This window comes from Lissotriton helveticus, chromosome 7, assembly GCF_964261635.1.
Source record: "Lissotriton helveticus chromosome 7, aLisHel1.1, whole genome shotgun sequence".
NCBI lineage: Eukaryota > Metazoa > Chordata > Amphibia > Caudata > Salamandridae > Lissotriton > Lissotriton helveticus.
Window position 1 is genome coordinate 1,700,804,776 of NC_136068.1, and position 288,358 is coordinate 1,701,093,133.

The 288,358-nt window shown below is 45.0% G+C and overlaps 1 protein-coding gene and 1 long non-coding RNA gene across 2 annotated transcripts; one reads left to right on the forward strand and one right to left on the reverse strand.

Moving 5' to 3' along the window:
* Positions 1 to 8,609: 8,609 nt before the first annotated feature.
* Positions 8,610 to 31,141, reverse strand: LOC144769646 (IgGFc-binding protein-like). The gene is made up of 2 exons (XM_078653823.1): positions 31,018 to 31,141; positions 8,610 to 9,844 (listed from the first exon to the last, which is right to left on the reverse strand). The coding sequence occupies exons 1-2, from the start codon at positions 31,139 to 31,141 to the stop codon at positions 8,610 to 8,612; spliced, it is 1,359 nt and encodes a 452-aa protein (XP_078509949.1).
* A 58,999-nt stretch (positions 31,142 to 90,140) lies between these two features.
* Positions 90,141 to 179,408, forward strand: LOC144767627 (uncharacterized). The gene is made up of 3 exons (XR_013598287.1): positions 90,141 to 90,256; positions 94,652 to 94,781; positions 178,703 to 179,408. It is a non-coding gene; the product is annotated as an uncharacterized LOC144767627 (long non-coding RNA).
* The last annotated feature ends 108,950 nt before the right edge of the window (positions 179,409 to 288,358 follow it).

The window sequence follows — 288,358 nt, forward strand, 5'->3', positions numbered from 1 at the left end:
ATCAAAGAGAGCTTGAAAATCATTAACCGTGCTGCCTTTTACCCAACCATCCAATGCTCTGCAAAAAAAAGTGACATATTCAACCCAAGTACTGTTTTCCAACTTTTTGCATTTCCTGAACCACGGCCTATAGAGCTCAGGTGTCAAACCATAGCTAGACATCAATGCATCCTTTATGTGGCTGTATGAATTGTGAACATCAGAGGGCAAGTCTAACAATGTAGTAGCAGTGTCACACATTCACATAAGGCCATCTTCACAAATCAAAGATCTGCATCTCCCATGATTAACCACAGCTTTCTATTTTATATAAAACATTGTGACTTTAGAACACATTTCAGGTACACTTAGCCTGCCAACTACTTCATAATGGGATTGACTGGAGACACAAAAGGCACATGTTTACCTATTTCACCATATTGTGGAGCTAGGCAGGAGAGCAACTAGACTAGAACTTCAGGGTGGCTAACACTTCCAGCAATCGGACAGGACGCGCATTTCCACGAATGGGATTGGAGCTGACCTCATAGCCATTATGAGGAAAAAGGAGTGACAAATTGTGGAATTTAAACATGTTGGACAACCTTGATATTATAACAAATATATTTTTTATAGATTTGACACTGTACCTAGGATTCAACTCATTGGAGGTCCCAAAACATTTTCTTGATCCATTATTGGCTGAAGGTACAGTTTTAGTTTACCCAATGAAATGTTGTAAATTATTCATGGGTAAGGCCAACCTTGAGCACCGGCCTCAAAATATTAGGCTTAGTAGCAGTGCTTAATTTGAGCTTGCCGTTGAAGGTGGAGCCCACTGGCACTCATTTTCTGGGCCCCACATATAATTTTCCTCACCGACTTTGTTACAGAAAAAGAGAAAAACACAACAGGGAGATAGAAGGAAGAGCAAGATGGCAAAATTGTGACAAATGAAGAAAGCAAAGATGAAAAATAATCAGCAAAAGTGAGATCAAAGTTCAGGGAGTGCCCGTGGTGGATGAAAGTGGCGCATGGTAGAATCATGTCTAAGCATTCTTGGTATTCAGCTCTCATGACATTTGAAATTGCCAGTGAACAGGCTCCTGAGCAAGACTTTGGGCCCCAGCATTAATTTTTTTACAAATTAAGGACTGCTTAGTGGGTTAGCACACGTTACACTGGGGTGTGTGATTAATAAGTCACAGATTCAATTCCCAAAATACTATTCCTCCCTCATGAGTTAATTATGTGCAATGAGTTAGTAATTTTGCTGCCTATAATTGCACTGCCTCACACCTGTACTACACTAGATAAAAATCCAATAGTTATTGTTACCATGCCACATTGATCAGTTCCGGTATATGTAGCATATTGAGCCACATCCATGCAGGAATGCACCAGGCTGTTATTGACGAGCTGGTAAAAATGTTTGCCAAGTAGAGAGTATTATGGGCAGAGGCTCCAGCCTTTATGGTAGAGATCTAGCCGGAATACAGACACAAAGGTATTTGTTTAGGAAGATTGGTCCACTTCCCTGTAGAGATGAAAATAACCAAAGGCAAGGGAGAGGGCAAGAAGTCCTACTTGCTTATTCACCACTTTTCATTATAACAGATCGCACCTACGAATTCTGGCATACCTTCTCCCAGTGAACTGATAATGCCTCTGCCCTTTACCAATGGTTTGACACTATATACATCCTAGACCTACAGAAGAGCGAAGAGGCTGGTAACCATCAGACATACATCCATACAATTATAAATGTGTGCAAAATCACAGCTGGCAAAGCAATATATGGTCATGTCAATAGGGCCTAAAGATAATCACCACACTAAATATCTACTCTTAGGTATGTCAGGGGGATGACTAACACCATATCCCTTGTCTACAATGGTAATCTGAGAAATGACATGTACCCAAAACATTTTATATAGGCTTCAAAATAATGGCCTACTGTATATGTAATAATTTTCCATAATGAACATGCCACACTTATGGTACCACGCATAACATTTCCTTGTAAACCAATCAAGCCTGTAGCTGTTATTCATGTAGGATAATGACTGTCCTCCTCCCATGTGGGCTGCTGCCAAAGAAACCATCATACATTATTTAGTTCTCCAAGGCACTCTAATAGCAGGACAATATCATATGTGTGCCCCTGAAAATTCAAGCTCAGGAAGTTGGATAAATAAACAGAATTATCACAGCTGTTTGGAGAGCAAGCGCTTTCATTGTGTGAGCACATAACTTCTGCACCATACAAAACATGTACTCCTAGCTCCCAACATGTGGGTGGAGTCAATCCCCTCTCTTGGTGGTTCTTACATAATTGTCAGGCAACTGCTGCGCTTTCAAGCCAGACTACAATGAGACTCATAACTATCTGCTGTCAGTCCTTTCAATTGTTGCACAACAGTTTTCCATTTGCTCTCTTGTATATTTCCAGTGCTTAATTTGAGAAATATTAAGTGCCATGAGCAAAGCTTTTGCTGAGAAGCTGCCACCAGCTGAAAGTCATGGTGCTGAATAACAAAGCTGCATAGTTTTGATTCTCATCCATGCATCTTTAATCTATCGCCAAACAGCATCTGCCACTCAAACTCACTCCTGCACATTTTTTTTGTCCCTGCTTTGTCCCTTTGTCACTGCTGTACTGCCTTTCTCTTCCTTCTTTTTTTGCACTTTTATATTCTTCTCTCTCTTGTTCTGGGCCTAAGTCTGTTGAGAAAAAAAGGTGCTGGTGCCCCAAAATAAGTGCCAGTGGGTGCCAGCTGCAACCACAAACTCAAATTAAATATGGCGTAGTTCATGTTTTGATATTTTGACATTTGTTCCCTCCATACTGCATCTACCTCTGCTCCAGTAACATCTCTATTCTACACAAAGGACCTATTCACAATGGTAAACATGCAATGATTTTCCTTTATGGCCCACTTTGGTTCTCCCTTCGTTTTGCCTCTTAGACGTTTTAGGCTGCCTCTGCTCTGCATAGCTACAAATTAATAATACATTTGTTTTCAAAACATTGTTCCACAAATATGCTGTACATGTTGTTTGTTATTCACTGACTCTTCTTGGGATTTCGTCTGCACATTTTGTAAAAGGTTGCTAGGAATACATATCAATATAGTGAAATGTTTTAGTTGCTCGCTCAGCAACAACGAATTAGAAATAACACAGTCGCACAGCTGCATACAACACAGTAGTTCCTATTATATAAACTTTTTTTTTGTCCCTCTGGGGGCAGAGAGGAAACTCTCAGTAGAGAGGATTGTTTTGGAATGAAAGCAGTGCCTGACATGCAGCCCTGCATAAACTAAGTTTACACTCTTGTTGTGGACCACCTAACTACATACACCAGGAATGGGGTCTGAGACCAATCCCAGAAATCACTGTGCTCAAGCAGTAGGGGTAGACTTCAGACAGATGATTTACCATGGTTGTAATGTTTGTCTTAGACACCCTGTTAGTAATGCTAATTACTCTGTTTAGTTGCATCTGCCTAATGATCGCATCACATTTGCTTCATAATAAACTTCAATAGTTTCAATAAATGTCTTATTTATGTTTACTACAGGCATGCATTAGTGAGCAAGTAATAAAAGGGGTTTATCTATTTCCATGGTTCCCTTGGGGACACGAGGGTCATGTTCGAGGTTGCCGAAACCACCTTTTGCTCTGGGAAGGTTAGGAATTCAGGTTAGGCACTGTGAGCTAGCTAGAAATTGGGGCGACAGGTACTCTGGGGCTTATTTACAAGCCTCTTGTACTGCTTTTGCGTCATTTTTAACATGGGAAAAGTGACGTAAGGTGGCGCAAGGGGCTTGTAAATCTGCCCCTCTGTCCCAAAATTCTTACGTCCTGTCGTCCTAACTCACAGTTTTGCTTTAACCTGTTCCATGTTCACGTCGGCTAGCGGCCGTCGCAAGCACTACCTTGCTGCTTCGCATGTCCGTTGGCTGACGCGGCCCGCCCACTCATTAATTCTCCCGCCCTGCTGCGGGACAGGGCGTGCTACGACTGGTGACTACGCTGGAGCACTGTTATTGTAGTGCTATGTGTGGTGTATTTGTAGTTAGTGAAAGGGTCAGGGGTGTATGAAAAGTGTTGTTTAAAAAGTACCTGGCCTTATAGACTAAATATACTTTATTCGGTCATAGGCTGGTATTGTTAAAAGGATGGTTCAAAAACATCATGCTTTTAATGTGTTGATTCTCCTTAAAAAGTCAACATGTTTCGAAGCATCAAGGCTTCTTTTCCAGGACTAAAGATGATCCCTTTGGCGCTCACTATGTTGCTATCAATGTGTGAAAAATATATGTGAATATATACAAAAATGATGTTAAAATACAGTACCTAGCTGGAATTGTTATCATGTAAGCTCAGTCAGTATTTCTGAAAATAAGCTAGAATCATTAGGAGTCAGTGCTCCATGAGCCTTGTTTACGGGTCCAGAGGTAATTGACACTGTATTTCCGAGTTGTGAAGTCCTCGCCTCTTCTCTCGCCATCCCGCGTCTCCGTGGTTTGGATCACGACACCGTACGGACACGAGGGTCATGTTCCAGGTTGCTGAAATCACCTTTTGCTCTGGGAAGGTTAGGAATTCAGGTGAGGCACTGTGAGCTAGCTAGAAATTGGAGCGACAGGTACTGATGCTGTAAAAAGACTCTGGGGCTTATTTACAAGCCTCTTGCGCTGCTTTTGTGTCATTTTTAACATGGGAAAAGTGACCCACAGGTGGCGCAAGGGGCTTGTAAATCTGCCCCTTTGTCCCTACATTCTTACATCCTGTCGTTCTAACTCACAGATTTGCTTTAACCCGGTCCATGCTCACGTCGGCCATTGGCCGTCGCAAGCGCTACCTCGCTGCTTCGCACGTCTGTTGGCTGACGTGGCCCGCTCCCACACTGTGGGAGAATTTGCGCCGCGGTTAACAGCAAAATGTCTGCAACATGGTGCTACCAACATTGGCCTGGTACTTATTTAACAGTCTCCTGAATAGTACTTGTGTGTGCCCTTAGTACCCTGTACACCATATCCTGAGACGTCCGCAGTGTTAGGGAATTATCCTCCACAGTATTTTAGGAAGCACCTAAATTTTCCTGTTGGTTGTTCCAGCTCAAACCTTTCAAAAGATATCCATATCAGTGTTTCTATGCTCTTTCCTTTACTTTATTGATAATAGTGGTGGCACAGTCTACAGATATAGATGTTAATGCAGACCTACAGTCCATGCAGATTTAACAAGGGATTGGCAATGTGGGTGTTCATGTAACCTTCATGGTTGAAGCACACAATGCTTATCATTTAGAAGTGTTTTATTCTAGGGTCAATTTCCCAGCTGTGGATGATAACACACAAACATTTCATACATACACTGGTGTTGCACCACCACAACAATACAGAGCATATTTAGAAATACCACAATCTCTTTGGGAACATCAAAATTGATTCCTTGGTGCCTTTGTACATGTCCTACAATATGTACGCATGGGTTAACTTAGTAATAAAGGAGCCACCTGGCGAGCATTAGCTGGTTATACACCGTACCCTGACACAGAAAACCTTAATGCTAATGAGATATGGCAATTATACTATGGTCCAGTTAGAGTATATCAGCGCTTAACTCAGAATGTTTCACACTCCTTACTGGCTGTCCCACAATGAGCAGCTCAGGCAGGGCAACTACAGTTTCCAGCTGTACCTACAATTAGTCCTGTAATTATCAATGCAATTATGGGTGAAATCCCCACAAAACGTGATGAAATTCCATTTTGGATAGCTCAAGGAATTAATCAAATTGAAGCTGTGTAACCCCTTTCAGGACCACAAGATAAGTATAGAATTTTAACTATGTGCTTACCCCCTGGGATGGTTCCCTAAATAGGTGATTGCGCCACTCTGTAATCAGAGCCCTCAGATAGACTCTATAATTTGTGTGATCGCAAACAGTTGAAGCCACCTGATAAGCATCAGTATTCTGATACTCGGGATGTATGACGTTACAACGCATACTTTTACAACGCATACCTTTACAATGCATTTTTACAATGCAACATCCATTACAACGCATTCCATTACAATGCATGCCATTACAACAAATTTTTAACAATTACCTTTACAACGCATTCCATTACAATGCATACTACCTTTACAACGCATACCATTACAGCGCATAACATTACATTGCATATGTGGTAAGTATTGGACAGTGTAGGGGTAAAAATTACTATTTTAACTCCAGGGGGGTGCAAGAGTAGGGTAAGTGTTGGATAGTGTAGGGGTAAAAATTGCTATTCTAACTCCAGGGGGGTGCAACAGTAGGGTAAGTGTTGGGTAGTGTAGGGGTAAAAATTACTAATCTAACTCCAGGGTGTGCAACAGTAGGGTAAGTGTTGGATAGTGTAAGGGTACTATGCGTTGTAATGTCATGCATTGTAATGGTATGCGTTGTAATGACATGCGTTGTAGTGGTATGCGTTGTAGTGTCATGCGTTGTAATGGTTGCGTTGTAATGGCATGCGATGTAATGGATGTTGCGTTGTAAAGGTTTTGTTGTAATGGTAGTGCGTTGTAAAAGTTGCATTGTAAAGGTTGTTTCCCCTCACTCGTCCTTCTTGTTCCTTTCAGGACTCATTGGCTATACAGTATGAGAGAGGAGGGTGTTCTGAGCGCAGACAGGCAGAGCAAGCAAAGCCGAAAAAGGACTCACAATGCCCGTCTGAGCTGAAGTTAAAGAAGGAAGAGAAACTTTCACCATTTAAACCCAAATTTGGCTCTGATAGGTAAATATGACACAAACACTGCGAACTCTCCTCCTGAACAGAAGGTGGGTGGTGACTATTCTCAACAGCACGGCAGAGATCACTATAGTGCAAAAGCAACTAATAAATATATTTCAGTTGAGACCCCAGACCATTGTGTAGGCACTCCAGATAGTTTATATAATTTGAATATATAAATTGAGGATGACATACTTGCACCATATGGGTAATATTCTGGGAACATTTACAATTATCATATGACATTCTCTTGGTGGAGGTCGGTGGGCCTTTCGCTTTCTCGCCCTAGGTGCGCCAGGTATGCCAAGACGTGGGTCCTGGGCTCACTGTGCCACTGGAATCAAGATATCCTGGCTGAAGAGAGTTAAAACCCCGAAACCGGTCCTAGGATGCTTGTTTCCGGTCCACTGCCCTCGGCACCCCTCCAACACCCACAAACCACGCCAGAAACCTCAGCATCGGTCTCGACTCCTCCCTCTCAATGAACCAACAGGTCAACGCCCTCGCCTCCAGCTGGTTCAAAACCCTATGCATTCTCTGTAAGATCTTCAAATGATCCCCCCTGAGGCAAGGAAGACAGTCACACATCCACTAATAACCAGCAGACCGGACTAAGGAAACGCCCTCTACACCGGCATCAGCAAGTCTTTACTCCGCCAGCTCCAGACGAAACAAAACACCGCAGCCAAACTCGTCCTCGGCATCCCTCGACACGATCACATCAGCCAACTCCTATGGAACCTCCACTGGCTCCCCATCGAAGAGAGTCACTTTTAAGATACTCACTCACGCCTTCAAATGCCTTCACAACACCGGTCCCCAATGCCTCAAAGAGAAAATGACATTCCACACACCCAAAAGAAATCTCTGAGCCACCAACCTCGCCCTCGCCGAATTCCTTCTCACCTGCAGAGCCAAGACAGGGGGAAGAGCTTTTTCCTACATCGCAGTCAAGACCTGCTACGAGCTCCTATTCAACATTAGACACCCCCCCTCGCTGAACACCTTCAGAAAGGCCCTCAAGGCATGGCTGTTAAACAGATCGGAACTGCTGACCCCCTTCCCCCAGCGCCTTGAGACCCTCGCGGGTGAGTAGTGAGCTTACAATTCCCTGATTGATTGATTGATTGATTTCCTGTATGTGTTACCTATGTTTGAGCATCTAGACTGATATATCACTCCTAGTGTCAGCTTTGACCTCTGAAAGTCACAGACTACAAAACAGACACTCGACTTCAGCAAGTTTGCTTTATTATCTGGGTCCTAAGGTTCTAGAGACAATAGTTAAGATGTGCTACTAATGTTACCCAGATGCCTCTGACCGTCATAGGCCCCTTAGAACTGACTTGGCACTTAGCTAAAGGCAATAGAAGGCAAATAGGCCTGAGTATATCACAGTATAACTCAAAACATAAATCTATGTAAAGCACAAATATCAAGACATCAAAAGTATGAAAACATCACAGGGTCAATTGTGATTTGAGTCTCAGAACCGAACAAATAGGAAGTAAAATAATAACAGTACAACAGAGTCTCAACTAAGTGAGGACAAGAAATGATTTGTTTTATTCACCAATATTTTGGGAAGCTGAATATATATTTACGGTATGTTATAATGAAAGGAAAATATTAACAGCTAAGAGCAAGAAAACATGTTGGATGCTTAATTTCAAAAGAACTGGTTTTTGCAAACTACATGGCCTGAACTAAATGTTGTAGCTCATTACATTCAGTATCAGAGAGTACTTTAGTGTCACTTAGTTGATAGGAGTATCTAGATCTTCAGTTGTGTCCTCATCGTTCCATCCATGCCTTCATGTGCTGCTTATGCCGTCATGATTCACTTGGTGCACACGGCCTGGCCACCATAACCATGCTGGTCCGCGATTCCAAAAGAAAGGAGCTCAAACCTTGAGGTGGGATGCATGACACTATGTGACCCCGCTCTCTTACCAAATGTATATATGTACATCCCCCAAGAGTAGCTGCTTTTTGGGAACTGGTACCACCGGAAGACTCTAAGAGGCCGCCCGTCGAATCTAAGCCCATGTATGTCAGAGGTCTTTATCACAATCAGTGCTGTGTTGCTGAATTTAGTGCTACCATAAATGCTGTAGGATTTGCAGAACGCACTGGTGTCCGGAATACTTATAAAAAACTGATCATACTGCATGTAGCGGGCCAAACCACCAGTGCAGTGAAACACCACTTGGATGCCAGCGCTTGCAGTGATGACGAGTGGGTTCCTGAACTTCACTTGAATCCTTAGAACTTCTCCTGCCAGCATGTCTCTTTTCACCTCGGTTGATCCAGTTGTGTATCTGACTGTTGTTTGCTGGGAGGTGACGACATAGGCCACATCATACCTAGACTGGAAGGGCAAGGGGGGGACAAAGAAGGTGGTGCCCCAGCTGCTGACAGGCAGAAGCTGCTCGTAAACATGGTCGCACTGACTATGCAGCCAAGCGCATCTGTCGCCTGTCAGTACAGCAATTCGTTTCTCAGACACGATTCTTGTGCCTGAGAGGTCGTCGGAGCTCTGGAGTTGCAAGGCTTCAAAGGGCGCCATAAGAACCTGGAGTTTGTCACCAGCCATATGCGTCTGTCCTTGGAACGTCACTGCCCCCTTGAGGTAGACCTCAACTAGGTTGTCCTCATTGTAGTTGATGATGGCAAATTCTTTGAAAGGCTGTTGGGGCTCCTCGTAGGGGGTGATGACATAGTATTCTGTGCCCAGGGATGTCACAGGATTGACTACTGTTCTGCCGGAGGTGTATAGTTTGCGGGTTTGTGAAATCACGGATATTTGTTTGTCAGAGCGGATGATAACTGTGGAGTCTGCGAATACTGCGCTTCCTGACATCTCGGCAAAGTTAGGGATGCGGACCCACTTAGACTGCTTTCGAGAGAAAAGGTAATCCGTTGCGTTAGTCTGCGGGATGAAGATGGAGACCTTTGTGGGCACTTCGTAGGCTGTGATGACCAGACTCAGAAAAGCATTGTACGTGGGAGCTTGTCCATTCTGCATGAATGCTGTGATAAATTCCTGGCCGAGCTGGACTGCCACAGACAAACCTAGCAAGAACAAAATGTAACCATGAGCAGTTGCTGAATATTAGCACATTTTAAAAGCTTTTACCACTACCTGACACTGCAAATAATTGTATGGCATGACACGGAGGCTAACATTATGCAAATCTCATTTATTGCCAGCTCACAGCTGCAACAATTAAAAATATAGAACTTCAACAACATTCCAATAAGATATAACCTCCCTCCACACAGTCTCCTCCCTTCTTTGTTGCTGCTGCTCACAAGATAAGTACTTTTCATTATACTTTACACCCTCCCTCCCTCCCCCCTCCCCTGTAGGAAAGAGTAACTCATAGTTTTGTCTCATCGTTGCTTGAATCCGCTATCAATTGAATTAATATTTATTTCCTACTATTTTCCTAGGGAGGAGGGTGGCTTTTTTATAAATCGTTATCTGTGTTTTACCGTCTCTCTGTAATCCCGGGAACGAGGTTTTTTTCCCTACATACCCAGCATATCCTTGTATTCCTTTTCGTCGTTTTAAGGCTGAGAAAAATACTTTCTTTGAAAGCCAGTCCCACGCTCCCATTGACATGGCATTGGGGGCTCTATGATGTAAGCCCTCTTCGTTACCAGCTTTTCTTTTGAAAGCTGTCTCACACAGGGCCCCTCTCCCTAAGGCTGACCGCGTATGAGGTGACTCGCCCGATAGCAGTTGCCTTGTAGAGTAACCTCGCAGTTACTAGGATACCATTGTGGCCTCTCTTCGGTGTACCTCTCTGCCCGTAGGAACTGCTCCCTTCCTCAGTGGCTACGAGCTTACACAGATTAAGCTCAGCGGTGCAACGCCTAGGGATTGCACCGCCTAAATCAAACAATGGCATTAAAAAAACATGCATTGGCATAGCCAATAGGTCTCGCCTTTGGGACCTTATAAGTATTTAATTATGCAGCACAATATAATTGGTGCAACATCAACTGTTGCATGGCTAAAAACGTATAATGTCTCAAAGGCGAGGCCTATTGGCTATGCCAATGCTTGTCTTTTTAATGGGGATGTAGAGCTGTGTTTGGAGCACAGGTCACCAAAGCAGCATGCTAGCAATCTGTTTTTTCAATGTACATCGAATCGGGGACGTCACGGATGAGTTTAAGCTGCGTTCAAGCTAAATCTCCATGCTCTTTCGATATGATGAATATTTTTAAACCACTTAATATGTGAAACTCGTTTCATAATAGACTCTATTGGGTCACAGAGAAGCACAGACTCTGCTGCTAAAAATAAACATTGGCAAAGCCAATAGGTCTCAGTTTTAAAAGGTCATGGTTTGCCAATACTTTTTGGCAGTGGCATGTAAATGCATGCATCAAGCTGCATGTGTATACACGGCCCCCAAACTTTGAGTGGGTTTGCAATTAAAAGAAACCTGTTCCAAGATTGCTGCCGATGCAGAAGCATGTTTTGTCGTGCATGTGCACGTTCGTCATGTTGTGTGCTGTAATGTCTGTGCTATGATGTAAGCATGCATCATAAAGCACCACAGCCATTTTTAATTTACCATCCTAACATAACCGACAGCCATGTGAGAATGATAAGCTGAAATGTGAAAAAAAGAAAATTAAAGGTGCTCATGAAACGCAAGAAGGGAAAGAGATGGTCCTTAAGCACGAAGCAGCTGCTGGACCCACGAAAACAAAAGTTAGAAGGTAACACAGCCAGCAGGATGAGAAGCAGGCTGAATAACATTATAGAGTAGGTGAGGAAAAAGCAAGTCAGGAGATAAAAAGAAAAACAAGCTTTCACTGCAAAAGTCTCAAGGGCATCGCTGACCAGCCACCCTCGTGCGGGTGTGTGTGTTGATGCAATTGACGCAGGGGCTGATATATCTGGTTTTGCCAAAGTGCACTGATTCACAACCTTCACAAGAATAACACTAGGCCCATACATTAGAGGTGCAATTTTCCTGAATTGCAGCATTTTTAAACAACAAAAGCCTAAAATCAAATTTTTGAATCTTGCCATATTAGAGTGAAACACAGGAAGCTATGCTGGTAGATAGAGTCAAGATTCTGATGCAAATAACCTGCATAAAATCTCCAAGTTAGTCAGTTTGGATACAAATGATTGTCTATTAATTCAGCATTTCTTTATCGAAAGCATCTCCTAGCTACTGATAGCTTGATTTATTTGCGGGTCGGTTGCGGTGCTGTATGACAGCCCTCCAGCAACATATTATATTTCATTTTTTTTCATTCTGTGTCTGCAATAAATGCTGGATTTTGATGACAGCTCCCAGCTTCAAAAGCGCGCTATGCACGATCATGTTTCCTGGAGTCCGAAGCGGCATATGTTTATGGGATTATTTTATAACCATGGTGCAGCCTAACATGCCATGGCGCTCGACAGTGTGCCCCAACGAGCTTATGTTTATTTATCTCTAAAAGAAATGGACAGACAGATGGAAGGCGAATCAGGATGGGAAAGGTACAGGCATTGCTATGAAACGCTGGGCTTACCTGTTGGGCCCCGTATTCCTTTCCATCACTTGTCCTGCCTGCAGCCGGTCTCCCTCCCGCCGCCGCACCTTCAGCCTACAGCGGCCGCAGAGCGGAGGGGAGCCGGGAATACTACATCACCCAGCCTGCACAGCGGCAGGAAGCAGGAAGCCGACACCGCCCGCAATCCCAGCGCCAGGAGGCGTATAAAACTCTCCACAGTTCCCGCGTCACGGGACCGCGCGCGGATCTGCGCCGGGCTAAGCCCGGGCAAAGGGCGGGCCCTCTGTGGCCTGTAGAGACTGGACTGGGCAACGGACTTTGGCCGTAAAAGTAAAGTAGTAATTTCTCCTACATTTTGTGTTATATGTGTTAACGCCCCTAGGATATAAGATCTTTGCAAGTTCTGTTTTGCAGTCCATTAGCAAGTGTTACCTGGTTGAGTTATTGGGAATATTTGGGAACATTTTATTTAGGCAGTCAGTTGCAACTGTGCCTTGTTATTGCTAGGTTCTAAGTTGTTATTTCTTTAGCAACCATGTCAAATATTAAGATCACTCCTACAGTACAAGGTGCTAACACTTTGGACAACTACCTTGTAAAAAAGGTCTCCAAAATTAATAGTGACCGGAGAGCCTCATTTGGGAAATCTAGCTCTTCAGGGGTTCCTTCCATTAACACTCTCCCCGACTCAATTTTGTCCACTCCTAATGTTAACACCAGTTTGGGAAGCAGGGAGTTGGTTATGGTTGAGGCTCAGGTTCACTTATCCCCACCAGTTCTGAATACTAACATAGTGGTAAGTGCTCATGATTCCATGGTAACTGATAGTCCCAAAGCAAGGAGAGCAGTTAGGGCCTGCAGGAAACAACCCTCCAAACGTGGTGGTGGTAGGCCTAGAAAGGTAATAGAGAATGAGCAAACACCACGCAAACAAAGAGGCAAGTCTGGGGGACCGGATCAGATAGAACCTGTGGTAAGTTGTAGCTCAAGCATGGATCAATTTGAGCTACTTTTGGTTGCTTTTGAGGCAAAGCTAGAGGCAAAAATTGTAGACATTGTTACACCTCTGCTACTAAAAATAGACGCACTTGCTACTGAGGTCGACAGGCTGAGTGACATAGTTAAAAATCAGCCTAGCCCAGGTGTTACTGGCAGGATTACTAGTAAACCTGTTGATAGGGGGCAGCATCATGAGGCAACCAGTCCTGTTTTAACCCAGCACCAAACACAAAACCCTCCTGTAGCCGGGCCTCTTCCAAACCTGATCAGCTCAAATGTCCAACGATCTCTTGGGCATAAAAAATCTGACCCTATTGTTATGATGCCAAAAGGCAGTCAAAATCCTAGAATTCATCTCCTACCTTGAGGCTGCACCGTTTGTGTGTGTTCTCTCTGGGGTGCCAGAGCGCAAGCAGGGGAAATCAGAAAGCTTTCATGAGCTAAAAAATAAGGTGGCTTATTGGCTCTCTAAAAACAGGCCTCTTCCTCCCTCAATTGATGGCCGAATTTTAAACGTTCGTAGGGTGGGGTGGCTTGGCCATATGACTAAGGACATTGAAGGCGATCTGGTAATTGTCAATTTTAAGAGCACCTATGTGGTCCCTTTTCTTAGAGGTTGGCAACCCCAAGGGGGTGATGGTCCCATTGTGACGTGGGAGCTTTCAGACTTCTACCCCAAAACACGCCCTATTATTGTAGTCCTCCTATGGCGTGTCTATGTCGATGATTGCCGTGCTCACGACGTCTCTTCAAATAATTGTGTATCCATTTTAATCGCATAAAGAGTCCCACTTGGGCGGATAGATCTCTACGAATAGGATTTGATTTTCTATCGTTGTTTGACAGATTACTCTGACTCAGCTGACTTTCACACCGCAATTTACCTTGATAAGGTTCTACGATTCAAACTCCCATTACTCTTCAGATACAGGGGGTTATCCCAGCAACGATCTATGATTGTCCTGATGATGGTCTTCTTGACGACAGCAATATAGACCGAAACGTCGACACCTCCATCATCTCCGAAAAGCGTTGCATTGGCACCAACAGACGACCATTTTTAATTATTTTGCTTTGGTTGTTTGTGTAACTCACCAGGAGTTGATGTTTCTGTTATGAACTTATGAGTTGATTGAATGTATACCTTTGTTCATAACTTTGTTTTGCTTGATTTAGTTTATGTACCTCCCTATAAGATGCTTTGACACTGAATATAAAACAACTTTTTTTGCATTTAATTCATTTTCTCCGTTTGTTCTTTTCCTTCCATTTCTTGCTTGATGAACACTAGCTCAGAAGTGTATAATCAAATTTGATTTACTGGAGGACGATACTGTTGTACTACTCCTAATTATAATTGATGGTTACTCTCAAGCAAATCCCTTGTAGTACATACTGACCTCAAACTATTATTAATGTGGCACCAAAGCTGATGGCACGGTCTAATACCATCCGTTCTCAGGGTTCCACCAATGGGTCCGGCATTGAGTCTTTGATCACTGCGGGTACGTTTGCTCCCTTGTCACACCTTGACGAGAATAATTGACTCACTCTAGGGCACGTTACAAACTCCAGTGGGGTAGCGAAGGGATATGTTCTAACAGCTAAAAGTTTGGAGGTTATCTCCCCTGAACTGTACTTGGAAACCGAGCATGGTGCTATCTCAATAGCGCCACATGAGGTCAGTATGCCCACTGCTCCAGTCAGTGAGCCTGCTCGGTCTGGGGTTATAATAACAACCGCGATGGACTCTGACTATACCAAGATTGCAGGTTGGAATATAGCGGGGCTTGAATCCCATGTGTGTAACCCACATTGGGTTGATTACATAGACCAGGGGGATATTTGGGCTTTCCAAGAAACTTGGGCACTATCCCCAGTGTTTCGTGTTGGGTTTTTAAATTTAAGCAAGCAACCCACAAAGGGACCTAAAGGGCGTCCTGTAGGTGGGGTGACTATTTGGGTAAGACAGGGAGATGGTGTCTGGGCTGAGGAAGTAGCTATAGACAGTCCAGACATATTGATTATTAGGCTTAAATCTAAAAAAGGCCTAAACATCCTTTTAGTTAATGTTTATATCAGGGGCCTGCAGGGGGGTAGGGTTTCCCCCACACTTCTGCTTCTGGACGACTTCCTCTCTAGTGTATCGGAGGATGGGTATAGGATATTGCTGGGGGATTTCAACACGTGCTTTGAGCCCCTGGGATTAGTAGATGGTTCTCTTACAGAGGAGGAAGACCTGTCCTGGAGTATCCCACAGCTGGAGTTGCCACCGATAAGGAAATGGACCTGCTCTGCTACATTTATTAAAGGGCTTTGTCTCGATCTGGGGCTGCGAGACGCAAATGGTAGGGCAAGATCTGACAAGCAGGGTAGGCACACCTTCAACAATGGTAGACACAGTAGTCGTATCGACTATATCTTAGTCGATGTGAAACTGTGGGCTGCAGTTGTTGACATGGAGGTCAAGGAACGCCCAGAAAGTGACCATGACCCGCTAATGCTGGCCCTAAGGGACTATAGCTTTCGAGGGTCAGCAAGTGGTATTGCTGAGGTTACCCATGTTGAGGCCATACTTTGTAATGATATGAGAAGGGTGCGGTGGCCTAAAATTGCCGTGGATGAAGAGGCACAAACAGTGATTAGAACCTTAGTGTCCAATTCCTTAGAAGCACTGAACAATTGTGGGTCCCAGGTAGAGATTATAAAAAACATTACAGGCATACATACTGATCTGTTTCTGGGATTAAAAAAATTGTTTGTCAAGCCCAACATGATACAGGCTAAGAGGAAGCAGCCTAGGATAATTACCTGGTTTGACGACGAGTGTCGGCGAACGCAAGGGGCTCTGTTCTTGGCAATAAAGTCTAAAAATCATGTATGTATTAAGTCATGTAGGGAAGCATATAAGGTTGCAAAACACAAGGCAAAAATTAATTGGGATGAGGATCGGTGGGTATCCCTTACTGAAGCTTGCAGCCATCGGAATATGCAGCAGTTCTGGCACCTCCTCAAATGGAGGAAATGTCAGGACAACCACCCATGTCCTGCATCTGTTGGCCAACAGCAGTGGGTTTCCTTTTTTCAAGATCAATTCAGGAATAATAGTGTTGCCCCGGTTGTTCTTCCTTGTCCTGATTATGAGGAACCGTTAATTTTCACCATCCCTGAGGTTACTCATGTCCTACAAAGTATTCCAAGGGGTAAAGCACCGGGACCCGACTGCATCCCTGCAGACTTATTTTTACATAACCAGGAACTTTGGGCTCCTTATATCACTAAGCTGGTCAACGCACTAGCAACGGGAGCAAAGGTCCCAGACTCTTGGTATGGGGCTGAAATGTTACCAATATATAAAAAGGGCGATCGTTCAGTTCCTTCCAATTATCGACCGATCAGCCTCATAGATGCGGTGCAAAAAATAGTAGCCCGACTTGTGTTAGGACGTATTCAGGAATGGATCAGTGATTACGATATCCTTACTCCATTACAGGCAGGTTTTCGGCCACATGTGAGTACGCTAGATCAAGTACTCAGGTTTATGCTGTTATATTGGAAGACAGTTGTCCTTGGTAAAGGTAAGCTGTATGCAGCCTTTGTGGACTTAAGGTCCGCATTTGACCTTGTTCCCAGGGTCAAGTTGTGGGAATGCTTATTGAAACTAGGCTTGCCAGCTGTTATAGTTCATCTTCTAGTGAACCTACATGCCCACACCTTTGCACAAGTTCGGTGGGGAAAGCCTGGGGAGGTCACGGATAGATTTTCTGTAGACACAAGGCATAAGGCAAGGGTGTGTTTTGGCTCCCACATTGTTTTCCCTATTCGTTAATGGGGTTACTAACTATTTTACATCTCATCCTACTGATGCTCCCACCCTGGCGGGGATGAAAATCCCTTTGCTCATTTTCGCGGATGACACTCTGTTATTTTCTAAGACGAGGCAGGGACTCCAGCAGGCCCTGTCTCGTTTTGAGTTGTTCTGCCGTGAGCATGAGCTAGAGGTGAATGTGTCGAAAACCAAATTCATGGTATTAAAAGGATTGACACCAGTTGCTGCCAGGGTCACTCTAGGTGGTACCACCCTCGAGCAGGCTAAGTTATTTACCTACCTGGGAGTCCCATTGAGTGAAAATCTCAGTTGGAAACCGCAGGTTGAGTTACTGGCTCTTAAACATGCCCAACTAGGAGGAGCCCTTCTCAAGGAGCATAAAAGTTCCCACACTCGCCCCATATCGCCTCTTATTAAAATCTATGGCACAAAAGTTCTGCCCTCAGTATTATATGGGGCTGAGCTTTGGGGCTATTCTAATCTTGATCCGCTTAAAGTGGCTCAAAATAAATTTCTTAGGGTAGCCACAGGTCTGCCACATTCATCACCGCGCATCCCACTTTTATATGACCTAGGGTGCCAACCAGTGGAGGACCTAGCAAGATATCGCCCCCTAGCGTTTTGGAGGCGTCTGTGGACAATGCCTGAGCTTCTGCTTTATGCTAAAGCTTGCTCTGAAGTTAGGGACCTTTTGGGCTCTGGTAAAATAGGGTGGTTTAAAGAAATAAGATCTACCCTTAGTGCAATGGGGCTCGATGAACTATGGCTTAACCCAGTTTCAGCTGTCTTTCCTTCTAAAAAGGAGTTGAAGGATCGATATTGTGATTGGGTCATAGGTAGAAGGCATTCTCAAATAGCGCCCAGCTCTCTCACATCGGCATTCGTTCTGCTGAAGGATTTTTCGTCCCTAGAAACGTATTGGGACATTATCTCTAAACCACAGGATCGGAAATTATTCCACCAACTGAGAACTGGCACACTACCATTGAGGGCCTTCACTAAAACATGGGGTAAGGGTGGATTAGATCAATGCCCATTGTGCACGGGGTCGGGTGAAAGTGTTAGTCACTTCCTCTTTGTATGCCCCCTATATGATGCTCCTAGATCTAAGTGGTTACGCCCGGTCTGTAGAAATCTGGGCACCCTCTCAGCTTCAGAAGCTAGTAGAATTTTAAGATCAGATACGTCCACTGTGATTGTTGTTGGGGTTGCAAAATTACTTGGTTGGGCGTGGACCTTACTGTCTCGGCTAATTAATCTGTCATAAGGGTATTGTTGTCGTGTACTCTCAGGATGTTTTTGATCTATGACTCCCAAAAGAAAACCACTCGCACAGATGGGGTGTGTATATGGATTGTTGTTTTAAACTTTAAAAAAAAACACAAAAAAAAACCTTTTTTATTCCTGTAAATGAAGTCAAATATAAGTGATTTAATTCTGTGTTAGATTGTGTTTTTAACTTTTCACTAAATTATTTTCTTAACATATTGCTAACTTTGTATAAATTGTGTTATATTACTGCATGTTAGCATGTCTTTTATGATAAATAATCGAATAAAGACTTCCTGAAACTGAACTGAGCTATGAAACAGTAAAATGTTAATTAGAAAGGTGTCTGAAAAGAAGAAACAGTCATATACTGAGACAGACTCGGAGCATTGCTAAAGAAAAAAGTAAACAGACTGCACTAAAAATGGAGGCCGAGATAAAAAAAAATGAACGCAATACAGAAATAGAGCAGGTTAATTTGAATTAAAGAAAAAAAATTACAGAACCTGGGGTTTAAAAGGAGTAGGAGAACGAACCCAGTCAAAACTAGATTGAGGTGGACAGAAACAAAATTTCTGACTCGTATATCATTGTTGTTTATCGAGGTAGGCAATGGCCCAGTCTTCATTGTAGGGGGTTACACTATTCAGTAGGATAGGCGTGCTCGTCCCCCCAGTACATCGTATGTTTGCAACAAAAATAGATGTGGTAATGGAATAGCCAGCCAAAATCTATGGCTGACCCTCTGAAGGGCTTAGTGACCAATCAATCTATACTAATGATGCGAAGCAGGACCACCTGGATCATTTGTGGAGCAGCTATACTTAATGAACGACTTGAAATGGGATACTATGCTTTTTCTGGTTACATGGAAAAGCATGTATAAAGAGAGCACATCACTTCCGTTCATATGATGCATCCTTAGGACTTGGTGCACGTCCTGTTTTGTTTGTGTCAGCCATGTGCTGACCAATTGAGTGCTTCACAAAGAGGGGGTGGGCTGTTCCAAGACTAAACCTTATATTAAAAATACGAAACGCATTGTGATGTATTGTACAGCGTTTTGCAATCTGTTTATGAAATGCATTTTACATTTCAAAAGATATTTCTGCGTCAAAAATAAAATAAGGCCCAAAACAGTAAGGAACTTCAAGAGCAAAACAATGACTGCCATCAGCACCTACGGATAGTGTGAGTGGGCGACCCGACCATATAAACACCTGCCCACCAACACCGAGGGCGAACTGTGAGACTAGCTCTGGTGCGAGCTGAAGCTCTCTGAACATCTGTCTGCGTCTGGGCATCCCAGGCGGCTCTGAAGCGTGGCAGTATGTTAATGAATCTCACCATCAGAGTCGACATGTAACATGTTTTAAATCCAGTCACGGGGGTGGGGGCGGGGGAGGGGTGAGAGACAGTGGTGTACACCGCCTATCTGTTTTTGTTATTGTACAAAAGGAAGGGTTCCAAACCATTCTTCAGTGAATTCCGCAGCAGCTCCAGTTATGTCCTCTTAGCAATAACGGGATATATCAAAAATGCATAAACAGGTGGTACACTATTGTGACATAGTACAACGCAGGTTGTGGTAAGTTATCGCCCACCATACCCCTGCACTATAGTTCATTATCATGTCTGGTGCCCCTGTAGCATTATAGAAACATTACATTGTTATGTATTCTCGGCCCATTCCATTAAGGATAAATGTTTTATAGATTGCCAATAACATTTTACAGGTCGATACTTTTACAACTGCTAATATACCTCTTAGTATGTGGCATAGGCTCTGTATAGTGTGCATGTGGACGTTATTGAATTATTAAACGACCCCCGGGATTGTGGTGGATCATGGTACATTCCCTATTGGTATTTGGTTGACATTGTATATTACACCATGCAATAACCTATAATTTTTATATTTCGATGGTATTTGGTGAGACTATATTACACCCTGCTCTACCCTATTACATTGTTCTTTGGTGGGCATTACACATTACACCATGCTCTACCCTATAACTTTTATATTAAAATAGTCAGCTCAAAATATTATAAAATAGTTAATATCACAAAATAGCCTGGTCGGCTGCTCTTCTGGGAGACGTTCACAATCCCTTTGTGCTGCCACATGGTGTTTTTGTTATAACATCTAAACGTAAATTGATGTCTGTGCACGAGCCACTTCACTCGAGCAGCCTTCGCTCTCTGCTAAATAGAGTCGAACCGACTGCCCAAGTTGCTCACATTCACGTATTTCCAAAGCTAATGGCCATGGCCTCAAATATGAACAGCGCATCTTGAGATGCAGACATTAAAGGTGGGAAGAGTATGAGGGACTCCGGAGTTTGGATGTAAAGGCCATTCTGCATACCCTGCATCATTAGTATCCGAGAGACAGTGAATCCAGAACGACGCGGCAGAGATGGGCTCGGTGGAAGCGTTTACACCGATTCATTCTCGTGTCAAGGGGCGCAATTTTACACCCAACGGCAGATGATACACACTGACCCGAAAATGTACTTAAAAGCAGCTTCGGTTCCTTTCAATGAAAAGAAATGTTATTCCGAAGAAACATTCCTCGGTGAACCAACGCTGCTCTGTATTAAATGTCAGGCTGCAGAAAAGGCCTCAAGTGTGCTTATTCCGCAAAGTGGCCTATGTGTTTACATGACAACACTAGTCTGCCAGACATTTATGTGACGTGAACTCTTATCTAGCCTCGCGGCAGCGCACCCTGTTTACAAACATCCCGAAAACCACTCCTAAAAGTCAGCTACTTCTATCGAAACGAGGTTCCCACTGGACACTGGAGCAAAAAGAAAGTCAGGAGTTTTGGGAAAAAATGAATACACTTTTCAAGCTTGAGGCATCCAGTTCGGGAAGCCCCAGCGAGGTGGCGCTCTTGTTCACCTCTGCTGTAATGGGGTTCAGAATAAAGGCGGACTTCTGTACATAAAAGTTTAATTCGGCCGGTGGAACAGAAGTTTCAGAACTTAGAAGTCACAGCGACCACCTTGTCCTGTTCGGCTACCGTGCAGAATACTTTCTGAATAAATGTAATATAGTAATAAACATGTTAGATGACGTTTACTAAACTGGTTATGATTAAAAAGGCTCCTCAGTTCATGCAAGGGGGGCCTTTCCAAGTGACTGACTCGACGATCTTTTTTCGATTGTTTTAAAAACTGAATTAAGTCCTAATGAATTGGGAGCGACCCCACTATCTTTTTAATAAGCTGGTAGTGTCAGAACGGTAGGCTACAGGGTCGCCCTACACCCCGCTCTGTGACATATCACAGGCCCCTCAGCTTTACCCAAGCTGATGATTTGTGTTGCCTCTTGCCATATTGTCTACCTAATGGGGCGATCACGCAAGTCACGAGGAGCAAAGCGCGGCGCCCCAACGCGCGTGGCCAACATAGTGGGAGCGCACGTGCTCGCAGATATATCACGCTAAACTGCGAGGGAGACAATCCCATCTGAGGCTGCGCCTGCTGCAGTCATTAAGCGCCAGTAATTTGGAATTTTTATATTGTCTCCTCATTCACACATTTGTTATATGGCGCCAGCCGAGCGAATTCATCCCTGCAGTAAAACAAGAACCATAATCTATATATATAAAAACAAAAGTATGTCTGTCTGTCTGTTTGTCCTTTATGCATTACTACACCATTCATCCGATCGCCATGAAACTTTGGGAAGTTGTTGACTACACTCCCGCGAAGGTTTCTGGCATAAACAGGGCCCTCATAATCTTTCGAATACTGATGAACGCACCAGACGGAAAAACAACAAATCGTGTATCCACAAGCACTAGAATAAATAAATAGAATAAAAATGACACTTTCAAATGTTTTCCATATTAAAATGAATACGTTTTAATAAAAATGACACAATGTAAATTGAATGTTATCATAACGACTTTCCTTGAATTTCCTTTCTTCGGAGATCGCAGCAACGCGCGATGGGTAAGCTAGTATATATATAAATTCTTAAACATATTAAGTGCATCAGTTTCCTTGCCACAAACAGAGCCGTATCGTTTCACTCCAGTGACCCCTATCGTTATCCTTTTATCACTCTAGAGTCGGCAAACAACAGTGGGTAAAGCGTATATGTGGTGATGTCTACCCCAGTACCACTGCCTGTCACTCATGCAATAAGTTGAGTTGCAGTGCCGCCATTCTAATAAAAAACCATCTCGGAAAGGCAATCGACACCCAGTAATAGTGCTTCGTGCTGGCAATCAGTGCATCTGGGAGCATCTCAATTACGTTTTTAAATGAGGCAGAATGGGAGTAAAGAGGAACAAGCATTGGCTGCGCGGCAGTAAAGCGGCGCGGCAATCAAAGTGGCAGCAGGGAGAGGGGGCATGGACGATTTCCTTTCGGGAGTGTGCAACCATATGGCGCCACCATATGTTGCTGCGCGCTCCCGAAAGGAAATCGCCATGATGTGCACGTGTTGCATTGCAAGCAATGCAACGTGCGTAGGATGAGACCTAAAGAGGCACAGAAATAGAAAAAGAGCCATCATCAGTGCAAAGGAAAGACCCTTAGCATAGGCCATGCATGCTCTGTGCGTGCCGGTGGCCATTTTAGCAGTTTGGGTTAAACATGCAAAACATACTGGCGTGTCCATTTGAACTTGTTGGTCAATCTATTGCCAATAACTAAGGTGAAATTGACAAAGGTTAAATCCCCTGTTATGCAGAGTCTGAATAATAATTGCTCCTTACCTATAACCATGCCCACCAACAGTGTTCCGACTGTACCGAATACTGTCGATTTATCGGTTGCCCAATCAGACTCGGATCCATCTTTCGAAGACCTGGAGGGTACACCAGATCTAGAATTATGTCAGTCGCCTGACAAAGAGGACTCGAGTCTGAGTGGGTCCAATGATGTGGAAACAGCCCCTGTACCCATTGTTCCCCGGAAAAGGGCTCCTAACCCTCCTAAGGTTACATCGAAGGGCAAAAGTAAAGCAAAAGCACCAGTTAGGAATCACAATTTGATTTCCCCTACCCCACAAATGATATCAGGTATCCCGTGCTGGGTGCAAAATATGGTTACAGATTTAAAACTGGACCTTGAAGCCACTTTAGCAGCACAAATCAAACCTTTAATTTCTAAAGTGGACAGGCTTACTTCGTTAATACATTCCAAATGGCCACAAAAAAAGCAAGGACAAGGGCATGTTCACTTGCAAGGGACTACAGATTTAGTCTCTGAATGCTTAACGAGCACCAAGTCCCCTAAAGACGCTTTAAATAAGGTCCAAGGTAGCGTAGCCCTTGGGAACTCTGTATCTCTTGAGTCGCAAACAGCGAACAACTCCGTCCAACCAATAATTGTACCAAAGGGGAATGTCCCTGTACAGGCGACTCAACACTCTGATGTTGCTAATATTGCCACCACATCTATTCAAGCTAAAGAAGTAGCAGGGAAACCCAATTTAACTACCGCACCTCTTTCTATAAATAAACCTGAAGGGACCAAACCGAAGCAGGCACGTTTCAGGTCCATCAATCTACCACCAGAGGTTTCTCCTTTTGTTGTTGTGTTGACAGCAGTTCCCCCATTGAAAGAGGGAGTAAAAGAAACGTTTACTGAGCTTAGAAACAAATGTGCTCAATGGCTCCATCTACATAAACCCCTACCTAATAGCATGAACGGCGAAATTCTTACCGTCCGGAGAGGGGATTGGGTGGGCAGAAGTAAGAAATCAATAGAAGGGGACGTAATAACTGTCAATTTTAGGGATGTAGGGGCAGCTAGTTATGTATGTAATGCACCCAATAGTGGTCCTGCGACTCAAATTAAACCACTTCCTTTGTCACATTTTTTATCAAAACCCGCACGTCCTAACCCCCCCTGTCCCACTTTTCAAAGTAACAGTGGACCAGGGTTTTTTCCACAGCAAGCCGTCAAACCTTGGCCCCAACCACCTTATCCGCCCCCTCCTTTTCCACACTATGTTAATTTACAGCAGCAGTTACCAAATGCCCCATCTTTTCCTATGCAGCAAGTTAAAGTACATTGGCAACACCCTTTTCATCTTCCGCCACCTTTATATCAGCCTGCTTATCAATGGCAGCAACCTTTCCAGCCTCCGCAATTAGATAAACATCCGTGGCAACAAATGTGGCAGGACCCGCCCCACTCCCAAAACCCAATGTCCTCACAATTCGCCCACCCAAACAGATATGCCGTGTTAGATGAGGTAGACTGACTTAGCCCCCTAGATGCACTGGACCTAAACATTCCTAAGTCCTTTTTTGATATGGAGCGTTCTTCTTCTTCCTCTGTCACACCCCTTACTGTACCTCACGAAGTCACTACATTGGCACTACCAATACCTCCCCAGTACACATGTAATCAGGGTAGCTCTGATATATGTATAACTACCACTAGTCCGAGCCTGAGTCTAGTTACCATCATTCGGGAAGAGGGTCTTGCCTTTTTCCCCCCAGCAAATCAGTTGGAGATATCTGATGGTGGTAATCCTGGTAAACCAGCAGGAATTTCTCTTATTTCTTGGAACATCGCTGGTCTTACCGGCAAATTAGGTACACCCTTTTGGACCAGTTTTTTGGGTGAGGGTTTTGATTTAATCCTACTTCAAGAAACTTGGTGTCCAGACCCCATCAACATTGAAGGGTATGTATCCTTCTGCCTTAGAGCAACTAAATCTAGCTCGGGTAGGGCTAAGGGGGGCCTTTTATTGTTAATGTCAACCAAGCTGTGTGAATGTACGGTTAAATACAGTACAACCGTGGGGACATACAGCCAAGTTATTAGGGTGGAGTGCAGGAAGAACATTGATTTAGTTATCGTTAATTTTTATAATAATAATTTTGGTGCTACTAGGGGGGATATTTTACTGCCTCTAGAAAGGGAAATCAATAAGGCTCTTGATATCTCGAAAAGAAAGGCTGAGGTGGTTTGGGCTGGTGATTTTAACTTGCAACCCTGCCATCTGTCCAATGGGAATAACTGTGGTTTCGATGCAGCATTAAATAGCCATTGGGGAGATCAGGGGGGGAGGGAGGACTCTCCCCACTTTCAACACTGCAGTTATGGTTCCACTTTAAATAATATGCTAGCCATGCTAGATCTGACCCTGTTAAATTGCAATGTTAATAATCAGGCAATTATATGCCCTACATTTACAGGCAGGGGTGCAGGTTCATTTATTGATCATATTTTGATGTCTAGCAGTGGAGCCTACACGGATTTGTATGTGAATGAAGAAAGTCTCAGTGACCACAATAGCCTACGAGTCACCCTCTTGGGGCATGGTACTTCATTAGTTCCAGGTGGTAAATGTATAACTGATATAGTGCCTGTTAGACCAAAGGGCCTGAGGGTTAAATGGACTGGTCTAAACTCTAAAACCAAGCAGAAGGAGGTCGTTATGCTTTGCAAGAACCAAATTAGTTATTGCTTGGATGATGACAGTGATTCTGGCTGCCTAACAGATTATTTTGTATCTATGAATAGCTGTATTGATGGTATTTTTACTAAAACCCCGTCAGCTAATAGTGGTCCAAAACAGGGGTGGTTTGATAAGACATGTATAGTCGCCCTCCGTGACCTAAAGAATGCACTAGGCACTAAACCACGTGTTAAGACGGACATACAATATCTCAGGGCCTGTTATAAAACAGCTATTAATAAAAGGAAAAGGGTTTTGCAGTCTGAGGCGTGGGATAAGTTGAGGGAGGCGGCTGAGACCAAAAATAGTAAACTCTATTGGGAAACAATTAACAGCCCGTTTCTCAATAAAGAAAATGTCCCAGAACTGACCTCATACGTGGCATGTAGCGATTGGGTTAACCATTTCTCTAAAATATTTAATCCAGAAAGGTCAACCTCTGAGTTATCACCACCAGTTATAAACCCATGGTTGCCCCTTCCGTTGGCTATAACACTAGAAGAATGTCAGGAAGCTATCTCTTTAAGTAAAGGAGGAAAGGCCCCTGGCCCCGATGGGGTTCCGCTGGATTTATACAAAGACGAAACAGCGTTATGGGCTCCCATTTTGGTGAGGGTTTTCAATTGTGCGGCCGAAAGTGAATTTCCCTCTACTTGGGGTCAATCGATTATCATTCCCTTACATAAGAAAGGTGACAAGGCAGAGGCTTCTAATTATCGTCCTATTTCACTACTGGACGCCTCTGTAAAGGTGATGAGTAGGATCTTGCTGAAGAGGCTAGAAGACTGGGCAACGGATTTTAACATTCTAATTAGAGTCCAATATGGTTTTCGCAAAGGCCTGGGTACACTGGACCAATGCGTAAATCTGGACCTTTTAATTAGTAAATATACTGTGGCCAAAAGTGGCAACCTCTTTTTATGTTTTGCTGATCTGAGCAGCGCCTTTGATTTGGTTAACCATAACATTCTCTGGGAGGTTCTGCTTGACGCCGGGGCACCTAGGGAAATAGTGTACTTTTTAGCTAGATTGTACGAAAAACTCTCATGTAAAGTTCGCTATGGCACCCTTGGCGAATGTACCCCGTTTTTTAGAGTGTCACGGGGCATACGTCAGGGTTGTGTTTTAGCCCCGCTTTTATTTTCCCTTTTTATTAATGGTGTCGACCGATCATTGACTGACATCCCAGCTGATGCCCCTTTGATTGATGGTAAACCTGTTCCGCTGTTACTTTATGCGGATGACGCTGTTCTTTTATCGCGAACACAGTTGGGCCTACAGCGCCTAATCGATAATTTTATGCAGTTCATTCAAGCTAGGCGGCTTCGTGTGAATAAAACCAAGACATATGTAATGTCTTGTGGTCAGGCAGCCAAGCAGGTAAAGCACACTTTCTTCCTTGATAAGGAAAAGCTAACTTCTGTAAAGTCCTTTTGTTATCTGGGAATAACATATAATAATAGAGGGTCTTGGAATGCGGAATTTGAGGCCGTAAAAACAAAAATGCTACGGTCTACCAGTAGCATATTTCGTTTTGCCTCTAAACTCGGGTCACGAAGTATTCTTGATATGATGAACATCTATAATGTATGCTGTGTTTCCTCTGCTCTGTATGGGGCAGGGGTATGGGGTCACTGTGAGGGTATTTCTTTGCAGAAGGAGGAAAACAAGTTCTTAAGGAGGTTGTTATGTGTTCCCCCTTCTGCCTCCATCCAGTTGATCCACGAAGAAGTTGGGATCGAGTATATTTCTGACTTAGCAGCAGTTCGGCCACTCTTATTGTGGCGTTCTATTTGGGCTAAGCCAGAGACTCGATTCACCAAGGACATTATCCTTGACTGTATAGGCTTGGATCACTCCTCACGCGTATCATGGTTAAGATACATTCATCGTTGGTATCTACTTCTTTTTAATATTGATGTGTTTCGTGAGCCTGAAAAGGTTGTCTCCATTTCAAAAAAAGAAATCAAGATAACGTTTCTTAATTTTCGTAAGGCTGAACGAGACAAAGCCGTTGGCAATCTTGTTACTATAAAATTTTATAAAGACCTAAATCTAGTTCCCGGACTACAATCCTACCTTGTATTTGTGACTCGCCCTTCTCACCAGTACGTTTTAACACGGGTCAGATTGGGCATAGTACACCACTTGGTTGCTTTTCCAAATACAAAGACTAGTTCAAACATCCCCTGTCCATGCGATAGTACCTCTAGGCAGAGTAGTTGCCATTTTTTGCTTTTTTGCAAATTTTATCAGTGTTTTAGGCTAAAATACCTTAAACCTATTTTTATCAAATATAACATTTGCACTACACAAACAGCATTGATATTTTTATCTTCATTAGAGAATGAGGAGACTTGTTTTTTTTTTAGCTACTTTTATTCTAAAATGTACAGCTGCCAGGAAAAGTATTGTAATATAATGTTGTTTACTTACCTGTCTGTACTTATGCTCTACAGCTGCCAGGATCTGTTTATGATGATATTACTGTTTAACGCTCCTGTCTGTATAGATATGCTTCCACTTTTAAATTTTATATCAATTTCTGTAATTAAGGTATTGCTAAACATGAAGTTGACCACAGTATTGATTGATTATAATAATTTCTAATGTACAGTTCCCCATGAAAAGTCTAGTGAGTAACTCCTACTGATCCCCAGCTAATTTATGTAAGAATGTTTGTATTTTATAATGATGCTGGCCTATAGAGGAGGGATCACTTCCAATCTGATGCACTTTAGCCTTCTTTTCCTTTTGGAATAATTATATGGTGATTTTTTAATATTTCAATCATGTATTTTTGCTTGTATGATTTGTATGTACAAATCGAATAAAAGCTTTTTGAATTGAATTGACTCACTGTGACCCTGTAACAATTAATCTCCCCCAGCCTCATGTCCATATGTAGCCGCAATGGTAACGTACCATCGCTGAATCCAGGGCAACATGAATTCTTGTAATCCTTAAAGAATAAAGTTGTGTATTGTCTTGATAAGAATCATGCTCTTCCACCTAATAGATCACACCAAATATTGATGACCCTGAGAGTGAGGTTTGTAGGGCCTTTAAGGAAGACCTTTAAAGATGGTTGTATAATCATTAGTCTACAATAAATTAGGAAGCCGCATCGCTATTCTCCCCCAGTTGAAGGTCTTATATAACTCATAGTAGACTGAAGTAAACTTACCTCGATCGTGAGAAAGAAGTGTCGCATCCACGGTTTCTCACCAGTTAAGGGATCTATCTAAATCGAGATTAAGTCTGTGACAAAGTGACATTTTATGTATAGAACTAACATAAAATCAGATTATGTAGTTCAGTGATAATTTTTCCAGTATGTATTTTATCTGAGTTCTTTATATTTAAATGTTGCATGCATATTGACCAATTTTAAATTGATGTATTCTTACTTTTTGTAATGGTTTTTATTAACTATACAATAAAAGACTTAAACACGCATTAGTCTACAACATCCAGACCTTGCAGGAGAAATCCTAGTGAGGTCCATACCTATTTCTCACTTCTCCAGGACTATTGGATTACACCCATTGGATTTCTTCTATCGTCACGTACGTCACCCAGCAACAGGACCCAGTGATAAATTGAATAGGCACCAGGTGGATAGGGAGGGCTACCACATTCTTCACCCACTAGCCACATCTAACAGGTTCCAAGCATTGACTTCAGTACATGATAATGACTGACTCAAAAAAGGTATGGTGGGGGAGAGGTGTGACAAAGAGTGGGAGCGGAATCTAACGTAGCAAACAAAACCAAACCGGCGGCAGGGCTGCTAGAAATTAATAAATTCTGTTACTAGGGGGCGTGGCTAGCCGAGTAGCGAAATGGCCGCTCTGTGAGTGAGCTCCGCCGGCTACGTTCTCTAATCCTTCATTTATCCTTTTCAGCGCTATCACCTACAACTGCCAGACCCTGATTACGCTAGCAGCACCTTGAAGCTACTAAGTGTGCAACTAGCTATTTTACTTGGCGTTTTTTTTATAAAATGAAAGTGTCGTTTTTAAAATGTAAATCTCTCACAATATTTGCACAGAGCATACTTACAGCCTAATTGTGCCCAATTTCGCTTTACCTTCACGGTACCAGCCGATTCTAGGGCTGTTGACCGGGAGTTAAGGTTTAGAGCGGCGGCCATATTGAGTGAGGGGCTAGAGCAGTGAGAGTGCTCTAGCGTCCTCTACTTAAGGAGGCCAGTTACAACCGGCGCGAGATTTCAGCGCTATCACCTACAACTGCCAGACCCTGATTACGCTAGCAGCACCTTGAAGCTACTAAGTGTGCAACTAGCTATTTTACTTGGCGTTTTCTTTATAAAATGAAAGTGTCGTTTTTAAAATGTAAATCTCTCACAATATTTGCACAGAGCATACTTACAGCCTAATTGTGCCCAATTTCGCTTTACCTTCACGGTACCAGCCGATTCTAGGGCTGTTGACCGGGAGTTAAGGTTTAGAGCGGCGGCCATATTGAGTGAGGGGCTAGAGCAGTGAGAGTGCTCTAGCGTCCTCTACTTAAGGATACGTCCGCTTTCCGCGCTAGCGGTCGCGTTTGCGGACGCGCCTCATCAGCGCCGGAGTCACGCCTGAGTCAGCTCCACGGACGTGCCTTAGGGCCATGGCCGCTTCACATGTGTCTGCCACCACTACAACTCAGGTAACTCCCTTAATTCAGGCTAGAATCCACACATGTAGCAAGTATACGTCTGCCTTTATGAAGACCCTACAACCAGTGAGACCTTCTGCATGTAGACTGTTTAAGATGGGATGGGAGAAAGATACATGTCAGAACTGCTTTTTGCATATTGATCCTGTAGGAACAAAAGCCTCTAAGGCAAATCCCCCCAAACTACCGATGTCATCTATATCTCAACCTTTCTCGTTCCTCAGCCTAAATAGCCGCTCCCTACCAATGCACAGAACGGAAATATTTAACATCTTAATGGATGAAGCACTAGATGCCTTATTTCTGACTGAGACCTGGCTCAAGGAAAGCTCAGGACCGGATATAGCCATGGCACTCCCAGATACATATGCGATAGTTAGACAAGATCGCAATAAGATACCTGGGGGTGGAATAGCTATTATATTTAAAAGAACTTACAGTTGCGATTTCAAACCCCTTAGTTGGGACGGATGTGAGGCCGCAACTTTCAAACTCTCACTGGCCCCAAATTTCACCCTTTCAGGAGTTTTGGTCTTTCGACCCCCAGGGTCGGCGTCCAAATGGTTGACCAATCTCTTAGATCTTATCGGCCCACTGGCGATGAAAACTGCCAACTTCACCATCCTGGGGGATATTAATCTACACTTAGAGGATGATAACTGTTCCCTGGCTAAAAGTCTGATTGGGGATCTAGCCTCTCTTAATTTGATATTAAAAAATTCAGGATCAACACATCGTGCAGGCCATCTGCTAGACCCCATACTCTCTAATCTTAATAATATCAATATGTACCCTGCCCTGCCCTTGCCATGGTCAGACCACTACATGGTCAAATTCACACTTCAGGATGGAACAATCAAGAAAGATTACATCCAAACACCAAATAAGTGCATTAGAAAATGGAAGCAAGTAGACATGGAGAGTCTTAATGCTTTCCTAGAAAATCACGACCCAAGGACTAAGCCCACAGTTCAGCAGCTTTCAACCGCAGTTCAGAGCTGGCTCTTAGCAGCCATTGATCACACTTTGCCTATAACCAAATTAAAACAAAACTCTCACCGATGCCCAGCCCCCTGGTTTAATGACACACTAAGAAATGAAAAAACTAGATGTAAAAATCTGGAAAGGTCATGGAGAAGATATTATTCCCCTGAAGATAAGTATAAATATAAAATCCAACTCACAAAATACCAAAAAATGTGTAGTATAGCAAGATCGGAATATGTTAGCACTAAAATCACAAATGCACTGGAGCAATCAAAAACACTTTTTAATTTGGTAAGGGAGTTGGCTGGTTCAAAAACATCACAATCTCCACCAGACCTTAACAAAACACAATGTGATCTTTTGGCCGCCTATTTCATTAACAAAGTTGATTTAATTCACTCAGATATAAATCAAGATCCCACCAAAACTCCCCCAGTAACACCGGCTACATCAAGTGGGATACCCCCTACTCCCATTGGGGATACCAGCACTTTAGAGGATCTTACCTCAGTGGAGGTGGCGGCTATTACGCTGGAAGAATGGCCCTTGTGAAATCCTGACACGGTACAGAGTCTGCTCAAAACTATTAAATCAGGCTCACCGAAAGATCCTCTGCCATGCACAATTCTAAAGTTACTCAGTAGGAATGTCTTTTCAATAATTACAGATCTTTTGAATTCATCGCTACTGGAGGCAACCGTACCAAGTGAATGGAAACATGCTATGATCCATCCACTCCTGAAGAAAGCTGGAGCTGACCCCAATTTGCCATCTAATTTTCGTCCCATCTCCTTGCTGCCCACCTTTGCTAAAATATTGGAAAAGCATGTGCATCGATGCCTTACTGATTTTATTTCTACTCATGACCCACTCCCCTCTCATCAATCTGGTTTCCGTTCAGGATTCTCCACTGAGACCACCCTGCTGGGCGTCACTGAAAACATTCGCCGCATGGTGGACCAGGGTGAAACGGTAGCACTTGTGCTGCTCGACCTCAGTGCGGCATTTGATACCGTTTCACACGCTATCCTTGCCCAGACACTCCATTCTATAGGCATTCGAGGTAGGGCTCTCGATTGGATTAAATCACTACTAAAAGATCGAACATTTCAAATCTTTTCACAAACCGCCAGTTCAGACATCAAGTCATTCAAACACGGAGTATCTCAGGGCTCAATTCTGAGCCCGTTACTCTTTAATATTTACATGAGCCCCTTAGCTAAATTAGTGGAGGAAACAGGACTTTTGATGTTCTCATACGCTGATGATTCTCAGTTGCTCTTTTCTCTCTCATCAGCGGATACAAGCACTCCCTCCGCTCTGCAACTTGGACTCAGAAACATCTCGAATTGGATGAATAAAAATCTTTTAAAATTAAACGGCGGAAAAACGGAGTTAATCATGTTGGGAAAAAACAAAGAGTTATGGGGCCCCCAGCACTGGCCCTCTGAAATGGGTACTCCCCCCATACCGGTCACAAATGCCCGCAATCTGGGAGTCATTATTGATGACTCACTCAACCTTCACCAACAAGCGATAAAAACCGCTGCCACTTGTTTTGCCATCTTAAAGTGGCTAAAAAAGATATGCTGGATGCTACCGGAAAATTCTAAAAAAAACGTAGTCAATGCTTTAGTGACATCAAGGCTCGACTACGGTAATGTCTTGTACCTGGGGGCAAATAAGGCCACTGTCCGCAGACTACAGACTGTACAGAATGCAGCAGCACGACTGTTATGTAAAATTCCATTCTCTACACCTACCACCAAATACATCAGGAAACTTCATTGGTTAAAGGTTGAGAACAGAGTCAAATTCAAAACGTTATGTTTTATGCATAGAATTTCCACTAACACTGCCCCTAAATACCTGCAGAACCTGGTGCGCCCCTATCGCCCCACCAGGACTCTGCGGTCCTCCACGGCCAATCATTTTGTAATTCCAAAATTCAAACTGGCACGCATGGGTGGCAAGTCCTTCTCAGTTCTTGGACCATCTCTCTGGAACTCAATGCCAGCACATTGAGAACAGAGCTGAACTACGTCAAATTCAGGAAAGCCATAAAAACCTGGCTATTTAATATCTAGCATGCCATAGCGTATCATATCGGGATCTGTTGCGCCGGGAAACCCTTTGTTGGGTAGCTGTGCGCCCTATAAATGAAATAAAATAAAATAAATAAAATCCTTCTCCTGATCCTTGCGGACCCCCGTTGTCCTTGGGAATCGGCGACGGACACCCGGTAGATCCTGCAGCCGGAGTTTGGTGAGCATAGCTCGCCGGATCGCGGAGCTGTCACCGTCTGCGGATTTGCCGACCTACGCGCCTGCGGCGATCCTCAGCTGCGGAGCTGGCGCCTGGGAGCTACAGGCTACTACGGACCGCGGCTTCTAAGGCCTCTGGTGACACTGCGGGCAGGAGCGCGAGACCCTGATATTGGCGGAGCCGCTGCTTGGGCACACACCGGTGACTCCCTGCTGAATAGGGGAGAGGACCGGAGCGCAGCCGACCCGCAGGGTGAAGGAGACAGAAGATCCTCCTCCCTGGCGGGAACTTTTATCGACACTCTGGAGACGGGTCGGCCATTATCCTGGGGCTGGAGCATGGTGATCGACGCTGCCGGGGCCCGGCTGGGGAGCTGTGCCTAACCTTGTGCAGCAACAATCTGCATCGAGCGAGGTGAGGAGGAAATCTGCGTGGGGGGTAGAGAACGACCGACACCCCTCACGACCACAATACTCTATCGGGATCGTGCTTCTGGACTCCTGTAACGGGGTTGGGACGCTGTTTGCACTTCCGTGGTCCGAGGAGGCCGAATGCCAAAAATTGAACACCCCTGACCCTGGCTTCGGCAGTTTCTTCAGCGGGACACGGTGCTGTGAGGCTGTACTGCTGAGATTGGCGCGCCCGCCATTTTGAGGTTTGCGGGTGTTCTGGGCTGCTCATTGCTGGGCACGTGGGCCTTGCGGAGCTGCGCGCCTGGGACCTGGGAGACCAGCCTGTACATCTGCACCCCCCTGACTTTGATCCTACTGCCCAGACACCGCACCAGATAGCACTAATAAGGCCTGCTTGCTGGTGCTGCTGGTACAAGACACTCGTTGCCAGATCATCGCCACTACAATGGGGAAAAATGAAGCTAGGCAGCCCAAAATCAGCTTTGAAAATAAGCGGCCCCCGAAGCACCCAGTAACTGAGACGGACGGAGGAGAGTCGTCGTCGCAGGGAGCACCGGCGGACATAGACTTTGGGGCGCTCATAATGGAAGTAAGGTCCAGCTTAAAAAGTATTGATACGAAATTGGACGCCATGTCCTCACAGCTGGAGTCAGTGAAAACCAAGGTGGACGCTCATGAAACTAGGCTGGATTGCTTAGAAAACAGACAAACTGAGTGCTGTGAATTCCAACAACAGGCCAAGAAGCACATCACGACTCTGGAAAGAGAGCTGGACAACTTGCGTGCCAAGTCGGACGATTTGGAAGCGCGTTCCCGCAGGTCTAATGTTCGTATTACGGGTATTCCGGAGACGGCAAACACTGGCAAGATGGAGGTGTTTGTGACAGACCTGCTCCACGAACTCTTCGACCCGGCCCTATCGTCAGTCTTCACGGTCGAAAGGGCACATAGGACCCTTGGGAAGAAACCGCCGGTGGGTGCACCACCTCGTCCTATCCTCGCTAAACTGCTAAATTACCAGGACAGAGATGTCATCCTGAGACTGGCTAGAGAGAAGGGTAAAATCACGCATAAGGGAAACAACATCTCCTTCTACCCGGACTTCACCCCCCTGGTGCAAGCGGCCCGTAAGGAATTTCTGCCGGCTAAGAAACTGTTGTTGCAAGCTGGTGTGCAATATTCCCTGTTATATCCGGCGAAACTGAAGGTGCTCCACGACAACGAAACACACTTCTTCACGGATGCGAAGTCCGCACTCAAGTTTGCTAAGCACATCGGCGGCCCTGGGGCCAGGAGGAAATCGCCAAGACTAGAAGATACTACGGAGCAACTCAGTGATAATGATTAGATGGGCTGCCGCTTCCAACTCTGAGACACTATGTGCCTGCTTCATTCACGTCTTGTTTCGGTGCTTGGAGGCCCCCCGCGCCGACTGAGGTTCTGCCTGGACTGGAGGCGGGAGTGGTAAGAAGCTGCTGTGTCTCCGGATGCCCATTTGTGACTGCTTATGCCCTGAAACTTATGTGCATGTGGCCGGGGTGGGGTTAGTCGACCCGGGGACGGGGACACCGTTGGGACCAAGGAGCCTTATTCCTGAACGTAGCCACCCCTCAACCGTGGGGGTGTAAGCTGGGTGCACCACGCCCCCATGGGGTGTATCCCATTATTTCCGTTGTTGGTTTTCTATCACGCTATGCGTGTCGTTCTACGGGGTATGTCACAACCTGATTGGGGGGTTGATGAGGGCAGTGGGAGGTGGGGGGTGTTTGAGGAGTTGTTGTTTTTAGTTCCGGAATGGTGCATTTTGATCTATCAGCTATTTTCCTCTTTGCGCAAGGGGTTGGTGTGTGCTATGTGTGCGGGGCCTGGCGAATCTGGGGGGTGGGACATGTTGGGGACTTTGCTAATTCTACAGTATTTCCGATATGGGGGGGGTTAAGCTGTGGACCTGGAACATTAGGGGCCTTGGGGACTACAAGAAAGCCCGCTTGATGCATGGTATGCTGGCCAGGCATAATGTGGACATTTGTCTTTTGCAAGAAACTCACCTTAATACGATCCCTTCGCCCAGATTGAAAAATTCCAGGTGGTCAACTGTGTATTCTGCCATTTATTCTAACTATGCGAGAGGGGTGGCTATACTTATACGCAGGGGGCTGGATTGGCGGGAACACGCCTGCATGCAGGATAAGGATGGGAGATACGTTATGTTACACGGTTCCTTGCAGGGGCGACCGATAGTGCTGACTGCCATTTACGGTCCTAATGTAGATGATCCAGACTTCTTTAGGAATCTCTGGGCGCAAATTGCATTGCTAGATTGCCAATCGGTTATTATAGGGGGCGATTTTAATGTTGTGCTGAATGATGACATGGATCGGAGAGGTGTGAGTAGACCAACACATGCTAGAGCGCGTCAGGCTGTCCTTGATGTAATGGGTGAGGGGTTGCTTTCTGATGTGTGGAGAGTTAGGCACCCTGGAGAGAAAGTGGGGACCTGCTTCACATGCCATCAATCTGCTTGGTCCAGATTGGACTTCTGGCTAGTGTCACCTGAGGTGGCAACGTGGGTGACGGGAGTCGACATCCAGGCTAGATCGTTATCGGACCATGCCCCGTGTATGTTGGAGTTGTGCCTGCCCGATGCTATTCACAGGACGTTCACATGGCGTCTGCCCCCGCACGCTCTCACGGACCCAGTATTTGTCGAGGAGATCAGGGAGGATATCCTCAACTATTTCGCGGAAAATGTGGGTTCAGTCTCATCAGAGGCCATTACATGGGACGCCTTTAAGGCCGTGATCAGGGGCCAGTGCATTGCGCGGCAGGTGGGAGTGTTAAAGGCCATACGTAGAACACTTGCCCAGTTAGAACAAGACCTGAGGGATCTAGATGTAGCCTTTAGCCGTGACCAGACCTTGGAGATCGCTGGCAATTTAAAAACCAAGTTGCTTGCCTTTAATGAGGAGGCAGAGCGCGAGGTGAGATTTCTAGGGAGACAGGCCGAGGCCCGCAGATATGGGGAGGGGGACAGACCCAGCAGGACCCTAGCTAGGTTGATAGCTCCACGTACACAATCGCATTACATACACACCATTCAGAACATGGAGGGGTCCCTGGTTATTGGCCAAGAGGCAGTTTTACACGCTTTCACTGACTTTTACACGTCCCTCTACACTTCCAGGCAACCCGAGGTCCCAGCCTCACTGGAGAGCTTTCTGGATTCTATTGCCCTGGTTTGGTTTAACGATAACCACAGACAGTACATGGACCTTCCTGTCACTGTTCAGGATATCGTTCAGGTAATTAAGAGCATGCCGGCCAACAAGGCCCCGGGCCCTGACGGCCTAACAACGACCTTTTACAAAACGTATGCAGAGGAACTGGCGCCGAAACTGCACTCTGTGTTTGTTGAGGCCCTTGAATTGAACTCCCTTCCAGACTCCATGCGTGAAGCTTTAATTATTACGTTACTGAAGCCTGACAAAGACGAACTGTTCCTGGACTCCTACAGGCCCCTATCCCTAATTAATGTGGACGCTAAGATTTATGCCAAGGTCATTGTGGACAAACTGCAGCCGATGTTGCCGATCATCGCACTCCCTGATCAGTCCGGGTTCATCCCTGGCCGCGCCACATCGCACAACCTCAGGACCATCTTCTCTATCCTGCATTACTTACACCCCTCTGTTCAGGCGGCGGTGGTGTTCCTTGACGCCACCAAAGCGTTTGACTCCCTTGAGTGGCCCTATTTGTTTCGAATTTTAGAAAGGATGGGATTCAGTTGTAATTTCTTGACTCTAATCAAACTACTATATAACGCGCCTAGAGCTAGGGTGAGTGTGAATGGCCTTGTTTCCAAGCCCTTTGCTGTCTCTAGAGGAACCAGACAGGGGTGCCCACTGTCTCCTCTCCTTTTTGCTATTGCAATGGAGCCGCTAGCGGCCAGGATACGACAGCACCACACTGCGAGAGGAATTGGGTTCAGCTCCCGGAGTTTACTGATTTCATTATATGCAGACGATGTCACCTTGTATATTGTCGACCCCAAGGATAACATGAACCCGTTGCTCCGCGAATTTGTGCGGTTTGAGGGCCTGGCAGGAGTGTCCATAAACTGGTCTAAATCTGTTGCGTTCCCCCTTACTGATGGGACCAGTCAGCCATCTCCGGACTACCCCCTACGTTGGGAAACTGACGCTGTTAAATATCTGGGTATCTGGATCAGTCGGGATATACAGGAGTTGTGGTCTCTTAACTTTGGTAGAGCAGTGGACTGGCTGGAAAGGAAGATTGAGGTCTGGAACAGGCTGCCCCTGTCCCTGGTTGCGAGGATAGCACTGGTGAAAATGGTGGTTCTCCCCAAATTCTTGTATTTGTTCGTAAATGTTCCGCTGCCCATGACGGCACACTTTCACGCGCGTGTTCGCTCTCTGCTATTGCATCTAGTGTGGGCCGGGGGACAGGCGAGGGTATCCTGGGACCTGCTCACGCTCCCGCTACGACAGGGAGGCCTCGGAGCTCCAGACTTGAAGTTATACTCCCTGTGCGCACAGGCGCAATTTCTGCATTTCTGGGCCTTCCCCACCCCTTACCAACCGCATGTGGCAGTGGAACTAGCCGTTGTTGCCCCGTTGCCACTGCGCGTGGCGCTCTATGGTAAAGTCACACGCCCTTCGAGGGAGGTTGACACTGTGGAGATGATTCGCTGGTCTTGGCACGAATTGCAACACAGAGCGGGACTCTCCTTGCTTTATGCGCCAGCTATCCCTCTGCGGGGAAACCCGATGTTACCTTGCTTAAGTGCCAGAGGTGACGTCCTAGCAATCTGCGGAAAGAGACTGCATACCTTCGCGGATATATATCCAGATGGCACTTTTGGGGAGTTGCACGCGGGTGTGGAGGACCAGCCTGAATCCTTTGCGGACGCGCTGCTATACCATTCCCTTAGGGAATCCTGCAGGAAGTTGGGGCCCCACTTCCCAGAGGAGCCACCAACGCTGAACGCCCTTCAGAATCTGCTTTCAAGACCCACCCCCAAAAAACTAGTGTCGAGACTGTACAACTGCATGCAGGAGCAAGCCCCACTCACTGTGTCTAAGGCCAAACAGACTTGGGCTGCCGACCTGGTCGACCCTTTGACAGACGAAATGTGGGAATACTGCTGTAGGCAGCTCACAGCGCTGTCCCCGAATTATCGATTGCGGCTCATCCACTTCAAATTTTTACACCGGTACTATCGCACACCGGTGCTGCTGCACCGTATGGGCGTCCGCACGGATGACTCTTGCTGGAAATGTGGAGGGGTAGATGCGTCCTTTCTTCACGTGGCATGGAGTTGCCCTAAACTGGATGAGTACTGGTCGGACGTCTTCACTGCCATTAACCAAATCCTACACAGAACCGACGCACCATCACCACTTCTGGGCTTATTGGGATATGTCAAGGATACGGAACCTTGTGATAGGAAACTACATGCACTACTCCTTCTCTATGCCAAGCGACAAATATCACTACGCTGGGGCCGGAGAGCTCTTCCCTCGTTCACAGAGTGGATTAGGGATGTGACATATGGGCATGCACAGCTGACTCATTATTGGGAGACGATGCCCACCACTTCCAGACCTAATGATATTTGGGAACCCTTCCTGCAATGGACTAGGGAGCGTGCGGGCTCGGACGCTTCTGGCGGTTCACCTGACGTGGGTGTTTCGGATGATATGGGATGAGAGTTTGAGACTGTAGACGTGCGGTTGCTGTTCTGGTGTTCCGTGTCGGTGCAGGGTTCCCTGGGGTTGAGATACGTCCCGGTCCTGAAGTCCTGACGCCTTCCTAAATGCTGCACACCCTGACCACCTCCATCTCCCCTAAGGCCACGTAACCCTGTGGATCGTCCTGCTTCGGCTTCCCCCTCCTTCCCCTCATCCCCCGCCCCCCTCTATCTCCGCGGTGGAGACCTGGCGCCCGCCACGCCGCAACCCTTACCACTGATTGTCATTTTTTGACAGCTGCCTAGCGCAGGAGCACATAGCCCTATGTATGAATGGGGTACTGAGTGATTGGTATTATGTAACTGCACCGATGTTTGTTGTTCTTGATTTTCTTTTGTTTGTTGGGGCAGGTTGGGTGAACACAGTGCTGGTGGACGTATCCTTTCAATCTGCCGGTTCAGCAGGTTGGGTCCTGTTGCTCGCTTCATGGCAGCCCAGGAACCTCCAAATCCATCTGATAGTCTACGGCGCTGAAAAAAATGTAAGACCATTCCATATATGCTAATGTTGCACTGCTCAAATACATGACTTTAATGTATTGTATGCCTTTGCCGGGGATTACGCAGCCCGTTGGGTTGTGCTCCCCCTGTTTACTTTACTACTTGTCGTGAGATGTGCAATTGATAGCGGCCTGCCTCCGGGTTGTTGGCGTGACGCAGTGTAACTTTTATCTCTTTTGTTTGACTAATAAATGTCTTGCACCAAAAAATAAAAAAAAATAAAAAATAAATACATTCTGTTACTATGAATTGGGGTATATTACTGGGGTAAAGAACCTTTGGCCTAGTCCAGTCATAGATGCCGAGCCCTGTAGTTCCAATGCTACATCTTGTGTCGAATGTCCAATGGTTAGCTCTTATAATGAATCAGAGAATTGCGATTAATTTGCTACATGGAATATATGTTGGCTGCAGGACTAATTGGGTGAGTTAGAATGGTCTACTGTTACCACTGTGCTGAATAATATATGCCTCCAAGAAACTTGGTGTGTTACTCCATTTCATGAAGAGAGGCATTCTTCCCATTTTGTGGGCGCTGTTTCCTCTCCTATGGGAAAGGGAAAAGGAGGTTTAAAAGTCCTAATTTCTAATAACCGCCCAGTTATGGTTAAACAATCCTCATCAGCCGGACCACATACCCAGATGCTATGGTTATCAATTTTTATAACAATGTCTTTATTTCTACCCGTGGCTCCGTGGTTCGACTTTAGATGCTGCACTGGAAACTTTTGTACGTCCAATTCACTCTGAGTTTATTGTCATCTGGACTGGGGATTTTAACATTCAGCCTTGCCATTTACCTGCATCCCAGGTTTGTAGATATTCTAACTGGGATGGAGATGATTTGTTGTATTTCTGTCACAATGGCGATACATTGAATTCACATATCTTTAAATATGATCTCTATATGTTTGAGAGCAAAAATAGGGTCCGATTAGGATGGCGGTGAATCCGCATCCTCCGGGCCAGCGGAAGCCACCGCTGGCCTGGAGGATGCGTATTCACCGCCTTGGACTGCGAAAACACCACCAGCCCCATTAGGATGGCGGTCGGATCAGCAGTGGACGGAAGGTCCATCCGCCGCTGATCCGCGGTGTGTGTACCCAAATATGGTGGCGGTGTCTGCAAGACACCGCCATCCATATTATAATGCAGGCGGAAACATGCTTTTCCACAGCGTCTTTTCCGCAGTGGAAAAGCATGTGGTCTTTTGTGTTTGGGGGCCCATTGCGAGCCCCCAGGGTGTTGGGGGTGAGGGGTGCACATGGGGGGTACCTATGGTACCCCCCTGCTTTGGCATGCACAAGGTGGCAGGCATCACGCGGTGCCTGCCAAGTTGTGCATGCCAAAGTTAAACATGCATATTTTACATTGCGGCGGGTGCTGCTAGCAGCACCCGCCGCAATGTAAAATATACAGGATGTGACCGCCAGGGTGGCGGTCACATCCTAATTGCTACGGAGGGACCGCCGCTGCCCCTGCGGTCGGTCCCTCCACCTCGAGGTGCGCAATCCTAATCGACCACTTTGTTGGAATGGGGTATGAATCCCTTATTTTACTATTAGAGCTGTCTGCACTGTAATTGATCATGTGCTGGTGTCTATGGCCACAAGTAATGTATTTGGTACCCCTTGTATTGTTCCCTGTATTTCTAGCGACCATAACCCAATTCTAATACCTTTTTCGTTTTGGGGCCATAATGGAGTGGACTCAATAACAGCTACTGGCATCACTCCAGATAGGCCAAATGCGGTCCGTATTAAATGGGCAGGAGTGGAACCTAACAATTTTATAGAGATAATTATTAAGGGGAATCTAACCGAGTTTAGCTATTACCTGGGGAGGTGGTAACCAAAAAACATATGCTAAATAGTTTTAAAGCATCTTCAGTTGTGTTAATATCCACATGACAAGAAGCCTCAGACATGCACTAGACAAACGTAGGGCATGGTTTGATCTACTATGTACTTGGACCGCTCAGCAGCTGAGCGATGCTTTACAACGCTCACCTATAGATATCGTGTTAATCAAGACTCTCTGAAATAATTATGAGCAGGCATGTGCCAATAGGAAGAGGTCTTCACAAGAAGAGGCATGGCCTGATTTGAGATGAGCTGCAGAGACAAGGGATATTAAGCTGTTTTGGAAGACAATGAATGCCCTTTTTTGAAATATCTGTCAAGATCCCACAACTTAACTCTTTTGTAGCCTGAATGTAGGAGTGAAGGATGGTGCTCCAAAAGAAAGAAGTCCGTGGCAAATATAGTCAATAGAAAAAAGTTCCTTCATTGTTAGTAATCTTTAAAAGGCCTCAGCCAACGCGTTTCGTCCCCGAGGGGGACATCGTCAGGGCAAAAAAGATAGCAGCCATATTTTAAAGATGAACCCCCGGGACATGCTAATCCCACAAGCACAAAAAAGTCCACGTCATGGGTCGGTAAAGTTTTAGATCTAATATCAATTTCAGCAGTAGCGTAGTAAAGGTAAAGGTGGATGGTCACCGTTATTGTAGTAAAGAATCCAGATAGTTGTAGAAAAGGATAATTCTAAACACTCAGTCCAAGTATCCGAATAGATGAGTGGTTCAGGGCGCCATGTATAAATAAATAGATGACGACGTCACTGAATGGAGTGATAGATGATACACCTGTACTTGAAATATCAAAAGTAGTGGCCACCCAGATAACGCAGCAGGCAATGGAAACTACAGGTATGTCGAAAACAGCGAGGAATGAGGCATGTATCAATCCTTTTTTACCACTTCAAGTATATTCTTCCCATGATAAGGGAAGGTAAATCAGAGTACCTGCCGTCACAGCACTGTGTAGCCTGCGATGCATGGGTGGAATATTTTTCTTTTGTTTTAATGATAATATAAACCTCGGTTAGGAAATGGGTTCTGATCGAACCTGTAGTTGGCATCCAATACCTCTTAACATCTCTATTGGTGAAGTTATTTGTGCTAGGAGAAGGGCCCCAGGGCAAGATAGGGTCCCGTAGATGTTTTTAAGTCATCCAACGAATTATGAAGACCTATTTTAACTAGGGTTTTCAATGTAGCTGCCAAAATGTAATAACCCCTGCCCTGGTCTGTGTCAATAATCATGTTTTTAAAAGGTGACAAATGAGATCCTAATTGCTACCACCCCATTTCCCTCCTGTCCCTCCTGTACTCTTCCTTAAAATTGATGAGCAAGGTTTTGTTACAGAGGTTGTAGGAATGGGCCTGGAAAAATTCTATTCTTTCTCCTGCCCAATATGGGCTCAGGAGGGGCCTGGGAACAACAGAACAATGCTTCAATTTAGAGCTGTCAATAGGGAAATTTACCAGGGTTAAGCGGGAGTCTATGTACCTCTGCTTTCTAGATCTTAGCAGTGTGTTTGACCTAGTTAATCCTTCTATCCTATGGTCCTGACTAGCCGAGGTGGTCCCATGGCTATTATTTGTTTCTTAGCTCACCTTTATGTAAATCTATCGAGCAAAGTCAGTTGTAGTCCTCGGGGAAAATGCACACCTGATTTAAGCGTAGGAAAGGTTATTGACAGGGATGCGTATTAACCCCTTTATTGTTCTCCCTCTTTATTAATAAAGTGAATGAAGCCTGGCAGGCGCTTCCAGCAGATGCACCCCTCATTACAGAGCGCCTTATTATTGTGTTGCATTACATTGATGATGCCACATTATTATCTAACACCCCCAATGGATTGCAGAAATTGATGACAGCCTTCAGGGAGTATATGGCATCTAAAAAATGATAACACATCAAAGACGTTTACAATAATATGCAGGAAACAACTAACTAAATGTAGGCCCTCTATATCGAACTCTTCCTAATCAACAGAGTGGATACATTTTGCTATCTGGGGGTTCAGTTTACAAGTTATGGCACATGAGAGCAACAGATTGCAAATGCTAAACTTAAAATGACCAGGAATTGTGAGGATATTGTCAGGGGATTTATAATTGTTGATCTAAACTGGGTCAGCGCTCTTTTAAAGACATATTTGAGATTTTCAAGGCTAAAGTATTAGCTGCTGCTACATATAGGACTGGACTGTGGGGGTACACTACGAGCTCAATCCTTCAAGTAAAAAAAAACATCTTTTTCAAATGGCAGCTTTTTTTCCTGCCTCAGTCCCATCCCTTATTATGCATAAGGAGGTGGGGTTGTTTTATTTGGAGGAGTTTCATCCAATGAAACCAGTGTTGCTCTGGCTCTCCATCTGGATAAAAGAAGAAACTAGCTTTATTAAACTGATTATACTTTATTGTTTAAAATTGGATTATGCCTTTCCCTTTCCATGGCTGACCTATATAGTTTCCATGTTTGTCTGTATTCCATTTGACAGTGGGCGATGAGCCAGCTCAGGTATTAGAATTAACTAAGAGTCACATTAAAGCTACTTTCTGTCTGTATCAGTCTGAAGCTAGACTTTGTATAGAGTCAAAGAAAACAATGGTCGCTATTTATATGTCCTTAGAGGAAATAGAGGTGCGTCGGGAGTAGTGATATTGTTGTGGACGTCCTATATACCTATATAGGATCTGAGCGTTTAGATAACATACACTGCGGGCTTGGTGTCCAAACTGATTCCAGACACCCCATCAAGTATGTCAGCCTTTATAACAGCTATCTCACAGTGCCACTAGACACTCCTCTTACCAAGGAGAGAATAGTTCTTGGCAACAATCGACCATTACAACTCTGGTCCCTCAGAATCGTGGAAGCAGTGATACTAGTCTCTCAGTCACTGGCGCTCACTTTGTCTCGGAGAGAGATACATAGAGTAAACAGTGGGGACATTTATCAATAAGTATTTATTGAACCAGCATCATTCTAGTGTAAAATAGGTGTGCTGAAACAACCATTAGACGGTAACAGATATAAATGATTATAAGCACTAACAGAGTTAAAGGATGGTAGATTTCTACCAAAGTGCTAAAATGATAAATACAGGCAAGAAACAAAATACACGACGTTAATAAAAGCATACTCCTACAATGCACCCCTAACTAGATGTACCTGAATGTACCTAGCATGGATGAGGGTCTAAACCAAGAATCCCTCTAGGATAAAGTCAACCCCATTACCTGAAGTGAGAGGCTGTGGGACGCTCAATGGGAACTTCTAGTTAAATGCAATTAGTTACTTTGTAGATTACTTTCCTAACCTCAAGACTGGATCCTAGATTCAGTCCTGGGACATGTCCTGTAAACAGTTAAGTAAAAGCGTTTTGGTTACATTAGTGATTTTTAAGGAATATTATTGTATTCTAAAAGTTGCCACTTAGAAACTTATTCAGTTGAAATTACCAATGTTATCCTATGGAAGGAAAAGTTGAAATTACCAATGTTATCCTATGGAAGGAAATTCAATTAGCAGGTAAAGTATGTTCACGTTACTTTTGTTATCCATTGCGGGACTACTAGGTTCAGCACTGGGACCTCTATCTAAAACAGGCAAGAAATTAAGTTTTTATCGTTGGCACGATTCTTTTTTTTTTATATTTCTTTTTATTGAAAATATAAAACAGCAAGGTAAAGAATATATTACACAAAATGTCAATTCAAATGGGGAAGGAATAGTCATTACAAATGAAATCAGCAATCCATATACTAAAGGGTGAAGGGGGGAGGACAAAAGGAAAATCAATACACATATAAATAGGCAGTCAGAATGTGTGATCAGGGGGAAGGTGGGACATCAGTATTATTTGCAATAGGCGGTGCACAAATATCTCCACGGTAGGTATTCCAGGGTCCCCATATTCTACACCACTTCCGGGGCCGACCCCGGGCCAAATACACAGTTTTTTCTCGGAACATGCACCAGTCCATATTTTCCTTCCATAATGCAACTGTAAGTGGTTTTTGGGATCCCCACAATTGAGCTATATCGCGCTTGGCGATCATGGCTCCCAGAGTCGCCCATTGTGTCTGGGCTACGTTATAATCCGTGGGTTCCCAGACATTCAATAGACATCGCCTAGCCTCTGGTAAAAGGGCAATTCCTGTTACTTCCTTCATCACATTATGTACCCCACTCCAGTAGGCGGCAACCTCACGACATTCCCAGATAATATGAAGAAATGTCCCCATCTGGCCGCATCCTCGCTTGCGCAAACCCTCTTCAGAAAAGCCCATGTGTACCAATCGGGGGGCCGTGACATATACCCTGTGAAGAATCTTAAGTTGAACCAGTCTGAGTCGAGCTGGTATCGCAACCTCCTTGGGAGAGGAGATCTCAGACTGCCAGTCCTCGTCATCCACTTCAAGGCCGTCACGGGTCCACAAGTCACGAAGATGCAAAAGGAGATCCGACCTATCATTTATTAGTTTTTTATAAACTAAGGAAATAGTACTATCGGGCACATAACCGTCAAACAATCTATCTTCGAGCGGGGACGAATCAGGAATTACCTCCCCCACTGGAAAAACCGACCTCAAAGCATGTCGAACTTGAACGTAACAGAAGTATTCTGAATCAGCTAGTTCATACTCCTTCTTTAGCAGTTCAAACGATTTAATCTGGCCCTTCACCCAGAGGTCTCCCACCTTACTGATACCGATGAGATCCCACTTATCAAATCCCTTGTTCTTCCACAGTTTACCCAGTTTATCAGAGCCAAAGAGCGGGGTCGCCCGAGTCAAGCGGTCTTTCCACCCCTTCGAACTAGTTGCATAACTCCACAGACGCACTGCCGTCTTGGTAGGTCCCGACAAGTCCTTAATCACCGATCTAGAATATAGTGCCCTGTAATAGTTACCCCCAGGTAACAGCCATCTATCCATTGCAAAGGCAGGGTTCAATTCAGGACCATACGTAGCATGATTGATGGCTCCCAATTGAGATGCCCAATAGTAACGTTTTATATCAGGGAGAGCGATCCCCCCGTCATACCATGGGAGCGTCAATTTAGCAAGCGCTATATGAGGTCTACCATCCCAAATCAACTTCCTGTGAAGACCCTCGACTGCACGGAAATAGCTTGCCGGAACTACATCAAGAGTGTTTTGAAGTGCATAGAGAAAACGAGGTAGAGACATCATTTTAAAGAGAGCCGCACGACCCAACGGTGAAAGCGGAAGCTTACGCCAACCTGCGATATCTTGTTTCAATCTAGACAAGGGAGGGAGGAGGTTATGCTCATAACGAGTCGTGGGGTCCAATGAAATGTAAATACCGAGGTATTTAAACCCCGTGTGTGCTATCTGGATGGGACAATTATTTGGGAGAAGTGGGACATCACCAGAAAGGATATAAAGATAGGATTTGGTCCAGTTAATGATTAGACCTGAGATTCTGCCGAATGAATTCAGAACATTGCACAATACTATCAGGGATTTCTGGGGCGAAGTCAGATACAATAAGATATCATCTGCATAAAGCGAGATGCGATCTTCAAACTCCGGGGCCCACAGAATACCCTTCATCTAGGGCTCCCACCGGATCCATGAGGCGAGGGGTTCAAGAGCTAGGGCGAACAAGATCGGCGACAGTAGACAACCCTGACGAGTTCCCCTCCCAAGACCAAACAGAGCCGACACTCAGCCATTCACAACAATTTGCGCAAGGGGGTCCTCATAGAGCAGCCGCACCCAGCTGATAAAACCGGGTCCACCCCAAACTTAGCTAACGCGGCCCACAAATACGGCCATTCCACAGTATCGAAAGCCATCGTGGCATCCAACGACGCCAAGATGGCCGGCTCACGCAGCGTCGCAGCTCTCGCAAGAACACCGTGCAGTCGCCTAAGATTCAGGGCAGTATTTCTATGCGGGATAAAACCGGATTTATCCGGATGTATCAAGTCACTAATTACCGTGATCAGTCGGTTAGCCAATACTTTCGCAAGGATCTTAGGTTCCGCATTTAAAAGGGATATAGGTCGATACGACGCACACTTATCTCTCGGCTTCCCTTCCTTATGAATCACCACAATAGTCGCTAAACGCTGATCACGGGGGAGAGAGCCACATTCCCGAGACTCCAGAAACATATCCCGGAGATAGGGAGCCATCTTGTCAGGGCGCAACTTGTAAAGTTCGATAGGCAGGCCATTGGGACCCATTGCTTTCCCCGAACGCAAGGAACAAATCACAAGCGCCACTTCATCAGGTGTTATAGCGGCGTACATTTGGTCTCTATCAATGTCAGAGAGACGCGGTAAAGCAATATCTCGCAATAATAGACGTGAGTCCTCCTCCGGTCTGTCAGACACAGAGGAGCACACAGATTTGAAGTGGGATGTATGACGTTACAAAGCATACTTTTACCACGCATACCTTTACAACGCGGTTTTTACCACACATACCTTTACAACGCATAGCGCTTAGAGGTGCTGGATAGTGGTAAGTATAATTTTCTATTCCAACTCCAGTCCCCGTGGACACTAGGGAAGGTGTTGGATAGAAAATTAAACGTATTCCCTATCCTAGAGCGCCCCCCAGCGCAATGCGTTGTAATGGTTTGCGTTGTAATGCCTGCGTTGTAATGGTATTGCGTGGTAAAAAATGCGTGGTAAAGGTTGTTTACCTTTGAAGTGATCTGCAAAACAGTGAACTATCTCCTTAGGGTCAGAGATCCGAACACCAGCATCTGTCTCAATCACAGGCACCACCCGATTAGCTCGATCTTTCTTATCCAGCCACGCAACCAATTTACCAGCTTTGTCGCCCACGTCATACAGACGTCCCTGCTGCTCCCTACTCATAGCCTTAGCCGCGTCGGTAACCAATGTCCTGTACTCAAGTTCTTTGAGTCGCAAAACATGAGTCTTAGCACGGGCGACCCCCCCGCTCCAGGTCAAGCTCTATGTCAGCGATCTCTGTTTCAAGCCCAACCAACTCCTCATCTCTCTGTTTCTCAGCACCCGCTATTAACGACAGGGCCTGACCCCTAAGGACGGTCTTGAAAGCCTCCCAAAGCGATACCGCTGATGAAACAGAATCCTCGTTTTCCAGAAAATACAGTTCAAGAGATTTAACCAGGGCAGCGCGAGTTGTAGGGTTTCGGAAATACCAAGGATTAATCGGGGCAACCCGTCCCTCGGACCCGGAATCTAAATCCATCCGCAGCCAAAGTGGAGAATGATCTGAAATTCCCCGAGCTAAATGCTTGACCTCAGTGACAGAAGGAGCCTGCGCAGCCAGTACCAAAACATAGTCGATCCTGGAGAGGCTACCGTGAGCGCCCGAATTAAACGTATACTGCTGTTGAGTAGGATGTAGCAACCTCCAACAATCTACTAGACTCAAAGTGTCAAGGAATCCCTGGAGCCAGTTCTGTGAGCCCTTTAGATATCTGGGCGGGTGTCGATCGGCCACCCCAGAGGGCACTGCATTAAAATCACCACCCAGAAGCAGTGACCCCTCAGGGAGAGCCAGAACGACCCGCCCCAAGTCCGCGAAAGTAGTTGACTGCAGGCCAGGGGGGACATATACCGAGACCAGAGAGAGGGTGCGGCCCTCCCATCTTCCCGTAAGAGCGACGTAGCGCCCTCTATCATCAAGAACAATGGAGTCAATCTCCAGTGGGAGAGAATTCTTAATGAGGATTCCAACCCCTCTAGAGCCGGAGGAAAACCCAGCATGCGCAACCAGACGATAACCCCTCCTATTCATAGCATGACAAGTATTACCAATCAAGTGCGTCTCTTGAAGAAGGACCACATCAGGCGAGAGACGTTTCAACAGTTGCAACAGCACCCCACGTTTTATCCTATCCCCAGCCCATTCACATTCCAACTCATTAGTTTCAGCCCTCTACCCCCATCCTGAAGAAGAAAGAAAATCCAACCCTAGTAAGAACTCAACACCTCGATGAAACGATTTAAGGATACAGTACCTTGCAAGAAAACATACACACACCGAAACAGAACCTCCCATCCCCCCCAACATCCCGTTACAAAGCCCCCCACCCTGCACCCCTGCGTTAGACTAAAAAGCCACCCAATCTTGCAGTGTGCCTGTGGCCCCCACATTTAACTAAACTACAAAAAGACCCTCAGAGGAGAATAAAGACCCACCAATAGCCCCGCAACCCCCCAAATGTACATTAAATCACATATCAGGATTATCGAACCACAGTCCAAGGTCCACGAAAATATCCCAGGAACCAAGCAACCGGCGACTATTCTTGTTCCGCCTGTCCGCCCTCTGCTCCGCCAGATCGCTCCTCTGATGGATGTTGATTAGGTAGAGTGTCTAGCCAGTTGGCCACCACCTCCGGTTGATCAAAAAAATACGTTCGCTCAGCATGTTCAATCCTCAACCTGGCCGGGAATAGCATGGCATATTTGAGTCCCATGTCACGCAGTCTTCGTTTCACCCCTAGGAAACCGAGTCGCTGCTTCTGGACAGATTGGGTGAAGTCCGGGTAGAAGCTAATATTTGTGTTTTCAAACTTTGTAGGCCCACCCAACTGTGAGGCCTGCAGGATAGCGTCTCTATCACGAAAATTAAAAATTCTCGCAATATTAGGCCGCGGTTGGGCACCTAGTTTCGGTTTGCCACCTGGAACTCTGTGAGCCCGTTCCACTGTAAAGAACTTACTCAATCCTTTAAGTGCGAGGTGTCCAACAATAAGGTTCTCAACAAAGAGGTCAGCACAGGATCCTCCGCCTTCTCCGTGACACCAATAATACGAACATTGTTCCGCCTGGCCCTCCCTTCATAATCCTCCAGACGACGTGTGAGGAGATCGCTAGTGGTCTTTAGGTGACGGACCTCCGTCTGTAGGTCAGCGACATCACCCATCAGACTAGAAGTCTTGATATCCAGTGATTTGACCTTCTCATTAGTTTTTGCCAGGTCCGTGTGGATCAGGTTAACATCTATCGCCACAGTATCGAGCTTATGGGCGAGAGTCTCCATTTGTTGCCCTAATGAGGATTTAATCCCGTCAATGGCGGCCATGACATCTTGCAGGGTCAGTTCATTGGCCGGAATAGGTGGATCTCTAGTGTCCTCCTGTGACCTACCAGATCTGCCGGGAGATCCCTTAGCTTGGGCATATTGATCCATGATGTTAGTCTGGGTATAGCCACCCCGTCGAGTGGTCTTAAGTTTCTGCTTTTCGCCCTCTGGTTTCCCCGTCATTGCGGGAGATAGCTTAACTTAAATAGGAGAGACGAATCAGGAAGATGGCGGCTCCTGGTCCTCTCGGGCGGGGGCAGCCCCAGCCAGGGGGCACAGGCCAAATGTCCTCCGGATTTGGCAAGTCGATGAGAAATCACACTTGTGGGTGTCGCTGGGCGGCCGTCTTCAGGCTCTGGGGTGGGCTCGGTTCCAGTCACAGCTTCCCCTGAAAGCAAAACTGAAAGTAAAAGCAACCGGACCGGACGTCCCAGCCCCCTCAAGCCGATGTTGTTCAACTACGACCCGGGTACCATGCCAACTCCACAGCCAGGCATCACGGAGATGTAGGCCGCAGTCTTCAAATCGCCGTAACTCTGGCTCTCAGGGTTCGATTCAAAATCTGAGAGCAGATTTCACCTCAGTCGTGGTTCGCCTCAAAGAAGACATCAATGAGGGACAGGATAAACGACAGGATAAATGCGGGAGGGTGCGAGGGTCTCGGGAGCCCTAAGCTCACGCGGCCATCTTGGTTGCGCGCTAAGCTCCTCCTCCGTTGGCACGATTTTTAGAGAATATTTATAAGTTTGAAAATCGACACAACCTTTTTGAGCAAAAAGCAGGCAATGATATCCTATGCAAGGAAAATCAAGTTACTGGTAAGTACGGTTAGAATTACTTTTCAGGGTCAGTACTGGGCAAAAAGATGCAGCACTGAGGTCTCTCCTGATAACAGGTGAGTAAATCGTAATTCGTATTTCTGCTGATTTAAGATGAATATTTTAAAGTTCCAAAACTCCACACATAGAAGAATTTCCAAGTAAAACCACCCAATCTTATCTTGTTGAAGAAAAGTGATTTATCGGCTTTTAGGTAAGTACTCGACTGGCAGAGTTAAGGTTTTGGGTATAGACTCAAGGGTCTCCCAGGGTCATCTAGGTACAGTTAGTACACCCTCAGCGGCACAGGGAAGCCGGGTGCAGAGGTAGTTAGGCCCAATGTTATCCAATGAGAGGCAGGGGGTCTTCGGTTGGTGGCTGCTGGCTAGCAGACCACGCGGCTGTGGGAGCTAGGCTGCTGGTCACTTGCTCAGGGCAAATGGGGAAGTAGGATAGGACAAAGGTTGCACTGCCAGGGGCACTCGGCTGGCAGGGTGCAGGGTGCTTTTGAGCCTTCGGGTGCTCAATGTTATTCAATGGAGATCTTGAAAAGGGAACAAAGACTGCAGGCTCGGGGATGGAGGATCTTCTGGAACAACTAACACTTTGAGGGGTAAGTTGGGATCTTGAAGGATAGGTAGGCACCCTGGTGTTGGACACAGGAGGCCGGGGGGCGCCGGGTGCAGGGGTGTCTTTGGACATTGGGAAATCTTACCCTCTGCTGGTCGTGGTTGGAGGAGTCCCTGGTTCTGAGTCTGCAGGCGTATTCTGGGTCGTCAAGGAGAGTCCTTGGGCACTGAATTCCAGGTCAGAATTGCCGAGGGGACGTCCTCAGGGTCTTTGTCCACTCAGGCCCAGGCCGGGCTCGGCGGGTGCAGAGTGTGCTGGATTCGCGGTTCCTGGCTGGCACCAGGGGTACTGCTGTTTGAGCTGAACCACTACTCATGGCAGTCCCAGTCTCTAAGAGGGTCAAGGCAGGCAGGTCTTCCGGGGTTCTCGAGGTTGCTGTCCACAGGAGACGCCAGGATTTAGCAGGAGCAGATTCAAGGATCAACAGGCCGGTAGGGCTGGGCCCAAGACAGTTGGTGTCGTCCTCTGGTTAGCAGCTGCGCGGCAGGTCTTCTTTTTCTTGGTATTCTTTCTTGTTTTGAAAACGGGATCTGAAGAAGGAAGGTTCAGGGTGCCCTTAAATACTACATTTTGGGGCATTACAGGTAGGGTGAGGGCAGGGACCAATAGGTCCTTGTCCTCGGGTGGGTACACCCCCCTAACCTGCTCCTCTCCTGTGGGAGGGGGCAGGAGCCTAGCTGTGAGTGGGTAGGGCTCCTCATCCTCAAGATGGCGGTAGCCCAGAGTCGTGCTTCACCTTGCCTCTCCCACCTGAGGGGTGGAGTTGGCACAGGCTGGCACACCCTCTTTCCTGAGGTAGGGTTTCCCACCAGTCTTCCCGCCAGAGTGGGGGTCAGAACTGGTGGGGGCCAGTTGCTCAGTACAGAAAGTGGCCTGGAGGAGCTCACAAAGGCGGCATGCCTTTGAAGCTTCCCCCTGCCCATCCTGGGGGAGGAGACCTAGCAGTTCGCCCAGGATGTGCATTGTTGCAGGCCCAGGAGAGCTGGGGCTCTCCACCCAGGGGCCCAGCAACATGTCTGCTGTGTGGCTGCCTAGGCAGCCTCCCAACACAGATGTGGATTGTAGGTCAGGTTTCAGGGGGCATCTCTAAGATGCCCTCTGTAGTGCATTTTACATTAAATCCCACACTGGCTTCAGTGTGGGTTTAATGTGCTGATAAGTTTGGTATCAAACTTGTCAGACTTCGGTGTAGCCATTATGGTGCTGTGGAGTTAGTAATGACAACCTCCTAGCACCATATACTCTTAATGGCATCACTGCACTTACAGTGCCCAGGAATGGCCCTGGGTACTGTAGGGGCACAGGGCTCATGCACCTCTGCCCACACCACTGGCATATGGCACCCAGCTAGAGGGGTGACTGATGTATCCCAGGGCAGTGGGTTTGTGGGCATGGCACACATGGATGTGTACAACATCTCCGTGGGGTGACCTTTCACCTTCCACATCCAGTGGCACAGCTTTATAAAAAGTACATTTGCAATATTCTTTTCACTCTTCCCGTTTTCATCCAATTTACTCCATTAAGCTTAAACCAACAATACACTTCCAGTTTTGTTCACGACTTCATGCAAGAAAAGCAATTTCCTGGGCTTCTCATTTTCTAAATGGGCCATTTGAACCTCTACTTTAAAGAACACGTACAAGTGCTGAATTCTTCAAGAGCAGTTTATTAAAACCCAATGCATTTCAGGCCTCTAGGGCCCTTCGTCAGGGACAACTGAAAATAAGCACAAGTTTCACATTATAATCTATTATCCAGTATATAAACATTATAAAACGCTTTTCACTGTTTCACAATTAACACTCCAAATTCCTTGTGATGTTTCAATAAACCCCATCAACCCTCTGGTGACATTTGATCTCATTACATTTCACGTGTGACTGTTTCAATCATGCTTTACGAGTGCTCATGGCTTCCACTACCCCACCCTTCATCCCTCTTCATCCACCATCACACCACTACCTTTTCTTCACCCCAACATTATTTTCTAAACCTCTACCTAACATCTTTCCACCACTCGCCTTCTACCACCTTTCCCTCCCAACCTTCGATGTGACACTAACAAACCCTTTCCTTCCTATCACCAATCTTCATGTCTCCCCTCTTTACCCTACATCCTTTCATGACCCTCCATCTCTCGTACCTGTTCTCTAACATTGTTCTGGTGCTTCCTTCACCAAAAGTCGAGCCACAACCATTCATCCGCCCACATTTAAACCCAGAGCTCCCCTCCCACTTAGTCACATGATTTCACCTACACTCCTTATTTGCTACCATGTTTACCAGGACACTACTATACCCATAATGCACAAGTGTGCTTCCTGTAACATTGTAGATTGACTGAATGATTTAATTGTGTAACTGAAAATCATCATACAACATTATCTAATGAAATAGCGATATGACACTATTACAAAAATGCAATCTAAAGGACAAACTCAATTTATTATACTTGAGAACACTGCTGTACAAGTGTATCAAAGTCATGTACAAATGAGTGTTAAGACAAATGGTCTATTGAAACAATGTACTATATTAATTTGTTGTTTGTGTTCTTGGATATGTTTACTCTTAGATAATGTTTGTGTGTAATCAAAGGCTTTTACTGTTTGTATGTGTTTCATTCCTGTGTATTGTTTTTTTTTAATGTGAGTAATGATTAATTACCTTCGAATGAAATTATTGTATGGTGATCATGCAAGAAATGATAACTTTTCTTTGAATGTGTTTTTTTTGTGTATGTCAATTGTAGTCTGTCTGGCTTATGTTCTAAAGTGTTATCCAATGCATGTTTTTCAACAGCTCTGCAGAAGTCCAGTGTGAATTAGGACGAAACACGTAGGCTGTTTTTCAGGATGTATCGTCCTGTTTTTACTTGCCACTTAAAGACGTTTGAATGAGGACAAAAAAGAAGTGACAAGGATGTGAAAGTTTTCATTTAAAATAGAACATATTGGTTTTGCTGTCTCACATAAGACGAGTGTCTATAAAGATTGCAATATACTTGCCACTTGAAGACGTCTGAATAAAGTAAAAAAAGAAATAACAAGGATGTGAAAGTTTTCATTTCAAATAGAACGTATTGGTTTTGCTGTCTCACATAAGACAAGTGTCTATAAAGGATGCAAGATACATGCTTGAGCATGATTGATATGATGTTGGATTTTTATACCTCAGGGTACTGTGCTCCTCTACTTGTGTAGTTGCAAATATTATAGATGATACCTGGGCAAAATTACCTAATATTTTCATCCCTAAGTTCAGAACAGTTTCTGCTCCATACTCAGTCTGTATTTGTCTAAATACATCCGGTACTGCCACTAGTGATGGGATACCATGAGTTCTGGTATATCTTCCAGCAAAAAACTGTACCCCAAGTGGTATAATCCTCTTTCTGGTGAGCTATCCCCATTGGCAAGCAGATTGTAAGCATTCTGTGTTTTTCTTGAGGACTTGTATGTGGAAATACTTCCTCTAGCTGTGTAATTTTCTGGGCTATTCAGAATGGCATTGGATCCTGTTTAGTGGGCATTTTACCCATAGCTGCGTTTAGTGTCTGTGGTGTAATTTTAGTTGTAGATCCCTGAATGGGTCCTGTTTGTGCCGCCCTTGTTGGCTGAATTGTGAGTGTTCTCATCACAAATTGTATTAGATTTCTGTAAAGTTGTATTATTTCTTTATGAAGTTTACGTAAGTCTGCTACTGGCATTGTGTCAATGTCTGGATGCGGTGTGTAAGCTGCAAGGACAGGCCAAGTGGCCCGTCTCTTCAGATCGCACCTAGTCTTGCTTTATTTCTTGTATGAGGAAGGGCGCTTTTAAAACAGTTTATGTGCTCCTGGCAGGTAAGCGGAATTTCAGTGTCCTCATACGGATTGTATTCATCTGGTGGTTCTTCTTCAGTGTAAGAATGAAATGATTGTCTGTGCATCCGCTTGTGGGAATGTAATCTATGAATAGAATACCTCTGTTCTATCAGTTACTGTCCCACCCCTCGCTGGGAAATCGTATTCAGCTAGTTTTATGGTAAGGGCAGTTTCCCCTTCAAGTTCTTCCTCAATTATTGCAGGTTGTGCTAACAAAATGGCGTCTCCTTCAGTCATTGTTCAAAAAGTTTCAAGGAAACTGTGACAAGGTTTTATGCACAAATATAGGACCTGTTTGTCCTTCAAGGTTGATAAACTTACAACCGGATAAATAGGAATTTTTGCCTACTCAGCTGTGGCAGGATAGTTCCCTTTTCATTTTAGACATCCCTGAAGTAATGTGAGTCGGGCTATCTGAGAAAAGCACGACTGAACTACTCAGATTTGACTGTTAAATAAGTACCAAAACCAACGTTGGGTGCCATGTCGTGCAGTTCCTATAAACCTATATAGGATCTGCGCGTTTAGATAATATACACTGCGGGCTTGGTGTCCAAACTGATTCCGGACACCCCCACTGAGTATGTCAGCCTGTATGCCAGCTAGCTCACAGTGTCTCTAGAAACTCCTCTTACCAAGGAGAGAATAGTTCTTGGCAACTATCGAACACAACACCCCTGATCCCTCTGAATCGTGGAAACAGTGCTACTAGTCGCTTAGTCGTGCTTACTTTGTCTCGGAGAGAGATACACAGAATAAACGGTGGGGACGTTTGTTAATAAGTGAACCAGCTTAATTCTAATGTAAAATAGGTGTGCTGAACCAACCATTAGACAGTAACAGATATAAATGATTATAAGCACTAATAGAGTTAAAGGATGGTAGATTTCTACCATAGTGCTAAAACGATAAATACAGGCAAGTATAAAAATACATTACAGTAGTAAAAGGGTACTCCTACGATGCGTCCCTAACTAGATGTACCTGAATGTTCCTAGCATGGATGTGGCTGTAAAGCCAATATTCCCTCTAGGATAAAGTCAACCCCATTACCTGAAATGAGAGATGTGAGACCCTGTTCTGGTCTCAAGGTGGACACCCGCAAGGGATGTCAGACCACTGTGAGCCTGAGTGTCTGCATGCTGGAGACTCAGCGTCTCACGTTAGTGTGTCAGCATGGAAGTGCTTTTCTCTTCTCTCTACCTTAGCAAGAGATGGTGTGTATATACCCAAAGTGATACCCCCGGGGATATACGTCGCCGTGTCATGTCGAACTAGGATGACAGAAGGAATGACCCTTGTACATAGTTTTTATGCAGGAGATGTTTAGCCTGCTGTCAAGCTGTGATTCCAAGAATCCTCATGCATAATGAAGGAGGCTTAGGTCATTCGGAAAAATACCCAGGTCCTCTAGTCATTACCTGAACTAGGTAAAAGGTCAGTCCTAAGAACCCTTATGTAGTGCAATATGAGGGCTATGTAGGTTAAAGGTGTATGTAGTACCTGAGCCGATATTGGGGTACCTATATAGAACATAACAATATATGTTAAATATAGCCAACACCGGTATGTCCTAACTAAATTTAAAAGTGGTATGGTGCACCAACTGGTTGCATTTCCAAAGATGAATGCCTAATCATCTTACAAAACTCCTTGTCCCTGTGATGGGATGAGCAAGCAAAGCACATACACTTTATTTTAGTCTGTAAGTTTTATAATGAGCTGCGATGTCATTATTTGAAACTCCTTTTTATTATGCAGAATACAAGAAGTTATAATGATGCAATGATATTTCTGCTTCCAATAAACAATCAACGTATGTGTTTTAGTGTTCCCCTTTTTATTTAAACAGCTATTCACCTAAGTAAAAGTATTGTGTTTTATTCTGTCGAGGGTCTATTACTGTTATGTAATTACATTTTAAAGGAATTTATCATTTTATTGTTTTATGAATTATATTACTTGAATTGTTTTTTAATTGTATGTACTTGTATGGCATTTTTCACTCACAGAATAAAGTTCTTGAATTGAATTGGCCTTGTTGGACAATCTAATTGAATTTTGGCAGTTGTGGTCCAACCAATTGTGGGAATAACTGTTTTTTTCTCATGGCCTTAGTAATTTGATAATTACTTAATCATTGATCATGTTCCTTGAACCTGTGGTAAACACTTTGGAGGATAGTTTCAAGTATATAAACAAGGCCCTGCTTAAGGTAAAGGGGTCGCAGGATGAGGCAATTAATACAAAAATTGGCAGTCCTCTCAAAGAAAGGATGGCAAGGTTGCTGGTTCAGGAAACCCTTAAGGAACAGATGGGACAGTTATGACCCATAGAAAGAGGGCTGCAGGGGGAAGCCTGCCTAAAGAGGTAAAAAAGGCCAAAGCCTCAAACAAAATGACATCACGCATAGGCAGTGACATGAGCGGTGCCCATCCCCATCGACAGCGATGAAGGTTTGGAGGACAAAATCAACCTGTCCTATTCCTCAGATTTTGACACAGATATTGAGGAGATAGCCGTTATAAATATGGGAATGGCTAAGAGAGCATCTTAGGCCTCTGGCTCTAAAAGGGGCATTGTAGATCCCTTTGGGGAAAACATGCTTGACCCACTCCTCATTAAACACGCTTTGTCTCTAAGGTGGGCTCCATCTCAACACATAGCTGAATACTGAACTATTTGGCTTTAGGAGGAAATGTCGAAAGTGGTCAGGCATGTCTTATCTGAGATCTTAGTGCCTAAACCCTCCCGTACAAGGTTGCCTCATGCTCAGAACTAAATGTGAAGGTGGTGGCGTTCATCGCCAAGGGTAGCCTAAAGTTCTTCCAAGACCATCTTCTTTTTTTTTTTTTTGTCCTCATAAATGCCACCAGAAAATGTCAACTCTAGATAGGCTTTCTCCTGGCCACTAGCACAGACCAGCTGTTTCCTCCCTGGGGTCTGTGGATAGCCAATGGAGATCGCCCAGAGGTAGGTCGTTTCCTAATCCAACTCCCGTTCACGAAGTATCTTGCCACTTTGGGAGGACAGGACCACTAACCTCTGGCATAATCATTGGACTCATTGGAGGTTATCTATCAGACCATGCATTTAAGGGATACCAAATCTTAATGGCGCTTTCCCCCCGCACAACCTGTCTAAACGACTAACCGCCATGATGTTTCTTAGACAGTCTGCAAATCTGGGGGGTTTTATACACTTCCACTCCCTACAAATCTCTCTCCTAGCAATAACAATAACGTAGAAAAGAAACTGTAAGGTACGATTTCTAGTATCATAATCCGGAGGAAGACCAAAAAGAATCAATCTAGGACTACAAGTGATTGGGGATAGTACAACCTCTTCTAGGAACTCACACACCTCACTCCAGTAACTCGTAATGACCGGGCAGTTGACAAACATATGTCTGTCGTCCGCAGCTGGAAACTTACATCTCGGACAAAAGTATACTTGGACAAGAAGATGGTCTTCTTCTTTGCCAAGACCATCTTCTTGAGATTACTGGTCCTTTGAGAAATATTGTGAGATGGCTGAGGTAGTTTATCTTGAAAACACCCTCATTGGCCCTAAGGAGCTGTACCAATGGGTGCAGAGAACAATTTGCCTCCTAGGGAATACAAAAACTATGCTCTCAAATGAGTGGCGAAAGATCATTGTACTAAAAATTGATCCACAGTGGTTTGCTGGGATTACTCTTCAGTGATGACTTCATAAGGGATATGGCCAAATATTACCCGTGGGCAATGAACTCCACTCCTCCGCTTGCGGAGGTTGCAGAGATTTGCTAACTACACATTACATTGAAAACACAGAATTCTTGCAAAAAAACTCTGCACCCACAACCCTTTGATAAAACAACTTTACCTTTATATGTTAAAAAGCAAACAACCAAATCACAATAGTGAGCTTTGAAAAATATCAGACAATGAGAGAGGTGGGGGAGGACCAAGCAGATGCCTTGACCACAAAGAGCTTATCATGCTGAATGATTCGGTGGTGGTCTCATCTTCCTAAGACCACCCCAAGCAAAGTTATGGGCAAAACTACAATGCCAACCAAAGTCCCAGCAAAGCATTATGGGGCGAGATTCTAGAGTGCAGTGAATATTATAGTATTAGCTCTCAGCTGTTCCGAGAGCTGCTGGCGCTTGAGGAATATTTTGATATTGGACACTATAATATTCACTGCACTGAATCTTATCCCATAATGCTTTGCAGGGCCCATAACTGCTTGGGGTGGTCCTAGGAAGATGGGACCACCACTGAACCGTTCAGCATGATGTGCTCTTTGTGTTCAAGGCATCTACTTGGTTCTCTCCCTAGGTTAGGCAGGACCCTAAAATCATCACCTCTCTCACTGCTTGCTATATTTTCATTTTCAATTTTGTGAGATGACTATATACATTTTAACATGTAAAGATAGAGTTACTTGTTGTTTTACCAAAGTTATGTGAGGTTTCTGTTTCCGCGGAATTTCGTGTAGTGGTACTCCGCCAACTTCGCGCACCCTTATCAAATATGTGGGAGTATTTATTTCAATTCACAGAAGGTTATTAAGAAGGTCTTCCAAGACAAGGTTTTTTGCAGGGCTGGGAGAACACAGGGTCAGTTCCTCTGCCATGGCCAAGCATCAACAAGACCCTACCTAGGGTATAGTGCAAGGTATCCACATTCAAGCTTCACCACCCATTCGACCTTTTACCCCCAGAAACAGAAATTTAGTGGGTGAAGCTTCAGAGATGTTCAAAAACAGAGAGGATTTTCAACTGGTAAAGGCTATGAAGGACCTTTCAGATACCCCTAAAAAGGTGCGAGCAGATTGGCCCAGTTTTGTGGAAATTGGAATTTAGTGACTCTGGATTCTTGGGTCTTGAAGACAGTCAGGGGGTATGAGATCCAATTTATGAGCACGCCAATACAAATTAAGATTCCTCAGGAAATTATGTTTTCACAAGAGGGTTCAATCCTAGTACCACAAGAGGTAGAGGACTTACTGACCAAAGGTGCAATTCAAGAGGGAACACAGTCAGGTTTTGTCAGCAATATTTTTCTAGTGAAGAAGGACAAAGGGCAGAGGTCGGTGATACATTTAAAAGAGCTGAATGAATGAGTGGTCTACCATCATTTCACAAAGGAAGGAGTTCACCTTTTAAGGAATTTATTAACAAAAGGGGATTGGCTGACACAGTTATCCCTACAGGATACATATCTGACTATCACAATTTGGCCCCCCGCGTAATTATTTCCTCCAATATACTTGGATGGGCAAACTTTGGCAGCTTTGCAGTCTCCCTTCCAGGCTTTCCTCTGTCCCTTGGTGTGTCCCCGAAGTCCATCTACTTTAGCGAGTTGGGTCAGGGCAAGGGAGAGGAGATTATTTATAAACCTGGATGATATTCTAATAATGACTCAGTCCAGAGATGTGGTTTCCTGTCACACAGACCTTACCATGAACTTATTAGAACACCTTGGTTTTTTGTCATAAACAAAAAAAATCTTGCTGGGTGCCGAGCCAGGAGACGCAGTTTTGGGGTTTTGTCGTAAACACAATACAGGCAAAATTACAGTTACCAGGGGAGAAGCTGAGGAACCTTCGCAAGGAATTGAGGAAAATATTAGCGAATAAGGAGTTTCCCTTGAGTTCCTTAGCAAGGATCTTGGGTCTTTGTTCTTTGATGATCCAGGCAATTTACCCGGGTCCCCTCTATTATGCGGCACTCCAAAGACTAAAAACGAGAACATTGAGAACAGACGATTCTTACTTTCAAATGCTGTCTTTGGACCCGGACTCAAAGAAGGAACTATTAAGGTGGCTCAAGAATGCCGAAGCGTGGAATAGCAGAGCCATTTCTGGGGAGAAGACGCAAAAAGTAGTAGAATCGGATGCAATTATAGAAAGATGTGGTCCGAGATGTGTCAACTCATCAGCAGGGAGACATTGGACACTTCAGGAGAAGGAGTTGCACATCAACTGCTTGGAATTATTGACAGGTGTATTTGCAATTTGTTGCTTCACCAAGGATTTAATGAAGTGTTGTGTGATGTTACGTATTGACAACATATCGGCAGTCAGGTACGTGAACAAGATGGGAGGGCCTCACTCTAAGGGGCCTGCAGATCTAGCAAAGGTTTTTTGGAGTTACTGTTTAAAAAGGGAATTTTGGTGGTGGCCAAACATATTCCTGGTTTAAGCAATGGTGTGGCAGATTGGTTTTCCTTGAATTTCAGAGATTCTAGCAATTGAAAGTTGAACAGGGAAATTTTCCTCAGTATTCCGATGAGAACAGGGGCCTTTGGGGTGGATCTCCTTGCAGACAGACTGAACACACAGTTGTCAAAAGTTTCAGCTGGAGGCCAAACTCTCAAGACTGGGGAGAGGATGCCTTCTTCAAAATTTGAAGGGTATAGTGCCTTATGCTTTCCCTCTTTTTGCCATTATACCAAGACTAATATGTATGCAGGAACGGAGAGGTCAAGGTATTGATAAAACCTCTTTGGAGGTCACAGGCCTGGTTCCCAATCTTGCTAGAAATTAGCATAGACTTACCAATCTTAATTCCGACTTTCAGAGAAATAAGTATAGGTCCAGAAGGATAGCCACACCCTTATCTAGAGCAAGAATTACTGATGATGATGACCTAGAAGATTTCAGGTGACAGTGGTAGAACCCAGGGCTTTTGGCAGATGCTTTCAAACTCATATCTGAGTTATGGGCACCTGACACAAGGAAAGCCTATAAACTGGCTTGGGAGAAATGGGTTTGTTGGAGTGTTTGACGGAATTACAATCCACTTTCAACTGATTTAGTACATGTGGTTAATTACTTATCAGAATTGTTAACGTCAGAACTATACTATCGAACAGTTAATGTTTACAGATAAGCTATAGCAGCAGGTCATTGTTTAGTGGACGGAGTCTCTGTGGGTCAGAGCTTATTGACTAAGAAAATAATGTGAACTATGCTGGTACTACACCCACCTACTGCAAAATACACTGCTGTATGGGATGTCAGAGATGTTCGACAGGCGATAGTGAATTAGGGTGAGAATTCTAGCATATCCCTGAAATGTTTGTCTCATAAGCTTACTGTCTTATTCTGCCTGGTATCGTGTAGACGGACTTCAGATGTGAAGGTATTAGATATCACCAGTTTGGCCTATCGACCTGACGAGGTTTGCTTTTATTTAAACAAATACCATGCCCACTTCTGTTTTCAATCCAAAAGACGTTGAGTAGTGAAATGCTTGCTGAAGTATGAAAGGAGGACTGAGAGGGAATACAGATCAAATGTTAATATCCCATAGAGGGCCTCATAGAGCTTTTTCTTACCCCACCTTAGCAAGATGGGTGAAGGAGGTAATGAAAGAAGCTGGTGTGGATGTCACTATGTTCAAAGCACAATCTCTTAGGGGTGCTTCATCTTCCAAAGCTTTCATCTTGGGGTGAGGTCTGCAAGATATACTTAGGGCTGCAGATTGGTCCAATGAAAATATGTTTAAAAGTTATTTTAGACCTGTTGCAAGCACAGTAAATACTGTGTTAAATGCACTTTAAACTTGCATAATGTTTCACAGCCTGATGGGTAGAAGACCTGGATTTTATTAAAGACACAGAGGCTAAGATTATCCCACACATTGATACCTTTTGTAGTGGGGTTAAAGTTGTTTAGCACTGGAAAGCACTGGAAAGTAATGCAAAGCAGCGCATAGTGATGCTTTGCATTTCTTAGCCCCAAGGAGCATACCATGGGGGGTACATGGATGCTCCCATGCAACCACTCAAAGTCTCTGATGCTAAGTCCTATTTACTTACGAAAAGTAGACAAGGTTTAGTGGCATAAAATAGCGTTCACTTCAACCAGGTGCTATTTTCCTTTGCTTTCTGACTTTGCATATGTGCTACACTGTACAGCACACATGCAAGGTGAGAAGAGGTTTGAAGTGTGTCTCAGCATAGTATTTTGTACAGAAAGGGCATCCTTCCAGTACAAACCTATGCTCTTCCACTTAGACACTCTTGCACTTTGGTGCAAAGGTGTGTACGTGGTGTACGGAGACACAATTTTCACTGGTTCTAGGGAGAGGTGAGGAAAGTGCCATATTTCTGTAACCTGGCGCTCTCCTGCTCTCCCCTTTTCACGCAGCGCAGCATTTGCGGCAGTTTTATTGAGCTTTGTGAAAAATCTGTAAATCTGGGACCAAGAATCAAAGGGACAATATTTTTTTAAGTTTTCTTTAAGGCACAAGGTAAATATGCCATTTTTCTTGGCCAAACAGTATTTCTTTATAGGATATCCTGATACTGAACCTGGGGGGATCATCTGACTAATAGGGACTCATTAGGATATTGGTTGGAAAGCCAGACTTACATCCATGGTTTAAAGATGGAGATAGGTAGAGTGCCTTGTCAGAGGTACTCTTCCCCTGAGTGGATTTATCTGGCTAGCAGTGCTGATGAGGGGTCAGCTGATAATAAAAGTCATGTGAAGATTCCTGGAACTGAACTGCAAGCTCTTCTTTCATTTGACATTCTCTATCCAAAAAGGTTGAGTAGCCTACGATCCCCGATGATTCTGAATGATTTTTCATTCCCTCCTCTGGGTACAGAACCAGCATCGGCGGAAAAAGCAGAGTTGAGAGCTGATCGGTTGCAATTGATTGAACAACAGTTGGGTCTGGTGCACATTAGAGATGTCGAATTAATTTTATGAACGTAGACAGAGGTGTTTAAGAAGAAGATTACCTAGAACTGAGTGGTTTAAGAATAAAATTAGAGATAACACCTGGAAAAAGATGGAGTATGGTTAAGGAGGTTTTACCAACTTGGAAATATCGAGAAAATAATAAAAGAAAAAAGAAAGAGACTTTTGTGTTTCAGACACCTGCTTAAGAGACCTTGTGTTTCCTGCTTTGTTCAAGTGGAACCTAACAAAGAGAAGAGACTCTGTGGCTTCTGTGTTCCGGCTCCAGTTGAAGCTGAACTGTTTAAAATGGAGTCTGGAAAACCGAACCGTAAACATAGATGTATTATAGGCACATTCATAACTATTGTCATGGCAGTGATAATAGTACTAATAGTACAATTGGATTATAGGTTTTCGGAAGATGGATGAAAGGAAGTTGTCTCTGAGGTGGCTACTCCTATGCCAGGGGTTCCAACAGAGGTACTCTAGGATCAAATGATGATTTTGCTGCTAAAGGAGAGCCACATCTTCACATAGAATTATCTAGGGTTAATTATTCTTAGGCTGTCCAGTTTCCAGTTTCTATTTTTGGTAAATTCTGGTGGGGTTTTTTCAGTGTTTTCAATATCTTAAAAAACAGTTTTTATCAGTGGTTACACATTTTCACGCCACTAAAAACAACAGAAAAAGTGTTTTTCCGGTGTTTATGGAACGTTTTACTTTTATCATTGCTTGCTTTCTGCACTGAAAGAAAATGGTATATAGACAGTGTACGTATGGTGTATATGAGGTCCAAAGAGATTTTTGCAAATTGATCTTATTGTAGTACATCATACAATACTTCTTCAGTGAGTCTTTGGTCATGTGCGCTCGCACTTTCCTTCCCATGTAAACTTCTGTGAAAAGGCCCTCTCAGCATTCATAGCCCTTTGGGCTGAGAACCGTCAGCTAAGGGGCACAGTTGGGATAACTCTTTCTTTGATGCCACGTAAAGCACGAAATGATAAATATTTGCGTTTTAGTTCCTGGGCATAAGAAAACAGTGCACCAGAATGGACTAAAAAGTCAACAGCATCCCTCATTAACTCTGAAGATTGTAAAGATGCTTTCAGCATACCATCTAACAAGTGGAAAGGATCTCCTACAGGGAATCACTTCAGCTCGGGTATCAATGTTGACAGGTCATCACACACATTTTTTATATACGTAGCTGAATCACTGCAAATGCAAACAATATCACTCCAATCTTTGTTGAACTTGGAAAGAACATTTTTTGCAGAGCATAATAAGTGACACTGCATTCCATGTTTTCCAAAAGTCTGTTGTCACGTTTTCACCACTATCCCAGATGCTTGGTGATATATATATACTTGTCACTATACCTTGCATTTAATGTTTAAGGCCTGAGGTGTTGGCAATTCACCTACTATCAATACTGACCCACTAAAAACTATGGTCTGATGTATTAAGGGTTTTTACCCATTCTCTGTGGGTAAATGTGGTGACACATATTAGGAAATATTTTTATGAAATTTGCCATTTACCTATCAGTGAAAGAATCAAATGCAGCCAAAATATCAAATGTGAGTTTGATATGTCCTGATTCTTTACAGATTATAAAATAATTAAACTAAACCTAAAACGCGAAACTAAACCCTGCATCTTTAGACCAAAGGCCATAAAACTGAAAAAAGTAAAAGGAAGAGGAAACAATATTTTAGTGGCATCCCTAAAGAACAAAACTCAAGCAGAATAATGTTAGCCAGTCTTTCTTACTGCTAGCTTGTAGAACAAAGTTGTAAGAACAAAACGACTCTTTCATTTTCTCTTTCCTTTCTTTGAATGGCATTTAGTTTGTGGTTGTGCAGGTGTTTTTTCAGTGTTTAAATGTTTTCACCGGTGAGGGCTATTTTTCTTTCAGTGGGGTTTTATCAGTTATTATAGGTTTAAACCTAAAACCCCACAGCCTAATTATTCTCTTGATGCTTTTGCAAGAATGCTGTATGAATATGTAGACACCACGGAAGCTAGAGATTGCTTTTTTTGTATGCATCTATCCGCATCTGTAGGGAAGGGGATTACTTATCATCACCTACCTGTGACTTATTATGTCATCAATTGTACTTTGCTTCTTAGTATGTTTTATAAGAAAGGTCATTATGAATACAATTTTTCCCCTTATGATGTAGTATTGTCTGAACAGTCCGTTTATAAGCACTTAAACAAAGATGACACCAAAAGGACCGTTGAGATGAAAGAGAATTATTTTCTGCCCCTTACTGCATTAGACACGGCTTATGCACATAGATACAATTTGACAGCGGGCCCGATTCACAGAACTAGCTTAAGACAAAATCCTAAACTTACTACCATTTTGGTATTCACAGAAGGCACTTACTCATTTTGGTATTCATATAAGGCACTTATTCATCAATGAATAAGTTAGTGCCTTCTGTGAATACCAAAATTAGTAAGTTACTCAAAATGAGTAAGTTACTCAGAATGAGTAAGTTACTCATTTTGGTATTATAATTAGATTATAATGCAAATGTTTCTCCAGGAGTCTATTTTGTGTGTGGGAGGAAGGCGTATTTGAGGTTGCCTAGTAAGTGGTATGGTAGTTTTTACCTGGCCATGGTATTCCCAAAAATGTACCACGTGGGGGAATTGGAGACATTTTGGAGCTATGAAACCCAGTTTGGGAGTAGTGTTAAATTATATCAAGATTAGGACATTTTCTATCATAGTCAATAAAATATGCACAGACACGGCCAGATCTCTATTGCTTATAGATAGCGAGATGGTTTTGATCATGCAGAACCAACATGCTCTAAAAGTTTTTCTCGGAAAAGAAAGCAGAGTCTGGTGAATGCTGAAGGTCCTCCAATCTACCTCTTATCTAGATATTTTTAAAGTTCTGTAATGAATCAAAAATAAACAATGTCCCACAGAAATATAGTTTACTTCATTTATTATCAAAGATTCACACCTTCATTTCTTTATGTATATTGTGTTTAATTCGTAATTCCTGATTGGAGTCTATTGTGATACTGTTACCTCTTTTTTCACATTATATGTTCTTTTCATGTTTTTCTTTTGTTATTTGTGGAGCCATGTACCAAATGTGTATGGTTGTTTCTTTACTAGATTAGGGCTCCTATGTATTGTAAGAATTTCATACAGAACTATTTAATGTCACATTCATTGTACATATTTATGTGATGAGTATTTCCAAAAAAGAAAAAAATATATTTTTGATAATAAATGAAGTAAGCTATATTTCTGTGGGACATTGTTTATTTTTGATTCATTACAGAACTGTATAAATAACTAGAAAGGGAGTAGATTAGCATTTACTGTTGTTTCTCTCCCTGGTTCCCCCCGATTTATTATATTGTCAGGGACCCTTTTTTGTGTATTTTGTGAATGCTGAAGGTCCAACACTGCTGTACTTATATCCCTGGCAGGAGTAAAGATTTCCAGAAGTATATTAGTAACATAACTGACTTACATCAGGAAATGAGGGGCCTAGCTACTGAAGATGTTTGGGACAAAGTAGGACAGGGATTCTGTGCAGTTGGACAGTGGTTTGCAAACTTGGGAAGTGGATTATTCAGATACATTCTGTGGCCTATATTGATTTTCGTTATCTGTGTTATTGTTTTGATTCGAATGGTGAGAGGATACAAGTGGTATAAGAGATCAGAGAGAGAAGGATCAAAGATTAGAAAGGCTGCAGGACAGGTATTACAATAACGTGAGGCATATGGAGAAGTTTAGACAATGAAGAATAGCAACAAAATCAGTTTTGATCGGTCTTTCTTGTTGGGTATGTTCCTAGACGATCATCGATCAGCTTATCTGATGAGATAGGATAATTTGTGATGACTTAACATCATCAGAGGGGGGGCTGATAGAGTAGATCATTTTTATTGCACATGGGGTTCCTGTTACGAGTGCAATGTAATCGTTTGTAAAACACACTCACATATTATTAGATATTATGAGTGAGTAAGATGTTAGAAGGAAATTTGAATCAACAAACATGTGATAGGGAAAGTAATGTAACTCAATGTAGGGCTTGATACTTATCATTTAAAATATTTACTCACCATTGCAAACAATATAACTTGTTTAGGTCTCATTAGTAAATGTGATTCAAGAGTTTGTTAATAACTATAAATGCTTTTTAGATTAATTACGTAACTATAAGAATGTGTATTAATGTAGTTGGCTGATGTATTTGCTTTCCTCGCTGTATATTGAACTCGATTTGTACCACACTTGGATTGTCTTCATTTCTGACAGTAATGTTTAAACCCTTATGTGAAATTTTGCAGAATGCTTCTGTGTCATATTTGCATTGCAGGTGGACAATGTACTAGAGAAGAGTAGGGGTCTTGTTTTATTAGTCAAGGTTGCAGAATGAAGGAGTTACAGTTAGCTTGGTTGCATTAGATAAGGTGGAGTGAGGTGGTTTCACACAGCAGACAGAGAGAAGAGCAAGGATAACTGCTACAGAGGGGCTTGTGCGCAGAGAAGGCCGTGAAGGGAGTCGACGTCATGGAAAAGTTTGTGGTTGCGCTCATTGTACTGCTTGTGAGACGAAAAGCATTATGGGACATTTTATGAATACAATTTTATGCTTGATCTCCTGACAGAGAGCACCTGCGTGCTGATGTGCTTTCTTTCCTTTGCTTGTTGCTTCATGCCTCGACCCATCCTATGGCAAAATGGATTTTTACGAACACTTTGTCCACTGACACCTTTTTCCCCTTTCTAATGTTCTTTGTTTGTGCCTTAATTTAGGGGTGCCCCTTTAAAGTTAGAGTAGGGATAGCTAGAAATAAATGTTACATACAGAATAAGAGCCGTTGCAAGGAGACTTGAGCTTTTGTTTCCTTATCTCATGCATAATTGTAAGTGAGCTTCTTATTCTTTTCATGCTCCATCTAGTGATTTTGTTCAGGTGGTTTGGCGTTCATTTGTTTCCCTTGTATTTTTAGAACTCTCATGCTAAGTTTTGTGTATGTGTAGCTATTTTTGAATTTGTAATAAACTGACTAACTTTCAACTGGTTGTGGATTTGGGTTCTTGTGTAACTGTTTGTGTTACATTTCTTGTCTCGTGATTTATGAGCTTATGTTCCCTCTGTGCTTTCCTGCTGCCAAAAAGAACTATAGAAGATCTGACATGTGATTGAATTGAAAGGTTGAGCCCAGGCTCCTTCACTGTGGATTAAATGTTCTCGTCACTGAATCATTACTGGGAGTCAGCTCAACTTCTCAGTTCGCCAGTACAAGACAATGGGATCTTACATCAAGAAAGACAGGGTAGGGTGGGGTAAGTGGCTATTTATTTGTGCAGTTCTTGCCCTGTCCATTGCATTGAACTTTGAATATGATATACCATTATTATTAAATAAGTGTAAATAGCGTGTAGCTACACGAAGAGGGTTTCCCAGCGCTTTAACAACAGGTAGGGCAGCACAGACAAATAGCAATTACAGCAGCCAGGTTTTCAGGTTTCTGCGAAAAACGGCCATTGGTGTGCAACTTTGCAGGGGCTCAGGGAGGGTATTCCACAGCTTGGCTCCAAAGTAGAAAAATGAGTGACCACCCATCCGAGCATGTTTGATTCTGGGAACTGTAAAGAAAGAACAATTTCTCGAGCTAAGCATGCGGGAGGGCTGATAGGGAGCCACCATTTCTTGAGGGTATTGCGGAACAGTGCACGAGTTGGCTTTATGCATGAAGCTTATTGCTTCAAACAGGATATGCATGTCTACAGTGAGCAAGTGTAGGTCGCAGAGGAGAAGGGGGGACCCAGGGAGAGCCAGGCGCGAGCTGGTCTTTCCCTGGGTGCGTTCGTGCGAGGGATCTGGGAGCAGGTGGGGTTGATTAGGGGAAGGTATAAAGGGAAGGCGGGCGGTTAATTAAGGAACTGCGTAGCGAGGCAGGGGAAGGGAGGTTTCCTTTTTTGCTGCTCCTTTGGCGTCGCGTACCTTATGGGGACCATGGAGGAAGCGGCGGAGGTCCGTCGGGCTGTCCAGACCCTGTGTGCGGCGGGACGTGAGGACCTGTTACGGCCGGGGGTTCCGGCGGAGGCGTGGGTAGGGTTGGCCCGCCCCCCGCCTCGCAAGGTTTCAAGGGGAGTGTCGCGGGCGGTGTCTGCGTGTCAGTCACCCGGCCCGGAAGTATCGCAGGAGGAAGACGGAGACGCTGCCATGCCGGCGGTGCAGCTCTTGCCGGTCCTGCCCCCCGCAGTGTTGGAGTTCCCGCCGTTTGACCCGGGCGCCCACCAGCAGGTATGTGTTCTACCTTTGCAATGTGCTGGCTTGCGTGGGGCGCCCGGGGGGGGCGCTCCGCGGGACGGGCGAAGCAGCGTTTGGGCGGGGCCCCACCGGGGAAGGCTAGGATGCCTTCGGTGGGGCCGGGTACTCGCCGGGGGAGGAGTCTCGTCCTTAGGAGCCTCCCCCGGGTTACTGATCAGGCCGAGGTGCCCGGGGGACCTTCCAACCCGGTTTCTGGCGGTATTGAGGGGGCCCCACCTTGCTTGTGGGTGAACGGCCGCTGCTCCCTTCTGTCCCCTGCGCCTGCTGAGTTGGGGCTGGCCCAACCCCCCCCTGCCTGGTGCTGGGGTTGTGGGTTGCCCTGTTGTGGGGGTCCCCTCTGCTGTTCCCTCGGATTGTGCACCCCCTCGGGGGACTTCCGACGCCCACGGGGCTGTACTGCTCACTGACTCCCACCCCCCGCCAGCCCCTCGGACACATGGGTCCCCGTTCCCCGGTTTTGCTGACTCCTGTCCTGACCTCCAGCTGTCTCAGGTGTATGGTGGGATGGATTCAGGCGGTTTGGGGGTGGCCATTGCTCCCAGCCAGGTTCTTTACCCTGTTTCGCGTGAGATGCCCACTGCTCCGCATGTTCGCTCGTCCCCCGGTTTCGCTGGTGCCCCCGGTTTTGCGTCGGTGGACGGTTCTTTGGCGCAGGCTTCACTTGGCTCTTTGGGGAGTGGCAGGTTTGCAGGTTCTTCGCAATCTGGCTTGAGCGGCCGCAGTTTTCATGTCGCCTCTACAGCTGGGCGGCTGTTGGCCGGTTCGGCGGGCTCGGGAACTGTCCCTACGGCTGTTTCCGGTAGCAGGATTACGGGAGAGTCATTTGGAGCGGATCTCTCTTCTGCAGCGTTGCGCGCGCAGAGCTTTCATGACGTTGACTGGCAGTTTTATGATGGGGGACTTGGTGATGGGGCGCTGCCAAGTGGCAGTGCAGAGTTTTCATTTTCTGGGGATGTTTCACATGTAACTGTACAAGATGATGAATTGGAAGAAGGGGACTTGCGGGACAAGGAAGTTGGGCTTTTGGCAGCACGGGCCCAGAGGGGTGGGACGGAGCTCCCCTCTGTTTCTCGTATTTTGCAGGAGTCATGTGCGGGCCATGCAGCGGTACGGGAGTCAGCAAGGAATCGACCGTCTCGAGGGGCTCCTGTTGAAGTTCAGCAGAATTCGGCACCATTGCCAAGAGGTAAGGATAGTTGGTGGGCCGTGTGGCAACCAAGGGAGAGTCTCCCGGTGAAGCGTACCAGATCAATAGGTACAGGGGATGGGGTTGTTACTGAGCGAGTCGCTCTGGCACCGAGGCTTGAGCGGCCGGTGCATCTGAATGTCAACCAAGGGAGAGTCTCCCGGTGAAGCGTACCTGATCAATAGGTACAGGGGATGGGGGTTGTTCCTGAGCGAGTCGCTCTGGCACCGAGGCTTGAGCGGCCGGTGCATCTGAATGTCAACCAAGGGAGAGTCTCCCGGTGAAGCGTACCTGATCAATAGGTACAGGGGATGGGGGTTGTTCCTGAGCGAGTCGCTCTGGCACCGAGGCTTGAGCGGCCGGTGCATCTGCATGTTTCTGATGTACAAGTTACGGGGGAAGTTTCTAAGGAGGGGGATGGGGTGGCAGTTCCCCAGAAAGTTTCGGAGGATAGTATCCTGCCAAAGAAGTTGCCTTATTCTGGAGTGGGGATGCCTTTGGGGTTTCCTTTGTCTGAGAAAACCAAAACTCGCATATGGACTGGTGAATATGTGGATGTTTTTCGGCTTCTCCGTAGAGATATACAAGTTAAGGAGGGGTCGAAGGAGGAGGAGTTGGAGTTGGCTCGGAGGCCTCGAGTTCCGAGGTCTATTGAGAATTGGACTTCGGCCTTTCTAATTTATGCCAGCGTGTATAGTCCGCGTTATCCGGATAAGGCAGTGGACATGTTTGAATATGCGGACGTCCTCCGTAAGGCCCATGGTTATTTTGGGGGGTTTTGCATGGTTGTCGTACGACGAGGAGTTCCGGGCTCGATGAGTGTGTTCCCAGGGCGTTCCTGGGGTGAGGCCTCGGGTGGGCAGGTGGTCTGACAATCTGAAGTCTGCGAAGGAGTGTCCTCAGGTGGTATGCTTCCGTGGATGACGCCTTGTGGCTTGTTCGCACGGCGGGATTTGGGGCTTTGCTGGCAAAGAGTGACATTCAGTCAGCTTTCCGGCTCCTGCCCATTCACCCCTGGGATTTTGGTCTCTTAGGCATGCATTTTGGTGGCTGTTTTTATGTCGATCAAGTGTTCCCTATGGGCTGCTCGATTTCCTGTTCCCTATTTGAGACCTTCAGTACATTTTTGCAGTGGCGATTCACTTTTATCAGCGGCCATGCTCTGGTCTGCCATTACCTTGATGACTTTCTTTTCATTGGTGAGGGTCATTCTGGGCAGTGTCAGTCGGCTTTGTCAACTTTTCAAGATATGCCTTCGGAATTGGGCGTCACTTTGGCGCCGGATACAACTGAAGGCCCGTGTACCTCCCTGACTTTCTTAGGGATTGAAATTGATACTACAGTTATGATGGCGCGGCTGCCTGCTGCTAAAGTGCAAGAGATGTCTGATTTCCTCAGGTGGGTTTTGGGTGAGCGCAAAGTAGAACTGCGTAACGTCCAGAAGCTTTTGGGGTACCTCAATTTTGCTTGTCGGGTTGTACGGGCAGGTCGGACTTTTTGTCGACGTCTGGGCCTCTCGATGTCCGGCGCCAGCCTGCCCCATCATCGGGTGCGCATTACAACTGCTGTCCGTGCTGATTTGACTATCTGGTTGAGTTTCCTGCAAGATTTCCATGGCGTGTCCTTGTTTTTTGCGGATGAGGACATGGTGTGGCAGGTGCAGCTTTTCACGGATGCATCGGGAGCGCACGGCTTCGGCCTCTTTTGGGAGGGTCGTTGGTGCGCGGCAGGCTGGCCACAACGTTGGAAAGATCAGGGTCGCAGTATTGCGTTTCTGGAACTCTTCCCGTTGTTGGTTGCTCTGTTTATCTGGGGACAGGAATTTCAGAATCGCTCTGTATTGTTCCATGTGGACAACATGGCAGTTGTGGACTTGGGTAATAGACAGAGGGCCCGCGATTTGCGGGTATTACGGCTACTGCGAGCCTTCATGTTGAGGTGTCTACAGCTGAATATTGTCTTTAAGGCTAGGCATGTTCCTGGGGCCTCTAATTGCATTGCTGATCTTTATCTCGCTTTCAGTGGTCCGACTTCCGCAAATTGGCTCCTGGGGCGGACCTGGAACCGACGGCGATCCCACAGTACGTATGGGACTTGGGGATTGAGGGTACATCAGTTGGTTGAACATTCAGTGGCTGCCTCTACACGGCGGAGCTATTTGAAGGCCTGGCAGGAGTTTTTACAGTTTGGTGAGGAGCTGGGGGGTACGGTTCGGGCTGGTTTATCTGAGGAACGAGTCTTATTGCAGTTTGTTTTGCATTTAGCGGACAGAGGCCTATCCCACACGACCATTTCTGGCAAGTTAGCTGGGGTGTCTTTTTATGGTCAGCTTTGGTGGGGGAGGGATCCTGTTGGGGGGGTGTTGGTTCGTAAGGTTCTTAAGGGGTTGGGTAGGCTATAAGCCGGTGGGCAAAAGTTGCGGCAGCCTGTGACCTTTGATTTACTTCAGCTGCTGGTATCGCAGTTGGCTGTGTGCTGCTATGACGCTTTTGAGTGCCACACGTTTCGTTTGTGTTTGTTTGGTTATTCTTTGGTGCATTCCGGCATCTGAATTGCTGGGTTTGAGGGGTAGGGTGGGTATGACCAGTAGCGTGGTGGTGGTGGAGCATGTCAGGGTGCGTTTGTGGTTACGGATGTCCAAAACTGATCAGATGGGGAGGGGAAGGTGGGTGTTTCTGGGTTGGAGTGGAGTGCCTGCTTGCTGCCCTGTGGGGGAATGGGAGGTTTTTGTGTCCTCTCCACATTTTGCCCCGGGGGCAATTTTTCGTCATGGTGATGGAAGCCCCATTCTTGTTTCTCCGTTGTTGGCGGTCCTCCGCACGGTGTTGTTGGGCCTGGGGAGGGATCCTTCCCAGATCGGCACTCATTCATTCGGGATTGGGGCGGCGACAGAGGCCGCCAGGCTGGGGTGGGATTGGTCCCAGATTCGTCACATTGGGCGTTGGCGCTCAAGATGTTGTGAGAAATATGTATGAAAGTAGTCCTCCTTTGCTTTGCCTAACATTTCTTTTTCTCCTAGGTCCTTGGCCCTCAGTCGCTGGATGCAAACGGAGGGTGTGGATCCTGGGGCACTCTTTTGTTAAAGGGCCGCTGTGGCCGCTGCACGTCAGCTTTGTGGGAGATCTCTTGGTTTAAGTAGCCTGACGCATGAAGTCTCCTGGCATGGCACAGGGGGCATGCGCTGGGGCGGTCTCTTTCCCGCCTTGGCTTCTCTAATTTCAAAAGGTTTGGGGGGCCCTCCGGATCTCCTGGTGTTGCATCTTGGGGAAAGCGACTTAGTTTTCTCTCTCTGGTTTGACTCTGTTAAAATTAATGCAACAAGTCCTAGAAGCCATCAAGACCGCATGGGTGAGCACCATGGTGATATGGACTGAGTTTGTTCCTCGATTAAACTGGAATGGGGCAAGGAACTATTCAGCTGTGGAGCAGGCAAGACGCAAAGTGAATAGAGCAATGAGACTGTTTTGTGATCATTTATGTATATACAATTTGGCTCATCACCATTTGAAAGTTTCAGAGACTCATTTATTTTGTGAGGATGGGGTCCTTCTGTCTACTTTAGGGATTTCTTTTATCTTCTGGAGCTTAGAGACTTGATTGCTAAAGTGCTACAGGTGCAGTTATGGTGTACTCCTTCTATTTCTCCTTTGGGTGGGGCAGGAAAACGCTAAAGGTTTTCCTGGGTGGCGGATTTGTTAGTGGGGTGGGCAGCCTGGAGCGGGTTGGCCATCCTGAAGGGTAGCTAGTTGGGTAATCCTGGGGGTATTAGGCAAGAGTTAGTTTCGGGTTTCTGTTAGGTAGGGATTTTTAGGCATACTGTGTAGATTGAAATGTCATTAAATAAATAAATAATGAATGTGTTCAGGAAATGTATTATGCACCTGTCTTAAATTAAAGTGGCCTTTCTTGCTCCTTGAAGAAGTGTGGACAGTGATTTCTTGCGCGAGGGGGGACCCAGGGAGAGCCAGGCGCGAGCTGGTCTTTCCCTGGGTGCGTTCGCGCGAGGGATCTGGGAGCAGGTGGGGTTGATTAGGGGAAGGTATAAAGGGAAGGCGGGCGGTTAATTAAGGAACTGCGTAGCGAGGCAGGGGAAGGGAGGTTTCCTTTTTTGCCCCACCCACCCTCCCTGTATTCCTTTAGTTAGGTTTTTTCTTTGCGGTGCTCTAGGCGCTGCTCTGGTCTTCTGGCTTTGCCACTCTTAAGGCAGGTGTGTCTGTGATTGTAGTAGGCGGATTTGTTAGTGGGGTGGGCAGCCTGGAGCGGGTTGGCCATCCTGAAGGGTAGCTAGTTGGGTAATCCTGGGGGTATTAGGCAAGAGTTAGTTTCGGGTTTCTGTTAGGTAGGGATTTTTAGGCATACTGTGTAGATTGAAATGTCATTAAATAAATAAATAATGAATGTGTTCAGGAAATGTATTATGCACCTGTCTTAAATTAAAGTTGCCTTTCTTGCTCCTTGAAGAAGTGTGGACAGTGATTTCTTGCGCGACATGTATTCAGGCATACATTGGTAGTTGGAACAGGAGCCTGGCGGCACTGTTCTAAACCACTTGAAGGCATCTTATAGCAGCCTTATCCTTTCCCAAGTACAGAATGTTACCGTAATTCAACCTTGACCACAGACCATTATTTGCCGACCTCTCAATTTTGAATTTAGACCAATATTTCTCCTACCGCCCCAGATACTAACTTACACTAGCTCAATACATTTCTCAGTTTGGTGAATGAAATTACCCAATGGTCATCCAGCGTTACGATGCTTAGAATTTAAAATTTCCATATCTGTGAGACATCTGATTCCCTCTGATCTGACACATCTTAACTTTGTTGAGTGTGTCAACAATCCTATAAATAGGGTTAGACATCTACGCTTTAATCATTGCCCTGCCCGCTATGATTACTTGCCTCTCAATGTTGCAAGTTGCCAGGTTTGATCATCATCTCATGACCAGTTTATACAGTGGTTTAGTGGTTATGCAGCCTGAAAAGCCAAGCTGGCACTCAAAAGAGTGACATCCAGCTTAGCACCCAGTAAGGATACCTTGACTGAGCTTTTATAGCATCTGTACAACAACCTGACCTACCCCTCCGTGCAGCCACACTACTTGCTCGATGAATCTGGCGAATGCAGATCAGTGGTAAACGTAATCCACTAAACGAAGGGCTGCAACAACATTGAACATAGACACAAAGCAAAAGTGGAGAGACAATAGTTTTCAGAAGCATGTAGTGACTAGACAATCCACCTGCAGTAATACAACATTTGCCTGGAGGTGGCCAAATGCACCTTTATCTACGAGAGGTGTATTTCAGCAAGGTCCATATCACAGCTTTTTTTGGTTGTGGGGACTTTCCTGTCCACGAGGTGCTGCTTTTCAAAAAGCTTGTCTTCTTATATCAGTGCCATAACCTGGAAATGATCTTCACTTTTTATATAATTTGAAAATCTTAGGTCATTATCTCTTCATTACGCACTGGTTATACCTAAGTCTGTCCTCAGAACATGAAGTCACCTACAAAGAGGGGGGGGCAGTGAATGCTCTGCACCTTTGATAGCTCAGGCAGAGGTGAACAATGCACTATTCAAGATAAAACCTGGACCCACAGATTGCTGAATTAATGACCTTGGCACCTGGCAGCCCTGTGTAGTTTCATTATCAGTGCCCGGCCCTTGCAGGAAAGGAACGGCTATCTCTTTAAAAATAAAGCTTACTTTTGACTATTGCCATCTTGCTGTTGTCTGGTTTCTCTAAAGTTATGGAGCAACACCTTGCTAAGTGGTTGTTTGCGACCTTCATCAACGTAGGTGCTTAACACTGATCAGAGGCAGGTTTTAGGCAAAGATACCTTACTGAGGATTGCCTTGTTGCAACATTGGGAACCCATTGCCCTACCTTGAATCAAGGCACGCCTTACATTACGCCTTACACCATTTTTTTACTAAGATTTATGTCTTACTATATTTTTTGTTGCATTTACTTTTTGGTCGTTTACCTGTGATGCTATAAGTGTATGCTGTCAGTGTGGTGTGGCTTATGCTTCCGTTGTGTCTTACAGTGGAATGTTTGTGTAGAATTCTAGGGGCTGTCCGAAGTTAGAAGCCAGCCTGACTAATTGTAGTGTTCCACCTCTAAACAGGAATAACTCTCCATCCTTTTTCGCCTGGCTCCAGATATTTGATTATTGCTACATTGCCGACCTGACACTGTTGAGCCAAAAGACAACCACGATGGCTCTGCCCTTTCTTATCCTTCCGAAGTGAAATGTATTTTGGGGTTCAGCCAATAAGGGGGAGGTAGACCCCTCTTATTGGGGAATGGTTCATATGTCAGGTGGGCTATATTTGGCTGGTAAGAGCTGGGGTTAGGAAAGAGGGCCACACATTTCACTTCTTGGGGGGCAGGCTGCCTGGCACAGGCCCTCAGTATCGTTGGACAGGGACTGGTAGTAGGACAGCCCCCCCCCCCCAAGGTATTAGGGCCTTTTGGTCTGTGGAATCTGGCTGGTAGCACAGGAGCCCACAGGTCTTGCCTGCATGACAGCACAGTGGTCGGGCAGCGGGGAGGCAGAGAAGGGGACAGTGCTGGATATGCTGGAATGGAGCACTGGGGAGGAAGAAGAGGAGGGGTCAGGCATTGCTGTGGCATTATAGGGGCAAGAGCGTCAGGTGGGTGCGGTCAGAAGATGCCCCTGTATTTAACACTCTGCCTTCTATGGGTAGGGGCTCGGGGAGGCTCTAAGGGGTTGACACACAGAGGCAGGTTCCACGGGGTTCAGGAGGATGCCGCAGCCGTAGGATTCAGTGGTGGCCCCCTGTTGCCAGGGGTAGGGGTTGGTCATGGAGAATACGGGTGGGGCAACTAGGGACAGTATTTATTGGTGCCTTGTAGTGGGAATGATTTAGAGGTTAGGGCGACTAACCCCGGCACACTGCTCCTCCCATTTCTTTTGCAGGAGCGACTAATCAGCAGAAATGCGGGTTTGGGAGAGTTTGGTACAGCTTGATGGCCTCGAGGTAAGGAGATGGCAGGGCGCTGTGTAGCCAGCCGGATGGCGTCGTGGGACGTAGGCAACACTTTCAAAAGAAGGTCTGGGGTGGCTTCAGCAGTGTATCAAACCGGACGGCTTTATGTTTTTTGGGACACACATATTGATCTAAAAAAAAAAAATCTGGAAGCTTGTTCGAAAGTAAAGGTGAATCCACTGCTCCTAGTCCTCCCATGGTGTGGAGTAGCTCTGCTAATAATATCGGGAATGTCAGTCTGAAGAAGTGAGAAGTTGCAAAGAGACCTTTGCTGGTGAAAACATGCAGACCTACAGAGTTGGAGAAGACCAGTAAAAACTTCCAACATTATATCTAGCATTGTTATGGTATTCTTCTATCTGAAATCCAATTCACAGCAGCACAAACATACATCATCTTGAGTCAAATGTGTTTTTCTGCTGGAGTAAAAGAAAGGTAAGTTTTTATGATACTGATGACTTAGGATGAGGAAACAAGGTAAAGGCTAACATCTAAGATGGTCACATAAATGGGCTTGATACTCACCACATAGCAGCGAAGTCAATGTACACAGCTGTAGGATAGTCATAGAAGCCATGGTGCTTTACTCTCGCCTACATGGAGTAAAAAACACAGACTGTAAGGAATAGAGCAGTGTTACAGTTCTCTATGTATATGTAAGTTATGCAGAGTGTTGAAAAGTAGGATCTGCTTTCATGGTTACCCCCAAATTTTGCCTGGTGCTATGCTGTTTCTGACTAGTCTGACTGGGATCCTGCTAATAAGACCCCAGTCTCTGTACTTTCTCCCCTAAATTGGTTGTCTAAGTAGATTGGATACTACTGGTAAACCCTTATAAGTCCCTAGTATATGGTATTGAGGTACCCATGGCATAGGTACACCAGGGGTCCCCCATGGGCTGAAGCATGTATTATGTCATTATGTGTGGGCCATCTTTATTGTAATTTTTGTCTCATCCTTTTCTGGGTCTTTCTTTGAGAATTTTTGGCTTAAATAAACTTTTCTTTACGTGATTATATTCTCTTTTTCAAACTCTATTTCTTGTTTGGACGCTAATGGTTAGCAAGGTTTTTTGAGTTGACTGCAGTTAAATGCACTTGTTATTCACGGTGGTTGGTTGTATTTCTTTTCTTTTTATCTTTTTATCCTCCTCTTATTTTAACTCTATTAGATTAGATCATGCAAACTTCTCTCTGTCTGAAATTTGATATTGCATATGAACAGACAAGAGTTTGTTTAGATATTGTTATGGTTTTAGGTTTCGTAAATTAAATGTTATTCTGACTGAGCTATAGGAAGTCTGTCTTTCTACAAAATATGACTCTACTGTATTACCAATTATGCATTGGACTCTCCACGTGGACTTAGGTCTTAGTCCTTGGTTGATTGATAATTTTTATATGTTGGTAGTAAGTGTATTACATGTATTTTGTGATTGTCTTACATTATGTGTATTTATATGTATTTTCTGTGTTTGGCATTTTCAGCCATGAAGAAGTCTTTTTCAAGGACGAAACGCATCGGCTGTGCCACTGTCAACAACTGATGTTTATGATCTTGTAACTTACAATTCCTTTTGATATCTTTAATAAATGGAATTTTGGAATATAATTACTGTTTGGGAATAGATTGAATATATCATTTCCCTATGTATTGAGTGGTGGTGCACCTGGGCTTTTGTTTTAAAATTGCGGAGTTCCCTCGGGAAACAACCTTTTGACAGTGGGGGTGATACAGTGTGCACACATTTCCTCAGGAGGAAATACGAGGTTAGTAATATGGAGGGATAGCAACTTAGGTGCTGCCTACTAGAAGGGATCCACTGTCAGGTTCTTTGCTTTCACATGTATTATGCCACCTATGGGAGAGCACTCAAACCATAACTACAGGTCTGCCATTGAAGCCTGTGCAAGATGGTGCTTGCACCACTTCTGACAGATATAAGTTTCCCTATATCTGAGGTCACTGCACTTAAAACATTAAGTCACTTTCAATCCTGAATGTGTGAGTGGGGCACCCCGTAACCTACGGAGTCCATTCTTCTATAAGTTCATCAGCCAAATAACTTATAGGGGGGCCATGCGTCATTACGCGATGACATTGCTAAACAGGCTGTAACAAACCCTGTCATGTTTCGTATTGAACATGTGTGTGGGGGTATGATTCCATGCATTGTAAAGCTCCTCCGAGAGGCCCTCCGTGCTCCTAGTACCAGTTTTTCAGATCCAGGCAGCAAACTAGGGTTGCTGCTGACCAGAGACATGTTTCTGACCATCTGCTGCTGAGCCAAGATCAAGCTTAGGTAAAGGCAGAACAAAAGATATCCTGTCACAGGGAGGTGTAACCACCTCCAGACAGGGTTTAGGTTATTGAGGCATGGTGGGGGTGTTTGTAGGTGCCATTGAGACTGCTTGCAGGGCACATTGGGTGCCCTCCTAGCATAGTCTAGTTCAAACCAGTTCAGGGAGCCGTTGGCTCTGGGGTGAAACTAGACAAAGGACATGGGAGTATCCTCCTCACTGTCCAGCCCCTCCTCTGGGAGGGACCCCTGAATCGTCCCAACCCTTTCCTTAGGGTACTTATGGGCTTACCTATGGGTGGGTCCCTAGATTCATCGTGGGACAAGATTCAGATCATGATATCACTTCATCTTCAACCGTCTGGCCACTCTGAACTTCACTGGACTTTGCTCTGGCCACCGAGGCTACAACTGTGAAGACTCCTGCTGCTCCTTGTCTTGTCTTCCTGCTTGTCTGCTGCAACGTCTGTGCCTGTGCTCCATACAGGAACCTTCCAAGGCCTGTGGACATCAAAGACACCTGAAGGAATCTCCCTTGATGTGAAGGAGTCACTTCCCTGCATCTGCAGGCACCGCCACCAAGCTACCTAATATGCTGTTCCTGGGCTTCTAAGTGGTGGTTCTCCAACTCCCTTGAGGCCAGTACTGTCTTCATATGAAGTTTGAGGCCAGTATACCTCTTCGGAACCGCAGGAGCCAAACCCCTGTGCACCACGTTTACTTGTCATTACAAAGGCTTGTTGGCTCTCTTCCTCAAAGATCTTTGGGCTCCAAATTGTCCCCACCTCGACTATCTCCTAAGACCAAGATGTTTATCCTCACTGCATCTCTTGCACCGTGGGCCTGCATCTTTGGTGAGTTGCTTGAGGTCCTCCTGCGACTCCAGTGCCTCCAGCCTGTGGGGGCTTTTGAGGGTCTTCTTTGATTCAAGTGGCCTTCCCTGGTTTTCAGGGCCTATTTTGACTACCCTGCTTGTGGTGAGTCACTTGGACCTTGCTGGTCCTGACACTGCACCTTTTTTGCCTTCCACATTGTTTGCAGTTGCCAAGGCTTGTTAGTGCTTCCGATAGACAACGGCTCCTCAACTCTCGACATCCGACATGGGGCAGCTCGTGAACAGCTCCTGGTCTTCCTCAGCATCTCCTGGTCCACACAGCTGCAGCTCCAAGGTCACCGTCAACTCTCTTTCCACACCCGATATTGGTGGGCATTTTTCTTCTGTGCCTCCTGGTCCCTCCTGAGTGGCATAGACTCTGTCCCCTCTGCTTACAGGTACTTCTCAACTTGAATCCACCTTTGGGTCCCACCGGACACTTCCACCTTCTCCAGCAGTGGCATCTCCCTGTAGTTCTCCATTGAGTTCGATGGTGGTTTCCGATGCCAGTTCACACCTATGCCCCCAGCTTCCCTTTAGAAAGAATCCTAGTTCCTAGGGTATCCCCGGGTGGAGTGGCTCTCTAACCTTCTGTCTTCCATGGGGTTTCTTCAGGGTCCACTGGGAAGGGTCCTTCTTCTTTAAAATTGCAACCACGACTTACCCATTGACTTGAATTTAGCACACAGTCGTGTTCCCACTCTGCACACGTCCTCCGTGGGGTTCCTGGTTACTTACCTCTGGTGGTTCCTTGGGTCCCCAGCACTTCTACGTCTTCTGGGTATAGTCCTGACTTGAGTCGTAGTTCGCATGCTAATATTTTAGTATATGGTTTGTGGATATCTCCCAGCAGGAGATATTTGTATGTGTTAGTGAGTATCTTCTAATAAAAATACCTATTTTTATAAATATACTGTGTAGTTCTTTTTCACTTAATCTATATCAATAAGATTATGTTCTGGTAAAAAAAGCTGCTTTACACTCCTTCTGGACTAAGCCTGAAGGCTGCTCTCCAGATCAACCACTTAGATGAGCTTTCTAAGGTTGTCTAAAATCACCATAAGGCTTGTCTGGATTAGTGCATGGTGCCCACTTACATAAGTGTGCACCATATACTAAGCCAACCTCCTACATTGGTGTGCAGCGGTTGGGATTCAAACCTGCATTGTTTCATCAGCTAATCTTGGTGTGGATTAATTGAAAAAACATCACTAACATTAGGCACAAATAATTCAGTAAAATAAGTAAGTTCTACTGAGCTTGGGGTTCGGTAGTTAATGGTCTAGCACAACCCTTTCTCCAAATTTAGAGAGTTTAGTTTACACTAGGTTAGGTATGTGCAACACCACACTACTCCTAGCAACCATGTCTTTAGTTTGAGATGCGCGTGCACCCCAGGCCGCTAGATACAGTGGTCTTAAGTTGCAGGAACTAAAGACCCTATTTTACCTCTAGGAAGTTAAAGACAGGTAGTAATCCAACCACTAAGCATCTCTTTGACTTGTTTATCCTTGATGTGATCGAGCACCCTGACAGGTTGGGGGAGCAGGACAAGGTGGGTGGGGATGGTCTGGAGGATGGTACAAGAGGGATAACCCCCAATGGCCCTAATTCTGAGCTTGATCCACCTTGATAAACTCTGATCCAGGGTACAGTGCAGATGGTACAGAGGGTGGTCTTAGAAGTATGTCTCCCTTTATCCCTCCTGTGAGGGTTCATAGCAGACAGAGGAGGTCTAGATCTCCTTCTGCTGAGTCCAATGCTTCAGGGCCGTACTTAAGGACCTCAATCTCTAGTAAGAGAGAGGACTCCTTGGATAGGAAATATCAGCTGATCAAGCTTGAAAAGGAGAGACTCTAACTCAGGCATGACCAGTTGGCCCTTTACAGAGAAACACTGGAAGTCCAAAAAGCTAGGATAAATCTGGGACAAGAGACCCATAGTGGCAGACCTAGTGTCCCTAGAGTCATGGAAAACTCTTTTGATACTAGGAACTTGAGCAGGAGGAGGATGACTTCCAGTGAACAAGGGATTCTGATTGTCCAAAGGCCAAGGAAACTCTTACTACCCCTGCCCCTAAGGCACCTGCCCCCCCAGCACAAGTACAAGTGGTAGTACAGCAACCAATGGATTAGTGAGGTTAATCTTGGATTCTGAGATAGGTTCTGACTTAGTAAGAACACCAACTCACGTTGTTCTAGTCTATCATGGTGGCTTAGACCATGCCACTTTACTGTTAAGTCCCACTAACTTGGGCAAGTACAGACAACAGCCTTCGATCAATGGAAACGAAGCAATGGCATACAAAGACATTGCCTGTGTCAGTATGGTGACCGAGAATCTTGTGTCCGCTGAACAGATCATACTTGGACAAATGTACCAAGTCACCAATGCTAGCAATGTCAAGACTGACCATTCCTTGGCAGTTGCATACCTCAGCTGGGAAGGGGTAACTGGACCTAAAAGAGATGTAGTATATCCAGAACTTACACACACAAACATCTGATGCCCTAACATTTCTATCAAGAAAACTCCAAGCTTCTTGTTAGGTCAGGATGTTATATTTTACCTCTGCTCTGTCATGCAAGTTGGGGATATCCAAAGATATTGGAGCAGACGCCTCACTGACTTATCGTGGTATGCTTCATCATTGATGCCTATCCACAGTTTTTTGCACTTGCTGCAGTACATCTCAAGTGGCATCATCACTATGGCTCCCCCTTTACCTGCCGGTTTTATGATGATGTCTCTCATGTTGTCAATCGCTTGAATGGTACTGTGTTCTGCCAATGTGAGGTTGTTGAACACAAGTCTGATGTCATTCCTTAATTTGTCAACCTCAGGGGTTACTGCTTTGTTGAACGCTAGCACGGCCGATGGCATCGTTTGACTTGGTGGATTGAAATTTGATTTTCTTCTCAAACAAGTATTCCTGTCCTCCTCTTCCTGGGGAACTGTATTCTTATCTGTGAAGAAGATCGATAGTCTTAATCTTCGGAAAAACTTGGTTAGTTCAACCCTCAAGTTGAATATATTTGACATCGCGGTTGGGACAAAACGAGTCCTTTGTTGAGTATTTTTAGTTGGGTGTCTGTGAATGTTACCACACTCAAATTTATTTTTCCTGAGGATTCCTGCTGGTGCTTGGACGCAGCTCTTGTGCCGTTGGTTCTTGTTGCTGTGCTTGCCATTGTACTTTTGGTCCTCTTCGTCTCCCTCTTCCGGGGGTTTGACCTCTTCCTAAAAAAGACATTTGGAAGGGTTGCCATTGATAGCCAAATTGGGGGGGTTGGAAAGGTGGTTGGCCATAGGGCCCCCATCCATATGGTTGTAGTTGAAAAGGTGCAGCCAGTTGGTATGGGCCCTATTCCTACGTGAGCGTCCTACCCTACTCCTCATATTCCAGGTTTGATTTTGTCCTTCTCTTGATGAATCACTGGAGTATCCTCTGGATCCCGAGCTGTCTGTGTCTGAAAATTCAGATTTGTCTGTCCTTAGCGGGTTGTAATCTGCATTTAATCTGGCCTGAACATGAGGAACTGAAAATTGAGGGTTTTTTACAAACCAACTGACGTAAACAATCTCCTCCGGTATGACAGTTTTCAAACAAAGGCCATAGGGGCAACTTACTGTTTGGTCAATTCCTCAGACTCCGAAGGAATTGCACAGAAATACAAACTTTTGAAGATCATACAGAAATTCTGGCAAACAAACTGGAGGAGAAATGTTATCCACAGCGGCTAGTCAAGAGAACCATAAAGAGGGCAAAACACAATCCTAAAGAGTCACTCCTGGAGACATACACTAAGCCCAAAAACAACAGACCACTATGCGTAACTTCGTACGGTACGCAAGCCAACAAAGTTATAAAAATAATACTGCGACATTGGAAGACTCTAAATTCTGCATCCCTCAGATTAGAAAGACCTATGTTCACTTTCAAGAGAGGCAGGTCCCTTAGAGACCTCGTAGTACACACTCGACCCCGACAGGGTACTAATTAAGAATGCACATTACAAACTATGTGGAACCTACCTGATGTAGTAGGTCAGTAGCCATGTGGCATTTGCAACATCTGCCCCTAGACAAAAGCAAGCAAGAAAGTCGACTTTGGGATACGAACCCCATGGGTATTTAAAAAACATACAAATTGTAACAGCAGCTATCACTGCAGGATGATGTATCTGTAGATGTAAATGTATTAAGAGCTGCATTGAATATCTCTGAAAATGTGGGGATTCACCGTGGTTTGAAGACACGCTCAAATTTACACCAGTGGGAATGCATCCAGACATTGACATATTTAGAGACAAGGTCTCCAAGGTTTTTTTTATTAACTTCTGGAACACTACACCCCCAAATATAATCACTCACAATCTGACTGTGGCAGAAAATAAGGCACTCAAGGAACTTAAGTCTGATCTAATCTCCTTTGTTATCAGAGAGGCAGACAAAGGAGGTAATGTTGTAATGTTGAGGTCATGGACAGGACGGCGTATATGCAGGAAATCAAACGCCAACTGGTAGACACTACTTGCTGCAGAAAAGTGTCAGGGAAACCGATCAAAGCACTTAGCTGTCATATCAACATGAGACTTGTCGAATGACCAGAAAGTTGCCTGGTAAGTGAGGATGAATGTAATTACCTCATGGTAAGAGAATCTTTCTTTCCATGCATATACATACTACCCAAGATACATAAGGGGGGACACTTCCCACCTGGATGAGCCAAAATTTCAGGGGTCAAATCCCTCACAGAGAGATTGTTAGAGTACATGGACAAGTTCCTACAACCATTGGTTCACAACCTGCCAGCTTATATCAAAGACAGCCAAGGTATCCTCAATAAGTTTGAGGGGCTGGTGTGGTCCGAAAACCTGCTCTTTGTCACTATCGATAGAGCCAGTTTATACACATGCATCAAAAAAGAGTTCGGTGTTAGGGCTGTAAAACATTTTTTAGGACAGAGACCTGCTGATCATTACATGCATAATGAGGTGTTGATGGAAATGATAGATATTATACTATCAAAAAATGTCTTCTTGGATGACAACCAATGGAACCACCAGATGCAGTGCACCGCGATGGGGTCCAGGTTTGCTCCCCCTTATGCCGGTCTATTTATGGGCTGGTATGGACGGGAGCATGCCTGGGGACGCCGGGCAGCCAACTGGATGGAACATATTATTTTCTGGGGCAGGTATATCGATGAAGTTATCATGCTCTGGGATGGACCTGTCGCCAAACTACTGGAATAGCACACATTTTTGAATGACAACCCCTACTATGTATGCTTCACAATCAACTACAGTAGGGATCGCATCGAATTCTATGTCCAAAACAACCACATACAAAGCACCATTTACCGTAAGACCACTGCCTGCAATAGCCCTTTACATGCTTACAGTGCACAACCCAAACGTGGTTACCAACATTCCATATGGCGAAAAGGTGTGTATCAGAAGAAATTGCAGTTCTGATGATACATTTGTCACTAATAGCCATAAGACCAAACAACAATTTCTGACAAGGATTTATCATCAAGGAATTTTGGATAAGGCTGAGAGGAGGATTGCAAAGTTATCCAGAGAGACCACTTTGACAGTTAGTGCTCCCAGAAAAACCAGATCGTTCCCGGTATCCTTCAACACACAATACAATATTCGGAGTAATATGATTTACAATGTCTTGAGGAAACATTGACATCTTCTCACGGATATACCTAGTTTGAAGGAAACATCCCAAACCCAGAGTGACATACAGAAGGGGAAAAAATTTGCGAAATTGGCTCTGCCCCAGTTATATCACCACACCAAAGGCAGAAACTTGGTTGTCCAACACGACAAAGAGTTTCAACACCTGCAAGGACCGTAATGTGTGTAAGTTAGGGAAAGACAAGACCAAGACATTTAGATTCAACACTGGCAAGGTACATAACATCAACAACCTGATCAATTGTAAGACCAAATATGTCACCTACATCTTGGGCTGCCCCTTTAGTAAGATCTACGTGGGCAGCACAATCAGGCCACTCAAAATGAGAATCCAAGAACACGCACATGCGATAAGAAATGGTGATCTTAAATATTCACTCACCATCCATCTGCAGGAAAATCATGCCACCTGTAAGGACATATGGTTTATTGGAATTGACCATACACCACCAAACCCCAGAGGGGGAGATAGGGAATTGTCTCTAAAGAAAATGAAGCTGGATGAATCTGTAAACTATGCAGTGTGGAATATGGTCATAATAGTGATGAGGATCACATTACTTTTTGTAATACATGACCATTACCTGCTTCGACTATGTTATATTCAATGTAACTGTTTTCTTTTTATGTTGGATGCCACTAATGGATGTTATATATCCCTATGCATGTAACATTCCGGTTTATCATCACTATTGATTTTACTGTTTACTGATAGAAACTTACATGTTGCCTATGTTCACTCCTGTCCCCCCCCCCCCCCCCCCCCACTGAAAATACACCTGCTGATCAGGCATGCAGCAACATTGATGGGGGACACTCTTCTGTCCCTAAATACATTTTACACTTTTTTCTTTTCACTTTGGGTGATCCCTTCCCCTTCTCCTTTTCACATGTATTGAAGTTTGTGACCTGTGGACTGTATATGCAGTGATGATTTTCCGAATGTTTGTTATTTTCTAGACAGATCGAGGGGATTCCCTCACCTCTACAACTGACTATGGCGCATTTGTATTACTTTACATTTTTTTCTTTCACCGTGGGTGCTACACAGTTGTGTTGACGACCTTTCAAAGATGGTGCCCATTTCTGTTACAATGTACTCATCGCCAGTTGAAACCCGGACTCTGCATATTATTGTTTTGTCTCTTTAAACATTACACGTTTGAATATATTTTGGGTCATATTCGACCAGTCCTTTTCGTGGCGCCTTGATGTACCATGTGCTCTGATTTAATAAATACGAGGCAGCAACCATTTAAATATGGCGGCACCTGCAACACATTGTCGTATATGCTAGTGCTCCTCCTGGAGAGAAACACTCCCCTCTCACAGGTGATAAGCGTTCTCAATTGAACGCGGGCTTTATATACCGTCGAGGTCTGGGCATTCAGTCTTTCTTGATCGCATACCGGAAAAAGACTCCAGCTTGTTTTCGTTCCCAGCACGTATCATGGTAAGTGCATTCTACGAGCGGTTTTATGCTTTGAGCCAGGGGGTTTCTAAACTTTTACATTTTAATGACACTCCGGTGGTAAATCGCTGGGGCAAAGAGCGGCAACATTAGTTAGGTTAGAGGGGGGTTTTAAAATCTTGTTGCAATTTAGGTACCTTATCTCAGTTATGTCCAGCAGTGAAGTGATCCCTACATGTATATTTACTTTAGGAGGGTCTGGACTCACTAATAAATAGGGACTGTTTTGAGGAGTTTTCCCTCCCCTTTCTTCTCCTGATTTATTTATTTCGTTCTTTTCATTTTGTTGTAATATTTCATTTGAAGGGATTGCTGCCTATTGGCAGAGGCAAGTTCTAAGGCTATATTCCCGTCGGACTTCAGCAATCCTATGAGCAGGAGCGTCAGGAGCAGAGGATGAGAGCGGTCCAGGTCTATATCAGTAATGCAATTGAAATCTCCCCCCAGGAGTATAGGGCCCAACAATGCCATTGCCAATTTCTGCGATAACTGTGCCAAGAAAGCTGGTTGTTCAATATTAGGAGCATATATGCTTCCTAGCGTAATATCCCGGCCATCAAGCCACCCCATTACTATCGTGAATCAGCCATCGGTATCTATATTCTGCCTAACACATTGAAATGGCACCCCCATACCAAGGTCCCTCCTACATAGGCCAAATATGTGGTGTGAAATACCTGCCCCTTCCAGCAACGCTGCAGCGCCGCTCCTTCTGACTTTGTCAAATGGGTTTCTTATAGTAGGGCAATTTGCACCCCTCTCCGCACCAGGTAGGCATGAATTTCGTGCCGTTGTCCCATGGTGTGCATCTCCCATACATTCCAGGACTTTATTTTGATTCCTATGGACGTACCCATGGCTCTTAGTCTAGTTCCTGACCGCAAATGGCCCCCATAGCGGCATGTCTGATCCACCCCTAATGTCAAACTTTACCCAACTCCCAGCTAAAGCACCCATCGGGTTCCCAAATCTGTTGGAGATTCCCTCTGCATCACATTAGCTGGGCCCTTATGTCCCAGTGTCACTTCTGGCAGCTTATCATCTTGTGGCTTCTAACCCCCTGCAGCCTGCTCACCCAAACAACCCATCTGCTGTCTGTGGAGTAACATCCGGAAGTTCGGTATCAGAAAGTCCCAGCACACTGCTCGATCCTGAGCTCTCCACCCCAGCCCTCTTATTATCCGTGCCAGTGCTTGTCGGACTGACTTCAACTTGGCTAATGTGCACCACTGCTCGCACCACTTGGTCACGTTCCTGCTGACGCTCAATGGGGGAGATGGGTCCCTGCAGCGCCGACGAACTGGGCAACCGAGCCCGAGGGGAAGCGGGCCTTGGTGAGAATGCTCAAGCGCCGTCTCGGACCTCCAACCAGTCCCATGCAGCCTGCGGAGTGAGAAAGAAGTGCACTTTCAAGTCCGCCGTTACCCTGAGGCGAGCCAGGAACAGCATGGCATAAGAAAGATGTAGCTGGCGCAACTTTCGCTTGACTGCTATGAAAGAAGCCCTCTGTCACTGCACTTCCCGAGTGTAATCCGGGAAGATCATCACCTTACTATTTCCAATCTGTAGATTCTGGTGGTCCCGGGCTCTCTTTAGTATAAAGTCTCGATCCCTGTAGTGCAGTAGTCTTACCCCAAAGGGCGGGGCGGAGCACCCAGTTTCGGCGCACGAGCCGGGACCCTGTGTGCACGTTTCAATTCATAAAAGGGTGATAAACCCTCTGGTGCCACCTCTGTTATCAGCCAGGTTTCCAAAAACTGAACCGGGTCAGACCCCTCCTCACGCTCCGGAACCCCCACGATACGGAGGATATTTTGTCATGAGCGCCCTTCCCTGTCCTCCGCCCTCATCTCCAGCACTTTGACCCTATTCACCACTTCTTTCAGCGAGGCTTGAAGGTTGGCTACCGTGTCCGGCGCATCTTTCATTTTAGTTTCGGTGGTCGCCACTCTCTCTTTGAGTTTTCGGTAATCATCTTTCAATAGCGTGCGATCTTAGCCAATGGCAGCTATCCTCGCCTCCAGCGCCTCCCCCGAAGCGGCAATGGCCTGCATAATATCTCCTAGTGACGGGTCTCAGGTTTGTCCAGGCCCTCGCCCCCCAGTGGCAGTGTCATTATCATCTGTACGTTGTTCTGTCTCCTCCATTGCAGGACCTCAAAGCCCTTTTTTCTGGATACTCTGCCCATCTTGGAGTCCATGAGTAACAGAAGCCAGCAATGAAAAGATAGGCGGGGCAGTATCTGTACTCCCACCAAGTCAGTTCCACCCAGGCCTCGCCAGAAACCCGTTGGGCCGCTGATCTCTCCTCACAATGACTCCAAGTGTATTCCCTCAGAGTCTCAAGTTAACGGGGAGCAGGCCCTTCCAGAGCAACCACCCCCGCCGGTAGATAGGAACAGCACTGTTAAAGGCACAGCTCGTCCTCCCCACGTGTGGGCAGGTCTCCGTGCTCGGTCACATCATCAGGCCGCTCCCATGCACATGGAGTTGTGGGTCCCTCTACCTGAGCTGCAGTCCAGCCCAGGTCTTCACTTTCCACAGCACTAGGCCTCCACACCATCAGCAGCGCAAACCCCAACGCAGGTTTCCGCATCCAAACAGCAGTCCTCTCTCCCGGTTAGCGTACAGTCCATAGGAGCTCAGATGCGGTTTGCCCAGGGTCTACCAGCAGCCCCCTGCGCTGTGCCACACAACATTCATAGGGTCTTACTAGGTCGCAGGCTCTCTCTCCTCAGTATCCTCAGTAAAGTCTAAGGCAGCGTTAGGCCATCCAGAGTCGCTCACCAGACCCCAGGCCTTTCACACGCTTTGCGTTGCTGCCTTCCTGCTGGGCTCAGGGGTGCACAGCCAGCCACAGTGCCTCTCACCTGGCCAACCCTCCGATCCTTATCGGTAATGTCACCGGGTGCCGTCCGCGTGGCCGCACAGTGCAGCAATCACCTCCAGTCAGCTCTGTTGGGCCCGTATAGCGCTAGACTCAAATGCGGAGGGTCTCACCCCAGCGTGGGCGATGTCCCGCTTGCTGCCGTTTTAAGACCAGGCAATCACCGCGGGCTGGCCAGGTATCGTGCGCTCTCTCCCGCTGCTCTCAGCCGCAAATCAACGCCCAGGGAAGGCGCTACCACCTCCCATCCATCAACTCATTCAGGCAGTGACAGTCCTGGGACACTCACTCTCAGCAGCCACCGATCTCTCCTTCCGATGTCAGCTCCGCTGCATGAGCTGCCATTTTGTGTCACAGTCAGGCTGACTTCAGCAGGAGGGAAAAACCTTGTTTTGCTCCCCTCTCTGACCTCACCAGCGTCTCTATATCGTCGCCTGGCAGGCACCAGCTGTTCTGCAATCAGTTGCCGTAGTGGGGCCCTTGATTAAGTCGCAGGATTAATGATTTCAGATTGCGGCCGCGGAGGAGCTCAGAGGACCGCTGCTGTTCACATCGGCGCTGAAGCCATGCCCCTCCTGGATAACTTCTGTTGTTATGCATGGATCACGTTTCTGTTTTATTTTCTTCGTTATATTTTGGCTTTTTCCAACTATGGGTATGCACATGCTACTTTTCCTTGCTTTTCTTTCATTTCTCATTAATTACCATTTTTTCTTGTTTTACCGTTTTTGTAAAGACACACTTTGTAAATCACACTTCCGGTGTAATGTTCACCTGTTTGAGGCACTCCACTCCGTCTTGGAGTCTTCTTAAAGTATTGTATGAAGTAGGGAGTAGTCTGTGTCTTAAAATGGAGAAGTGTGGCTCACTGGTTAGAAGCGGCAGACCGTGAAGCAGCGGTCAGGCCTGGGACCAGGGTTCAATTCCCAACGCGGCAGGGTCTTGGGCTCAATGTCAGCGGACTTGATAATTCTCGCCTCTGTGCCTACTCTAATCATGGGTCCCACTCTACAACTCTGGGCAATAGCTTGCTTAAGCTCCACAACGGCCCCAACAGCGCTGGGATGCCTGGCTTCACCTTGGGGGTGCCCTGGAGGGGGCATCTCACAGGGAAAGCCAGGATGGGTTCCACAGCGGTATACAGCGCCAGGATGCCCTGCGATGGGGCGGCAGTGCTCTTTACAAGTATACACAATTTACATTTACATTTACATTTACACACATTTACATTTACATTTACAAAATGCATATTATATACGTGAACTTGGATTAGAGATTCTATATACTTTTCTGAATGTGTTGTCTTGGTGGGTTGCTTATATATTATATCTTATTCACATGGAATAAGATCATTTGAAAGCACTTTCTTTTACAATGAACATTTGTATTGTTAGTATTGTCACAAGCTAATTTTCTGTTGGTCATATTGCTAGACATGTTCTTAAATGGTTTTAAGTGTATTTATAAATGTATATATTTGTTACTCTACAGCCCTGAAGAAGTCCAAGGTTTTGTCTGAAACTCGTTGGCTGGTCGACTCAACACCATTTATGAAAAGTTCAAGTCAAATTGTGAATAAATAAAAAGGAGGACTTGAAGACCAACAATGGATACAGACATGGTAATTTGTGATACTGTTCATATGGTGGTGCACCAATTGCTCTTTTTTTGTCTAAAATTGTAACAGCAGCAATGTTGTGTATGTTATAACATGCAAATGCCAGTTAAGATATGTAGGCATGACCACATGAAAAATCAAAATACGCATCCACGAACACCGAAGCAGATTCAGATGTGAGAAAACCATCATTAACTGATGTGCAATTTCCAAACGACGGGTCATACAGAAGGTGATTTTACATGGACTGTGATTGAGAATTACCTGGCACCATGAACGAAAAACAACTACTGAAGTTTGAACAGAGATGGATCTACTGTCTGTCAAGTTCTACAAGGGGATTAAATGAGGAAATCCCATGGACTTCTCTGGCGTAGACCCTACTCAGAATGGTATACCGTTAACTCCATGAAAAAACAGCTACAATTACAAAAGTCCATTGTTTAGGACTGACCTGACGATGCAGCACACAACACACAAATATCAAACATAAAAACGTCCCACCATGAGAACACCTAAATGGGCCAGGTTATGAAACAGCAGGAACCTAGGATAGTCCTACAGCCGTAAGTATATGGCTCACTCTCTCAAATGACCGAAAAAGAGAAATAAAATCGTGGCACTCAAACAACAACACAGACATAGCCTAATGACATAATGGTCAAGAGTGAGACCTCCATTAAAAAAACAGACCCTACCACCAAATCTGTCACTCGACGGCGGTTGGAGAGGAAAACACTGAGGTAATCCAGCGGTGCCAGGGTCTTTGACGAAGTAAGTAACAGCATGCTTGTGTGTTGGAGGGACACAGGAGTTGTTTTTTTGATACACCGCCAGTCCCTCGTGTGGTGGTGAGAAACCCGCCTGCCATCAGACAGATGGCCTCTACAACTCTCGAACAGCTGGTAAAAGCAAAAATTCACCTGCTTTTTGAAAGAATTGTAGCTCGAATACTAAGGGCAAAAGAGAGTGGGGAGTGGCACCGCGATGTTGGCATGAGAGAACATAAAGCTCCAACACTATGCATGGGAGTAGGTATGGATAAGGTCTTATGAATGTCGCAGCGGCAGGATTAAAAGACATGATAAGGGACTGAATATGGCTGGATCAACAACTGGTACAATGGAGGTGGGCTCTCCGTTATTGATTGATTATCCACAAAGGGGATAACAAACCTCCTCCGATAAATACACCAATGGATGCATAAAGTATATGAACTTAAAAAGTAAAGTACCATGCTTGTATACTGTATTACAGGCTAACCCCCACCCACTTATATGCCTGTTCTCTCCTTCAAGTGTGTGACTACAAGACAGCACTACCCGCACAAACCGCAAGACCCTTGAAAAATAAAACCAGAGGGTAATCGCAAGTCTGGCTGAGTATGATTAACACAGTATGTAGGTGGTTGAAAGAATAAAGACAAAACTCACAGCACAGACCAACCACCCCACAAAGTTTCATATCTGGACCTAGAGTTTATCACACCATAGAAAAAAGACCATAGATTTTAATAGAATTGAACCGCTACCCACATGAACATATATCTTACGATCACCATGGGAGCCCCATATCCACTGTTTTTAATAATGAGAAATTTCCTAGGTAGACTTTTGTCAGGTTGATAATCACAGATAAAAGATACATACAAAACACAAGGGAATGGTCCAACACAAAGAATGTTTGAGATGAATGAAAAAAAGTCAGGATGGATGAGAGAAGTAAAAATCACCTCTCTGTTTCTCTCCTTTCACAGAAAATTCTCTGAAGAAAATTCCAGACAGGTTAGAGCATTAGGCCTCACGAGTGTGCATGGTGTGCATGCACAAGTAAAAGCAAGGATACACAAAATATAGCCCTGACGAAGGCCCCCGACACGGTTGGGCTCCCAGAGACGGCCGAAATATGTAAACTCACATTTTCATTTATACCTTCCAAATAAAGCATAGCCTTTTGGGTATACCTTGAGGTATTTTTAAATATCACTCATCTGGATCCCTGTTTATCCATTTTTGCTTTATCTATGAACTCCCATTCCATCTATGGTTCAGTCCGCCCGGGTAGTGTCATCTCACCCGGGTGTGGATAGGCGCTAATGTTGAAGCATGTCACGATAAGTGAGTGAGGTGTCTACTCCAATATCTTTAGATATCCCCAACTTGCAGGACAGAGGAGAGGTAAAATATAACATCCTGACCTAACGAGAAGCCTGGAGTTTCTTGGTAGAAATGTAAAGGCATCATTTGCTTGTATGTGTATGAATCGATAGTGGGATAGTGCAACCGATCAGACTTTCTCTCGCTCTCCATAGTGAAAAAGTATCTCCAGAACTACCTGTAGATTGTTGGGCAATTATTTGGAAACTTCAGCCTGGGCTCATGACTCATGCAGTGATTATGTGCATTTCTGCCAGTGTCTTTGCTGTCACCAGTGCTCCGGCCAAATGGCTCAGCACTGAAGGAGCACTGGATCCTGGAAGAATTGTCCAGGTGCCTCCTAAGAGAAGGAGCAGAAAGGTTAAGGAATTTCCCTCCTCTCAAACTCCCAGTGAAGATCAACCTCCTTGAGGGAAATGATCTCAGTCCCTGTAAAAGCACTGTCCTAGAGCAACTTGGGCCTGCCTTGAGTTTGGAGCAGAAAACCTGCCCCTCTCTTCAACACCTCAGACAGAAAGCCGCTGCTGAGGAAGCAGGAAATATCATGGCATCCCATTGGATCAATTGGGAAGAGGGACTCCTTTATTCTGAAGGTAGAGACCCCAAACCCAGTGCCACCAGGAGGTTGATAATACCCCAGACAGAAGTTCAGAGGGCTTCACTTCACCCTAGCACATGATATTCCTCTTGGAGGGCACTTAGGGAAAAGCAAGACTTGGGACAGGCTTGTCCCTCATTTTCACTAGGCCTATATAACTGAAGACACCAAGGACTTTTGTCGCTCCTGTGTCACTTGCAAGCCAGTGGTAAGTCAGGTGGCACTACAAAGGCCCCCTTAATGCAGCTTCCTGTGGTTTGGGTCACCGTTGAAAGGATAGGTATTGACATTGTTAGTCCCTCGAGCCGTCCAACTGCAACTGGGCACAGTTACATACTAGTGGTGGTGGACCATGCCACTTGATACCCTGAAGCAATTCACCTTAGAACCACTACATCTGCTAAAGTGGCCAGGGCCCTTCTGGGAATCTTTTCAAAAGTGGAAATCCCTAAGGAGGTCTTAACTTCATGTCTAGTTATATCACTGCCCTGTGGAAAGAGTGTGGAGTAAACTAAAATTTTACCACACCCTACCATCCACAGTAAGTAAGTAAGTAGTGATTTAGTGTTTGGTTAGTAAAAACGTTTACAACTTCCATGAAAAAGAAAACAAGTTTAGAAGCAAAGTCCATGATTAAAGATCAGAGGAGCATATAATAAAACATTCATCATTAAAAATCAAAAGAACATGTCATAAAAAGTGTGGTCATTGTATAAAAAAATTGGTGCAGTAATCAGTAAATGTTTGTCAGATACCATGAATTGGCAAAAGTCTTTTGACCATTCTTTGTACAAACGGCTTTCCAATAGGTCTACTAATACTGATGTTTAAGATAGCTACGAAGAATTAAGAAAGGGACAAGGATCATGAAGTATAAAAAAAAGAAAGTTAATATTTGGGCCTCGATTAGGGGACAACAGTACAATATTCGGATGATTTGGAAGCGTCAACAATGGGGTAATAACGCAGAATGTCCAATGTTCGGATGGTTTAACAACAGCAACAGTGGTGTGATTCTGATGCGTGTTGTGCTCCAACATCTACCTTCAGAATGGCCTGTGAGCTGGATAAAGTATGTTCACTGACAGGTGGGACTAGGAGAGTCTTTTGATCGGAGTGATGAGGATTGCTGGTCACTTAATACGAGAATTTTGTTTCCCTGCCGCTTCCATAAACAATACAAAACGACACAATAACTGTACGTCTCCACCTCCGAGGCATGCCTTCACTGCTTGTCTGCAGGTTCCTATCGGCCTGCTTGGAAAGATGGGCTTCAATAGCTGCCGCTGTTCAACTTGCAGTGCTCTGTAGGTGCACAATAAGTGTAATACACTCTCATCGACTTCCCCGCATAAGCGTCATATAGTCTGGGTTGGAGATTGTTTCCAGGGGGGAAGATGCAGCAGGGATGGAAGAATGCCCATTCGGAAAATGAAGGTATTTTTCTATCTTCCTCCTGTTAAATCCTGTGCCTAGATAGGAGTGCAGAGAAGACTTGACGTAGCTCTGCACCACGAACAATCCTTGGGGACTTTTGGAAAGAGCGCCTTTTCTTTTAGTAAGGATAGTTTTTTCACAGTTTTTTGTACAAGTTGTTTAAAACATTGATGGTTCCCTGAGGCCACCCAGAGATCTTCAAGGCCCAGATAGTCTATTGATGCTGTCAGGTAGCTCATAGCTGCACATTGAATTTTGTTCCATAGATGGGAGTTCAGTGTACCTGCTTCGGTCTTTTTGATCTTATGCCAGCACTTGACGTAGGCTCCTTTGTGGCATGCCAAATTCCAACCTTAGTTGGGCTAGTGACACATACTTAGGTAGATTGAAAATCATCCTAGCCGTTCTTGAGACAATTCTGTTTAGAAATGTCCTCATCTCTTACCCTTAGGCACTCACTCCGGTAAGTTATCGGCGGAATGAGTTTTGCTTGCCAGATTTGTAGCAGTGGGATAATGCTTGAGCCAGCAGTTTTGTGTTTAATTGATTTTAAAGCAGCCGCATTTGAGTTGCCTCTTCTATTGATTGCTTCTTTTTTGTGTATTAAATGTGCCTTTGTTGTCTATTATCACTCCCAAGTACTTGTATTCTTCAACTACTTCTATTGTTGTGTCAGTCAATTGCAGCGGTAATTGGAGGATGTCTTTTTTGGATATAATCGCAATACCTTTGTTTTATCATAATTTATCAACTGTTGGTTGCTGAGTATCTACTAGTTGTATCTAGTAGGTGTTGAAGACCAAAGGGGGCTCGACTTATCAGCACAAGATCATCTGCATACAGCAGGTTGCAAAGTGGGAGCCCTCCCATCCTTGGTGCATGTGAATTACAAGTGTCCAGTTAAATCGATATGTCGGCCATATCCAAGTTGCAGAGCATGTGGGCCAGCACACACCCATGGTTGTTGGAATGTTCCTGGACAGGAAGCTTCCGATTCCCTGCTTTAATTGGACCCACGTCTTGTTGTGTAGAAGTTTTAACTGGTTTAAAAGAACAGATGGATTTTTTTTCCACCATTTTTTGCAAAAGTTTGTTTCGGTTTATTTTATCAAAGACTGACGAATAGTCAATAAAGCCCAGAAAGAGCGGGTGTTTTGCTGATTTTGCCCCATCTGTTAGTAGGGACAGGGCAAGTATATTTGTTTTTGTTCACATGCCTTTGCAAAAACCCGTTTGATTGATGGGGATAATTGATTTTTATTTTGCCCAGGCAGTGAGGCCATCCAGAAGGAGGCCAGCATTGTATTTGGCCTCAATATTGATGAAAGTTACAAGCCTGTAGCTGTTCACTATGTTTTTGTCCCCTTTCTTATATATTGGGGATATAATGGACCCTCTCCACGAATCTGGGATATTTTCTACTCCTGAGATTTGTACAAACAAGGGTAATAATAAGGGAGCCCATCGGTGGAATAGCATTGGTGGAATCCTGTTAGGGCCCGGTTGCGCCCTCCAGCTTGCTTTTGGTTATCCTTTTCTTGATCTGAAGCGTTTTAAATGAAAGATGATCATTTACTGAAGGGTCGGATGGATCCGAGGTGGTTGCCTCAAAGAAGTAGCGGAGCTCTGCTTCAGTGGTGTAATGAAATGAAGCAGCAGGTGTGAGGCCCATGCTTCCTCTGTCAGTTGTGAGTTATCTCTATGTACGTTCTGGTTGTTTAGTGTGTTTGTTGTTTGCCAGAATCTTACGCTATTATTTATTTTGAGTCGCACAGCAGTCTAGCCCACAGATTTTCATCTGATTCCCTTTTCGCCTGCCAAATTACTTTTTTCTTTTTTGGTTTTAGTTGCATTAGCTCCTTGAGAATAGTGGGGTGTTGAGCTGTATGCTGAAGTCTGCGAAGTGTTTTGTTTATTGCTTTCTTGAGCTTTCGAAGGTTGGGAATTTTGGCGATAGAAAAGAGGTTCACTTGATGGTTTGATGAACCGTTGAACGTTAGAGCTGAACAAACGCTTGCTGTATGCTTTTCTCCTGGTATTTTGATAAATGATTCCCATCACATTATCACATCTAAGCCGGACTCTTCCTTATTTTCCCTTAATTACTTTTCTGATGCCAGCCGTTCTTCTTGGTGGTTGGTTTTGCATTTGATCCTCCTGAAGTTGTTATGTGTGGACTCTGGAATCTCAACAGGCTGATCTAATGATGATCTAGAAATTCTTATAGAGGTTTCCTGTGACAGATGATCACTTTGATCCTGAGTACTAATCTGGAAGCCTACAATCTTGCTGAAAAGTGGTAACGTTACAAAAGTGAAATCTATTAATGTACTTGCGACAGCGCTGTGAAATATAGCCCCCGGGGGCTGATCTCTCTGGAAGCGCCCGTTTAGTGCCACCACACCTAGATGTTCCAGATCCTTTACAAAGTTCCTAGCAAGTACTGATTGTTGCTTCTTGTTACTCTGCTCCTGAAGCAGAATATTGCAGACCGTGTGTCGGTCCTCCATTAGCTCGTCCCTCTTCTGTGGCCCAAGTCGGTGTATGTTGAAGTCGCATGTCACCAATTGGACGTTGATTCTTCTGAGACCATTCTGGTTACTCCTGCTCCGACCATTTTGACTCCTTTTACTTTGTCACATGGATGTATGAAGATGTTTAGGAGTAATATTTGTTGTTTGGTGTTGCCATCCTGTGTGGTCACTCGTAGTGCTTTAATTGCATTTGTAGAAGTTGTAATAGTGTCAACATCTTCGGTTGCCGCTGTGGTACTTATCGATACGTGAATTGCCAAACCACCATTTGGGTGCCCAAAACTAGAGCCTTTTACTGCAGGAGTGTGATGTATCTTGAAACCAAGTAGATGAAAGGCTTCTTCTAGCCATGTCTCCTGTAGTAGGATGAGGTTGAAACCTTGCAGATAGTCTTTAAGGTCTCTATCCGATGTTTTATTGCCTAACCCATTTATGTTCCAAGAGCAGATTCGTAGGTGATGATCACCTGTTTGGTTTTGAGTCAAGTGCCCACACTTTGTTAATTTACCATTCTTGCTAACCAAGTCCAATCTTCCAGTCTAGTTGCTTGCTGTTGTTTTTTACATTCTGTCAGTCGTGCATCAGTGCTGCAGGCGCCTTTGAGCACAGATTGCACATGCTTGCCTGATGATGCGGTAATTGGGTTTGCTTAATCTCTTTTGTTTGGTATCAGTGGATCCTGGTAGCCTGATTTTTGATAGAGGAGCATTTTAATTCCCCATGCCTTTAATTGAGGCCCTTGGTCCAGAATCCTTCTCGGTGTTTCCTCAGTGGACCAGGTTGTCTAGGTTATTTCTCAGCTGGAGAGTTCCTTGATGTTTTTAAATTCTATTCTTTCAAGATCAAGTGTGCTTATATACTCCAAGCTCCAGATTGCTTGAATTATTTGTAGAATATTCCCTCTGTTCAGAATGTCTCCACATCCTCTGGACTTGTATTGAGGTATAAACAGGATAGAACAGTTTTTGGATTCTTGATGATTGGCGGTTGAGAGTTTTGTCTGAATGGATGAATCCTCTTGTAGGTGGGGATTGAAAAAGTTCACTCGGGTTCAGGAGTCTTCCCTGACTGTTGTGATTGTTATTCTTGGAGTAGCTGGCTCTGCATGACTGATCATAGTGGCAAACGCTGGAGAGGCGTTACTTGCGTTCATCACACTTCCATCTGATGCTTTTATAGATGGCTCCTGTGGATCCTCCCCTGCCCTATCCAGTTTAGGGTCTGAGCCCCCTAAGTTTAAAATAGCCAAGTGGCTTGCTTTGTTTTCTCCTTCTGGAGAAGGTGCTTCCGTGATTTTACTTGCAGCTTGTCTTTTTGTCCCAAATGTTGCGCTTCCTTTTTGGAAGTAATCCAATAAGTTCATTTTCTTCTTTTTTCCTTTTCTCCTCTGTTAGCGCCTAGGTTTTGAATCCTCTTTTCTCACAGTGTGGGACTGCTCGGAGGGTTCTATTGCTAATTTTATTGGTGAAGCTTCCTCCAGGTGGAGGTGATGGCTATGGTCTGGGTCCCTCTTTTGTTCTATAGTAGTGTTGGATTCATTGTATCCTTCAGCTCCGGCTTCCACGCTTGTTGGATCATCCGTCTTTTTGGCAAGGTTTGCCAGTCAAGTGTTTGAGTGGTTGGGCTTGTTGAAAGGTTCAACAAGACCCTGAAGGGTAAGATCATGGGACTCCCAGAAAAGCTTAGGCAAAAATGGGATGGCTCACTACCCTGCCTTCTCTTTGCCTACAGAGAGGCTCCTCAGAAGGGGGTGGGTTACAGCCCATTTGTACTTCTGTTTGGACATTCAGTTAGGGGTCCATTGTGTCTAGTTAAGGAGGGCTGGGAGCAACCTCTCAAACCTCCCAAACAGGACATTTTGGACTATGTCCCTGGCCTGCGTTCACGCATGGCTGAGTACATGAAGAAGACAGCAAAAACCTGGAGGCCAGCCAAGAACTCCAAAAAGCTAGGCGTGACAAAAAGGCTGACTTCACTGATTACCAGCCAGGCCAGAAAGTGTGGGTGTTGGAGCCTGTGGCCACAGCAACTCTCCAAGGCAAATGGAGTGGCCCCCACACTATTCTTGATCAGAAGGGTGAGGTCATTTACTTGATGGGCATAGGCACTCTTAGAAGTCTCCATAGGGTACTTCATGTGAACCGCCTGAAACCTTTTGTGGACAGGGCTGACATAAGCTTGCGCATGACAACTGATGAGGGACAGGGTGAAGAGGGTGACCCTGATGATGGGTCAGTAGATGAGTAGCCCTGACAGGCAGCCTCACTGACCAGCACCAGACACATGTTCTCCCTGACACCCAGTCAGACAACCTGGTGTACCCATGTAGTGGACACAGGTGATAGCCTGCCTGTCAAGATTAACATCTGCAGACCGCCTGACCTTGTCAGGGATTGCATCATGGCAGAGGTCCAAAAGATGATGGAATTAGAGCCATTGAGTCTTCCAATAGCCCCTGGGCTAGTCCAATAGTCCTGGTACCAAAACCTTACACCAAGGGTGGATAAAGTGAGATGAGGGTTTGTGTGGACTACAGAGGCCTCAATGCAGCCACTAGGACTGATGCCCATCCTATTCCAAGGGCTGATGAACTTATAGATACTTTGGACTCAACCACGTTTCTGAGTACAGTTGACCTGACTGCTGACTACTGGCAAATCAGACAAGCTGAGGATACCAATCCAAAAACAGCATTTTAACCCATAGTGGGCATTATCAATTAATTGTGATGCCCTTTGGTCTGAACAATTCACTTGCCACATTTCAGAGGTTGTAGAACAAAGTTCTAACAGTTCTGGAAGCCTAAAGTCAACATATCTAGATGATATTGCTGTCTTTAGCCACACCTGGGAGGATCACCTGGTCCCCCTCAGGAATGTTTTGGAGACCCTGCAAAAGGGAGGCCTCACTATCAAGGCCACCAAGTTCCAGATAGGGTAGAGCAGGGTTGTGTACTTGGGCCACCTGGTGGGTGGAGGCCAAGTTCAACAATTGGAGAGCAAATCCAAAGCTTTGTGAACTGGATTGCTCCCACTACCCTGACTCAGGTCAGAGCTTTCGTGGGCCTGACTGGTTATTACAGAAGATTTGTCAAGGGAAATGGGTCCATTGTGACTCCCCTGAACGATCTTACATTCAAGATGCATCCATGTGCACTTCTCACATTCTACAAAGTCCTGACTAGTCCAAAACGTTTGTTGTCCATACATATTTATCTGAGATAGTGGTTGGGGTAGTGTTAGCACAGCAGCTTTTATCAGCAGCAGGGTGACCCCTTAGGGGAAACGTTGGTCAGCTATTGAGAGGTAGGCCTTTGCTGTGGTCTGGGCCTTGAAGAAGCGAAGGCCATACCTGTTTAGCACTCACTTAATTGTCCAGACCGAACACAAGCCCCTCTTATAGTTTAAACAGATGAAGGGTGAAAACCCCAAACTCTTAAGGTCGTCCATTTCCCTACGGGGGGGACTATACAGTGGAACATAGACCTGGGAGTAACCATGCAAATGTAGATGGACTCTCCAGATACTTCCACTTAGGAAATGAAAAACTGGGCAAGGTTAGTCTCATCTCCTTATATTTGAGGGGTTGTGCATGAAATTGGGATCTGCTTTCATGGAAGCCCCCACTTTTTACCTGGTGCTATACTGTTTCTAATTAGTCTTGCTGGGATCCTGTTAATCAGGACCCCAGTCTCTGTGCTTTCTACCCTAAATTGGTTATGGTGCGTTCTTATGTACAACACAGATTGGATACTGGTGTACCCTTATAAGTCCCTAGTATATGGTATTGAGGTACCCATGGCATAGGTACACCAGGGGTCCCCCATGGGCTGAAGCATGTATTATGCCTCCCATGGGAGACCAGTCAAACTGTAACTACAGGGTTGCCATTGCAGCCTGTGTAAGCTGGTTCTAGCACCACTTACAACGGATATAGTTTTCCCTATATCTGAGGTCACTGCACTTAAAACCTAAAAGTCACCCCTAAAGCAGGCCTTTCTATCCTGAAGGCAGGGTACTCGGTTCTAAGTGTGAGGGTGCCCCTGCATGAGTGGGGCACCCCAATGACCTACGCAGTCCATTCTCCCGGATTATAAGTGCATTGGCCATATAATCTATATAGGGGCCATTCATCCTTCCATGGTGACCATCTCTAAACTGGCTGTAACAAATCCTGTCATGTTTGATATCAAACATATTAAAATCATAACCCTGTACCGTAAATGGTGTGAGAGGTATGATTCCATGCACTGTAAAGCTCCTCCGGGAGGCCCTCAGTGCTCCCGGTACCTGTCTTTCAGAACCCGACAGCAAGTTAGGGCTGCTGCTGACCAGACATGTTTGTGCCCTTCTGCTGCTGAGCCAAGCTCGGGCAGGGGAATGCAGAACAAAAGATATCCTGTCACAGGGAGGTGTGACCACCTCCCAGACAGGGTTTAGTGTATAGGGGGAGGGTTTGGGCGCTTGCCAGCGCCATGACCGCCTCTGCCATTTATCACAGGTTGCTAATGTTCCTTTTTGTAACAATTGCATTCAGGCCCATTGATTACATTTCCTCCAGCCTGAGCTGGAGTGTACGGCTCAGGTGGGGAGAGTACGGCCCAAGCCGTAGATTCCTGCCCGACTGCGAACATAAAAATAAGATTTGTAAATGACCTCTGTGAATACCAAAAGTCGTAAAGTTAGCCTTTTGTCTCAGTTGCCTTTGTGAATTGGGCCCTTAGACACAATACATTCCGTTCTAAAACTATATGAGTGGCCACAGGAAGCTTTAGATATCCTAATACCACTAAGACCAACAAAGCAGAAGTAAAGAAAACAGGCACTTTGGAGAAATACTGAGCAAAAAGAGATAAAACAGCAAATTAGATAGCTGCAATGTACCTGGCTCAAAACAAACTTCACTTACATAAAGCTAACAGATTATGCAAATCAGCAATCAAAAACGCCAAGAAAAAATACTATTGAGACAGAATTAAAAATGCTAAATGTGCAAATAAAGAATTCTCTAAAAATTCTCTCACAATTTCATAAACCTTATTGCCTAGAAGGAGCTCATCCCATTACTCAAGAATTCACAGGCAAATTGGCATATCATTACATGACCAAAGCAGACACATTGACTCCTATTTAATTAAAAGAAAACTACCATCACTAACCCTTTTGCAAAAGAAACCTCCAGGAGTAAGCTAACCCATCCTCTGCAATCTTTCTAACAAATATCGCACAATCAATGCATGAATCTGGTCAAATAAAGCAGGCATGCTGGCAGCCCTTCTGATCCATATCCACCACAAACCTTCAAGAATATTCTTCTAACTACCTCTGATGCCACACCAGTAAGAAAAATCATCACCAATTCCTTAACTACAGGAATATTTTCAGGAAATCTAAAAAATGTCATACATATGCCCATTACTGTATAAAACAAACCTGGACCTGCTTAACCCCCATAACTACACATCAATTAGAAATGGACCTTTCCTGAATAAACTGATACAGCAGCATTCACCCAGATGTCACAATTCATTGAAGATAATTCCATACTTTCAGACTTCCAAACAGGATTCCGTCCAGGAAGAAGGCACAGAATTGAAATTTGCCTAGCTTAGTAACGGTAAGTTTCAATTCTATTAAGGACACGGAGGCGAGGATTATGCTTATCCTTTCTTCGCTCTTTATTTCATACAAACTCACAGCAGCCCAGAAAAGCTCAACAAATGCTTATATATACCAAAACAAAGGGAAAAGAGCATTAAACCAAGAAAAAAGGCAGTTCTCAAATGTCCAAAACTACAAATCTCATCAATCCATATGGGTAGTGTCCAACATTAGTCCTTTGGCAGTGTCCATCACATGTAGATAGGACGTCCATCGTGTGCCATCTTACTCTTTCTTCGCGTGAGTCACGCTCACATCCTACTGGTCCTGTTTCGAACCTTCATTCCCTGACGGGAGAAATACACAGCGTAAGCATTGCAATAAAATACACACTGAAAGAAACCAATGTTGAACATCACAACTTCTTGAGCAAAGCACAATGCAGAGATAAATCAAAATGCGACTACTTACTGTAGTACGGGCGGGATGTCACTCGAACTAAACCTGGGAGGGATAATCCTCGCCTCCATGTCTTTAATAGAATTGAAACTTACCGTTACTATGCTAGGCAAATTTCGATTCTATGTCAGGACCGGAGGCTTCGGATTATGCTATTTCAAAGCTTACTTACCACCAAATGTGCAATATCTACCACCGGTTTGAAATAAAACCTCTTAAAGGTGGAATCCGAGGACCAATCTGCCGTACGCATCAAGTCCTCCAAACGAGCTTTCAGAGCAAACGCCTTAGACGCTATAGCTCCCCTAGCTGAGTGAGCCCCAAACACATTAGTGTCAATACCTGCCTCTTGCATGACCCATCACACCCATCTGGCAATTGTAGGGGAAGAGACTGCCTTATGTGGCTTTCGTAAGGCAATGAGTAATTGTCGTTTGCCGGCAGGACGAATCTCTGAAGTCATATCTTCGTACGCCTCTAGGCATTGAACAACACGCAGCTTAGGAGTATCTACAAATGCTGGGTACAAGATTGTCCTCGGCGCAGACTTTTTGCTACGCCCCACGGTAAAGGTAATTCCGTCCGGGGAAAAAACCCTTGCAGAGACGTCCAAGGGTCGTACATCAGAGATCCTGCGGCAAGACACAAAACACAAAAGCATGGCTAATTTAGCAGACAACTCTTTCAAAGAGAGATATTTGTTAGGCTGCCATGACAGAAAAAGATTCAAAACGACATTGACTTCCCAAAGAACAGAGGAATGTTGCTCTGGGGGAATGAAAGGGGGATACCTCTTAGGAGTCTACAAACAAAGGGGTGCTCACCGACTGGAGTCCCTTCAACCGGGTAATGAGCAGCCGAAATCGACAAAGGCACTGCGTTAATGGTGCGATAGGCCAGGCCGTCTCATGCCAATTCTGCCAAAAAATTCAAGACGGGAACGACGCCCAAGACCAGGGGATCCAAGTCTCGTCAAAGACACCAACGCACCCACCTAGTCCAGGCGGAACGGTAATGCTTCACGGTACTGACTGCCCAGGCTTTGTACATAAGGTCCTCAGCTGATCTCGAAAGGCCCCGGAGTGACCAACGTGGCCGGAAAGCCGCCATGCCATGAGGTGGCGAGAACCCTGCGTTATGAGATGATGCGGCTCCCAGTCAGGATTGAGAAGAAGACGAGGAAATCGGGGGAGTAGGATTGGAAAATCTCAAGAAAGTTCCAGAAGAACTGGAAACCAACCTTGAAATCTCCATACAGGCGTGATCACCACCATCCCTGCCTTCTGACGGCGCAATTGTTCAGTCGTCTGTACCACCATTTAAAAAGGGGGGAGCGCATAGGCTTCTTCCTGACTCCAATCCTGGAGGAAAGCATCTGTGGCCTCTGCTAGAGGATCCGGCATCCAGCTGAAAAAATGCGGGAGCTGATGGTCCAAGTGGGACGCAAACAGGTCCACTGAGAAAAGACCCCATAGACTGGTCAGCCATTGGAACACCTGTACGTCCATCTTCCACTGGCTTGATTCCCGCCAATGTCTGGAGTGCCAATCCGCTACTTGGTTGGCCCGACCCGGTAAGTACTGCGCTGTCACGAAGATATGGTGGGATAAACAGTAATCCCAAAACTCTTTTGCCAAGTTTGCTAGAGCTCGAGACCGTGGACCACCCAGATGGTTGATGTATTGAACTGATGAGACATTTTCCATCCTTAGAAGAACGCATGATCGCACCGAATCTCTGGTCCAGCAGCGTACTGCGAAAGACCCCACTAGCAGCTCCAAGCAATTTATGTGCAACTCCTGTTCCTCTGACGACCAGGCGCTGCCTGTCGAGAAATCCCCGCAGCGGGCACCCCAAACCAACCTGCTGGCATCAGATTCTATCACTAGATACGGAATGGACCCGAATATCGCCCGTCCGTTCCAGGCTTCAATATGAGTGAGCCACCAAGACACCTCGTCATTCACTTCCGCGGAAAGAGGAACCAACTGATCGTAAGTCATACCCTTCCTGAGGTGGTGGGCCTTGAGACGCTGGAGAGCCCAATAATGGAGGGGTCCTGGAAAGATTGCCTGGATGGACGAGGAGAGGAGTCCTACCACCCTGGCAATCTGTCAGAGGGATGTGTGCGACTAGGAAACTGTCTGACGCAACACATGCTGAATTTTGGTCATCTTCCGGGATGGAAGGCTCAACGAGGATTGGAGGGAGTTCACGACGAACCAAAGAAATATCACTCTCTGGGAAGGGGAGAGAACAGATTTGTCTTTGTTGATGACAAAACCTAGCCCTTGAAGCAGAGAAATGGTCTGTTGAAGTTGAATGCTTAGCTTCTCGGGACATTGGGCCATTAGGAGGATGTCATCCAAATAGACAATCATCCGAATACCCTGACTTCGCAGAAATTCTACCGCCGGATGGAGCAGCTTGGTGAAACCCCAAGGGGCTGAGGAAAGGCGGAACAGAAGGGCCATGAATTCGAATACCTTCTCCTTCCAGATGAACAGTAGAAACTGATGGTGTGGGGAATGGATGGGTACCACCAAGTACGCGCCCTTGAGATCCAGGAGTACCATGCAATCGTTCGGGAGAAGAACGCCCCGGAGAAGATGGATTCCCTCCATCTTGAAATGCCGGTAGACCAACCACTCGTTGAATTTCTTGAGGTTGATAACAGGTCATTTGCCTCCATCTGCTTTTTACATCAGAAAAATGTTGCTGATGAAACCTGTGGGATGCTGAGTTGATCGACAAATGGCCCCTTTGCGTAGCAGCTCCTAGACCTCTCCGTCGATCTACTGCGCATCGGCCGCCGAGAAAACTACAGGGCACGGGGGCCTTGCCTGGTAGGGACAATCGTAAAACTCTATGTGGAAACCGTGAATCATCTGTAAGACCCACGCGTCTGCAGTAATTGTTGCCCAAGCCCCTGAAAAAGCCGCTAGCCGGCCGCCAATTCGAACCTGCTCTGCAGGGATAACACTTACCGTTAGTATTGGTGGTGCCAGAATTGTTCCTGAAGCCACCTCAACCCCTGAAGTGCTGGCCTCTGGTGGGGTGAAAATTTGTGTATTTGGCGGAGGTGTTGTATTGCCCTCGCCCCGAGCCTTGACCCTTAGTAAAGTTTTGACTGCCACGGCCGGTCGCGAGGCCCCTACCGTGACCGGCTCCTCGAGAGAAACGTAGCTGGAAGACCCTTTTTATACTGGACAGCGCCTTGTCCAGGGAGGTAAAGGTTGACACGAATTTACCTAATTCCTTAATAAAGGGGTCTCCGAAGAGACCCCCTTGGGCCACTGCCCCAGCCTCGGAGGAGGCCAGATCTCCAAACTTCAGGACCAGCTTCATCAGAAGTGACCGCCAATGTTGGGTCAAGAGGTAACAATTGGCGTTCCCCAAGAAAATGACCACCCTCTGCGCCCATTTCGACAGGACGCCCGGAGAGATCGTTGAACCCGTCACCTTCGCTTCCTTGGCCATGTCAAGGATTTTAGTTATGGGCCCTTTTGCATCCAGCAACTTATCCTGACAGGAGTGCCAGGAATGGTCAATGCCCTTGTGGGGGTCCTTTACAAACTTCACAAGGAACGTGACTGGCTTTCTGCGAATCTAACTCAGGTGTCATAGCCACCTTTCCCTCCAACGTGGGCCGAGGGCACTCCCCTTGCAGACAACTCTTCGCCTCCTTTTCTAAAGGTTTGCGGTGGCAGCCCGCCACAAACTTCGCCACCTTGTCCCCAGGGGTCCAGGCTGAAGACCGTGGATAGATTATCTCATCCGGGTCCAGCATACCTGAAATGTCCTGTGGGAACTCGGCGGGGGAGCTGGACGGTCTCCAATAACGCACCGACTCCTCGTCTGTGTCTGCGAGTGATACCCCTCCAGGGGAAGAGGGAGCCGTACCCAGAGAACCCGAGGGTTCCGGGCCCAGCGGTGGTGCAGGGGTGGAAGTGGTTGCCTTGGCCAGAAAAGCGTTTCACAAGCGCTCAAAGGCATCCCTGTCCACACCCTGTGCCCCCGCAGAGACCCATTCCCTGCAGAGCTTCTTCGGAGCAGAGTGCTCCTCCCTCACGAGAGCTGGGTTGGTACTCGGCGAACCTTAGTGTGCCTGCACCAACTTTGCTCACTCTTCTACAATGTGGGTGGACAGGCGCTCCTCCATGGGGCCTACTATCTCCATGACACAGCGGTAGAAAGAGCTGTCCACTGCATTGTAGAATTCGCCCTCATTTAGATATGGAAACTCTTCCTCCTCATAAAAACCCTCCTGCTCCATGTCTGTCAGTGGGTGTAACTGCAGTTCCAGGTATCAGTTTAATTTATATAGGTATAAAGGGTTGAAACGGGTTGAGGAAGGCTGCTGAGAGCAGCACTGGCTGTGTGGAGGCCGTAGGCCAACAACCTGTTAATGGACCGGTTGAAAACCGGAAGGCAAGGCAGCACCGTCCTTGAAAGCGCGCAGATCCTCTCAAAGGACCGGGTCTTAGCCGCCTCCCCCCGTGCTGCCACACACACACCTCTACAACTCCTCCAACCTGTTGTCAGGCCCAACGCGGTTGAAACTGCTATAATAGTGCTGTAAATATGCCCGCAGGCGCTCCACGCGGTAAACCCGCTATTCGGACTCCTCACAGGCGTAAAAAAACACTGTGGGCAAGTACAGACCCAAAATCTTTGGGCGTTCAGGTTAGGCGGCAGGGGCAAGGCTCTGGCATGACTCGCTTCTCAGCGCGGCTCCTCTCTGTGAGGAAAAACCGCGCTGAGGAGCAATGAGACGCCGCAGATCCCCCTAGCGGCAACACATACCGCAATGAAAATGGAAGGATCACATAAGGAACGCTTAAACGTTCCCGTGATTAAACCGGCTCTGTGGAGGGCAAGAAACATCAACAACAGTACAATAAAGTCCCACAGAGCCCCCCTCATAGCGCAATGACAGCGACAATTACAATCAGGCCATACAATCAGTTTCAAGCCAAGAGATAAGGAATAGATCACTTAACTGGCTGCGAAGCAGCGAAGAAAGAGGATGATGGCACAAGATGGACGTCCTATCTACATGTCATGGACACTGCCAAAGGACTAATGTGGGACACTACACATATGGATTGATGGGATTTGAAGTTTTGGACATTTGAGAACTGCTTTTTTTCTTGGTTTAATGCTTTTTTCCCTTTGTTTTGGGATATCTAAGCATTTGTTGAGCCTTTCTGGGCTGCTGTAAGTTCGTATGAAATAGAGAGGGAAGAAAGGAAAAGCATAATCCAAAGCCTCCAGTCCTGACATAGAATCTGCCCTCCTTGCCATCTTGAATGACAATAAGAACACAGTTGATTGGAACGGGGTTGCTGCAGTACTTCTCTTGGACCTCTAAGCTGCCTTTGACGTGGTTGACCACGATACTCCAATACAGACTCTATGAAGCTGGCATAGATTGGACTGCTCTCGACCTTATCACATCCTACTTTCAAAACCGAACTAATGTCGTTCATACCCCCCCCTTTCTCATCAAAACGGTACTTCACAAAAGCAGGGGTCTCTCAATGCTCTATCATTTCAAGCATTCTTTTCAACATCTACATGAAGTCAATACCAGCACTGATCAATCAATTTCACCTCACGTGCTATAACTATGCAGATGACACACAAATACTCCATAAACTGGAAAGCCCCAAAGACATTGGAAACTCACAAATGATCAGTTTCATTAGAGCAATTGATAAGTGGATGATATAGAGCCATCTGAAATTGAATGCTTTCAAAACTGAAATATTTACATGTGGTGATTGGAAAAATTATCACCCAATCGCCACCTGGCCTGACAATCTGGGAACACCGCTCAAAGTATCAAAGGAAGTAAGAAACCTTAGAACTACCATGGACTCCAAACATTCAATGACTGCCCAAGTGGACAAACTAGAAAGATTGTCTTTTTAATATTAAGATTCTGCAAAGCATCTTTCCCCACCTGGGATTCCCATACAACGTCCATGCTACTATCTCTCTTGTTCTGTCTAAACTTGATTATGCCAATAGCCTCTACCACGGATCATCTTTAACAACTATAAAAAGACAACAATGGATTCAGAACTCTGCTGCAAGGTCACTCTTACATATAAAGCCACAATCCCACATCTCCCCTGCCTTGAAGGCCCTACATTGGTTACGAGTTCCTTTGTATCACCCACAAAGCGCTACATGGAACAGGACAGCTCTTCATCAGGCATAAAATCACCAAATACCTTCAACAAAGGAACCTCCCCTCTAGATTGGAACCTTACCTGAATATCCCACCACACAAGAAAAAAATACGTGGCACGTCTTCTATTCAAGCAGCCAAATTTTGGACTCTGTACCCCCTGCCATAAGAACAATGATAACTACCTTATCTTTAGAAGACTGCTCAAGAGTTGGCTCGTCCCCTTATAACCACCATACTCAAACATAAATATGCAGCATATCCCTGTGTATATAAGCATTTTTTTGGACTATATATGTGCATTTAATCATGTGTATTGATTAGTATAAACATGTGTAATAATCATCTTTATAAATATATAGATATTTGTTAGTTCTGCTTAACAAATGTACATATTACTTATGTTGATATTATTCTATGTTTAACCACTTGGCTACGGGGTTAACTTTTCCACGTTGCGAGGGGGGAGTGTTGGGGCGGTGCTCAGGACGGCTCCCGGCAGTCATGAGTCACAGTAGACGTGTGCTCATGACGGCCGGGAGTCGTCTGAACTCCGCCCACTGATGAATTCGCCCTCAAATGCGGGGAATTGATTGCGCGTGGGCGGAGTGACAGCGTCCGGGCTGCTGCCGGCCATCATGAGCACATGACTACCGTGACTCATGACAGTCGGGAGCCATCCTGGGCACGGAACAAGTTAACATGTATATAGGTCACTGCATCAAATAAGTAAGTCTGTATCACAACTATTTATCTGAAATGGTTCAGTATTGAATTTCACTAATAAAGTATGTGTACCTAGATTTGTGTATTGCTTTGTATAAACATGTATAATACATATGCTTATAAATATATAGATATTTCTTTGTTCTGCTTAATAAATGTACATGGCTAAATAATTTTATGTTTAACATGTATATAGTAGAAATAACGGGGTTTGCTGTTCCTAAGGGGGGATACAAGGCAAGGGGAATAGGTCAGAGAACAAGGAGCCACAAGATGAGGAGCGGTTCCTTTTTGGAAATGGGGCCATTACACAACCTTGCGGGTGTCATGCTTCATTATCGGGCTTGCTCCACATCAGACTGGCACTGCAATGCCTGATGGGCACCCTCAAGGGGCCTCTTTATTGAAGATCTTTTTCCAAAGCTATGATGTGAAGTGCAAGTTAGCGGCCTGTTGTGTCGATTGAGAATATGTGGGTGTCAGAGTAGTGACTTTAAAAGTAAAAGGCACATTTCAAATCACATTTTTTTAATCTGGGAGTATGCCTGACTTATTAAAAACGTTGTGTCACCAGTGGGGACAATGATCCTTGGTGACTTATCATAAGGGCAACATATTTCATGCCATCAACTAGCCAAGAAACGATCTGGGGAAATTTGTCAGGAACAAAACATTGTAACTAATCTACCCATTGACTGGGACTAGGGATTAAACAAATAGTGTCCAAACATGAAGTACCCTATTGGTGTACCGGCACAATTGCTCAATCATTTGACAAATGAGAGAGATGTCGTCACCTCCATGAGAGAATCACTGAGAACAACGCTAAATTTTAGCGTGGTCATCCATTGGAGAACTTCACCAACGACCTACCCCTTCTCATTTGCTGTATATAGGTCACTGCATAGATAAGTAAATCTTTATCCTAACTATTTATCTACAATTGCCTCACTATTAAATTTAAAAAATAAATAAACGATAAAAACAAATACATTAAAGTAGAGCAACACTTGAAAGTCTGAGTTTATTAAATACAACTTAAATCTTCCTTATATATATATATACCTTCCATGTACATATCTATTTTACTATTTATTACTTTACTTTTAGTTCAGTATCTCCAATGCACTCACCTATATTTCACCCTATACCTCTCTCAATATTTCCTCTACCTCTACTCTCTTACTCATCCCAAGCCCCATTCTACTGCTATGACCCCCAAAATACCCTTGGCAAACGTTTTCCTCCTCTACCGCTCCTTGCATCTTCTCACACCAGTTTTACTATTCAAATCTCCGAATCAAGCCTATCTAAACCCTTCCCTCTGACTCTTCCCCCCTCAAGTTACTCTTTACTCACCCGAAACATCCTCCTACTGCGATGAGCTCCCCCATAAAATATTTTCTAGACTCTTCCCTCTTCTATCCCTCCACTATCCTTTTCAGTCCAACTAACAGACTAACATGCCAACCACACAAATGAATGTATTTTTTCCCTATACTAATTCCTCACTAATCCTGTGTGAGTTGCAGAATAGCATGCTACCTACCAAAAAGCACTTCAACACCTCATCAGGGATGGCAAGCAATATATAAATGCAAACCCTTCCCTTGTCTAGCCCTCCATTATCCTTTTTCAATCCAAATAACAAACTCACATGTCCACCGCTCAAACTAATTTTGTATCTCCCTATACTAATTCAACATTAATCCTCTTTGGGTTTCGGAGTAGTGTTGTACTTGCCAAAAAAGTGCTTTGATGCCTCATCACAGGTAGTAAGCATGATATCAATGCATTTACAATCAATATGCGCTTTGTTCCAAGCAGTGCTCCACAGAGGGCAGACTTGCCAGTATTCAGTGGGATAAAAAACACAAAAAACGGACAAGAGGAAATGTAAAGACCAGCAGAGGCTTATTCCCCAGTTAATTAACTGAAAGCACAATATTGGCTACTGGGTCTCTAAGGATGTATTGATGGGGTGTTGGAGTATCCCTTTCTTAAAATGATTTCCCTCACCCACCCATGGTTGGCATGCTTCATCATAGGGATTTCTTCGCACTACGAACCTAGTTGTAGTGCAGGCTACTACCACCTCACAAAGAGGGAGGAGCTCAGGGATGTTTTATATTAAAATATTGGGGAGTACTAATCCTCTAGATGAGCCTGATGTGGTGGAAAGGGAGTGAGATGAAGGTGAAAAATGATTAAAACTAACTCAGTGGTATGCTAAGTGACTTTATTCTGCCATCCACAGGTCAGGATAAAAACAACAGGCTTAGGACAGAGAGTGATTCAATCTGCCAGAGCTGTGAAATGGTCGACATGTTTCTGCCTAACACTCGCCTAGGGGAAGTAGTGGCTTTCATCAGGACCAGAGTGACAAAAAATTTGAAATAAGGTGCATTGTCTACTAGTACTAATTCAGTAGGGTCGAGACAATGTGTTGAAAATCAAAATATACAAACAGTTATTGGAGTGAAGAGTTCACACAGCCATATGGAAAACTGATCAAGAAAACTCCTCAGAAAGAGAAACAAAAGTGTGAAAATAATAAAATAGTTGGCACAAAACCCCATATATACATGGCTCTTAAAAAGAGTACACATTATAACAGCAAATCCCAAGATACTGCAGAAGAGCACCTACCTGAATTGTCAGGTGAACTAGCGGAAAACCTAGAACCTTGGCAATTGAAACTCATGGGGGTATCCGGTACCTGTTTAGAAACATAAAGGCATCAAGGCAGTGACAAAGTCATGACCAAAAAACGTGGTCATAAACACACAATATATACAGTTGACGATGCTACATAGGAGGAATACACCTTTTAATATCAGGTGCGGAACATTTCTTCTAGGGTGTAATAGCAAGTGTACGTAAATACATTTCTTATGCCCCCCCCCAAAAAAAACAATATATGCCACTTTACTGAACGTTTGTTAAAGTAGAGTTCAAAAAAATATTCTGCCTTTCTCAAATATATGCACTTTCCCAAGTTATTTTTGGAGACATATCAAAAACATGCAATTGGAGTCCAAAATAATTAAAATTTATTTATTCGATGTTGTGACCCACCCAATTAATTACACTTACTTTTGTTTTCGGTTTGACAGGAATAACAACAGTAAATTCCTCACCCCAAAAGAATATACGCACTTTGCTTAAAGTATGTTGAACTAGAGCTGGAACATTTAATCTGCTACCCTCAAATATACGCACTTTCTCAAATATTTCTGTTGGTTTAGAGTTTCAAAAGTAAATATGTCTGCCCCCCCAAAATATCTTCACTCCCCAATGTAAGTAGAACTGCAGTAAAAATAGTAACTATCACTACTGCCCTCCCCCCATTATTTGTACTTTCCTGTTGTTTTTTTAGCTTGAATTAGTATATTTAATCTAATAAACTCCCAAAGATATTCCCACTCCATAGGAGTTGTTGGACTAGAGTTAGAATAGTAAATAGGGCCACCCTAACAGATAGACGTTCTGCAATGTTTATGGAGCATGAGTTGGAATATTTAAGAAGATCTAAATATATGCACTTTCACCAATGTTTTGGGACTGGAGTTAAGATAATTATTATTACCCATCCCCATTATATGTAGTTATTTTCCGAATGCTTGTGGGTCTGGGCTTAGAATGTTTACTAACACCCTTCTCCCTTAGTGTATGCACCTTCTCCAAAGTGCCATGGACTGCAGTTAGAATATTTAATGTGATTCACACAAATAAGCCCTTTCCCCAATGTTTGTGGATCTCAGGATTCCCCCACCAAATATTTGTACTTTCTGTAATAGCTATAGACTGAACCTAGAATATTTCATCTCACCCCTCGCCCATGTATGCACCACCCACATGATTAGTGATTAGTGTGAAAGGAGTTTAAATATTTGTTTTTAATCCTCTCTCCCTCCAATACATATAGTTTTCCCATTGTTTGTGGTACCTTGAGCTAGAATAGTACAGGGGTCTCAAACCTTTTCTATAGTATGAGCTACTTGCGTTCCTGAAAAACAACTGTGAGCTACTAAAATAGATTAGTAGCGTTAGCATTAGTGACAACTTCAGACAATGTTCCATTAGTGCAGGATTACCAGCAGGGACCACTTCAGTGCACCAGGCAAGGCCACTAGCAAAAATGGAAAAAAGCTTCATCAATTCTATTTTTGAATGTCTCTACATGTCACGGCAGTCATATACACAATGACCCCTGGTACCTAGGAAAGAACATCAGTAATAAGACCACAAAACACAGCATTAATTACCATTTAAATGTCAGCCTCAACTTATATGTCATATATTTATATAATTCAACTAAGCAAAAGCTTTTCACTCACTCAGTTTGGCTACACATAGGGAAGCTACTGAAAGGTGGATGAAGAGTTAACAGTAGCTGCCGAGCTACTTGCTGGAAAACTCTGGAAATACAACTCCCCCAAACAAAAATATGTATTTTCACCAGTGTTTGTTAGATTAAAATTACACTATTTAATGTGAGCCTCCATTGCCTGTGGAACTGGAATTTGGTTACTAAATATGTGGACTTTGGCCAATATTGTGGGACTGTAGCTAAAACATGTAATATTCCTTAAATATATGCACTTTCCCAGTGTTAGTGGGATTTAAACTAGACTATTTAATCTACTTCACCCCAAAAATATGCATTTCTCCAATGATTATAAAACGGGAGGTAGAATATTTAACTTGCTCCTTAATCTGCTCCCCTAAATATTTCTTCTTTTCTGTGGATTTTGAAGAAATATAAAAAAGAAATATCTGAGAAGGTAAAGTTCAGTGGGGAAGGCAGCCGGTAGTGTTCAAGGAGGAGTCGTTAACGTCAGAGAGTTGCTAGAGGAAGTCGCACTAAAGATTTTTATGCTTGCACTTTTTTATAAGTTGAAAATCTCCACTTGGGATGAAGAAAGACTTAAGACAGACTTAAGATAGGATTTTGTCTTAAGTCTGCCTTAAGTCTGCCTTAAGTCTGTCTTAAGTCTGTCTTAAGTTTGTCTTAAGTCACACCTAAGACTAAATCCTAACTTTACTACTACTAAATGCATTCTGTGAATACCAAAAGTAGTACGTTTAGGATTTTGTCTTAAGTTAGTTCTGTGAATCGGCCCCATTGACTTTAGGGCTTTATGCATTGTCTTTAAGGCCTCACATGACATAGGGCCTGGTTTCCTAAAACGGAATTTACTACCTTATATTCCAGTCCGTCTGATTGTCCTCAGGGTCAAAAAAAGTTCTTTGGGGGGGGAAAAGCTTTCTGGTTGGCACAACCAAGTAATGGAATTCCCTTCCAATGAAGTTGAAACAAAAAACACATTTGTTGGTTTTCAGGAAGGCGTTGAAGACATGGCTGTTCAGTCTTTAAGGTGCTTCGAACCTCCTAGCCTAAATCCTGTTTTTGATGAGCAAGCACCTTGACACCCTCAGGTTAATGTTTTGTGCTTTATAAATTTCTCTCTCATTTCATTTCAATTGAATTGAGGTAACTGTTCTTCCACACTATATGTGTTGGTGTCAGTGTTTCAAGAGTAAAAAGGGGTCTAGAATTGATCAGGCTTCAGTTTGTGCCAAGGTATGTACCAGCGTGTGGCGTGGGATATAGAGGTGGAGAAATTTCTGGGACTCATAAGTTGGAACTTCACGAGAGAGTGATCAGACCAGGTCAGGGGGTATGTCTCCCCACAAATGATACTTGGGGAATTGGTTAAAATAAGATCTAAAGTGTGTCCTACAGAATGGGTAGGGACGTTGTTGATCTTCAAGAGATCATTTGTGGCCAGGTTTTCTAGGCAAGCTGTAGCGTCAGGATTGGAAGCGTTCTCATTGTGGATATGAAAATCCCCCAGGAGTCGCAAGTTTTGGGTAGAAATGACATGTGGGGGAAATAAATTCCATCAATTGGCTAGTAAAACCTAGTAACGTACCAGGGGGTTCTATAAACGAGAGCCCCTTTCCAGCTGTGTTGTGGGTGCAGGTCAAGTCTGAAAACTAGGCATTCTATTGCGTCCGTACACATCTGATCTAAAACAGAGATAGATGTGGATTCCTTAGATATTGGGGCTATGCCACCATCTAGTTTTTGGATTCGGTAGTTGTCCGGGAGTGCCACCGCAATAGTGGGGTAGTTTTGAAAACTGTACACAGACTGCAATGGCAGTCCTCAGACACATTTTAAATGGCAACTTAAGTGAATGCCAAATAAGTGCTACAGGCCGACTGGTAGCATTTAATTTACATGCCCTGAGTACATGTTGTCCCACTTTATTAGGGACTTAGAAGTAAATTATATGTGTCAATCGGGTGTAGGCACATTTTACAATGTTTTAAGTGCGTTCAAGCACTTTAGTAATGATTAGCATCCAATTAAAATCTATTTCAGCAACATGAGGTGAATAGGTAAAATGTTTAGGTGAAGACCACCCTAAAGATCAAACATGTACTCCCAGAAACACAAAAAAGTGATGGTAAATTTGGCCTGCGTATACTTCACTGAATATCTTCCAGTATGAAAGCCTTATTGCAAACAGTCATATCCGTTGGAAGATGTCATGAATTATATCATTAGAGTTGTGAAAGTGACGTCATAAACTATGTCATTTAAGATTATATGAGTAATGTAATAAGGTCATAAACAGTCAATGGCAAGGGCACAAGTTAGCTCAGTAAACTATAACTGATGATTGTCAGAGTTTTGTTTCTTCCTAAAGGTTAGTTTTTCTATTACTTCCACACCTAACTATGACATCACTTAAACCTTTTGGTTATTAAGTAAATTTCTTCAATTAATTTCTAGGATATTTTAGTAATGTTTTATTACCAAACCTCACTTTAATCTGTGAATTACTGTTGTTGTTTATCATATTCACCCAACTCCCTCACTGATGACACAGTTTGACCTCTTGCCAGATCCTGTAACTAACACGCTGCATCGGCCAACTCATCGTGGAGGCCGAGCCCCTCTGTGCTGCATGGGCTTTTACCGTGCACAGCATGGGCTTGGCCGCAGGGCCTGCGCCCAACCCCCGGTTTGTAGCCATCTTCCTCCCATTGACTCCTACACCACATTTTTTACATCTATTTATTTATTTTTTAAATCCCATGCCCAATCGTCCAATCCTTGGTAAAGGGGGACCACCAAAGTACTGTAGCACCTCACAGAAGGGCCACACTAGGACCTGCTGGAGTACAGCGATATCCATGATACAAAGAATTTTTGAAGCCCCTGGGGTGTGGGGGTCCCTCACGGTCACCCATCAGGGTGTCTCCCCTTAACATGTTGTCTGTCCTTGTGTCCTGTAATAGGTGTCACAACATTCTACTTCATGTTACGTCCAGGCAGTCAGTTATTTTAGTCCAATGGGACTAGTACTTGTCCTTTGGGACCAAAATGGCTATTGGGAGTAAAAATCTCTCTAGGCCACTCAAAAATGCCTATTTATTAAATCCGCCCCAGCCGGACTTAAGCGGGACCAACAGTCCAGGTATACTTGCTTTTTTAACCCTTTGATGCTTAACTTGAGACTTTCTTTTATTTTTTATAAACAAGTTTTTATTGTTTTGTTAAGTGTATAAGAGATCACACTGGAATGGACAGGAGCCACGGTCAGCGATTAAAAACATCACAGAATATTTTTTTTTAATCAGTATCACTTTCATAAATACTTGTCACAATCACATTAACAGCCTCACAATGAATCAATACCCACTGTCTCAAGCCACTTGTCCCACACTCTGTCATGTTTAGCAGGCCATCCACGCGCTTTGTATATTGGTTTTTCTTGCTTGGCACACCAGCCAACCCTACGACGCCACTCGTTCACCGTGGGGATTTTGGTCAAGGCCTTTCAGCAAGCAGAAATGTTGCATTTGGCAACCAACAGGGAAGTCCCCAATAAGACGCGGTCCGACGCGGTGCCCACAATCCCGTCAATTACCCAATCATCAGTGGGGACATCTCTATCTCCATGCTCAGGATGTCAGTAAGCTCAGCAGTCACTTGTTCCCAAAATTGTATTATCACAGGGCAGTACCAGGTCATGTGGTAGAATCTGCTGAAATCTGCATATCTTGGAAACACTCCGAGTTAGTCAGTAGTCTGCCCTAAACAACCAGGCAGGTGTGAGGTATGGGCAGTGTAAGTAGTATGTATTGACTAATTAGAGTTGTGATGACAAGTTTAAAACTCTAGGCCATCAATGTTTCACATCAGTCATCATCTTCCTCTGATCCAAGTCAACCCTCCCAATGGGCTCTACGTGCCACCTGCCTATCTGGGTTATTGAGAATTAAAATGCAGTAGATTGCAGATACACCTACTTTACTTAAGCAGCCATCAATTTGTTGCTTGAACTTAGACAACCAGCCCATGTGGTGAAGGGACGCTCTCCACCCCTTAAACACCTGTCGGGTCCCTTCAGGAAGTATGCGTGAGAATGCGTCCCTATATAGCATCGCTATTATACATGGGAACCCAGACATAGCGAGTTCCAATTTATCAGCTGGATCGGACCACCCACTGCTGAGTCAATCGTTAAGGATCAATAAGTTTAGCACCAAAGAGTTAAGGTACAAGTTGAACATAGCCAAGCCACCCTTGTAAGGGACACATTGACAATACAGTCACCACTGAATCCATTTCTTGAAGCAAGTGACAGGAGAACATAAGGGGAACATTTTGCAGGAGGCAAAGAAATCATGGTAATATCATCATGTTGTAGAGTGCTATCCTCCCCATCATTTTAAGTGAAAGAGTTTGCCCCTTTTTGAGATCATATTTGGCTTTGTGGGTGAGGGGTGTAACACTGATTGTGCGTGAGGGGTGTAACGCTGATTGTGGGTGAGGGGTGTAACGCTGAGGGAGGTCAGCTTTGGAATCAGGTTCGCATGATACCAAAGACCAAGATACCGAAAACTAAGGCGGCAGATGAGAATTGTTGCTTGCCAGTCAATGCATTCCTGCAAGGGGATCTAGGGGTACCAGCACCAAGTTGGTATGACTAACAATGAGTCCTGATGCCTCTGCAATATAGTCTAGGAGCTGCAAACATCAGGGCCCCCTATGGGCCAGTTCTGCAAGATAGAGGAGGACATTGTCCACATATAATACAATAAGATCTTGTTGACCAGCCAACCATTGGCAACATTGCAGTTGCGCGTCACCCCCCTATAATTTGCGCTAGAGGCTCGATAGCTCGAACAAAAAGGAAAGGGGACAGTGGGCAACCCTGCAGAGTCCCTCTCCCTTTTGGAAAATCATTGGAGACTGCCCCATTAACTTGGACCCGGGTGGGGGGGTTGGAGTATAAAACTCGGACTAGGCCACAGAACTGAGGCTCAAATCTCATTCTACTCAGCACCTGGGCCAGGTAGCCCCGATCCATGGTGTCAAAGGCTTTTCCGAAATCGAGTAGAAGTGTGAGAGGGAGTGAGAAGAGATGGCGATGTGGCAGTGCCACATGAAGGCACCATATGCAAAGTGTTGTTCTCCTAGAAGGCATGAAGCCGCATTTGTCTGGGTGAATGAAGGATCTGAGTACCTGATGTAAACGCAATACCAGGCTAGTTGAGAAGACCTTAACTTCTGCGCTAATTAGTGATATATAGAGTGGTAAGCAGCACAGGACACTGAGGGGGGATGGGCCATCACTATCTCCACTATTGTAGCCTGGTCGAGATCTTATGGGAAGGAGCCTACCTGCATTGCTGTTTTAGATAGATTTAACAAGTGCAGGAGATTTATCTCTGAATTTGCTATAAAATTCATTTGGATAGCCATTTTGACCAGGCATGTTGCCAGTCTCCATTGTGTAAATGGCTTCATTAATCTCTTCCACATGATGGGTCCCTCTAGATCTTTATGTTCAGTGTTGGAAAGGTGGGGGAGAAACACCTCATCAAGAAGGGGTCAGGCAACTTCAGCTGGTGGCAGTGGGGTTGTAGTGTAGAGCGAGGAGTAATAATTCACAGTGCCATGAGCAATAGCTAGGGAGGCACGATGGGAGTAGCCGTCATCATTGATTACCTTGGGTACGACTCTGCTTGCTAATGGCGGGGACACTAACCAATACAATAGTTTCACATTCTTGTCTCCCTAACCATATACCGGGGCCACTGAAGCCCACCAAATCTGATTCTCCACTTTGAGGGAGAGGAGTCTAATTTCTTTAAGGACCAATGCTAGTTGCCTCAAGAGAGTGTTGTGTGTGGTCAGGAATAGCTGTGATTCTAGATGTATGGGGTGAGGCTCTAGCTGGCTATGATGCTCGCGCTTTGACTCCTCCGCATTGTGAAGAATGTTCATGGCTTGCCCCCTAATAGTAACTTTGCAGGCTACGCAGAGGATGCTCACAGACTGTACCGACACTAAATTGAAGTGGAAATATTGAATGACTTTGTGCTGTATCGCATAATTGCATGCTGCATTTTGCAGGTGCAAAGCGTTAAACCGGCACATAGGTTAACATGGCTCACCAATGCAAAGAAGAATCAGGCATGTTATGAAATCGCATGTGAAAGTAACTGAATATGGGATACAAAAAGAACAGCTGGCATAAGGTGCATGTCAATGCAGGAGTGCATGATGGGCAGCTGAAGTGTGCGTGAGCTGTCACTGTCTGGCGTGCCAAAGCCTCCATGTCTCGCAGACTCATTTATAAAGCGACCCTGCTCAAATACAGTGTGTATATGAGGGAAGGCCAATTGCGTCCATAGAGGGATCATCAACCTCCCTAAAATCACCCACTAAAATGGTCCTCCCGGGGGGTGGTTGTGCCACCACATCCAGGAGGGTTTTCAGGAAGGTCTCTAGCACAGTAGGAGGAGTATAGAGGCATACAAGATTTAGCGGTTGTCCCTCCACTAGGCCTGCGAGGGCAATGTACCAACCTTGATGGTCAAACCATGTCTGTGTGACATTCATGGGACAGGCCCGCTTTAGGATTTTTGTCACTCCCCGGGAACCCCTTGTGTATAAAGCATATCCCTGATGAGCAAAGAAGGGACATTTAGTGTCTATCAGGTGGGTCTCTTGCAGCAACTAGATGGAAGGAAATGAGTGGTGGGCATACCGCTTCACCGCTTTGTGCTTAATGTTGTTCAGGACACCGTTAATGTTCCAGGACATATCACTGTAGGAGGTCATAGGGGGCTGGAGGTACTACTGTGAATGGCCGCGGACAGTCCTGAAGATGTGTGTGAGTGGACACTCATCCTGCATCATTACATCTCAATCAGGTGCTTGACTTCCACTGCCAACGTGGCGGTGCCAGATCCATGTGACAACCTGCAATAGAAAAACACAAAAACCAAAGGACAAGAACAAACCAAAAACATATTCATGTCTAGAATCCCCCATTATCCCTCAACTCCCCCACCCCATACTTCCCCTAGATATGCATCTGTTGCCATATAATTTAAATCCCAACTGAAAGCCAAGATTAGTTAAATGAACTTGGAGTGGTGGACGGATTAAAGGATCAATGCAATGTGGTGCCTGTGTCTATGCAGTTCAATCTCCCACTAGGAATAGTTCATAAAGCCACTGGACACAAAAAGGTGGGGAAAGAGTTTGACTGAAACGTACTCCAGTTTTTGGGTAGCTGCAGGGAATCACCCCCATTGTCCAGGCAATGCACTGATCTCTGTGATGGTGGTGGGGCGGAGGACCCAAAGCTTGGGGAGGGTGAGGCATTCTGCTCTTTCTGTCTCTGCATTCTTGCTCAAGTGCTGGTCCCCTTCCAGCGACGGCCTCCGTGGTTGTTGACTCTGAAAGAAGACTGCGTCACCACAGGCAAGGACTGGAGCCATCAGTGTAGATATCTCTCATCAGTGAGCCAGTCACAGTCTCATTCCAGAGTTTGAAAAATTTGGGATTTCCGATAATATATGACTTTAAGTCATGCTGGAAACAGGAGCATATAGGAGAGTTTAATGGCCCAAAGCTTCTGCTTGACTGCATCAAACGAACGGCGCATAGCCTGGACTTCTCAAGTGCAATCCGGAAAAAGGAGGGTCTTGGAGCTCTGATAGTGAAGATCCGGGCGCGCTCTGGCTTCTCTCAGGATGCAATCCCTATCTTTGAAGCCAAGAAATCTTTCATTCATGGGTCACCTCTGAGTGCCTGGAGGAGGCTAAGGAGTTAGCTCTGTATGGACATAGGGCATAGGCAATAGCAAACCATGGGGACAGTTTGTAAGCTGGCATCCAATGTTTGTTTCAGTCTTCAAAGAATTCCACTGGTTGGGTGCGTTCCACATCTTCCAGAAAGTCCACAAAGCGCAGATTGATGCGCCTAGTTTTCGGCGTCTTCCATGTGTTTATGGAGTGCTGATGTGCGCGTCAGGAGGCGGGCAACTTTGGTCTTCAGATTGGCAACTTCGTCTTCTACTGTGGAGAGGCATCCCTCTGCTTCTCTGATGCGGCTTGAGACGTTATGCAAGTCCTGATGAAGGAGTGCCATGTCCTCTTGAACCTCTCCTATTTTTGTTTCCACTGCTGTTTGTGAAGTTTTGATAGCTTGAAGGATCTTGTCCAGACCCCCTTCCAAAGATGCTGCCTTGTTGAAGGACTCACCTCCAGACGAGCCTGTGGGGGAGGTCAATGTGTTTGCTGTTGTCGTGGCGTGTGTCTTCGTGATCTTGTCTTTTCCCAAGGCTTCAACAACCAAATGCTTGTGTCCTTAGAGACCTGGCCCTCTTACCATCACCCGGGGTAGCACAAGCAGCCAGGTGTCAGTGCAGCCCCCATCCTGCATTGAGGAAGAGGGGCCAGCGAGCAGATGGGTCAATGGTCATGTAGCCAGAAGCTCTGAGAATAGCTTGTCCCTCCTGGCACTGTGACGACGGGTAGGGGCGAGTAGATCGGAGTGTTTCAAAGAGGTCCTTACACCACCTACAATTTGTCCTGCCACACCACCAGGGTCTGGTTAGTCAAAGCAGCAATGAGTACGCTGAAGGCCTCAGTCCTTTGGGCTGCAATAAGGGGGATGAGTCAAGCACTACAGTGCCTGGTAACACTTGTTGGGTCAAGAAAACATCCAAACTACAGGCCGGGGACGACGACAAGGCACAGAGGAAATGGGTGGTGGCGGTTATGTTCATTGATATACGGTGGCAGGTCTGGAACGCGCTTTCACTTTGGGCTCCAGGACAAGCATGCTGGCAGGCCACAGAAAGGCCTGTAGTAATTACTCGTTAGCCTTTCATTGCACCACAGGTTAGGCCTTCAAAACACCCCTCTCCACAAGTCCAGTTCATTCCACTATGTCTCTGCTGCCGGACATCTCAATTGCCGGTAGTTTAACAATCAAGATAATGGCAGGGTGAGTCTCTGCTGCGCGGTCATTTCATTTGCACCACCAACTCAAACTGGTGGAGGCCTCTCTGGAGCTTCATCACTGTGGCAGGGCAAAGGGGGGTGGGGTTGGGGGGATGAAAGTGCTGGCTCTAAGAGGATGGCAAGGCCCCTTCCACCTCTAGCGACAACCTGATGGGCCCGGTGCTTGTTCCCAGCCTCACAAAGTTCTCTCATTCGGCGGCCGCACTCTAGCCCTCCACTGCTCACCTGTTACTGGGCTGCCTCTCCCTTCACAGTGCTGCAGCACCCAATCTCAGGTTTCTTGCCTGCAGTGGAGTGGCCGCCTACGATCACACCTCTGCTCCGGCAACCACACCTGAACCCCACTCAGACCGAAGGTGCCATCTTGCTCCACAGGTGGTCCCAGGTCAGGGTTCACTAGCAGATGTCACGGGCTGCTACAGACTTCTTTCTATAGAGAATGGTATCAAGGGGCTTATGGTAAAATTCCACTATGTGATATTCATGCAGGGCACCACAATAATGGAGCTTTATGCTGGAGGGGTCTGGAGCGCTTTAAGAATGTGACCGTCATCTTGACACCCTAAGCCACCCCCTCCTGAGTCTTTCTTAAAATGCAAATTTCTAAAAATCGCCCAACAGATTTACATAAAATCACAAAAAACACTCTTTCTGAGACTTTCTGAAGTTTTTTCTGTATCGCTTCCCAAAGTTTCCTATAAGAACAAACATGGGAAAACAACTTGAAGGATCACATCGAAACTATCTGGAAATGGGGTCCCGTGGGTGACACTCGCAGAGTGTTCGCCCCCGGGCTATTTTGGGCGATAGTACGCCCTAGACTGTCAAGCGGGTGGGGGGCCGCAGGGATTGGTTGGTGGCGACATTCCCAGCGTTCTATTGCGCACTTTGGGAGGAGAGGAGAGGAGAGGTAGGGCTGGCGAAATGTGGCTCCAGGGTCTCTGCCTGCGGGGAAAATGTCCTTAGCTTCACGAGGGAGGGGGGACAAGGTGCATACACGCACAGTCAACAAGTCCTCTTGTATTTCGTTTGCTCACAATTGTCCCTTTTACCGCATGTAACTTAACGTTTGTTTTTGTAAATTGCTCACTTCTAATTTTCTCATCATGTATCATTACTGTTCCTATTGTGAAGCGCTCTGACGCCTTCGGGTTAAGTCCACGCTATATAAAAATGCATAAACAAACAGTACCCTCTTTTTCTATCAACAAGAAAGCTTGTGTTACAAAACGAACACAACTGAAACAGTTTTTTTTCTAATTAAAGCCTTTAATGTTACCAGTGCTCCACCTGGGAGTCAGAAAGAAAATAGGCCCAGTTTATACTCCTAGAACGAACATTCCAGTTTTTGGCATGAGTAAGGTGGGAAAGAATGACTTTTCTCAGGACTTGTTGTCTGACAGGGGTTGGTCCCTATTTTAACCAATGAAAAGGGAAATTCTTTTATGTATTAAAATGTTTATTCCCCAAACTGTGATGATACTCAAGCTTACCTATGAGCAGTTGTTTTGTGTCTATGAGGTTGCTACAGATTCAAGAAAATTAAAAAGTGTTACTCCTTTCTTGGATATTGCTAATGAAATGGTATCCGATCAGTTTAGTACTCCCAGAGGCCCTGAAGAATCTGGACAATGGGTTTGGATACCGCAAGAAATCACCGATAAGGGGAGACTATTTACAGTTAAAGGAGACTGACATGGTTTCAGCTGCGAAATCTGGTGTTTCGCAGTCCAACGTGGGTTTAATGCTGCCAGGCACAAAAAAAAAGGCAGTAAGAGTGTTTCAGCCAGGTATCAAGCGTCCTGCAACGGCGGAAGTAAGAACGACAGGGAATGTTCAGCGACTTTTCCCATTCCACTGGATGACAAGAGATCTACGCCATTCAAAAAAGTTAAAACTTGGAGGGAGTTTGATGGGGGTATTGGAGATGGTGAATTACCTAGTGGCAGTGGCAGGGGTGGTAGCGCAGATACAACAAGGGTGGTAAGTAATGTTCCACTGGAAAATGAACATGACTCTTTGGAGGAAGGGGAGTTGTCAGATTGTGAGGACTTGGCAAGCTTTTTTACCCAAATTTGCGCAGAGGCCAGGGGGTATGCTAAAGATCTGTCCAGATTATATTTTTCGCAGAGCAAGGGACATGAAGCAGTCACCTACGGAGGCACCGGGAAGAGACAGAGCAAGGGAGCGAAGCAAAGTTTTTCTGTTGATGACCAGGCATAAAATACAACAGGTGAGGCTCCAATGCAACCTTTGAAACGTGTAAGAGCGGATAAAGGGGTGGGCACTGATGGTACACAGAATGTTTTAGCTACTTTGCACAGTTACGGTCATGAGAATAAAGAGGGTTTCACAGTGTCCAACTACGTTACGGCATTAGAATAGGAAAAGATGGCAAAAAAGACAGTTTCTGACAATGTCGCAAATAGCGTGTGCAAGCGTTTACCTTAAATGGCTGTTTCCATGCCTTTAGGTGCTCACTTAAGCAAGGTCACGAAGGATGAAATATGGAAGAAGAGGGATCCAAAGAGGAAGCTTGGGAACTTTCCAAAAGGCCGAGGGTACCAACAAATATAGATTCATGGACTTCTGCCTTTCTCAATTTTGCCAGTGTATATTGTGAGAAATTTCCTGAAAGATCAGTATCTCTTTTCGAGTACCTTGATATCATTAGGAAGGCAGCGACTGAATTTGGGGGGTAGACATGGCTTCATTATGATGGGGAGTCTAGGGCCTGCTTAACATTAAAGCCGGATAAGCCATGGGGGGAGGTCGATAACGAGCTTTGGATACAGTGGATGTACCCCAAAGGCCACCCCCATCTATGCACACAGCTAGTGGTTTGGCAGTCCCTTACCGGCCCTTTCAGTTTAGGCCCACCATGGGGGGGTGGGCATGGAATAGACCTCAGACAATGGTTTCCGGTGCATGCTGGGATTTTCAATGAAGGATACTGCGTTAGAAACCCTTGCAAATACAAGCACGAATGCTCCAGGTGTGGGGGAAGACATGCAGTCTCGCAATGTTTCGGGGAACAGACTCATTGGGGGAATGGTTTGCCGGGCAGAGGCAGAGGTTTTCCAACACAGTTTGGCAATAAGGGCTTTTACACCAATCAAGGTGGACATTTTATGTAAATGGTTACTGTTCTACACAGACCTACAGGCGGCGGCTTTACTACACTGGGGATTTCGAGAAGGTTTCAAACTTGGTTATCAAGGCCCAAGAAGCCCTAGATTTGAGCAGAATTTAAAATCTGCCAATATTTTTCCACACATAGTTCGAGAAAATTATTGAAGGAGGTGCAAGAGGGTAGGATGGCAGCTCCTTTTTAATCATTGCCCCTTGGAAAACTTGATTGTGTTCCCGTTGGGTGTCGTGCCAACGAAGACCGAAGGCGAGTTCAGGATGATTCGCCATTTATCATGGCCACAAGGTTCCTCTGTTAACGGTTTTATTTCCAAGGAGGACTCCATGGTACATTTTGAATCAATGGATTCGGCTTTAGTTATGATCAGGGACACGGGGGAGAGGGCACAGCTAGCCAAATGTGACATTAAATCCGCTTTTAGGTCATTGCCAGTACATCCATCAGATTTTTCATTACTGGGCATATTTTTCAAAGGGCAACATTTTGTTGAGAGGGCTTTTCCCATGGGATGTGCCATAACATGCAAGCTATTTGAGGAATTTAGTTCTTTTCTTCAATGGTGTTTTTCTTTCCACACAGGACATAAGGGCATTACACACTATCTGGACGATTTTCTCTTTATGGGTGCAGCTGATTCTCACCAATGCGAAGCTGCTTTACACGATTTCAAGTGGTTTGCACTGGGTTTGCCATTAGCGGAGGACAAAACTGAAGGCCCTTGTTGTTGCCTTTACATATCTCGGCATTGAGATAGACACCATCAAGATGCAAGCTAGGCTTCCTCAAAAGAAGATATCAGATGTAACAGGGCTTTTAGACCATTAACGCACTGCATGCACACTGACTTTGGTGGAAGCACAACGGCTACTAGGACACCTCAATTTTGCCTGTAAGGTCATACGTGCGGGCAGGTTGTTTTGCAGGCGCTTGGGTTTCTTTATGTCAGGCATAACACTTCCACACCGCAGGATACGGTTATCAGCACATACGTGAGCTGATTTTGAGGTTTGGTCAAAATTTCTATCAGATTTTAATGGCATAACTCTTTGCTCCCTGGACGAAGATTTTGTCTGGCAACTCCACCTTTTTTCTGATGCTTCTGGTGCTCATGGTTTTGGCCTGTTTTGGGATGGTAAGTGGTGTGCGGAGGAATGGCCGGACAATTGGGTTGCTGCAAAAAAGACTATTGCCTTCTTAGAATTTTACCCACTCAATGTGGTTCTGACAGTATGGGGTCACAAACTGTCCAATAAAACAGTTCTATTCAATGTTGACAGCAAGACAGTTGTGGATTTAATAAACGGGCAAAAGGCGAAAGACAGACAGATGTTGAAGTTGCTACAGATCCTTCTCCAGCGAGATATGGAATTTGGGGATATGAATGCTTATCAGCTCGTCGAGAACTCTAGCAAAAAGCACCAAATTAGCTTACAGAAGAGCTTGACTGAAATTTTTAGATTCAGGTGCTATGTTTAGATTTTACACTGGTTTAGGTGTGCAACAATGTAGAGAGAACATAATACGATTTATTATGCCTAATATCAAGAAGAATGTTTCCTCTGCTACTATAGCTGGTAAATTAGCAGGTATCTCATTTTACGGGAAATCCTTCTGGGGATATAAGCCCTCCGTAGGTGAGATGGGTAAGGGAACGCTGCAGGGTTGGGCTAAATCAAGAAGGAGGGTTTCACACCAAAGGGATCCTATATCTCTAAAGCTATTATTGTGGAGAAGTGTGGCTCACCAGTTAGAGGCGGCAGACCCAGAAGCAGAGGTCGGCCCGGGTCCAGGGTTCAATTCCCGACGCGGCAGGGTATGGAACCAATGTCAACGGGCTCGATAAATCTCGCCTCGGTGCCTCTCTAACCATGGGTCCCACGCTGCAACTCTGGGCAATAGCTTGCTTAACCTCCACAACGGCCCCCTTGCTGCTGGGGATGCCTGGCTTCACCTTGGGGATGTCCAACAGGGACCATCTCACAGGGAAAGCCAGGACGGGTTCCCCAGCGGCACACAGCGCCAAGAAACCATGCGGTGAACGTGCGCTCTACAAATTCAGATTAACATAACATAACATTATGCCAGATTATCACAGTTCTGCCCAAGATTTGTGTTTTCTGATTTCGAGTTCCATTTGAATAAATTGTGTATGGTATGGCGCCTTTTTGGGGCTTGCAGGGTTTCAGAGCTGCTTGTTACTGCAATTAATGATGACCTAAAGACAATACATGTTTCACGATTTCATGCACACATTGAGACATTTTTCTAGAACACTCGAAAACTGACCAAGACAGGTAGAGGTTTCATGGTAATATTGCAGGCTGTGGGAGGTTTATTATGTCCCGTGCAAGCTTGGTCTGAGTTTTTAGGTATAGGGAGTGCATCTTCCACATTTCTCTATCGTCATCAAGATGGCTCACAACTTCAAGCGTCATAACTGTTAGCCATGCTGAGAAAATCTCTGATGAATATTGGTGAGAACCCAAAAGATTTGGTACACACTCTTTTTGCATTGGGGCGGCCTCAGAAGCGTCCAGGTGGGTTTTTTCTGTTGGTGACATTAAAAAATTAGGGTGCTAGTCCTCCGATTGCTTTCTGCGCTACATCAGACAATTGGAACATAAAATGTAAGCTGAAGGATACTAATTGTAATTTCTTTTTAGGGGTTCAGATTGCGCGCAAGCAAGTGTGGCTAATTGGCCATTCGTTCATCAAGTGGGCAGCTATACAGGCGTACACAAGACATTTTGGCAGGAATTGGGTCTTTCTTCAGATACAGTTTCTTTATCATGGTGGGGAAAGAGCGGGATAAAATGGGGCCAGTTTTTGCCGCTGGTCAGTGAATTTTCATCTAAAAGAATTCCAGATTTCCTTTTGATACATGTGGGAGAGAATGACCTGGTCCAATTGTCAGGTTTGGGGCTGTTAATAGAAATGAATACTGATCTCGACAGCTCTTCTGCCCCGGAGAGTGTGGAAAGGGGCGGACAGTTTCACGGCAATAGAACGGGCACGTTGGAAAGTATATCGGGATCTCCAACGTTTTTGCTTTATAAATCGTATTTCTTGGTTGGTGCATGACGAAGTTAATAGGGCAGTTTTTTCAGTTTTTCCAACATGAAGGAGTTCATCTGTCTTTCATTGGCAATGAAATTTATCTGTTGAATATACGGGAAATGATTGCTGGGATTCTAAATGTCAATCCATGGTGTTAAGATTGTGCTGTTTTAGCGACAGCATATTTATGCATTTTAGTTTTCAGTGAATGGGCCCCTTTAGTCTAACTCTACATTTTTTTTGTATCATTATTTCTCCACCCTCCCGCCCCCACTCCCTCCTTACCCTGTTTTCCTCCCACCTCACCCTTCCTTTTTTCTTTCTTTTCTCCCCCCTCCCACTTCCTTCTCCAAAAAGTTTTTTCTGATCTATTAGTTTTATGTCTAGTTAACTTTCAGATTTTATTGGGGTGGTAGTTTCTTTGCTAAGCATATCATTTTTTGGATGGTGTTTCTTTGCTGTTATGGCGACAGCATATGGCTTTTATATTGTTTGGTACATGGTTCAAATTGGATTAGAGATTTATCCTGTTTGGTGTCAGTGGTTTTTACAAAACAAACTTTTCTCTCCTCACAGCTAACAGACAGGGTGGGGGGACAGGAAAAACACCTGTGATGGGGTTTTTCCTGGTGGCAGATTTGGAGGAAAGCAAGACAGGCAGGAAGGGGTGGGGGCATTAGCAATAGGTTCGGACAGAGGGGAGCAGGGGAGAGAAGTTGGAGTCAAGAGTTAGGCAGGGATGGAGATAGGGGGAGGATGTTTAGGCCGAACAAGGTGGGGAAATAGTTGACAGGTGGATATGGCTTAGGGGATGGGGGTGTTAGTTTGGAAAATGTTTCATATTATGATCTGTTATGTATTTATATTGTATATTGCCTACCTGTCCAATAAAGCAGCCTTATACCCCACTTTGGTATCGGGCGTGGTTATTGCCCGATGGGGTCCCGGGGGTAACACTCGCAGAGTGTTCGCCCCCGGGCTATTTTGGGCGATGGTACGCCCTAGACTGTCACGCGGGTGGGGGGCCGCAGGGATTGGTTGGTGGCGATAGCGTGGGCGTTCCCAGCGTTCTATTGCGCACTTTGGGAGGAGAGGAGAGGTAGGGCTGGGGAAGTTTGGACCGCCCTCCCACCCCCTAATTTCTGTATAACTTTCTGTATGACTTTGCCAATGATTGTTTTTTCATATGCATTAAAGTTCGTTACGGGTGGTTGTCGCTTGGACAGGTGGCAGATTTGGAGGAAAGCAAGACAGGCAGGAAGGGGTGGGGGCATTAGCAATAGGTTCGGACAGAGGGGAGCAGGGGAGAGAAGTTGGAGTCAAGAGGAAGGCAGGGATGGAGATAGGCGTTTGGGGAGGAGGTTTAGGCCGAACAAGGTGGGGAAATAGTTGACAGGTGGATATGGCTTAGGGGATGGGGGTGTTAGTTTGGGAAATGTTTCATCCTATGATCTGTTATGTATTTATATTGTATATTGCCTACCTGTCCAATAAAGCGGCCTTTTACCCCACTTTGGTCTCGGGCGTGGTTATTGCCCGAGGAGCCGAGGCGGTTGAACTTTGTTTTGGGAAGCTTTGTGAAGATCTGTCAAAAACGTACTTGCTATGGAAACTCCGACCTAAGGATAACTACACAGTGGTGACCAGAGGATTTAAGGTTACAATTAATAATTTATACTTTAGAAATATTTGTATCTTTATTTTCTTTTGGTTGACTTTTTACAGGAATTTTTTCGTTTTTACGTCATTCATAAAATGTTCTGTTTTTTGCTGTTTTTCTACATGCTGTTGTTTCTTTTCATATAACTTATTTTTACAGCTACTTTGCTTTCAAATTCGTAGATTATTGTAGGTGATGAGTAAATCTGTTTTAGAGTTGTGTTATAAAGTTATTATACTCTACCTATTTTTAAAAAAAATAACAAAAAATAGCCATCAACTCATGTGGAGTCCTGGACCAAGATCTACGATGTAGCCTTAGAGCAAAGACATTCTGGGGAACATTGAGGGACTAGAATTGTGTAGGGAGAAGAGTCAGTTGGCGAGGTGCCTACGAGCAGTATGGGATGATTACACTTCTTGTCAGCAATGCCTAATAAACCACGATTTGTTTTAATGCCACTGAGTAGTAGTGTCACTATAGTTTTATTTTTAATTAAACCATTTTAATTATTCAAAATGGTTGAAATAATAATGATTAGGTGTTTTGAGTAATATAATCAAACAATACACTTACATGAAAATATTAGTAAGTATACAACAAATATTTGTAAAGGAAATCTCAGCCAGTTTTTTTTTTACTTCCCATACTTTCAGTCAGCGCAGCTGTTGGCCTGGCATTCATTAATGACAACATGGAAAGTAACTAAAAAAAAAGCCCAACTTACTGTATTTTTTTGCTTTCAAATTAAAATACAGAAAGGAAACAATTTATTTTCTGTATCTATCTGTGAATGTCAGTAAAAATGTTAAACCGGGAGCTTTCATTCTGACCCAGGAAGCAGGTTATGATTAAGACCCACCTCCTTGGTCAAATGGCACATAAATCAAGAATACCCTACTGCTGAGTGGCTTGTGTGCTTCTTGCATCTGTGTGAGCACAAGTAGGGAGCTCTTTGTATTTGGAACGTTGTATATATATTGCCAATTGTCAGTTGTCAGTAGGTAATTATAGTTTGTACCTAGTTTCCATTGTCCACGGCCTTCGACACAATCTCGCATCGCGCTCTGTTAGAGCGTCTTGCTGAGACTGGTGTCGAAGGCGACGCACTCCAATGGCTATCAAGCTACCTTGGCAACAGACGGTCCAGGGTCCAATTAGGCTCCCACACTTCCATCTTCTATGAAAATGATAAAGGTGTCCCACAGGGATCCATTCTGAGCCCGACCCTTTTTAACGTTTATGTCTCCCCCTTGGCAAAGATCATCAGAGAACATGGTTTTGGAACCGTATCCTATGCTGACGATACTCAAATTCTCTTCACTATTAACCAAAACCCTGATGACATAAAAAAATAGGTTCAAAAAATGTATGACTAGTATACAAGAATGGATGACCAGAAACTACCTTATGATGAACGCTGGAAAGACTGAGGTCATGCTTTTCGGCAAAGCCGACCAAATTTGGTCATCAGACTGGTGGCCAAACTCCCTCGGTCCCTGCCCAGCCCCCAAGCCCTTTGTCAGGAACCTGGGAGTAATACTAGACAACAAGCTGACCATGTCTGAACATATCAAGAAGACAGTGGGAAACAGCTATGGCCAGATGCGAAGTCTGAGGAAGATCTTTAAATGGATCCCACTCTCAGCACGCATGCCCCTAGTCCAGGGACTCATTGTTAACAGGATGGACTATGAGAATGCCCTTCTCTCAGCCATCAACCTAACACTACTGAATCGACTGCAGGTCCTCCAAAACACCGCTGCTAGGCTAGCACTAGATCTACCTCCTCCCACCCCCTCAGCAGCCTGCCCCAGGACACTGCACTGGCTCCCCATACAAACACGCATACAGTTCAAACTCTGCTGCCTAGTCCATAAGGCAGTTAATGGCCATGGACCTGTCTATCTCGAACATAAGCTCAAGGCCCACGTCCCAAGCAGGACGTTACGCTACTCCAGTAAAGCCCTTCTCTCCGTTCCTAGAGTTCGAACAGTGAGAAACGGAGATAGAGCCTTCAGCAAAACCGCCCCAGAAGCATGGAACTCCCTCCCCATTCAGTTGAGGGTAGAGCCCGATCACATGAAATTCCGAAAACAACTAAAAACCTGGCTCTTTTAGACAGCTGAGTTCTCCTAGTTCCTGGATCAGTTGGTCATAAGGATCCTTGCTACCTGCCAGCGCTCTGAGACCTTCGGGTGATTTATGCGCGATACAAATGAAATAAAATGGAAATGGAATTTGAAAAAGTTTTTTTTTCACATGCCCATATTTTTGGTGCCGTTTAACAAATCTTCACTACATTTTCCCAAAAACATGTGCCGGTGAGTTTAATTGCTCATGGAAAGATTCAGGGTGATCTGTTAAGCGGGGGCCGAAAAAAAGGGGAGGTCCAAAAAGTGCAGTAGGTTTAGAGATATTAAGAAAATCCAAATTTGTATATCTAGGGTTGCAAAGTATTTGTGACTATTGCACGAAAAATCGTGAATTCGCATATCAACCGGAATATTGTGATTGGCTGGCCGCAACCTGTGTAGAAAGTTGTGCCCGCCATTTTAAGCAACGGGATACAGTCACTGAGGGCTGAAAGTGCACATTAAAAGAGATGTAAGGGGTCAGAGTAGAGATTCCCTGACCCCATGAGTGGAATGTAGGGTTGTTTGGGGGTCCCCTTATGTGTACAACACATTGTAAAACAGTTTTTTTTCACATGCAATATTCGAGCATTTGTATCGACGCTCAGCACAGCCTCCTTGTGTTAATTCGCAACAAATTTGCTAATATGGCAGAAAAAATACATTCACAGACTCATTCAGACACTAATACATTCACTGACAGATGGCCTCACACTCTCTTATATCCACTCAATGGCTAATGGACACATTCACAGACTCACTCAGACACTTCTGAACCCACTTACAGACTCACATACTGACTCACAGACGAACTCAGAGACTCACAAGCCCACTCACAGACCCACTCAAAGAGTCACACAATCACTCACACAGGCACTCAGAGACTCATGCACCCACTCACATACTCATGTGCCCACTCACGGACCCACTCAGACACCCGCGCCCACTCACAGACCCAGTTAGACACTCATACACCCACTCAAACACACACTCATGCCCACTCAAAGGCCAACTCAGAGACTCATGTACCCACTCACAGACCCACTCAGAGACACACTCCCACTCATGGACCCACTTAGAGACTGACGTGCCAACTCACAGATCATTCAAACACTGACACACAAACTCGCAGACCCACTCAGACTCATGCACCCACTCACAGACCCTTTCAGAGATGCATGCAACCACTCATTGACCCACTTTGAGACTCATGCACCCACTCACAGACCCACTCAGACAGTCACACACCAACTGACAGAGCCACTCAGACATTGACACACACACTCGCAGGACAACTCAGATACTCACGCACCCACTCATTGACCCACTCAGAGACTTCCTGTTAGAAATGGGAATTTCTGGTTGGCTGAGGCTTGCGCCAAAGCCAGGCAAAAACCACCACTCTAGTCAGGGCAAGGAAGTTACCCGCCAAGATAACCCCTGCTCACCCCCTTGGTAGCTTGGCACGAGCAGTCAGGCTTATCTCAGAGGCGATGTGTAAAGTGTTTGCGCGCGCACCCAGCAACAACACCCAAGGCCCACCACAAAGGGAACTCCACACAAGGGTATATATATAAAAAAGAGTCTTTGTATTATACCACAAACATTAGATAATAAACAAATACTTTACAAGGTGCCATGGGCACGGGCAGAATTGACAGGGGATATATGTACAGGACAGGGCCACATGGACCACTGTCAGGAATAATCACTTATAGAATTAGCAAGTAGAACATAATCATACTGTAGTACAAAAACAGCACATATAGCACACAACTAGTACTCACTGGTAACAGGTAAACACCACCTACGCAATCCTAAGACACTCTAGGTAAATATCACGCAGGGCACCATGACCTCACTAGCATCACTCTTCTAGGGCAAACAACCTCCTAGGCATAAAAACACTCAACTAGAGGCATGGGCAAAAGCATTGCATCAATCACATTAGGCAGCAAATCACATCTGCGCAAAACACATAGGGCCAAACATGTACCCCCCCGCAAGGGCACAACACAAGAACTGTCCCCCAGGCCAACTGACCTCTCTGGGGCTAGGACGCCCTGTGTCCCAAATGTCAGGGCAGGCTGCAGGCAGCCAAAGAAGAAATGTGCCAGGCCTAAACGTAGCAGCTGCCCACTAAGTGCTGGGCAGCTGTAGAACCAATGGGGCCAAACACATGTGGGAGCCTCGGGGGCTCTAGGTACACAAATTGCCCCGAAGTCCATGGAACCTCTCAGGCTCTTCAATAAACAATGCCCCTTGAGCCCCTCGTGGGCTCGAGAACAAAATGTGGGGCAAGGTGGGAGCAGCCCGCTGCCTTCCAGGGCCACTCTACCACTAAGGAAAATGCCCCCTGAGCCCCACTGGGCTCTAAGACAAATATGCCCCCGTTGGAGTCCCTCATCTGGGGACTCGGAATAGAAAAAAATGCCGCCTGAGCCTCTTGTAGGCTCACAAAGAAAGCAATGCTCATGGGCAGAGTTGGAGCGGTCCGCTGCTCTGCGGGACCCCGCTCGGGCGACAGGGACCTGCGATGGGGGCACGTCCCACTCACCTGGGACTCCCTCTCAGACTCCGGTCTCTGTCTCCGGGACTCTGCTGGCGGGGGCTGCTCGGGGGAAGCTCCCCTCCTCTGCTCACCTGGTCAGGCGGTCTTCTGTTCCCGGAAGCGCGGGGTAGGCTCCCGGCTGCTTCCTCGCTCGGCTCTCCTTCTGGGCACCTCGGCAGCACAATGCTCCTTTTCTGCACTCCCTGGTTCTGGTAATGTGGCAGACGGCGGGGTTGGCTCCCGCCTGGCTCTATCTGCGGGTTCGCTTCGCACCGCGGGGCTATACTCGCGGGGCTTCCCTCTTCCCGCTTGGAAGCCCTGCCTCCACGGACACCACCTTGCCTGTCTTCCGGGTCGCACCGGCAGCGGCCCGGAAGAGGATTATCTAGTGGCTCGAGCCACGGCGGTAATTTGCACACAAAATGAGGGGTGGGCACCCTCCAAGGAATTAGATTAGCGGCAAGGTCCCTGGTGGGGTGGGCACCTGCCAGGGGACTTAAGAGGCCAGAACACGGCAATAAGTGGCGTGGGCAGCCGCCAACATGAAAATAAAGCGCTCGGAGCGCTAGGGGCAGGATTAAGCGCTCCCGGGCGCTAGTGGCTCAAAAGTAGAAGCGCTCCCAGCGCTACTGTCCCCCAAGTCCAGGGACAAGCACAGCACAAAGTCCTTCAGGAGGTGGGGGGGCAAGGCTGGGCCCAGAGCCAGCTCCCAGGGTCCTCTTAGCCAGGGAGGCAATCGCCAGTGGCGGTCCTCCTGGTGCCCAGCAGCAGCCCCCCCTTAGGAAAAGGATCCAGGAAGAGAACAACGTGTAAGGGGACACAGCCCCTCTTTACACAGTGAAAACCCTTGTCTGGGTGCAGGGTGGGAGAGAAACCATTCACAGCTGGTTTTGGAGCACTCTTGATGTGCTCAGCCACCCTTCCTATTCACTAGTTAGGCTAGGGTCATCAGTCGCACCACAGGGGGCGGAGCCAGCATTGTGTGGGGAAAGCCGAGCCCTATTCAGGTCCCAGGTGCACCCCTCCCTCACATCAGCATGCTAATCTCTCCACTCACCACCGGGGCAGACCCATCCAGACTCCTGGAGCCAGGCTCCCCAGCCAGCTCCAGCCAATCACACGCAGCACACTCACTGCACACGCACAGCCATGTCTAGAAGTGGCACTTCCACACTAAACACATTCACGCCGCACACATCATTGCGCAGCATTCAATCTCACGAGTCCGCACATACCAAACTCGAGCCTGCACTCCCCACACATCCGGAACTAACATGGTCACATACATTCCCCATGCATTCCTTTGGAAGGGCAGGCCAACCTCACTACATGCACGTACTTTACTCTGGGACACAGGGAAAAAGTGCGCCAAGCCAGAAATCACGAATGCCAGGTCACCATCAAAAGCAAAAAGTTCAGGGGTGAACCAGCCAAAAAGGCCCGAGTCCAACACTTACACACCCACTCACAGAGCCACTCATAGACTCAGACATCCACTCACAGATCCACTCGGACTTACATGCACTCACTCACTCACACACCACTAACCACTCACACACCCAGGCACACACTTACAAAACCACTCACACACCCACTGACAGACCCATACAGACACTGACACAACAATTCCCTGACTTATACAGCCATTAACATTGCCATAGGTTACAAGTTACACTTAGAAAAACCAACGGTGATGATGGACGGAGCATTGACAATACAAACACTCACCCCCAGTCAACTGATCTGGGTTTAATCCATCACCGTTCTTTAGCTCACTCCGCCACCCCAGTTCAGACATGGCTATATGCAAATCAGTCTGACCCTGTGCCTTCTGGGAACAGTACAGCCCGAACTGCCAAGCCATGTCTTCCCTGGACCGGAATCAAGCTTCCCAGGACCGGTTTCTGGCATTACAGCCGTCTTCAGCCGGGCTTGCTTGACTCCAGTGGCAAAGTGAGCAAGGGACTCACGTCTGAGCATACCCTGCCAACTTAGGGCGAACAAAGAAAAACCAAAGGTGATGATGGACAGAGCGTTGACAATACAAACACTCACCCCCAGTCAACTGATCTGGGTTTAATCCATCACCGTTCTTTAGCTCACTCCGCCACCCCAGTTCAGACATGGCTATATGCAAATCATTCTGACCCTGTGCCTCATGGGAACAGTGCAGCCCGAACTGCCAAGCCATGTCTTCCCTGGACCGGAATCAAGCTTCCCAGGACCCATAAAAGAGTAAGACAACCACCATTAAAGGAGAATGCGTTAAATATACATTTTAAAAACTTGTGATAAAAAAGGAAAAGACAAGAAGATCATTCTACGAGCAGTTGACACTGATTGAGTTAAAAAAGTTAAGACATGCTGCCAAGGCAATACAAAACAGACAAATGTATAGACTCTATGTGCTAGGGCAGCTTAAGTTAATTCACTTTTTATTGTCCAGTTCTTTGCTGCCATTTTCAGGAAGTTTATGACTCTACAAGACAGTTGGATAGATGACCCTCCGAGCCATTGGACGACTGCGGCTCTGCAAGTTCTTATTTGTTTCTTCTTTAAGACTTCCCGAAAGACCATTTTTCGGATTTCTAATAGGAAGGGGCAGATACAGCTTAGGTGCAATAATGACTCCTCCCCTTGTCCGCAAAGGCGGCATTCCTTGGATTGCCAGGAATATTTCCATTTGGAGTCAGGTCCTTCGTTGGGAATGACCCTAGCCAATGCAGTCTTAAATAATGTGTTTCTGGTAGGAAAAATGATCAAACAAGTATTATTGAGGTTTCAACGTCTGATATCCTTGTATCACTGACCATGCAGAATTTTATCTGTCAGTAAAGAAATCCGTTTGATTCCTTTGTTCACCAAGGATTTAAAGGTGGAGTAAGTTGTGAGGGTGGGCCAGGCCTCCTCCAGTTGCAATGTCGAGAGGAATTCCTTCAAAACTTTGATAATTGAGTTGTTTAGCCTGACTTGGTTTTTCGATTTCTACCCAACAATGATGGGCTAAAGTGTTGTCTTCAGCATCCCTCATCCTCCAACAGTACTTAACTAGTGCACAAAGTCTGTCAGGGATCAGATTTTTGGGCCATATTCTAATTTGATCTGAGCTTGTAAAATGTGTCTGGGGATTAAAAACAGTCTCTTGGAAAAAGTGGATTGTGCTGTGTTTAGAACTGTAGTGTCCTTAAGGTTCAATATTTATGAGCCGTATGATATGGAGGGTAGAAATTTAGCAGCAATGACTTTTAACAAGTGCCCAGTGGAGCAGCCTATGAGCTTGTTTTTTAGTATTTTGAATGCGAACTGCAGTTGTTTAGCTTTAGTGCGACCTTGATCCAGGTGTGGCTTAAAATTGAGGTTATGATCTATTTGAAATCCTAGCTATTTATACAAATCCACCTGGATCAAGGGTTGATCATTCAGTTTCCAGGTGAATTTGTGGATTTTCATTATTTTGGCATATTTGGAGAAACACATCACCTTAGTTTTTTGATGGTTGATTGTTAGTAAGGCCGTCACGGTATAAGCTCCTAAATTGGTAATTAGTCGCTGCAGGCCTACTGGTGTTTGAGCTAATAAAATGATGTCGTCCGCGTATTGGAGACAAGGTGTGGGTATGTTACCCAATTTTGGGGAGTCAGATTGAAATATCGAGGTCGGCGATGTAAATGTTAAATTGGCTGGGGGCTAACACACACCCTTGTTTTAGCCCGTTGAGAGTTGCTATCTTGTTGGTAATGCTACGCCCATCTCCTTTCCTAATTTGAACCTAAGTCCATGAGTACATGTTAATTATGGCTTCCAGAAATTTGGGTGGTGCCCCCCAACTTTGTATTTTTGGCCAATACTTAGCTCTCGAGACTTTATCAAAGGCTGCTTTAAGGCGATAGAGCATGCATATAGGGGCCTTGAATTTGCAAGGGCTTTGGTTGGCTAGTTGGGTGCCCAAGGAGCTGTTCCTGAGGGTGCCCAACCCTGCCCGGAATTCTGTTCATGTGTATGGGATGAGATTTATGCGGCTGACCCGGTCCTCTAAGTCTGCTAACAGATTTGAGGCGTACATTTTTGCCTCTACATCGATTAATGCTATCAACCTATAGTTTTATGGATCAGATTGAGCACCCGACATGTGTATTGGGTTTAATATACTTCTCCGCCAGGAGTCAGGGATAGTGCTGTAGGTTATAGCAATGGAAAAGAGAACAAAGTGAGAAGACCGGCCCAGAATGAAGGATTGTGCCGAAACAGGGCATTTGGACCTGGTGTGCCCTCGGATCTTACATTTTTTTATCATTTTTAGAACTTGCACTTTTAAGATCCTTGGGGAGAATTCAGATGATTCAGAATTGGGGCTGTCAAGACCTATTGAAGATCCATGGTTCGATGTGGGCTCTCCAAGTATCCTCCAAAATGTCCCAGTTGTAGTGACTATTCCTGCCGTTTGTTAACTGGTTGATAATTCCCCAGAAAAGCTTGGAATCTCTTTGTTTACAGGAGCAATTGAGTTTTGCCCAGAGATGTTTGTGAAACTCTTTCTAGGACTTTTCTTGCTTTTGAGATTAAAGTAATCCACATTTGTAAAGCGCGAACAATCACCCATAAGGGTCTCTAGGCGCTGGGGGCCGTCAGGAAGATTGAGCAAGCTATTGCCCAGAGTCACATTGTGCTGGGCTAATCTGACGCCGGCACCGGGGATCGAACCGTGAGCCCCCAGGTTCCAAAGTCAGTCACCCTGGCCGCTGCGCCACACTTTGGCCTTAAAAGCAGGAGTTCCTGAGAGGGATCGGGGCTCCGGGTCCGTAATTGTCTTAGATATTTATTTAGTTGTTGTTTTTGTTTCCTAAGACTTTTGGTGACCCAAGCTGCCCCTGATGGTCTTCCTGAATTACTGCCATAGGCCTGGTTAGAAAATGTATGATTTAGTTCTTGAATAAAGGACTCCCAGGCCTGCATGCTTAAGGGTTCTGCTTTAAATTTCTCCAAAAGCCTAGTGCATTTGCCCATGATGTTACTGATGCTGTCCTTTATCCATTTAAACCGTTTAAGATTGTAGCATTGCATGTCTTGAGTCAGCGCATTGGCTTTGGCGACGTTTCTTAACAGCATGAAACATTGCAGTTGGTGGTCACTCTCTGCCCTATCAATGATTTGAAAGTTTGTGATATACTGAAAAAAATCATGATCCGTAAATGTGTAGTCAATGGTTGGGGCTGATTTTTGAAAGATTCTTGTATGTGTCGCGGGGCAGTCTGTCAGGCTTTGACCGTTAAGCATACACATTGAAAGGTCAACCAGAGGGGCCATGCATCACTTACTGAGAGTATCATGTCGATTAAAGGCCTTTGGGGGTCCTTCAGTACCATTATTTCAATATTGCAGTAGGTTCATATTGAAGTCCCCTGACAATATGATGTTAGCGTCCAGGTTCGCGAGCTTTAATGACCCCAGTGATACGATTCGTTGATCGGTTCTTGACCTCTTATGTTTATACGCTGGGTGGATGTAGATATTAAGGATAAGCAAACTATTAAGAGGTGGGGCATCAAGTTTGACGCATAACAACCAGGTGGAATCGAGATCTACGGCGGAGGCATGCCTTGGTATAAGGGTCGAGATGAAAATAGAAAGGCCCCCTTTTTATCTCCCATGTTTGTTGACTTTCTTGGCCAAATTCAGAAATTCCTTGTAGCATACTAGTGACGGGTTTCACTGCCATGTTTCTTGGAAGAGGAGAATGTTGTACTGTGTGATAAAAAATCCATAAAACCAGGATCCTCTAATTTCGTACTTAGGCTGTGCACGTTCCAAGAGCAGATGTTACAACCCTGGAAGAAGTTTGAGGCTGCGAGTGAGTTCATTCAGGTTACAGTTAGAAAATAACATTTAAAAAAACGTAGAAATGAACTAAATAAACCAAAGGAAATTATAGTTAGGAATAACATTTTAAAAAACATGGAAATGCACTGAAAAAAAGTTTACAGAGACGTTATAGTTAGGCTCAGATTTAATTCATACACAACCAGTGAAATTCACCACATATTTTTAAGGGAGCTAGCTATAACTTATGCCTTTGCAATGCACTGCTTATGACCTTACATATTATATCACTCATAACATGGTCAGTGACATCACTGATTGCATTACTGATTACATCTCAAATGACATCACTGATGACATCATCCAGTGAGTGTATTTTGTAAACATTTTTGAGACTTAAAGATATACAGTAAGCTATTGAATACTATTCATTTTGTACTACTAATAAGTGATACACTATCTAACATATGTAAGTAATTGTGTGACGTTCTGCATCCGTTTGTGAGTGGGTGTGTGAGTGGCTGTATTGGTGAATAAGTGGGTGTGTGAGTAGCTGTATTTGTGAATATGTGTCATGTGTGTTTGACTAGCTGTATGGGTGAATGGCTTCGTGATTGGCTATAATGGTGAGTGATTGGGTGTGGGAGTGGCTGTATGGGTGAATGAATGGCTGTGTGTGTGGCTGTATGGGTAGGTGATTGAGTGTGTACGTGGCTGTTTGGGTGACTAAGTGGCTATGGGTGAGTGACTGGGTGCATATGTGGCTATATGGGTGAGTGAATAGCTGTCTGAGTGAGTGCTAGGTTAAACGAGTGCTTGTGTAAGTGGCAGTATTGGAGAGTGAGTGTTTGTGTTTGTGGTTGTATGGGAGAGTGAGTTGCTCTGTTGAGAGGCTGTATGGTGAGTGAATGGGGTGTGAGTGGCTGTATGGGTGAATAAGTGGGTGTGTGAGTAGCTGTATGGGTGAGTGAGAGGCTGTATAATTGACTGTATGGGTAAGTTAGTGGCTGTGTGAGTAGGTGAGTGGCTATGTGAGTGGCTCTATGGGTGAGTAAGGGTGATCCCTACAGTGGTGAGGAGCACACATTGTTTTTTAAATACCCCTCACACACCAAAAGGACCCTTGGTTTCATGCTCCATCATTGGGGTCTTCGCACCCCTCTACGGGATGCAGCGTGCTGCTAACCTACGATTACGCGGGAGCACTTTTTATTGGCTATGTGTGTTGCATGTGGGGTAATGTAAGTGTTGGTGAGTGGTGGGGTTTTAAGTGGATAAAGTGAAATTTAAAAAGGACCTGGTACGTGGGGTATGACAAAAAACTTTAATGTACCCCCGTTGCTGGTACAGTTAAAAGGGTGATAGGTGAGGTAATTTGTATTTTAATGTACGTTACCTCTTGTGTGTGTCAACGTGTTTCAGAGTTGAGCTCCTTCTTCAGCACAGGGTACCCAAATCCCCACCTTACTCATGTTTGTTAAAAAGTCTGGTAATTACAGAAAAGTGAAAATAAGATTATAGAAGGCTAGACTGTGCCTACATTTCTTTGTTAAGATTTCTGCAATTGAGAACCTGAAACAAGAGCATAAAAAGGGGAATAATAGATTGGTAATATGACAATCCATATCCAACAATGAAGGTTCAGTGACCTAGAAAAAATTATGTGAGAGCAGCAGCAACTAGACAAATAATGTCATCCTATTGGTGATGGTGCTCCCTGTAGAAAAGGACGGAGACAAAACAAACATAACATTGAACAAAAACCACACGCTCTAGTTGTATAACCTGTGAAGTCTTTAGGGGTCAGTTATTGCTATAGCAAACGGGAGAATCAAGTTGCATTAATTCATACTTGCTGCCAAAGTTTGGTTTGCACCATGAGCCACCGTATGTTGGGGGTCTGTAGTGCTAATTAGCACCCTGTAAAAGTAAGATTCAATCCTGAAGTCATGCTTACATTCCACTTACTTGTAGATGTTCAAACTTACAGCCACCAGATCGTTACTCACTGTTACGAGGGATTTCCTGCGTCCGACTATCCCACAATGCGGCTCTGAGGAAAGTGAGGAGGGCCACGGGTAGGCGCTTTAAATACCCATACTGATGCCTGTTTACAAGGTAATTGATTGGAACCAGAAAGGACAAAATGCCCAAATACGTTCGTTCCGGACCGTTCGTTAGTCTTCCACCTGGTGCCAATAGTATTTCACCAGCGCGGCCATGGCACATGCGCGAGAGGTGGAACGAAGTGTCTCGAGCCTCTCGCATGTGTCGGTAAACGACCCAGTGTCGTCGGCGTGGGCAGCCAATAGCGCATGCGCGGGGGGCAGGACGAGGAGTCTCTGGCCTCGCGCATGCGTAGGTAATCGCCCCTGGGTCATCCTGCTGCAAAGGTTTGCAGTAGCAAAACAAAGCCTTGCCGGTACAGCGTCATAGTGCTGCATATGCACATTAGTTTGCTCAAGAGAGCTCCATCCAAATAGGTTGGGATTTGAATGCTGTATGCTTTATTAAATAGAGTAAGGGTGGCAGCAGCGATATATCGCCAGTTCAGCGTCATAATGTTGTATGTGCGCATTAGATTGCTCATATGAGTTCTATGGTTCGTGTCAATACCATTAGGTGGGATTTGAATGCTGCACGCATTATGTAGTAATACATGTGTGTATGTATGTATACTTGTATACTTGTAAAGCGCACTATCACCTTTCAGGCATCCTGAAGACATGTAGATAGATACTTGGTGGCTTCTTGCTGGTGCTTTGTCTACTCTTTCACAGTGACATGCTTACATAAGTTGGCCCCACGAAATGTCATCATTGAGACCCATCACATGGGTGCCCAGCCGGAACACCCATTGTTGCTCTTTTTCAAAGAGACCTTTGTCAGAGGGCAGCTGTTTGATTATGGTCCAGTTCAGGTCCTTCACACAGTGCATTTCATAAAAAAAATGTGTTGCCATTTTTGTTGTACTTTTCTTGCACCTTACATTGCTCTTGTGCTCATTTATCCTGGTATTGACTGGTCTCGTGGTCATCCCAAAATACTCAAGACTGCATGGGCATGTGATCATATATACAGCGTTCTTACTGTTACAGTTCGTGAATTTTCTTTGATCCCATGATGTTCCATTCCTGAAAATTAGTCGCCTACTTTTCTTAGTCAGGTGACCGCTACTGCAGTTGCCACATGGGTGGTGCCCCTGTATCCCATGTAGTGTAGGTTGGTCTGAGTGTTTGTCCTGAGGGCGGGTGTGGACTACTATATCTTTAATATTTTTACCTCGCCTATGTGCAACAGGGGTTTTTCATAGTCCAGATCATCACACACCAAGGTACGCCAATGCTTGTTGACGATTTTGGATATTTCGTTGGAATGAGTGTTTTAAGTTGTCACACAGACGGGTCTTTTCTCATTGGCCTCTTTTGGGATCAAAGAAAATTCACGAACTGTAACAGTAAAAACGTACAACCAAATAAAACTAAAGGTTAAAATGACATTCCATTGAAGTTAAAAAAAAAAACTCTGAAAATCACTGATAAAAACAAGGGTTAAAAGTGATGTTATAGTTAAGTAGTAATAGCTTTCTTTATAGAAAGAAAAGTGCATAAATTCACTGAAAAATACAAAGGTTAAAGTGATTTTAAAGTTAGGTGACAACATAGCTACAGCGTAACATTGTCAACTAAAAATAACATTGACATTCATCAGTTATACTTTGCTGAGCTAACCTTAACTTGCACCCCCGCTATGTACTGCTAATAACCTCACATAATACATCTCTGATGACAAGTTCAATTACATCACTGATAACATCTCAAATTACATAATTGATGGCATCACTAATGAAAGGATCCATGCTCATACTGTGCAATATCCTCTAGAAACCAGTACGGATCTTCATGGAGAGGATACTCTCTTAAAAACCTACTATGATCAACATTCAACCTGTGGAAAGCTCTTTATGGAGAGTCCAAGCCCTCGAGACACCCAAACCCAATTATATGGCACTGCCCATACTATGCATACCCATCTTCATTTGCACAGTTCCTGATAAGGAGCCCATTCCTTCCAGACAGTCAAGCCCCATTAAGTGGGCAAGTCCCAACTACACACAACCTTCCCCCCTTTGTCCTGCTCTACATGGAGGGGGCATAACTTCCAAAGACACAAGCCTCTTTGGAGGGGTTCAAATTCTTACAACGCATATTCTTCCCCACGGCATAACCGTTCACAGAGAGCCCACTCCCTCCAGACACCTAAGCCCCATTAGATGGCCAAGCGCCTACAAGACTCAGCCCTCCACTCCCTCCAGAAACCCAGCCCCATTAGATAGTGAAACTCTTACTATAGTCCACATTTGTTTGGTGTAAAACTCTTCATGGACACCCTCTTCATCCATAAAGCCAATTCCCATTTGGTTGCCAATCCCCTACTATGCACATCTTTCACCCTGTGTACAGCTCTACACAGAAATCTCACTACCTCCAGATATCCAAACCCCACTAGTTGGCCAAGCATGTTGCAAAAATGTACAATCATTAGCTCTAATAAAGCTATTGAAAATTTGCTCTTGATGTACCTTAGTAAATACATTTAAGAATATAGCAAAATGTCACACTCATTGGATGATGCAGTTATGTCATCACTGATGTTATTTGAAATGGCATCAGTGATGTCATCAATTATGTCATTGAACATGTCATGAGTGATATCTGAGGTCACAAGCAGTGCATGGTGGGTGCACAAGTTATAGTTAGTTTAGTAAACTATAACTGGTGAAATTCAATGTTTTTTCCACATGTAAAATGTCATGTTATAACTGATATGATCACCTAACTGCAATGTTGCTTTAGCCTTTGTTTTTTTCAGTGAATAATCCTAATGTTTCATAAACAAAAGACCACAATACTGCAAGTGAATACATTTTCTTCTGTAGGATTGGGTAATTGTTATCGAGTGGATTGGGCCTGCATGCAGACCATCTCAATATATATATATATATATATACATATATATACACATACGCGTTGTAACTGTTTTCCAAAATAAACCCATGAATTTTACCTGCATACCTGGTGTGGCTCGTCATTTTTGCCCCGGATCGGCGAAACTCTTCATGGAATATATATATATATATATATATATATATTTATTATATATATATAGGTTTTTCTAAATGCTAATTCCTAACTATAACGTCTGTAAAACCTATGTTTTTTTCGGTGAATTTCAAAGGTTTTTTAAATGTTAATTTCAAACTATGACATAACTAAAACCTATGGTTTTTTAAGTGAATTTCAAAGGTTTTTTAAATGCCAAATTATAATTATAATGGTCATTAACATATATTGTTTTTTCTGTGTTTTTTAATTATCCTCCCATTCTCAACCTGGTGAACACTGCAAATCTCACCACTCTTCCATAGATAGCTTCCGCCAACAAAATCGCCACAAACAAGAGAAACAACTAACGCTAATGATATGCAAAGTAGGCATTCCCGTGCAAAAAAAACACGAAAACACCCCTTCCCCATACTCTCAACAACCAGCCAAATCTGTAATGCGATCCAAAAAGCAGACGATAAGCCGACTTACCATTAACAAATTAACATCAACCTTTAACTGGTGTAAGGAGGTCGACTATCTACTGCGTGAATTAGACCCAACTCACAGCCTCATCTATAGACCAACATGTGATAGAGCTACTGATCATGAAGCTCCGACACCCAACAAGGCCACAATCAATCAAGCAATCAATCAATCAGAGTACTTGTAAAGCGCGCTATTTACCCGTGAGGGTCTCAAAGCGCTGAGGGGAGGGGGGCCGCTACTGCTCGAAGAGCCAGGTCTTGAGGAGTCTTCTGAAGGCGAGTAGGTCTTGGGTCTGCCGTAGGTGGGTAGGGAGAATGTTCCAGGTCTTGGCGGCGAGGTAGGAGAAGGATCTGCCACCGGAGGTTGTTCGTTGGATGTGGGGAACAGCGGCGAGGGCGAGACTGGGGGAGGGGAGCTGGCGGGTAGGGCTATAGAAGCTGAGTCTGCTGTTCAGGTCGGCTGGTCCGGCGTTGTGGAGTGCTTTGTGTGCGTGGGTGAGGAGCTTGAAGGTGATCCTTTTGTCGACGGGGAGCCAATGTAGGTCTCTCAGGTGGGGGGTGATGTGGCTGTGGCGGGGGACGTTGACGATCAGTCGGGTGGAGATGTTTTGGATGCGTTGTAGTCGTTGTAGGTGTTTGGCAGGGATTCCTGCGTAGATTTCGTTGCCGTAGTCCAGTCTGCTGCTGAGGAGGGCCTGTGTCACCGTTCTTCTTGTTTCGGTCGGGATCCACTTGTAGATCCTGCGGAGCATGCAGAGGGTGTTGTAGCAGGAGGAGGAGACGGCGTTGACCTGTTTAGACATGAAGAGGGAGGAGTCGAGGATGAATCCTAGGTTGCGTTCATGGTCGGTGGGTGTCTGTGCTGTTCCCAGAGTGGTCGGCCACCAGGAGTCGTCCCAGGCTGAGGGGGTGGGTCAGAGGATGAGTACCTCCATCTTGTCCGAGTTCAGCTTCAGACGGCTGTTCCTCATCCAGTCGGCGACGGCCTTCATTTCCTCGTGGAGGTTGGTTTTGGCGGTGTGCGGGTCCTTGGTGAGGGAGAGGATGAGCTGGGTGTCGTCAGTGTAGGAGATGATATTGAGGTCGTGTTGGCGGGCCACTTGTGCGAGGGGGGCCATGTAGACGTTGAACAGCGGGTCCGCCTTGGGCTTACTTGAGGAGGGCGTTGATTTTGGCGTGTTTCCAGATTTTTGAGAATGTCGCTGTTTCGAAGGAGATGGTGATGACATTCCGTAGTTGGGGTGCGATGCCAGCGTCTGTTTTGTTGAATACGTGGTGAGGGCAAGGGTCTGATGGAGATCCTGAGTGGATGGAGTTCATGACCTTGCGTGTCTCGTCGTCATTGACCTTGCATCAGGAGGTCAGGCGGATGGCGTCTGGGTTGGTTGGGTCGGTGGGTGGGTTCTGGGCGACGGTGGTGATCAGCCGGTCTTCGGTGACTTTGCTCCAGCAGCGGCGACGCAGCTGTTGGGTGCGGTGGTGCGTGGTTGGTTTCTTAAAGGTGAAATGAATACAGCAGTGGCCGGTCCAGTGGAGTTAGGTGGTGTGGTCGAAGGCGATGTGGTGTCTCTGGAGAAGAAGGGGTCCAGCTGGCGGCGTGGGTGGGTGTGGTGACGAGTTGGCATCGTTGTTGTTCTCGAGGTGGAAGTTCGGGTCCCCGAGGAGGATGTAGTCCATGGAGGCGAGTCCGTGGGTGCTGGCGAGGTCGGCGATTGAGTCGCTGAATTAAGCTTGGGGTCCTTGTGGTCTGTAGATGAGTGTTCCTCTGAGAGTGGTGTTGGGGTCGGTGTGGATCCGGAAGTGCAGGTGTTAGGCGGTGATGAGGGTGTCATCTGCGTGAGTGGCGACCTTGAGGGTGGACTTGTGGACGATGGCTATTCCTCCTCCAATTCTGTTGGCGCAATCCCTGTGGGTGATCTTGTAGCTGTCCGGTATGGCTATGGCGATGTCGGGCGCCGAGGAGTTGTTCCACCAGGTCTCGGTCAGGAAGGCCACGTCTGGGGCGGAGGTGTCGAGCAGATCCCAGAGCTCAACGGTGTGTTTGCGTGCAGAGCGGGTGTTGAGGAGTATTTCAGCGGAGGTGGTTGGGTCCAGTCCTTGGAGGTTTGGTGGCTCTATCGCAGGTGCAGCTGCAGGTGTGGCAGGAGAAAGGTCTGTGAGTCCGTTTTGGAGCAGCTTGGAAGCAGGTGTGGTTTTGGCCGGCGTTGAGTGTGTAGAGGGTGCTGGCGTCGCAGTGGAGTCTGGTGTTGTGGCGTTCAGGGGGTCCAGGGGTTCTGGCCTTCGGCGCGCCAGCGGCACGCCCGCTGCGCGCGGCCGTTGTGCGGCCTCCATAAGAGGGGGAGAGGGAGAGAGGAGCAGCTGGGATGCGGGAGCGGGGTGGCCAATGGGGAGCAGGGGGGTGGGGCTGCAGGGACGCAGCGGCGTGAAGGAGCAGAAAAAGGTGGGAAAACAGGCACGCGGCAGGGAGCAGGTACAAGGGTCAGAGGTCACACAACACCCAGCGCCACTACCACCCGAACCACCCCCCACTACTACCACTGAGGCAGTGCAAAACAGGACAATGGACCTTCCCAAAATACCATGGCCCCTCAGCCGCACAATAGCTGAATGTTGGGAGATGTGGCAACGATCTATATAGGAAGAAGGCAAGTCACCCATCAATAATAATGCACACAATGCCAAGTGTAACGCTGATGTGCTGCACAGACCTCAATATGCAAACCACAAACCTCTCAATGTGGAGATATACTATTGATTCTTGTACTGTAGTGCACAGTGGACGCAACCATGTTACCTCAGGGAAGACCTCGGTTATGTAGCTGTGTTGTCCCCCCCCCTAGAAGCGGAGTGGGCTGATCCAACGTACGCAACTCCAGCATAGGAGTATGAATAAATAGGCCAGGCCCTGGGTGTGGTTTGCTTCTGGGAAGACCAACAAGTGTGCAGAGCGGCGGCACTCACCCTGGCACGTGGCTGCTGCAATGGCCGCGGGCCTCCTCCTCACAAGCCCCCTGCGAACCTAGCCGCACAGCACTGCAGACTTATGTCTGTACCGACTACTGCCTTCAATCTACACTGCGGACAGCAGGGTTCACAACTTGAATTCCCCATCTTTAAACATATCTCTTATTTTACGAAGTAACTGCATGAGCTACAGACATCTTTGCATACCTTTCAGCCATACCTTCAAAATGCTAGTGTGGATCGTTGGACATAGTTATGTTTTCTGGTGCAAGAGGTATGCAGAACAGAGACATATTGTAAACCTACGTTTACAATATGTGGACATTAAATGGTTTCCACAGAGAGGATTGAAGTGGCACCAATTGTTGCCTTTGGTTAAAACCTGTTTGCATCTCCAACACCCTGACCTCATGATTGTGCACTGTGATGGAAACGACCTAGGCACATTGACTGGGGTAGGTTTGGAAATGCTTATGAAGGACACCTTTGGACAATTGATGTTACTTTTGCCTCAAACTGTCTTTGTATATTCCAATATATGCCTGTTAGACCGGACATCATTGGCGTAAGTCTCCCTTCCATTTTTAAGGATTGCCTCCTCTGTTTTGATATGTTTTTGCTGGATTTATTCTTTGGGCACTATGCCACTGCTAATCAGTGCCACAGTGCAAGTGCTCCCTGTGTTAAATTGATATACTAATTGGTTATTCCATGATTGGGTTATTTGCTGTATCTGTCAGCCCCTAGTATAGTGCACCATGTGTGCCCAGGGCTTGTAAACCAAATGCTGCTAATGGGCTTGCAATACTGGTTGTGCCACCCACAGAAGCAGCTTGTAAAATGTGTCTCAGGCCTGCCACTGCATGGCCTGTGAGCAGTCGAGCACTGCCATGTCGACTTGGGCAGGTGCACCCACTTGCCAGTCCCTAAACCTTCCCTTTGCTTCATTTTAGATACCCCTATGGGAGGCCCAAGAGCAGGGTGCATTGTAAGTATAAGGTAGGACATGCTCTGATGTGTGTAGTATGTTCTAATAGTGAATGACAGCCATTTTCGCTTTTCACTATTGAAGGCTACCTGTTCTCATAGGCTAGAATAGGCAGTTAGATTATTACATTCTTATAATCCTAACTTACTCAGGGCACATGGTAGAAATTAGTATGTCTGAACTCAGAATAATAAAGTGGATCTTTTAGTAAAGTTTATTTTAATATTCTGTGTTTGCAAATACCACTTTTAGAAAGCCGGTATTTGCTTGCCTAACCATTTGAGCCTGCCTCTGCTGGGTTGTGTATTCTTTGTCTGGGTTTGTGAGTGACAGGGCTGGGGAATTCAAGGAGACAGGCTGGGGCAGCCCAGTGGTGAATAGAGAGATCTGCATATATGTGGAAAAGTAAATTTTGCCATGTTCTGTGTCCCTACGCCCCATCCATCATATGTTATGTATGCATGACCAATATGCATATGTTATTCCCCATTTCTGATTAATGACGCAATTACAGTTGTGTCCACCTCTAATATGTTAGTTTCCAGTCCTCGTGAATACTACGAATATCAGGCCTATGTAAAATAATGTTGCCACGTTTCTCAGTGTGCACGTTATTCCATTATAAAGTCCCCGTTTCTAGGCCTCAAAAGGGCCCGGACCCTGGATTCAGCTCCTGTCTCCTGAAAGCCTCGCTGAGGAGCGATACAGCCCCCACCTGTATCCTCGACCTTTCACTTACTTCCTGCCTCGCACTGCCCGGTGCAGCCCGGCCCTGCCTCTAAGTCTGCCAAAAGTATGTTATAGTTCCAGCTATCAGTTCAGTCCTCCTCCTCTGCATTCCTAAGCTACTGAACTGCATCAATAGTTTCCGTCGTTGTCTAGCCTTCTCGTCTCCCTGTTAGAGAAATACTGTATTTAATGGTCATTTAGTATTCTTCATCACGCATTTCATGTAGAATAATGCATGGTCCAGTCTTAGAATCAAGTTAGCCTCTCCCCTCATGACTTCTAGTTTATATCAACATGTTCCCTAAACATTAGATACCAGATAGGGTTTAGGTACATGTCGCTCCGACCCTCCAGACTCTAGTCTCTGCTCCTAGCACAGAGTTCGTAGCCCCCAGCTTCTCCTAGTAACACGTCATTGCCAGTTTTCGCGCACCATTAGGTTAGAGGTCCCGGCTCCTTAGGTAGCCCCCTCCTATGTGTCCGCCCATTCATGACATATTCTGTTACGTTTTACTTCACATGTCTAAGTAAACTCCCAGTTACACCTCTTTTTACTGTTATCTCTCGCGACTGCTACACGTCATGCCTTCTGCTCCACCCACTGCTACGCCTACTGCAATGTAATGCTATGTGTTTGCGTTATGTATATAAATGAATGTCTTGTTATTGAATGTTAGCGAGCTCATCCCAGACCAAGCCCCGGCAGCTGCCGGGCCTCTTTTCCCCTGTCATTCTGTTCCTATGCAGGTTGTCCTGATCCTGTCCTTATGCTGTAATAAACCTGCAGAAACTCCTACTACCTCGAATCTTGACTCTTATTTATTGAGCTATCTGTTATTCATTCATTCATCCAAAAATAGGGTATTATTTATTTATTTACCACATAATGGCGCCCGAACAGGGACTTGCCCTTTCCCCACGCGTCGGTGAAGCCACGCCGACCCCCTGACCCTCTGCAGTCGTGACGGAACCATACCGTGCACCTGGCAGATATTTCTGCTTCAAGTATCCCTCAGGCCCACGGAGGAGACGGAGGAGGCGGTCCAGCATCCGAACGAGACGGTGGAGGAACGCGGCGAGTCCCGACCAGAGCCCAAGCCGAGAGTCCAAGGTCCGAGGTATCCGGAGGTCCACCCGTAACTGAAGTCCGAAGTCCGAAGTTCGTCGTCGTAGTCCAGTCCCGTCCGAGGCCTTCCGTTCCGTGCTGCCCGGTGAGTACCATTGCTGGGGTAGTGTCTAGACAGGGTCAGTCTAAATTGACTCTGGTCCGTGGGTTGGTGGTACCCAAGCTCACAAACGAAGTGTTCACCTAGGTGGATACGGGTCTTGATGTGTTCCTTTATGGGACCGGTATGTTCCGTACTGTTATAGCAGTGCATCCAGTAACTCTAGTCTGTTCCGTTCTCGAGAATTCTGTTCTGTTTTCAGTATTTTCAGGTAGTATTCTGTTCGAACTGTTATTTATAATGTTGTTTAATGTATTTCCAATGTCGTGGTATGCCTGAATTGTTTCCCCAATTGTTATTGTTTTTCGTGTATTGTATTGTGTTCCGATTCAAGTTTAGAATGCCGCTCTTTTCCAAGTTACGTCAGTTAAAAACTAGAAAGGGTCTGCTGGAAGCAGCAGTTCCTGTTCCGCCTAGGGACAGTCCAGGTCACTTTATGTATCAGAAACATGGCATAAGCGCCATATTGTATCTAGATTTATGGGTAGAGTATACCAAACAGTTAGAAGAAAAGTATAGATGGCCCGTATCGGGTACATGGGATGCCGAATGTATCATGCGAGTAGAAGAAGCATTATGGAAAAAGAAAGCCAGACAGTCACAGAAAGATGCCATCGAGTTATGGCGTAAGGAAGCTCATAAAAGAACGGAAAAGGAAGTCAGAAAGTCAGAGTTAAGTAGAGAATCCCAAGAACGAACCCAAGAAAGAGAATTAATCGAGATAGGTGAACAAGTTAAAGCCGAACAGTCAGACAGACAGAGGCATGCCCTTATTAAGGGTATGTATCCTCTCCTTGCCGAAGGCTCGCCAAAAGCGACCCCAGAGGCACCCAGTAATTTCCCGCCACCATTAGTTCCGACCAAGCTACGTCACAAACCGACCGCTGCTGATATTTTTATTTCGTCCTATTTGGACGACACAGTCCCAGAATATGCAAATCCTGTTCGCGCTCCGCTAGTCCCTGTAAATCAGGCACTTCCCGTTCCTCCAGACACCGGAGTACCTGTTACGGTACCCCCGGGTCAGCCTGCCATACAAGTTCAGCCCACGTTACAATTACCGACCCTGCAAGCACGAAGAATGTCAGTCGACGATTCTAGTCTAGGGGCCGCAGGAGGAGGTCCTCCTCAAACCCCGCCGCCACACAAACGTTTATCAGCACTCGAATTACATGCTCAAGCATCACAGCGTACTCCTAAAAGTAATAAGTCTGTTACAGAAATCAGACAAGCTCTTGCCGAATGTGTTTATGATCCAGTTCCAGGCGAATATAATATGGTTCTATATTCCGTACGCGTAAGAAGGGTGACCGAGTATCTAGTCACCTTACCAAATATGAAAGAAGATCTAGACAGAATATATCGTTTCATCCGTACAGGGGATGATCCAGAAAGTATTGGCGAGATCATGTCTCAAAGGAAAGCCGAGATTCAGCTCATGATATTAAAGTTCCTGATCAATTGTCTAATAAGAGAACAAGATTACCCGTCTAAAGATCCCGCCGAAATGAGAATCCTGACAAGGTGGAGTGATAATATAGCAGAGGGTAAGCACAAGACCATTAGTGCCATGGAAAGTATGTACAAGAAAATTCGTAAAGAAATAGTAAGGTTACACGAACAGCGTAAAGCAGCACAAGTAAGTGAAAAAGAAAGTATCTCTGATCCTGAAGAGGAAGACGAGAATCCCGCCAGAATAGCATATGTAGGGAAATCCAGATTTCCAGATCGCCATTTACGTCTAGAACCCAAGTCTATTTTTCATCATCCAGCACCAGAACGAGAGCCTTGTTCTCTAGAACAAGTATTTCAAGCTACCGATCACATTCTGAAATCACGAGTCGGTTATAGCGAGTTAAGCACCATGCATGAACAAGAATTAGCCCGATCAGCAGTCCGATGGATTACTGATTCTACCACTTTTCCAGACGAAATAGTGGCACAAATGTTTCTGAAACTGCCCCCAGCCGAGCAACGACTGGTGGGTATGTATATGATCCAGCACCTCATTACTCAGTATGAGGGTCAACACTCTGATCCAGGCCCGTTACACGATATCCTGAACGAGTTACTCCAGTACAGATGGAGAGGTCTAGGTACCGATTTAATTAGTGTTATTCTAGAACAGCGTCACAAGTATAGAACGTTCCTGAACCCGCATTTTGTTCACGTCTCACCCCCAGAAAGTAAACCATTCTACATAGACAGACAGAATCCGTTACGAGAAGTCCACCCAGTCCAGGGGACGGGTGGCGAAATGCAACGAGTGTTTGTATACACTCCGATTTCAAAGATGGAACTCCTCGAAATGAAAAAGCTAATTCCCTGTCATGACAAAGATCCAGCAGGGTTCCATAGAGAATTAAAAGACATGCTCCGTATGGGAGAATACACGTACCCAGATGTCATTAAAATGTTAAAGGTTCTGCTACCCGCAGGGGTGTATGAAAAGTTAAAGGAAAAAGAATGGGAGGTGGGAGAGAAAAAGATCGATTGGACAGCTCTAGAAGCTGAAGACAAGGCACGAGTACCAGGTACCGGTCTTGGAGATAAATGTAAAGAATTACCAGAATTATTGATTCAAGTTTTACCCAGATTATTGACAACTAGAAAAGAAGACTGGGATGCTATCTCAGCCTGTAAACAGAAACAAGATGAAGACATTAGTGATTTTTATTCTAGATTTGAGAAATGTTTCAGTATTAATAGTGGTCTCAAGACAAGTAGTGAGTCATACCCTCATCTTTTCGTTACCAAATTAGTCGAGAATTCAAGTCCACAAATTAAAAACCGAGTTTTGAAAGTCGAAAGCACCTGGCAAGCAAATACTCCGTCCCAGATGCTCCAGATGCTCCAGTATCACCAGAATAGAATTAGAGAAGAGCAAGAACACGAAAGAAAACGTATGAAAGACACGAAAATGAAAGTGCTAGTTGCACAATCTATTCCTCAAGACAGTCAGAAGAGGGGTCCGATTCAAGCCAGTCATCCTGCGGCTCCCGTTAAAGGGAACTGCAATTATTGTAAACAGCCAGGTCATTTTATAAACGAGTGTGCAGTTCTGAAACATAACATAGCTACTGGTAAGACTAAAGAAAGACCACGTCCGCCTAGACAAGAACAAGTTTCACAGATTCCTCAGTCACAGAATGCACCACAGACAGTTACAGTACCGCAGCCTATTGCTGCAACACAGCACGTTACATCGCAGATGTACCAGTATGCACAGTCCGAGTATCCAGAATACCAGTCATATTCATGAAACAGCCTAGAGAGGGAGGTAGGCTTGCCTCTCATCGAGATACCTGTAGACCAAGAAGGTCCCTATGTACACAGTCAAGTATTAGGGAAAGACAGAAAGTTTCTGATCGATACAGGGGCAAGTAGGACCACAATTAGTCACGCCGAGGTTCCAGGGGCTCCGCTCTCAGGCTCAAGAAATGTTTCCCTTGGATTTTCAGGAAAACCCATAGTTAATGAAATATCTCAGCCAGTTACTCTAGAAGTAGGTCCATTGTCCCGTACTACTGATCTGTTACTTACTAAGGCATGTCCAGAAAATCTGTTAGGTATTAAGACACTGAAAGAGTTAGGTGCAGTTATTTGCTGTTCCCCAGAGGGAATACGTCTGTTCCTACGTGACTTTAAGGGTCACTATGTATTACGAGATTTTGATTCCAGATTGTCTAATGTTCCGCAGCATTTATGGGCGCAAGGTCCAACTGATGTAGGTTACATGCAAATCACACCCTATCGTGTGACTCTCAAACCAGGTATAGTGTTACCCCGAATCAGACAGTACAGATTGCCACCTGAGGCTGTAGCAGCCTTATCCAAAATTATTGACGAGCTCATGGCTCAAGGAGTAGTTGTAGAAACTGACTCCAATGTATGCAATTCTCCGATCATTCCAGTCATGAAACGTACTGATCCAAATGCACCCCCAGTATATCGATTAGTGATTGATTTACGAGAGCTTAATAAATGTATTATTCCTCAGTATCCAGTTGTTCCAGACATTTCTTCCCTGTTAACTGCCATTGATTCCGAAGCCATGTTTTTCACTGTTATTGACCTCAAGAATGCATTTTTTAGTGTTCCAATTCATCCAGACAGCCAGTTTCTTTTCGGATTTTGTTTAAATGGAAGGAGCTATATGTTTACACGCGCTCCTCAAGGTTTCACAGAAAGCCCTAGTATTTACAGTCAAGCACTCAAGAGACAACTAGACAATATTCACATGCCAACTGGCACTGCCCTGCTCCAGTATGTCGATGATCTACTGATCACAGCCCGTTCTGAACGTGCTTGCGAGCGAGCATCACTTACAGTTCTGTATTTTCTAGCCGAGATGGGGCACAAGGTGTCACCTTCAAAGCTTCAATTCTGTGTCCAGCAAGTGGTATACTTAGGACACTTGCTGTCCAAGAGGGGTAGGCAGTTGACACCCGACCGTATCCAGTTAATAGCGAATCTTCTCCAGCCCAGAACCCAGAAGGAGGTACGTGCTTTTATCGGCCTTACTTCTTATTGTAGACAATGGATTCCCCAGTATGCATTTCTAGCCAAGCCACTGATACAGTTAACGACACAGGAGGCAGCCGTATCGACTGTCCTCCCTTGGACATCTGAACATACACTTAGTTTCAACGAGTTAAAGAAAGCCCTATGCCAAGCTCCAGTTCTAGCTACACCGAACTACAGTAAGCCTTTTACACTTTTCGTTACAGAACGCGAAGGTACAGCATTATCTGTTCTCACACAAGATCAAGCAGGTCAATACAAGCCCTGTGCTTATTTTTCAAGCACATTAGATCCAGTCGCCCAGGCGTTGCCTGCGTGCCTCAAGTCAGTTGCAGCCACAGCACTAGCTATCAGACAAAGTGATTCCATAGTTTTAGGACATTCCCTGACGGTACAAGTTCCACATTCAGTAGAAGTTCTTTTAAACCGAACACAAACTCAGCACTTGACAATTGCACGTTTAACAGGTTATGAATTGACACTGTTCCAGCCACACATAGAAATTAGACGCTGCAATGTCCTGAATCCTGCTACACTGTTACCATCAGTTAATTCAAATCCAGACACACATGACTGTGTGGAAGTAGTTAACGTTACGACAAAGCCAAGACAAGACCTGACAGACATTCCGTTACCAGATCCTGACCTGACACTTTATGTGGATGGTTCATGTATGAGAACTGGTACAGGAGAACTAGTCGCCGCGTATGCAGTGACTACTGACACTGAAGTTATTGAAACATACCGTATTGATACCCTGTCCGCTCAAGCAGCAGAGCTAGTCGCTCTGACACAAGCCTGTATACATGCCAAGAACCTGAAGGTTAATGTTTACACAGATTCACGTTACGCATTCGGAGTTGTACACGACTTCGGAGTGCTCTGGCAGGAGAGAGGTTTTATGACTTCTCATGGAACCAAGATTCAGCATGGTCTCCTTATTCAAGCTCTGTTAGACGCCATACATTTACCGACATCTATTGCTATCATGAAGTGCAAAGCACATACGAAAGTTACTGACATTATTTCCCAAGGTAATGATCTAGCAGACCGCACAGCCAAGCTTACAGCACAGACACCAGACATTCCAGTAAACATGACACATACTCCAGATCTGATTACATGCATGACAGTTAAGGACCCTACACAAGATGTCATAGATATTCAGTTTCATGCTACTCCCGATGAAATCAAGAAATGGTCTGTACAAGGAGGGGTCCAGACAGATCAAGGATGGTTAACAAAGGGTAGAGCCACATGGTTTCTCCCCGATTCTATGGTTCAAGTTATTATCAATACCGCACATAGTCCAGCACATTTAGGAGAAAAAGCTATGTTAGACAGTATCCAGAACATTTGGTTCAACAAGCATTTACGAGCTGCAGCCAAGCAGAAAGTCCGTACCTGTATGATATGTTGCCAGTTTAATCCAGTTAAAGGTGTCCCGGTGGAACAAGGTGGTTTCCAGCCCCCTGACCACCCTTTTGAGGTCCTCCAGATGGATTATATTCAGATGGAGCGATGTCGAGGTTTCAAGTATGTCCTTGTAGTTGTACGCGCTTTGTCCAGGTGGACAGAAGCATATCCAGTCCCAGATTACACAGCCGCGACCACTGCCAAGCAGCTGGTACGTGAATTCTTCCCTAGATACGGACTCCCTAGAGTCGTATATTCTGACAACGGCCAGCCATTCTCATCCGAACTCATGAAACACGTTTCCCTGTTGTTAGGGTACCAGTGGAAGTTCCATTGTGTACGCCATCCAGAAGCAGCTGGACTAGTCGAAAGACATAATCAGACTCTGAAAATCCGTATAGCAAAAATCTGTAAAGACAAGGGTGTGGACTGGTTAGTAGCTTTGCCAGTCGCTCTATTTTACATGCGTATGGTCGCACATTCCAGATCAGGTCTGTCCCCGTATGAGGTCGTATTCGGCCGCCCCCCTAACATGTGGGGTACTCCTAGACCCCGAAGTATTACCGATGTTTCATGTAATATGCTGACAGATTACCTAGCTTCCTTGATGTCTGCCCTCAACTCATGTCGTTCACAGGTTGCCGCCGCATTTCCAGACAATACAGAGGTGGCACCGCACGAGATCGTTCCAGGGTCGTTGGTGATGATCCGCAACTTTGACAGATCAAGTCCGCTGGAACCACGTTGGAAGGAGCCACGTCAGGTCCTCTTGACCACCCGAACTGCCGTCAAGTTAGAAGGCAGGAAGGGGTGGGTCCACCTCTCTCATGTAAAACTTTTCAAAGGACCAAAGCCAGACTTCAAAGACATTGCCAAGAACATTTCCCCGGATTCGAAGGATTGCCAGAACATTGTTTTAAAGGACTGTCCCGCACCAGACTTTATTACAACCCCTCCCTTGGTAGAGAAAACTCCGCAACAGGAGTATAAGTTAAAGCTCAGGTCTAATAAGTCAGCCAGTTTGATTGTATAAGTCCTCCCCTAGGTGAAACGGTTAGACTGTTTCTGACATGTATAAAATAGACCCCCATAGTGAGAGAGTCAGTCGAAGTTCATTTCAATGCATCGTTTTTCTGAGTTTCATACTATTCATCAGCATAATGATTTCCTGCACCAGTTATGCTTTCTATCTGTGTTTTCCAGTTCCTCATGTAAATATGTCTGCTCATGCTACAGTAGAGCACACGTTTAGTGATCTGCCTCCTCACGAATATTCATACCGCCTCGCCATGCGTAATAACACATTCATCCGTATGTTACATTATTCACACCAGACCAGCAATGCCACTAATTGTTGGGTGTGTGGTCGACTCCCCCCTTTCCAGACATCGAAGGGAGTTCTGCCACTGTTTCCTTATCCATTTTCACACAATGGTTCGTGTGGAGCATGGTCCACGCTAACGTCATCCTCAACAGATATGTCTTTTCTTAACAGTACATGTTTCCCAGACAAGCAAGGTTTCCCCCATAGAACAGGTTTAGATCTAGAAAATGAAGTATATAATTTAGGAAATTATTCGTCGAATTTCATGGTTCTGAATGTTCAGTCTGATACTACTCCAGATTCACCCGCTATTTCAGTACTACCAGTCAAAGGCGAATTATGTGTCCGTAGTTATGGTTCTGTACATATAGGTCATAGTGAATGTACTACTGTTATCCAGTATAGTGACAGTAGGAAATCTATTTTTAAAGCCTCACGTCATTCTTATTTTGTTTGTGGTCAAACTGCATATGTCCGTTTGCCCCTCGATTGGGAGGGAACCTGTTACATTGCTTTCCTACTGCCACCTGTTTTTCTAGCCCCACCTGATTATCATAGGAATTCTTTCTTAGTACACACTAGACACAAGAGAAATCTCCCGATTGTCGATTATACTGAAACCGCCGCAGAGCAATTCATTGATATAGATAAAGGTGTTTTCCCTTATTTAGGTACAGTTGTAAATAGTAAGTTAATTCGTAGGTTAACAAGAACCCTTGAAGCTGTAGTAGATGAGACTGCCTCTGCTCTAGGTAACTTAACTGAAGAACAATCCTTTATGAGAATTGTCGTTTTACAGAATCGTCTCGTCCTTGACGTCATACTGGCCGATAGGGGCGGGGCCTGTAGAATTCTCGGATCCAGTTGTTGCATTTTCATTCCAAATAACGCGCCGTCTGTTTATTCAGCTATAACCAGACTCCATAAAATTGCCCATCTGTTACATCAAGATCCAGGCACCTGGACATGGTCCGGTTGGTTCTGGAATGTAATTTCCGCATGGGGATGGAAAGTCCTGTCCTTTCTAGGTATTGCAGTAGCGATCATATTTAGCTGCTGCCTCTGTATACAATGTGGCCCTGCGATTTGCAGCATGTGTGCTACCTCTTGTATTCCTAGTCCCAAGCCCCGTTCTAAATCCCGTTCCAAGACAATTCGAGACGAGCAAATGGTACTGTATGAAATGATAGACGGTATCATGAATATTGATGTTTCCTGATGGAAACGTAGTGACAAGGAGGGAATGTGGAAAAGTAAATTTTGCCATGTTCTGTGTCCCTACGCCCCATCCATCATATGTTATGTATGCATGACCAATATGCATATGTTATTCCCCATTTCTGATTAATGACGCAATTACAGTTGTGTCCACCTCTAATATGTTAGTTTCCAGTCCTCGTGAATACTACGAATATCAGGCCTATGTAAAATAATGTTGCCACGTTTCTCAGTGTGCACGTTATTCCATTATAAAGTCCCCGTTTCTAGGCCTCAAAAGGGCCCGGACCCTGGATTCAGCTCCTGTCTCCTGAAAGCCTCGCTGAGGAGCGATACAGCCCCCACCTGTATCCTCGACCTTTCACTTACTTCCTGCCTCGCACTGCCCGGTGCAGCCCGGCCCTGCCTCTAAGTCTGCCAAAAGTATGTTATAGTTCCAGCTATCAGTTCAGTCCTCCTCCTCTGCATTCCTAAGCTACTGAACTGCATCAATAGTTTCCGTCGTTGTCTAGCCTTCTCGTCTCCCTGTTAGAGAAATACTGTATTTAATGGTCATTTAGTATTCTTCATCACGCATTTCATGTAGAATAATGCATGGTCCAGTCTTAGAATCAAGTTAGCCTCTCCCCTCATGACTTCTAGTTTATATCAACATGTTCCCTAAACATTAGATACCAGATAGGGTTTAGGTACATGTCGCTCCGACCCTCCAGACTCTAGTCTCTGCTCCTAGCACAGAGTTCGTAGCCCCCAGCTTCTCCTAGTAACACGTCATTGCCAGTTTTCGCGCACCATTAGGTTAGAGGTCCCGGCTCCTTAGGTAGCCCCCTCCTATGTGTCCGCCCATTCATGACATATTCTGTTACGTTTTACTTCACATGTCTAAGTAAACTCCCAGTTACACCTCTTTTTACTGTTATCTCTCGCGACTGCTACACGTCATGCCTTCTGCTCCACCCACTGCTACGCCTACTGCAATGTAATGCTATGTGTTTGCGTTATGTATATAAATGAATGTCTTGTTATTGAATGTTAGCGAGCTCATCCCAGACCAAGCCCCGGCAGCTGCCGGGCCTCTTTTCCCCTGTCATTCTGTTCCTATGCAGGTTGTCCTGATCCTGTCCTTATGCTGTAATAAACCTGCAGAAACTCCTACTACCTCGAATCTTGACTCTTATTTATTGAGCTATCTGTTATTCATTCATTCATCCAAAAATAGGGTATTATTTATTTATTTACCACATATAGATGGGAGGGAGGAGTTGCACCTGGGACTTGAATAGGGCTGGGCCTTCCCTCTAGAATGCTGGCTCCACCCCCTGTGGCTTGTCTGATGTCTCTGCCCTGCACTGTGAAAGGAGAGGAGGAATCATGTCAACAGAGTGCTCCAGAGCTGTATCTTCCCTCCCCTGTGCTGGCTCCACCTCCCATGGGGCGGCTGATGTCTCTGCCCTGCACTGTGAAAGGAAGAAGAGAGTCATGTAAACAAAGTGCTCAGGAATTGGTTTGGACTAGACAGAGGCCTTTATGCCTTCAGAGAACAAAGGATTTTGGGGTATAATTATTGGGACCCTGATCCCAAGAAATTAGATCACTTCTGGAACATGAAACCTTTCTTCCAAGGAGAAGAACCAAGGAAGCTGCAGGAGTTTGGACTGCCCCTCTGCCAGTGTGCTGTTTGCTGGGTTGGCCTGCAGTCGTTGCTTCATTGCCAAGGGAAAGGAGAAGGAACTTTGTAAGGACTTTCATCTACAGAATATTCTCCAAGGGCTTGAACTGTGCTTGCCTCCTGCTGAAGTCTCAGGGACAAAAGTTTTCACCTCCAGCTCCCTCCTGAATTTCCTTGCTGGGAATTCTGACTCCAGACACATGTGTGCTGCTGGGAGCTGGAAGCGCGACGCATCGAGAAGAAGCATGTCGCCGCCGCAGCTGAAATCATCGAGTGTGTTCATCGAACTGCCTGCTGTCGCATCACCGGAGAAGTGTGACGCCATCGAGAGAGTCGCCATCGCATCACCGGAGAAGCGCGTTGCAGGGCCTGCCGCGGCTCCAAAGTACAGAGCCGTCGCAAGGCTGCCAGGGCGACATCGCATCGTCATAGCATCGCCGCATCAAGGGCGCCATCTTCTCGCATCGCAACCGGATCGTCGCATCGCATCAAGGCGCCAACTTGCGCACCGCAACGGGCCCGCAGGCCGAGAATCTACGCATCACCTCCGCACCAGTAAGGCTCACGGCGAGTCTCCTACTCTGTGCAAGCATTGAGGAAGGACGGAACCGTTCCCCTGGGTCACGGAACCAACACATCTACACTTTTGCGAGCCTTTTGTTCACTTTGCGTTAAGCATCCAGGTACTTTGTTGAGAACTTTGTCGCATTTACCAACAACTTGCACTAAGAGACTTTAATCATCTTTTAAGTAATCTTAAGTGTATTATTGTGGATTTTTGTCGTTTGTGGTCTTGTGTTAATTCTATATAAAGAATACTTATTTTTATAAAACCTGTGTTGTGTCCATCTGTAGTGTCATCACTGTATTACTGTGTATATTCACAAATGCTTAACACACTGCCTCTGAAATAAGCATGTCTGCTCATGCCAAGCTACCAAGGGGGTGAGCAGGGGTTATCAACACCTTGGCTGCTATGACTTTTCCCCTCCTGTGCTGATTGATTGATAATCCCATTGTTCATGACAAGGTCAGCTCGTCATAAGCACAGCTCCAGTGTGCCTCATGACGAGCTGAGCTCGTCATGAGCAGCGAAGGGGTTAAGGAGTGTAATCCCCTTATCCTGACTTAGAAGTAAGGGTCCCTATTTGGCCAAAGGTGAAATCCATTGCCAACTAGAGACCCCCAGATCTAACAATGCCAAAGACAAAAGTGGAAATGGTCAAAACAGTTTCGTCCTCAGACTGAGCAATCTAGGAAGAAATTCAACATAGCTGTGTCTGTGTTAACACCAGAACCTGGGCTTCAATGGGAATTCACAAGGGCATATTATCAAGCCCATTATCGTCACTTTAGTAGCAGTTTCCTGCCAATAAAAGCGGTGATAATGTATCGCCGTTTCTTGATAATATGGCCCAAAGTTTTCTAGAGGCCTCAACAGTGGAGAGGAATTACATCGCAGTTGGGTATCTAATGTTCCTTGAATTTATAAATGAACAGTCAATGTGATAAAGTTCCTTAACCGCATGCGCGCTAGCGGTTTTCCCGCTGTGCGCTGACTTTTGCGGAAGTCCGCGTTACATGACGAGCTCAGCTCGTCATGAGTGTACGAGAGGCATAACTCATGACGAGCTGAGCTCGTCATGAGCGTCGAAGTGGTTAAGAATGCGATTTTAAATCTGGATTGAATTGAAATTCTGATGAAAATGAAATGAATTTAATATTTAGCTTGCCTAATTGATGAATTGTGTATTAACAACAAATAATAGGGACTATTGCCGATCCACAGCGTATATGTATCAGGTAAGGGGTCACAAGATGGTTTCGCCGATAAACGGCGGGACGAATGATAGAAATGTATGTACTGGTGTTGAGAGCATGAAATAACTGAAATGAAATTCTGAACCATTGTACCATTTATGTAAATCATTTTATGGTTTACCGATATACGGCGAGAGCAATGGATGAAATAGGAACATAGGAACTGAGTGATCTTTCAATAACTAAAATGGCATTGATGAATATTGTATCATTTTAGCACACCAGCATTAATGTAAGGAGTTCTAATTTTAATTTCAATATGAAATAATTGTGTCCCCTGACTGTTTCTACATTAAAGTAGATGAACAATGTTAATGGAAATTATTACATTGCACACTAACATAACTTACTGAGAGTAACATAATAAGTTTAGTCCTTTTTTGATTGTTAAACATTCTCGTAAATGGCTAAAAGATGGCTGCTTTCTGGTGTGCTGGTAACACCGAGGAAGGCAGTTTGCCGAAGCGGGTTTGTTTGTTCTGAATAAAAAATCCTGAAAATCACCGCCCGTGAGTGCTTACTTTCCTTAACTTTTGTAATGAGAGCCGATATATTGGTGGAGTGCACTGCCATACAAAAGCACCCGTCTGTGAGTGATTTGGATTTGGTGCATAGAGAGATTGATAGAGATAATTTGTTATACACTAACTGCAACAATATTTTAGCACACTATGTTACATTGTCTAGCTGCAATTGTAAACTACTGTGTTAATCATAGACAATATTTGGGTAGCAGAAATTTGAAATATTTTACTTAAAAAACAGAACTATTTTTCAATAGTTATATTTTTGTAGTATATATTTTGGTCATTTTAATTACGTTTTGATGGCCAATATTTTGTTTGTACATGTTTGGGCACTAATATTTTGTAAGGTAGATAGCTTTGCAATAGCTATTTAGGAGAAGAACCCTAAAATGGACATTCAGTGATAATTTTTTCGATTGCTGGCAAGTTGGCTCAGGGAGATGAATGCTCACTGTTGACAAATTAGGTAATCTGGATGGAGGGCGTGGTTTGCCGGCTGAAGATGGCGTACAAGTGAGCGAAGAGCTCCGCACCGGCCTGCCATTAATCCGCCCAATACTGGAGTAATCTCCAGCCCGGGTGTCCTGAGGTGGTTGTGTGACCCCAGAGTGACACCACATACGTGAATCCCACAGCTCACGGAGCCGCACGCATAGTAACACCAAGGGTGTTACTGGCAGAGCCGATCGGCTTGGGAGCCGCACCTTGCGGGCCCGGTGTGAGGGCTGCCCCACGGAGAAGTGCGCCGAGTGGCCCCCACCCAACTGAACCCAAAAGCGCAGCAACAGACCCAAGCTACCCACCCGGAACCGCGACCGAGCAAGACTGGGAGAAACTTGTGGGACCATTGGCGGCAGCCGGGCATCGTTGAGCTTCACCTTGGCTGCAGCGAGGCCGGTACCATGGACAGGCCAGGGGCATGAAGACCTGAACAGCCACCATGAAGGGGGTTGCATTGAGGCAGTCACAAATAGGCGAAAGTGAGCAGTGGACTTTCAGGGCTAGGATCGGGGCCTGGTGACCCTCCTACGGGGTGAGGGGATGTGACCAGTCCTTTTTCCCTATTGGTCCCTGCGGCCCTGGGTCTGTGGGACAAGATGGCGAGTGGGTGCTACAAATTCTTGAGGCCTAGATCAGGTCCTAGCGAACCTACAGTGGGGTGGGAGGACGGGACTGGTCCCTTGCCCTGGGTAGATCCTGCAGCCTGAGGACCGGGAAGCGCCAGCGCAGCTGCCCCTACAGCTGGGGGAGTCTGATTGATCTTGGGACATTGCTTTGGAGGTCTGGTATGGCGACTGAGCCCCTGGGGGGGCAATCCTGATTGGTGGAGCCTGTAAAACATGTTGCAGCAGAAGCGGAACCCCACTGGATCAGCGGCCCCATCTCACCCTGGCGCATTCTTGGGCCTAGTGATCCTATGGTGAGACAAGAAGAAGCAACTGGCCCCCCCGCCCTGGCAAATCCTGTGGCCTGGGGACTGAGAGGCGCAGGGGGCTGCCTCCACAGCTGGGGAAGCCTGACCAATCCCGGGCCAACATTCTGGGGGCCTGGTGTGGGGGCTATGCCCCTGGGGATCGCCTTGATCGTCAGAGCCTTTGGAGTGTGGTGCAGCTGAAGTGGATCCCATCAGACCAGCAACGCCATCTCAGCAGTGGGTCCAGACAGGTGTAGAGGAGCACCGGCAGAAGCAGAATCCAGCCAGACCAGCAGCACCGTAATGGCGTGGCACACTCTCAGGCCTAGATCAGGGCCCAGCAACCCTAAGGCGGGATGGATAGGCGTGTTTGGCCCCCGACCGCTGGGGGATCCTGGGCCTGAGGACTGGGAAGTTCATCTGAGCCACTACTACATCTGGGGGAGTCTGACTGATCCTGAGCCAACACTCTGGGGGCCTTGTGTGGGAGCTGAGTCCCTGGGGCCAACCCTGAGTGGCAGGGTCTTTGGGGTGCTGCACCGCAGTGTTGGAACCCCATCAGCTCAGTGTGTCATCCGGACGGGAGTGGTGGAAGGCCAGGGCCGGCAGGAGAGCGTGGTCCACAGAGGAGCTGTCACAGCAGGACCTGTGTGAGGCTTGTGAGATAGCTGGGCTTGTGGCATGGGCCTTGACCAGACTCTGGTTAGCGAAGAACTACCACAACCGGGAGTAGGGCAGCTCCCATCACAAGTCGGGGCCCAGCAACAGCCCTGAGAAACAGTGAGAAGTTTCTGAACCCACATATATCATCGCCCCTACGGGGCTGCACTGTGAGGGAGGTCGTGGGTGCTGTGGGAGTGGGACGTGCCCGGGATGCAGGCTGAACCAAAGGCTACCCCCGGGGCAGCCCGATTAGTGGCAGCAGCCTACCAGGTTGCACCTTAAGAGGCCCCCTTCCCTAGGGCAGAAGAGGCAACAAATGGAGAAGAGGTGTAGGCATGGAGAGAGTCAACTGGACCTGAGAAACCTTGCTGCATGTGGAAGCCAGAGATGACTCACCTTTGCTAATCGCCTAGCATTGAGGGGCGCCTAGAGGGGTGTACACACTGGTGCTGCAGACTCCTGGGCCTGACAACATCGAAGGGGCCTGTTTTCCCGCTTATTGGTTCCTGGCAGGTGCCTGACCCCTGGAAGCTCACACTGAAGCCAAGCGCCGGCGGAGTCCACACCAAGACCTACCTTCATACACCTGGATGGCGCTACTAAAGGGCCCCCACGGATTTTTACAGGTTGTGCTTTTCTTAATCCACGACAATGGCAAAACTAGGGAGAAACAAACAGTGGCTGCACCAGAACAGGATGAAGATCCACAAGAACAAGCACAGGGCAGCCTGTAGGTACAATCAAAGGCCGACCCCATCCAACAGCAACTATCCAAGATCCAAGAGGTCATTTCAGACACCAAGGCAACGTTGCACAAAGACATTAGCACAGTGTCCGTAGGCCTTGGGCTGCTTTGTGCAGAACACCAGAAGTTGAATGAAAGGGTGAAGGTGGTGGAATCGGGTCTTGAAGAGTTAACCCCAGCGCAGAAGGGCTTGACTCAGCAGGTGGCAGGACTTACTAACAAGGTCAGGAACTTGAAGCGCAGAGTGGAAGATGGGGAGGGACGTAGCCGGCGGTACAATATCCAAATACTGGGGCTGCCGAAGGGGGTCGAAAACAGAAATATGGGGGCATACCACAGCATGGTGGTAGCCCAAGGGACCCTGGCGCAGTTTTTTAAAATTATTTTTTTTTCTTTAGTCCTCATTGTGCAATAAATTAGAGTAGGAGGTTTTCGGGGGGTCCTGGTTGTAACTATTCTGTCTTAGATCAGACTACTATGAACACGGAAGAGTAGGGGAGATTTTTTGCCATCCGCCCGGACCCCCTTTTTCCCATTCCATTCCATTCATAGCTACTCACACAAGCATCTTGCTTGCAAGTTGTTGCTATTGCATAATCATTGGACATCCACAGACCCTTCAACCTGCCTGCTGTGTGCTATTTGTTTCTGCTCCCAGATGTCCCAGAATCCAAATCTCTTGCTTGCCTCCCACGATCTTACTTATTAACCCTCTGTACCAATGCTAACCATTCCCACTGGGTTGATGGATAGTGTAATATCCACTTAATACATACTTCACATCCAGCTAGTAAGATTAAGACAAAAGGGAGGTTCTCTTGTAGTTTACTTAATTTGGGGGAAACTTCGATGTGAGGTTGAACCCCAAATATAACAAGATCTATGCTTACCACTATTTGCTGGCCCAGCAATTCCTTAAGTACCTTACCAACTTCATTCCAAGATTTCTGGAGCTGGGGGCACTGCCGAAACATGTTTATGTCATTCGCTATCTCTTCCCCAAATTTAGAGCAAATTTTCCCCTTCTGTTTGTTTAGTTTGGGCAACCTCTTTGGCGACCAGTAGGTTCTATGTGTAGTGAACAAATGTTTTTTCTTAAAGAGGCAGCTTTGACAATATACCAACATGTAGACATAGATACTTGCCATGTATCTTATAGATCCAGCGTCGGCAGCTCCTTCTCCCCGATCACGCCAGGTAGGTAAACTCCTCCTTGCTGGTCGATATAAATGCCCATTACCAACTTGATACCTCCTTCTTTAGTACCTCATTTCCTTGTTTTTTCTTCTCCATATCCCTACTTTCTGTCTCGTCTTCCCCAAGGGTCTTGACCCAGCTCACTAGCTGGTAATACTTGAATTTTGATACTGAGCCTTTAGTCATGGATGTGAGTTGGTTCCATCCAATTAGAGCATTTCCTTTTATGAGTTGTCCCCACTTTGTTATGCCTTCTTTTCTCAGTGAGATAGCGACCCTATCTTTTAGGTATTCTGAGGTACCTGGAGACGCCCATAATGGCCATTGTCACTATAATAAGGCATTTTCAGAGATTTCCTAGTTTGATACCACAGTTTGGAAGCTGACCATTATAACTTCAATTTAAATTTTTTGAAGAATTTTGAAAGTCCAAATTTGTATAGAAAGTGACTACCTTCTACATTGGTCATTACTTGTGGATAGATGAGGTAAGTATGATGTTCTTTTAACAGTACTCTTATATTCTTAATTTGGGATGCTCTGCAGTACTCAAGTAGGTCTGGACTAGCTATCCCTCTGTGTTCTTTTTTCCTCTGAATATTTCTCCATGCTATTCTGACCCCCTTTGAGGCCCATACAAAGCTACTCCGTTCCACTTTCAACTTGTGTAGCTATTCTTTTTTTAATTCCCGTGGTATGTATTAAAAAATGTACGTACATTTTGGGAGGTTTGTCATTTTTAGTATATTCAAGCACCCCATAAATGACAGGGGAAGGCCCCCCAAACTTTGAGTAGTTTCCTAAATTCTGACGGTATTTTGTTAAAATTTGTGTTGGTTATTTCATTTATATCATTCACAATCTCGACCCTGACGCAGTTTTACACCCTTGTAAGAGTGTAAAACTGCGTCAGGGCCGTCCCCTGCGACTGGTTGTCCCTAGGCTCCTGCACTATAGGGATAGAGACATCTTGTTACAGAAAGCTCGCACGGATGGTCTCTTTATAGTGAACAATAGCAAAGTGCCTCATTTCTAGAGGTTAAGGAAGTTCTAAGGGAAGAAGGCCTTCTATACTCCCTCATGTTTCCTGCACGTTTTCGTGTAGTCCTGGATGACAAGACCCACTTCTATGAAGACCCTAAAGAAGCCTTGAGGCTAATGAAACTGAAACCCCCCCAGACTACACAGGGAAGACCCCCTACAACTGAGGGCCGCAAACCCTGAAAGCTATCCAAACCGAGATCTGAGCTCACCCTGTCAAAGAAACAAAACCCCTTACAGACTGAGCATCAGTGAGCAGCGGCACTGCAAGCAGTTGAACGAGATTGTCCGTCAAGGTGGCTCCCCATCAGAAGCAGGGTCACCATCTCTATATTTTTACTTGTTGCTCTTTACTTTTACCTACTTTTATTTTTACGCTTGTCCTCGGTCCACGTGGGATCATCCCGTTTGCGTGGAGGGAGACTAGGGTGACTTCCAGCTTAGAGAGAGGTTAGCGTTCTAGCTCCCCTCTACATAACCGGATGCCAGGCAAGACATGCAGCGGAAGTGCACGAGTAAGGCTGGCGCTCGTTCCTCACGCTGGTACATTGCTGCTGTGAATTTGTTTATAGTATTGCACTAACTTTTAATACGTGATTTTAAGCCGTCTATATTTTTACTTGTTTCTCTTTACTTTTACCTACGTCATTTGTCGCTTCTCCTCGGTCCACCGCCGGATGCGCCCGTTTGCGTGGAGGAAGAATAGGGAGACTTCCGGCTGAGAGGGAGGTTAGCGTTCTAGCGGCCTCAACCCCCTTAACATAACTGGATGCCAGGCAAGACGCGTGGTGGATGCGGAGGAGCAAGGCTGATGCTAGTTCCTCATGCTGGTACATTGCTGCTCTGAATTTGTTTAAAGTATTCCACTAACTTTTAAAATGTGATTTTAAGCCTTCTTTATTTTTACTTGTTGCTTTTTACTTTTACCTACTTCTTTTGTCGCTTCTCCTCGGTCCACCGCAGGATCATCCCTTTTGTGTGGAGGGAGACTAGGGCGACTTCCAACTGAGAGGGAGGTTAGCATTCTAGTGGCCTCCCTCCATCTACATAACTGTATGCCAGGCAAGACGTGCAGCGGACGCCTGCAGCGGGCGCGCTGGTGACGCACCAAAGGCGCAGCAAAGGCAAGCCTGTCTGCATTTGTCGGCGCCCTGCCGTCGCCAGGAGCAAGGAACCCTGCCCCTTTCACTCCAGAACAGGACCCGGTCCCCAAAGTGTCTTACTCAAGTAAGAAATTACTTGACTTGAGGAAAGGCTCACCGTCCCTGTGCCTCTATCATTCTCGGGACGTGGCTGGGACCCAGGCTGTACTGGAGGGCCCTTCTCTTGTAAATCCTGCCGCTACCAAAGTATTATACCAGATACTGAACTTATGCACAGTGACTCTTGGTGCTCTACCCGGAATAAACGTCTCTACACCTCCAACAATGATACTTTATCTATTTTAGAATTAAAGAAGCTGCTAAACAACTCCAACCAAGGTTGGAAAGGTTTTTAAAGTAATGTTAGATCCCTGCCAAAACATGCTGTTGAGGTATGGGATTGTGAGGACGAGCATTCTGGGGGCCCCTCAATGGAACGTTTTCCCCCTTATCTCTCCCCGTCTCCTCTTCTGTTTTCACAGCCCTTGTTTTAAGAATACTGGCCCTTTAAGCCGGTAGACATCCCGGATCACGTGACTAGGTCACTTGATCCCAACAACTTCAAAACGGAGGACTCTGGAGGGAGTAGGGTGACCAACCGTCCGTAAATTTCACGGACCGTCCGTCATTTTAGTATGATGTCTGTAACCCGTCCGTAATTTGGGGATCTCAAATTACGGACGCCTTACAGGCATCATACTGAAATCGAAATAGTAAATTTCAGGAATGCTGTTTCCCGTGCGAGAGGCCCCGTGAGTTTAAAAGATTTCACTCGGGGCCTCTCGCTCTTAACTTTTAATCTGTAGAGGCTGCCTGCAGCAGCCCCTCCCGGACCTAGTGCAGACCGTGGACTGGCCCATTGTCATTCTGAGACTGCAGCTGATTAGCACTTTAGAATGAGAGTGGGCCCAAATGTAGTGACAGTATGTGGTGTACCTTCTCCTGCATGGGACTAGGGCAAAGCATTCTGCTTTTGTCTTGGCGCCATGCTGGAGAAAATTAAAATAGAATAACTAATAGCGTTTTCACTGTACATTTAAAAGACAGATTTCAACATACAAATACAAAAATATGCCAGAACTTTCGTTCTATGCGAAAGCGTGTCTGGAAGTTAAGGATCTTCAGGGCTCCCATAAGAAATACCCTATATGATATGGGGTTGGGGGACTTGTGGTCCAACCCAGACAAAGCTACTTTTCCCACAAAAAATGTGTTGAGAGGCATGTACTGAGAGAGGATTGTTTGTAAAAGGCATTCCATAATGACAGATGGATCTCTCACGGCGTCCTTTGTGGTAGTGAAGGATGCCAGCCAGTTGGAAAATTATTGGGATGTCATCACTAGACCTATGGATCGCAAGTTATTCCATCAATTTAGAGTAGGGTCACTTCCGCTTAGGGGCCTAACCAGGTCCTGGGGCCACGATGGGTCTGGTCGTTGCCCACTGTCTAGAGTTGGGTGAAACAGTAGATCATTTTCTCTTTGTTTGCCCGTTGTACCACGCACCAAGACAAAAGTGGTTACGCCCAGTATGTAGAATACTGGGCACACGCTCAGCTAAAGCAGCCAGTAGAATTTAAAAAAAAGATACATCGTCACTGGTTGTAATTGGGGTTGCAAAATTCCGGGGCTGGGCATGGATCCTACGGGCAAGGTTGATCAAGGTCCTTTTGACTGCTGTGTAAACCGCTAGCTGGAATAGTAGTTTGTTGTGCCAATTAATGAAATGGTTTTTTATTGGACTGGTTTTATAATTGCCTCTTTTAGTGTGTAATGAAGTCTTGACGTTTGTGATTTAATATTATTCTTAGCTTGTTCTTAACTGTATATTAATTTATTGTCTTAACATATTGCTCACATCTTTTTACTTGATTCCTTTTATTGTAATTTTGATACAATATTCATTATGTATATTGTGTAGCATGTCTTTTATGATGAAATATCGAATAAAGACTTCTTTGACTTGACTTGAAAAAAATACTATTTATTAATGTTTATTGTTACTAGCACAAACCTTGATTGGCGAAAGGGCCCGATGTCGCTTTGCAAAGCTGCACGCATACTGAAAAACTGACGCAACCTTATATAAACTTATTTTGACTTGTATTTATTTTGGTTGTCTATCTACTTATATATATGATTGTGCCACCTCCTCTGATATGTCTGTAAAACTTATGTTTTGTCCCAAATTTTTGTCCTGAATTTTAACCTTCTGTCCTGAATTTTTGTCCTGAATTTTGACCCTTTGTCCTGAATTTTGACGCTGACCGTCCTGAATTTGCACCCATGCCAGTTGGTTACCCTAGGAGGGAGGCGTTGTTCAACAGGACCGACCGTTGAAACAAGCCGGGTGAAGACGCTGGTGAAGACCTTCATCGTGACGCCAACGGACGAAGAAAGGAGACACCGAGAAAAGCAGGAAGACTTGTCGGTCCGGGGGACGCGGCGAAGCGAAGCAGCACCAGACGAGGACACAGACGGCAGCCAGACCCAACCTGGCAACACGCAGCAGTGAGCCACGGCCCTGGAGGGACGTGGCTCAACAAAGTACGGGGGTGGTTCGGCTTTGTGTGGGGCCGCGCATTAGAGGTATCCAGAGGGGAGGTAGTTACGGGAGGTGGGGAACCTGGAGCCTCTTCATAATAGAAACAGTACGTGGAAAAGACACACTGGTGGCGGTAGTGGTGAAAAGCCCCCCCCCACACCTCCCCGGCTTTCTGCGAGCAATTATTCTGAAACAAAACATTCCCCTGACGTTTTGTTTTTCTTTCCCCTTTTTCACTCCCTTCCCTGCTGTTGGAGGTCTTCTATTCCAACTGGGATATACTCAACAAACCTGCGAGTCACTGGAACACCTAATCATCACTCAATCACCAGGAAGAAACCGGGCCACACTACAGCTCCCAGAATTCCTTACATCAAAGACTGTCATTTATGTGTTCTGACCCACTATTTTTGTGTTTTGTCCACTAAAGACTGACTTATCAAAAGCCTTACTTGTCAGCCATTAAAAGACAACCCTTTATGGAAACCTTAGTTGTCCAGGTCTGCTTCTCCACCGCGCCACAGGGATCTCCTTACTTACGAGAACCTGGATATAGGATTCTTGACGGAAACATGGCTGATGCCTAACTCCACCCCCATCATCACAATAGCATTGCCAGAAGGCTACAGGAGCCAAATATTGGATAGACAGCCCAAGGTGGGTGGGTGGGATAGCCATAGTCCATAAAGACAGTATTAAGGTCTCCATACTTGGGCAACGGTGTAATGATAACATTGAAATTGTAGTCTTTCGTATAGACCTTCTCTCACAACTTAGATGGAAAGGTGCCTTAGTTTACCGGCCTCCAGGTCCCCCTACAGACTTCTCTCTTCAGCTCACAGATAGCCCCCCACGTAATCTCTACCAAGAACGTCTTATTGCTGGGAGATTTCAATGTACACAGTGAGTGTACGGCTTTCTCTGACGCGTTAATGCTTCTAGCAGACCTTGCTTTTTTAGACTTAGTTAAAATCAATGATGGCCCAACACACACCACTGGTCACACATTAGATATTGTTTTTACCAACTTTCCCAGTATTTCATGTGAATCCCCCCGGCTGTTGACTTGGTATGAGAATGCATTTATTGACTTCTATATCATGGGCTCCAGGGTGTACAATGCACCCTAACCTGCTTCCCACTGTGTTCGTAGACAATGGCATCAAATCTTCCTGGGTCGCTTTCAAGCTGCTTTTTCTGCAACTTGGAATGTAGAACCTAATAACATAGAGGACGGTTTAGGCCTTTATAACTCCGCTGTTAAATTAGCCATTGATCAGCTACAGCCTCTTAAATCACTTCCCAGTTCAGCTAGGCACCCTCAGACAGCTTGATTTTCTCCCGAGCTCCGTGCCAAAAAACAACAGTGTAAAAATCGGGAGAGATGTTGGAGCTGAACCCATGATGAGATTGACAAAGACAGATTTAAGACAGCTCTCTCCCATTACCATAAAAATATAAAGGCTGCACGGAAAGCTTTTATAACTTTACAGTTGGCCCTGGCAGGGAACGCCCCTAAAGCCCTATTCCAGATCCTCAACTCTTTTACCAACCCCAAGGCCTGTGACAATGTAGAGACTCCTTACTAAGTCCTCTGCGATGACATTGCTTAGTACTTCACACAGAAAATTTAGCTTATCTATGACAAGATTACTTCTGCAGGGAGACAGCAGCAGGATGCTACATTGTATAACCCACCCACATCTGCAAAGACACAGTTGTTGGAGAGCTTCCCCACTCTGACCTGTGAAGATGTGGAATCATTACTATGGACAGGAAAATCAGGGTCTCCCCTTGACATTCCCGGCAAAAATGTATTCTTCCCTATCTAAACAACTGTCCTCGCCAATAGGTACTCTTCTCAATCTATCTTTGAGAGAGGGTCATCTTCCTATGGAATGGAAGACGGCACAGGTCATCCCTATTTGTAAGAATATCAAGGTCCCTATAGAAGACCTTTCCAATCTCCCACCCATCTCTTTACTACCTCTCCTGACCAAGGTACTGGAAAAGTACATCAATAAACATCTGTCCGACCATGTCGAATCTACTGGTAGTCTGGATTCCTCTCAATCTGGTTTCAGGCCCAAATATAGCACAGAGTCTGCCCTGGTGGGTGTCATGGATAATATCAGGATGACCTTAGTTAGCGGCCAATCCACGCTTCTTGTGCTGTTGGACCTCTCTGCCCCATTCAACACGGTCTCTCACCAGATCCTGCTCAGGAGATTGGAGGAAATTGGACTCAGCCCTTCAGTGGATGACGACCTTCCTCTCCTCCCACTCTCAGACTATTAACCTAGGTCCATTCCAGATCAAAGACTATGGATCTGACCAAGGGAGTACCTCAGGGCTCATATCTGAGCCCTACCCTGTTCAAAATATATGTTGCTCCCCTGGCCAACCTCCTTAAGACTTGTGGCTTCACTCCCATGTCATACGCTGACGACACTCAGCATCTCTTCTCATTTAATAAATCCACTCTCTCTGTTCAGTCTACCTTCCCTCCTGGAATGACAGCCATCGCCAATTGGATGAGAAGTACTTTTCTTCAATTCAATGTAGGGAAGATCGAGATTATGCTCTTCGGAGAGGCACCTCTGTTGTGGATACCAGATTGGTGGCCAGCGGACCTTGGTATTCCTCCTGCTCCCAAGATCCTTGTTAAGAATCTGGGCATACGCTAGATCAGGCACTGGCCATGAAGGAGCATTCAGCTTATACCACTGGCTCATGCTTCCATGTGCTGGGTGAGTTTTTCATTTTCTCCCAGAATCTACACGTAAAATCCTTATTCAGACAATGGTATTAAGCTGCTTAGACTACTGCAACGCTCTCCTGGTCTCGGCCAATGAATCCTCGCTATGCAGACTGCAGGTGCTTCAGAACACCGCGGCGTGCCTTGTCATGAACGCTCCCCCCCCCCCCGGAACTGCCTCCCTTCCTCTCTCCAACAGCTTCATTGGTTCCTGGTGCGAAAGCGCATTACGTTTAAAACCTGCTTCTCCATTCATAAGGCCTTGTATGACAATGGCCCCTCCTATCTCGCTGAGAAATTTAATCACTACGTCCCTTCCAGGACTCTTCGCTCTGGAACCAAATCTCTTCTCCTGGTCTCCCAGGTCAGGAAAACAAGGTTGGGCGGGAAAGCTTTTTCCTACCTTGCTCCCCTATTGGAACCAGCTATCTATCCATCTGAGACAATGTTCTGATTATCGCCAATTTAGAAAAATTCTTACGAGCGTTCTGTTCTAAAACTGTTCCGTCAGTCTTCCCGTAGCATGGCCATAGCGCAGAGATACCCCTTTGGGGGTGATTCAGGCACTCTACCAAACCTATAAATAAACAAACTGAAGAATCTGACTCCTCTCGCAAGGTAAGCCTTGACTTGCACGTGGTGATGCCGAAAACCGCAGATGAGATAATTTAGCTAAGCCTTATGCCTAGAGCTACCATAACTCTGGGCACTCTGCAAGGGCCAATACTGCCTTGAACCATGGTGACATTGGCAGGGCTGGAGTACCATTGAGGCCGGTGCATGAGGCACCGCACTGCAAAACGCAACACCATACAACACTATCTCGCACACCTCAGTGTGCCAATTTGTGTGGCCACAATCCCCCATAGGCTGTTGTCATGGTGGCTTGGACCCTTTACTGAACTCGAAAGATGCATTTATGGTTTGGGCAGATGGCCGTTGCCAGTATGCTGTGGGACTGGGGAGTTGTTCACTGTTTGGGTTTTTTGGGTTTAATTTGTTCTGTTTGTAAGTCAGGCTATTTCTATTCTCCTGGGCTGGGGTGGGATGGGGATCACGAGAGGGGGGGGGGGGGGCGGAATCACTTAGAATATCCACATCACACCTCAAGCTGAAATCCCTTACCTGGAACAATAGGGGGCTGGGGTCAATGTCCAAATAACATAACATTCACAGCTATCTGAAAAGACGGGGTGTGCTGATAGCCCTCTTGCAAGAGACACACCTCCTCCAAAGGGAAGTAGATAGACAGCGTAGGTGATGGAGAGGGCAGATACTTGCCACCACATACTCAGCATATGCCTGCTTGTTGTTGATATGGGCAAGTCCAGGGGTCGCTTTTGAAGCGACACGTACCATAATGGACAAAGAGGGCAGGTATGTCCTACTAGCCGGATGACTCTTGTGCCTGGGAAATTACATTGGGCTGCCTTTACGCACCGAATCATGATCAGCTGGCCTACATGGTCAGTCTATCGGCCCACTTGGCTGACATTAAGGTGGGGCAGGAGATCCTGGGTGGAGGCTTTAAGCAGATCACTGAAAAAATATCGATGACACAAATATAGAACTACCAAAATATTGAGTAAAAAATATAGAATACAAAAATATTTACTTCCTATCTCCAAACAGGTAAGTACAAAAATATCGAATCAAAAATATCGTTGTAAAAAATATAGTTAGTCAAAATATTGATTTTTTTAAAATGCTTTAAAGTAATTAAAAATTACTGAAATAATAAATATAATTAACTTAAACATACTTAAAATAACCTTAAAATTAATAAATAATAAATGTGAGGTAAAAAAAATACAAATTGATTTATTAATACATATATATATATATATATATATGAACGTAATATTAATAAAAAATATAAAATATTTTTACATTGGATAGAGGAAAGGGTAAAATTTACTATTACCACTCCAGTGAGTGCAACAGTAGCTAAAGCATTGGATAGCGTAGGGGTAAACATTATTATTCCCACTCCAGTGATTGCAACAGTAGGGAAAGCAATGGATAGCGGGAGGGTAAAAAATACTATTCCCACTCCAGAGAGTGCAACAGTAGGGAAAGTGTTGGATAGCATATGGGTAAAAATTATTATTCCCACTCCAGTGAGTGCAACAGTAGAGAAAGCGTTGGATAGCGGGAGGGTAAAAATTAGTATTCCCACTCCAGAGAGTGCAACAGTAGGGAAAGCATTGGATAGCGTAGGGGTAAAAATGACTATTCCCACTCCAGAGACTGCAACAGTAGGGAAAGCGTAGGATAGCGTAGGGGTAAAAATTACTATTCCCACTCCAGAGAGTGCAACAGTAGTGAAAGCTTTGGTTAGCGGGAGGGTAAAAATTATTATTCCCACTCCAGAGAGTGCAACAGTAGGGAAGTCGTTGGATAGTGGGAGGGTAACAATTACTATTCCCACTCCAGAGAGTGCAACAGTAGGGAAAGCGTTCGATAGCGTAGGGGTAAAAATTACTATTCCCACTCCAGAGAGTGCAACAGTAGGGAAAGCGTTGGATAGCGGGATGGTAAAAATCACTATTTCCACTCCAGTGAGTGCAACAGTAGGGACAACATTGGATAGCGTAGGGGTAAAAAATTACTATTCCCACTCCAGAGAGTGTAACAGTAGGGAAAGCATTGGATAGCATAGGGGTAAAAATTACTATTCCCACTCCAGAGAGTGCAACAGTAGGGAAAGCGTTGGATAGCGTAGGGGTAAAAATTACTATTCCCACTCCAGAGAGTGCAACAGTAGGAAAAGCGTTGGATAGCGTAGGGGTCAAAATTACTATTCCCACTCCAGAGAGTGCAACAGTAGGGAAGGCGTTGGATAGTGGGAGGGTAAAAATTACTATTCCCACTCTAGTGAGTGCAACAGTAGGGAAAGCGTTGCATAGCGTAGAGGTAAAAATTACTATTCCCACTCCAGAGAGTGCAACATTAGGGAAAGCGTTGGATAGCGTAGGGGTAAAAATTACTATTCCAACTCCAGAGAGTGCAACAGTAGGGAAAGCGTTGAATAGCGTAGGGGTAAAAATTACTATTCCCATTCCAGAGAGTGCAACAGTAGAGAAAGCGTAGGATAGTGTAGGGGTAAAAATTACTATTCCCACTCCAGTGAGTGCAACAGTAGGGAAAGTAAATACTTCATATATTAGTTAAAACAAATTAAGTATTAATACCAATTACAAAAAAATTAAAAATAATTACCAATTTAATATAATATAATAATCAATTAATTAAATATACAAGTAAAAATTATTTATTAAAAATCATTACCTATTAATACAAATTAATTACCAATGTACAATTAATTAATTAGCAAATGAAAAAGAATTAACAATTAAGTAAAAATGAATACCAATAAATAAATTTAAAAATGTAATTAATAACAATTAAATTACTTCCCACCCTATTCCCTTATAAACCCACAACCCGCTACAGTAAATTAATAAAATTAACATAATTATCAATTCATCCATTAATAAAAATTAATTATCAATTATAATTTAATTAATTACCAAGTAAAAATTAATTAATTAATTAAAGATAAATACCAATAAATAAATTAAAACATTTAATCATATATAATTAAATTACTTCCCACCCTATTCCCCTATAAACCCGCAACCCGCTACAGAAAATAAATTAATCAAATTAAACAATTATCAATTAACCAATTAATAGAAATTAATTACCAAATATAATGTAATTAATTACCAATTACAAATTAATTAACAATTAATTCAAGATAAATATCAATAAATAAATTAAAACATTTCATCAATTATAATTAAATTACTTCCCACCCACTGCTCGTTTTATTGCCCTCCCTACAGCGTGGATTGCTTCCTGGATTCCTGACCGGTGACCTCGTCGTTGGATTCGTCTCCACTTCTCGCGGTACCCGCTGCGCGGGTCCCGCTTCTTGGGGAAGGTCTTTGGCCATACCAGGGCTCAAACTGTTGACTGTGCTCCTGTTGAGGCGAGTTGGGAAGCGCTGCAGGGCTGCGAGCGACTGCAGGGACTCCAACTACCAGGAGTCCCTGCCCGGCCAATAGCTCACACCTGGCCCACTCTCCCTGCAGCCCCGCCCCCAGAGCACGGACTCCTTTAAATTCCATCTGCTCCCTGAGTTTGTGGGACTCACTGCTCGTTTTATTGCCCTCCCTACAGCGTGGATTGCTTCCTGGATTCCTGACCGGTGACCTCGTCGTTGGATTCGTCTCCACTCCTCGCGGTACCCGCTGCGCGGGTCCCGCTTCGTGGCGAAGGTCTTTGGCCATACCAGGGCTCAAACTGTTGACTGTTGCTCCTGTTGAGGCGAGTTGGGAAGCGCTGCAGGGCTGCGAGCGACTGCAGGGACTCCAACTACCAGGAGTCCCTGCCCGGCCAATAGCTCACACCTGGCCCGCTCTCCCTGCAGCCCCCCCCCCAGAGCACGGACTCCTTTAAATTCCATCTGCTCCCTGTGTTTGTGGGACTCACTGCTCGTTTTATTGCCCTCCCTACAGCGTGGATTGCTTCCTGGATTCCTGACCGGTGACCTCGTCGTTGGATCCGTCTCCACTCCTCGCGGTACCCGCTGCGCGGGTCCCGCTTCGTGGGGAAGGTCTTTGGCCATACCAGGGCTCAAACTGTTGACTGTTGCTCCGGTTGAGGCGATTTGGGAAGCGCTGCAGGGCTGCGAGCGACTGCAGGGACTCCAACTACCAGGAGTCCCTGCCCGGCCAATAGCTCACACCTGGCCCGCTCTCCCTGCAGCCCCGCCCCCAGAGCACGGACTCCTTTAAATTCCATCTGCTCCCTGTGTTTGTGGGACTCACTGCTCGTTTTATTGCCCTCCCTACAGCGTGGATTGCTTCCTAGATTCCTGACCGGCGACCTCGTCGTTGGATTCGTCTCCACTCCTCGCGGTACCCGCTGCGCGGGTCCCGCTTCGTGGGGAAGGTCTTTGGCCATACCAGGGCTCAAACTGTTGACTGTTGCTCCTGTTGAGGTGAGTTGGGAAGCGCTGCAGGGCTGGGAGCGACTGCAGGGACTCCAACTACCAGGAGTCCCTGCCCGGCCAATAGCTCACACCTGGCCCGCTCTCCCTGCAGCCCCGCCCCCAGAGTGTCACCACTGTTATAAATCAATACGCGACCGCTGCGAAGACCGGGCAAAGAGCGGGCCGTTTGAGGCCGTTCGAGGTCTGAGGAGGTTGGGCTGGGCCACACCCCTTTCGCCTTCCCCTGTCTTTCTGGTAATATTCAATTGAATTAGTCCATTGTTAAAATTGTTTTGTTTTGTATAGTGTTCTAGGAGATGTGCACAAGGGTAAGCCGTAGTAGGGCTGCAAAGGGACGTTTGAAGCAAAATGGGACACTGGACGATTTCATCACGAGGACAAACACTGCCATAGATGTGGAAATCACTAAAATGCAAAAACGTGTTTCCCTTGATCTGTACGCAGCTAGGAGATTGTCGCAGGTTATTGCCGAGTCCAAAAAATCATCGTTGGGCCACATTGCGGCTGCAATGACCCCGGAGCGACTAGCTAACCCACGGTGTATAATAACGCATGCTGATGTCCATCATTCCTTAGTTTCACCCCCTGTTTTATTACCAACTTTGTGCCCCAACCCTCAGTCCATAAGTCAGTTCCCACCCGTGACCACCCCTGGTTTAGACCAAGATCAATTGTACACTAATACACCACAGCTTTTAGAGCTATTTGATAATTCCTCTTGCACCATCGCTAAGGGCACAACATACAAAAGGAAACGCGATATAATGTCTGCCTATTCGCGTAAGAAGGCCAAAGTTGCTTTGGCCCACCTAGGTAATGTTAGCGACCCCCCTGTGATTAGCATTGAGGTTGGGCCTGCTCTTCCTGTACAGATGTCCACTGAAGCAGCTGAGGATAGCTCATCCCTGGGAATCCCCGCGGAAAATGATATGGTATAGGGTACTGGGACACAACTAGAGGAACAGGAAGGAAAGGATGTGAGTTTTATAAAAATAGTTTGGGAAACCCTAAAAAAGCTGTTATCTCCTCTTGACCTAAGACTCTCACGCATTGAGAACCACCTGTTAGAGGTGGAAAAGAGTATTCTAGAACTAGCAACTCTTAGTCTGCAAGGTCAGGGAACTATCGGTATTCCAGAGGACATCCCAGCTCCATCGACACCCATTACTACCCCCCTAGTACCATCCCCACCCAGGCCAGTACCTAAACCACGTACAAAGGGCTATGACACCAAACCTCCCAACCCTATACCAAAGTCACCTAAGCACCCTATTGTACAATCTACCACACATCGCAAAGCAGGAGTTGCCTCAAAGTCTTTTGCAACCAAGGCGGATTCCTCAACATCCCAGGCCACTCACAATAGGAGCAACTTTCGTGGGGGTTACATAGATCTCCCCCCAGACGCAAACCCATATGTGGTGGTACTGACGGGTGTGCCAGCAATTGAGAATAACTGCCAAGAAAACCACGGGTCCTTGAAGAACAAGGTTATTCACTGGCTTAACGTGAATAGACCGATCCCAAATGATGTGAGAAGTAGATTTCTGATGGTGCGTAGAGTTCCTTGGGTGGGTCCTTCGCGGAAATCTAGCCCAAGTGACTGTATAGTTGTGTCCTTTGAGGACCCTCACACGGCCCAGCACGTATGCTCATGGACTACTTTCGGAGAAGATTCAGCCATTGTACCTAGGCCTTTAACATTCTTTTACCCCCCACTTCTAAACCACAATCATGGGAGGGAATGGTCTTCTGTACGCTACCAGGCTCATGGAGGGGTAAATAATAAATGGCAAGCCCCAAATAGAAGGTGGCTTGGGGTCCCAACATCCAATAGGTTTGGGTGCCTCGAAGAGGTTGATTGACTTCCTATGCCTGTTGGCTCTCCATCCTATGCTAAGGCCCCCTTGCCTCGCGTGGTACCTGACCCTTTACCTCTGGCGACTAAACCTGTTAGAAACAGCACCTCTAAAAATTCCGTCTCTAAAATAACTTACGATTCAGGTCAAGAGGTTGTTACCCTCCCACTGACTACATTGAAATTGCACCCGGTGACATCGCTTACTAGTACAAAGACCACTGTTGTTGGCCCTCAAGACACCTGGGTATCCAACTTCTCTAAGAAGGAGGACATTTTAATTCCATTAGGGGTTGTGGCTGACCCTATAGTAGCGACACTTGGGTCAAGAAATTCTAGCGTTGTCTCTGGCCCCCCTGCATGTGCTCCCCCATCGGGGCTGAGTGTTGAAGGAAACCCAATACTGAGGCTCCTAAGCTGGAACGTTGCAGGTCTTGCACGTAACATCGACACTCCCGATTGGAATACCCTTGTGGATCCCTTCGGGATTTGTCTTCTGCAAGAAACATGGTGCTTGGAACCTCGTCACAGGGTAGGTTTTACAACCTACTTTCTACCTGCATCTAAAGACTCTGGTAGCAAAGGTCGCCCCTCGGGCGGTCTTCTGGTTTGGGTTAGTATTACATCGGGCTAGCCATAAGGCAAATGCCAACAAAATCACCTGATTTGATGAGACTATCAATTCAATGTCAAGGAGGGATAAAGTTAGAAGTGTTTAACCTCTACCTAAGGGGGACAAGGGGTAGTATCTCCTCGCTATCCTCTACAGGAATTGAGGAGGAGCTCAGGTCCTGTAACACAGATTGCTTGGTCTTACTCGGCTGGAGACCTCAATTGCTGTTTTGAGCCACTGGCCAGCGACGACATGTTAGACACTTGGGAGGATGATGTTGGGAGAGGTATTCCTTTGCTCTCTCTAAACCCAATTAAAAAGTGGACACAAAGTGCCATAGACATCAATGGCCTCTGTATGGAATATGGTCTTAGAGCAACTAATGGCAGATCAAAGTCAGATACCGGGGGAGCACACACTTACAATAGGGTGGGCCACACTTCACGAATTGATTATATTTTGCTGAACCACAAACTTTGGCCTTACCTTCATGACATGGAGGTTCTAGCGACATCCGATAGTGATCATAACCCACTAGCCCTGACTCTTACCTCCCCATGGGAAGATACGTGCCCAATTCCTTCACCACACACATGGAAATCGTCCCATGAATTAGTCCCCTCGAACTGTGGCAGGCGGTTAAAATGGAATAAAGTTGCCGCAGATGAGGGGAGGATGGCCCAAGCAAAATCCATAATGTCAACTGTGAAGATGCGCATAGACACAATGGAACCTAGCAATTGTGTTGTTTGCAACGTGTTTACAGAAACTACCCTAGCACTTAGCGAGCTCTTTGTTGTCCCTCAGGGTAGAGTGGGGGCCACGAGTAGGATTACATCAAAGAATAGAGCTAAATGGTATTCTCCTTCCTGTTCCGCTGCTAAACGAGAACTTATACTAGCAGTAAAATCCAAGGTACCGTGCCACATTGGGTGGGAGAGGTGTGGCGCCGCGGCCAGGGCAACTGACGCTGGAATCTGGGGACCACGGCTCGATCCCCGGCTCCGGCGGCAGGTTAGCCCAGCACCATGTGACTCTGGGCAATAGCTCGCTTAATCTTCCCGACGGCCCCCCAGCGCCTAGAGACCCTTATGGGTGATTGTGCGCTTTACAAATGTGGACTTTACTTTTACTTTACATTAGCCTTGCTAGGAAGAGTTATAAAAAAGCTTTGTCCTTGGCTAGGGGGGCCTATGAAACTAAATATTGGGAAGATTTAATGATGGCTAGCTCCAAGGAAGACTCGAGGGCCTTTTGGGAATTGCTGAGAGCTAGGGATAAACCCGCCGACTCTCTCTTGACCTGTAACATCATGGGGGAGGCGTGGTTTGCCCATTTTTCCAACTTATACGCTATTCCCGAGGGATCCCTAGAGGTATCGACAGATCTCACACGAGTTCCTGTCGACTATTTGGATGAGGACAATCTTTTTGTAACCAGTGAAGTTGAAGGGGCGATTAAGTGCCTGGTGCCCAATAAGGCGGCAGGACCGGATGGCATTCCAGGTGACTTAATAATGGCCAATTCGGAGGTGTGGAGCAAGCTTATTGCCCTACTTTTGAACGCGGCGCTGAGGGGTGGATGTCTCCCCGACTCCTGGAAGGGTGCGGAGGTCGTCCCGATCTTTAAAAAGGGATGTCGGGACGACCCCGCTAACTACCGCCCAATTAGTTTGCTAGATTCCACCCAGAAGGTAGCTGGCAAGGTAGTCCTAACCAGGATCCTACAGTGGGCTGAAGATAATCAAGTATTGTCAGACTTCCAGGCTGGCTTTAGATCTGGAGTGGGGACTATTGAACAGACATTCCGCTTATTAATGCTATACTGGAAAGTGGTCGTACTGGGCAAGGGCAGTCTGTATCTCGCATTTATTGATTTACGGACTGCCTTTGACCTGGCCCCACGTGCCCAGTTGTGGAATGTCTTAGAGGGCCTGGGTATCCCTTCTTACCTACTTAGCATGCTTACCAAGTTTCACGAGAGTAACTTTGCACAGATCAGGTGGGGAGAGCAGGGCCAAAAAACACCACGTATCCCCGTAAATAGGGGTGTCCGCCAGGGTTGTGTGCTAGCCCCCACTCTGTTTTCATTATATGTTAATGGAGTGGTGGAGCACTTACTTAAACATCCAGCTGATGCACCTTCCCTGGCTGGCAGAAAAATCCCTACCCTCCTATTTGCGGACGATACCCTCCTGATCTCAAAAACCCCAATAGGCCTCCAATCTTTACTCTCCAGCTTTAAGACATTTTGTGATTCTAGGGGTCTTGCTATTAATGTAGGCAAAACTAAATTCTTGGTACTAAACCCTCCGAGGAAAACTGTTATTCCCCCCACCTTGGACTTAGTCCCGCTCGAAAGGGTAAAAGAGTTTGATTACCTAGGTATCCGCCTCTGTGATTCTATGAATTGGAAGTCCCACCATCAAAAGATCTTTTTGACTTACAAAAGGATAACAGGGGCTTTATTGAAGGAACAACGCGCCTCGTCCCTTAAACCAGTAGGTGCTGTACTAGATATATACAGGGCACGGGCGGTGAGCGCAGTTCTGTATGGGTCTGAACTGTGGGGTGTGCAGAATGTTGATTACTTGAGGCGCTTAGAAAATAACTTCCACAAAGACCTCTTGAGGCTTCCACATAGCACTCCTTCCCTCCCACTTTCATTGGATACGGGTACACGCCCAATAAACGAGCAAGCAAGGCTGCGTCCCCTTCTTTTGTGGGCACGAATTTGGAGGGTACCAGAACTGTCTAGTTATGCGGAAGGCCTAAGGGAAGTCCTCTCAACACCTGGCTGGCCCAAGGTCCGTTGGCTCAAGGAAGTTAAGCGGCTTCTTTATGACCTTGGCCTTGAAGATGCCTGGGTTAATAGAACTTCCCCCACTAAACAGACCCTAAAGAATCTATATTGGACTTGGGTGGTAAATGGGAGAAATAGTGATCCTAAACTTTGCAGATCTACCAGAGAATTTCTGATGGTTAAAGAGCTCCCGGTTAGAGAATGCTACTTAGATCTGATTTATAAATCATGGGATAGGGCATTATATTTTAAATTTAGAGTGGGCATACTGCCTCTAGGCCAGTTGACAGCAAGCTGGAAGCCACCGCTGCAAACTGTACCATACTGTCCCTTCTGTGACAACAGGCCTGAGTCAGTCGCCCACGTATTGTTCGAGTGCCCAGCCTATGCAGCCCCGCGGCGCATCTGGCTGAAACCTCTATGTAGGAATCTAGGTACCAGATCCCATCTGGAGGCCTTGCGCATCTTAAGATCTGATGCTCGTCCCCTGTTTGCCTGTTGCTTGGCAAAATTTTTAGGTTGGACATGGCGAATTAGATCCGCCAGGCAATTGAGTCTCTACTAATTATGAACTGTACTAGCCATACAATTACCTCCGAGTTGTTATTGATTCTTTTTTGTCAATGAGCTGCTCCAAACATTGTTGTCCATGCTCAATTGTAACTTTTATGTTTTTAGCAAGTGTTAATTTGCTTATTTTTAAGTGAGGATTAAATGTTAAAATGTATTGTATTTTTAATAATTCTGATTGTGTTGTAATGCTTTTGATGATATGACTAATATATCGAAATAAAGCTTATATCTCTCTCTCACTTCCCACCCTATTCCCCTATAAACCCACAACCCGCTACAGAATTAAATTACGCACAAATTAAATACCATAAAATTCATTACTTAAAATAAATATACACTTTTCACACATATACTAACATGAAAAACACTTTAAAAAAATTGATAATATTAAAAAATCCATATATTTAACATCTATATTATATACTTCGATATTTTAACTTTCTATATTTATGTACATCGATATTAACCTACTTACCTCAAATTCGATATTTTTGTTGTCTATATTCTGTCCATTCAATATTTTGTCCATTACATTTGATATTTTTGTTGTCTATATTCTGTCCATTCGATATTCTGTCCATTCTATATTTTTAATTCGATATTAATGTAATTCTATATTTTTTACTCGATATTTTGACTGTATACCACTTTAACTGTGTGGCCAATGTGGTGCTTGACCGCTCCCCCCCTCCCCCCCATCGGGGGCGCAGGCCCATCGAACAGCATCATGGCTGCGAGAATGGGTGGCTCATTGGAAACTGCAGAACATCTGGAGGCTTCAACATATAGGGAGAAGGGAATACTCCTTTTACTCCCCCATACACCAACTCCGTACAAGACTGGATGCCTTCTGGTGTTCCCCGGGGATTAGCGGCTCCGTCAAGTACAAGGTACACTTAGGTCAGACATTCTCATACCATAGCCCCCTGTTACTGTCATATGAACCCTACATGCATAGGTCTCCGATTCCCACGTGGAGGCTTAACCATCTGTCATTGGAAGACTACCATTTAGAGAATCCTTGAAAGCACTGGTGGGTATTTTCTTTGCAGAAAATGCACATACAACCTCACTGGGACTAATGGAATGGAAGGCATTCACGGTGGTGGTGAGGGGACACTATATGAGGCAAACAATCGGCATACAGAGGGAACTACACTGGGAACTCCTTACAATTGAGGGAGTTCTTCGCACACTGGACAGCACGCAGGGAACAGGGGCACAAGCACATTCATGCCTGCTTGCCACATGCAAACAGTACAATGAGGCCCTAGAGAGACTTCACTCATATGACTACAGGACATATATGGACAGAGCGCAGGGAGAAGAGGAAACCCATGTGGTGGTCCACTCTCTGGTCACCCTGAGAACACCGGGCCACCAACTTAAAGGTTTTACAAATCGCTACTTCCTTGACTCCATTGTCACGCTGAGGGGCAGATGGGAGATGCTCCTAGATAAAAAATTTCTCTTACAGAGTGGAGTAGGGTGTTAGGGTCTCCCAAGAAAATCTCACGTAATACTCGGCAACAATATACTCAATTTAACTTCCTACACATTTCTTACATGACTCATCACCGTCTCATTGTTGCCTTTGTGGGGAGCCGAGAAATGGCCATTGGGATGCAGACTTCCTGCACATGACCTGGATTTGTGAAAAACTGCACTTCTTCTGGCAGGCAGTGCTGTCCAAGATCGACGCTGTTCTGGACGTCCTCTAGAATTAACAGCAAAGGTGTGGCATCTTGGACTGTGTCCTCACCCACTCAAAAGCAAATTGGGAAATCGATTTATGGACCTGGCCTTGGCCCTAGCCAGGAGACGAATAGCAGTGACATGGACACAGACTATGGGGCCACAGATTAACACCTGGACTCAAGAACTGACTAAATGGACTGTTTCCGAGGGTAGAGCACTGCATAGAAAAGAATTAAAGGCCCTGCGCCAACACCCGCTTGCAGATCCCTGGAAGGATGCCTTATTTATTAGGGAGCATCCGAGCCACCCTAATAGTACCGACGAGGATAGTGAAACCTCAATTAACTAACTCATTAGGCCAACAGAGATGGACTGGGATAGACTTCCACCGGGCTGGGAAGCGTCGGTGACCCCCCTTGAAAACCCCCCTCTTCCGGGCCCCCCCCCTTGAGTCCCCCCTTCCCCAGGATATACATTAAGGAGCCACACGATCATACTAGGCGCGCCTATTAGTTGGGCCTGCCGCTTTGTTTGTGCAAATGTAAAAGTGCATTTGTAGCATTGTGGCAGGCGGTGCTAAGAGCACCGCCCGCCACAATGCTAAAAATACAGGATGCGCCTGCCACAGTGGCGGACGCATCCTAATACCCCCGCGGGACCCCCGCCCTTATGGCGAGCGGTCCCGATTACCGATGGGATAGCCGCCCGCCATCCTAATAGACCCCTTAGTGGGGAAAAGTTGTTATATATCTAGTTGAATCTTCGTATATTCCCATTGATAGAAGATGATATGTATGAACACTGTCAGTTAATGTCCTCATTAGCTATATTTCAAGTGTCGAACAGAAGTGGTAATAAGGGAAAATACTTATTCTGAAATGTAAAGTATGTTAACCAATTGCCAATAATCATTTTTTTTTTAAATTGAAGTAATCTGGATATCATGAGTTCGATTCCACTAAGGAAACCTTCCAGCCATTTAAGGTTAGTAACTTAAGCATCATAAATCAAAACTTATAAAGGATTGAAGTGCTATTAAAACAATATATTATTGACTGACTTCTTACTTAGGGCCTCATTTATGAAAAGTGTTGCGGTAAAACAGCGATGCAACACTTTTCAGTGCGCCCTCCTTGGGACAGAATGGATGCCCTGTATTTACTGTATAGCGCTCCATATCGCAAGGATTGACAGATACGTCAGGAATCCTGATGTATCTGTCAGCGCAAAAATGGCACATTGCTGGAGTGTGTCCGGAAGCAGACACAACTCCAGCAATGTGTATTTTCACATGGGTCAAGCTCCAGGTGAAAAGGCCCGCGTCATCCCTTACGCCTCCTTCAAGCAGGCATAAGGATTTGACACAGTGAGGCGGTAGAAGTGTTCCAGTGAAATCTCATAGATTTCACTGTGACACTTCTATAAGCCTTTTCTGTGCTGGAACACCCACCCTGCATACATTATACCTGTTGCAGGGATAATGTAGCGCAGGGGTTTACAAAGTGACGCATCTGTCTAGATGCGTCACTTTGTAAGTATGGCACAGTGTTTGTTACCTACTGCAGTGCCACAAAAGTGATGCAACTGCGGAATAAGGACCTCATAAATAAGGCTCTAGATGCATAAGCGTTCTGGTGGGCTTTTTTGGCACACACCACACTATATAAAATAATAAAATCTATTAAAAATAAAACATGAAATAAACATTTCAGTTAAATTAGGTCTTTACAATTCGCCTGGAATTACCTGAAAGTTTCAAGTCTTGAGTGTAAGATGGAGTCTCACTTTTTGCTTGTTTCTGTTCCTAAACAGTAGTGGTCTCCAAAAATGGCTTTGCACACAGGAATGTCTGTAGGTTTCTGAGTCTCTGACAAGGCAAGATATTTCTTTACCTACTTTCCAGGAGACGCAAAATATGGTGTTTTTCAAATGCAATTGTTAAAATATGCTTTTTAAAGGCAAAGCAGAATGTCATCGCAATGTTTATATATCGAAATATAATTTAGGAATATTAAAGAGGATACTAAGCCTCAGTAATGACAAAGATGTCATGGTCTCTTACAGGCCACTCCTGAACTCATGCCCTTCCTGAAAGGCTTAGCAGGTTCATTTGCAGTGTTTTACATTTTCTATCCCTAATTTGATAAATGTGTCTCAAGACCCCTCAAACCCACTCATAAACTCCAACACTCTAGCCAAATTGCAAGATACTGTTAACAGTGACGTTGCTGTGTTAGAAATGGACAGGAAAGTGCATAGATTTTCGGTGTGCAATAGAAATATAATTGTGCTGCTGAAGCGTTCTAAATCAATCAATAAAATAAGCATTGTAGAGCCAATAGGTCTGTGATTAATGTGCCAGCGTACAAAGCATAACTGCATTAAAGCCAGACAAATAAAAAAGAAGGCATCTTGTATTGCAGGCTCCCTCGCCATACGATCTTTAGAAGCAGAAAAAAACAGAAATGTATCAAAGCTAAGGGAGCCTTTGTTCTAGTCCATCATTCTTTTCTATAAAGAACGGAACGACTATTATGAAGGTTCTCTTGACTTCCAACCAAAAGAAACAAAAAGAGGACCATATTTAAGGCAATGAAGCCTTTAGCAGAGCCCACCTTTTGTTTGTGGGAAAAAAAATATGAACGAGCGCACACAAGTTAAAGAGAGCGAGAGGGGAAGCACACGAGAGGAGGTAAAAAGGGGGGGGGGGAGTCAGTCAGAGGGTATTAAGGATCACACTTGGAAAGAAGGGCTGAGAGGGATTTACAAAAGTGAATGGTGGGCAGGGGATCTAGACGCACACATGGAATGGATGGATGTGTGTTAGATAAAAGAGCGAGACATACAGGAAAGAGTCAGTTTGAGAAGACAGAGAAGACTACAGATGTAAAGTAGCCTTTTAGGCAATTAAATGCAAGCACTAGGGTGGAGTCAACAGCTTTGGGTGAGAAACGAATACTCTACGGGGCTGAGATAAGATGTGATTGACAATGAGTGAATCCAATTGCTGAATAAGGTTGGTCGAAGTAAGTCCATGGTTGAAAGGGACCCACTCTTATCCCACTATAAATATATCGTTAGCAATAGGTTGTTTCACAGCTTCACTTTCAAACCTATGACCTAACAAAAACAGCATTTTAGCCCTTTTCTTGTGAATTTGTGATAATCAGAGGTGATGCCAAAATGTTAATAACTTTCTCATGAGGAGGGTATTGGAACTAAGAGTGTCTATCGGTGGCACAAATCCGGTTTTACTTAAGGGTATCAAAATGCTGCGGATTAAGATCTAAAGAAACTCAAAAAACTAAAATAGCCCTGTTCTTTTCCTTGTTTCCATACTGTGTTTTCTGTATGTGCTTGGGTGCAGGCTTGTGCCCCACTACGTTGAATGGTGGAGATATTTGGTGTCTTCTATTCTGGATTAAGTAAAGATTGAGACCTCTGTCCGGCTGGTCATGTCAAATTAATATAGATCCATTGTGTCTATATTCACTGTTCGATGAATGTTGTGTGCATGGGACCACTGTTGTTTCAAATAAAAATGGGAATTCACAAGGGCATATTATCAAGCCCATTATCACCGCTTTAGCGGCAGTTTCCTGCCGATAAAAGTGGCGATAATGTATCGCCCTTTCTTGACAATATGTGTGTAGTATGTATGTATGTAGTTGAGCTTATATAGCGCACAGCTACCTGCAGTGGGTTTCCCGGCGCTTGCTTAGGGAACCCTTCCTGGTATTCCCCTGTGAGATAGCAGGGTATCCACAAGGTGAAAGTCAGGCATCCCGCCGCGAGGGGCCGTTGTGGAGATTAAGCAAGCTATTGCCCAGAGTCGCAGAGTGTGAACCCGTGAGTCGAGGAGGTACCGGGGCGAGAATTATCGAGTCCGTGGAATTTTTAGCCCAAGACCCCGCCGAGGCGGGGAATTGAACCCTGGTCCAGGACCAATCTCAGCTTCCGGGTCTGCAGCCTCTAACCCCTGAGCCACACTTCTCCACTATGGCCTCTTATGTCCACCCAGGCATATGTTGTACTATAAAAATACCTGATACATAAACACATTCATAGGAATGAGTAGACAAGCACATTTTTGGACGTAGAAACACTATGAACCCTTTTACAAAAAAACATTTCGAAGCACAATAGTGGGATAGCCACAGCACATGCAGTTTTTGGCTTTTTTTTGCAATATATTTGGAACTTTACATGTTGTATAACTGCACCAAGGAGCCGCATATGTTTCTTATTACAAAAATGTCCACAAAGATGAGTAAACCTTGTCCTAATGTACAACAGAGTTTGAGGCCCCCACATTGCCAGCAGCGCGCTTACCGTGGTGGTCATTATTTTGACAGAAATGAGAAGTTCCATGCATCGCATGAAGCATCTTAATTTCAAACTACTCAATGCTTCAACATTTCAAAAGAGTCTCGATGTCTGAAGTGTATGGTCTTCATCTTATGTCTATCTGTATTACATAGGCAATATTCCATGGAGGCCTCAGGTTTACAGTCACGATTTGGGACTTTCTACTTTCTAACACTCGGACTCTGAGGGCTGCTCAGGGAGGGAAGGAAGACAGTGCATATCCACTAATACACAATACTGTTGATATCATTCCCTGGTTCTCTAAAAAGCTGCTTGGTGTGGTGCGCAACCTCACAGAGGTCAATGTGCACTGTCCAGCATAGTATCTGTACTCAGACATATCCTTCCAGTACAAATGCCTATTTCTAGACAAACATAGAAAGATCCCACACACTGTATGTGTGCTGTGGACATAGCACATATGCAATGCATGGGTTTTTTGAGCAATGGAAACATGTTTTCCTTTTTAGCACCGGTTTCAAGGAGAAGTACATTTTTAAGCATTAGATTGTGCGTTGCTTCAAAAATTATGGGTGTGCGCACTGTAATACCCTAGCAATATTCTTTTGGCACAAAGTGACAGAAAGCTGTGAAATATTCTATTTGCACTGAGAAAAAGTGAATACCCTGAAGGGACTATGCGTGGCTTTGTGCTGGTGCAGTGCCTAAGTAAATCTAGACCGTTGCTTCTTTCTGTTTATCCACCTAATATAATTAAAATGTAGATCATCTAGATCATTTTCCTCTGGCTTTCCAATCCCCTATATTTATTTTCCTTGTGTTTCGTTCAGGACCTTACAAAAAACAGGTGAGGAGCAAACTCTGGGTTAAACTCCGTAAATAAATAAATACATAAGCTGTGTGTTCTGTCATTAATTGGGTTAACCTTGCCCTAGTCTGTTATTCCTTCACTCACATCCAGTCGTCCATTATATCAACCATTGCAGGAGTCCTTAGAGCACCTATATATATGACATAGGGCTACTTAGTAGCAAACAGAAAACACAACTATTTGATTGTGCCATAAGACAATGGGACAACCTGGCAGCAAAGTTCACAAAAAACACTGTAATGTTGCAGCGTTGACTGTGCCGCATTGTTTCATTTTGGTCCAGTAGATCAAAATAAGAGAGTGAGAAGAACTTGGTAAGGCCACCTCAGCTTCCCAGTCTGTAATACCATGCATCAAAATAGAGGAGACCCCTAAGTCATCATTCTATTATTTATCTCTTCCTCGCTGTTAAAGACACTCTAATTCCTTCTAAAAAGCACCCTCACCCATTAGAATTGCTAGAGGCATGCCTCGCCATAGAGTCCTTGTCCAGATACTTTGTGTTTCTGGGCAGGCTTGACTCTGGACCCAAAGGACTTTTTTGTTATTTGTTTAGGGATCCAAACGATGATTAAAATTGCCTATGATACCCTGATACTAATTTATTAGAAGGGCTCCTTGATAAGGTTAAAAACAGGTGGAGACAATATTTGAGAGCATTAGTATCTCTAGTGTCTAAAGGTCAACATGTTTCAGCCAATACACCTTCCCTCTTATGGTCAATTGGCTTTCTTCAGCACCAAAACTGAAACCCATACCCTGTTTTGACTTACTTATCTCACTATTTGTGAATGTGTATTCATGCCAATTACTCAAACAAGCATGCCATACATGCAAACCGTCTGGTCAGAATTCTTCATGTTGTATGGGTGAAAATGTACTCATCATGCACAATTAGGAATTGGAGTGAGGAAGATCTTTGTGTCACCCATTCATCAAAGATCAACATGAGTACTTCACCTACTCGGATCTTCCAACCCTTGCATCAGCAGATGACACATTTTAGCCTGAATAGTGAGATAACAAGAATTAAACATATTGAGGAATACCGTTTCGGCCCTGAAGAAAGAAATCTGACCCTGAGGCACAAAGACAAATAACTCCTTTGGGTCCAAATTGAAGATTGTCCAGATACAGGGAATATCTGGACGAGGATGAGGACTCTATGATGAAGCACGTTATTTGTTCTTACCAGTGAGGAAGAGAGCTATAGCAGAATGATGACATGGGGTCTCCTCTATTTTGGTGTATGTTGTTTATTTGCAAGGAACTGGAAAAACGTATTTAACACTGCTTAGTGAAGGTGGACATACGACCTGCCCATGTTTATCAAAATGTTTATCTGTGACCACTGAGTTACATAGCCCATACATTAGTTCAACTTGATGACTTTTAACAAAATAGATGATCACTGCTTGCATTGGCCTTTTGACCTTCCAGAGAGAGACAGTCAATACTACCTAACCTTTGTTCATCATGGGTGTATTACATACATTTGGCACGTGACACCTATGGAAAACTAATTTACCACGTGTTGTTGGTTGTGTAATATGCAATTAAGCAAGCAAACTTTGCCCCATTCCATATCATACAATGTGCTTTGTACCAATGTAATATCTAAACATGTATTTCTAAACACATCTAACATGTCTGAATATAAATAATTGTCCCTATATTATAGGGATTTTAACAAATAAACTTTAATTAAACAAACCTTTAAAAATAGAGTAAATTGAGTTTGCACTACCTTTGCAATTTGTTATAAAAATATCAACAAACTGTGCCAGACAGAGTCATCTTTAAATAAAATATATTTTCTCCACTTATTACATAAACAAAGCAGAAATAATGTGAAGCTTTGTCTACCCCAATGCAAATACCGCATGCTCCCTTTCCTATTTCAACAGCAAACATGGGGCATATGGTTTCTTCTTTTATAAACAGAAGACAAAGAGGTCTTTATAGAGAGCTTGTTGCAATCTGTTAGAAATTAGTCTACAAGCTGAGATATCTAGGGCTCTAAATGTTCGCGTGCACTCACCTGAAAGGAACCAGCCAAAGAAATGCTGGCTCATCCACTCACAAGTCTTTTAAGCTCTGCATTCTTGCATCTCCAGCCAATGTCTACAGGACAGCATGCCCTCAGCAGTAAATAATTTCACACAACTGTGTTAATTATTTTTTAAAAAGTTACAATGCATAGTCGTACAGGACTGCCCCTATCTGAATATTAGGAAGATTGTGTGCCTATTGTGAGGATAGAGACACCTATTCTTCAACATGCACCCGGTGTGTAGTGCAGCATAAAGCTGCTTGCAAACAACTGTTTTGCTAGTGCAATTGAAGGAATATAAACTAACAATACAGTTTAGCTCAGCAGGCAGGACTATATAGATTTATAGAAACTGACAAGGTTGGTTGACACTTTGCTGAGCAGACATGTTGCCACAAAATATAATGTTTCTCAAAGAAAATACACAATGAATGTTAAAATGGACTGACGTGATGAGATAAAATGTCCATATATTCCTATGCTGATTCATTATTATTTTTTTTTTAATTTTATTTATTGAATTTTAATATTACAAAAACAGTAAAGAAAAAGAATGAGAAGCAGTAAAATACAGTGGAGCAGTACAGGTGAAAACATAGTACATTTAGTGCTGGCATAGCTGGTTCAAAGCAGCAACAAATATAGGTGGTACACTAACAGTTTATGCATGACAAAAGTCAATAATGCATTGAAATTGAGGAGAACAAAGGAGACTCATAACTCTGTAGGTTGTCACACAGACACAGGTCCTGTAGACACAGGTTGTACCTGAGAGGGGGAATCAACATCAACCCGTTTTGCCAATAAATAATTTTCAAACGGTTGCCGTATATCCACAGGTCGGGAGGGCGGTGGCAGTAACTGTGCATATGTTTCACTAGTGGTGTTGCAATAGGTCATGCTATGCAGCCATGCATTAAGTGTAGGACTCATTTAAGGGCTATTTCACGCTTAGCAAGAAGGAGCGCTATGGCAACAAAGCAGCGCTTGGACTTGTTAAGATCATGAACATAACCCAACAGTGCCAGAAGCGGCAATGTCGCAATCTCAGCCTCCACCATCTAAGAGAGCTCCCCAAAAATGGATCTCCAGTAATTATCTATTCTAATGCATGTCCACATCATGTGCGTGACATCGACCTCCGGAGAGTGGCACCTCGGGCAAGTGTGCGGGTGAGACGGGTCCATAGGATGCAGTCTACAAGGGGTCATATATACATTCCACAGAAACTTAAATTGGAGCAGCTTGAGCTGGTGGTTGGGGACACTCGGCGCATTTGTGAGCAACCCCGACCCCACTGTACATCCGTCAAAGGGTAGCCAAGGCCTCGCCCCCATGCTGCCCTCACACCCGCATCATGACTTGGAAACAATGCCACCACGTCCCTGTCCATCCGGGCCACTAAGTGGCTCCCGACCCACTCTTACTAACCCCAGTTAAGATTGTAAAGTCGGGTGATTCCAAAGGATAACTATCCATAGTGGCGCGCAACGCCCACTGTACTCTCAGCAGCACAAAGTGGTCCATTGTGGTTGCAGTGCGAAGACAAGGGTCGTCGGTACCCGAGAAGATGTGCCCTTCAGGGAGCAAGTCGCCAAATATGAACATCTGGATTTCACCCAAGGTGCGTTTCACTAATTCCTCCTGTAAGATGGGGGGAACACAGCTGTTGCCAGCAAGTGGCAATGCGGGAGAGTTTAACATGCGAGCCCCGATAACATTTGCAACTTGTGCCATGCCGAGCTAGTCGTGAACACTGTCTGGATGTCTTACAGGTCTCGGGGAAACCCCCGTGGCAATAGAGTGTTAATCTGGGACGGCAGCACTAAATCGGCCTCAGGTCTACAGTATGGAATCTGTCTATCTTCACAATACCAGTGCCATGCAAAACTCTCCTGTGCCACCAAGTTATAAATCTGCAGATTCGGTACGCCAAATCCTCCCCTCTTATATGGAAGTATTAAGGTGTCCCAGCCAATGCTGGCCTGTTTACCACCCCACACCAATCGTGTTAGCAATGTGTGCAGGTTAGTAAAAAAGCTATTATATAATGGTACAGGAATGTTTCGGAAGAGGTACAGAAATTGTGGCAGCACCACCATTTTAATGATGGCGATCCTCCCAGCCATTGATAATGGCAGTTGCAACCAACAGTCTATATTGCGTTCTAATTTCTCGACAACTAGGCCATAATTCAACTGAAAAATACGATCCCTGTCCCTATGACGGTGGACACCCAAGTACTTCACAGAGTCATCGCACCAATACGCTGATTCATTATTTAATTCATTATTAATTAGATCAAGGGGCACTTAGTGAGTAAGTCGCAGTATGATGTAGTGTGTTTGTGTGTGTGTGTGTGTGTGTGTGTGTGTGTGTGTGTCTGTGGTTCCATGAAGGACAGTTGAAGGAATGGACTATAGATACGTGGAGGCAGTAATAATGGGCTGAGCTGTACCTACTTGTATTTCTGTTGCTCCTTCCTACCTGTTGAGAAATAAATATTCTTAACTTGTGCAACAATGTTTGGATCTTCTTTGTTATGGAATTTTTTACCATAACTCGTACCTTAATTATGTACTGCTTAAGACCTCTTTTTTTACTTCACTCATGACATGTAACATGAGATCATTGAAGACATAGGATGACATCTCCAAAATCACAGTGATGACATTGCTGATGACATCACTGATGATATCATCCATAATACACATTTTTTGTTATGTTATTTTTGTAATACATTTTTGTTGTTAGGGTTTGTTTTTGTAATGATATGAATGATAAATTATTGATAAATACTTTTTGTGTAAAAGGAGAACAACCTTTTTTGGGATACATCATTTTGGATCTTGTGTTTTTCTAACAGAATAATTTAAAGAAGATGAATACATTTTAAAGGTTAAGAATACTTTTGTCCATATTAAAGGTGGATGTTATAATTTTTTTCAAGCATATGTTATGGTGTTATAAGAAAATCTGCTATAACTTTTCTCTAACCTTTGTTATTTTCTGTGAATTTCAATGTTTTTATCACATTCCTCATGGGACTGTATTTGGGGCCTCAGCCCCTGTTTATAGCAAACTAGTGCACTGATTTTGCATATGCCCAGTAAAGAGTGGCTGTTGTGGACAGTGTACCCATAGATCATTTCGCATTTAGGCATGTGAAGTAGGGGTTGGGTGCACAGCATAACCTATGACAAAAAGCTCTATCCTAGCTGCCCTGGGGGCAGCCCAGCTAGAACCTGTTACTAAGTAGCTGTTGTCATCCAAACCCCAAAGTAGCCTTTCTGCTACATTTTGTTAACTTTTTGAAAAAAGTGTTCCTTATGATAGTTTTTCAGGAGTTGATTCAATGCGGAGGAGAATACATTTTTGCTACCTTCCTCTTAACAAATTACCTTTGTGGTAAGTGAGTCATAGTATGGTGCAATGCAATGCTATGATGCCTTGCATGGACTTGGTAGTGTTTGGCTGAACTGTACTCACTCGAATTCTGTTGCTCTATCCTACCTTCACATGCGCAACTCTTTTTGGATCATCTTTCAATGTACCAAACTTCTTGCATTGGTTGCAGTATGCTGGGAGTATTTTCAGGCAGTCACTTTCTTTCTCTTTTGCTTGTTGGAGGAATTCTGGTGGCACGTTTTCCTCCTCTTTTTTCCTTGTGATGTTCCCTTCGCATCCTTGCTTGACTCTTTCTGGTGTATTGCTCTGAGATGTTTCATCATGCAGCTGTGTTGTGTCTGGATTATTGTTATTATATATTTGACTTCCCCAGTCTGGGTAAATCCCAAGTTTCATTATGTTTTTATGTTTCGTTGATGATGTCATTTGTTCTAGAGAAGGTTGAGAGTTGGGAGCTAAATAAGGGAATGAATGGAGTAGCACATAACTTGTCCTTGCTGCCGCTGAAGGCTCCTGCTTTGATTTGATTTAATATTTCCTTGTTGCCATTTTCATTGAACAAGAAGTCAACCACTGTGGCAATGAGCAAATGTGCCACCAGGACCACAGCGAACAGTACTTTTTCTTTTCACTGCAGTGCAGATGATATAAGAAGGTTTTCAAGGGCTTCACATATGCATTCCTGAGAGAATGATCATTCTTGGGCATTGGCAAAATTTGATTTTGTCCTGGATGAGAAGTTTTCAAGCTGAGGGAGCTGTTAATGTGTCATTCCAGTGGACAGGGTAGATCAGGCCGATCTTCGCCCTCAACTTGTAGCTCAGTGTAACTGTGTCACAATATTTCTTCTTCACAATATCATCATTCAAGCAAGAGAAGCTTGAATTCTGAAAGTTCACCTACGCATGTAATAATTAGCACCTGGAACTTCTCATAATAGTTTATTTATGAGCTCCATCATCATATCTTCACATCCATGAACAACTATGCAGGCAGACATCTTGAATATAGTCTGTTGACACAGTATCTGCTACAATACTGTCAATCTCTTCAGTGGCCAAATACATTTTTGTAGTGGCAATAGAAATATTCTACTTCATTTTCAACTGAAGACACTTGTAGGTGATTTGGGGTCAATATGTCACAAGGCTTAGCTTTACTTGGGCGATCATCAAGCGTTGAAAGATAACTTATTCTCAAACCTAAGAATATATGCACATATTATTTCATCACTTCTGTACATTGTAACATTCTTTGTGGATTCTCTTTTCAAAAGCAGCATATTTAGTGTCATAATGTCTGCTCAGGCAATTGTCACCCAACCTAGCTAGTTTGTACAAAATCATGGAAAACATGGCTGAGAAACGTTAAGAATTATTTGATTGCTGGGGATGCAATATTAACGGTTCAGGGAGGATAAAAGGCAAAACACCTGTTCACCAGCTGCCAGGTGTTCGGTCACCTTTCTTAGGCAGAGGACGATCAGTACTCATTCAGCTTATGGAATTTGTACAAGGAAGGCATTTGCAGGATTCAGAAATAATTTGGAGAGCAACCAAAAGTTGTAGTATAACATTACTTTCTTTTCAAAGAAATAAAGTAATGATTAAACTGCGTATGACTACACTGCACATCAATGCATTCTCACAGCTTCATATCATTTTGGTAATAACATAGACATATTTAAGTGATTGCCTGGGTCTGTGCTGTATTTGAAAGGCAATAAGAAAACACTTGTGTTCATGAAGTTCTATGTTGGCTGAGTTAGTTGCTTCACTAAGGGGGCTGAAAGAGCTATGTTTTCCTCTAAAGCATTGGCATGTGGTGAGGTCACTCGTGAAAAGAGTATAGGTGTTGTTCAAATGATTGAGAAGCAGAACAGGATACGGGTTTTATAAGGCAAAGGAAGTTAACATGTTACTGATGTGAGTAACAATGAATGTAGGCAATTATCAAAATCTTCCAGTTATTAATATGAGGTGCAATAAAAGCAACAAAAGAAAATCAGGTGACATAGACTGTGTATATTTAATTTGTCATCCTTTCCCAAGGACAAGAAATGTTAGCTTAGATGAGCAGTGATAATGTCTTCAGTACAATAGACCTCAAGACTTCTTATCATCTGGTACCTTTCACACAAAAGATTCTCTTTAACTCACTTTCAGTAACCCTTTTGGGACTTTCATGTATTTGAGGTTAGAGTTCCGGCACAGATCTCATCTTTCAAACACTCATGGACTTCATATTCAAGAATGCGTTCAGTGTGCAGTTGTTCTAAGACAGCATTCTCATTTCTGCCGAAACTTTCAAGAGCATAAAATAATTTTGGAGAGGGTGTTGGCCATTTTACAAGCAAAGGGAATGACTGTGTGCTAGAATAAATGTGAATCTGAAGTATGCAAGGTGGATTATATGGCTCACAGAATCACAAACAAGGGACCTGAACTGTCGGTGATCTTGGTTATGGTGGTTCATAATGCACCTGTACTGACAGACAAAAATACTTTGCAATTGTTTTTTGGTTTTAGTGAGTACTAGAAACAATATGTATATATTAAAGGCATAATTTGCTACCACTAAAAAAAGAAATAAGAAAAGTTTACTTGGAATGGTCAGCGAGAAAATATATTTGTTGGTGTAAAAAAATGTTTTTGAATGTGCAGGGATTGCAATCGTTTGTTGCTGGGCATGTGTTCTAATCAACACTTGATTCCAGATTCAGGCAGTGTTTTATGCCAAATTGTAAAGGGTTAAGAATGCATGGTTCTGGCTTAGGCGCCGATGGTGTTGGCGGCTGGTTGACTCTGCTCCGCATCAAGACCCGTGGTCGAGGAACTTTTAACCCGGTGGAAATCTCCCGACACCGGCTTTCTCAAAGAAACACACTGGAGTAACCTTTGCCACTCATGATGATGCCTTTCACTTCCTGCAGTAAGCTCGCATTTTTAAAAGTTCTGATTTAGACCTGCGGCGCACTCCGTGACTGGACCGCAGCCGCCATTTAATTTTTATTTTGCTCAGGTCGGTGTAAAGCAATGTTTTTTTCTCATGAAGCGGAATGGTTCCCTCGTGAGTGGCCATTTATACAATATAAAGGGAACAACATTCTCGAAGGACTTGCCATTAAGGACTTCCTGAAAAATTCTTGATTTAAATGGCACGAAAGCTTCTTTTTAGAATTTAATTTTGCTGCAGCCTATTCCAACAGCTGACTCCCTTGGGCAAAGTTTTTCCTCATCAACCGAGTGTGTTCCCTAATAGGTGGCCACTAATACAATGTAAAGGGGTATTGGCCTTTTTCCAAAGACCTACCCTTAATGTAATTCTGAAACTTTCTGGTATTAAATGACACCGAAAGCATATTTTTTTACTTTTTATTTGCTGCAGCTTGCTCCCTCGCAGTAGGATTGTTGCTGTCTCCAAATACCTTGATCTCCTGATAGAGGATCACAATCTTTTTCACAGGATTTCAGCTAATTGGTTCTACATTGTCATAATAACATTATTTCAAGCCTGTTTCTTCATTTTTCTTCACTTGGTACTTACCCTACTGGATACTCATGTCTATGGAGTGAACCAAATCTAATCGGGGCACTGTTTCATCTTACACATCTGTCGTGAGCCCAAAATCTACCACAGTGCCTACATCTAATTACTTTTCAATACTTCAGAACAATATGGAGGAACCCACTCAAACCATTTTGCCTCATCTTGCGGAGTCCTCTTCTAGTACTTCTACATTTCCGCCTACTTCTGGCTCTCACTCACCTCAAGCCAATGGAAACAGATACGTCTAAAACTAGTTCTTCATTATTGCTATCTTCTAGGAAACGAGTTAAAAAAAGACCCTCCTTCTCCAGTCACCTCTCCTTCACCAGTTTCTCTGGAGGTATTTCTGGATGAAATACGAGCTCTCAAACCATTTGTGGAAGACACAAACACTCGCCTTCAAGCTTTGGAGGATAATTGGTCTTTGTATCAAAATAAGAATAATTCTGTGGAAAGTCATGTTGAATCTCTACAAATCTCTTCACAACAGATTCCTCCAACGAAAGCTGAAATTCTTCAGCTTCAGAAACAAGTGGAAAACCTTAAGAACCACAGTAGACGCAATAATCTGCTTATCTATGGTTTAGTCGAAGGTCTGGAAGGATCAAATCCTATAGGCTTCTTTAAATCTTTTCTTCCCGAAGTACTGGAAATCTCTGAATCTCCTTCATGGAACATACAAAGGGCACATAGACTTGGCCTTCCTCCATTTACTCCCTCATCTCAACGTAAACGGAGAGGTGTAATACTCTACTTCTTAATATACAGACTTGTTGAAAAGTTTTGCAAGCGGTTAAATTCAAGTGTCGTATCTCTTGGCAAGGTTCACAATTATAAATTCTCACAAGATTATGCCAAAATTACTGCAGATAAAAGGAAATGTTTTCTTGTTATGAGAACAGCACTCTGTGATCTAAACGCCAGATATGGTTTGATTCATCCTTGCCACTTCAAAATAACTTATGAGAATAAAACTACAACCTACGAAGATCCTGCTTTACTTCAACAGTTACTTGACAGCTGCAGAAAAAAATCTATGGAGTCTTACCAGAACGTCTTCTGCATGAGAATAATACTGTTCTTTATGTTATTTGTAACTCTCAAGATAGAATCTTATTCATTACTTTCTTTTCTTCTCTTGTCTTCCCTTTTCAGATTTCAATTCCTTTAGTTTTTTCCACCATCCATTGTATAATATTCTTTGGACCATTTTCTCCTTGTGGTTTTCCCCCGGAGCTGTCTCGCTGGTCTTCCGTCTTCTCGTTTTGTCGCCTCAGCACCCCTCGTCCATGTTTGAGTTTATGGTATGTTTCATTGTTGTTTTCCTCCTACGTTCATTCAATATTTTTACTTACTCTCTTTTTTTGTTTCTTTCTTTCCTTCTCCTTCTTTTTAGCCTTCTCTTCTTTCTTTCTTTCTTATACTCTACCTTTCTTCATTTCATATCTTTTTCTATTCCTACTGAGCGCTTTACTAATGGTTTCTTTGATTATGACAGGTTGTTTACTATGTTCATATTTGCTGTAAACTTTTGTTTTTTTATGCATATTTCTCTTTTTCTTCTATTTTTGAATCAATGATGTTACGTGTAATTACTTGGAATGTCAAAGGTTAATTAAAAAACAGAGGGTGCTTGCCCCTTTAGCAAATTTAAAGGGAAATATTGTTTTCTTACAAGAGTCTCGTCTTGTTACTTCAGAAGTTTTGAAACTTAAGCGTCAATGGGTAGGAACAGTTTTTTCCTCTCCTGGCACAAGTACGCAAAATGGTACAGTGGTTCTTTGTCATAAAACACCTAAAGTTTCCCTTTTATCTGAGGATACAGATGATGAAGGTCATTGGTTAATTGTTCACCTTGAAGTTAATAATGGTCCTATTTCTTTGTTTAATGTATATGCATCCACTAAACCTGACAACAATTTTTGGCCTCATATCTCCACGCTTTTGATGTCCATTCCCACTCCATATGTTATTTTTGGCGGTGATATATAGACCGTTCCTCCAAAGCAACTTTTATCCCCTCTCCAATGCACCAACATTTCAATACTTTAATCTCCCATAGATCTCTTGTTGATTCATGGAGATTCTGTAATACACAATTCCGTGAATATACCTTTTTCTCACCTACTCACCTCTCCCATTCTCGCATAGACTATTTATTTGTTTCTAAAGCCCTTACACAACACATAATACATGCAGGCCTTGGTTCTATATTGATTTCATACCATGCCCCGGTAATCTTAGATTTGGATTTACTCTCTGTTAATGAGTCTAACAGAAGATGCGATTTAATACATCTTTATTAATTGATCAGGGCTTTACTTCCTCTTTTGAGTCTTTTTAAAGTGACTTCTTTCTTTGTAACGTATCCTATGTTTCGTCCTTTGCTGTTGTATGGGATGCCTTTAGCCAGAGATTTTATCATTTCTTTTGTTGCTAAAAAGAAAAAATTTAATTCCCAGAAAGCTTCTGAACTTCTCAAAAACATTTAGATGTTAGAAACATTTTATACTACTTCTAACTCTAAAGCAGACCTTAATAGTCGTAATAGTCCTTAATAGTCTTATTGTAGAAACATTTAGATAAATAAGATTTCTACAAAAATTGCCAGCTCCTAACTACTTATGGGTAGTGCTCACTATTATGGCGGCCAGAACAAAGCTGGCAAACTCCTTGCCTCTCATCTTAAAGTTAGGAAAGACAGTACAAATATTGACTATATTCTAAAAGCTGATTCTTCTACAGCAACCAAGAATCTAGATATTTTAGAGGAATTCAAAAATTACTATATGTCGCTCTACAATCCTGAGGATGCTCCAGTCAATACACAAAAATACCATACCTAGATTCGATCCGAAAACACTTTCCCACTGATATATATTTTTCATCCTTAGAATATGACATCTCTGTTAAAGATATATCTCATGCACTGGGTCCCATTACAATAGGAAAAGCGCCTGGCCCGTATGGATTTCCTGTGGAATTTTATTCTCATTTTTCTAAGTTGTTTCTTCCACATCTCCACTTGTTGTCTACATTTTTCATTTCTTCTAAAGCCTCTTATGGTACCTTTCAGGATGCACTTATTTGTTTAATTCCAAAGGAAGGAAAAAATCCACATTTATGCAAAAATTATAGACCAATATCTTTAATTAACTCTGACTATACATTTTTTGCCAAATTACTTGCTCTTGGTTTATAACCACTTTTGCCCTCTATCATTTGTCCAGAGCAATCTGGTTTCATTAAAGGTAGGTCCATCTCTGACAACACCAGGACCTTTTTTTAATATTTTACATAAATCAAACAAATATCCTCATTCACTCGCAGTCATCTCGCTGGATGCGGAGCAAGCTTTCGACTGTATGGATTGGTCCTTTATCTTTCAGACCCTCTCCTGGTTTGGTTTTGGACCCAAATTCATTTCCTATGTTTCTTTATTATATACATCACCATAGCTTCTATTTTTGTTAATGGTTCTATTTGCACACGTTTTACTCTTCACAGAGGTGTTCGTCAAGGTTGTCCCCTTTCACCACTTCTTTTTATCCTTGCTCTGGAACCTTTTCTTGCTAAAACTAAACAAAATCCTTTATGGTTTCCAAAATGATAAAACCCATATTAAAATGAGTGTCTATGAGGATGATATTTTGTTATTTCTATCTAGACCAGACATTTCTATCTCAGCATTTTTGTCAGAGGTCAATGATTTTTCCTTACTTTGCAGGTATAAATTGAACCCTCTTACACAAAAATGACCTGCCCCTAGTGAGCTCTATGGCTACAAGGAGTTTATCTTGTGGCCGAAGAAATGTATACCTTCTGACCCCACAGTTTGCACTTCGTTGCCGGTTTAAGTATGGCAATATTGCCTGTATGTGTGTGTTAGATGGCTCAACCGCCCGCTGCGTGTGCCCCTATCTTCCTGTCGTGAAAAAAAGGGGGAGGGAAGGTTGACAGTGCCTCACGGGAGCAACACCAAGGGGAGGATTCTATCAGACTGGTACTCGCCTGATTCCTCGCTTCTCATCATCAGCTACTGTCAACCCCAAAAGAAAATGGGAGAAAAATAAAGATAAGGAAAGTGCATTTAGATCAAACAACCAACACGTGTTGTATGTGCGTGAACCCCAGTGTGATGTATCCGTGCCTCAAATCGTGAACAACAAATATACCACATTAAAAAGAGTGAGACTAACTGGCAACTCTTGACTTTATTCTGTGCTGTTAGCTCATTCTGTTAAAAGTCAACCGACATGTTTCATCACTTTTTCATACGTTTCAGTGATTTCTTCAGGGTTTTTATGGGTCAGCATTTAGCATGCACCTTTCTGTGTCTTCCCTTATTGTACCTGTAGCGATTGGTAGAACATAAAATACACACATTACTTTTATCCATTAAAAAAGTCTAAGCGATTCACACCGGATCCGGTGCACACTGGCAAATGACCGTGTATTGAGTAAGGAATATATTACCAGGTGGCCTTCTCTGGCACGCCTACCCGGCCCCCGTGGAAGACTGCTTAGCGTATGTCGTCCCCTAGCTCGGTAGTGGGAGACTGAGAACCGCCAAATGGTCGGTGTCTGTAGCGAAAAACAAGTGCACAAGATTAGCGTGTTGAAATACTCAGCACTCCGCTTGTGCCCATTCGCTCCAAGGTACGTATTCTGTTACAAAGTACCTCCCTTTCTTCAAACGCCAAACTCACTCACATCCTCTCAACCTATGCCCATCTCGATGTTAATAGAACGGCTATGCGTCTCCTTACCGCTTAAGCGTCCAGGTGTGGTCTGCGCTCACCCCTCGTGTGTGATAATGGTGCCGGCAGTCTGTTTACAAAGCCCGTCTCCTGGTCACGTGGACAGGCGTGTCGACGTGACGTGACGCACTATGCTAACTGCGCTGCGGGCGCCATCTTGGAACGGGGAGGTTGAGTGATGTGTAGGTGTATGTATACACGGGGCTTACAGGCATCTGTTATTACCACCCCCTCGTGACTTTTGGGAAGTAGATGGAATGTATTCCTATTCTAACCTGTATGAATATTGCTGATTAAAAGAACTGAGTTAATTTTTAAAAACAGGTTGAATCCACTTTCAAAAACGCAATTATCTTTGGAACCACCCCAGAGTCCCCTGTAAATCCTATACACTCTCCTATTACATTGTAAGATCGTGATGTTAAGTATATCTCCGCGGGTAACTATACAGTCCTTGCAGTGTATATTAGGATTTACATTCTAGATCATTGCGACCTTGTTCCACTCAATAATATCGTTGAGGCCTTGGTCAGCTGTTAATTCTTCATAGATCCATCGGGCCTCTTTCTTGAGTAGTCTGTTACTCATGTTGTGTAGGTCTCCTTGAACTCTCTCTATCACAACCCAGCGGAGATCCCTGGGATTGTGTTTCAGGCTGTTGAAATGTTGTACCAGTTTGGTCGTAAGTTTGGCTGTTTTTAGTGTGCTAAGGTGTTCCTGAATTCTCACCTTAATCTTTCTGGTGGTTAGCCCTATGTAGTGCAGACCGCATGGGCAGGATAGTCTGTAAATCACATTTCTCGTGTTGCAGTTGCTAAAACTGTTTAGGTGCCAGGTACTGCCATTGGTCCTAGTGATAGAGCTGGTTTTCATGGTCAATGGACAGATGTTACATTCTCCACAGGGGTTGTGGCCCGGGGGAAGGTTAGCATGCGACAGTTTGACTTGGGGTCGTGTGTGGACCAGCCGATCCTTCAGGCTGGAGGATCGCTTGAAGGCGAACCTGGGAGGTGGCATGCGCATTGAGTTGGTACTCAGAATATGCCAATGTCTCCTCACTATCTGGCGAATTTTTGTGGAGTGAGGTCCAAAGGTCGTGATTACTGGAATACAGTCCTTAGATTCTTTCGGTTGTCGCTCCAGTAGAGCCTCTCTGGGAGTGTTCAGTGCCCGTTTTTTTGCCTGCTTAACCGATTTTCGGGGGTACGCTCTGGCGATGAGTTTATCAGTAAGTTCTTCAGCCTGTTCCATGTAACTGCTAGTGGTTGTGCAGTTTCTCCGATACCTCATGAATTGTCCCACCGGGAGGTTGTCTCGCAGGGCCCTTGGATGGAATGATTTGTAGTGTAACAGCGAATTCTTGTCTGTGGGTTTCTGATGTACTGATGTTACAAGTTTGTTATTTGTGGTACTGATGTCTAAGTCCAGATAAGTAGCTTTGTGCCGGTCCACAGACCAAGTGAATTTGAGACACCTGTCAAGGGTGTTGAGCCATCCTAGAAAACGATCTAGTTTCTCTGGGGTTCCCCTCCAGATGCACAGGATGTCATCTATATACCTCTTCCAGAGGACAATGTTCCCCTGGAAGAGATTGGATGCATGATAGATATAATTGGCTTCGAATTGGCCGACATAAATACACGCCAGGCTGGGAGCAAAAGTGGCCCCCATCGAGGTCCCAGAGGTCTGCAAAAATAGTTGTTGTTTATATGCAAAGAAATTGCGTGTCAGTGCTAATTCAATGCATTGCAGAACCAAAGTCTGAGCTGTGTCGTAGAACCATTCTAGCTCCCCCAGGGAGCGGGCTGCTGCCACCAGCGTCGCCTCCTGGGGTATGCTAGTATAAAGTGACTCGATGTCGATCGTCACCAATAGATTCTCATCCGGATTGTATTCGACCGTTTGAAGATGTCTCAGAATGTCAGTCGTATCTTGTACGTATGAAGGTTGTGTGATGACGCATTCACGTAGGAAGAAGTCCGCAAATTGAGAAAGTGGCTCAAGTACAGAGTTAATGCCGGAGACTATTGGCCTACCCGGCGGGGGGCGTTGTGGTTTGTGAATTTTTGGCACCATATAGAACGCTGGTATTCTGGGGGATGGATTGATCAAGAAGTCTGCCTCTTTTGCCGTGATCCACTTCTTTTCTCGTGCAGTAGCCACCATGGTCTGTATAGTGGTCTGCAGTTCAGGTGTGGGGTCTCTGGCCAGAGGTTGATAGTGTTCTCTAACCCCTAGTAATCTGTTGACTTCTGCCTCGTAGTCTGATGTGTTCATTACCACCACCGCCCCGCCTTTGTCAGCCGGTTTGATGGTGATAAGATCGTTGTCTTGCAATGATTTGACTGCCGCCCAGTCAGTTTTCGACATGTTGCTGGGTTTATTGACGTGCTGTTGTTTTTCCAAGTCCGCAATATCCTGTAGGACTTTTTGCTCAAAAACTGTAACCTCAGGACCCACTTGCTGGTTCAGGGGGGTAAAGTTTGACGGTCGTCTCAGATCTGTGGAAAAATCCGTGTTGATAGAGGTATTCTCTTTGCCCTCAAAAAATTTGCGTAATTTGATTTTCCTCATTACTCCACTGAGTTCGCCTCTTAGTAAAAAACTGTCATGTTTGGGGGTCGGAACGAAGCCCAGACCTTTGTTCAACACCGCATTTTCATTTGGTGTGAGTGGGTGATCAGATAGATTCACCACTATACTCTCCAGTGGGCTTATATCTGTGTTCGGCCCCTGCTGCGGGTGATTCTTGGAGAGTTGGTTTGTTGGTTTGTGTTGGTAATGTGTCTGGCCCGTCCTCTGCCCCTGCCTCTCGTATTGGCCCCCCTCTGGTTGGATTGGTGCTGCCCTAAAAAAGCCCTGAATAGTGCTCCTAGGTCCTGGTCAGAAGTACCCTGAGGTTGGAATCTCACTCGAGCATTGCCTTGTGGGGGTTGCATATCCTGATCTTCCTCTTCACTGCTAGTATTCTCAAACGCCCAGTTGTTGGGAGTTCTTCTGGCCTGTTGTCTGCCTCCCCTTCCACGCTGAGGTGCCGAATTTTGGGCATTGGTCTGTTGGTAGTATTGGTCCTCAGTGTATGGGAAAGCCCATTCATGACTGAACTTATCCAGGTTCCGTTTTAAACCTTTTATTTTTTGGTTCACCATGTAAGCTTGGTATTCTCCCAAGTCAGTCTGGATTTTGGCTAGTTGTTCTTTCGCATCAAGTATGGTGGTATCGTTTTTTATATTAGTTTCCATGTCCAGTATTTCAGTAAGCAACTCCTCACTTAGGCGTTTAGCAGTGTTGATGATTAAGATAAGCCAGTCCCGGGTGCATTTATTAGCTATGTAGCTCCAATCCACCCGGAACTGCTTATCCTCCAGGAAGATCTTTGGTTCTAACCTTACCAGAAGACTGGCTGGTGCCGCCCCTGCCCGGAGATATTCAGTCATTAATGCTCCGTGAAGGGCTATTCTGATTTGTCGTTTCCTGAGTGTGGATAGTTTGTCCCACTCACATGGCTTATCTTAATCATCAACACTGCTAAACGCCTAAGTGAGGAGTTGCTTACTGAAATACTGGACATGGAAACTAATATAAAAAATGATACCACCATACTTGATGCGAAAGAACAACTAGCCAAAATCCAGACTGACTTGGGAGAATACCAAGCTTACATGGTGAACCAAAAAATAAAAGGTTTAAAACGGAACCTGGATAAGTTCAGTCATGAATGGGCTTTCCCATACACTGAGGACCAATACTACCAACAGACCAATGCCCAAAATTCGGCACCTCAGCGTGGAAGAGGAGGCAGACAACAGGCCAGAAGAACTCCCAACAACTGGGCGTTTGAGAATACTAGCAGTGAAGAGGAAGATCAGGATATGCAACACCCACAAGGCAATGCTCGAGTGAGATTCCAACCTCGGGTACTTCTGACCAGGACCTAGGAGCACTATTCAGGGCTTTTTTAGGGCAGCACCAATCCAACCAGAGGGGGGCCAATACGAGAGGCAGGGGCAGAGGACGGGCCAGACACATTACCAACACAAACCAACAAACCAACTCTCCAAGAATCACCCGCAGCAGGGGCCGAACACAGATATAAGCCCACTGGAGAGTATAGTGGTGAATCTATCTGATCACCCACTCACACCAAATGAAAATGCGGTGTTGAACAAAGGTCTGGGCTTCGTTCCGACCCCCAAACATGACAGTTTTTTACTAAGAGGCGAACTCAGTGGAGTAATGAGGAAAATCAAATTACGCAAATTTTTTGAGGGCAAAGAGAATACCTCTATCAACACGGATTTTTCCACAGATCTGAGACGACCGTCAAACTTTACCCCCCTGAACCAGCAAGTGGGTCCTGAGGTTACAGTTTTTGAGCAAAAAGTCCTACAGGATATTGCGGACTTGGAAAAACAACAGCACGTCAATAAACCCAGCAACATGTCGAAAACTGACTGGGCGGCAGTCAAATCATTGCAAGACAACGATCTTATCACCATCAAACCGGCTGACAAGGGCGGGGCGGTGGGGGTAATGAACACATCAGACTACGAGGCAGAAGTCAACAGATTACTAGGGGTTAGAGAACACTATCAACCTCTGGCCAGAGACCCCACACCTGAACTGCAGACCACTATACAGACCATGGTGGCTACTGCACGAGAAAAGAAGTGGATCACGGCAAAAGAGGCAGACTTCTTGATCAATCCATCCCCCAGAATACCAGCGTTCTACATTGTGCCAAAAATTCACAAACCACAACGCCCCCCGCCGGGTAGGCCAATAGTCTCCGGCATAAACTCTGTACTTGAGCCACTTTCTCAATTTGCGGACTTCTTCCTACGTGAATGCGTCATCACACAACCTTCATACGTACAAGATACGACTGACATTCTGAGACATCTTCAAACGGTCGAATACAATCCGGATGAGAATCTATTGGTGACGATCGACATCGAGTCACTTTATACTAGCATACCCCAGGAGGCGACGCTGGTGGCAGCAGCCCGCTCCCTGGGGGAGCTAGAATGGTTCTACGACACAGCTCAGACTTTGGTTCTGCAATGCATTGAATTAGCACTGACACGCAATTTCTTTGCATATAAACAACAACTATTTTTGCAGACCTCTGGGACCTCGATGGGGGCCACTTTTGCTCCCAGCCTGGCGTGTATTTATGTCGGCCAATTCGAAGCCAATTATATCTATCATGCATCCAATCTCTTCCAGGGGAACATTGTCCTCTGGAAGAGGTATATAGATGACATCCTGTGCATCTGGAGGGGAACCCCAGAGAAACTAGATCGTTTTCTAGGATGGCTCAACACCCTTGACAGGTGTCTCAAATTCACTTGGTCTGTGGACCGGCACAAAGCTACTTATCTGGACTTAGACATCAGTACCACAAATAACAAACTTGTAACATCAGTACATCAGAAACCCACAGACAAGAATTCGCTGTTACACTACAAATCATTCCATCCAAGGGCCCTGCGAGACAACCTCCCGGTGGGACAATTCATGAGGTATCGGAGAAACTGCACAACCACTAGCAGTTACATGGAACAGGCTGAAGAACTTACTGATAAACTCATCGCCAGAGCGTACCCCCGAAAATCGGTTAAGCAGGCAAAAAAACGGGCACTGAACACTCCCAGAGAGGCTCTACTGGAGCGACAACCGAAAGAATCTAAGGACTGTATTCCAGTAATCACGACCTTTGGACCTCACTCCACAAAAATTCGCCAGATAGTGAGGAGACATTGGCATATTCTGAGTACCAACTCAATGCGCATGCCACCTCCCAGGTTCGCCTTCAAGCGATCCTCCAGCCTGAAGGATCGGCTGGTCCACACACGACCCCAAGTCAAACTGTCGCATGCTAACCTTCCCCCGGGCCACAACCCCTGTGGAGAATGTAACATCTGTCCATTGACCATGAAAACCAGCTCTATCACTAGGACCAATGGCAGTACCTGTCACCTAAACAGTTTTAGCAACTGCAACACGAGAAATGTGATTTACAGACTATCCTGCCCATGCGGTCTGCACTACATAGGGCTAACCACCAGAAAGATTAAGGTGAGAATTCAGGAACACCTTAGCACACTAAAAACAGCCAAACTTACGACCAAACTGGTACAACATTTCAACAGCCTGAAACACAATCCCAGGGATCTCCGCTGGGTTGTGATAGAGAGAGTTCAAAGAGACCTACACAACATGAGTAACAGACTACTCAAGAAAGAGGCCCGATGGATCTATGAAGAATTAACAGCTGACCAAGGCCTCAACGATATTATTGAGTGGAACAAGGTCGCAATGATCTAGAATGTAAATCCTAATATACACTGCAAGGACTGTATAGTTACCCGCGGAGATATACTTAACATCACGATCTTACAATGTAATAGGAGAGTGTATAGGATTTACAGGGGACTCTGGGGTGGTTCCGAAGATAATTGCGTTTTTGAAAGTGGATTCAACCTGTTTTTAAAAATTAACTCAGTTCTTTTAATCAGCAATATTCATACAGGTTAGAATAGGAATACATTCCATCTACTTCCCAAAAGTCACGAGGGGGTGGTAATAACAGATGCCTGTAAGCCCCGTGTATACATACACCTACACATCACTCAACCTCCCCGTTCCAAGATGGCGCCCGCAGCGCAGTTAGCATAGTGCGTCACGTCACGTCGACACGCCTGTCCACGTGACCAGGAGACGGGCTTTGTAAACAGACTGCCGGCACCATTATCACACACGAGGGGTGAGCGCAGACCACACCTGGACGCTTAAGCGGTAAGGAGACGCATAGCCGTTCTATTAACATCGAGATGGGCATAGGTTGAGAGGATGTGAGTGAGTTTGGCGTTTGAAGAAAGGGAGGTACTTTGTAACAGAATACGTACCTTGGAGCGAATGGGCACAAGCGGAGTGCTGAGTATTTCAACACGCTAATCTTGTGCACTTGTTTTTCGCTACAGACACCGACCATTTGGCGGTTCTCAGTCTCCCACTACCGAGCTAGGGGACGACATACGCTAAGCAGTCTTCCACGGGGGCCGGGTAGGCGTGCCAGAGAAGGCCACCTGGTAATATATTCCTTACTCAATACACGGTCATTTGCCAGTGTGCACCGGATCCGGTGTGAATCGCTTAGACTTTTTTAATGGATAAAAGTAATGTGTGTATTTTATGTTCTACCAATCGCTACAGGTACAATAAGGGAAGACACAGAAAGGTGCATGCTAAATGCTGACCCATAAAAACCCTGAAGAAATCACTGAAACGTATGAAAAAGTGATGAAACATGTCGGTTGACTTTTAACAGAATGAGCTAACAGCACAGAATAAAGTCAAGAGTTGCCAGTTAGTCTCACTCTTTTTAATGTGGTATATTTGTTGTTCACGATTTGAGGCACGGATACATCACACTGGGGTTCACGCACATACAACACGTGTTGGTTGTTTGATCTAAATGCACTTTCCTTATCTTTATTTTTCTCCCATTTTCTTTTGGGGTTGACAGTAGCTGATGATGAGAAGCGAGGAATCAGGCGAGTACCAGTCTGATAGAATCCTCCCCTTGGTGTTGCTCCCGTGAGGCACTGTCAACCTTCCCTCCCCCTTTTTTTCACGACAGGAAGATAGGGGCACACGCAGCGGGCGGTTGAGCCATCTAACACACACATACAGGCAATATTGCCATACTTAAACCGGCAACGAAGTGCAAACTGTGGGGTCAGAAGGTATACATTTCTTCGGCCACAAGATAAACTCCTTGTAGCCATAGAGCTCACTAGGGGCAGGTCATTTTTGTGTAAGAGTGATTTGAGTGGGGGGCGGCCTGCTTCCTATCCCCCTAAGGCTCCTGTTTGTTGAGAATAAATTGAACCCTGACAATGCAAAATCCTTCCTCTTAATGTTTTATGCTTCAGACATGACTTTTTTTCTACAAACTTTACATGAAATACCCAAAAGATCAAATATCTGGACTTATGGTTCGCTCCTTCCATCAAACTCACTCTATCATTAAATATGACTCAAGTCTCCAACACAATTTCCAGCTCTATTTCTAAATGGCACCCTTTATACTTAACATGATGGGGCAGACTTGGTACTATTAAAATGATGCTTGTTTCAGTTATTCTCTATACCATTGCTGCTATTCCTCTTGCTATTCCTTCTTATTTCTTCAAGCAAATGTACTCTATTCTATCTTTTTTATGGAATAAAAAAAAACACATATATCCCTCGCTATGCTCAAATGTAATACATCGCTTGGAGATGTTAACTTCCCTGATTTTCAGATTTATCATAAGGCCTTCCTTCTTAAACAGCTCTCTAAAGTCTTACTTCTATCTTCCTCAGATGTTCCCCGGCTTTAGACAGATATCGAGTTTTCCTTACTTTCTCCCTTTTAAATTAAAGAATCTCTCACTTTTACTCATAAGATGCATTTTTCATCCACACTTATACATAATACTTTACTTAAGTTATTTCAATCAATAATTATTTTGCATCTCTCTGATCTTGACAGTTTTCTCAATTCTTCGATTTGGCATAACCGCCTTATAACAATTAATACTAAACCAATACTCTTGAAATCGTGGCGAGATAAAGGTCTGCTTTGGGTTCACCAACTTTACCCACACGATACCTTTCTCCCTTTTCCTGAAGCACAGACACTTTATAACCTTCCAAACTCACACGCTAATAAATTTAAGGCATTGATTCATTCTATCGATTCTACACTCTTGTCTTCATCCCCTCAATCTTTATCTACTCCCCCTTGATCATCTCCTGACAATATCCTTCCCATAATAAGTGCCCAACCAAGCGCCTCTTCAATGTTTTAATTTCCTACAAAACCCATGGAACATAGGTGTAAGTCCAAAGTAGAAATACAGTGGGAACAAGATTTTCATACTTCATGGTCTATTTCTATTTGAGATAAATTATGGACTGAAATTTGCAAGACCTCTAGCTCGGCGAGACCAAAGCAAACACTTTACTTTTTATACAATTGACTCATGTTAACTCCATCATTCTTGCATAAATTTGTCCCTACAATCATTTCAAATCGTTAGTCTTGCAATGCTTTCAATTTGGATTTATTTCATATGTTATTTTCCTGTCCTTTCACGTGTCAATTTTGATTGAAGGTATAGTCTAAAGTCAATACTATTTTTCATACTCAATTTCCCTTCTCCCCTTTGAAAATTGTTCTAGGCTCGCTCTATGAACAATGGCAAACTATCACATATAATACAGATATTGTGGATTTATTAATTGCAATAGCTTTCCAAGAAATCACCAAAAACTGGAAACAATCCGCACTCTTATCCTTTCAAGCGTGGTGGTATAGTTTCTGTTATAATCATCGACTGGATCAAGCCTATATTTCTCCTCTATCCCTACTTATTAAACAAGAACACTTATGATCCCTTAATACTATTTTCCTAGATACTTCTGCTCAAACATTCAACCTACACCGTCCATTGTTGGAAGAAGTTCCCAAACCTCCTTAAACTTATTTTCCCCTTTTTATATATATTAGTACTTCTTGCATTGTCTTTTCTCTTACTTTACAATGAGGTATATTTTAAGTTACGTCAAATCAAATTAGTTTTGTTCGATACATAATGTGCAATTATAAAAGCATTCTAAGAATATAATATGTATATTTATTTTACAGCTATTTATTTCCCAGTTGTTTTCAAATCACTCTGTATTGTATTAAGCTCTCTTTTTTCCCCTCATTAGCATATGATCAGGTTATTATCCTTTTCTCCCCCCTTTTTTGCCTTTTCCCTCTATTTCTAATTATTGTACCCATTTTTATCTTAGCAACTGTTTTGATTTTTACTGTTTTATTTATTAAGCCATGATACCATTTATGATTATATTAACATATTGTAGTTTTGTTAAATATGTATGCTAAGTTGTGTTTTTTAAATAAACTTCTTTTTCAAACTTAAGAGAATGCATGGTTGCTTTTTTATGACGTGCTCTAAAAGGATCTCAGTTTCACAACAGCACAACTGAAAGAGAAGCTCTTGTATGTGTCTTGGCTTTTTAGAAACTGACAACATATTTATGGAGTAGGAAATTCAGGTTGTGTACATGTCATAATCCACTTGTTTATTTGATGGGTAAAAAGGATTTAGGAAATGCTACTTCCAAGTTAGTAAGATGTGTTCATAAACTACAGGAATATCATGTTGATAACATGTATATACCAGGAAATTCAATTGTTAGGGCTGACAAAATACCTGTTTAAAACACAGACAGAGATGAGTTGGAGATTTTATTTGGTGAGTGTATGGTGGCTACAGTTGTTCAGTCAAACTAAATAACGGTTTCCTTTCTTCAAATGCTGGGGAAGTGTCTTGTTTTAAAGATGTCACATATCTGTCTCTGATTGTATATGTCTATTACGGATGGGCAAAAAATGTCAGTGTTTTGGTTCAGTTGAAGGGTTTTTACTATGTGGCTTCGGAGCTCAATGTGAAGAGCAGCATTGTCATTAATTGTTCTAATTCTGTACCACCGGAGTTGCTCGGTCGCGTTTGGTGGAGGTTGCACATGAAGAACATCTTAGAGTCCAAAAACCACTCAGAATATTCTATGATTCCATTATTGGTGGCAAGGGATGGACTACGTGGTGGTAGATCAAATGAAGAATTGCAAAGCATGTTTATTATTGGATAAACATTGGAGCATTGTTAGAACTCCTTTGAGTTGTATTTCCATTCCTAATAAGGCATTGGAAAATGGCTATAGATTTTTTCAGGACCTTTTAGTTGTCTTCCTTTAGGATTTTGTGGTTGGAGTGAATTATGTTCTAAAAGGGTATGAAACTTGTTTATTAGTGAAATCACTACTGATGTTACATTAACCTTTTAAGAAATATTTTTGCCTTGAAAAGTAGCCTTACGTTTTGTTTCAGACAATATCACTTAGCTAGTTTCTTCTTAAATTAGTGATTTCTTGAGTAAATAGGGTATTGCACATTTTACAGTGGATTTTTACTCACTCCAGTCTTTGGTTCAACGCACTAATATATTCTTTGAGCAAGGATGCATATTATTGTAGCATCAAAGCTTGATGTTGAGAAGCATGTACAAAATAAATTACAGAGTGTTTTGAATACTCCATATTCCATGACTGGGAATAGAAGCAACTCATTTAATTTGTTAAGCGGACACATGCTAGTGTTCCTTTGTGATTGTCGGATTTAACTAATAAGGAAATTACAGAAGAGCTGCAAATCAAAGGAGATTACTGAAGAGATTTCATTAGTTGCTGTGAATGTGTTGTTCCACATTCAAGTAGTTTTTGATGTTTTTGCACATCATTACTTTGTTTGCCTCAGGAGAGCTAGGGTTTATGCTATCCTTTTTTTGGAATTGAAAACTTCTCTGCACTATAGTAGTAGCTTCTGGACAGGACACTATAGTAGTAGCTTCTGGACAGGATCAGAAGCAGAGGGGTAGGCAAGAGGAACATGTTCTCATGAGTAACAAACAACCTAAGATCTCCACTACAAGGTTTGCAGACCACCATCTGAGTCTCTTCACAATCCCTACAGAATAAAAAAATGTTTTGTTCAATTATGTGGCTTTAATTATGTGGCTTTGCACATTGTGCCAGAAGAAGCTGAGTAGGAGATGGTGTCGCAAATATAGGTTTGATGCAAAAGCATCTTAATACTTTGCAGGAACTCCAGTTTAATGCAAAGAAAAGGATCACGACTTCAGAAGAGGTGTTTACATCTGCTTCTGCATAAAAGCACACAATCCTGCTGGTGAGATGAGAGATTGCTGCAAGATGTCCTTCCACAGTACCTGGATGAGAGTGAGCTGTGCTTTGCCAGTATTGCCTTGTGCTGCTTGGCTAAAGCATAAGAAACCATAGTTGTGGCTTAAACAATGTATTTTCAGTAACTTAGTTGTTTTATGATACACTGTGTGCATATCACATGTGGCTACAGTGAATCAGGACGGAGAACTCCCTGATAAATTGCTAAAAAATAATATAAAGTGTAATGGCTATTAAATAACATATTTAAAATATTTTCATGTAAAATATAATTTTGAATAAAATAATGAATTTCAATCTAAAACTAAAAGAGTACAACTCATCATATCCAATGCTTAATTTAAAAAAACGTGAGAAATACAATGTAATTATTACATTTATAAATATTATTATGTAAAATAATTAAAAACAAAATCCCAACCTTATTTTTTATATTTCATTACTTTTAGTATATATTATTAAACAACTTTGTTTAAGTAATTTCAATTATTTTTACTCTTTTATTAGGTTTAAAAATGTTATTGAATCATTTTTAAATAAAAATAAGAACATTAATTTATGTAATTTAACCACGTAGTGGCATATTCTCAAGGAATTATCGTCGCGTTAGCGGCACCCTTCTGTCGCTAATGTGGCAATATTTTTACAGCCATATTCACAAGCTGTCGTAAATATAAAACTCATAAAAGCTGGGTGACCACCAGTAGATCATTGTGCAGCTTTTACATTCATGGACATCCTCATCAAGACCTTTGCTGCCATTCAGCCGGAGATAACATTAGCTGTTCCTTTGAGTGTAGCATTTTCCTGGAAGGACTTCACCAAAATTCAAATGGATCCTTACACAATGAGATTCTGAAGCCAATTCTTCCCATATATTCTGAATTCCACTAAACGTTCCAAGCCACCATTAGTCTGGTACTGATTTTTCTGCCTTAACAACACAATTTATTTATACTACATATCTCACTGGTGAGACACCTCCTTAAAGTCAACATCAGGTTTTATATATTTTCTGCATATCTTCTGCCTTTGGTCTGTACACTGGCTGCCTGTGGCAAGCATTATCATATTCAAAGTAAATGATGTGTTAGCTCGCTGTGCCAATCATGGAGCGTGAACCTCGCTTCCTTCAACAAAAACTCTGTACTACCATGAAGCCATGACAGCCCATCCAGGCACACCTAAGCTCCCCATTGTGTATGAATGTCTAGGAGGAATACCAAATGTCACCCACACACAGTCATGTGTCCCAGAGACAGGCTTTAGGCACCAAATGGCTATGGCAAGACAATAGCAACTTTCTAAAAGTGTCATTTTCCAAATAGTAAATTAAAATCCTACTTCACCATGAATTTAGGATTTTAAATTGCACATCCAGAGACACCAAACATGAAGAAGTAACCTGTTCCCTTGGAAATTACACTTATAAAATGTAATAAAAGAAGTAGTCCTTGCAATAGTGAAAAATGAATGTAAGAGTTTTCACGACCAGGACATGTAAAACTTAAGGATACATGTCTAACTTTTTAAATACACTACACCCTGTCCTAGGGCTGTCTGGGCCTACCCTAGGGGTGAATTAGATTAGCTAAAAAGGAAGGTTTGGACCCAGGAGTGACCCATGCAGGTAAGAGCAGTGGGTCAGTGAGGGGGCGGAGGGGGGGTTTCTACTGACAACATAGAGGGAAAATGAAATAAATAATTAATGTCCACTCCTCGTCGTCTGTCAAATACCCCCCTCCCCCTCCCTGGCCCATCACTCTTAATTGCACAGGCCATAATTTTGGGTGTGGAAAAGGGTTTACTTTGCCAGGTCGAAATGGCAGTTTAAACCTGCACACACAGGCTCTGCAACGGCAGGCTTGAGACATGTGCCCATACAGAAGCTCAAAGGGCCTGAAGACAATCCCTTTCTGGGGCCCCTACCCCACTTCAGCCTCAAGGGCTCTGACAGCCCCATGATCATGCACAATCTCCTTCTGAAGTGCTACACTAGCCAACCACAGTGACTGACCACCAGTGGGGGGCTGTACTCCTGTACTCACTAGCGACACTTGGCATCCACCTTAAAGTGCCCTTCCTGTTGCCACTAATAACACATTGTGGGGGTGTCTTCTCTGATTACTTTTTGTCAGTGAGCCACTTCTCAGATAGGGGACGGGAGTCCTGATCCGTGGCACTAGTTTGGGGCCTCTCGAGAGATCCTTCCTTTTATTTTTGTCTCCCTCTCCTTCTTGTGGGAACCCTGTCCACCTTTGTGTTAGCCACCCCCAGCTACCTTCTTGTGGACCCTGGTGATGACCCAGCGGTCCATTTCCTTAGCAAGCTCCCTGGGGTCAATGACCTTACTGTTAATCAGGTGTTTGCGCAGATATGCAAAGAGAGACTGATAATATGCTCCTGTGCTATCAAATTGCACAGTCCCTGATAATCTTTCATTGCACTGACCTGCCCTTTACTCAACAATCCAGTGCCCTACAAAAGATATCCACACAATCCACCCAGGTCTCCTGGGCCCGTGTCTGACTGTCCCTAAACTTCTGCCTACACTTCTGAGGGGTAAGGCCATACTTCCAGAAAAGGGCTTACTTACTGGTGGATACCCTGCCCTCCTTCTCTAACGCCAGTAGGGTGACTCTCACTTGTTAAGGATATGCTTCCACAGACTAACCCGCAATCCTTCTCAGAGATCCTGTGCATCGGTAAAGCAATCTCATAAGCTTCAAACTACTTATCAAAGTTGTCCCCCACAAAAAAGTAAGGCACCAGACCTTGAGAAATTCTTGTCTCCTGAGAGCACTGCAGGTATGCTGCCACTGTCATGCTTGGACCCTGCCTGCCCGGCCGTAAGGTCCAGCTACTTCACTCTCAGTTTGTGAGCTTGCAGGATTTTCTGCTCCTCCAAGGCTCTCTCAGCCTTTTCCAGTTTTGCCTCCATGGCCACTTTCTTCTTTTCTATACTGAGGTTGGCCATCTCCAGCCTGAACATCCTCTGAGCCTTCCTGTCTGCCAGCCCATCTGGGGACAGGCCCTGGAAGGACACAATACTTTATGCCTGGCAGAGATCTTCAATTCATAAGGACATCCTCCCCTTCAGCAGATGGCTGCCTCTCAGGACTGTTCTCCCAGTCCTCTCCTTGCTTGTCCATTTCATCATCTCCTTCTGCTGTGGACAGTAACTGGTAGGCACCATAATTGAGGTAGATTCAGGCAAAACAGTTACAAAGAGAATTTAAGTTTAAGTTTAAAATATTTGTCAAGCGCAACGTACACCTCGACGGTTTCTTGGCGCTAATGTAGCAGGCAGCCAGCTGAGCAAGAAAAGTCACTGGGACATCAACTGGAGAGGCAGACAGGGCTTTATGAGAGAAAAGCCTGAGAGAATAAAAAGGTCTTCAGTGCCTTCCGGAAACTGGAATACTGAGTGAGGGATCTAAGATGGAAGGGGAGAGAGTTCCAGAAAATTGGGGCGAGAGTAGAAAATTTGGAGCCACCCTGTTTTTTTTTCCGGTAGCGGGGTACTGCTAAGAGAAGTTGTGCCGAGGAGCGGAGGTCTCTGCCCGGGACATAGGCCTTGATGGCAGAAGATATGAAAGAGGGGGCCAGGCCAGTCCTGGCCTGGAACGCCATGCAGCCTAATTTGAATAAGGCGCGTTCCCGCACGGGGAGCCAGTGGAGGGTTTTCAGGAGGGGGGAGGTATGGTGGAATTTGGGGAGACCAAAGGCCAGGCGGGCAGCCTGGTTCTGCACTAATTGCAGTTTACACAGGCTGTACTGAGGGATGCCATTGAACAAAATGTTCCCGTAGTCCAGGCGGGACAGGACCAGTGCGGACATAATTAGTTTAAGTGCAGAGAAAGAAAAGAAACGAGAGATAGAGCGGATAGTACGAAGAGTAAGAAAGCAAGACGAAACCACCGAACCAATCTGGGAGTGCAAAGTGAGTTTATCATTTAACTTGATGCCTAGAGTCTTAACAGAGGAAGCAGGGGTGGGAGGAGAACCAAAGGAGGGGGGCCAAAAGAGAGAATTCCAGGGACTGGAGCAACCACCCGTCACCACAAGTTCCGTTTTATCGGGATTGAGTTTCAGGTGGTTGAAATTCATCCAGTCCCTGATGAAAGATAGAATAGATTGGAAATTAGAGATAGAATCAGGGGTAGAAGATAGATTGAAGATGAGCTGGAGGTCATCGGCATAGTTATATACTGTGACCTCCAGCTGCTGTAGGGCAAAGATAAGAGGAGCGATATAAAGATTGAACAGTAAAGGAGAGAGAGAAGAGCCCTGGGGAACACCGCACTGGACCTGACAGGGGGTAGCTGAGAACTCCCCGAGGTGGACCGCCTGGGTCCGGTCCCTCAAAAAAGAAGAAAGCCAGATAAGGGCTGAGCCTCCTATGCCCGCCGCCTTGACACGGGAAAGCAAGATGGAATGATCCACCGTGTCAAAAGCGGCGGACAAATCAAGGAGGACCAGCGCCTGAGATCTGCCCATGTCCATACCCTCTCGGAGGGTGTCTAATACAGACACCACCACTGCCTCTGTCGAGTGCTTAGGCCGAAACCCAGCCTGACACGGAGCCAGCCTCCCATTCTCCTCGGCAAAGGAGCTGAGCACAGATGTAACATGTCGCTCAAGCACCTTCGCCAGGAAGGGGAGAAGGGAGATGGGGCGATAGTTGGCCATCACCGAGGGGTCGGCTCCTGGCTTTTTCAAAATAGGGACAATAGAAGCAGCTTTTAACGATGGAGTGACAACCCCTCGGACCAGTGAGTCGTTAAGGAAGCCCCGGGGAGGCAGGGAGCAGACAGTATAGACCTGCCGTAGGATATGTGCCGGGCATATGTCGGATGGGGAACCGGATTTAATTTTGGGAAGGAGAGACAGAAAAAGTTCTTCCGAAAGGGGAGGAAAGGAATTTAACAAGGCTTGGGCAGGGGGCGGCAGGGGGTCAACAAAAGAAGAAGAAGGGGGGGGGATGTTAGATTTGATTGTCGAAATTTTTTCGACAAAATAAAGATTCAGTGAATCACAAAGTTTCTGGGAGGGGGGGGGTTTAAGAGAGGTCCTATCGGAGAAGGCCAGGTCGTGGGTAATGGCAAAGATCTCCTTTGGTTGATTCTCGGCCGCCAGAATTTTGGCCGAGAAATAGGCTTTCTTGGCCTCCGTGATGTGATGCTTGTAGGTCCCTAGAAGATGGACGTAACGGGACCTGGAATCGGGGGAGTAATCCCATCTCCATTTACGTTCTGCCCTTCGAACCGAGAGCTTCAGATCTTTCAGCTCGTTGTTAAACCACCGATTGGCGTCTTTAGGGCGTCTAATCGAGGTGCGTCTAAGAGGAGCCAAGCTATCACTTCCTTCCAAGAGCCATGAATCAATGGCTATGGCTTGGGCTGCAGAATCCAGTTCCGATAGAGAGGGAGAGGAGGACAGAAGTGAGGTTGAAAGATCAGACAGATTGACCTTACCCCAGTTGCGGGCCCAAGAATTTTTAGTGAGGATAGGGGTCTTGGTCAGACAACGACTAAGGGAAAACGAAATTAAAAAGTGATCAGACCATGTGCAAGGGACAACAGACAGTGCAGACAGGGAGCAGTTGAGGGACCACACCTGGTCTAGAATATGACCGTGGGTGTGCGTAGGGGTATGAACAAAAGAGGTGAAATTAAGAGAAAGGAGGGTTTCTGAGAATTCCTTTGATGGAGCGGATTCCTTGGGGTCTGAAGGCCAGTAGTTAAAGTCCCCGAGGACTAAAGCCGAGGCATAGTTGACCGCCAGGGTGCCAAGTAGATCTTGAAAGGCCGGAAGGAAAGACGGGGTTGGTTGGGGACAAAGCAAAAAAGGCCAGTTGCAGAGAATGTAAGTGGTTTTTGATTTGGGATTGTACTATACAAAATGACTATATGGCACTTCACAAACACAAGTCCTTTACTCACAGCTGATCACAGCTGATCACCAGGGTGTGAAATTGTTTTTTTGGTTGACTGGGTTGTCACGCCTGGTCAAGCAGCAATGACAATCAATCATTGTCAGGATGAGGCACAAGCCAACCCTAAATTAACCTGTGCTCAACCCCCTGGTACCCTGGCGCACAGCAGTCAGGCTTAACTTAAAGGCAATGTGTAAAATATGTGTGAAACACTTCAAATAGTAATAAAGTGCAAACATCACACTAAAAGGATCCCATACCAAGTTAGAAATATAGAACTGTCTTTAATAAATGAAACAAGACTAACATGATAAAAATCTAATAAGTACAACTGGAGATATTCAACTTTAGAATTTTTGGGAAAAATAGTGCCAAAAACAACACAAACTAATTCATTATGCATTTGCAGTTAAACAATAAAATTACATAAGCACATTCAAATGTTACTTTACTTTTTCGAATGACACAAACTAATTTTCTATCATTTCACTTACACGTTTCATTATTACCCCACATTTCTAATGATCATCTTTTAGAACAACACAAGAATATATGCGGGTGCGGACTGTCCATGATTATGATGCACCCCTACAATTTTGAAAATATCATGACGCTCTATCAGTTTCCCCCTTTGATGACTAGTGTCATCATAAAATCACAATTCCCTGGAGAAAGAACCAACCTAAACAAGGCTTGTAGCCATTCTTCCCTGTCAGATTCATGAAATTCTGATAGTGACTGTCCTGCAGTCTAGCCATCCTCATCTCTTGCTCTCTAAGGGATCTTTCAACATTCGCCTTGTACAACTGATATGCTCTAGCAAATCCCCACAAGCAAAGCACACAAACCAGGATGATAATGATGGACTTCAAAATGTAACCAAGAATACCGTTTCCCAAGCTCGCAAACCAATTTACCGCCTTACTAAAACCCTTACCAACTTTTTCCCAAACACCTTCTTCGGTCAGATCCTGAATCTCATGGTGGATCACAGTGATGTTACTTATATATTTCTCCAGATCTTTGCTGGTATCTGGAATATAAGTACAGCACTCTTAAACCTTCAACATTTTACAGACTCTGCCCTCTTTTGCCAATAAGACATCTAAAGCAAGACGGTTCTGCATCACCATCATCCTTATCGACAACATATCTCCATTAAGTATTAACGACTTAGCTGTATTCGTCCACAACTTGTCAACGACAGTCGCCAACTTTCTAATCTTCACATGATTCAGAATCAATCCCAATCTTGGTATTACTGCTCCAAAGATATCTCCTATCACTGCTCCTGCACTAGCATCTCTCCTTGCTCTAGAATGCTTTCCACCTTCCAGGAGTTATAATTCCTCTGCGTAGTAGATCTTAGGAAATATAATTCCCAGATAACATGTACCGTACCAATTCGCAGGCAATCTCACATAAACATCCCTTTCACACACATAATATACTGTTGGCACTACTTGGACTGAACCCTGCAAGAAGATTTTTGTGGACTCTTCCAGGGTGAAACATGATCACACAAGCTCTGTCCTACATAGACCTTATCATAATAGGTCTGCACACGTTTCACACACAGCTGCCCCTTCTGCACTCGATCCAATGAAATAGGGCAATAGCTTCCCTTTGCTCTGTGAGCTCTCTCCTCATATGTCCCATCTATTGGACTTTCTCCGGTGTTACGTGTTTGTGGTAGCTGTCTACATCTATTTTCCACTTGATCTACAAATTTCTTCTCTACACCTGTTAGTGAGCACGTCAGATTGTGTCTATGGGCATAGGCTGTATCTAACGTTGTAGTCAGGATGAAATACTTCCCAATCCTATCTTCCTGCTTATAATAATCATACTTATTCAGGTGCTTGTAAGCTGGTTCCTCTGAAAGCACGGCATCGTAATTTGAAAAGAAGTACTCATAGTGACCTCTCCCTTAGAATATACAAAGCAACAAACAACATGAAATTCTATGAGTCAGTGGAAGATGGATATATTTAATGCCCTCATCCACTGAGGCAGGCAACTGCATACTCAAATAACAATCTTTCGCATCCATCGCCTCCGCATACTTGTATAGCAACTCAGCATACGCATTAAGCTTAAAATCACTTCTAGATAAATCTACATGCAATCTACGAATATTTTGATCTAGCACAGCCTTTTCAGCTCCTATGATACCCTCTTTCTTGGTTGAAGTACTGGGTGTAGGTGTTCCCTTCACCACTCCTACTTCTACCTCCTGTGGAATAGCAACTGCCACTATGATAACTACAACTATTGAAACTATCACTCCCCCTACAAGTGTACCTATCATACATTTGGCCATATGGTTCGGATTTCCAGCCTCTATTCTCGTTGTTGGTTTGGGTTTCAGCAAACAAACAGTTAGAGTCCTTCTTCTCCACCACAAATTGCTGTTTAACCAGTTCAAACACCACTCCGGAAGTGCTGGAAATTCCCTTTACAGTACTTTTGTTCCTTATTTACAAAGTCCAAAAAGACTTCCTAACCCTCTTTCTTCTTCTACAGAAAGTCCCTAAATTTCTTTTTCTTTCTCATGGGCCTAGGTTATCGTCTTTTAAGCATTTATTTACAAAACACAGTTAGTTCACAATCTACGATAAGGTCAGATCCAATTGCAGCCAAAACATGTTGCAAATTTTCAAGACGAACGTCTACCATTTCATGAGGTGGTGATTCAAATCCAAACGATAGAAAAACCAATCTGTGCATGATCAAGATTCGCACCTTGCTCAAGACTTGAGGTTTAGGAACTGTGATTGTCAACACCCCTTCGATTTAAAGTCTTGAAACTCGCAGTCCCATGTCTGTTTTCAGTAGAGGATTCATGCTGATCACTTTCACAGACCTCAGCCTCCCGGAACTCACTACTCCCAGCATCAGTTACTGCGTAAGTCCACTTCGGAGCAGCCTATCTCTGGCAAGGCACCCTTGTCCTCCTTGATCTCCTCAGGCCTTGAAACTGTTCTTCTTCACGTTCTTCCAATTCAGAGACCTCAGATACAGGAGCAATATCTCTTTCAGGAGCCAGTCTCAGATTCAGCTTTCTCTGTCTCTCAGGCCACGCTTCTTCTGCACTTTTAGCCCTTCTGCTTTCCTCTTAATCACTCTGCTCACCACTTCCTTCTGCTGAGTCTGACTCTATACCACTCCAAACGTGATTTCCTTCCTGAGAATCAATGTCTGGGTTGTGCGAAGCATAACCGTTCTCAGCAGGTGAGCAACCAGCTTCGTCAGCGACCCTCACAGTTTGACTTGCCCTTCTCATGCCCCTGGCTCCACAGCTGGATTTCATTCATGAGAGATGCTGTTTCTTCCAAGGGTGCTGAAACTCTGCGGGTGTGGGAAGAATGAACCCAGTTCGGCAGTCCTCCGCACTTTATTGCTATGTTCATTACCAGTATCACCTGATAAGGGCCTCGCCACTGAGCGTCCAGGCAGCTCTTCCTCACGTGCTTGCGGACAAGCACCCAATCACCTGGGCACGAGTCGTGGCATAGGTCATTTGAAGCAGGAACTGCGGCAGCATGCACCTGCTGAGACACAGAACGGACCACATCAGCTAGTCCTTCGCAGTAATCAAGAATCAAGTCATCAGTGATGTTTATCAAAGCTGTGGCTGGTACCGCTGGCAATCGCATTACCCTCCCCATAAGAACTTCATGTGGGGAAAGACCGGTCCTTCTATCTGGGACACTTTGAACACTCAACACCAAAGGCAATGCATCAGGCCCTTTCCCTCCCCTCTTTACCTACCTTCCAGTACTACTGGCTTTCTCCCTTCAATTCCTCTCGCTGTTTATGCCCATGCACTCGTACTATTTCTTTACCCATCTCCTTCCACTGTTTCCCCCCTACTTTTACTCCCCTCCTCTTCTCCATCCCTGACCACCGCACTCTCTAAATCCACTTAGGATTGGTTGTTTACCTAATGTAATTCCTTATTTTATCTCCCCTTGTTTTAATGTAATGTTTTTCATGTTCTCATGGCTCGTATATTTCCTCATTGTCCAAATGTTTCATGCAATCTTTCCTGCATAAATCCTTGTAAAGCGCTCTGACACCCTCGGGTCCAGCTAGCGCTATATAAAACGTTTAAATAAATAAATCCCTGTCTGGTTAGGACGTTGGCCAATCAACTGCAACTTTACAAGCTGCCCACAAATCACTTGGTACTACAATGTCAAGCAATGTATTCAGGCCAACCCACAACATTATCAAGATTTTAACAAAATGGTCCACCTGCTTGTACTATTCGACAGGCTTCTCCCTCAGCCAAGGAAATTCATTCGGAAATGCTGCCAAAGCACCTCTACTCCAAGGCACATGCACATATCCTCCATTCTATACTCATGATTAAGGGTCATTCCCCACCCCTACTGTCGTACAGGCCTCAGCCTCGCCCGCTAGTGCAAGGTGTTCGCCCTTCTGTGCACGAAGTCCTCGGACCCAAAGGAAGAAGTTGGCACGGAAACTGGAATTGCAAAACATAGAATTTATTACACCTCATGAGGTGGTGCTAAAGTTCAGACAGTGCCCTTCGGCACTATGAGAAGTAGCACAAAGGGCTACCGGACACATGGTTTATTTATACCCACACAGGGGCTCAAGAAAAGGCGGTACAAAGCACAAAAGCACTTTTTATGTCCATACAAGGAAATATCGAGAGCAGAATCGATCAGTGGGAGGAGTTAACAGTCTTGGGGTTTTGGCTAACACATTCCAATCTAGGGCTAACCATTAGCAGATGTGGACCCTAACGGTCAGCGGCAAAACACAGGGATGCTATTATTAGACTGTTGCCGGGCAGATTCAAAGGTCACAAGCAGAGAAGTAGGACAGCACACATGGTCGACACGAGGCAGAGTGTGGCAGACAAAATGGCTGCCATGAATACAAAATGGATGCCGTCAAATGTCATGATAACGATCAGAACTTGATGTCTTTCGCTAACGCTCAACTCAATCGACGTTATAATACAACAGACTACGCTTTTAGCGTTAGCTAAAGACATAGGCTCGCTTAGGATAATCTGTACATTCATCTCGTATGTCTATGCACATTATATTGGTTACTTCTTCGTCCACTAATCGTTGCGCTTTTACGGCATTTCGCTTGGACGGGATGCAAGCAGTTATGCACATAGAACACAGCATTGGACCACAGTGTATACATATGCAACAGGTGAAAATCAATGCAATTGCAATACATAGGATAGTCAATAGTTTCCAACCCCAAGCAGAAATCAGAGCCCAAAAATATCCCGCAAATGTCCAGGCACCATTCTTCTCATGGATATCAGAAGCTATTTTATGCAGTTTAAGAATCGCTTCATAAACGGAAGGCGAATTATCAGGTATATATACACGCAACAACTACTTCCGATAACTTTGCATGCTCCTCCTCTATCGGCTAACATGACATCTAAAACCATGCGATTCTGAAGAGTTACAATTCTAGCAATTTGCAGTTCCTCAGTAATCTTGCCAAGTGCTACAGCAGTTTCATTGGTGACAGCTTCCACTACTCTAGTTAATCGTCGTATTTTCCTGCTGTTTAAAGCAACACCTACAAACGGGAACAGGCCTAAATTAAAATCAACATATTGCTGCAGACTAGTATCTGTCTGGTCAATATCATCAATTCGGATTGTTCGTTTATATCGATTCATAGAAATATTTTGAAATAGTTTAAAATCTCGATGATAAGAAGCAGGTGCAAGAAAAACAGGTGGTAATAGGAAAGATACATAGCAAATACCAGACCACCCTATAGGTAGTCTATGATAACCATGACTTCCACATACTAAATATGTGTTATGTGAAGCCAAAAATGTACTATCATTTACTCCATCTTAATTTAACACAACAACACATTCGCTAGTCCCTACTGGAATTCGTCCAGTACTTTGTACACACAGATTCGCCTTCGTACGTGTTACAGTAATTACAGATTCATTGTTCGTAGTAGAGTCTCTCGTATGGGTGAAAACATAAGGCGTAGAGGCATTGTCTGGTCGCTATTCTTCCCACTCCCATATAGTTCCATTCGCCTGAGGATAACCATGTTCATCTTGATAGCACTCTTTATTCAAGCGAAAAAGAAGTCCACCTACAGTAGGTTTCCTGTTTGAAAAGAGAAGAGTATACCAAGCTCGACAAGAACCATTATGCAAAAAAGGAAGTGGAATAAACGGCGTTCCACCTTTCTTCTGATGAGCTGGAAGCATACCACAAATCCAGCAGTTCGTAGTATATGTGGCATCGTGAGTGTGGTGCAACATTTGGACGAATGTATTGTTCAAGTAAGATTCTCGATGCTTATGCTCATGATAGGGAAGAGTGAAATGCTGGTGCTCTTCCGGAATCGGAGTAGTAGGAACCATAAGAAATTTTCAAGCAGGGCTCGCTATCTCGATCAACCAGGTAATTACTGCAATAACTATTAACACAACAAAAACACTCGATACTCCCAAAATTCTTTTCTTAGTAGTATTCATGGTCTCAAAAGTCTTCTTCAAACTAAAAAACAGAAAAAAATAAAAATAGTCAATGAGCTCTTTACCCTGGGTAGACGTTGGTTTCTTAGCCACAGATCAAGACAGGTGTCACTACACTACGCAGGGCTGATCCCCCTCCCTTGTCATATCGGCATTCCGTTTCCACTACCCAGAGCGGTTGCTCAACCAGTCTCGCAACAAAAAAAACCTTCAAATCTTTCCCTTTGATCTCAAATCATAGCGTGCTGCTCCAAAAGTCGTCTGGTCCGGGAAGAACTCCACAGATCCGTCAGATGATACAGCAGGGCCTTTCTCCGTAGCTAGAATATCTCGATGATCAGTCAAAACAGCAGGATCCACCAAGGTCGGCGATACTTTGCGGCAGTGGATACTATGAACCCAATTGCGCCTGTTGGTTGTCCGGACCGCCGTCCTCGTAGCAAGAAGGACTTGCTCTGGTCCACGCCACCTCGGCTCCAAGCTGTTCGACCTTTCGAAGGACTTGATCATCACTAGGTCCCCAGGACGGAGACCAAGGCCCTCACCTTGGGATTTATCCGGGAGCGCTTCTCGAACCTGTTGGTGAATAGAAACCAAGCTGTCAGTTAATTGTGCCAAATAGTCATTCATTAAAACACAAGGTACATCATACACAGATCTTGGCTTCGGAACTCCCCAAATATTCATTGGCCGCCCAAATACCACCTCGTACAGGGTAAGACCCGTTCGAGAATGTGGCACCGATCTGATGGACAATAGTGCCAGCGGCAACGCATCTGGCCATGTCAACTTCGTGGAGGCTTGAATTTTCGCAATCTTGAGCTTGAGAGTGCCATTATACCTTTCCACCAATCCTGCAGATTGTGGATGGAACACAGCATGAAATTTTTGCTTAATGCCTAATCCCTTCAGGACATACTTAATAACTTCCCCAATAAAATGAGGTCCGTTATCACTCCATAAAAGTCTGCAGACACCGAACCTCGGGAAGAACTCCTTCAGTAGCACCTTAGCAGTTGTAATAGCCGTATTATCTTTCGTGGGGTATGCTTCAATCCATTTACTGAAAGCACAAACCACCACTAGGACATACTTCAAATTATTACACCGCTCAAGTTGAATGTAGTCCATTTGCAAGACTTCAAAAGGTGCAGTTGGTGTAACAAACCCTCCAGATGGAGCTCGCGTCCCCTTTCCAGGATTGTATTGCAAGCAAATCAAGCAAGATTGTACTACTCTCTTAGCTGTGTTAGCAATCTCACGATGCTCCCAAACTTACGTAAGCATTTTCGTCATTGTAAGAGCTCCAACATGTGCCACACCATGTGCCATCTGAACCATGGGTTGCACGAAAGCTATAGGCAGCTTCCATCGATCCATTTGCTTGTTTCTCCAGCAACCTTCATCATCTAACTCTCCTTCTTTAGACCATTGTTCACGTTCTTTATCAGAAGCTGTCTTCTGTATCTCTCGCACTTCCTGCCTAGCATCATGCCATCTTTCAGCTTGTGACTTCACTACATACATAGAAGTGGTATTTCTCTGCATGGCAGTCTCACGTGCTATATGATCTACAAAAGCATTTCCTTGACCAATCTTGTCTGTGACTTTCTTGTGCGCACTGCACTTCACTATAGCAATTTTCTTCGGTAATGTCAATGCAGTCAGGAGATTGTGCACTAAATCTCCGTGCATTATCTGCATTCCATGAGACGTAAGAAAGCCTCTTTCCTTCCAGAGTAGGCCAAAATCGTGCGCTACTCCAAAAGCATAGCGGCTATCTGTGTAAACATTCACACACAAACCAGCACTGAGCTCACACGCTCGTGTCAGCGCTATCAACTCAGCTGCTTGAGCCGATTTCTGTGGTATGCGAGCTGTCTCCACTATCGTTTCAAGTGTGGTGATTGCATGTGCGGCTGAGGTCGTACCATCCGGTAATTTTAAACAAGACCCATGAACCCATAGTTCACCATCTACATCTGGAAGGGGCGTATCCTGTAAATCAATGCGACCCTTTGTCTGTTCCTCAGTCAGGAAAATACAATCATGCGTTTCTTGTGACTGAGGCTGAGTCACTGGATATGGCAACAAAGTAGCTGGATTCAAAGTTGCACATCTCTTCAATGTAATATGGGGGGCTAATAATGTCAATTCATAACCTGTAAGACGAGCGCTAGTCAAGTGCTGCGTCTTTGTCTGATTCAAAAGGGCATCAGCAGCATGTGGTACCAGCACTAACAATTTATGTGACAAAACTATTCCCTCACTCTGTCGAATTGATACCGCTGTTGCTGCAACTGATCGAAAACATCCAGGCAATGCTCTGGCAACAGGGTCAAGAACTGCTGAAAAGTAAGCACACGGGCGTTGCTTATCGCCGTGTAACTGGACCAACACTGACAATGCACATCCATCTTTCTCGTGCACATAAAGTGTGAAAATCTTCGTGTAATCTGGTGTACCTAACACTGGTGCTGAACAAAGAGCTTGTCGTAACTGTCGAAAAGCACTTTCACATTCATCTGTCCATGGAAGGGGTACAGGGGTATCTTTCATCAAAAGTGCTAACAAGGGCTTAACAATGTGTGAAAATCCCAAAACCCACTGTCTACAAAAAGAAGTGAGACCCAAAAATGCACGCACTTCTTTCTGTGTGGTAGGAACTTCTGTGTCTAAAATGGCTTGTATGCGATCTGATGTCAATGCACGTCCCTCCTTAGACAAAAGGTGACCTAAGTAGGTTACCTTTGGTCTACAAAATTGCAGTTTCTTTCGAGAGACCTTATGATGATGTAAAGCAAGAAAAGAAAGCAAAGACAAAGTACATTTTTCGCACTGTTCTGGGGTGTCGGCTGCCAACAAGATGTCGTCGATATATTGTATGAGAGCCACACCTTCGACCAACACAAAAGAATAAAGTTCCCTTTTCAATGCTTGGCTGTAAATACTCGTACTTTCAGTGTAACCTTGAGGAACTCTACAAAATCGACATGATCGATTATTTAAAGTGAAACCGAACAAATATCGGCTATCAGAATGAATAGGGATCGAGAAGAAACCATTCTTCAAATCGATTAGAGTAAATGTGGTAGCAGTCAGAGGGACTAAAGTAAGGAGTGTTGAAATGTCTGAAACCACAGGGTATTGTGGTATCACTATCTTATTCACCTCCCTCAGATCAATAATGAACCTGTAAACTCGTGTATCTGAATCTTTCTTTAAAATCAGAAGAATCGGGCTGTTACAAACATTATATGGGACCTCTTCAACAACCCCAACTTGTATCAAATCATGTACAATTTGTATGAGTGCTTCCTCTCCCTCCTTCAAAATGCGATATTGTGGCAAATGAGGTGACACAGCTCCCTCCTTGACACTAATCTGGATCGGAGGTATAACCATCTGACCCACATCAGTATCTGAGGTAGCCCATAAGGACGTAGGAAGCGAAGCCAATGCAGCATCTTCATTAATCAAACAGATTCTATCAGATTCAATGTAATTATCATTTAAAATGACACGCAACCCTTCAGGAAAACATCGTATTGTAGCTCTAAAGTGTTTTAACATATCAAGGCCAGAAATATTATCTGGAGTTTTCGGGGAAAGCAAAAATGGGCATGAAGCATCGAATTTATCAACAGAAAATAAAAGTGGTTGGGACAATGGGCTAAGGGAAGGTGTTTCATCGAAACCTATCGAAGTAATAGTTGTGCCAGACAGGGGAGCCCTCGGAACCAATTGTTTAGACAAAGCGCTACGTGTAGCTCCTGTATCAACCAGAAACCGATCAGTAGAGCCCAAAACATGTGCTGTAACATAGGGACCCGTCTGATCTACTGGAACTTCAACTGATTCCTTACCCCATCCTAGGCAATCCTATGAATGAACCGAATCATACGAACCAGAAGGGGCATAATCAGATACCTGACATTGGTTTCGCTTATCAAACGTGTTCTGTCTTTGTTGTGGACGTGAGTTTGTATCAAACCTGGCTCGATCATTCATATTACCACGAGACGCCGAGAAACCTGAACCAGACCCTCCTTGGCCCCGTTCCCGAGCTTCTCGTTGAGCTTGAAGTACCGAGCAGTCTCGCGCCCAATGGCCGTACTGTTTACAATATACACATTGATTCGGAGCTATGTTTGAACGGCCGGAAGAAGTATTAGAAAATGGTCGGCCACCTCTATCATAATTTCTGTCAGGGCCCCTATCATAGCCTCTAGAGGGCGGACCGTACACCTGGGCTAACATAACTTTTGTTTTTAACTCTTTCGACTTCTTGTCCTCAGTCCCCTTCGCCTCCGCCTCCTGGCGCTCATAGTACTGAGCCATCGTCAACACAGAGGCTGGAGAGGATGTAGTCCAAGAACTTTCGCTAGCTTTTAATTGACTCGCTATACTAGGTAATACATTCGAAACATATTTATCTACAAAGAAATGTCTGCCTGTATCGTCAGTGAGAGACTGACCGCTAAAATCATGAAAGGCTTCCTCAAAACGAGTGAAGAAATCAGAAACCGATTCATCTGCTTTTTGTTTACACGATGCTAAAACAGTCCATTCAATCTTTTAAGGGGGGATGACCGTTTTTAGTTTAGTTAAAATGGCTGCAGGAAGATCTAATATCAATTTATGTGGCTTTTGGGCGGGTTCTCTATCTGCATCTATGCGCTCTATCTCTTTCCATTCAGCTCCAAGAACAGCGCGATCATCAATTTTACGAACGGTCCCCCACATATCTGGGGGTAAAATAAGACCGAAAAACAAATCTATATCACATAAAGTCATAACACAAGAATTCAAAGCACCCTCGACCTCTTCATAAAAGGCAGCTGGATTTTTACGCGGATCAGGTAAAGCATTTTTAAGTGCCATTACATCTGCTCTATTCCAGCTAGTGTAAACCCAATTATAGATAAAATAGCCCTTTGCATCAACAGAATATTTATCATCATTATCACCTGTTCCTTTAGGAGGAACATACAAAGATGCGGCTTCCCGCATGGGTTTCATGACAACTGGTATCATCTTATCTGTCACGAAGATAGGACGTTGTGCCACTCCGGATGGATTAGTCTGTGGAACGGCGTCCGCAGCCTTTTTCTGCTCCTTCAGCTGTTTTGCCTCGTCTCGTAGTTTAACCAGCCGTCTAACGAAATCGGGTGCCTGGGAAAAAACAAGAAGACTATCACGTATTTGTTTATGATCACTTGCAATATCGACAGGTTCTAAAACGTTGGAATATTTCCGAAACATTTCAACTGTTTCGTCAGCAAATGAGGCAGTGAAATACATTTGCTCTTTCTCTGTCCAATTCTGTATATTAGCAAGAAGATCGGCAGCAGAATGTGTGCTGCGCAATGCTTTACGGGCAACTTGTCTGATTTCAGCCGATCGCTCTGCAGACAGCAAAGATCGAGAGTCCCGCGTTTTCTGCTGTTCTGAATCGGAATCCTCATCACCCTCAGCCGGAGCAGACGGAGCGAGATAGGGAGGTGGAGGTCGATCTAATAACAAAAAATCATCTTGTGGTTTATTAAGGACACAATAGAGAGGCTGCCGGACAGGATATTGGCCAGATATCTGTAACCTACGTTCTTTTTCCTCTCATTCCTGTATTTCTTTCGTTTCCTTTTTTCGTAACTCCAGCGCTTTCTCACCCACAGTCTTTCGCTGTTCTTTTTCAATCAACGCTTTCTCCTGCTGTCGTAGTTCTTTCTCCCACATTCGCAAACTCTCAAACATATCACGTCTAGACTTTCGCTCAAACAAACAGCGCTCCACATATTCAACCTTTCGCGCATCAAACGATCCATGCAATGGCCAACGTAATTCAGGATCCTTCTTAGTGTATTTGTGCCACAATGTGCTGTACATTATGGCAGAAAGACCAAACTTCACATACATATCTCGATTAGGAGTCACCTCGGGGGGAGCTGGCTGTGATTCTTCAAGTCGTAAACTGGCACCACCAAACAAGCAGCACATCTTTCGAAGTGCGCGGCAAACAGGCATGCTTCAAAAATAGTGCAAGATATACACTACCATAGGAAAAGAGCGCTTAAGGTACTTTCTTAGTACGACGCGCTATACATAGAACAAGGCGGAGAAAACTCCCTGCATCACCTGCCTATATGAATTGCAATCCATATATTGCGAAACATAGGACCTAAACCAAACCAAAGTAGACAAGTCTATCCAAATACAAAGTGCTCGGGCAAGCGTTCCTAGAACTGCCTTACCAATACGGGAGCCTCAAAATTGCCAAAACCTACAACAAGCGGCAAGCGCCGCAAAGCGACTCTTACCAATCGTAGGCTGTCCAGGTTCCAACTGCCAAGTTTCAAATTCGACCAAACGGTCACTGCACAGCAAACCAGCAGAAGAGATCTCAGTCGAGGACCGGCGCCACCTGGATGGTCGGATCGGAAAGTAGGGAAGGAACACCTCGGATACCAAGACACAGGTCTTATCTGGTAGCGATCGCAGCCTCAGCGAAGTTCCGAACCTTCGTCGCGACCAATCCTTCGGGCGTCCGGGTCGCCGATGAGCCCCACGTGCCGGCGCCAATTTGTCGTACAGGTCTCAGCCTGGCCAGCTAGTGCAGGGGGTTCGCCCTTCTGTGCACGAAGTCCTCAGACCCAAAGGAAAAAGTTGGCACGGAAACTGGAATTGCAAAACATAGAATTTATTACACCTCATGAGGTGGTGCAAAAGTTCAGACAGTACCCTTCGGCACTATGAGAAGTAGCACAAAGGGCTACCGGAGACATGGTTTATTTATACCCATACAGGGGCTCAAGAAAAGGCGGTACAAAGCACAAAAGCACTTTTTATGTCCATACAAGGTAATATCGAGAGCAGAATCGATCAGTGGGAGGAGTTAACAGTCTTGGGGTTTCGGCTAACACATTCCAATCTAGGGCTAACCATTAGCAGATGTGGACCCTAACGGTCAGCGGCAAAACACAGGGATGCTATTATTAGACTGTTGCCGGGCAGATTCAAAGGTCACAAGCAGAGAGGTAGGACAGCACACATGGTCGACACGAGGCAGAGTGTGGCAGACAAAATGGCTGCCATGAATACAAAATGGATGCCGTCAAATGTCATGATAACGATCAGAACTTGATGTCTTTCGCTAACGCTCAACTCAATCGACGTTATAATACAACACTACTGTACCCCTCCTGGAGGCGGTGTCTCTCCTACACTCTTTTTGGTGCTCTTCTTTTTGGACCATCTTTTCTCCCACTTATCAAGCATGCTCCATGCGTGTATCCCTAAAATCAACTCATAAATGTGAGCTTTGAGCCCTATGACTCTCTTCATTTCCAATTCCTGGTTGTTGGACCTGGCCCTTTTTGGCAGGTTCACCCCGAAACTTTTTGCTTTTTCCTGACCTGTTCCTGGAAACTGGTGTTAAAGATTTTAGGCCTCTGCGCACTTTTTCACTGTGGTACAGTGTAAAGTGCGTGAGCTCTCTGTGTATGTGTGGTGAGTGACCTGCCCTCCCATAGGAATGCATGGGGAATATGTGTGACCATGGTAGTTCCTGATGTGTGGGGAATGCAGGGTCGAGTTTGGTATGTGCGAACTCGTGAGATTGAATGCTGCGTAATGATGTATGTGGCATAGATTTGTCTAGTGTGGAAGTGCCACTCTTCCCCGGCTTAGTGTGAGTCTGCTCCGCTCGTCACGGTGGTGCCTGAAGAGTAATCGGTGAGGCGCCCTCACAGGGCTTGGGCTTGACAAACGAAGGGCTGATCTTTGAGCCCATAATTACGCTGGCATTGCTTTTACGGATAATTTGGAGAGCTGATTTGACATTGATCAGTTTGTTTAGAGCCTGAGAGGCTCACAGCTGTTTCTGAGTACCCCGTGAGGGACTCCAACGTTCCGGGCATTGTGTTTGAGCCCTGAGAGGCTCCCTCCCATATTTGAATTACGAGCCCAGCGAGGCTCGAGGTGCCTTTGTTTTAAGAGCCAGAGAGGCTCATGGGGCATATCTGTGCAAGAGCCTGTGTGGCTCCTACCTTTTGGCGTAGCTTTTGTTCTAGGGCCAGTGAGGGCCCTGGTGCAGTTTGTTGAGTGGGCAGCCGCACCGTTTAGGACCCTGACATTTTGGACACAGGGCGTCCTAGCCCCAACAAGGCCAGTTGGCCTAGGGACTGCCACAGGTAGTGGCTAATGTGAGTTTTGCGCTATGTAATGCATTTAATATGATTACGCACCTTGATCTTGCACCTCTGAATGTTTTTAGGCATCATGTGTTTTTGCGCTATTGAGTTGTGTTCAGGCACCTCTGAATGTTTCTATGCACCATGTGTCTCCCTTGATTTTACACCTCTGAATGTGTTGGTTTATGCATCATGTGTTTTTCCTTCCCTGCACCTCTGAATGTGTTTTTGATGCATCATGTGCCTTGTTATTACACCGCTGAATGTATGTTTTATGCATCATGTATTTTTCCTTCCCTGCACCTCTGAATGTGTTTTTGATGCATCCTGTGTAATGTGTTCTTGCTTATACCCCTAAATGTATATTATTCTTAGGTGGTCGTTCTTTCCAGTACAGGTGGTCCTAGTGAGGTCCTGGTTCCCTGCGTGACATTCTCCTAGGGTGGTTAGGGTTGCGTAGGTGGTACTTACCTGTTACCAGTAGTTACTGGTTGTGTGCTATACTTGCTCATTTGTGTTACAGTGATTTTATATCCTATATTCTATTTCTAAAAGTGTTGATTCTGACAGTGGCCCATGTGGCCCTGTCCTGTACATAATCCCTTGTGAATATTGCCCGTGCCAGTTGGCACAATGTACATGTGTGATTTCTATCTGATGTGTTTTGACAATACAGAAGTTATTTTCATATAACCTTGTGTGGACTTCCTTTTGTGGTATGCCTTGGATGTTGTTGCTGTTGTGTGCTTTACACATTGCCTCCGAGTTTAGCCTTACTGCTCGTGCCAAGCTACCAAGGGGGTGAGCAGGGGTTATCTTGGCGTGTGACACCCTTGCCCTGACTAGAATGGTGGTTTCTGCCTGGCTTTGGTGTTAGCCTTAGCCAACCAGAAATAGCCAGTTCTAACACTGGTCACTGTATTGCAATCTGTGACTCCCCTGTAACATCTTTGTTTTGGGCAGATCTACCTCATAACTTTTTGCCAGTTCTGTCAGTTTTTCATGCGCTGACCTTTGGGTTGCGGGTCGCATCCTTTGCTACAAACAGCAACTCATCTGGGGGCATATTATCAAGGGGGTTTATCTCCGCTTTTTTTGGCTTTAAAAGCCAAGAAAGCGGAGATAAAATTATCTCCCTATTACCTAGCTGTTGCTAACACCAGTTAGCGACAGCTAGTAGGAGATAGCGACCATCTTGGGCCCCGCTGTGCATGTAAGTGAAATTTATCACTAATGACATGCAAAGTGGGCGTGCCAAGATGTTAGCGACTGGAAACAGTCGCTAACATCGCTATCTCCTATTACCAACTTTTGGAGATATTCACGCTAAGGTCGAATATCTACAAAAGCTAACACCTGTCCCTGAGCAGTTCTTAGCCATGTTATCCAATGGTAAGTGGATAACATGGCTAAGAGCATTAGCTCGGTAATGCATGAATATCGCGCACTTTTCAGCGATATTCATGCATTTCGGCCGATTTTTATCGCTTAGGAGATAAACCTTGATAATAGCAAGGTTCCTAAGCGATACAAATCGCCGCAGCTCGGCGATAAAAATATTACCGCTAAGCCAACATAGCGATAATTATCGCTAGTTGTTGGTAATATGCCCCTAGTTCATAAAGTTCCACTTTTTCCAAAGCCAGTGTCCCACTAATTAGTTCATCTACATCAGCTTTCAACCTCATCACTTCCAACATCTTTGCTCTGATAGCAACTTTCAGGGTCCCTTGACTAGCGATTCTTGATTCTCAATACTCTGATCTCCACATCAGTTCCCTTTCACTAAATTCCTAAGGACTGGTCGGTTTCCTGAATTTCCATGATCACAATCTACTGTCATCCTGTCATTCTGATTGCTCACTGGTGGTTCCCAAATCCTTAGATTAGATCTTGATTCCACCAAAGACCTTGGTCTCACCGCTCTTCCCTCCACCTGTCCTAAAGGAGTCTGCAGTGGCTGGCAATGGCGTACTCGATTCTATGGGCCTCCGAAGGTGAGCTATTCCACTCACTGTTCCATTCCCTCCAGAACCAGTCCCCTCTCCTACTGCTGTCTGTACCAAACTTCCATTTCTCACCTGATCTGGGTCGTATACTGACACTATGGGGCCAATGGTAACCAATACTGAAAGAGCATCCGGTAATCTTGTAACACCTCTAACTCCATTAACTTCTGTACCTACTGGACTCTGCGTTCCCATCTCTTCTGTTCCTGGTGAGATCCTCCCCACAGCTCTCGCATTAGGTTGAGTCTGCAACCCTCCATTTTCCTCTATTGGTACTGCCTTTCCCTCTACTCAATCTGGATTGTATGGTGGTGGTCTTTCAGATAGTAGTCTATCTATCAGACTATCACACTATCGTCCTCCTCACCACACTTCTTCGGGGTATCTCCGACTTTTATCCTCAGCAGCAATAGCCTATCCCCCTCAATAGTTTCCACTCGCCATCTTTTCTCTAATGCATCCCAGCGTGCATCTTGAAATGTGACTTTTTCACCCTTTCCTGGCTTTGATCTCCCATCCTGTCATTTGCTGCTCTAATCCATGCATGTAGTGCCTCAAACTGTCTTGGTTTGGGTAGAGGTCGCAATGAAGACATCACTGTTTTCAATTGATACAACACTTCCTACCTGAAAGTACCATAGCGCGGAAAAGTCAATTCTCCCTTTCCTTCGGTCATCTTATGCCAATTTTTGAGCCAAAATTATGGTACGCAATCCCACATTCGTAGCCATGTAATGGGCTGGGGTTTCTTAGGGTGGAGCTTCTTTTCCTCCTTAAGTAACTACCCTTCTATCTGCTCTACACATATCTCGCAAAACTTTAAAACATTTTACGATGAAATCAATTTCCTTTTACACACAGCGTTCCGTCTTACTTCCTGATAATAAACCACCAAACCCAGCGCCGCTTCACACCAACCGACCTTTCGTAGCGCGACACGCCCTGACATCATTCTTTCTCCGCATGCGGAAGTTCCCCTCCTTTACAATTCGTCTCTCACACACTCATGTGTCTCTGTCATACAATGAAATAACTTTTTGTCCACCAAACAACCAGTCACTTCTCTGACTGTCTGTCCACGAAATGACCGGACAGTTTTATGTAATTGTTAACCTCAGCGCTGGCAACCGTCTGTCCACGAAATGACCAGACAACTGGCTTAGACTATCTGCTCACGAACGGACGGACAGTCATGTACTTAATCAATAGGATTCAATCACTCATTTTTCCACGTATAGCAACCCACGACCTGTGTCAGTTACTCACGCACTCACACACATGTTTCCCTATCAGCAGTGGGTCAGTCAACAACGTCTCATGACTCCCACAATCACTTGGTCAGACAATTTCAACTCCCGGTGTCTTCTACACCACAATCTCTTATCCCGGGATATCAAAATCTAATCTCATGGACCACGCATGCTCACAGTCCGAAACCACAATCACTCGACTCTCACTTCAACTCCATAAGACATCACACAATCAAAACAACACCGCAATATAACATACACACATTCCTGTTCGTACTCACTCTCCCACGAACTGCTGCTTCCACGGCACCGTCACTCTCCGTCCATTTCCATCAAACACCGTCATCCTCCGCTCACAATCCGCCAGATCACCATCACTTGGGCTCTATGGAATTCAATGACTACTCTACGTCTCCTCTTACTACAGAGATAACATCCTACTGTGCTACCAACTGCTAATGCCGGATTCTTATCTTATCTTATCTTATCTCTCCTAAGAATCCTCGGACAACTGTACCTTTTTACCTGCTGTGAAGTGTAAGGGGAGAAAACCAATTCATTCCAGCTAAACCAATGGATCAATCAATTCAGACTCTGAAGGATCACTATCTCCAAATTAATATTTTAGTTTTTTTTTTAAAAAGCCAAAAAAAATTGAACAAACAACCACCTCATGACGAGGTTGAATAAATACATGGGCACTAATACAAAGTTCATGCTACACACCAGTCTAATCCGGTGTAGCATAAAAAGAATAAGCAACTCCAAAAATATTAAACTGCCAATAACTGCTCCAACATCTAAAAGTAGTCTTCATTAGTACCTGTGTAGAAATATATTAATCTGTCCCTACACTATCACTAAAGTGACATCCCTACGTAGCATCTCCCAAGGCAAGATCAATAAGAGATGTCAGCTTATGAAGACTTCCTAAGAAATACACTCAGGTTCAAAGGGTCAGTAGCCAAAGCTACTAAGTTTGCTCTAAGTCTCCTTTCTTAGTATCGATCTTTTCCTTCTACCCTCTAACGGCGCTCTGTTTGCATCTGCTCTCTCCTCCTTCGGGGCACTGTCCCTAATACTAAATGTGCAATACAAAGGACACGCCTCTGAAACACCTCCTCTGGCCAGGCACCTCTCGTAGGTAATTTTCCACCAAAACCTGTACTTTGTCCAGCAACGGTTGGTACGTCCTTGGGTCTCAGGCTTCTTCCAATTATCGGCATTCCAGGATACAGTGATGCAGCTCTCCGACATACCTAAACCCTAAAACAAAAGGCATCAGTCTAACTAACGAAGACGGTGATCTTGCACCTGCAACAAAAACATGAGAACCAAACAACCTTGCACGCACATGAATTTCGCTGACTACCTCAAAATGAGAGCTTTACCAGAGAAAGCACATTTCGGCCTACAAAATGCAGCTAACTTTAGAAATACGAATAGGCCTTTCTTAGCACAATGTGAACATTCTTTTAGACCTATATACATCAAGAATTACACACATTAATAAATGTTACATCTACAAGCACTATATTTCATTACATTTACTATGTAAGTAGTCATTCCTACAAGTGCAGACTTTAATATTGTGCACGTTTGAATCTAATGCATTACATTACACACAAATTAATTCATTAAGCATTTGCAGTTAAACAATAAAATGACATAAGCACATTTAAATTGAACTTTACTTTCTCGAATGACACAAATTAATGTTCCTTCATTTCACTTACACATTTCATTATTACCCCACATTTCCAATGATCATCTTTTAGTACAACACAAGAACATATGCGGGTGCGGACTATCCAAGATTATGGTGCACCCCTACAATTTTCAAAATATCATGATGTTCTATCAATGACAAACTCCCTCATGCGCCAATGCAGGCACCCTTTTGCCATGGTGGAAGGGTGCCTGTGTTGTGGGGCTGATTGATTTTGTTCCAGAAGGAACACCTTCCTGCACAACACCAACCAATTCTTGCGATTTCCTCTTTCTATGTGTGCTGCATTCTGCAGCACACATATAAATTGGAACAACTGAAGTGAAATGAAAACATTCCTCCTTGTTGCACCTCCCTAATGCCCATCTGTGAGGTAGTGCCAGATTCTGAGGCATTCCAAGGTTTATGATTTCTTGTAAATCTGGGAATATTTCAGATTCCATGGGTGTTTTGTGGTCATGCCCACAGCAACACCCATGGAATGCCACTTCATGCAGTGTTCTGGGTGAAAGTGGCACATATTTACAAGGCCAACTTGGCCTTGTAAACATGCTGCGACACCAGAATGTAAAAATAAGTGACGTTGTGGTGGAGCAAAAGTGCAGCAAGAGGCCTTATAAATGATGCCCATAGTCCATACGTGCCCTGCATGTAATTCAGTAGGTTTTCATCCCAAAAAGGAAATCTGCGTTGGCCCAGAGCAATCAAATGTAAAAGTCACCCCCGTAAAGTAGTAGAGACAACTCAAACCGAAAACACTCTGCAATCAGCAGTAACATATCTATATCCCTTTGTTGAGGATGCATCTATACCATCTGTCCAGTTGCCTGATCCAATGGAATTTCCTGACATGGACAAGAGCCTGTCCACCCTTGATCAGGATACCATCCCCCAAATCCTGGACTCCATACGGATAACTTCTGCGGTTGCTGGGAGGATGTTAGACCATGCGTCCTTGGCGTGGTATGCCCTGTCTTTTTGCCTCTGCCTCCTGTATTTTTGCTGTGTGCTGGATTTCATTTTGCTGGTCTAGATGCTTTGGGCAATTTGCCACTGCTGATTAGTGCCAAAGCGCAAGTGTTCCCTATGTAAATTATGTTATGAAATGAAATGAAATGAAATGAAAAATGAAAAATGAAAAAAAGAACTTCTAGAGCGCACTGCGGCCAAGCGGCTTCCTGGCGCTGAGGAACACAACCGTATCTGCCAGGGGTCCAAGGGATTTAGCCAGGGAAAGCCTGAAGAAAAAGGAAAGTTTTGAGAGCTTTACGAAAGTGTGAAAAGATAGGAATGGAACGAATAGAGAGAGGGAGGGTATTCCAGATCTGGGGAGCCCGCACCGAGAAGCGGGTGCCTCCGGTGCGGGATTTGCGGAAGCGGGGAACGTGAAGAAGAGAGAGAGAAGACGAACGAAGAGAACGGCAAGGGACGTGAGAAGAGATTAGAGAATTGATAAAGAGAGGAGCAGAGCGGGCATGCGCCCGAAAAGCCAAACAGGCAAGTTTAAATTGGGATCTAAAATGAACGGGGAGCCAGTGAAGGGATTTAAGGACAGGGGTGATGTGGGAAAACTTAGGGAGACGAAGGACAAGACGGGCCGCCTGGTTCTGGATGGCCTGGAGCCGGCGAGTTTCGTAGGCCGGAATGCCTACGTACAGGCCATTTCCATAATCCAGGCGGGATGTAATAAGGGCAGAAATGATGGCTTTGAGGGCATCAACAGAAAAAAAACGGGAAATTTTTCGAATGAGGCGGAGGGAAAGAAAACAAGAGGAGACGACAGAACTGATGTGCGCATGCATGGAGAGATCATTACTGATCTTGATGCCCAAGGTCCGGACAGAAGAAACTGGGGAGGGGGGAGGACCAAAGGAAAGGGGCCAGTGAACAGAGGACCAGGGGTTAGAGGGACCACCGGTGAGAACAAGCTCTGTCTTGTCAGGATTGAGCTTCAAATGATTGAAGCTCATCCATTGGGAGATAAAGACAAGAGTAGAGCTGAGCTTGGGGAGAGAGTGAGTAGGAGAAGATAGGTCAAAGACGAGCTGGAGGTCATCTGCGTAGTTATACACCGAGACCCCCAGCTCAAGAAGAGAGGAAATGAGGGGGCGGATATAGAGATTGAAGAGAAGAGGGGAAAGAGAAGAGCCTTGGGGTACCCCACAAGTGACCGGGAGGGGGGGTGCAGAGAAATCAGAGAGGTGAACTGCCTGTGATCTGCCCTGAAGAAAGGACGCGATCCAAGAGAGGGCGGTGCCCTGGATGCCCGCTGCGCTGACACGGTCGAGAAGAATGGCATGGTCGACCGTATCAAACGCAGCGGACAAATCCAGGAGGACTAAGGCCTGGGGGAGATTGCTGTCAGCCTTCCCTTTCAGTTCATCCAGGACCGCAAGGACCACACTCTCAGTAGAGTGGCCAGGTCGAAAGCCGGCCTGGTGAGAGGCCAGGATGTTATTCTCCTCGATGTACTTGGAGAGACAAGATGTCATGTAGCTCTCAAGAATCTTCCCAAGATAGGGAAGAAGGGAGATCGGCCTGAAATTAGATGGAAGGGAGGGGTCCAGGCCAGCTTTCTTCAGGATAGGAAGCACAATGGCAGTTTTAAAGAGAGAGGGGACAGAACCCAGAGCTAAACAAGAATTGAGAAGGGTTAAGGGAGGGGTAGGGCAGCTGGTGTATAGGGTTCTAAGGATCCGAGCGGGTGCACAATCCGCCGGAGAACCGGACTTGACCTTAACAAGAAGGTTGCGGAAGAGCTCAGGTGAAATAGGCTTGAAGCGATCCAAGACAGAGGAGGAAAAGAGGGAATGATCCGGCAAGTTAGGTAGGAGCACGATCGGAATGTTAGCCTTGATGGTGATTATTTTATTGATAAAATAATCATTAAGAGAATGGCAGAAAGATTGAGAAGGAGCAGGGGAAAGGCTAGCACGGTCGGAGGTGGCAAGACTACGCACCAGTGAGAAAATCTCGCGAGATTTATTGGCCGAGAGGGCTACGCGCTCCGTAAAATATTTGGATTTGGCCGCTAAGATGGCCAGTTTGTAGTTATTTAGAAGAGCCTTGTAGTTGAGGCGAAGGGTGGGGCAGTAGTTACGGCGCCAGCGACGCTCAGAGCGCCTGAGCTCTAATTTCAGGGATCTGAGGTCGTTGGTAAACCACTTGTGAGCATCGTGAGGGCGGGCTGATTTGATCTTTTTTAATGGAGCGGCCCGGTCACAAGCCGAGGAAAGCCAGGTGTTAATGGCAGCCGCCTGATTCTCCACAGAGAGGTCGGTCAGGGTAGGAGCCGATGAGGACAGAGAGGAAGAAAGATCATTAAGATCAGTCTTATTCCAACTCCGAGCCCAGATGTTTTTGGGCAGGGGGGCTTTCTCGGGATGAGCTAGGTGGATAGAAAAAGAGATCAGAAAATGATCTGACCAAACGCAAGGAGAGATCGAATTCACCGAGGGACTGCAACGTAAAGACCAGATCTGGTCCAGGGTGTGGCCATGGGTGTGGGTGGGAACCGAGACGTGAGGCAAAAAGTTAAGACAACGAAGGGTGGCAGAGAAGTCTTTAGAGGAGGAATCCTCCCTCGGGTCACCCGGCCAAAAATTGAAATCCCCGAGCAGGAGTAACGAGGAGTTATCTACAGCCAGGGTGGCCAGGAGATCCTGCAGGGTGGACACAAACGATTGCATGTTTTGAGGGGGGCGGTACAGGAGGATCACCGTGAGGGGAGCCGGGAGATTAAGCGAGCGGGCCACCAGAAAGTCAACACCAGAGATACTGGGATGTGGCAGGAGCTGAAATTGTAAAGAACGACGGACTATCATGGCCACTCCACCTCCAGTTTTTCCGTCGGGGCGGTCAGCACGGAGGGCATAGTGGGTACCAGGGAGAATGGCCAGAAGGTCAGGGAGGGAATCCGAAGAGAACCAAGTCTCAGTGAGGAAAAGGAAATCCGGGGAGGCAGTATCCAAGAGGTTGAAAAGAGCGGTTTGGTTTTTTGCGGCAGAGCGAGTGTTGAGAAGAACAGCAGAGGCAGCAGGGAACAGGGAAATCAAAAGGGGGGAGTGAAGAGGTGGTGCCGATGGGCACCGAGGTGGGCACGTCCTCCTCTTAACAGGGATAAAGGTCAATCAAAACAAGGGCCACCTCGCAATGGGTGGGTGTATACCAGGATATTATTGGAATACACCTTCTTTGTTAAAATACCCCTCACACACCAAAAGGGCCCTTGGTGTCATGCTTCATCATCGGGGTCTTCCCGTCCCGCTGCGGGGCGGGGCAGTGCTGCGACAAGCGGATACGCCGGAGCACCTTTAGATGGAAGTGCTATGTGTATGGAGTGAGTGTCAGTGGGGTCAGGAGTGAAATATTGGTGAAACGTTAAAAAATACCTGGCCTAGTGGAAAAAAGATATTTATTAAACACTGGCTGGTATTGTTAAAAGAAAAGTGAAGCAGAGAGGTGGAGCTGATTAATGGGCTCTCTCTCCTATGTGGGTCAACATGTTTCGAGGCGCTCGGCCTCTTCGTCAGGACCTTAGGGGAGATCCCCCTGTCACTCACTAGTGTTTCCTCCACAAAGGTAGAAAAGGTGTATATACAAAAAAAGTGAAAAAGGAACTATGTGTGTAAATACAATTAATAATTACAACACTACTATGCTACCACACTGATAATGTAGTATGCCTGCAAGATAAGAAAACCAGTTTAATAATAGCGCCGATCCCAGTATGCGCTTAACTCTATATCACCAGTATGTATTTGATTCCCTGGCAATTCGCATCCCCCATTACTTACTCTGTGTGTGTGAATATGTGTGTCTGATGATGTTTTTCTTCACCATTCATGCTAGATCCCTCTTTTGCATACCGGTATATCTGTGTGTGTATGTCTCTTTTCCCTTACAGGTGATATAGAGTTAAGCGCATACTGGGATCGGCGCTATTATTAAACTGGTTTTCTTATCTTGCAGGCATACTACATTATCAGTGTGGTAGCATAGTAGTGTTGTAATTATTAATTGTATTTACACACATAGTTCCTTTTTCACTTTTTTTGTATATACACCTTTTCTACCTTTGTGGAGGAAACACTAGTGAGTGACAGGGGGATCTCCCCTAAGGTCCTGACGAAGAGGCCGAGCGCCTCGAAACATGTTGACCCACATAGGAGAGAGAGCCCATTAATCAGCTCCACCTCTCCGCTTCACTTTTCTTTTAACAATACCAGCCAGTGTTTAATAAATATCTTTTTTCCACTAGGCCAGGTATTTTTTAACGTTTCACCAATATTTCACTCCTGACCCCACTGACACTCACTCCATACACATAGCACTTCCATCTAAAGGTGCTCCGGCGTATCCGCTTGTCGCAGCACTGCCCCGCCCCGCAGCGGGACGGGAAGACCCCGATGATGAAGCATGACACCAAGGGCCCTTTTGGTGTGTGAGGGGTATTTTAACAAAGAAGGTGTATTCCAATAATATCCTGGTATACACCCACCCATTGCGAGGTGGCCCTTGTTTTGATTGACCTTTGAGGCAGCAGGGAAACCAGGGGTAGCACAGGTAAGGGGAGGCGTGGAAGGAGTTAAGGAAGGGGGAGTGGGTGGAGCTGGACCAGTATGGGGGAGGACATAGATACCATGCGAGGATAGGTGTTCGACTGTGGAGGGGGAGAGAGGGGTAGAAGCTGAAAGATAGTTGGGCAGAAGAGTACATCAGTGGAAGGGCAGAGTCTATGGCCCCTGGTCCCGGCCCGTCGCGGACGGGCGCAGACGGGCTTGCCTTAGGCGCGCCTTCGGCGCGCAAACGGCGCGCCCGCTGCGCCCGTCCGCTGCGCATACGAGGAGCGCACATGATTTATAGGGCAATCAGGGCGTGGCCAGTCGTAAGTGGGCGTGGCTTGTATGGGCGGGACGCCGATGACGGCGAAAGCAGAGCCTCGACCCGCTGCAGCGACCACCTCGGCTGCGCGGAGAGGACTAGGCAGACAAAGTGCTTGCGAGGTGAGAGAGGTAGGACTTGTAATAAAAACAACACAAATTAAACAGAGGAAAAGGATTTTAAAATCAGAGCGCTACAAACTAGGGCTCCCGCGGAAGGCAAGGGAGTGTCCAGGGACGAGCTAGCAAATCAGCTCCTATTTTATGCCCGGAGGGGGCGTGGCCAGTCGTAAGTGGGCGTGGCTTGTATGGGCGGGACGCCGATGACGGCGAAAGCAGAGCCTCGACCCGCTGCAGCGACCACCTCGGCTGCGCGGAGAGGACTAGGCCTTATGGATTGGTGTTTCCATGATTGGGATGTTTGATTTACTGGTAAGTCCCTAGAAAAGTGCACTGAGAGTGCCAAGGCCTGGATATCAAATGCTTGTGGGCCTGCAGCACTGAATATGCCACCCAAAGTCTGCACATAGTTTTTACTGCCATATCGACTTGGCAAGTGCACACACTTGCCAAGCCCTAAATTTCCCTTTTATTCCATGTGAGTCACCCCTAAGATAGGCCCAAGGTACCCTTGTGGACAGGGTGCACTGTATGTGAAAGGTAGGACATGTACTTATGTGTGTGACATGTCCTGATAATGAAATATAGTGTATTTGTCATGTTTCACTATGGTAAGGCTATCTGTCCCATAGGTTAGAATGGGAGTTTATTTATAACATCTTATAAGTATAACTTCCGATTGGGACAGTGTAGAAAAATGGAGTTTAGTATGCCTTATCTCAGAATATAAAAATGCATGTTTGAAAAAACCACTTTTAGAAAGTGGGTATTTTTCTTGCTTTGCCATCCTAGGTCCCCCTCCTGGTTTGTGGATTGACTGCCTGGCTTTGGAGTGACAGGTGCTGGGGACGTGCATTTTCTTCTGGGGTCGGGGGGTTTGAGGTGTGTATTGCCTTTCCTGGAGGGGTTGGGCTGCATAGACCTGGGCTGCATTTAGAGTAGTGGGAGGAGATTTCATTGCACCTGAATAGGCCTGGTCTGCCTAGGACAATGTTGTTTCAACCTTCTGCCAGGAAGCTGGGCCAGAGAGGACAGAACTAGTTTGGACTGAGCACAGACAAACTCTGCCACAAGAGAACAAAGGGAAATGTGGTATAAATGTTCAGGCCCAGACCCCAGGATTTTAGAACTCTCTTGGATCAAGGAACTTGCCAAGAAGAATAGCAGGGGAAGCTGTGAGAAGATGCTACCACTTTGCTGTGTGCTTTGCTGTGTTGGCCTGCAGAAGCTGCTTCTGTTTTGGGCAGAGAAAGGAGTGGACTGAACGTTCTGCAACTTCTTCATTTGATTTTCTTCAAAGGCTCGAGGTAGAGCCTGCCCCCTGTTCGGGCTGGACTGCTCCCATGAGGCACAGGGTCAGACTGATTTGCATAAGGCCATGTCTGAACTGGGGTGGCAGAGTGGGCTAAAGAAAGGTGATGGATTAAACCAAGATCTTTTGACTGGGTGTGAGTGTTTGATTGGTTCATATGCTCCGTCCATCACCCCCCCATTTTGTACCACCCTGTTCTAGAAGTCTCAGGAACAGCAACAACTTCACCTTCCTCTGGGTACCGCCTCTGGGACCGTGTGTCTCAGTTGAAACATAGGGCAACTGCAACAGGACACCGCCACCAAGACCACCAGCAGTTCCATGACCTGAAGGCACCGCAGAAGGCCTGCCGCACTTCACACCACAACCCTAGTCGAAACGAAGACCACCACTGAGCCTCCGCTTGCACCACGTCCTGTGGGCATCACACTCTGCACCGCCTCGCTTTACTCTGCCCCCTGGTCTCACCAATGACGCCGTTGCCAGCTGACATTGCCTCTGTGGTAAGCAGCGTGGTCTGGGTGCACCGTTTGTGAGCTACACAAAGCAACCCCCAGTCCCATACCGCAGCCGCAACCCACCTACGCAGTCTGCACCATGACCTGTCAGCACTGCAGCAGGCACCGCCACACTTCGATGCCATGATATCACTGATGCCGCTTGACAACCATCACCGAGCCGCTGCCTGCAACGCGAGCAGTGGCCACCACACCGCTGCACTACACACCTAAACCGTGACTGTCACCGCGACCGGCCCACATCAACGCGTTCGGCGAGAACCAAAGGTACTGTGTACAATGCTTCTAACGCCAACGCCAGTCCACACTGATGCAGTTGACTGAAACTGTTGGATTTGGATATTTTCAGCACTGCGGTAGCACCAGACGGAGCTATCGACTTTAACCTCATGCGCGCAGCGGTTTTTCCCGCTGCGCGCTGAAGCTTTAAAAACCCCGCGGTTCATGACGAGCTCAGCTCGTCATGAGCGCACGGCAGGTAAAACCCATGACGAGCTGAGCTCGTCATCAGCCTCGAAGGGGTTAAGGACCTGCATTCTTAAGGTTATTCTTGCAAAATGCATATTTTGATTATTGTATGTTGAATTTTTGTCGTTTTGGTGCTGTTTGGTTTAGATAAAGACGATCTATTTTTTAAAACTGGTGTGGTGTCCATTTGTAGTGTTTTCACTGGGTTACTGCATGTTTGCACCACTGCTTTACACACTTCCTCTGAGATAAGCCTGCCTGCTCGGGCCGAACTAACAAGGGGGTAATCAGGGATTGTCTAAGGGCATAACTCCCTTACCCAGAAAAGGGTCCCTACTTGGAAAAAACATGCAAACCATTGCCAACTAGAGACCCCATTTCTAACAGAGGGTCACCAATGTAGGTGTGTCTCCAGATGAGCCTCACACAAGTGCACCCACAGCATCTGCCAGCACATGTCCACCACTGGACTCTGAGGGCTTGTTTTCTAACAGAGCGATGTAGGACTCCAGGGGGTGCTTGTGAATGAGGTGCATGTGGGGATGAAGACCATGGCAAGCAGCCTACAGACCATCCATAGGTGGCTCAGCTCAAATGATGACAACCTAGAGGCTACACAAGGCAACTAGCCTCCACGCCATGGCCTTGTTGCTGGTGCCATGAGGCAGAGGCATGAACAAATGCCCTTCCAAGTGACACCAGCGAGGTTGGAAAACAGCTGGTGGAAATCCATGACATCCTAAAGTCAATGGGGCAGAAGCAGGATAACTACATTGCCACAATGGCTGCCTACCACTGGGATGCAGTAGCTGTCCTAAAAAACAAGCATACGATCCTAAATACAGTGCTGCCTTACCTGTTGGCACAGGGAAATGCTGCTGCTGTCATAGCATGGCGTTCACATCCTCAGCCCCTGATGTGTGTGTTCCTCATCCAACTATGTCACCTACAACAGCCCCCACAGAGCTGCCAACAGACACAGAAGAAGAAGATGATTTATTTGTATGAGACACAATTCCAGCATAACAATGACTGCTAGTATTTGCTGTGCAACATGTGCTGTGAAACCTTTGAACTTTGATCAATCAATCAATCATTGCATTTCTAAAGCACGCTACATAACCGTGAGGGTCTCAAGGCGCTGGGGGGGGCTGCTACTTATCGAAGAGCCAGGTCTTGAGAAGTCTTCTGAAGGCCAGCAGGTCCTGAGTCTGTCGATCATAACTGTGCCAATGTTGATGCATGCTTAGTAGTTATTTTTGAACCCAGGTCTCATTCATACTCTTCAATATGTTTTCGAAATAGTAATTGTGAGAAACAGTAGTATCAATTTTCCATTTGCTAGACACTACCATGGGGATCATGGAGCAAATTTGAGGGTTCTCATCACAGAATGAGGCATCTGTGTTTGAGCCAATACATAATGGTACGAATGTAACAGTCACCACTAGTAATCCTCATAATACCTCTTTCAACATAACATACCATGTGTTTTTATAACTTTCACCCTTTGACATCTTGGCGCTGAATAACAGATGGTTATTGTTACCCAACTCAATGGCACTCATTTTATTGACCTCAGATGGATGAAAGGCTGAGTGGGCCTGCCGGGATTAGAACCTGTGACCATGAGATTAAACACAGGCCCGTGCATCGAGGCAAGATGGCCGCGGGCAGTCTGTAGTGAGAAGTCGCATCTCACTCCTCCTCCCTCTTCATACCGAACAATGGTCTGACGGCTCTCTCCGTAGCAATGAGATCGGGCCCCCCGGGTGAGGAAAACACGCACCCACCGGCCCAAGTATCTACGGGAATTTGTTCCTCACAGGCAGCTTGCAAAGAACATTCCTGGTGCGAGCACAAAGAGGACTAGTAGACCTCGCAGCACTGTTCCTCAAAAGGGTTTCCAGTATGCCACCACACTCAACTAAGCCGGGCAAGGAGCAGAAGGACGCGGCACCCAAGGAAAAAGACGAATCTAAGGTCCCTGTAGCTCCCGCCTCGATGCAGCGTTTGGCTAGCATCAGCGCTACAAGGAGGATTCAACCAAAGAAAGCTGGTGAGCAACGGAGCAACAATGGCACGACTCCCCCCACTGGAAATCCACGAGAGGTCTCAGCACTGAAAACCCTCTGGGATAAAGGTAAAAACAAAGAGACTGTGCTACGCCAACCTACTGTGACAGAAGCTTTTGCGAACAAACTCCCAGAGCCGTCAGATGCAGCCGATGCCAGCGCGAATAGAGGAGAAGGAGACTGCAGCGCGGTCCTCGACGTCCTCGAGGACGCTGTAGCGCTGGTAACCAGGAAACCACTGGAGCAGGCACAGGCAGACGCTGCCGGTGCTCCACCGGAGAGTGAATCCGCGAGGCAAACCACAGAGACGGAATACGCTGACGGTGTCCTATCCAGGGGCATCGGGCTAATCCAGGCAGAGACCGCTTGGGCATTCAACACCTCCATTGTTAGGGACAAGGGTGAGTCAGGGCCTCGGCTGCTGGGAGGGGGCCCATCCGCTGTAGGCAAAGCTGTGAGTACCTGGGCAAGCGATCCTGTTCTGGTGTACCAGAACAACTCAAGCAACTTTAACCAAACAGAACCCCAGGAGAGAGGGGTCTCTGGGGAGGCTGGCTCACCGGATCGTTTTTTCTCAGTTAATGAGGATTCAGAGTCCCTTATGTCAAGCGAGGTTAGCTCTGAGGTGGATACCGACTCTGGGAGCAGCTCTAATTCCCAGAAAAGTACTCAGAAAAATGAAGGTCCAGGAGGAAATCCAACCCATTAGGAAGTCCGTCAGACTCTACCAAAAAACGGACTTGGGACTATTCCGCTACATCCCAGATCTACCAGGACCATGGCAGTACACCTATGCAATCCGGGGAACAGTCCTCTCCTCACCCCCAGCCCCAACCTGCCTCACTAGACTTACTAATCAGCACCCTGAAATGAAATGAAATTAGTCTTATAATGCGCTACTAAGCCCGGAGGCATCAAGGCGCCTAGCAAAAGAAATCAGAATGACCAGATAACCAGCACTACGGGTACGCCTTTGAGAATAGCCACGTTTTTAGAGCTTTCCGAAAGTTCAGGACCGACGGTTGGGATTTAATTTCCAGGGGAAGGCTGTTCCACAACTTGGGGGCTACTGTTGAAAACGCCCTCCCGCCCCATTTACTTCTACGAACACGAGGCACCACCAACAGACTCTTAGTTGAGGAGCGGAGGACTCTATCCGGTGCATATGGGCGCAACAGTTTCCTCAAGCCCGCAGCCCCTTTGCCAATAAGCGCCCCATAGGTCAAGCAGAGAGTCTTGAAGACAATCCTGGACTCAATGGGAAGCCAGTGCAAGCTTTTCCTGGCAGCAGTGGCGGAGGAGAGTCTAGGAGCATCAAGTACAAATTTGGCCGCCGCATTCTGGACAGTCTGAAGGCGCTGCACCAGACCTTTGTTAGCACCAGCATACAGAGCGTTACAATAATCAAGTCGCGAAGCAACAAGTGCAACAACGACCTGCTTACGAGCCTGAGGAGACAGATAGTGAAACAAATGCAGAGTGAGGCAAGGGTGGAGAGCCGAAGGGCCAGGCAGTGGACAAAGAAGATTCAAAACTCACTGAGGAAGATGAATAAACTTTACGAGGAGGTGGCAGAGCGGGTATCGCAAGTCGAAGAAAGGGCTGGAAAGTTGGAGGGCGATTTTAATCGCTTTCAAACCTTTAAGCTGAGCAACACACTGTGGAACTCTCTCCCCCCTGACATCCACAAAGAAATGATCTACATACGCTTTCGCAGAGCCCTTAAAACCTGGCTATTCAATCAATAATTCTGTATTTCTGTAGTACCGAGGTTACCAGTTCTCTGACCGTCCAGCGCCGGGAAACCCTTTGTGGGTAGCTGTCGCGCTCTATAAACTCAATAAATAAATAAATAAAATAAGCAGCATGAAAGGGTAGGTAATCTAGAGTCGGGGGACTTTGCACAATAGGGAGAGAACTTAGTTTCTATATACTTGGGGAAGGAGGAGGAGGCAACATCTATATTCCAAGCAGCCACACATAGGTCATGCTTGACCTATTTGCCTGTACGGGGAGAGGGGGTTATAGGGGGGGAAGGATGCAGTGGAGGGAAGGGGAGGGGGAGGGGAAGGGGGGGCACACACAACACACACAACACAGCACAACGGTTTTTAGTCCACTTAAAAAGCAGATTGATAAGGCAAGATAACTTTTTGATGTGTTTTAATGGCTTGTCGGTTTGCCTCAATTAACGTCTGTGGGCTCAACGATGGTAACAAAAGGGCATGGGTAGCTGCGCTTCTAAAGACAATGCGACTGGATTTTGGTTGCCGGCAAGAAACACATATAGAGGGGGTAAAGGGATTTCTTTTGGAGCAGATGGGGTTTTCATTGCTAGCTCATACAAAGCAAGGGTCTAAGACTAGAGGTGTGGCTATCTTGGGTAAGAAAAAAAGAGGACGAGTGGGGTAGATGGGTTTTGTTGGAAATAGTATGTAGGGGGAAAAGTTCACACTGGTCTCAGTGTATGGGTCCACCGAAGACGACCCTCACATTTTTGAATATTTAGATACGGAATTAGCCCGGTGGCCTGAACCCATTATATGCTGCGGGGACTTTAATATTAATGGACCTTCAGGTTCTGATATACAAGCAGGGTTGGGATATACTGGTTAAAAGAAGAAAACATATCGAGTAATATCCGCTATGGCACACCACAACTCACTAAAAGATCTCTGGGCCAAACTGCATCCCCATAACGCAGGTAGTACATTTTTCTCAGCACCCCATGAAATCCTGGTAAGACTGGACTATTTCTGGATATCTAACTTCCTGTTTAGCAGATCCCAAATAGAAAAACACCCTCAGATAATATCGGACCATAACCCGCTGATAATAACTATTAAATTAGACAGGGCAGGCAGCAGGGAAAACGCGTGGACCTTCGAAAGAGCTTTACTTAAAGATGAGGAATACACTAAGTATATGAATAGTTGGATAAGGGTATTTCGGGAGGTTACTAGAGGGAGTGCATCTTAAGGCATAGTAACGGATGCATTTAAAGCAGGAGTCCATGGGGAGACGCTGAGTTATACGCTTCATAAACTGAAACGTGAGAAGGCTAGAGTGAAGGAAATAGTGACAAAACTAGTCAAGGCAGAGGAGGAATTGAACTTATCAATTCAGCGGAAACTGCCTTTGGAACAACTCCTACTTAAAATTGTCTAAAGCTGAAGCAGTAGAGGGCATTGCAAGCAAAACTGCAGATAACTACCTAGCCAAGAAAGAAAGATCCTACGAGCTAAGCGAGAGGGTCGGACACATACTAGCAATTCGTATCAGGCAGAAATAAAGGAGATTTCAGACGGCCAAGGCAACATAGTGTCCGAGCCTGAGGGTGTAAGGGAAATATTTAGGCAATTTTATGCAGATCTTTATGGGTTGGAAGCAGGCGGGGGATGAAGATATACAGGAATACCTTAGGCATGTTCCATCCCCGACCTTTCCCGAGGAGGAGAAGATAGCCTTAGACTCCCCGATTAAACTAGAGGAGGTCGCCTCAGCATTGGAGAACCTCCCCTGGGGAAAGGCGGCTGGCCCGGATCAGATTCCTGTTGAATTTCATAAGGTTTTTCAAAGGGCTCTCATCTCCGACATCCTGAATACCGTACTCCAGGCACAGCAAGGGGAGTCTATTCCAAAGTCCTGGGGAGGGGCTGATGTTATAGTAATTTTGAAGAAAGGTAGACCATCTATAGCACCGGGGTCCTACAGGCCCAGCACGCTGATAAACTCTGACGCTGAGATCTACTCCATAATACTTGCTATAAGGCCAGCTAGAGTGATTGAGGGTATGGTCAGCCCTTCACAGCATGGCTTCATACCTGGGAAGTGTACAACACAACAATTAAGACAGGTAGTTACCTTGTTTGACGCCACGAAAGTCCCGGGGAGCCTATGGCTGCTCTATTTTTAGACGCAGAAAAGGCGTTCGAGAGGGTCTCCTGGGACTACCTGTGGATGATAATGAGATGGAATGGTATAGGGGAGGGCGATATCAGGGCCGTCCAGACGCTGTATAGAGAGCCTACAGCTCGGATCAGGATTAACAGAGGGTTAACTGCCCATGTTCAGATTAGCAGAGGGACTAGGCAGGGCTGCCCTTCCTCACCACTTCTGTTTGCGCTATATATGGACCCTCTACTGCGTAGGCTAGAGGCTAACCCAAGGATTCCCTCTTTAAGTATAAACGGCAAGGAGTTTAAGACGCTGGCCTACGCAGATGATGTGGCATTTGTCACACCAGACCCCGCCCTTGCTATTAGGGAGGTTGAAGTTGAAGCCCAGCTATTTGGCCAGGTCTCAGGCTACAGACTTAACAGGACTCAGATAATTAAAAATACCCATACAGTTTGCAATGATAATCGTGTAGTCAGTTCCGCAGTTTATTTAGGGGTCAAGATTTCTGCAGATCTAGATGGGGTCGTGGAGCAGAATATGGCACCCTTAATGACGAAAGTAAGATCCGATCTAGAGAGAATGCACAATCTCCACCTATCATTAGTTGGCCGTAGTAATGTTATTAAAATGATAATTTTACCTAAATTTCTTTATTTTTTCAGGGCAATACGGCTATTTTTTTAAGCTAAGAGCCAGTACTGAACAGATTTATTTGGGCCCTTGGCAAAACAAGGAGGGAATACAGGTTTATCACCCTCCCTAGGGTTAGAGGAGGCTGGGGGGCCCAGGACTTCAGGATGTATTACTGGGCCGCGGCACTGTAGTACATGCAGGGACTGATTGGGGGTGGCGGGCTAGACCCAAAAACCACCTACACCTCCACTGATGTTTATGCAACGGTTCTTGGGGCAGAGACAGAGAACTGCTTTCTCAACTGCACTGATTCTACCTACTATAAAAGAACAAGGTTTAAGACAATATGTGCTGCTCACAAAATTTGGGCTGCCTTCATGAAAAGAATTGGGATGGGAAGGTTCAATAGATACACTCGCTTGTTTAAAAATAGGTCCCTCCCAGTGGAGATCTTTGCAGACCCGGTTATGGCAGATTAGGCAGGAAAGGGAATTGTGAAGATAGGGGATATTCCTGGTCCAGGCGGGGTCTTGCAGTTCACGGATTTAGAAGCTAAATTTCACATTGATAGGAAGAGTTTCTTTAAATATTTACAAGTCCGGAGTTTTTTGAGTAATAAACATGGAGGGGCTGCAGGGTTTAGCAATAATGGAATTCTGGACAACATAGAAAGGGGCGGGGATTGTACAATCCACAGTTTCTATGCAGTCCTCGTAGCAGCTAAACCAGATGACTTGGAGAAGCACGGAACCAAATGGGCTGGGAAATTGGGTATTGAGACAAGCTGGTTCCAGGAATCATTAGACCTGGGTCGCTCGATACTATGTTCAGCTGCACTCCAGGCCCAACACTATAAGACATTATACTCCCTTTACTTCACCCCGGCAAGAATAGCTCAGTGGGGAGGTACCTCAGGGACCGCTTGTTCACATTGCGATTCACCGGAGGTGGATATAATTAATATATTCGCCACCTGTCCGCAACTTTACACACTGATTAGAGATATCAAACTATTCCTTGACAGATCTTTAGGGATTAAAACTAATCTCACTTTACCCTTGATATTACTTGGGGTTATGCCAGATTTGGATGACTCCCATGTAAAGTTTTTATTTGTCGCCATGGCGGTTCTTAGACTCTCTATAGCCAGGGCTTGGTTGGATAAAACACCTCCTGCAATGCAACAATGGCTCACAAGCCTTTTGGCTGTTTATAATTTAGAAAAGGGAAAATACGCTACGAAGGGCAGGAGGGGGAGAGTGGTCAGGAAGAAAATCTGGGAACCAATCCAGAGATGGATGGAGGGTATGTCGAAGGACTGAATATATGCAATAATATATAGCTTGTGCTGAGACGTATTTGTAAAAGAATTGCCCTTAAAGTGATGGAATCTTTTTATTTATTGTAACTATATTCTTTGTGCTGTGTTGTATCACATGGAAAAATCTTTTAATACAAATATAAAAAAAAAAAAAATGAACACAGGCCCGTGCAGTGGATGCATTAATCCACTGAGCCACCAGACCCAGCCTTTCAATGCATGCACATGCACTTAGAAAATGCAAGTTGATCAATGAAATAGGCAGTTTGTAAATTTACCACCAACGTGTAGCCTAAAGTGTTGTAATGAAGTGGGCAAATGTCAAGTAATTAACCACTTCCGTGCTCATGACGAGCTGAGCTCGTCATGAGTTGCGCCGCTTGCATGCTCATGACGAGCTCAGCTCGTCATGTAACGCGGCTTTTAGAAAAAAGCCGCACAGCGCAAAAATAACCGCCGCACGCATGCGGTTAAACAGAAATGTGATTATGATCCATGCCAATAGTGCCATAGCCACTCACACATGTACACATACAGACCTTGCAAATTACATCACATGGGCCCAAGCCCTCAAAAGCATACATGTCAGATGTCATGCTGCACAACAATAAACAAGAGTGTAACAGGCAAAACATGTATTTTAACTACTATAAAAGAGAACAATACATCTTCAAACTAATGTAGAAACATTACCAATCCTAATGTACAAATCCTGCAACTAACATATCTTACCAAAACTAGCTCATTGTAACTTATCACTATTCTACCTTAACTAGCCTTAACTAAATCTACGCTACACGTGTATGAATAGGGTGACCAACTGGCATTGGTGCAAATTCAGGATGGTGAGTGTAAAAATTCTGGACAAAGGGTCAAAATTCAGGACACAAATTCAGGACAGGAGGTCAAAATTCAGGACAAAACTTCAGGACAATTGGATAAGTTTTACAGACACACCAGAGGTCGCGCAATTGTATATAAGTAAGCCCAGTGATATCTAGACCTATTCAGCCATTTGCAAACCTATCCATCATGTATCCTTCCATCTATAATTTCACTCATCCATCCCTTCATCCATCCTTTCACTCATCCATCCATTTTCCATCCATCCGCCCTTTCACCCTATCCATCTGTACACTCATCCATCCACTCTTCTAATCATCCATCCATTCACTCATCCATCCAGCCATTTACCCTTTCAGCCATCCTTTCACTTACTCATCCATCCATCCAGTCACTCATCCTTCCACCCATCCACCCTTTCAGTCATCCATCATCCTCCCTTTCTCTCTCCATCGACTCTTTCACTTAGCAATCCTTCCTTCCATCCATCCACCCACCCAGCCATCCATCCATCTATTCATCCGCTCATGAATCCATCATTGACCCTATCACTTATCCATCCTTTCTCTCATCCATTTATCCTTTCACCCCTTCACTCATCAATTTATCATTTTGTCCATCGATCTTTCCTTTCACTCACTCATCCATCCTTACATCCACCCTTTCACTCATCCGTCCATCTATTTGCCCTTGCACTTATCAATTCATCAATCCATCCATCATTTCACTCATCCATACACCCACTCACTCATCATCCACTTTTTCACTCATCCATCCACCCTTTTACCCATCCAGCTACCCTTCCACCCATACATACAGCTATTTCCCTTTTCTCTCTTACATCCTTCCACTCACTCATCAATCCATCCATCCTCGCCCATTATCCATCTATTCAATCTTTCATTCATCCATTCACCCTTTCACTAATTCATCCAGCCATCCCTTCACTTACTCACTCACTCACCTTTTCATATTAATTTTGAGCTGAGCCTTTTTGAGAAGAGGCCCATCAAGAAGTTCACCCTCGCTGCAATCGCCATCCCCAGACTCGGACAGAAGCCACCCAGGGCAGAGACAGGATCCACCACAGGGGGGACAGGAGCCATCACAGGCGGGGGCGGGGCAGGAGCCACCACAGGCAGGGGGCGGGGCAGGAGCCACCACAGGCCGGGGGGGGCAGGAGCCACCACATGGGGGGAACAGGATCCACCAGGGTGGGCACAGGGGTGGGTATGCAGTATTCTAGTATCATCTTGGTCTCTTCCAGGGTGGGGGAGGGCTCCTTACCCCCTCCTGGGCAAGACAACGAGAAGACAGGCTCTGTTTCCAAAATGTTAGTTTTGCACCCCACACTGATGTACAGTACTGAAAGGAGATACTCCAAGAGAACTGATTTAACTGATTGTCCTCCATACTTTGTTAATCAGTGTGGGTGTGATTGTGCCATTTCTTTATTTTATTACAATATAGACTGCATGTTTGAAGAATGGAGGTATGTTTACAATTTAGTGACAGTAATTAGGCTCTCTGAAGAGAACCACGTGCTTCCTCGGTGTAATCAGGGCAGGTTCTAGGATGTTTGGGGCCCTGGGCATAAAGGGAATGTCTCACACAAATTGCAGAGACATGACGCATTCAGGGCTGTTTGCATCTGAATAGATGCCCCTGCTCCTGAAGCCGCAGCCCCTCCCTCTCAGTCACCTTCAAGCACCTCTTAACAGCTCGTCAAGGGGTGGAGGTGTGAGGGTTACCATCCCGCTGTGCCTCTCCAATGCTGCTGGGAAGCTGAGCTTTCACACAGCATCGGAGTTACACCCGACCTTAACAGCATTGGAGTCAAGCAGGGAGGCGGGGGCCTCCACCAGTGCCGGTTGTCCGAACAGTTAAAATTACGGACAAATGGCTTCCGTTAAAGAATCCTTCACGGACAACGGACAGACAGCTGAAATTACGGACTGTCCGTGAAATTTACGGACGGTTGGTCACCCTATGTATGAAGACCACTAAACCATCTACCCCCTACACCTCCCTTTACCACATTAATGTACATTGGACAAACATAAACTTAACCGATACAACAACTAAATAAACTTTGAAGCCTAAACAAAAATAAGGCACATATATTATACACACATATGAACCAGAGTTCACCCACCCAAAATATACCCACATTGTAAAATTACTATAAAAAAGAATTGAAATATTATCAAAATCTACACCTATACTATTCTAACTCTAACTAAACTAACCTTAACCATTAAAACACAATAACTATAATAAAATAAAAATAACATACTAAGCAGAAACGTATTAGTCCATCTGGCTGGCCATTCCAGACCTGCCAGTTTCAATTTAAAATAGGCCACATCCTGTGAAGTCACACTAGATTTGCAGATTGTCCTACACTGTGTTGTGGAGCTTAACCTGCTACAGGTGTAGCTGCAGATGAGGGTCGTGTTTAAGGCTCCTGCCCTCCTGCATGTCCCATGTCCTTGTCAGACCCGGTGTACTTTCTCCAATTTCTAGTTGGTGGCACTTTCCCACGAGCAGGTGAGACCCATTGTTGGACTTTGCCCTTTTTGCAGGGTCATCCCATAACTTTTTGCCTTTCTCCTAGTGATTTTTTCTGACCTGGTGTTGGTGGTTTTAGGACTCTGGGTACTTTATCACTGCTGCCCAGAGTAAAGTTCATGTGTTCTCCATGGGAAACATGGTAAGATTGGTGTAGGAGTGTAGGATCTGCTTTCTATGGTCATCCCCACTTTTTGCCGGTGTTTCACTGTTTTTCGACTTTAGTCTGGCTGGGGCCCTGCTAACCAGGACCCCAGCCTAGCTGCTTCCTCTCTGAATTGAATGCATGTACATTAGGTACACTTCAGATTGGTTACTGGGTTACCCTTGTGAGACCCTAGTATATGCTACCTTAGGTACTAAGGGCATAGCTACCCGAGAGGCCTACCAGGGGCTGAAGCATGTATTATGCCACCCCTGGGAAGAATTCAAAACTGGCACCACAGGTCTGCTACTGCAGCCTGGGTAAGGTGGTGCATGCACCCCTTACTGAGATATAGGTTACCTATATCTACCTTATATCACTGACACATATAAACCTAGAAGTAACTCCAATGGCAGGCTTTATCAATCCTGAAGGCAGAGTGCTTGGTTTTGTATGAGATGGTGCCCATGCATGAGCAGGACCCATCTGCAGCTTTCGGAATCACTTCTCTGTAGCTGTTCTGTGATGCACTTAGACCATTTACTATTCAGTGCATTATAACCTTGCGGTTGATGCTAACTTTGGAATGGCTGCATGGAAACATGTCGTGTTTTGTGTCAAACACTTTGGAATCCTACCCCCCCTGTCAGTCCTGGCGGTGGGGGTAGAATTCCACCCTTCTAGAGCAGAAGACATGTACACACTTACCTAACCGGTAATAGTTTAAAAGAGCCCTGGCATCACAAAATGAATGCTGCAGCCACATACACAAGTCTTACCTCCTACTGCTAGACGAAACTCCGGCAGGGGAGGCTTGGACAATAGGTTTACTGTCACAGGGAGGTGTAACCACCTCCCAGACAGACTTTAGTTTATTGGGGCTGGGTGGGTGCATTCAAAGAATGCTCGTCAGACAGTGCTGGGAGCACACTTGGTGTCAATGAGCATATCCCAGTTCAAACCGGTTGCAGGGGCACTCAACCCCTGCTCTGGCATGAAACTGGACAAAAGGAAAGGGGTGTAACCACCCCCACCCTGGGTCCTCCTATTGGTCGGACCCTAGAGTAAGTCCAACCCATAAACTTAGTATAAGTATATGAACCCAGTCCTTAGGACTTTAGATTATCCTGGCCGAAACTCTGCAACATATATCCTGGAACTTCGACATTCTATTTCGACTAGAAAGCAGAAGAATCTCCCTTGGGGTCAAGAGAGACTCCCCTGTTCAAACAGGCACCAAAGAAGCATTTTGCCGGTCTGCATTTCCACGGCTCCCGCCGGATCCCGACGGATTTGCAACACAGGACACGGACTACCAAACATCTCCGAGGCCAACATGAGATCCCAGCAAAGCTGAGACCCGCAACCCTCACGAGTGACGTGGAACCAGAACCCCTGGACCCCGTGCACATTTGATAGTGCATCGACTTCCCAAGATTCCCGAAGTTGTGCATTGGGCTACTTGTAGTCCAAGCCCTGAGCACAATTTGCACCGAAGATTGTGGGCCTACACTCAACAAGTGTTCCGTGGGCCCGCTTCTAGCATTTCTGCTTGTGACTCCTTCGCGATCCCTCGTCTGTCGACTGGTGGGTCCCCACAAAGGTAACTCTTCTGTTTCTTGGACTTTCCTGGTTGCTCCAGACGTGCCCTGACTCTCCTCCAAAAGGTTTGTCCGCCGGACCTTGCTGGTCTGCACCGAAGCCAATCTTTGCTTTCTACATGGGTTGCTGTTGCCAAGTTTTGTTGGGTCCCATCTGGAATCCGACACCGCAGCACTCGACATCCTTTGTGGGGCAGCTCGAATCCAGCTCCTGGTCATCGTAGACGCCTCCTGGTCCTCGTGGCTGAAGAGTCAAGCATCACCTTCTTCAACTGAAATCACACGACATTGGTTGGCATCTTCTCTTCGCCTTCCTTGTCACTTGGATCCATCCGGACACTTTCCTCTTGGTGGCCTGCAGCATTTTTCAGCAGCTCACCATTTAAAAGGACGACAAAACCAGACACCAAAAGACACCTATGCACCCGGATTCCCTGGGTGAGGTAACATGATTACTCCGGTGCTCCCGTGGGAAATAAGTTTAACAGATATACATTTGCCTCTAGCCTCATAAAGAGACTAGAGGTATGTGTTTAGAATAAATACATATATTTTATATATATACCTGGTATGTTTCTCCTTTCATTTGGCCAGTCATGAAATTATAGACTGGTAAAACAAGCTGCTTTACATTCCTTCAAGACTTAGCCTGAAGGCTGCTCTCCACAGCTACCACTAGGATAGCTTTCTATATAGGTTGTCTTTAAACCTACCACCAACAAGGGTCGTTTGGACTGGTGCAAGGTGCCCACTAGAATAGTGGACAGCATATGCCAGACCAACTCTCACAGTGGTGGCAGCGGTGGGATTCCAGCTTGCCATTGTTTTACCAGATAATCTCAAGTGTTTGATCATTTGAAAACAACTAAAGGTACCAGAAGTACATATAATACAATACTGAACTTAGAGTTTTTTGTCAACGGCTTAAGCACACCCTTTCTACAACTCATGAGAGTCCAGTAGGTACCCAACTAGACTAGGTAGCGCATACACCACACCTCACTAGTTATGTCTTCAAGGCCAGGAATCAGTGGATCCCTGCCAGATGTCAGTAGGTTACAGACATCCAAGTATGACACATTCCCTTTTCAAGAGTTAAGGGCTCTGTGTACTATGAAGAAATTGAAGACACCAAGAAATGCAACCACCCAACATCTCAGAGAAGTGTTGAACCTTGATGACCAAAGAAAGGCTTCAGAGCCTGTAAGGGTAGGCAGTGGGGTGGAAGCAACAGAAGGGGAAGAGGCCAGTGGTACCAATCCTCAGGACTCAGACTCTGATGTTGACCAGACAGGTGACAATGACCTGGACCTGAAAGAACCAGCTCCAACTGGAGATGAAGAAGGCCAGCGGGGCCCTCTCTTTGTCCCCCCAGGAAGAGTTGATGGTGTGCCTAGAAGGACAAGAACTCCTTCAGTGGAGTCTAACCATTCTGGTACATCAGTAGGGTCTTCTGCTTCTTTTCATAGGAGGGACTCCTCCCAAGAAAAGAGAGAGAACCATTTGCGGTTTGAAGAAGCCCAACTGGAGATAAGAAAACAAAGAGTAGCCTTAGAAAGGAAGTCCCAAGATCTTGAAAGACAAAGAAATTAGATGGGACTATAGTCCCATGGTTGCAGCATTGTCCCTATGTCAGGGGTCACAGTGGAGGCGCACGCACAGGTACGCGCTAACCCGGGAACTACAACTCCCGGCAGCCTCGTGTTGACGCATCGCGTCAGACGCCACGCTACAGCGCGTCTCACGTGATGCGGAACTGGATTTAGTCGGACAGCGGGAGGAAGACAGGGGGAGAGGAGTTGGCCTAACGGCTAGGGCGCTCGACCTCGGACTTGGGGATCTGGGTTCGAGTCTCGGTAACGACGCCAAAACCTCCTGTGATTCTGGGCAAATCACTTAATCTCCCCGTGCCTAAAATGAAAGTGTGTCCTCATGTAACGTAACTGGAAAAATATGTAAAGCGTTCTGATACCTGATTCGGTTCGGGTCTAGTTCGCGCTATATAAAACTCTGCAAAAAAAAAAAAGACGCTGCCGATTATTACATGTTGCTGAATTCCTGCATTCCTGCTCTGTCTTGGTCGGGTAAGGGTACCAGGTGCACCGCTTTCCTTTTTTGCTCTGTCTGGATGTTTCCGGTTGCCTTGCTGGTTATCTCGGATCTGTTGGGACTTCCTAGTTCCGGTTGGCTTCCAGTTTCATTGATGTGCTGACCAGTGTTCCCTGCTGTTCCAAGGGTACTGGTGGATATAAACTTTGTTCTTTATGCCATAAGGCTTACATAGTGGGTGCTACGATTTTCCTTGCGTTGGCGAACTTTCTTTTGCCACGAACGTTCATGCGAAGGAAATACTTACAGCACTATTTTGGTATCGACTATATGGGGGATCCTATATAACATTCCTTTGTATGCGGGGTGAGTGACGTAACTCTCCTCGTGTTGTTGTGTGCTTGCTTGCTGCTCTGATGACCTTACAACCTGATGGAGTACTTAACTTTGAGATACATTTGGATGACTATTATCTGAACATTGCAGTTGCTCATTATCTTTGTACTTTGTTTTCTATTTCATTTCCACAGTGGGGGACTACGACAAAAGGTCGTGATTGAGCCTTTTGAGTGTTCCTCCTCTTCACAGGTGATATAGGGCGCGAGGAATGAGGGATTATGAATCAAAGCAGAAAGGGCTGGTTCTAATATATCTATGTATGTTTTCACAGAATTCTATGTGATATTAGGAGATACAAGCTCATCCCCACTGTACACCGGATTGTGTATTTTCCTTCACAGGTCAGTGGGAGAATGGGTCCAGAGGGATAGTAAGAGAGAGTCTATGTAGTAATGCTTGTTAGGTATGACCTCTTCTTTTGTATCTCGTTACAGGTCTCCATCCCTGCTGATCCCATCCTTTCCTTCCCCCGCTTAACCACCCTTTAGTCTGCGTGATATCTTATCCAGACTTGGGGCTGTTGAGAGGTGGACCCCATAGAGCATCAGTTCGATCCTGAGGATACATCCTGGCCTGCGACACCCTAGAGGTATGGACAGGTCTTATGACCATTAAAACTTAAGCAAGATTGTTCCTCCCTACAAGAGCGGGGATGACATCCACAAATGGATAACTGCACTGGAGAGGGCCTGCAAAGTACAGAAGGTACCCCAAGTGAAGTGGGCAGCAATCTTGTGGCTCTCCTTTGCAGTCAAAGGTATAGATAAGCTCCTCACTGTCAGAGAAGAGGATGTTGATAATTACTAAAGTCCTGAAGAGTTCACTTATAGATGGGTTTGGCCTAACCACTGAGCAGTATAGGATACAGTTCAGAGATACCCAAAAGGCACAGACACAGGACTGGGTTGAATTTGTAGATTGTGCTACGAAGGCTCTGGAGTGCTGGTTACTGGGCAGTAAAGTGTGTGATTATACAGGATTGTATAATTTAATCATGAGGGAGCAGATCCTTATTAACTGTCAGAACCAGCTGTTGCATCAGCACCTGGTAGACTCTGATCTGACCTCTCCCCAATAATTGGGAAAGAAGGCAGACAAATGGGACAGAACCAGGGTGAAGCAGAAGGTACAGAACCAAGGTAATGACCAGAAGAAGCAAGATCCTAATAAGGGCGGGGAGAAGGGTATAAACGAGAAGTCTTCACAAGGCTCCCAATAAACTTCTACTGGTGGGGATTCCCAATCTTCTAAGAAAGGAAAAGGCCAAAAGAAACCATGATGTAAAATCTGTAAGCAGAATAGCCATTGGACTAGTGATTGCACCATCATTGCCCTAAGGCAACTATTCCCCCTAGTTCAGCTTCAGGTGCTGGTACTCAGCAGACGGGTGCTGTAGGGTTAACCCTGGTACTGAGATGGGCTTTGGCCTAGTTAGAGTGCCAACTCAGGCTGTCTTGATCTGTGATGGAGGCATGGATATTTCCTCCTCTGTGAGGCCCAGTAACTTAAGCAAGTACAGACAACAGCCTTTAATCAATGGAAAAGAGGCTTTGGCCTACAGGGATACTGGGGCAAGTGTCACTATGGTGACACAAGACCTTGTAGACGCTGGACAAATTACACTTTGTGAACTTTACCAAGTGACCAATGCTATCAATGTCAGGACCAACCATGCCCTGGCAGTTGTTAATTTCTCCTGGGGAGGGGTAACTGACCTTAAGAAAGTTGTGTTAAGTGCAGACCTCCCTGTAGAATGCTTGCTTGGCAATGATTTAGAGACTTCAGCCTGGTCTGAAGTGGAGTTTAGGATCCATGCAGAGATGTTAGGGATCTCTGCACATGTGTTTGCTGTGACTAGGTCACAGGCAAAAAAAAGTCTAACACTGAACAGGCCCTGGATTATGGAATAATGGAACAATGGAATAATGGACCTTCCAAGAAAAGGAGCAGTAGGGTTAAAGCAGTGCCTTCTGCCCTGACTCAGAGTGATGATTAGTCTCTTGAGGGAGATGATTGTGCTCCTGAACAAGGAACTGTCCCAGAGGAGCTTGAGTCTGATCAGGTTGAGTTCTTGGGGACAGGGGGCCCTTCCAGGACAGATCTGAGTCAGGAGCAGCTGAGCTGCCCTTCTCTTGAACCCCTCAGACTGCAAGCTGCTGCTGGGGCTACTGGGAATGCTTGTGGCACCCATAAGATGTATTGGGATGATGGACTCCTGTATTCAGAGAGTAGAGACCCCAAGCCTGGTGTAGCCATGAGGTTGGTTATACCTTTGAAGTTTAGGGGCTTCCTATTGACACTAGACCATGATATTCCTTTAGCAGGACACCTGGGCCAGAACAAGACTTGGGATGGAATTGTCCCTCACTTTTACTGGCCCCACATGTCTGAAGACACAAAGGGGTTTTGTTGCTCCTGTTTAACCTGTCAAGCCAGTGGTAAGGCAGGTGGCACCACAAAGGCCCCCCTGATACCACTACCTGTGGTGGGGGTTCTCTTTGAGAGAGTGGGGATTGACATTGTTGAACCAATGGATCCTCAGACAGCATCTGGGCACAGGTTTATCCTAGTGGTGGTGGACCATGCCACTAGGTACATAGATTGACAGATGGACTCAAGCCCGAAATGCATTGGGTGCTCAATAAAGAAATGCTGATTTGAACAATTCTGTGCATTTTGATCATATTTTCGAAGAAGTCCGGATGGGCACACTCAAATATGGGAAGCATTCAAAATACACAACGCCATTCACGTGGACAATGTAAAGGATAACAAGGAAATCTTTTGGCAAAAAATTGTGGACTAAATGGGATTAACTAAGAAAAAAAACAAATGTTGAATCTTCAGCAGGATCTAGTATCCAATAAACGCTGTGCTTCTGGGAGTGGGGTGCTTAAACGCGCTCCCCACAGTATCATATTAATTATGGTGTTTGAGGACAAAGCACAGCCCAGTTTTGCACGCAACTGGTTAAAGTTTGAGGAATGGACTATATAGAGAGAAACTACGGTGTACATACCTCCCCTTGTGATGTTTCAAATATAATTGCTCTAATGTTGGTTTTGCACCCGGATTGGAAAATATCTAAGCCTAATAGAAGGTTTAATTAAACAACTTCACTTATGGCGACACAGCAAATTTTTATTAACATCAACTGGAATTCTGAAGAAGTTTTCATGTTTGAGCGAGTCAACATATGAACTGGTTATGTCTAAGTAAACAGTTAGAATACATGACATTTTGCGAAAATACAATAAGTTTGATTAAGGTTTAGTATTTCACTCTGGAGAAAGTGCACACTGGGTGTTGTAGTTTGGAGTTTGTTTTTCGGGGGTCATGTGATTCAAGTTATTTGACACGTGGGTGGGTGGAATAGATTGGTCTAAATGCGGGTTCAAATGGTGAGTTTGTTATACGGGAGATGGTAGCTGTTTGACGCGCACGTCATACCCTACGAGAGATTTTGGAATGAGCAGGTATGTCTGTGGTCAGTTGTTGTGGTAAAAGGGCATGTTTAAGTGTATCAGTTTGGATTTGTTTGCGAACAAGTGCGGATAGCAGATGGATGAGAGAAGTGAATGTTCGAATACGGAGGATGTGAGAAAGGTGAAACTCACATGCGATTGGAGCTGAAGATGACTGGTTTGTGAGATACGGTGAGGATGAGTGATCTAGTTGTGTATGTGTGGGTAGACTTGGGGTGTTGTATAACATTTTAGGACCCTATTCTAATTTTCCCGATTCATGCCCTTATATAGGTATAAATCACCATATCCTTATATAGGCATAAAATTCATAACCATATTTAGGCATAGCTCATGAAGTCCAAATACGGCAGGGCTACTTCCACTAATTCCGAAAATCTACAAAGATTTCTTGGAAAACTCGGCTTCAGCAGCTAGGGACTTCTCCTTGCTCGAAATTTGACTTGTCCAAGAACTCATGGAGTTTTCAAAGAGCAGAGACTCTTTGATGATGTTATTATGTCCACCTCTACGTCAAACTTGGAACCTTCAAGGTATAAATATGCCCACACTTGCCGTAGCAAACACACGGGGGTTTGGAGCAGTTCGACTATCTACTTGCCCGACGCGCCCTGCTACTGCAAGTGCCGAAGGAAGCAGACCCTCCAGCAGATGCACTGAGAGAGACGCTGTCTTTTCTCCTGCCGAGAAATCCAGCTCCAGTGTTTCCAAGCTACCCTTGCAGGTTGTTGGGAAATCGAGTCCTGAGCCTGACATTCTTCATTCCAAATCAAGGTACGGAGCTGATTAGATCCTAAGAGAAATCTTGGACAGATTCTTGGCAAAGAATACTAAATTCATGCTACACCTCACTTACTTCTTCCCTCGTACTAAGCTTAGGTTAGGGACATCGGGGTAGGCGTCTTTTAGAAGCACCAGTTGAGTACTTTATAGCCTTTGTTATTTATGTATGTATTTAACTATGGTTTAGGAACCATACATTGCTCTTACAGTATTATTTTATTCTACTCTTTTTACTGTATGCATTATATTTTGCAACCAGTTTTAAGATTGTAGCAGTTAATTTCTTATGCTTGAGAACGAAGACTGTTCAATAAATCCTTTTAATGAAAATGCCCGTCTCTCTATTTCTCTGCATCTCTGGTGAAACAAAGTATGCACGATTGACTGAGTGAAATATCTATCTATTGTTTCCACGACTCTGAAAATCAGTTTTATCTTGGGGAAACAAAGTTATCATGTTCATGCGATTGTCAGAAACTAAATCACTTCTTGTGAACTCAAGAACGTTTCTAGTGATCTCTGAGCTAGCTGGCACTCACAATTAAGTCTAATAAATTCAATAGCAACCTAGTACACATAAGTCCTATGTCAAATCTATAGGATATTATTATTCCAATACGCAGAGCCTATTGGGAATATAGGAACTAGACTACATGGCGCCCAACGTTTGGTAAGGCACTAATTTAACGCTAGATACTAGAATAACTGAGTTGTGCTTTTCACAGAGACCCCTTTATCCTGTAAAATACTCCAATAGACGTCTGGAGTAGGTTTAAGGATAAAAAATCCGCCATAACTGAATAGTACGATAAATTCCATGTATTAGTTTTTGGTTAATTCAAGGATGAAGGATATAGTGTTCCAAAATATTGTGCACCTAATCTTTGTTTCGTTGAAACTTGCTCTGCAAACTTTCATTAAACAATGTCGAATAACGACAATACTGAAGCCGGTGGAGCTGAAACTGCTCAACCAGGTTTTGACACCACAGGGTTTAATGAAGACAACGTGGATGCAATAATCATCCCAGAAAATGTAAGGAAAACTATAGCTATAAAGCTTATAGAAAATGGCCTATCACCGAGAGGTGGTAGGCTAATTTTTGTCATAGAGGCACACGAATATCAGCAGACAGAGGTATTCTATTCATGGATTCTCTTCCCGCAAGCAAATCCAACAACACATGTGTTCCACTTCTACAAGACAGAGGAACCTCCAGCAGAATACGCTCCTTTCGAGGACGTTGAAATTCCACTAACTGAGCAATAGCATCAGCTCTGGTTTAAAGGCACCCTACAACATCAAAATCACATTATCAGGCTCGGTCCATTAGGTAAACCAGGAGCAACATGGCCGGTACTAGCCAGCTATACACCACATCCTGACATTGAGAAAATGACAGGTCCAGAACTGTTAGCTCAGCTAAAACAATTAATAAAAATACATAGACAATTGGTACAATATGTCATGTGGACTCTAACAGTCCAACCTGCTATAAGAATTCCACAGCACACCCCTCATCAGGGGAACACAAACAAAATTACACCACAGACTATACAATCTGTATTTGGTAAATTGCCTGCAGAAAGGGAGCAAATTCCTTTCTGGTTAGCTCCAAAAATTACTCAAATAGAGGCAGTATTTCCCGATAGTACACCTCATGAGAAACACAGGATTCTAACAATCTGTTTACCAATGGAGATAGCACCACACGTGGAGTACTGTGACACTTGGGGTACAGTGTTTGCTTCAATCTACACAAAAACACACATGGTGTTCCATCTATGGCGGTAATACTAGACGTCTTGAAACAGATTCAAAATGAATACGGACCAGAAACTGCCTTGAATCTTGGTATGAAATTACTGAAAGATTTCAAACAGGTCCCAGCTATATTATTAGCTAACATAAAGGTGAAGCAGCATCCGTGGCAATCCGCCAAAAACTAAAAGAACTTGATGTAACTGAGCAACCGTATGAACTTGCCAGAATAATAGAAAAATCCTATGAAGAACTAGGTAGAGATAGTTTGGGAGGGAAACCAGTAAAGTGTGAACTAACAAAAAATACTGAAAATGTTTTTATTAAAAACAATCACACCACTCCTGAAAAGAAGTGGGAAAATACTAGACAGACACTTCCTAAAGAGAAGCGTTCTCAATCCAGAGGTAGATCTCCTCAAAAGGAGCCCTCCGAAAAGAGGTTTAACCTCAGAAACAGGGATAATTTGAAAAAACCTGATAGATATCAAGATACTGATACACGTTCCTCTTGTACCTTTCAGACTTCCTCGCAGAAATCCAAAAGAAGAGGACGCTCAGAACACAAGGAAGAATGCGTGAAGTCCAAAGGCGATCAACACGTTCCGAAAAATAAGAAAACTCAATTCACCAAAAAGAAGGTAGCAAGTCTTAAAATCAGACATGCCGAGGATCTTAAGGACACAACTCACGAAAGGGGAGTGGGCCCAGACAATGCTGGACAGTACAGCAGAGATTACCATAGCTCGCAAGATCCTGAAGGATCATTTGGAGACAGTGGACCTGAATGAATGCATTCAGGTTGAAACTGCAGATACAAGGGTTAGTGTACCACATAAGTTATATGAAGTCACACTCCGAATAGAGGGGGACATAACCAGGAAAATAAAAGCACTCTTTTGGGAAAAACTTTCTAAGGGTTATGACATCCTTCTGGCTGAAAAAGACTGGCCACCTGAATTTGTCAGGGAGTGCCCACATGGCGAAGAAATCATTGTGCCTGCCTTCTCACATCATATTCCTATTCATAAAAAATATACCTATGCCAGAAAATGGGCTGTGGCCCAGGCTCCAGCATTATATAAAAACCATGTGGGATGGGATGAGGAAACGACGTAACTCTCCAGAATACGTAGGCCATAGTAACCGCGTTATTTTTAGTTAATTAGTTGTTTTAATTTTAATTTTAATTTTAGTTTTAAGCATTTGTCACCCAACGTATATATCATCTGCAGACTGTTTATGTACTAAGTACACATTAAAGTCCTTTCTGATGTGAAAGGTTGCTAAATCTAGGCTTGATCCCAAAGCACTCGGAGATATACAGAACACTCAAATTGAGCAGCAGGTCTTTTAGGAGGTGGACCCCATAGAGCATCAGTTCGATCCTGAGGATACATCCTGGCCTGCGACACCCTAGAGGTATGGACAGGTCTTATGACCATTAAAACTTAAGCAAGATTGTTCCTCCCTACAAGAGCGGGGATGACATCCACAAATGGATAACTGCACTGGAGAGGGCCTGCAAAGTACAGAAGGTACCCCAAGTGAAGTGGGCAGCAATCTTGTGGCTCTCCTTTGCAGTCAAAGGTATAGATAAGCTCCTCACTGTCAGAGAAGAGGATGTTGATAATTACTAAAGTCCTGAAGAGTTCACTTATAGATGGGTTTGGCCTAACCACTGAGCAGTATAGGATACAGTTCAGAGATACCCAAAAGGCACAGACACAGGACTGGGTTGAATTTGTAGATTGTGCTACGAAGGCTCTGGAGTGCTGGTTACTGGGCAGTAAAGTGTGTGATTATACAGGATTGTATAATTTAATCATGAGGGAGCAGATCCTTATTAACTGTCAGAACCAGCTGTTGCATCAGCACCTGGTAGACTCTGATCTGACCTCTCCCCAATAATTGGGAAAGAAGGCAGACAAATGGGACAGAACCAGGGTGAAGCAGAAGGTACAGAACCAAGGTAATGACCAGAAGAAGCAAGATCCTAATAAGGGCGGGGAGAAGGGTATAAACGAGAAGTCTTCACAAGGCTCCCAATAAACTTCTACTGGTGGGGATTCCCAATCTTCTAAGAAAGGAAAAGGCCAAAAGAAACCATGATGTAAAATCTGTAAGCAGAATAGCCATTGGACTAGTGATTGCACCATCATTGCCCTAAGGCAACTATTCCCCCTAGTTCAGCTTCAGGTGCTGGTACTCAGCAGACGGGTGCTGTAGGGTTAACCCTGGTACTGAGATGGGCTTTGGCCTAGTTAGAGTGCCAACTCAGGCTGTCTTGATCTGTGATGGAGGCATGGATATTTCCTCCTCTGTGAGGCCCAGTAACTTAAGCAAGTACAGACAACAGCCTTTAATCAATGGAAAAGAGGCTTTGGCCTACAGGGATACTGGGGCAAGTGTCACTATGGTGACACAAGACCTTGTAGACGCTGGACAAATTACACTTTGTGAACTTTACCAAGTGACCAATGCTATCAATGTCAGGACCAACCATGCCCTGGCAGTTGTTAATTTCTCCTGGGGAGGGGTAACTGACCTTAAGAAAGTTGTGTTAAGTGCAGACCTCCCTGTAGAATGCTTGCTTGGCAATGATTTAGAGACTTCAGCCTGGTCTGAAGTGGAGTTTAGGATCCATGCAGAGATGTTAGGGATCTCTGCACATGTGTTTGCTGTGACTAGGTCACAGGCAAAAAAAAGTCTAACACTGAACAGGCCCTGGATTATGGAATAATGGAACAATGGAATAATGGACCTTCCAAGAAAAGGAGCAGTAGGGTTAAAGCAGTGCCTTCTGCCCTGACTCAGAGTGATGATTAGTCTCTTGAGGGAGATGATTGTGCTCCTGAACAAGGAACTGTCCCAGAGGAGCTTGAGTCTGATCAGGTTGAGTTCTTGGGGACAGGGGGCCCTTCCAGGACAGATCTGAGTCAGGAGCAGCTGAGCTGCCCTTCTCTTGAACCCCTCAGACTGCAAGCTGCTGCTGGGGCTACTGGGAATGCTTGTGGCACCCATAAGATGTATTGGGATGATGGACTCCTGTATTCAGAGAGTAGAGACCCCAAGCCTGGTGTAGCCATGAGGTTGGTTATACCTTTGAAGTTTAGGGGCTTCCTATTGACACTAGACCATGATATTCCTTTAGCAGGACACCTGGGCCAGAACAAGACTTGGGATGGAATTGTCCCTCACTTTTACTGGCCCCACATGTCTGAAGACACAAAGGGGTTTTGTTGCTCCTGTTTAACCTGTCAAGCCAGTGGTAAGGCAGGTGGCACCACAAAGGCCCCCCTGATACCACTACCTGTGGTGGGGGTTCTCTTTGAGAGAGTGGGGATTGACATTGTTGAACCAATGGATCCTCAGACAGCATCTGGGCACAGGTTTATCCTAGTGGTGGTGGACCATGCCACTAGGTACATAGATTGACAGATGGACTCAAGCCCGAAATGCATTGGGTGCTCAATAAAGAAATGCTGATTTGAACAATTCTGTGCATTTTGATCATATTTTCGAAGAAGTCCGGATGGGCACACTCAAATATGGGAAGCATTCAAAATACACAACGCCATTCACGTGGACAATGTAAAGGATAACAAGGAAATCTTTTGGCAAAAAATTGTGGACTAAATGGGATTAACTAAGAAAAAAAACAAATGTTGAATCTTCAGCAGGATCTAGTATCCAATAAACGCTGTGCTTCTGGGAGTGGGGTGCTTAAACGCGCTCCCCACAGTATCATATTAATTATGGTGCTTGAGGACAAAGCACAGCCCAGTTTTGCACGCAACTGGTTAAAGTTTGAGGAATGGACTATATAGAGAGAAACTACGGTGTACATACCTCCCCTTGTGATGTTTCAAATATAATTGCTCTAATGTTGGTTTTGCACCCGGATTGGAAAATATCTAAGCCTAATAGAAGGTTTAATTAAACAACTTCACTTATGGCGACACAGCAAATTTTTATTAACATCAACTGGAATTCTGAAGAAGTTTTCATGTTTGAGCGAGTCAACATATGAACTGGTTATGTCTAAGTAAACAGTTAGAATACATGACATTTTGCGAAAATACAATAAGTTTGATTAAGGTTTAGTATTTCACTCTGGAGAAAGTGCACACTGGGTGTTGTAGTTTGGAGTTTGTTTTTCGGGGGTCATGTGATTCAAGTTATTTGACACGTGGGTGGGTGGAATAGATTGGTCTAAATGCGGGTTCAAATGGTGAGTTTGTTATACGGGAGATGGTAGCTGTTTGACGCGCACGTCATACCCTACGAGAGATTTTGGAATGAGCAGGTATGTCTGTGGTCAGTTGTTGTGGTAAAAGGGCATGTTTAAGTGTATCAGTTTGGATTTGTTTGCGAACAAGTGCGGATAGCAGATGGATGAGAGAAGTGAATGTTCGAATACGGAGGATGTGAGAAAGGTGAAACTCACATGCGATTGGAGCTGAAGATGACTGGTTTGTGAGATACGGTGAGGATGAGTGATCTAGTTGTGTATGTGTGGGTAGACTTGGGGTGTTGTATAACATTTTAGGACCCTATTCTAATTTTCCCGATTCATGCCCTTATATAGGTATAAATCACCATATCCTTATATAGGCATAAAATTCATAACCATATTTAGGCATAGCTCATCAAGTCCAAATACGGCAGGGCTACTTCCACTAATTCCGAAAATCTACAAAGATTTCTTGGAAAACTCGGCTTCAGCAGCTAGGGACTTCTCCTTGCTCGAAATTTGACTTGTCCAAGAACTCATGGAGTTTTCAAAGAGCAGAGACTCTTTGATGATGTTATTATGTCCACCTCTACGTCAAACTTGGAACCTTCAAGGTATAAATATGCCCACACTTGCCGTAGCAAACACACGGGGGTTTGGAGCAGTTCGACTATCTACTTGCCCGACGCGCCCTGCTACTGCAAGTGCCGAAGGAAGCAGACCCTCCAGCAGATGCACTGAGAGAGACGCTGTCTTTTCTCCTGCCGAGAAATCCAGCTCCAGTGTTTCCAAGCTACCCTTGCAGGTTGTTGGGAAATCGAGTCCTGAGCCTGACATTCTTCATTCCAAATCAAGGTACGGAGCTGATTAGATCCTAAGAGAAATCTTGGACAGATTCTTGGCAAAGAATACTAAATTCATGCTACACCTCACTTACTTCTTCCCTCGTACTAAGCTTAGGTTAGGGACATCGGGGTAGGCGTCTTTTAGAAGCACCAGTTGAGTACTTTATAGCCTTTGTTATTTATGTATGTATTTAACTATGGTTTAGGAACCATACATTGCTCTTACAGTATTATTTTATTCTACTCTTTTTACTGTATGCATTATATTTTGCAACCAGTTTTAAGATTGTAGCAGTTAATTTCTTATGCTTGAGAACGAAGACTGTTCAATAAATCCTTTTAATGAAAATGCCCGTCTCTCTATTTCTCTGCATCTCTGGTGAAACAAAGTATGCACGATTGACTGAGTGAAATATCTATCTATTGTTTCCACGACTCTGAAAATCAGTTTTATCTTGGGGAAACAAAGTTATCATGTTCATGCGGTTGTCAGAAACTAAATCACTTCTTGTGAACTCGAGAACGTTTCTAGTGATCTCTGAGCTAGCTGGCACTCACAATTAAGTCTAATAAATTCAATAGCAACCTAGTACACATAAGTCCTATGTCAAATCTATAGGATATTATTATTCCAATACGCAGAGCCTATTGGGAATATAGGAACTAGACTACATGGCGCCCAACGTTTGGTAAGGCACTAATTTAACGCTAGATACTAGAATAACTGAGTTGTGCTTTTCACAGAGACCCCTTTATCCTGTAAAATACTCCAATAGACGTCTGGAGTAGGTTTAAGGATAAAAAATCCGCCATAACTGAATAGTACGATAAATTCCATGTATTAGTTTTTGGTTAATTCAAGGATGAAGGATATAGTGTTCCAAAATATTGTGCACCTAATCTTTGTTTCGTTGAAACTTGCTCTGCAAACTTTCATTAAACAATGTCGAATAACGACAATACTGAAGCCGGTGGAGCTGAAACTGCTCAACCAGGTTTTGACACCACAGGGTTTAATGAAGACAACGTGGATGCAATAATCATCCCAGAAAATGTAAGGAAAACTATAGCTATAAAGCTTATAGAAAATGGCCTATCACCGAGAGGTGGTAGGCTAATTTTTGTCATAGAGGCACACGAATATCAGCAGACAGAGGTATTCTATTCATGGATTCTCTTCCCGCAAGCAAATCCAACAACACATGTGTTCCACTTCTACAAGACAGAGGAACCTCCAGCAGAATACGCTCCTTTCGAGGACGTTGAAATTCCACTAACTGAGCAATAGCATCAGCTCTGGTTTAAAGGCACCCTACAACATCAAAATCACATTATCAGGCTCGGTCCATTAGGTAAACCAGGAGCAACATGGCCGGTACTAGCCAGCTATACACCACATCCTGACATTGAGAAAATGACAGGTCCAGAACTGTTAGCTCAGCTAAAACAATTAATAAAAATACATAGACAATTGGTACAATATGTCATGTGGACTCTAACAGTCCAACCTGCTATAAGAATTCCACAGCACACCCCTCATCAGGGGAACACAAACAAAATTACACCACAGACTATACAATCTGTATTTGGTAAATTGCCTGCAGAAAGGGAGCAAATTCCTTTCTGGTTAGCTCCAAAAATTACTCAAATAGAGGCAGTATTTCCCGATAGTACACCTCATGAGAAACACAGGATTCTAACAATCTGTTTACCAATGGAGATAGCACCACACGTGGAGTACTGTGACACTTGGGGTACAGTGTTTGCTTCAATCTACACAAAAACACACATGGTGTTCCATCTATGGCGGTAATACTAGACGTCTTGAAACAGATTCAAAATGAATACGGACCAGAAACTGCCTTGAATCTTGGTATGAAATTACTGAAAGATTTCAAACAGGTCCCAGCTATATTATTAGCTAACATAAAGGTGAAGCAGCATCCGTGGCAATCCGCCAAAAACTAAAAGAACTTGATGTAACTGAGCAACCGTATGAACTTGCCAGAATAATAGAAAAATCCTATGAAGAACTAGGTAGAGATAGTTTGGGAGGGAAACCAGTAAAGTGTGAACTAACAAAAAATACTGAAAATGTTTTTATTAAAAACAATCACACCACTCCTGAAAAGAAGTGGGAAAATACTAGACAGACACTTCCTAAAGAGAAGCGTTCTCAATCCAGAGGTAGATCTCCTCAAAAGGAGCCCTCCGAAAAGAGGTTTAACCTCAGAAACAGGGATAATTTGAAAAAACCTGATAGATATCAAGATACTGATACACGTTCCTCTTGTACCTTTCAGACTTCCTCGCAGAAATCCAAAAGAAGAGGACGCTCAGAACACAAGGAAGAATGCGTGAAGTCCAAAGGCGATCAACACGTTCCGAAAAATAAGAAAACTCAATTCACCAAAAAGAAGGTAGCAAGTCTTAAAATCAGACATGCCGAGGATCTTAAGGACACAACTCACGAAAGGGGAGTGGGCCCAGACAATGCTGGACAGTACAGCAGAGATTACCATAGCTCGCAAGATCCTGAAGGATCATTTGGAGACAGTGGACCTGAATGAATGCATTCAGGTTGAAACTGCAGATACAAGGGTTAGTGTACCACATAAGTTATATGAAGTCACACTCCGAATAGAGGGGGACATAACCAGGAAAATAAAAGCACTCTTTTGGGAAAAACTTTCTAAGGGTTATG

What these genes read in the sequence shown, in the direction of transcription:
- LOC144769646 (XM_078653823.1), bottom strand. Translation starts at nt 31,141, where the DNA reads ATGGTGAAGTTGGCAGTTTTCATCGCCAGTGGGCCGATAAGATCTAAG. An exon ending in AAGGGTGAAATTTGGGGCCA is followed by an intron (nt 9,845 to 31,017) that starts GTGAGAGTTTGA and finishes TGTTCTTGCTAG; the next exon opens with GTTTGTCTGTGGCAGTCCAG.